Genomic DNA, 288,358 nt, shown 5'->3' on the forward strand with positions numbered 1-288,358 from the left:
TGCCCATTGGCTCAGGCTGGTCATGTGCCCTTTGGCTGGTTGGTTGAGACTAGTCATGTGACTGCTCACCGATTGGTCGGGAGGCAAGTAGTCCTGCCTATGAGGCGGGGTATAAGAACCCGTAGGACCCGGCAGTCGGCCTTTCTCTGTAAGTCGACTGCCGGGCACACAACTAGTCGATTAAAGCCTAATGTTTGGATCTTCATCTCGACTCGTGTCCAATTGATGGTACATCAAGGATAAATTTGTTCCCATCTGCAGGGGCCATGAAGAAGTGCTCCCTGCCCTGGATTGCGACCCAGAGCTTGGCAGGGTACAGCATCCCAAATTTTACCCTGCTCTTGTACAGTGCAGCCTTCGCCCTGTTGAACTCTGCCGGGCACTTGGCCAGGCCAGTCCCAATATCCTGGTAGATTCAAATCCGGAAACCTTCCCAGTTACAGTTTTTGTTTGTCTTGCCCAGCGCAAGATTCTTTCCCGGTCTTGGTACCGGGGCATTTTGGTGATTCTCGGTTGTTCTCCAGCTTTGGGCTTTGGACAAAGCGACCGGTGGGCTCTGTCGATTTCTAGTGGGTTGGGGAAGCTATCCTTTCCCAACAGATTGTCCAGCATTTGAGCCACATAGTCTGTGGGGTTCCTGCCTTCGATCCCCTTGGGCAGGCCCACAATCCGTAGGTTTTGGCACCTCGATTGGTTTTCCTGATACAAAATCTTTCCATTCAGACTCCAATGCGTCACGTTCAACCTTAATATTTCCTTTTCCAGGGCAGCGATCCGATCACTTTGGTCTGTTGAGGCCTTTATGGTGCTTTACTGGGCTTCCAATTGCCTCTCCGACTTGTCTAGGGCCACCTGCATGACCTCTAGAGCTTCCACAACCACTACCGTGACTGCAGCCTGGATATCGGTTTCTGTCTCCTCTCTATGTTCTGCCAGTTCCCTGGAGAGAAACATCCTCCAGCCACCCCTGGCAAGGGGGGGGGGGGGGGGGGGGGGGGAGACACGGCTCCTTGTGGCAGCGGGTCGTTCCTTCCTGTTCTGGTGAGGCCCAAGTTTTGTTGTCTCGTGCGTCTCCTGTCTCAGCGATTTACTTCTCCTGGCTTTTTCCACTTCTTATTTCTACATGGCCTCTAGTATGGCTGTTGTTCAGTATCTCCTTTCACGGTTTTTTTGGTTGAGGTGCGGGGACATTTTTCTCCTTGTATTAGCGGGCTATTTTGGGTGAAAGCGCCTACTTTCGGGTTTGTAGGAGAAGAGCCACCTGATGTGCGACTACTTAGCATATCCCCATCACAGCAAGTTCCCCTGTCCAGAACTCTGGACGTTCTGTCACCCCAAAGACTGCCACAGACAGCCACAGCTCCATTCCGACCGCCACCATCCTGGACATAGCCTCAAAGAATGCCATCCAGAACTCCCTGAGTCTGGGGCAGGACCAGAACATCTGGTTGTGGTTGGCTGGGCCCCCCGATACTAATCGCACTCATCCTCCACCTCCAGGGAGAATCTGCTCACACATGTCTTAGTGAGGCGCAATCTGTTCACTACCTTAAGCTGCATTAGGCTTACCCGGCACAGGTGGATGTGCAGTTGATCCTATGCAGCGCCTCAATCCAGAGTCCCCCCCCCTACTTCCCTGCCCATTTCCTCCCCTCATTTCTGCTGGTCTCGTCCAGTAGGGTCTTGACCTTTTCCATAAGTCGTCTGTAGATGTTGCCACACTTGTCATCCCCTAACCAGTCCAGCCCTACCATTGTGTCCAGAAATGTGTGTCCGGGTCTCTGGGGGAAGATTTTTGTCTCCTTATGAAATGAAATGAAAATCGCTTATTGTCACGAGTAGGCTTCAATTAAGTTACTGTGAAAAGCCCCTAGTCGCCACATTCCGGCGCCTGTTCGGGGAGGCTGGTACGGGAATATGAGGAAGTCGTGCGGCGGCACGGGGTGTTGCTTCACTGCACCATAGTCCCAGGTTAAATTCCTGGCTTGGATAACTGTCTGTGCCTTCTCCCCGTGTCTGCGTGGGTTCCGTCCAGGTGCTCCGGTTTCCTCCCACAAGCCCCGAAAGACGTGCTTGTTAGGTGAATTGAACATTCTGAATTTTCCCTCTGTGTACCTGAACAGGTGCCAGAGAGTGGCGACTAGGGGATTTTCACAGTAATGTCATTGCAGTGTTAACGTAAGCCTACTTGTGACAATAATAAAGATTAAAGTCGCGCAGCTACAGGTACCTGAGCTCATTCCCTTTCGGGAGGAGAGTCTCTTTGTGAGTTTCTCTATGGTTGCCAGTATGTTGTCCACGTACATGTGCTATGCTGTCAGTGTCCCTCTGTCCATCTCCACACACAAATATGGTGTCTATCCTCACCAGTGTGAACCTGTGGTTGTTGCAGATGGGGGCCTTTATGGATATCTTGCCCAGTTTGAAGTGGCGTCTGAACTGGTTCCATGTTCTTCAGGTGTCCACTATCACTAAGCTCCTGGAGTGTGTGTGAGGGACTGGGAGTGGTGCAGTGGCCAGTGCTTGGAGAAACGTCCCCTTGCAGGAGGCCTCCTCCATTCGGAGGAGTCCGCCTCCGGTTCTGTTAGCCACCCCCTTACTCTCCTTGTATTTGCCGCCCAGTGGAAAAATAGATTTGGTAGGGCCAGGCCTCCAACGTGCCGCCGCCGTTGTAAAATAGTCTGAAGTACCATAGGAACTCTTCACCGCCCCCCAGACGAAGGCCATGATTAACTTGCCGATCCTGGTGAAGAAGGATTTGGGGATGAAGATCGGGAGTGAGCTAAATACGAAGAACCTATGCAGCATGTTCATTTTGATCGTCTATACCCTTCCTGCCAGCGAAAGAGGGAGCGAGTCCCTTCTTTGCAGGTACCTCTTTACCTCCTCCACCAGGCTGAAGAGGTTCCTCTTGTGGAATGTCTTCCAGGTGTGGGCCACTTGGATCCCCAGGTGCCTGAACATGGTTTGGGACACGTTAAACGGCAGCTCCTCCAGCTCCGTTCCTCCCTCTCGGGGTTTACAGGGAAGATTTTGCTCTTTCCCAGGTTGAGTTTGTAACATGAGAAGGCTCTGAAGTCCCTAAGGAGTCCAGTTATCTTTCCCATGCTGGCTAGGGAGTTCCACATGTAAAGGAGCAGGTCATTCACACCGAGCGAGTCTCTATGCTCTCTGCCCCTTGTCCGAATGCCTGTCCAACAATCCACAGTTCTAAGGGCAATAGTCAGTGGCTTAGTTGCCAGTGTGAACAGGAGCAGCGATAGCTGGCACCCCTGCCTTGTTCCCCTTTACAGTTGGAGGTATTCGCAGCTGGTGGTGTTTGTCCCTATTCTCATCGTAGGAGCACTGTACAGGAGCTTCACCCATGTGGTGAACCCTGCTCTCAACCCAAATAATGGAGGTACCTCCGTTCTATTCGATCGAAAGCTTTCTCACTTCTGGTGTCTTCTCCCTGGATGGGGTCATTATTACATTAGCAAATGTCTGATATTTGCTGTTAGTTGTTTGCCCTTTACAAACCTGGTCTGATCTTCCGTGATTACTTCTGGCAGGCAACTCTCCAGTTGCCTTGCCAGTGCTTTTGCTAGGACTTTCACATCAGTACTTTGGAGAGAGATAGGTCTGAATGATCCACACTCTGTTGGGTCTTTGTCCTTTTTGGGGATCAATGAGATCGAGGCCTGGGCCAACGTGGGCGGTAGGACCCCCTTTGACAGTGAGTCGTTGAACATCTCCCACAGGTGCTACTGAGAATTTCTTGTAAAGATTCACAGGGAACCCATCTGGTCCTGGCACTTTACCTGATTGCATGGAATTGTCCTCCCCCACCAGTGGTATCTCCAGTCTGTTGAGGAACTGTCCCATCCCCGAGTCCCCCTCTGGGGACTCGAAGGTGTATAGCCCCTGGTAAAATTTTGTAACGGTCTTGCTAACCTCGTTTGAGGCCGCTACCATCCTACTGTTTCTGTCCCTTACTTGTGCTGCCTCTTTTGCAGCTGCCTGTTTTCTCAACTGGTGTGCCATAGTGTGGCTAGCCTTGTCTCCTTATTTGTAGAAGGCCCCCCCATGCATGGTGAAGCCGGTAAACTGATCTCCATGTGGAGAACAGATCAAATTCCATCTGCAGCTTTTTCCTTTCCGCCAGCAATTCCACAACTGGGGCCGTGGAGTACCGCCGATCCACCTCCAGTATGGAGTCGATCAGCCGCTGCTTGGCTACCTTCTCTTTTCTGTCCCTAAGGGCCCTTTAGGCTGTTATTTTGCCCTTGATCACTGCCTTCAGTGCCTCCCAGAACCTGGAAGGTGAGACCTCCCATTCTGGATGCAGAATACATAATCATCGATGGCATGGGATATTTTAGTACAGAATTCCTTATCGGCAAGGGGAGCTGCATCCAGCCCCTATGGTGGGGCGTTGGGCCCGTCCCTTCTCCAGCCTCACGTCATGTAATCTGGAGCGTGTTTGGAGATTACAATCACAGAGTATTCTGCCTTTGTTACGCCTGGAAGCATCCTTTTCCCTACAACAAAAACATTTATGCATGAGATCGAGACGTGGGAAAATCGATACGTGGGAAAAGAAGAATTATTTTTCTCTTGGGTGGTGAAACCCCCATGGGACCCCAGTCCAAAGATGTGCGGGTTAGGTGGATTGGCCATGCTAAATTGCCCGTAGTGTCCTAAAAAGTAAAGTTAAAGGGGGGGGGGGGGGGTTGTTGGGTTATGGGTATAGGGTGGATACGTGGGTTTGAGTAGGGTGATCATTGCTCGGCGTGTCGCGTCTTTTCGTCCGACGTCACTTCGTCCAACGACACTTCGTCCACGTCTTTTGGTCCAACGTCTTTTTGTCCAATTATCCAATTACAAATTAACTCCGTATAAAACCATTTAATTGATAAAATGCAAGTACAATACAGCAAGTGAATTTAATTGCTAAAATGCAAGTAATTGATAAAATGCAAGTAAAATGCAAGTTGAAAAATGCAGTTAAAAAATCTAAAAATGCAGTTAAAAAATCTAAAAGTTTACTAATTACTTAAAATTCCCGAAATTACTTAAAATTGATGTAAATTGTAAGCAACATTCCTCAAGAAATCAATTTTTGTTGTAGAATCATATTCAATGACCAATCTTTTGAGGCGTTCAGTTATTTTCTTATATCGCGTACATGAAGTCGACTGATCTCCCCGAAGAATTTGAGCCTTTTTGCCTATTATGAACCCTTCCTCTTCCTTCAGAGTTTTGATTAACCTCCAGATATTCAAATGAGCTCCACCCGCCGAACGCTTTATCGCAGAAGGAAACCCCTCAGCAGCATTATTTGTTCTCGGTAGATCTGTAGAACACGCTGATTAACATTCCATACAGCTGTCGGGAATGTAGGTGTTTCTCTCCTTCGTCTGGCATCATGTCCTCTCAGAATGCCTATGTAAGTCAAGTCGAAGTAAACGATGAATTCAGCAGGTATTTCTTCATCGTCTATCAAATCTTCATAAGCCTCTTCGACATCTTCAACGGGGAGGAAAGCTAATGCTGAAAAACATCGAATTTTAAGACAGAATTCAGAGTCTGTATTGTATTTTTCTTTGAGGCCTAAATCGGTAATTTTTCGAAACACAGATTGGCTCAAATGAAACAAACATGCCACGACAGATGAATTAAGGAATGATGAATTAATTGCCTTGTGAACTGCAACTTCGAAATCTGCCATGATATCAATCGGATCTGCATTAGGTTGCATAATTTTCAATTGGTCAAAGAATAATTCGTATGTCTGCTTTCTTTTATTCGGCAGTAATGCAAAGACCCGTGGAAAACTGCTTCCTTTAACTTGTACATGAATGCAGAACAGTTGAAACCACTGTTGTGGCACAATCTTGAATGTCCCATCGCATGCCCAATGACGATATGATGCTAAATCCTGAAGAGCACTTTCTGATGCGAATACTAGTAAGCGCTGTTGATCCTCGGCGCCCGAATCGTATCTCAGAAACTGTTCGCCATTGTCAAGTTTACAATATTTGTCAGGTATTTCAAAACCGTGTCTAGCCGCTGGATTAGCGGGAAATCCAGAATTTTTTTGTCGTCACCTTTGAATAGTCCTTGAGACGACGGGCAACCTAGCGAGTTGAGAGCAGGTATTTTCTGATAGCTGCGTAAACTTGGCCGCTAGTATGCTACGCGAACTTGCTGCTATGTTTTCCACTGCTTCATGCTTTATTTCTGCAACTGCTTTTCTAGCATTTAACGAATCAACATCAGCTGGATGAAGGTGCTCATTAGAGAAATAAATAATTTTCGGCTCATTGTTTTCCGTTACCGTGTGAATCCGCACTGAACACAGCCTTCTTTTCTCACATCTCCAGTATTCTTTTCCTAGGTTTGGACTGCTCGAATGAAAATCGTAGATATAGTTATTTCCATCAGCTACCTTCCTTTTACTCTTCGTTGACACAATGAACTTTGCCATTTCGGGATGGGCGAATTAAGAAAGAGAACGATAATATCTATCCTTTAACGAGGCTCGTTAAAGGAAAGAGAACGATAATAACTATCCTTTAACGAGGCTCGTTAAAGGAAAGAGACCGGTAATAAAAATCCTTTATTGCATATTATACCTTGCTATGTGCATTAGAGAAGATTTCTATTTACAAAAAGTTAATGTGGGGAGTGGAGTGGAGTGCTACTAAGCAAGTTACAAAAAGTCAAGTTACAAAAAGTCTTTGACAAAAAAAATCATCCGACAAAAAAACGTAACAAGTCACAAAAAGTCTTTGACGAAAAAAATCATCGGACAAAAAGACGTTGGACCAAAAGACGTGCGGACAAAAAGACGTTGGACCAAAAGACGTGGACGAAGTGTCGTTGGACGAAATGACGTCGGACGAAAAGACATAGCACCATTGCTCGGCACAACATTGAGGGCCGAAGGGCCTGTTCTGTGCTGTACTGTTCTAAATTCTATGGGACAACCCCCCCCCCCCTCCCACCCACCCAAGGCGTTCAATTCATGTGCCATTCCTGACACATTACTTATCCTGGGGTTGGATCTGTCCAATGTCAGGTCCTGTACACAGTTAAAGTTGCACCCCATGATAAATCAGTGGGGGTCCGGTCTGGAATTCCGGCCATTGCTTTCTTTAAAAATATATATTTTTACTGGCATTTTCTCATTTTAACAGTATAACATATAAAGCGCATAATATTTACAAGTTATGATTGTTTTTTTAGGTACAATTTTACACCCACCTCATCTGTCGGCCCTCCTCCTCCCTGTTCCCCCCTCCCTTGTTGGTAATTGGGGCTCCTTCCTGGCACCCCCTTTCGCCCTGGATGTCGTATTGCTGTATTTTGCTCTTTTCTTATGTGATTCCTGTTGTCTTTGTAGTTTTGCCGCGGGGGAGGGGGACAGCCCTTGCGGTGCTTCCAGCCCTTGTTTCCTGTCGACCCCCTCCATCGGTATCTCCAGTCCCCTCTTTTTCCCATGTCTCTCTCTGCTACTCCCCTGGGCTCCTTCCTTGCCTCCCCCCCACACTCCTCTCTGCTTTGTGAGCTCTTGTCTGCCTTCATCGGTCCCCCCTCCCCCTTCCTTCCCAGTCACTGTTGGCTTCAAACGGGTCTTGGAGCAGGCTGATGAATGGCCCCCACGCTTTTTTTAAGAAGATATTTTATTGAGGCATTTATATCTTAACAAAACAAACATAATCACAGATCAGATCAAGCCAACAGGGCTGCAAATAACTAACTCAACAAAATACCCCACCAACCCGCTGATAAACGGCTGCCACCTGCAGGCAAACCCCTCCACAGAACCCCTCAAGGTGAACTTTATTTTATCTAACCTGAGAAACTCTGCCAGGTCGCTCACCCACACTCCCAGTTTTGGGGACCCTGAATTCCTCCATTCTAATAATATCTCTTTCCGGGCTACTCGGGAGGCAAAGGCAAAGGCAGGCCTCTCTCATCCCCTGGACTCCTGGGCCCTCTGACACACCAAAGATCACCACCTCTGGACTGGGGACCTTCCTCACCTTCAGGATATCTGACATATCCGCCAGAATCCCCCGCCAGAATCCCCCAAGCTTTGGACAGGCCCAAACCATGTGGACAGGATTTGCGGGCCCACCCGCACACTGCCCACACCTATCCTCCACCCCTCCAAAAATACCTGCTCATCCTGCCAAAGTCATATGTGCCCTATGGATCATCTTAAACTGGATAAGACTAATCCCAGCACACGATGACGATGCATTCATTCTCCTCAGGGCATTCTCTCACAACCCAGCTTCCAACTCCCCACCCAACTCTTCCTCCCACCTACCCCCACGCTTTGTGGAAGCACTCATCTGACCCTCGGATGATGTACATGATCTTCTCCAAGTGGAGAAATTCTGACAAGTTTTCCAGAGAGTCTGCAGCTGTGGGTGGGGCTGCTGATCGCCAGCCGAGCAGGATTCTCTGGCGGCAATAAGGAAACAAAAGCCAGGGCATCGGCCCTCTTCCCCATATGTACTTCTGGCTGGTCCGACATGCTGAAGACTGCCACTCTCGGACACGGCACCACCCTCACCCCCACAATCTTGGACATTGCCTTGAAGAAGACTGTCCAGAACCCAAGAACATGTGGGCGCGGTTGGCCGGATCTCCCTGGCACCGTTCATATTTATCCTTCACCTCCAGGAAGAACCTGTTTGGCTTCTGGTTAGGTGAGCTCTATGCACCACTTTAAACTGCATGAGGCTTAGCCTAACGCAGGAGGAGGTGGAGTTGGCCCTGCTCAGTGCTTTGCTCCAGAGTCACCAACCCATTCCGTCCCAAGTTTGTCCTCCCATTTCTGCCTAGCTCCGTCCAATGGTGTTCTTCCCCTTTCCAGCAGTCATCCGGAGATGTCCCCACAGTTCCCTTTCTCCATGCGGTCTGCGCCCAGCAGTTCCTCCTGTAAAGTTTCTCTCGGAGCCCGAGAGTACCTTGTCGTCTTCTTGCAGAGTAAGTGTTTGATTTGTAGGTGCTGGAGCTCCTGTCCTTTCGGTAGCTCCAGTTCTTCAGTTAGTTTGCCGAGGGTCATGAGTCTGTCCATGCAAAAGTCCCTGATCGCTAGCATCGCCTCATCCTGTCTCCACATTTTAAGGGTGGCGTCTAGCACGGCTGGCGGGAATTTGTGTTTACCGCAGATAGGGACCATGGAGGACATCTTGGTTAAACCAAAATGCTGCCTCATTTGGTTCCATGTCCTCAATGTGGTTACCACCACTGGGCAGGATGTGTATTTTGCCAGGGGAGATGGAAGCGCTGCCGTGGTGAGGGCTCGGAGGGTGTTCCTGTGCAGGAGGACTCCTCTAGCCTCACCCATTCTGTGTTTGATTCTCGTATCCATCCCCTCACCCTCTTGGCTGCGGCTATCCAATGGTAATATTGCAGGTTCAGGAGGGCCAAGCCGCCCATGTTTTTCCTCCTTTGCAGTGTAGGCTTGGGGATCCTTGGGTTCTCCCCCCCCCCCCCCCCCCCCACCCCGACCTAAATGCCATGATCATTTTGTCTATCGCTTGGAGAAAGGCCTTGGGATGAAGATCAGTATGGATCTGAACAGTAAAAGGAACCTTGGCAGCACGTTCATCTTGATCGTCTGCACCCTCCCCACCAGGGAAAGTGGTAGTGCATCCCATCTCTGTAGGTCCCTTTTAACTTCCTCCGCCTGACTGGTCAGATTCCACTCGTGGATCCGTGTCTAATTGTGGGCTCTCTGGATTCCCACGTAGCGGAATTTACTTTGGGCTAGTTTAAATGGTAGATACCCCCAGCTTTGTTCCCCGCCCCCCCCCCCCCCCCCCCCCCCCCCCGCCCCTGTTCGGGTTCACCGGGAATGCCTCGCACTTGCCCAAGTTGAGTTTGTAGCCCGAGAAGGCCCCAAACTCTTCCAGGAATTTCATGATTACTTTCAGGCGGTTCTGTGGGTCAGAGATGTAGAGGAGCAGGTCATCCGCATAGAGTGAGACTCTGTGCTGTCTGCCTCCTCTTCTGATGCCTTTCCAGTCTTTTGCATCTCGCAGAGCGACTGCCGGAGCTTCGATTGCCAGGGCAAACAGGAGCGGGGACAGTGGGCATCCCTGCCTGGTGCCTCTGTGCAGCTGGAAGTATTCAGAGCTGGTGGTGTTGGTCCGAACGCTCGCCTTGGGGGGATTGTACAGGAGTTTCACCCACAAGGTGAACCCCATCCCTAGTCCAAATGGCTCCAGTATCTCAATGAGGTACTTTCATTCGACTCTGTCAAAGGCCTTTTCTGTGTCCAGGTAGACAATCACCTATGGTCTTCTCTCCCTGGATGGGGTCAGTATCACATTCAGCAGCCGCTTGATAATTGCAGTTAGCTGTCTACCCTTGACAAAGCCCGTCTGGTCCTCTGCGACCACCTCTGATACGCAGTTCTCCAGGACTTTTGCGAGTACCTCCACGTCCACGTTGAGCAGCGAAATGGGTCTATATAATTCAATTACGTTGTGTCTTTGTCTTTTTTAGGTTTCAGTGACATTGTGGCCTGTGTTAGCATTGGAGGATGGGTGTCCCTCGCTAGCGAATCCGTAAACATTTCCCGTAGGTTTGGAACCAGGGATGGTGCGAATGTTTTGTGATGGGTTCCCAGCACCTTCCCCGCCTGCATGAAGTTAATCTCGCCATGATCTCTCCCCGTCCTATTGATGCTTCTAGCTCTGACTCGCCTATCATCCCTCACGACTGGCATGTCCAGTCCATCGAGGAACCATTTCATCCCCACGTCCCTGTTGGGGGGGCTAAGAGGTGTACAGTCCTTGGTTGAAGGCCTCAAATGCTTGGTTGACTTTTTTTGGTTCAGTGAACAAGTCTGCTTCCGCTATCCTAAACCTGTGCTATCTCTCTTGTGGCTGCCTGCTTTCTCAGCTGGCGAGCCAACAGGCTGCTAGCCCTTTCTCAGTGTTCATAAATGGTCCTCTGAGTCTGGCTGAACTGATGCACTGCTTCCCTGGTGGATAGCAGGTTAAAGTCCATTTGTCACCTTTCCTCTCCGCCAGCAGCTCTACGATCAGGGCCTCGGAGTATTTTCTGTCAACTTCCAGGGTGGAGTTGATCAGTTGCTGCCTAGCCTAGCCGACTTCTCTTCCCTGTCTCTACGTGCCTTGCAGGCTATAATCTCTTCCCTAAGTTTTTTTATGCAGAGGGTGGTGGGTGCCTGGAACGCTTTACCAGCGGAGGTGGTAGAGGCAGGCACGATAGCATCATTTAAGAAGCATCTAGACAGGTATATGAACGGGCGGGAACAGAGGGAAGTAGACCTTGGAAAATAGGAGACAGGTTTAGATAAAGGATCTGGATCGGCACAGGCTGGGAGGGCCGAAGGGCCTGTTCCTGTGCTGTAATTTTCTTTGTTCTTTGTTCTAATCACTGCCTTCAGTGCTTCCCAGAACAAGGAAGGTGAGACCTCCCCATTCTGATTGTTAGTCACATTGTCACCTATGACCTGTGATATTTTCTGGTAGAAGACCTTGTCGGCCAAAAGGTCCGCATGCAACCTCCATGTGGGGCGTTGGGCACGGCCCATCTCCAACCTCATATCCATGTAATGTGGAGCGTGGTCGGAGATGACTATCGTGGAATATCCGCTCTGACAATTTCTGAAAGCACCGATTTCCCCACTGCAAAGAAGTCAATACATGTGTATACTTTTGTACCAGCCTCCCCGAACAGGCGCTGGAATGTGGCGACTAGGGGCTTTCCACATTAACTTAATTGAAGCCTACTTGTGACAATAAGCTATTATTATTCTTTTAAAAATGTATTTTATTACAAACATGTATACACCTCCTCCTCCACTGTCCTGGCTAACACCGCGATCACTCCCGCCCAGAATCTTCCTAATTTTTCACAATCCTAAAACATGTGCGCTTAATTCGCTTGTCCCCACCCACATCTCTCATCTGTTACCCCCTGAAAGAACCCTCTCATTCTCGCCCGAGTCATATACACCCTGTGCACCACCTCAAACTGTATCAGGCTCATCCTTGCACAGGAGGTACCATTTATCCTATGCAGTGCCCCCCTCCATACTCCCCAATTGATCTCCCCTCCCAACTCCCCTTCCCATTTCTCCTTGATCATCAACCCCGCTCACTTCCCTGCCCCACCAGCCACTGTATGTATCCCAATTCCTCTTCCAAATCCGGAAGCAGCAGTCGCTCCAGCAGGGTGTACCCGGCAACCTTGATAATCCCCTCCAGATCTTTCATGCAAAGTCCCTAACCTGCAGATGCCTGAACTCACTCCCCCTCGGCAGCTCTACCTCCTCCCTTAGCTCCTCCAGACTGGCGAACCCTTCCTCCAAATACAAATCCCTCACCTTGACCAGCCGCACTTCCCTCCACCTCCTGTATACACTATCCACCCCGCGGCTCAAACCCACGATTCTCGCACAGTGGCGTTAGCACCGACATCCCTTCCACCCTAAAATGCCTCAACTAATTCTATATCTTCACCGTGGACTGCACCACTGGACTCCCTGAATACCTACTCAGTAACGCTGCCGTCACCATAGCCCTGAAACTAGACCCCTCCAAGACTCCTCCTCCATCCTAACCCACTCTACCCCTTCTCCTTACCACCATCGCCGCATCTTATCCACATTTGCCGCCCAATAATAATTAAGCAGGTTCGGCAACACCAACCACCCCTGCTGCCTCTGTAGCAGGGTCCACCTGACCCTCGGCACCTTCCTCACCCATACAAAGTCCAAAATGATCATGTCCAATTTCCGAAAAAAGGCCTTTGGTATAAAGATTGGGAGAGCCTAAAAAATAGATAAGAACCTAGGCAGAATATTTATTTTCACCACTTGGATCCGCCCCGCCAACGTCAACTGCAGTGTATCCCACCTCTTAAGATCCTCCCTGGCTTCCTCCACCAGCTTTGTTAAGTTCCACTTATGGAGCCCCATCCATTTCCTCGCTACTTAAATCCCAAAATACCTAAACCTAACTCTCGCTATCGTAAATGACATCCCCCCTAAATTTGCCTCAATCACTGGCTTTTCCCTACATTCAGTTTATACCTGAGAACCCTCCAAACCTCCCCAGCAGGCCCATAATCGTTTTCCATACTCCCCAGCGGATACGAAACATACAGCAACGGGTCATCGGCATTGAGCGACACCCAATGCTCCTTCTGTCCCCTCATAATCCCCCGCCACTCCGTCGACCCCCTAAGAGCCATCGCCAATGGCTCTCTGGCCAACGCAAACAATAACGGTGTCAGCGGACATCCCTGCCTCGTACTCCTGTGTAAGTCAGAGCTCCGCGATCTTATATTATTCGTCCTCACACTCGCCTTCGGTGTCACATACTGCAACCGCACCCATGCCACAAATCTCGGCCCAAACCCAAAGCTTCCCAAAACCTGGAACAAGTACTGCCACTCCCCCCGATCAAATGCCTTCTCTGCGTCCATGGACACATTACCTCTGGTACCAGGTCCCTCAACAGATTCATCAATACATTCAATAGCCTTCTTATATTACTCGCAAGCTGTCTGTCCTTCACAAAGCCTGTTTGATCTTCTGCACCTACCCCTGGGACATACCCTCCATCCTCCCCGTCAACAACTTTGCCAATTCTTTCACATCTGTGTTCAATTGTGATATGGGCCTATATGACTCACTTTCTACTGGGTCTTTGCCCTTTAATAACAATAATAATAATTTTTTATTGTCACAAATATGAAGTTACTGTGAAAAGCCACTAGTCGCCATATTCTGCCGCCTGTTCGGGCAAGCTGGTACGGGTATTGAACTCGCACTGCTGGCCTTGTTCTGCGTGACAAACCAGTGTATGTATATTGGTGAAAAGAATGAAAATTCCTTCTCACCAGGGTGTAGGAACATAAGTGATACATCTGTCCCACCCAGCTCTTCTTTACCCGCAGTCGATCCTTCTCCCTCGGTTTGTCTCTTGTGGGGGGGCGGCATATGGTGCAGTGGTTAGCACTGGTACTGCGGCGCTGAGGACGTGGGATCGAATCCCGGCCCTGGGTCACTGTTCGTGTGGATTGCGTGGAATGTGGAGTGTGGACTGCGTGGCAAAACTTGGTTCCAACTCCATCTACAAGTTTGCTGACGATACGACCATAGTGGGCCGGATCTCGAATAACGACGAGTCAGAATACAGGAGGGAGATAGAGAACCTAGTGGAGTGGTGTAACGACAACAATCTCTCCCTCAATGCCAGGAAAACTAAAGAGCTGGTCATTGACTTCAGGAAGCAAAGTACTGTACATACCCCTGTTAGCATCAACGGGGCCGAGGTGGAGATGGTTAGCAGTTTCAAATTCCTAGGGGTGCACATCACCAAAAATCGGTCCTGGTCCACTCACGTCGACGCTATCACCAAAAAAGCACAACAGCGCCTATACTTCCTCAGGAAACTAAGGAAATTCGGCATCTCCACATTAACCCTTACCAACTTTTACAGATGCACCATAGAAAGCATCCTATCGGGCTGCATCACAGCCTGGTATGGCAACTGCTCGGCCCAGGACCGCAAGAAACTTCAGAGATTGTGAATACCGCCCAGTCCATCACACGAACCTGCCTCCCATCCATTGACTCCATCTACACCTCCCGCTGCCTGGGGAAAGCGGGCAGCATAATCAAAGATCCCTCCCACCCGGCTTACTCACTCTTCCAACTTCTTCCATCGGGCAGGAGATACAGAAGTCTGAGAACACGCACGAACAGACTCAAAAACAGCTTCTTCCCCACTGTCACCAGACCCCTAAATGACCCTCTTATGGACTGGCCTCATTAACACTACACCCTGTATGCTTCATCCGATGCCAGTGCTTATGTAGTTACATTGTATATCTTGTGTTGCCCTATCCTATTATGTATTTTCTTTTATTCCCTTTTCTTCCCATGTACTTAATGATCTGTTGAGCTGCCCGCAGAAAAATACTTTTCACTGTACCTCGGTACACGTGACAATAAACAAATCCAATCCAATTTTGCATTCTCCCCATGTCTGCATGGGTTTCACCCCCACAACCCAAAGATGTGCAGGTTCGGTGGATAGGCCGCACTAAATTGCCCCTGAATTGGAAAAAAACTAATTGGGTACTCTAAATTAAAAAAAAAAGGTCTGTCTCTAGTAGGAAGACTGTATCGACTTTCAAACTTCTTAAGTAGGCAAAGACTCTGGATCTTTTCACAGTGCCGTTAAGTCCCCTGACATTCCGGATGATAATCCTGGTGGGGGTTTTTGACCCCTTTCTCCTGCGAGATCAACCGTACTTACCTGGTGGATGCGCCCCTGCATTCCGTTTGGGGACCGTCCAAAATGGCCAGGGTCATCGTTCTCACCATAAAGCCAGGCCTCTGAGCTCCGGAATTTCCCTTTGTCCAGGTGGCACCCAACATGGCCGTCAACTGTGTGTACACCATGTGGGTGCGCCCGTGCACTCGGGGGTTTCCCTTTGTTTAGGGACCCTCCAAAGTGTCTGCTTGCGGTTTCCTCAACCTGCACCTTACCTGCTGAACCAATCTGGAAACGAACCTTTTCTTCCCTCGGGTCTCTCTGGCAAGCCCACAATTTGAATGTTCTGGCGTTGGGACCTATCCTCTTTGTCCTCAATTTTCCCCTTCAAGCTCCCCTGTGCCGCCAACAACCTTTTGACTTCTGCTTCCAGGCTGACGATCCCGTCGCTCTCATCTGTCGACACCTTCTCCAACTCCTGGATTGTTTTTTCTTGCGCTTCCGCCTTCTTCCCAGTCCTTCGATCACTGTTTGCATGGAGACCATCGCCTCTGTAACCGTCACCTGGATTTCGACCTTTATTGCCTCTCATTGTGGTCAGTTTCTTCATAAGGAATGCCTTCCATCCGCTTCCAGGTAGTGGTGGTGGGGGCTGATGCTCGGGTCGTCTCTCTTGGGTGGCCAGGGCCTCATCGCCTCGTGGGTCCGGTGGCTCATCCGCCTGTTGCTTGTGTCCTTATCCTCCGCTCCTGCCGTCCCATCAGCCTCTTGTGCACCCGTTTGCTGGCATGCTGGCTCTATTCCTTTCCTTTCTCAATTAAGGGCGAGTTGCTGTCAAATTTTCAGACAAAATTCACCTAAAAGTGCCTATTTGGTTATGTTCTGGAGGAGAACCACCTGATGTACGGCTGCTCAGCACATCACTGTCACCGGAGGTCTCGCCCATTGTTTTCTTGATGAACTCTGCATTGTTCCAGTTCGGGACATATATATTTACCAAGACTACTGGTCACACATTGCCCACCCCCAGGTCCCTCACTGTGCTGGTGGCTATGAATAATACAGCCTTGTTGATTATTATGGCCACCTTACTTGTCCTGGTGTCAAAACATGAAGGGAACACCCAGCTCTTCCTTACCCGGTGTCGGTCCCTCTCTCTTAAGTGTGTTTCCTGCAGGAAGGCTACGTCCATCCTCAGACTCTTGATATGAGCTAGGACTCTGGATCTCTTCACTGGCCCATTGAGACGGCTGAAGTTCCATGTTACTATCCGGATTGCCCATCCACTGCCCCCCCAGCTCCCGTGGGGTCAACCATACTCACCTTGCAGGCCTGGCACAGTTCGTTCGGGCCTGCCCTGGCTCACAGGCCATTCAAAATGGCCACTGACTACTTCCTCTTTTTCACCATCTCCACATGTTGTCTGTTGCAGCCAGCGCTTTACCCTCTCCCTTCCCTGTTTCTCCCCCTGTTCCCCCATGCCCTAATGTTCTCCCTATTTGGCTTTCCATTCTTCTCTAGAACCCCAAACTCCCCTCTTTTTACCCCTTGTTTTCCCTGAATTTCTGTCTTTCCCCTCCCTTCTGCCAGGTTCTCCCTCCCTCCTGGGAGGCGTGCTGTGGCCTCCTCCTTCGCTGTATTTCCATACAGCAGTTTACTCGCTAGTGTAGTGGCTCCCCATTAGCCCGGTTCTCCTTTTTAACCCCCAACTGCTTATTCCTCCGTGCTTTTTCCTGTGTTCACCCCTGTACCTGTCGTCTTTTGCTGCCCGCGTTCTGGCCATTGCACTCTATCGTTGTTTGCCCAGTCTGTGTTTCTGGACAAACTTGTTGGCTTGCTGCATGTGGTCGAAATAATGTTCCTACCCCAGGTACATAACCCATAGCTAGCAGGGTACAGCATGCCAAACTGCACCCCACTTCTGTACAGGGTGGATTTGGCACTATTGAATTCGGCGCGACGCTTGGCCAGGTCTGCTCCAATGTCTTGGTACAAGCGGACGGAATGTCCTTCCCATTTGTACCCTCTCGTGCCTTTTGCCCGTCTCCCGAGTCTGGTTGCCCATTTCTCATTGCCCTTGAACTGAGTGGGTTGCAAGGCCCGTTTCCGATTGCTATGTCAGGAGTTAATAGGAAGGCACATTAGTGAACCAGATGGGATTACAAAAAAAATGAAGCTTTTGATCCTGTTTGCAATTCCGCCAAAAGAAACCTGGGGGGGGGGGGGGAGGGGGGATTCGCACCAGCAATGCCCAGAGCACATGCCGCTGGTCCACTAACGATGCCACATGGCTCCCCGCAATTGTTGTGGCGGTTGCTAGGCGAGTGCGTCACCTGGCAGCATATTACGTGATCGGAAGGCCCGTCACGTCACGTGGTTGCTAAGCGATTGCGTCCCCTGGCGGGCGGGTCAGGCGGTTGCTAGGCGAGTGCGTCACGTCGCGGCCGGCTCGCGCGGTGACGCAAGCGGCGGTTGGCCGTGCGGGAGCGGGCGCCTGATTTTGGGTCGATGAGGCGATCGGCGAATCCCCCGCTCCAACCCCGGGTGAGGTAGAGAGGGACAGGAGACAGGCGCCATGAGCGGCCCGTTCGTCAAGCGGACCCAGGACTCACTGGGAAAAGTGATCAAGAAGCCGCCGCTGACGGAGAAGCTGCTCAGCAAACCGCCTTTCCGCTACCTGCACGACATCTTCACCGAGGTGAGGGGGAGAGGGCAGGCCCGGGGGAGAGAGGAGGCTGGGGTCCGGGGAGGCTGGAGCCCGGGGGAGGGAGGGGTAGTGAGGGAGGCTGGGGCCGGGCACGGCGGGCGGCTGCCTGGTTGCTAGGGACTCTTCCCCCCCCCCCTTAATAAAGACAACACCGACATCAGGAAGATTGATGAAGACGGTGTGGATGGCTCTAATCCCCTGGCTCCTGGAGGCAGGGACACACTCTCGTGTGTTTGTGGGTTTCTCAGCTGTTGTGTTTTGGTTGGAAAGGTGGTTTCCTTTTCACTCGAAGAATGGCAGAGTGCTTCTCCTCGGATACCTGGTTGTGCAGGGCTCTCAACAGGGCTCAAGAGGCTTGGGATTCCTTGTTCAAGATTCTCTCAAGGTTAACGTGCATGTTCAGTCGGCAGTTAGGAAGGCAAATGCAATGTTAGCATTCATGTCGAGAGGTCTAGAATACAAAACCGGGGATGTACTTCTGAGGCTCTGGTCAGACCCTATTTGGAGGATTGTGAGCAGTTTTGGGCCCTGTATCTAATGAAGGGTGTGCTGACCTTGGAAAGGGTCCAGAGGAGGTTCACAAGAATGATCCCTGGAATGAAGAGCTTGTCATATGAGGAATGGTTGAGGACTCTGGTCTGTACTCATTGGTTTGGAAGGATAAGGAGGGATCTTATTGAAATTACAGGATACTGTGGGGCCTGGATAGAGTGGACGTGGAGAGGATGCTTCCACTTGTAGGAAAAACTAGAACCAGAGGACACAATGTCAGACCAAAGGGACCATCCTTCAAAACAGATGAGGAGGAATTTCTTCAGCCAGAGAATGGTGAATCTGTGGAACTCTTTGCTGCAGAAGGTGATGGAGGCCAAATCACTGAGATAGATAGGTTCTTGATTGATAAGGGGAGAAGGCAGGAGAATGGGGATGAGAAAAATGTCAGCCATGATTGCATCGCGGAGCAGACTCAATAGGTCAAATGGCCTAATTCTGTTCCTATGTCTTGTGGTCTTATGGTGGAAGTGCCGTCCTCCGAGTGTCGGCCTCTGTACGTCTGTCTCCACTTTCATTCTGCTCTCTGCGAACTTGAGGATACCCCAAACTCTGTTGCCCTGAGCGGGTTGTTTTATGAGTGAAGTTTGGAGTGGTTAGGTTTGTATCCACTAAAGTTCATAAGATCAAGAGGTGACTTGATTGATATTTATTAGATCCGGTGGGGTATTGACAGGGTGGATGTGGACAGGATGTTTTCTTTTCTGGGAGAATCTAAAATTAGGGGATCACTGTCAAGCAAGCGATGGCTCATTTAAGACAGAAGTGAGAATAGCATTTCTGTGAGGTTTGAGAGTTTGTGGAACTCCTTCCTCAAAAGGCAATGGAGTCTTTGAGTATTTTTAAGGCAGAACCAGCTAGATTCAGGATTAACAAGGGGATGAAAAGTTATCAGCGGTTGTCAGGAATTTAGGGCTGAGATTACAATCAGCCATAATCTTATTGAATGCGGAGCACTCTTGAGGGGCCGGGCAACCGCCTCCTACTCCTAGTTTATATGTTCACTCGAACCAAGTCTTGAGCTGATCTACATCCACCTAGAACCATATTAAAATAGTTTTTAGATTTTTAAAACCCAATTTTTAACATTCTCTTCCTTTTTTTCAATTCTGTCCATGGCCAGCCCCTCCCCTACCTCTAATCTCCAGTACCTCCGAGATCTCTGCTCCTTAAATTTAGGCTTCTTGAGCCTTCCAGATTTTAGTCTCGTGGCCATTGTGGCCATGCCTTCAGCTGCCAAGGCCCTAAGCTGTGGAATTCCCTCCCTACATCTTCACTTTTCTAACTCATTCTCTTCCTTTAAGGCATTCCTTAAGATTTGTCTCTTTAAACATGTTTTTAGTTATCTATCCTAATATCTCTTTCTGTCAAGTTTTGCTTTAACGTGGTCATATGAAACACATTGGGTTGTATGAGTTGTTGGATCTTAACTTCCATCAAATATGAAAGTGATGAGTGGAGGTTGAACTTTGTCCATGTAGTTCTCTGCACAGCAAGTATTAATTTTTCTTCATTCTTAATAACTATTTTATGTGGATAATCACACTCAGTTTGTCATTTAACACAGAGCTTCATCCCTCTGCTTATGATCTTATTGGAATATATATGTTTCTGAGGGGACTTGACAGTTTGAATGCGAAGAGGATGTTTCCCCTCATGGGGGAATCTAGAACTAGGGGGCACAATTTAAAATAAGGGGTCTCCCAATTTTTAATAAATAAATTTAGAGTACCCAATTTTTTTTTCCAATTAAGAGGCAATTTAGTGTGGCCAATCCACCTAACCTGAAATCTTTGGGTTAGAACATAGATAGAAAAATACAGCACAGAATAGGCCCCTCGACCCACGATGTTGTGGCGAACTTTTGTCCTAGATTAAGAACAAATTAATCTACACCCCATCATTCTACCGTAATTCATGTACCTATCCAATAGCCGCTTGAAGGTCCCTAATGTTTCCGACTCAACTACTTCCACAGGCAGTGCATTCCATGCCCCCACTACTCTCTGGGTAAAGAACCTACCTCTGACATCCCCCCTATATCTTTCACCATTCACCTTAAATTTATGTCCCCTTGTAATGGTTTGTTCCACACAGGGAAATAATCTCTGACTGTCTACTCTATTCCCCTGATCATCTTATAAACCTCTATCAAGTCGCCCCTCATCCTTCTCCGTTCTAATGAGAAAAGGCCGAGCACCCTCAACCTTTCCTCATAAGACCTACTCTCCATTCCAGGCAGCATCCTGGTAAATCTCCTTTGCACCTTTTCCAAAGCTTCCACGTCCTTCCTAAAATGAGGCGACCAGAACTGCACACCGTACTCCAAATGTGGCTTTATCAAGGTTTTGTACAGCTGCATCATCACCTCACGGCTCTTAAATTCAATCCCTTTGCTAATAAACGCTAGCACACCATAGGCCTTCTTCACAGCTCTATCCACTTGAGTGGCAACTTTCAAAGATCTATGAACATGGACCCCAAGATCTCTCTGCACCTCCACATTGCTAAGAACCCTACCGTTAACCCTTTATTCCGCATTCATATTTGTCCTTCCAAAATGGACAACCTCACACTTTTCAGTGACTCCATCTGCCACTTCTCAGTCCAGCTCTGCATCCTATCTGTCTCTTTGGAGCCGACAACAGCCCTCCTCACTATCCACAACTCCACCAATCTTCGTATCGTCTGCAAATTTACTGACCCACCCTTCAACTCCCTCATCCAAGTCATTAATGAAAATCACAAGCAACAGAGGACCCAGAACTGATCCCTGTGGTACGCCACTGGTAACTGGGCTCCAGACTGAATATTTGCCATCCACCATCGCTCTCTGACTTCTATCGGTTAGCCAGTTCGTTATCCAACTGGCCAAATTTCCCACTATCCCATGCCTCCTTACTTTTTGCATAAGCCTATCATGTGGAACCTTATCAAATGCCTTACTAAAATCCATGTACACTACATCCACTGCTTTACCTTCATCCACGTGCTTGGTCACCTCCTCAAGGAATTCAATAAGACTTGTGAGGCAAGACCTACCCCTCGCAAATCCGTGCTGACTATCCCTAATCAAGCAGTGTCTTTCCAGATGCTCAAAAATCCTATCCCTCAGTACCCTTTCCATTACTTTGCCTACCACCAAAGTAAGACGAACTGGCCTGTAATTCCCAGGGTTAACCCTATTCCTTTATTTGAACAGGGCACGACATTCACCACTCTCCAATCCACTGGTACCACTCCTGTTGACAGTGAAGACGAAAAGATCATTGCCAACGGCTCTGCAATTTCATCTCTTGCTTCCCATAGAATCCTTGGATATATCCCGACAGGCCCGGGAGACTTGTCTATCCTCAAGTTTTTCAAAATGCCCAACACCTCTTCCTTCCAAACGAGCATCTCCTCGAGCTTACCAGTCTGTTTCACACTGTCCTCTCCAACAATATGGCACCTCTCATTCGTAAATGCTGAAGAAAAGTACTCGTTCAAGACCTCTCCTATCTCTTCAGACTCAATACACAATCTCCTGCTACTGTCCTTGATTGGACCTATCCTCACTCTAATCATCCTCATATTTCTCGTATATGTGTAAAAGGCCTTGGGGTTTTCCCCTTGATCCTACCCGCCAGAGATTTTTCATGCCCGCTCTTAGCTGTCCTAATCCCTTTCTTCAGTTCCCTGCTGGCTATCTTGTATCCCCCCAGCGCCCTGTTTCCACGCAGACATGGGGAGAATGTGCAAACTCCACACAGACAGTGGCCCAGGGCTGGAATTCGAACCTGGGTCCTCAGTGCCGCAGTCGCTGTGAGGGGTCTCCCATTTTAGATGGAAATGAGGACTTTGTTCTTCTCAGCCGGTGATTCGTGTTTGGAATTTTCTTCCCCAGTGAGCAGTGGAGGCTGCATCATTGAATATATTTAAGGCTGAGTTAAAATTTTGATCGACAAGGGATTTGAGGGTTATGTGCACAGACAGGAAAGTGGAGTTGGGCCACAATCAAATCGGCCATGATCTTGACTGGCAGAGCAGGTTCAAGGCACAAATACCTTGTATTCTTCTGAACATCAGACAGACTGTCATGTGTTCCATATAGCCAACTGCAGCTTTAACCTTAAATGCGTGTGCTGTGACAACAAGAAATTAACTATTTAATAAGCTTCCACAGGGAAAAAGCAAGCATTACTCTTTCTTGTTCGGTATTTTTAATTTCTGGATAATAAGTCAGGGTTGTCACTGGGGCTACCACATCAGTAAAATACAGTTCTTACTGGTATTTTGAGGGTCGCATTCCATAATTCAAATTATTTATCTGTGACAATGGAAACATTGGATGGAATTCTCCCAAATAATAGCAATTCCCATTGCTCTCTTCCTGCATTTAGTCATTTTTTTGGCAGAAGGGCATGATTTGCACCGGCACTGAGAGTGGGGCCTAATCATACCCTGCCCCTCTGGCACCTTGACAGTGCTAACATACCCGTCGTGTCCCTGACCACCCGGGGACTCCGATGTCCTAAAATCCCCCTACCATCTGGCCTTCAGTGTTGGAGACCAGTAGGGGAATTTCTGCTGGCTTCATGCTGTCAGCAAGGGGGGGGAAGAGAGGAGAATACTGGGTGCCCAGCAAGAGTTTGAACCAGATTACGTCAGCTGCAGCACGCCGGGAGCATCGTGCACTCTATGGTGCCTGACGTAAATCCCGTTTTGGGGCTTTCCCGTTATTTTCCCAATGTAGCAAGATTTGCGCTGGGTGCATCGCAGCCGGAGAATCGCCCTCATTGATTCTGAATCACCAAATTTGCAGTGATTCTCAGTTGTGAGTTTCAGCTGTATCTAGTGACTAAAACTATCTACTGTGATATCTGCAGTTAATGCAGGGTAAGGAACTATACCACCGCAAGACCTCCATAAGTTCTGGCTGTACTACTTAATGTGACAGCTTGGCACTGATAACTCTCTTGCTTCTGACTCAAAATCCAGTGAGATGTAAAATAGCCTATCCGTGCATTATTGCCCCTTTTTAAGCCATGGATAAAAGTTAAAATGACCCCCGAGGATGTGAGCACATCCCCAGATGGATGTTTTAGTGCAACAGTGATGGAGCTCTTCACTATTGAAGAAACTGCTTTTTGGATAAATTGTTAAAGTGAGATTATGTCGAACTTTCAGGTGGGTTGAAAATATACCATGGAGAATATTCCAAGAAGATCAGGACATTCGTCTGGTGCCTTGGCCAACATTTATTCCTCAATCAACACGATCAAAAGAGATTACTTTAAAACTGATTATCCATCATATTGCTGAGTGTGAAAACTGACAGTTGCTTACAGGATAACACTGTAACATATCTCCATTCAGGTTAAAATAATTACCCCTGCACCTTTTGTGATCTTTTTTGGATTTAAAGATTCTGGAGCTCTGTTTTCTGTCTGAAGTCCGAAAATCAAAGCTAGATAAATTACTTCTACATTTGAACTTCAATCAGATATCGCACAAATTACTATATCTTCCTTGGTGCTTGATATAAAATATCAATCCGAGAAGATCTAGAAGATTCAGGTACATTTTAGCAGTTATGGCATTGTGTAGTGTTTGACATATCCAGGTTTTTTGTTTGATCAAGAAATTGGAATCTCTTGTGTTTACTCCTCAATTGGAATCATTTTTATTTCACTTAGGTTTGTTCCATAAACTATAATTTGTGCCTTTGTCAATTTCAATGTATTTTAAACACACAGTGCAAAAATTCAACTTTTCCAGATACTTTTATCTTGTTCCGAATACAAGAACTGTCAAAGGAAAACATGTAGCTCCTATGAACTACAGTTAGATCTTGTTCTTTAAGCAGGCATAACATAATCTGGGTGAACAGATTGTATCTGGAATGATGTGTCGGAATTCCCTTTTATACTGAAATCAAAGAAAGATTCATAGCACCCATCACAACCTCGGGACATCATAAAGTACTTTACAGGCAATAAAGTAATTTTAAAGCATGGTCACTGTAGTCACTTCTAAAGGCAACTCGGTCGAAGGACCCTTACGTGGTTCTCCACTCTTAGCTATCCAATCATAATTGTAACATCACCACAATGGCTTCTCTGTCCACTCCTGTATCTGTGGAGTCTTCACTGATCTATTCTTGACCACCTCTTCCACAACTATATGCTGCCCCTCAGTGTCACCATCTGAGCACATATTCTTGCCTATACTGAGGACACTGATTTGACCTCTCCACCATTTGTCTCATGCCATCCATTACACCTGTGGTGTGGGATTGCTTGTCCAACGCAGGCTGCAACATCCTTCACTTAAACATTGGAAAGACCAAAACCATTGATATTGATCTCTGCCACATGCTCTGTAACTACACCTCTGATTCTCCCCTGCCTCTTTTAGTTTGAATCTGTTGACTAGCCATTATGATCCTTCGCTCAACTCACAATCCCTTGCTCTGTCCAACACAAGTTGGCCTATTTTCTCTTCTGTAACATTGCCCTCCCCTGCTGCCACAATACATCTGTTGCTGAAAGTCTTATGCATGCCTTTTTACCTCCGGACTGAGCTACTTGAATGTTCTGGCTTTCCATTCCTGACATTTTATAGTTTTAGCTGATCCAAAACAGCTAGTATCCTGCCCTGCTGCAAGCTCTGTTTATCCATCGCCCTTGTCCTTACGATCTACGTTGGGTTGTGATCTCTCTCTGCTGATAATTTAAAAATCAAATCCTAATTTTTTTTTTTTTTTACTTCTCTCATGGTCTTGTCCCTCCTTAAGTCTATTTGCCTTAATTTACAATCTTCATTAAAACCCACTTCTTTGACTAATATTTGTTTAGCTGTCCTTGGGCAGCACGGTAGCACAAGTGGATAGCACTGTGGCTTCACAGCGCCAGGGTCCCAGGTTCGATTCCCCGCTGGGTCACTGTGCAGAGTCTGCACGTTCTCCCTGTGTCTGCGTGGGTTTTCTCCGGATGCTTCAGTTTCCTCCCACAGTCCAAAGACGTACAGATTAGGTGGATTGGCCATGATAAATTTCCCTTAGTGACCAAAAAGGTTAGGAGGGGTTATTGGGTTACGGGGGTAGGGTGGAAGTGAGGAATTACGTGAGTCAATGCAGACTTGATGGACCGAATGGCCTCTTTTTGCACTCTATGTTCTATGATCTAATATCTCATCCTCTGGCTTGGTGTCTGCTTATGTCTGATAACATCATTCATGTTTATTATGTTAAATATGCTATGTAAATGTAAACTGGTGTTTTTATTTTCTATTTTGCGTCCATACATTTAAACAGCTACCTCACGGGCAGCACGGTGGCACAGTGGTTAGCATTGCTGCCTACGGCGCTGAGGACCCGGGTTCGAATCCTGGCCCTAGGTCACTGTCCGTGTGGAGTTTGCACATTCTTCCCGTGTCTGTGTGGGTTTCACCCCCACAACCCAAAGATGTGCAGGGTACGTAGATTGACCATGCTAAATTGCCCCTTAATTGGAAAAAATAATTGGGTACTCTAAATTTAAAAAAAAAATAAACATCTACCTCACAAATTCTTTGCTTCTTTGCAGGATACCGCATAAGTGATATAATTTAATGCTTTGAAATTATGTGGGAGAGGGCTATGAATAACATCTGACCAACAATACCCCATAGTACAAGCCTTATAGATCGAGAATTTGTTAGATGTAATGCTATCCTGATGGATGAACACAATTTTTTAGATATCTTTAAAAGAAAAACATAGATTGTAAACTTTCCACTGTATTGTGAATAAAAGTAGGCTGGACTCCTATCATAATTTTTATCACGTGGTCTGGTCAGCGCACTTAAAAATAACATTCCCTCAAAGCTCTTCTGAGAACAGACAATTCATAGGGACAGGGGTGGGCCTTTCGGCCCTTAAAACCTGCCCTGCCATTCAATAAGATCCTGACTGATCTGGTTGTAATCTCAACTCCGCTTTTCTGTGAATTGTTTATATAATATGATTTTATAGTAATTGAATCTTTTAAAAACATCCAATTAAGGTGCATTTTTTAGCGTGGCCAATCCACCTACACTGCACATCTTTGGGTTCTGGGGCGAGACCCACGCAGACATGGGGAGAACGTGCAAACTCCACACGGACATGTTTCTCCCTCTACAGATCCTTCCTGAACTGTCGAGTATTTCCAGAATCGTCTGTCTTTGTTTCCGATCTTCAGCATCCACAGGATTTTGCTTTTATTTTAGTTATCAAAGATGATTAGAAGCCAAATCAACAAATTGTAAAATAGACAAATATTTATCTTTGTAGACAATGAAACTACAAGACGAGTTCAGGTATGCCTCTGCGTTGAATCATATTTGCTTGATAATATTTTGGTATTTTTATTCAGGGTAAAATCCAACTGAAGGACATGATCTTTTTCCCTCAATTCCAGAAGATGGAGCTCCTCATCTGAAGTTTTTATTTTTGAGGAATTGACTGCAGTGAGCAATGGACAGGATGATGTGACTTCATAAAGAAAGCACAGCATTGTTGATGTTCATTGTAGAACTGAAAATCAAAGTCATTTCAGTGCAGTTGCCTAGTTATTACCAGGTTGTAAATATTTGTTTATATACTTTAAGTGGAACAATTCATGTAATGATTTGAACTAATGAACAATTGAAGTTATAAATTGTTTATGTTGGTGGATGTTGTATTTGTTTCTGCTGTCACTATGGTATATGAAAATGGGCACAACTAAGGGACTGTTTCCAAAGTCTATTGTCACAAAGGCTTTTGATATTTTTAAAATAAATTTTATTTTTTAAAAATGTTTTTATTAAGAATTTTTCATATACAGAACAAAGGTAAGCGTGAACATACATCAAAATCAAAAATATATACATTGGTCGCCTTCCATTATTTACATTGGTTGTCCGTGTGGAGTTTGCACATTCTCCCTGTTGTTTGTGTAGGTCCCATCCCCACAATTCAAAGATGTGCAGGGTAGCTGGATTGGTCAGGCTAAATTGCTTCTTAAATGGAAAAAAAAGAATTGGGTACTCTAAAAATGTTTTTTTACTTTACATCGGTTGTCTTTCGCTATTTACTACAGTTACAGCTTGTTTTAGGTTTTCCAGTAGGCGTTTTGTTCTAGCTGGGTCCCCTGCGCCATCTCCCCATTTTCTTCGTGACACCTCTCCCCTTCTAGTCATCTGGCATGCCCTGTTCCCTCCTCTGTTCTTATATCCTGTTCCTGTAGACTTGGAACGATGCCGTGTATTTTGTTATGTTCTGGGGGCATGGTTGGGCTCCGTGCCTCTCTATCTCTTCTCCCCCCCCCACCACCACCTTTCATTTGTGTTTGTTGTTTTACCATGGCATCCCCCTCCCTTCCTCTGGCATATTGGCTGTTGCCTACAAACAGGTCTTCGAACAAATGGGTGAATGGCTCCCATGTTTTGTGGAAGCCCTCTTCCAACCCCCGGATGGTGAATTTAAGTTTCTTCATCTGGAGAAATTCCGATAGGTCAGACAACCAGTCTGCAGCTTTGGGTGGTGCTGCTGATGGTCATTCGAGCAGGATTCTCCGGTGGGTGATTAGGGAAGCAAAGGCAAGGGCCGTCCTCCCCATGAAGAGATCTGGCTGTTGTGATACCACAAAGCCTGGAGAAAGGTCTCCCCGTGCAGGGGTCCTCTGCCATTCTCACCCATTTGGCTTCTGGCTCCTTTATTCACCCATTTACCCTTTCTGCATTAGCTGTCCAGTGGTAATATTGCAGTTTGGACTAGGCCCCCCCATGGCTCTCATTCTCCCGCACACACACACAGGCCTTTGTGATATAGGTCGGTATGGATCTGAAGGGGAACCTGGGCAGTGAGTTCATCTTGATCGTCTGCACACTCCCTGCAAGGGATTGTGTCCCATCTCTGCAGGCCCTTAAAAAAATTTTTTTTTAGAGTACCCAATTCATTTTTTCCAATTAAAGGGCAATTTTAGCGTGGCCAATCCATCTACCCTGCACATCTTTGGGTGGTGGGGGCGAAACCCATGCAAACACGGGGAGAATATGCAAACTCCGCACGGACAGTGACCCAGAGCTGGGATCGAACCTGGTACCTCGGCGCCGTGAGGCATCAGGGCGAACCCACTGCGCCACCGTACTGCCCACATCTGCAGGTCCTTTTTGACTTCCTCCACCAGGCTGGTCAGGTTCTTTTTCTTGGGTATCAGCGAGATTGAGGCTTGTACTGGTGGAGGCGGCACACTACCCCTCACCAGCGAGTCTGTGAACAGGTGCGGGCCAGTGCTGTCGCAAATCTTTCCTCGAAGTCCGCTGGGAATCTGTCTGATCGCTGCCACCGTTCTCCCCATGAGGCCAGGCCCCTGCGCTCCGGAGTTTCTCTTTGTACCGGTGCCACCCAACACAGACGTCAAATGTGTGAATGCCATGTGGGCGAGTCCCTGCACTCGGGGTTTCCCTTCCCTTTGTTCGGGAACCAACAAAGTGCTTGCTTGTGCTTCCTTTGTGTTCCAAGTCGCCACATGTGACCTGTTGTAGACAACCCTTGCAATCCTTGTTCCTGTGTTTCCCCTATGGTACTCTCTCTCTCTCTCTCTCTTCCCACCCTATCTCCACCCCCATGTTTCCTTCCACCCCCCATTTCTTCTCCTGGTGTCCCCCCACCTTACAGGATGCTCTTTCCATTATGGGAGATGCGAAGCAGTGCCTCTACTGCCTGCGCTTCCTAGTGCTAGCTTTCCTGCGAGTGTGGTCCCAACCCACCCCCGATGTCGGTTATGTATCCACCCATCTTCCAGGTGTTCCGGTATCCTTCCTCCCAAGAGTTCCGAAAGACGTGCTTTTTAGGTGAATTGGACATTCTGAATTCTCCATCTGTGTACCCGAACAGGCGCTGTGTGGCAACTAGGGGCTTTTCACAGTAACTTCATTGCATGTGTTAATGTAAGTCTACTTGTGACACTAGTAAAGATTATTATTATGTTCATTGTCCGTTATCTGTTCTCCCCACCTTCCGTTTTCCTCACTCTTTCTTGCATTCTTTCCTTCCTCTGCTGCGACCCCTGTCCTCCGAATGAGGCAATGCAGTCCCACGCGAAGTGTCCTTCAAATTGGTTAAATAAATTAATGAAGTCTCTTTGGGTGCTCTTTTCACCGTTATTGCTGCTGCTGTTTCTCCAGCCCGTTCTCCAGGACAAATTTGTCCGTGTCCGCAGGGGCCATGAAAAAGTGCTTCCTGCCCGAGAATGTGACCCAGAGTTTGGCCGGGTACGGCATCCCAAAATATACTGCGCTTTCATACAGGGCTGTCTTTGCAATGTTGAACTCTGGCGCTTGGACAGGTGAGCCCCAATGTCCAAGTAGATCCTGATCCGGTGACCGTCCCAGTTAGTTTTCCATTCGTCTTGCCCAGCGCAGGATTCTTTCATGGCCCTGGCACCGGTGCATTTTGGCAATTATTGCCCTTGGCTGCTCTCCAGCCTTGAGTCTTGGGCAGAGCATCCGGTGGACTCTGTCTACTTCTGGGAGGTTGGGGAAGCTGTCCCTTCCAACAAGATTGTCCAGCATTTAGGCCATGTTGTCTTTGGGGTCCCTGCCTTCGGTCTCTTATGGCAGTCCCATTATTCTCTAGTTTAGGGACTGGTTTAGCACAGTGGGCTAAATAGCTGGCTTGTAATGCAGAACAAGGCCAACAGCGCGGGTTCAATTCCCATACCGGCCTCCCCGAGCAGGCGCTGGAATGTGGCGACTAGGGGCTTTTCACAGTAACTTCATTGAAGCCTACTTGTGACAATAAGCGTTAATATTATTATTATTTTTGCACCTTGATCAGTTCTCCTGATTTTCTATCTTTCCTGTCATACTCCCTTGCGTCAAGTCCAACCTTGATACTTCCTTTTCCAGGACGGTGACCCATTTGTTCTGGCCTGTTGAGGCCTTTTCTAGCTACTTTATGGTGTTCTCCTGGACCTCCAATTGCCACTCTGCCTTGTCTAGGGTCACCTGCATGGTCGCCAGAGCGTCTGTAACCGCTGCCTGAATATCGGTCTTCGTCTCTTCTCTATGTTCTTTCAGTTCACTTCAGAGAAACATCCTGCAACAACCCACTGGTGGTGGTGGGGGGTGCTCCTCCTACAACAGGTTGGTCCTTCTCGTTCTGGCATTGCCCAAGCTTTTCCTTGTGCGACCGCCAAGAGACAATACCAGACTAAGCTAGAGTCACAGACTAACAACATGGACTCTCGTCGGTTGTGGCAAGGCTTGAACAACATAACGGGCTTCAAAGGAAAGCCAAGTAGAATCTCTGGCTCACCCCTCCCCACTCAACGCGATGCATTTTATGCTCGTTTCGAGCAGGAAATCAACAAACCGTTGTTAATTGTCCCAACAGCCTCAGACACACCCATACATACTGTCACAGCCTCCGAAGTCGGATCGGCCTTCTTGAAAGTAAACTCCCAGAAAGCAACCGGTCTTGACTGAGTCCCTAGTCATGCACTCAGATCTGCGTGGACCAGCTGGTGGCTGTGTTCGTGGCCATCTTCAACCTCTACCTACTCCATTCCGAGGTTCCCACCTGCTTCAAGAAGACTGGTGCCAAAGAAGAACCAGGCAACATGCCTCAACGATGACCATCTGGTGGCCTTGACATCTATCATGAAGTGCTTTGAGAGATTGGTCATGAGACACTTCAACTCCATACACCCAGAATACCTTGATCCACTGCAATTTGCATACCACCACAGCAGACACTATCTCCCTGGCCCTACACCCATCCCTGGAGCATCTCGACAGCAAGGCCAGACTCCTATTCATGGACTAAAGTTCTGCCTATAACACCATAATCCCATCCAAGCTCATATCAAAACTCCAAAATCTAGGATGGCTCCTCCCTTTGCAACTGGATTCTTGACTTCCTGACCCATAGACTACAATCAGTAAGGATAAAACAACAAAACCTCCTCCAGGATAGTCCCCGTTACCGGGGCCCCGCAAAGCTGCGTATTTAGCCCCCAACTATACTCCCTATATGCACACGACTGTGTGGCAAAATTTGGCTCCAACTCCATCTACAAGTTTGCTGATGACATGACCGCAGTGGGTCGGATCTCAAACAACGATGAGTCAAAGTACAGGATGAAGATAGTGGTGTGGTGTAATGACAATCTCTGCTTCAACGTCAGCAAAACTAAGGAGCTGGTCATTGACTTCAGGATGCGAAGTATCGTACACACCCCTGTCTGCATCAATGGTGCCAAGATGGAGATGGTTGACAGCTTCAAATTCCTAGGTGTGCACATCATTAACAATCTGTCCTGGTCCACCTACATGCTACAACCAAGAAAGCACAACAACGCCTATACTTTCTCAAGAAACTAAGGAAATTCGGCATGTCCACATTGACACTTACAATTTTTACAATGTACCATAGAAAGCATCCGATCTGGCTGCATTACAGATTGGTATGGCAACTGCTCGGCCCAAGATCATAAGGAACTACAAAGAGTTGTGCACACAACCCAGTCCATCCGCCAACCCGTCTCCCATCCATTGACTATGTCGACATCTCCTGCTGCCTTGGGAAAGCGGGCAGCAGAATCAAAGAACTCTCCCACCCAGCTTATTCTCTTCTCCAACCTCTTCTATCGGACAGGAGATACAAAGGTCTGAGAAAATGCACTAACAGATTCAAAAACAGCTTCTCCCCCGTTGTTACCAGACTCCTGAATGACCCTCTTATGGACTGATCTGATTTTGCCACGCATCTTCTCTACTGAGTAGCACCATACTCCGTATGCTTCACCCGATGTCTACGTATTTACATTGTGCATTTGTTGTATTCCTATGTTTTCCATGTATGGAACGATCTGTCTGGACTGTACACAGAACAATACTTTTCACTGTACCTCGGTATATAAGAACATAAGAACTAGGAGCAGGAGTAGGCCATCTGGCCCCTCGAGCCTGCTCCGCCATTCAATGAGATCATGGCTGATCTTTTGTGGACTCAGCTCCACTTTCCGGCCCGAACACCATAACCCTTAATCCCTTTATTTTTCAAAAAACTATCTATCTTTACCTTAAAAACATGTAATGAAGGAGCCTCAACTGCTTCACTGGGCAAGGAATTCCATAGATTCACAACCCTTTGGGTGAACATGTGACAATAAATCCAAATCCCAATTTTCCAAAACAAATGGGGATTGTGGTCAATCAATATACAAATAAAGCACTGTGTGCAAAATTATTCAGTTCGCTGATAGAAAGGTGGTGTGGGTAAATTTTGGCCCTTCATCACAACCTAAAATGTTAACTCTGTTTCACCCCATAACTATTGTCTGACCTGCTGAGTATTTCCAGCATTTTCAGTTTTTATTTTGCATTTCCAGCATCTGTAGAATTTTATTTTCATCATAATAACCTCTGCATCATTGAGTGATTTTTAAATAGACGTTAAAATTAACCCGCAAATAGCATGCACAACTATTTTAAATAGCAAGCAATTAATACTAAAGTCAAATAACTAGATGACAGAAATCTGAAGCGCAACCACAAAATGCTGGAAAAGATCAGCGGGTCAGGCAGCAGCAGCTTTGGAGAAAAACAGAGTTAAAGTTTCAGGTGAAGATAACCTTTCATTGAGTAATTAATCCTACCTGTTTTCTCCAGAAAGTCTGAAGTGATCAGGCTTGCACCTTTATGGAGTACAGCTAAAGCCATCTTCTGACGGCTGTGAGTACTCTTGACTTTATGAATTTGCACATTTGAGCTGCACATACCCGCAACAGTATTGTTTTATTTCCAACCAAGGTGATGCCATGCAGATTTTTTTTTTTGCAGCCTCCTAATCTCCTCTGTTTTATAGGTTTGTTGAAGTGTGTAGGTTATATCCGTAAATGTCTTGTTCTTTGTGGTTTGTTACAAAATAAAAAGCTAATCCTGCTATTTGTAAGCCCGGCTTGTATATTTCAACTGGCCATACACTGGACAGGCCTGATGGGAAACTGCCTAACTCATAATGGTCAATGTTTTAACCTTTCCTTTTGAACTTGTGTGAACCACACTGGGTCAATTTTCATTTTATTAATTAATTTTCTTCAGAACAGATGGCTTTATTACATATACATAAACTCATATAGCATATGCATTATTTCAGTGGTTCTTTTGGCATTATCTTATGTGTTGATCGTCACTTGCGAATTCCTCTATATCCCACACAAGCTGTTTCTTGTTTTGTCTTTAATTTTGTAAGGACTATTAAATATTAATGACTGGAATATTCATGGTTTGAATCAGTGCCTATTGTTACCCTAAACATTCATAGGGCAACAAACCTACGCACAGAAACACACAGGTAATGTTGGAGAACCCTGTTCTAATCCCTGCCACCGGCCCTTGAAAAGAGCACCCTACTTAAACCCACTTCCCCCTATCCTAGTAACCCCACCTAACCTTTTGGACATCAAGGGGCAATTTAGCATGACCAATCCACCTAACTTGCACATCTTTAGACTGTGGGAGAAACCCAGAGCACCAGGAGGAAACCCACCCAGACACGGGGAGAAAATCCCCACAGGCAGTCATCTGAGGCTGGAATTGAACCCGGGTCCCTGGAACTCTGGGGCAGCAGTGCGAACCACTGTGCATTGTGCCGCCCCTCATAATGATTGGCATTTTAGGGTTTTAAAGCTCATCTAAATATCCTCGATATGCAATTAGATTTTAAGATTCACTGCCATCGTTTAAATTATTATTATGGCATAGTCTGTCAGTTTTACACACAGTTGAATATGAAAGGGCAGAATGGTGGCACAAAGGCAGTAGGGTGGCACAGTGATTAGCACTGTTGCCTCACAATGCCAGGACCTGGGTTCAATTCCGACCTTGGGTGACTGTGAAATTTGCTCCGGCTTCCTTTCACAGTCCAAAGATGTGCAGGTAGGTGGGATTGTGGGTATTATTGGGGGGGGGGGGGGGGGGGGGGGGGGGCGAGTGGCCCGTGGCCCTGAGTGGAGGCCTCTTTCTGAGGGCCGGTGCAGACTCAATGGGTCGAATGGCCTCCTTACTGTACTGTAGGGATTCTATGAATTCCATGTTTGGGGATAGGAATTCTAGCATTTCTGCTCCTATTTCTAATTTTGTTTTTCCATATTCTCTTTGTGTGGTGTTTGCACGTTTTCCCCATGGGTTTCCTCTGGTGCTCTGGTTCCCTCCCACAGTCGAAAGATGTGCAGGTAAGGTGGATTGGCCATGCTAAATTGCCTCTTAGTGGCCAAAAGGTTAGGTGGGGCTATGGGGATAGGATGGAGACATGGGCCTAGGTTAGGTGCTCTTTCAGAGGGTCAGTGCAGACTCAGTGGGCCAAATGGCCCCCTCCTACATTGCAGGGATTCTGAATAAGTAAACCGTGTCCTTGTTCAGATGATTCATCTTTTCCTCAGGGACGCATCTGTTCTTTCACCTCCTCACCATACAGCTTGTGACTGTTCTGTAGGCAATGATTAGCTCCGCAACTGAAGAGCCACATACGTGTGTTTTAAACTGTGCTCAGCAACAGAGGATGTTGCACATCCAAATTAAATAAAGTATGAAAAAGGATCCCATTTTTCTTTGCAGCATTAAACATTTTGAATGGAAAACACCAATTGGCTGAAAGATTGTTTTTGACAGTGGCATGTTTTTGCAGTTCCTGGTGTGCTGTTTGATAGACACTTGCAAGCTTTCTGTGAAATCTCTATTCCAACTTGTCCATTATATATAATGGCAGTTTTGGTTCTGTTTGCTGTTGCTAGGCAGCTGGGTCAGGTCAGAAGCTAATATCTAGAATTGTGAACCATTGTTTAATGTTGTGATAGAATCAATGGCACAGCACAGCTCTTGAGGGACATTTGCTACCCTGATACCTTTCTTGGAAACAGTAAGAAGACTTACAACATCAGCTTAAAGTCCAAAAGGGTTGTTTCGAATCACTAGCTTTCGGAGCACTGCTCCTTCCTCAGGTGAGTTTTCTTTGGAAAATAAGTGAGTAATGTACTGGAAATAAAGGAATCGAGAGAATGTGGATTTAGATACACAGAATTCAGGCCCTTTAAACCTAGAGGCATAGGAAGGTAATTTGAACAATGTTGGTTGTTAGATTGACCAATGGTTTATTTTTTCCTGAAAATTGTTGTCATATTCCACATTTTTCATCCTTGATGCAGTAAGTTGCTACCAACTGGGGCAGCAGTTAGGTCTTCATCTGGGTTAGAGAGGAAGAATTGTTATTACTGATCCTGTTCTTGTCTTGCAATTGTACATCTGTGAATGTCCAACAAGGGTTGGTTTTAATTATAATGCACTCAAGGTCAAATAGTTTGCTGTCACCCCAATTCCAGGCTCACTGTTGAATAATCAGAATTTAAGAAATACGTGCAGGAGTAGAACATTTGATTCTTCAAGCCTGGTATGGTCTCATCTAGACCTACACAATTTCAGTAAGTCCTTTTCGCTCTTGGACTTCATTACTAAGCAGTTGGTGTATAACATGTTGTTTACTGCTTGGAGAAAGTAACAGTGTCGAACAGCGGTGACTTCTGGTGGCGGCCATGGTGTGAGTGGTCACACACAGGGCAGCTCCTGTCTGATGGAGTAGAAAAGAGCTCTTTTACACAAAATTGGGTGTAACCTTGACGGAAAAATGTAACCGAAGGATGGAGGAGAAGTTCCCCCCGGGAGTGGCATATTTGTTGGTTACCAAACCCGGTAGGAGAAGGTAAAAGATCTGGCCAAGGAATTGGAAGAGACCTGTGGTGCAGCAGCTAGTGGAAAATGGTGGAGGATCAGTACTAGTTGGAAAGCTCCAGATGGAACAGATGGTGGCCTTCATCAAGGAAGCGTTCTGCCAGCAGAGGAAGGAGTTGCAGGAGGATTGATTGAAGGCCAGGGCTCAAAGGAGACGTTGAGAGCAAAGGTGGAGGAGCAGAAAAATGGGTTGAGGAGGCAGAATCTGCGAATAGTTGGCCTGCCTGAAGGAATGGAAAGTACGAGTGACACGCGGTACGTTTCGAGTGTGCTGGTGGAGGAGGGGGTGCTGGACAAGGCCCCTGAGGTGGACAGAGCGCACAGGTCTCCAAGGCAGAAGCCAAGAGCTGGGGAGCCGCCGCAGGCGGTAATCGTGAGACTCCACAAGTTTGTGGAGAAAGAGAAGATCTTGCAGTGGACCAGGGAGAAGCGGAACTGCGAATGGGAGGGAAACAAGATCCAAATATACCAGGACATTGGAGCTGAACTGGCATAACGGCTTGCAGGGTTCAACAGAGCCAAGGTGGTATATCGAACGCAGATCGGGTTTGGGGTACTCTACCTGGTAAACTGTGGGTGACTTATAAAGGTTGGGAATATTATTTTGAGACCCCAGAAGCGGCCAATGATTTTATCAAGGAGCACAAACTGGGGGAGATCTGAATAATTTTGGGAGATGGAGGTGCTGGAACCCCGGAGGGGGGGGGGGGGAAGAATGGAGAATACGGGTAGAGTGGGATTGGAGGGAAGTTTTTTTAATTTTCCTCCGATCTAGAGGATTTTTCTTCTTGTTTTCTGGCTCTTGAGAAAGGATAGTGGGGTGAAAAGTTTGTAAGGGGATGCCCCCATCCCCCTGCTGCTTGTGGCTGTGTTTTTTCTTTTTGTTTGTCTTTGGGGGAGTGACCTGTGGTTCGAGATGAGTCTTTGTTTGGGAGGGGGAGGTCAGTGGGGAACCATCCTCACATAGCAAAGAGTTGAGGGTGGTGGAGCGATTGGGCGGGGTCAGTAGGAGGAGGCTTTGGCCTGGAGTTGCCACGTTCGCAGGTAATGCTGGTGAACAAAAGTGAGGTGGGGTGGGGGAGAAGGCCGAGAGAGGTGGGGGGTTGGGGGGGGGGGGGGTGTGCGAGGCGGCAAGGTCGGAGAAGAAACATGGTCGGGAAAAAGGGGCTATCTTGGATGGACCTAGTACAGGGTGAAATTAATGGGGTAGAGCCGAAAGGGGAGGATGGCGGATGATAGAGGGGAATGGAGGCGTAAGCCCTCGGTATTGTTAATAACTTGGAACGTGCGAGGGTTCAATGGATCAGTGAAAGGATCTCGGGTCTTTGCCCACCTAAGGAGCTTGAAAGCGGAGGTGGTCTTTCTGCAGGAAAGGACCAGGTTAGGCTGAGGAAGAGATGGGTGGGTCAGGTTTTCCACTCGGGGTTTGATTCAAAGTCACGGGTGGTAGCTGTTCTGATGAGCAAGAAAACGGGCTTTGTGGGCGCGAAGGAAGTAAGGTAACCGGGTGGGAGATATGTGATGGTGACTAGGGTATTGGAGGGGATGCTGGTTGTGCTGGTAAATATGTATGCACTGAATTGGGGCAATGTAGGTTTTATGAGGGGGGTTGCGGTAGCGATCCCAGACTTGGCCACACACCAGCTGATTATGGGAGGAGATTTTAATTGTGTCCTAGAGCCGAGGGTAGATAGATCGAACCCTAGGTCAATGAGTAGGATACAAACGGCAAAGGAGCTGGGTGGGTTTATGAAAAAGATGGGTCTGGTGGACCCGTGGCGCTTCAAGAACCCAGAGGGAAGGGAGTATTCCTTTCTCACGTTTATAGGGTATATTCAAGAATCAACCTTTTTGTGGTGAGGTTTTGGTTGGGGTGGAGGAGGCAGACTATGCAGGGATAGTAGTCTCTGACCATGCGCCCCACTGGCTGAAGATTCGGCTTAGACTGGGACGGGAGCAGAGGCTGGGGTGGAGGCTCGTTTCGGGCTTGTTGGCAGATGGAGGGTTTTTCAATAAAGTGTGGACTGTGATTAAAGATTATGTAAAATTGAACCAAAACAGGGAGGTGTAGGCGGCCATATTTTGGGAAACACTAAAAGCTGTGATCCGGGGTTGGGGGAGAGATATCTTGTTAGAGGTACATGCAGATAGGGAAAGGAGGGAGTACTATGAAAGGTTAATGAACGAGATAGTTGAGGGAGATGGGGAGTACTCTAATGCGCTCACCACGGAGGGATTGGTGAGGGGGAAAAAATTGAAGGGGCAGTTCGATAGGTTGACGACAAGGAGGACGGTAGGACAACTACGTAGGGCAAGAATACGGGGAGAAGGCAAGTCGAATGTTAGCACACCAGCTATGAAGGCAGGTCGCAGGGCGGGGTGGGGGGTGGGCTGGTGAAGAGGGGGTCATGGACGATTTTTAGACAAACTGGAGTTTCCACAGTTGGAGGAAAAGAGGCGGGCACTAGAGGAGACCTTGGGGCTCAGGGAGGTATTGGACAGTACAAGGGGTATGAAGTCAGGGAAGGCCCCGGGGCCTGATGGTTATCTGGCGGAATTCTCTAAGACGTTCGCGAGGGACCTGGCACCACATCTCTTGGGGGCATTTAATGAGGCGTTGGAGAAGGGGAAGCTGCTGCTGGAGATGATGACGCAGGTAACGATCACATTAATACGAAAGAAGGGGAAAGACTCGTTGGAATGTGGGTCCTGTAGGCCTATATCGCTGTTAAAGATGGATGTGAAAGTGCTGGCTATGTTGGTGGCAGAAAGAATGGAGGGTTATGTCCCGGGTGTGGTTCTGGAGGACCAAACTGGTTTCGTAAAGGGCAGGCAGATTTCTAATAATATAAGGAGGCTGTTAAATGTGGTCATGACCTCGTCGAGAGCCCAGGCACTGGAGGTAGTGGTGTCCATGGACGCAGAGAAGGTATTTGACCAGATGGAGTGGCAGCACCTGTTTGAGGTCCTGGGAAAGTTCGGATTTGGGCTGAAGTTTGTGGCATGGGTGCGCCTGTTATATGTGGCACCAATGGCGAGTGTGCGGACCAACAACATGGGCTCATGAAACTTTGAACTGCACAGGCGAACAAGGCAGGGGTGCCCGCTGTCGCCGCTATTGTTTGCGCTACCAATGGAGCCTCTGGCAATGGCTCTTAAGGGGTCGACAGAGTGGCAAGGGATTACGAGATGATGAAGGGAACATCGGGTGTCGCTATATGCGGATGACAGAACTGCTGGAGAGCATGGAGAGGATCATGGGTCTGCTGGGGAAATTTGGGGCGTTCTCGGGATAGAAGTTAAATGTAGGGAGCGGCATGTGGCCCAGTGGTTAGCACTGGTATTGCAGCGCTGAGGACCCGGGTTCGAATACCGGCTATGGGTCACTGTGTGGAGTTTGAACATTCTCCCCGTGTCTGCATGGATTTCACCCCCACAACCCAAAGATGTGCAGGTTAGGCGGATTGGCCACGCTAAATTGCCCCTTAATTGGAAAAAAAATAATTGGGTACTCTAAATTTATAAAAAAAAATAAGTTAAATGTCCCCGGTGAACGAGTTGGGTTGGCAAGCCAATCTCGGGGGGGGTTGCCATTCAAGCTGGCCAGAAGGTTTAGATGCCTGAGGATTCAGGCAGTGAGAGAGAATAGAATTATATATATATTTGTAATTTACAGTGCAGAAGGAGGCCATTCGGCCCATCAAGTCTGCACCGGTCCTTGGAAAGAGCACCCTACTTAAGCCCAGGCTTCCTCCCCATCCCAGTAAACCGACCTAACTTTTTTTTGGACACAAAGGGACGATTTAGCATGGCCAGTTCACGTAATCTGCACATCTTTGGACTGTTGGCGGAAACCGGAGCACCTGGAGGAAACCCATGCAGACACTGGGAGAAAGTGCAAACTCCACACAGACAGTCACCTGATGCCGGAATTGAACCTGGGACCCTGGAACTGTGAGGCAGCAGTGCCACCCTATGGGCGGAATGGCAATGCTGCATAAATGGAACCTAACAAAGCTGGTGGCGGAGGATAGGGGAGATCTGAAGAGGTGAGACATGCTGCATTTAACTCTGGCAAGGAGGGTCCAGCTTGAGGGCTATGGTGACGGTGGCATTGCCAATTGCGCCAAGGAAATATGCAGAGAAATGGTGCAGTCCACAGTAAAGGTCTGGAACCAGCTGAGGAGGCATTTCAGGATAGAAAGGGATGCCGGTGCTGGCGCCGCTGTTTCAAAACCAGAGTTTCGAGCCGGGTGGATAGACGGTATGTATACGAAGTGGAGAGAAGTGGGGCTGGTTAAGGTGAGGGATCTGTATGTGGAAGAGGGGTTTGCCAGTATAGAGGAACTGAAGGAGAGGATAGAACTCACGAGAGGAAGTGAGTTTAGGTACCTGCAGGTAAGCGACTTCGCACAGAAAGTTTGAAAAGAGTTCCCCGGGTTGCTGAGATGCACCCTGTTGGAGAGACTGCTGCTTCCAATGTGGGAGGGGAGATCAGGATCGGAGACATATACAGGTTGCTGGGACAGCAGTGAAGTGAGCAGGTGATGTAGATTAAGGAGAAGTGGGTGGGGGACTGGGAGGGGAGATAAACTGGGGTGTATGGAATGAGGCGCTATGAAGGGTAAATACAACCTCCTCGTGCGCAAGGATGAGCCTGATACAGTTCAAGATGGTACATATGACTTGGGCAAGAATGAGTGAGTTCCTCCAGGGAGTGCCAGATGAGTGTGAGATGTGTGGGTGGGGCTGAGCGAAGCACGCACCTATGTTCTGGGGCTGCGGAAACTTGAGATTCTGGGTGGGAATGTTTGTAGCGCGAACAAGGATAGTGGGGGAGAAGGTTCAACCGGACCCTTTGATGGCAATATTTGGGATGTCGGACAGGCTGGAGCTGATGGAAAGGAGGAAGGCCGACATTGTGGCCTTCGCCTCTCTGATTGCATGATAGAGAATTGTGTTGGAGTGGCGGTCAGTAACATCGGGGATGGAGGCCTGGCTGGGTGACTTGTATGACTTTCTTCGGTTGGAAGAGATCAAATACGAATTAAGGGGTTTGATGGAGGGCCTTGAGGCAAGGTAGGGTATGTTCCTGGCCATGTTTGAGATGCTATTTGTCGCGGGTGGGCGATGACTAAGGGAAAAATTTGTACAAACTAAATAGTTGTGTGTTGGGGAGTTTGCCCTCCAACTTGTTTATGTTTTGTAAGCTTTAATAGAAGTTTGGAATAAAATACGTTTAAAACAAAGTGTCGAACAGCAATGGAACCAATTAGTAAATGGTGAAAGAATGATGCTCACCATTCCGCCCACAGGATTCTTGCTGCCACATAATTTTGCGGACTTTAGAGTAGAGGTTTGCTCTAATCTGTGGTCGATTCAGAACTGTGTCCTTTACAGTAGATCTGTGGCATGTGGGCAGGGCACTAAACATGAAGGCTCTGAAAACCAATCAGACGAATAATCCTCACCGAGATATGCAGAGCCCAAAGCAGCAAGTATAAATTAGACTTCAATAATGTACAATAAGCAGGATAACAATTGGGACGGAAAAATGGGATTGAGAGAGATAAGAGGGAAAAATAGTTTTTAAAAAAAATAAAAAAATAAACTTCTGAGGGAATGAGACTTCAGAAAATTAGATTTTCAAGATCGAAGAACCTGCATGACAATAAATATCACTTGTGGCGCCATTAAAATTTCACTTACTCCTGAACAGACCGATCATAACATTTTATGGTTTAACTTTAGTGAGAACTCTTGGGCATGTACCCCAAGTATGTTGTTGCATATCTTTTGATGCTATCGGTGAGACCACTTACAGGCAGACCGGGATATTTCTGACAGCAACTTCTGGATTTTCATATGAAAATGCACATCTGGATTTCCATATGAAAATGCATATGTGCAGACACGAGAGGTTGCTGTCTGATTTACTCCATATTTGTTATTATTAACACAGAACCAGGGGTAATATCTTCACAATGGGAGGGAAAGAAATTAGCGAGTAAGTAAATGTTGAAAGTTTAAAGGTAATAACAAAACCATCAGTTTTATGCTTTGGTTTAGTCTGTACTGAATATGTGAAGTGTGTTTTGAAAGCTATTTTTAAATCTAATTATTTTAAAGATGCATTACATGAAGTCGGCCACCAATCTGATTTATCTCTAATGGATGCCATCAGTTACATTTGAACTCATTTTGTCTGCATTGGTGATTCCCAGGCAACCGATACCAAGTGTGAAAAAGATTCCAATAATGCTAAAAGAGGGACTTGAAATGAAACAAATGTGCATATTAATTCATCTGTAGGTTTTTAAAAATATGTATTTTATTACAAACCTGTATCAAAACAGGTTACAGCAAATAAACATTCCAGGAAACATACTTCCCAACAATCAACTGTACAGTCTGTACAGATTACAGCCGTGACGAACAGCTCCTCAAACACGGTCACAAACATAATTCATCTGTTGGTTAATGTAGTATCTGGAAACAAAGAAAATATTTACATTTTTGCATATTACACCATAAGCAAGTATAAATATTCAAAAGAGCAAACCAAGTTTATGTACCAGATATAATTTATTCTCACCGCTCAAGTGAACTGGAGTCTTCTGACATAGGATGAAGTATTTTGGAGCAAGGAAGGTTAGAAGCACCATGGCTGCAGCAGGTTAGATACGAGACCAAATAAATTGCTATGGGATTCTGAAGAATTTGGAAGCCAATGATGAGAGGTGTTGCACATCAGAGGTTTAGTTTCATAATATAAAAATATAAACGTTGCCACAGTCCCAGAGGACCATAGGCTGGTCTCTCCTTTGAGAGCTGACTGGTGGTGATTTAACCTGAATGTCACCACACCTCAGATGAGGGATAAGGTTGAGAAGGTGGGGCCTTCATGGTTAACCTCAGCCGGTACTCGAATTGAACGCGCACTATTGGTGTCGCTCCGCATCATGAGCCATCCAGCTAACTAACCCATGAGTTTCATACTGTACTTTGTCCAGAGGTGTAAGGGAAGCATTAGAAAAATTGGAGCAGTAGTCAAAATGTAGGTTAATTGGAACATAATTTTTGATAAAATTCTGAAGATGGTCATATATTCCTAAATTAAACTTGGCTACCACCTGTGAGGTAGGTCAGGATTAAGGCTCAGGGACTCCTTGAAGTTGAACCTCAGGAAATGTGGCATGGTCACCATGGATTGCGAGTAAACGCACAAGAAAGATTTACCTGGGAAGTGATCTTGAGTATTGGTGTTGCTTTCTTTGAACAGCAGAGGTACAGGCAGTTAAAGACAAAAGGCAAGTTGGAAAGACTGGCCAGTCCCAACAAAATTGGACAATTCAGCCTTGTCCACACTGCGGAAAACCATGCAGATCTGCAATTGGGCTCCATAGCGATGTTAGACCACGCAACAGATAAATGCAAGAAACAACAATCTTCATAATGAAGGGAAATGAATAATGCTGTCAATATTTAAGGTAGCACAGTGGTTAGCATTGTTGCTTCACAGTGCCAGGGACCCAGGTTCGATTCCCGGCTTGGGTCACTGTCTGTGTGGAGCCTGAGTGTTCTCCCCGTGTCTGCGTGGGTTTCCTCCGGTTTCCTCCCACAAGTCCTGAAAAACGTGCTTATTAGGTGAATTGCATATTCTGTATTCTCCCTCAATGTACTCAAACAGGCGCCGGAGTGTGGCAACTGGGGGATTTTCACAGTAACTTCATTGCAGTGTTAATGTAAGCCTACATGTGACACTAATAAAGATTATTATTATGTGCCCTTTGCATGAAATACCTCTTCATTATTTTTACATCATTATTTGCATACCTGTGTGTATTTATTTTCTTGGGTATATGACGTTTACGTATTTTAAAAACCTTATCTGTCAGGACCTTTGGGGGATCCATAGAATCCCTACAGTGCAGAAGGAGGCCATTCGGCCCATGGAGGCTGCACCAACTCTCTGAAAGAGTATCCTACCTAGACCCACTCCCCTGCCCTATCCTTGTAACCCCACCTAACTGCACATCTCTGGTCACTAAGGGACAATTTTAGCATGGCCAATCCACATAACCTGTATATTTTTGGACTGTGGGAGGAAAACGGAGCATCCGGATGAAACCCACGCAGACACGGGAAGAATGTGCAAGTTTCTCTGGCGCTGAGAGGCAGCAGGGCTAACCACTGTGCCACCTTGTCAACAATCTGTCAATATTTCTCTTTCAGCTTCCATTACTTTTCCATTTACCTTTAATTTCTTTGTGGAGGATGGTATATTACTAATAACTATTTATGTTGTTTTAAAATTATTGCAAGTGGATATGTTGCTTTTTGCTGAAGTATCCATAATTATTGTAAAAGTATTACAATCTGGACAAAGTAATTGCCCAATTCACACGAACAATAACTTGTATCAGTATAGCTATTACATAGTTTGCAGGATATTACATGGATAGGTGGCTGCAAAAGAATTGGACCAGAGGAATAACCAAAAGTTTGGTCCAAGGGAAATGGGTTTTGAGGATATTTTTAGAAAGGAAACGGTGGAAGAGCTGGTTGGAGTAGAACTTATAAAGGGTCAAAGATGCTGGTTACGGTTTCAATGTTGAGCTAGATGTTGAAGCTTGTGTAAGACTGGATGGCAGACAAACGATCTGCTAGTTTGGAGGCAGTCACTGAGCTGAGAAACAGTGGAGCAGTACTGCTGGGTTTCAATAATCATCGGTATCCAGAAGCTGTGATCTAATGACAATTGATGATGTCACTCAGGGAAATGTATATATGAGGAAAAAGAAAGGGAATGACTAGATTTTTGGGTGATACTTGAGGTAATGGTAATTACCTGAGCTGGTAGTAATGGTAAATAAAGCTCCTAATGAAAACACTCTGGCTATCTTTGGATAAATACTGCAAAGGCTCTGGGCCCTCGGGAACATACTTCCCAACAATCAACTATACAGTCTGTGTAGCTTTAAATTGAGGGCGCTAGATATAGGACAGATGTCAGAGGTAGGTTCTTTACTCAGAGAGTAGTAAGGGCGTGAAATGCCCTGCCTGCAACAGTAGTGGACTCGCCAACATTAAGGGCATTTAAATGGTCATTGGATAAACATATGGATGATAAGGGAATAGTGTAGATGGGCTTTAGAGTGGTTTCACAGGTCGGTGCAACATCAAGGGCCGAAGGGCCTGTACTGCGCTGTAATGTTCTATGTTCTATATCCCAGCAATAGTACTGAAAACTTGTGCTTCAGAACTTGCCGCACCCCAAGCCAAGCTGTTCCAGTACAGCTACAACATTGGCATCTACCCTGTAATGTGGAAAATTGCCCAGGTGTGTCCTGTGAACAAGAAACAGGACAAATCCAACCCAGCCAATTACTGCCCTATCAGTCTACTCTCCATCATCAGCAAAGTGATGGAAGGAGTCATCAGCAGTGCTATCAAGAAGCACTTACTCAGAAATAACCTGCTCACGGACGCTCAGTTTGGGTTCCTCCAGGGTCACTCAGCTCCTGACCTCATTACAGCCTTGGTTTAAACATGGACAAAAGAGCTGAATGCCAGAGATGAGGTGAGAGTGACTGCCTTTGACATCAAGGCACCATTTGACCGAGATGGCATCAAGGGGCCCTAGCTAAACTGGAGTCAATGGGAATAATGGGGAAAACTCTCCGCTGGTTGGAGTCATACCTGCCACAAAGGATGATGGTTGTGGTGTTGGAGGTCAATCATCTCAACTCCAGGACATCACTGCGGGAGTTCTTCAGGGAAGTGTCCTAGGCCCAACCAACTTCAGCTACTTCATCAGTGACCTGCCTTCCATCATAAAGTCAGAAGTGGGGATGTTTGTGGATGACTGAACAATGTTCAGCACCATTTGCGACTCATAATGAAAATGAAAATGAAATGAAAATCGCTTATTGTCACGAGTAGGCTTCAATGAAGTTACTGTGAAAAGCCCCTAGTCGCCACATTCTGGGGCCTGTTCGGGGAGGCTGTTACGGGAATCGAACCGTGCTGCTGGCCTGCCTTGGTCTGCTTTCAAAGCCAGTGATTTAGCCCTGTGCTAAACAGCCCCTGCAGTCAATGTTCAAATGCAGCAAAATCTGGGCAATATCCAGGCTTGGGCTGACAAGTGGCAAGTTACATTCACGCCACACAAGTGTCAGGCAATGACCATCTCCTGCAAGAGAGGACCTAACCACCTCCCCTTGACATTGGCATTACAATCGCTGAATCCCCACAATCAGCATCCTGGGGGCTACCATTGATCAGAAACTGAACTGGACTAGCCATATTAATACTGTGGCTACCAGACAGATCAAAGGCTCGCAATCCTGTGGCGAGTAACTCACCTCCTGACCCCCCAAACCCCATCTATCATCTACAAGGCACAAGTCAGGAGTGTAATGGAATACTCTCCACTTGCCTGGATGAAAACAGTTCCAACAACATTCAAGAAGTTCAACACCATCCAGGACAAAGCAGCCTGCTTGATTGCTCCCCCTTTCAAACATTCAAACCCCCCACCATCGACAAACAGCGGCAGCATGGTGTACCATTTACAAGATGCACTGCAGTAACTCGCCAAGGTTCCTTAGACAACACCTTCTTCCAATCCCACGACCACTGCCATCTAGAAGGACAAGAGCAGTAGATACCTCGGAACCCCACCACCTGGAGGTTCCCCTCCAAGTCACCCCCCCACCCTGATTTGAAAATATACCGCTGCTCCTTCACTGTCACTGGGACAACATCCTGGAACTCCCTCCCTAACAGCTGTGGGTGTACCTACACTTCCCGGACTGCATGCTGTTCCAGATGGCAACTCGCCACCACCTTCTGAAGAGCAACTAGGGATGGGCAATAAATGTTGGCCTAACCAGTGATGCCCACATCCCGTAAATGAATGAAAAAAATAGGAATGGAATGATTTAAATAAGAACAGTTCCACCAAGCTGTAGGTTGGAGGAGGACTTTTGGAGAAGAATCTCGATTACCATGATTAGAGGCTGAGAAGGGAGAAACTTGGGGTGTCATTTGTGACTTTAAGTCTGTTTTTTGGGAGGGATTTGAACATGGATTTTCGGACAGAGGAGCACAATATTGGGAAGTGATAACACATTCAAGGACCGTGAGAGACTTTTGATGTTTGGTGAGAAAGAAAGTGTTGCGAATGCGTTTGTTGAAGAGGGAACGAGGACAGCAGTTTTGAAGAAACGAACTTGTGATTGAGGGGGATGAACCATTATTGCTAATAATATTTGAATAAATAAGTGTTCACATTACTGTCCTTTTCTATTTTATAGGTTATAAGGAGCACTGGGTTTTTGAAAGGATTATATACAGAGTTTGAGATGAAATCTGATAATGTCAAGGTATGTGAAAAGTAATTGTATACATCACATGGCTTATATAGACTGTTTAGATTTAATCATTAAGAAATGACCTCTAGTACAGTTGAATTGATGTGCGGATTGATTCACCAATCTCTCATTCCCAGTGGGGTTCCTCCCACTGGTTAGGGTTCTACACAGAAGATAGTTGGAAAAATGAGAGCATACAAAATTGGCGATAGCCCTTTAACTTGGTTTGGAAATTAATTGACATACACTGACTGTACCTTGTGTTGCCCTATCATGTATTTTATTTTAATTTTATTTTCATGTACTTAATGATCTGTTTGAGCTGCTCGCAGAAAAATACGTTTCACTGTACCTCGGTACACGTGACAAACAAATCCAATCAAATTAAACAAGGAGTGTTCTCTAACGATCTGTACTTGAAACAAGACTTGGATGATGCAATCGAGAGTTGCAGATTAAAAATAAATACATTTAGAGTACCCAATTCTTTTTATTCAATTAAGGGGCAATTTAGCGTGGCCAATCCATCTACCTTGCACATCTTTTTGGGTAGTGGGGTGGAGACCCACGCAGACACGGGGAGGATGTGTGAACTCCCCACAGACAGTGACCCGGGTCTGGGATCAAACCCGGGTCCTCAACTCCGTGAGGAACAGTGGTAACCACTAAGCCACTGCTGTCCAATAGAGAGTTGCACATGACACTAAATTAGGAGGGGGTATAAGTATTTCAGACTGGAGCAGGAAGTTGCGAAGGCACATGGACAGGTTAAGTGAACATAGAACGTACAGTGCAGAATGAGGCCATTCAGCCCATCGAGTCTGCACCGACCCACATTAAGCCCTCACTTCCACCCCATCCCTGTAACCCAATAACCCCTCCTAACCTTTTTTTCTGGACACTAAGGGCAATTTAGCATGGCCAATCCACCTAACCTGCACGTCTTTGGACTGTGGGAGGAAACCGGAGCACCCGGAGGAAACCCACGCAGACACGGGGAGAACGTGCAGACTCCGCACAAACAGTGACCCAGTGGGGAATCGAACCTGGGACCCTAGCGCTGTGAAGCCACAGTGCTATCCGCAAGTGAAGTGGTAGCACAAGTGAATGGCAAAATTAAGGCAAGTGTGAGGTCATCTACTTTGGATCTAAGAAAGGTAAATCAGAATATTTTCTAAATGGTGAGAATCCTGGAACTGTAAAGGAGAAAAAGGAATTTGAAATCCACGTGCTCAAATAATTTAAAGCTAGTTGAAAGGTGCATAAAACAATCAAAAAGGCGAATGGAATGTTGGCATTTATCTCAAGTCCAACTTTAGTTCTATAGATCCTTTGATCAGACCCCATTTGAAGTAGTGTGTTCTGTTGGTGCCTCACATCGAGAAGGATATTTGGCGTTAGGAGGGGTACAGTGCAAATCCATAACAATGTTACCAGGTCTTAGAGGATTAAATTGAGGAAAGGCAGCGTTAACTTAATTTGTATTTTTCTGAGGTTAATCAGTGGCCTACACAAGCTCTTTAAAATGATAAAAGGATTCCAGAGAGAGATTCAATACAGACAAACTAGTTACTCTGCTGGCAACATAATCTTAGTTGAAATCTGGAACTCTGTGCCCAGAGCACTCTGCTGGGTCAATTGGAATGTTTCAGATTTTTGTTGGTCAGAGTTATCAAAGGATATGGAGACATATAGATAAATGGAGTCGAGTTACAGTTTAGCCATGATCGATTCGATTGGCGGAGTGGCCTGAATGGCCAGACCTGTCCCGATGCTTATCTGGGAGCCAGTAAAGGATACACACCTATAAATAAATGCATGCTTGCTTGCGCAAAAGTAAATGTTTTTTTTGGTGAAGAGCAGTTTAATTGTTCCTGATATTGTAAATATAATATCAGGTCCATGATAAATCAGAGAGTAAACAAACAATACCACATTGAAATACAAAAGAAAGATACACCTTGCTGGAGCGACTGCTGCTCCCGGATGTGGAAGGGGAGGGAAGAATTGGGGAGATATACAAGTGGCTGGGGGAGCTGGGAGGTGAGCAGGTGCTGAAGATCAAGGAGAAATGGGAAGCGGAGTTGGGAATGGAGATCATTGGGGAGCATGGAGTGAGGCACTGCGTAGGGTAAACGGGACCTCCTCATGTGCAAGGATGAGCCTGATACAGTTTAAGGTGGTGCACGGGGTCCATAGGACTTGGATGAAAATGAGTGGGTTCTTTCAGGGGGTAGCAGATGAGTGTGAGAGGTGTGGACGGGGGCCAGCGAATCACGTGCACATGTTTTGGAGTTGCGAAAAATTGGGAAGATTCTGGGCGGGAGTGTTCGCAGTCTTAGCCAGGATACTGGAGGAGGAAGTGGGCCCGGACCATTTGGTGGCGATATTTGGGGTCTCAGAGAAGCCGGAGCTCATGGAGAGGAGGAAGGCCGATGTCTTGGCCTTCGCCTCTCTGATTGCACGGTGGCGAATTTTACTGGAGTGACGGTCAGCATCGCCACTGGGGGTAGCATCTTAGTTGGGTGGCCTGTACGACTTCCTGTGATTAGAGAAGATAAAGTATGAGTTAAGGGGCTCTTTAGGGGGGTTTGAGGAAAGGTGGGGGATGTTTGTGACTGTGTTTGAGGGGCTGTTCATTGCGGGGGAGGGGGTGGTGAAAAAAGGGAAAAATCTGTACAGATTGTATAGTTGATTGTTGGGAAGCATGTTTCCTGGGTTGTTTGTTCGCTGTAACCAGTTTTGATACATGATTATAATAAAATACATTAAAAAAAAAAGAAATAAAACAAAACAAATACAAAAGAAAGGCAGAACTGTGTCCCATGAGCAGTGGCAGTCCCCAGACCAACCATGATGGTGGAAGCCCCCAAAGAGAGATATGTGGGGTTGGGCCTCGCTATGGCCAATCAGGCACCAATCAGGATGATTTTGGCCAGTTCTCCGGGTACAAGTTGAACATGGGAACGAGCAACGTGCTCCTGGTTGAGACCAGCAGGAATGAGAGGAGGTTAGGAGAGCTTCAGTTTAAGGTAGTGGGGGTGAGTTTTAGATACCTGGGACCTCAGATGACGCGAGGTTGGGCGCAGCTGCACAAGTTGAATTTGGCTCGGCTGGTGGAGCAGATGAAGGGGGACTTCAAAAGATGGAATGTGTTGCCATTGTCGCTGGCTGGACTGGTGCAGACAGTAAAGATGTCGGTGCTGCCAAGGTTCCTGTTCATATTTCAGAACCTCTGATGTTTCTCCCGAAGTCATTCTTTAAAAAGGTTTATGCGCTGATCTCGAGGTTTGTTTGGGCGGGGAAGATCCCATGGGTCATGAGGGCTTTTTTGCAGTGGGGGTGAGGAAGCGGGCGGGGGAGGGTGGGGGGAGTGCTGGCGATGCCAAATATAATGAACTACCACAGGGTGGCGACATTGTCATGGTTAGGAAATGGGTAGTGGGGGAAGGGTCGGCATAGGGACGGTTGAGGATGCTCCTTGTAAGGGAACGAGCTTAAGGGCATTGTTAACAACGCCTCTGCCGTTCTCACCAGCCAGGCACTCCGTGAGCCCAGTGGTGTCGCCCTTGGAGGCTGGAATGTGCCTCGGTGTGGGCACCGAACTGTGACAACCATAGGTGGGGGGGGGCAATTTGGCGACCTGTTTGCAGAGGGCAGTTTCCTGAAATTGGAGGACCTGGAGGAAGACTGTGAGCTGCCCAGGACGGTTTCAGGTACCTGCAGGTTCGGGATTTTGTGAAGAGAGAGCTGTCATCGTTTCCTGGGTTACCACCCTTCGGGTTGCAAGACAAGGTGCTGTCTAAGGAGGAGGTAGGGGAGGGGAAGGTGTCAGGTATACAAGGAGCAGCTGATGGATTTGGAGGGGCTCCGCTGGGGGATATAAAGTGTAAGTGGGAGGAGAGGTGGAGGCCGGGACGTGGGCTGAGGCCCAGCGGAGGGTGAATGTGTCCTTGTTGTGTACAAGGCTAAGCCTCATTCAGTTTAAAGTAATTCATAAAACACATTTTTTTTTTAAATTTAGAGTACCCAATCCACCTAACCTGCATATCTTTGTGGGGGCGAAACCCACGCAGACACGGGGAGAATGTGCAAACTCCTCACAGACAGTGACCCAGAGCCGGGATTCGAACCCAGGTCTTTAGCGCCGTAGGCAGCAATGCTAACCACTGTGCCACCGTGCTGCCCCATAAAACACATATGATAGTAGCTCAGATGAGTAGGTTTTTTGAGCAGGTAAAGGATAGGTGTGGGCGAGGCGCGGGGAGGCCCACGAATCACATCCACATGTTCTGGGCATGTCCAAAGCTAAAGGAGTTCTGGCAGGGGTTCACGGACATGATGTCCGAGGTGATGGGGGTGAAGGTGGCCCCAAGTCCAGAGATTGTGATATTCGGGGTGTGGGAAGACCCGGGAGCCCAGGGGCGAGAGAGGCCGATGTCTTGGCCTTTGCCTCCCTGATAGCCTGGAGACGGATCTTACTTAGATCAGGGACACAGAGCTACTGAAAGCGGAGGTGAGGGTGAGCGCCCTGGCAGAATTCCTGAGGCTGAAGAAGGTCAACTTGGTCTTGAGGGGGTCGGTTGATAGGTTCGCTTGGAGGTGGAAGTCATTCATTGCCTTCTTTAAGGAGGATTGAGGAGTCAGCAAAGGGGAGGGGGGGGGGGGAGGGTGGGGGGGGAGGGTAAGGGGGTAAAAAGGGGAAGGCAGGATGGGAGAAGGTGGGGTGGAAGGGGTAGTGGGTGTTAGTTATTTATAATGTTGTATACTTCTACTTCGGTTTGTTTTTATGAAAATGCCTAAATAAAATATTTTAAAATATATATTACTAGTGAGATCTCCCGCACCCAGAGTCCCTCACCCGGAAAATCGACTAAAAACAGGAACATAAACCCCTTGGCGTTGTCCCTACCCAAGTGCCCAAACCCTTGTGTACTTTCTGTATTCCTCTTCCCCTCCAAGTACCATAAGACATAGGAGCAGAATTAGGGCATTCGGCTCATCGAGTCTGCTCCGCTCAATCATGGCTGATTTGTTTCTCTTTTAAAAAAATAATTTAGAGTACCCATTTGTTTTTCCAATTAAGGGGCAATTTAATGTGGCCAATCCACCTAACCTGCACATCTTTGGCTTGTGGGGATGAAACCCACCCAGACACGGGGAGAATGTGCAAACCCCACACAGTGACCGTGGGCCGGGATCGAACCCGAGTCCTCAGCGTTGTAGGCAGCAGTGCTAGCCACTGTGCCGCCCTTAGCTGGTATGTTTCTCATCCCCATTCTCCTGCTTCTCCCCATAACCCCTGATCCCCATTTTAATCAAGAATTTATCTATATCTAGTAGCACAGTGGATAGCACTGTTGCTTTACAGCTCCAGAGTCCCAGGTTCGATTCCCGGCTTGGGTCACTGTCTGTGCGGAGTCTGCACGTTCTCCCCTGTGTCTGCGTGGGTTTCCTCCAGGTTTCCTTCCACAGTCCAAAGATGTGCATATTAGGTGGATTGGCCATGCTAAATTACATTTAGCGTCCAAAAAGGTTAGGAGGGGTTACTGGATTACGGGGATAGGGTGGAAGTGTGGGGTGGTCTCTCCTAGGGTCAGTGCAGACTCGATGATCCTGCAGCTTCAATAAGATATCTCCCTCCTCCCCCAATCCTTCTAAATTCCAACGAGTACGGACCCAGAACCCTCAACCGCACCCCATATGACAAGTTCTTCATTCCAGGGATCATTCTTGTGAACCTCCTCTGGACCCTGTCCAAGGCCACCACATCCTTCCTTAGATACAGGGCCTAAAACTGTTCATGCTACTCCTAATGGGATCTGACCAGAGTTTTGTCATAGCAGTGGCCAGCACCATAGTTTCAGTGCTTCTGGTCTTGCACCTTGTTGTTGCTCCTCTGATTTGTTCTCCTTTATTCCTCCTGTACACCTGCGTATTTTCTATTCTTATGCATCATTGCTCTTGAAATCAAGACTTATTGCACTATTTTCCTCCTTTGTTTTCCCATTTACTTGTGGAATTTTGATTTCCTTTGCCTTTTCTTTCTGTTTAAATCTGGACTATAGGCTTTGGCCTCCAACAAATTTATAAATACAGTATATGTTTTCAACAGTATGAAGGCAAGCATACATTGGTGACAGTGATATCATGCTTAAGTAGAAGGTTAGTGCAATTAAGCCTCATTCCAGGATTTGAGCTTGCAATTTATGCTGACATTTTAGTGCAGTACTGAAGGAGTGCTGTTCAGTTGGAGGAACCACCTTTTGCAAAGGATGTTGAATTGAGACCTCTATCTGCTTGTTCAAAAGGACAGAAAATAAAATCCAAAGCATTATTTGAAGAGAAGGTTTTTTTTGTGTCCTGGCTAATATCTATCCCTCAAAAAACACCATAAAACATTTTGGTTATTTATCTTAGTTGCTATGTGAAAATTGTTACCACTTTTGTTAGTGTGAGATTCATTGCGTAGGCTGTAAAAGGTTTTGTATAAATGCAAATGTATTCTTTTCATTTTCTAGGTGTAGGTATTATACATTGAAAGTTGTGATTTTAGTTTTCCCTATTAATTATCTTTTTGTGTTTTGTTGTCAGGATAAAGATGCGAAAATTGTATTTCTGCAGAAGGCAATTGATGTCGTGATGATGGTGTCTGGTGATCCTTTGTCTGTGAAACCTGCACGTGTGGTGGCTGGTCATGAACCAGAAAAAACTAATGAGCTTTTACAAATAATGGCAAAATGTTGCCTTAACAAGGTAAATTCTTTCTGGGGGAGACAACCCTGGATATGTCAATTAGTGTTTCATGGAGACGCGATTTGAAGGGACACTGCAACAGCAGGATGTATATAAAATGTCCAACAATGTAGACTTCACTCTGTGGGATACAATTATGCACATTCATTCTTTTAGACACACTCCACCACTGTTTATGTAATTTTGAATGTTTCTTTTCATTCAATAATACACCTAAACTAAAGGGATTCAACCCTAAGCAGTGGGTAATCAAGAAAACAGCAGAGTAATAGAAACTAGAGATCTGTAGACTTGATTTTGCTGTCAAAATAATGAGGGAAATGATACAGCAACTTCAGACAAGGGGTATGGTTAAATTCAAATATCTGGAAGTTGTTGTTCAAGTTGTGCATTTCCATCATTGGCTTCAAGCAATTGATATCTTGCTGACTGCCACCCCCAAAAAATGTTGTTAGCTCCTTTTCCAAACAAGTGATAAATAACAGTTGAACCACAGTTTAACGTGCTAGTGAGAAATGAACAAAATAATTTTGTGTATGTTCGGGGGTTGCTCCAGAAATATTGGAATTGGTAGCAAAATTACATTGATCTTTTAAATTTTAAATGAGACTGTAAAACCATTACATTATGACCGTTGGGACCATTTTATGAAGGGTTTAAATAATGCATCTTCAGCTAGAAACTCCCTCCTGAAGATGGAATTCAAAAGTGCGACAAAAAAATTAAATAGCCAGAGATGCAGCTGCAGATGGTGCGTGCTGAGAAAATGACATTCGCTGCGTGAATTCAGCCTGTTGTGGGAGTAGCGGAAAGAGAAATTCCACTTTGGGAGTGAAAGAGGAGAAATAGATGATTTGGGGTGAAGGCAGTGTGTGAGTGCTGGAGAAGAAAAGCAATGAAAATGAGTGAGGAATGGAGGAGAGAGATCTTGATCCAATTGTAGTTACCTCACTACTGTATGTTTGGTTCTAATAATTAACATATTTCATTACTTGCCGAACAATTATGTTTTCTATTCGAGACAATGTTCAAAATTTGTTTAATTCAAGAAGGAGAATATTTCCTTTGAATTTTGTCCATTGAACTAGGATGTTTCACAAATAGTTTCTCATTTCAGAGCTCAGGTCATAAACCTGAAACATATCTCTTTCCTTTTTCACAGATGCTGCCAGACATGCTGAGTATTTCCAGCATTTTCTAACTGTAGCCATTGAGGTGGTGACATAATATTTTGAGGTTGCTACAGTCTCTTACTGGTTTCACAACAAAATACTAGTGTCACATTTGATGTGATAGCTCCAAGTTGTTTTTTGAATTTTTGGTGAAATAACACAATTGCTGGATGCCAGTTATATTGGACACAAACTTCTGTGACCTTGCTTGTGGCATTTCAATCGCAAAGAGGCTTGCAAAACGAGTTGAACCCAAAATCCTTCAAATAAAACGGTAGAATCAAAAGTTCTGTTTCCTTCTAACCCTTGTAATTTTTTAGAATATTGCCCATAGTAGATTAGTGACCATTTCAGTTTTGCACAGAGTGTTTCAACCCCCTGGGCTAGTGCGCAGTCAATTTCAGCCCCACTTGACATGAAGTTGCAACATAGGTGAAATTAGATTTTATATTAATACCTGTGGCTTTGATTGAGTCAAATTGACTACAGTCACCAGGTTTGTAAAATTCAAACACAAGTAACCTTTTATTATTAACAGTAATTATAATTTAATAGGCAAATAATACAACTGGCTATCCGCTATCTGATTCCCAATACCCCCCTTCAACTCCCTGCAATCTGTGTGCGCACACAAACACAGAGGGAAAAGGATGGTTGAGAGGTAATGAAAATATAATAAATTAACAGGAAAAGGACCTTTGATTCAGATGGATGTCTTCCAGTTAGTTTCTTTCTCAAGGTTAAGCCTTTAGTTGGGCACTTTATTTTCCTTCAGCTTGTAATGATCTTCACTGCAGACTTAAAGAAGCAGTAGGCAACCAGGAGAGGGGGAAAACACAGCTCCTCTTCCTTCAAAGGTCCCGAGGCTTCTCGCAGATTCTTTCTGTCAGAAACCACCTGGCAGGAACCAATAGGGTGCAAGTGAGGGATTAAGTGAGTCGGTGCACACTTGATGGGTCGAATGGCCTCCTTCTGAACTGTATGTTCTATGTTCTAATCACTGTCTGTTGTCAGGCAGAACACTGTCCCTGGGGGCAGCACGGTGGCACAGCATTGCTGCCTCACGGCGCCGAGGTCCCAGGTTTGATCCCGACTCTGGGTCACTCTCCGAGTGGAGTTTGCACATTTTCCCCTTGTTTGCGTGGGTTTCATCCCCATAACCCAAAAGATGTGCAGGGTAGGTTGATTGGCCACGTTAAATTGCCCCTTAATTGGAAAAAATGAATTGGGTACTCTAAATTTATTACAAAAAAAAAGAAAGAACACTGTCCCTGGTCAAGCCACTGGTTGCCAGTTAACCAATCAAACCAACTTCCTCCAAAACCGCTTCCTGAGATTCACTCGGCGCTGGCGAGTCTGTTTCTCCTCCAAAGTACAAAACCTAGCCTATCCTGGCTGACAGCCTTCTGCTTAAAGACACATTCCGATTATGGGTCCACAGACCAAAAATGATAAAATGAAAGAAATGGGAATGAAGGAAATAAACAGGAAGGATTCTCACAAGAGTTAATAGTAGTAATCCATTTTGCTTCCTGCTCTCCAGCTTTCCAGTGATGATTCAGTGAGGAAGGTCCTTGCTGGTGAAAAGACAGATCTTAAAGCAAAAGCACTGCCCAGTTCCAAATCACAGGGCAAAGAAAACAGAGAAAAAAAAGATGATGAGCGCAAGAGGCAGAAGGACAAAGAACAGGAGGTAACTTCAAGACTTATTAATATACGGGGAATGCACAAGGTGCTGAACTTTAACGCATTTTTTTTTTTCTTTTTTTTTATAAATTTAGAGTACCCAATTATTTTTTCCAATTAAGGGGCAATTTAGAGTGGCCAATTCACCTATCCTGCACATTTTTGGGTTGTGGGGGCGAAACCCACGCAGACACGGGGAGAATGTGCAAACTCCACACAGACAGTGACCCAGGGCCGGGATTCGAACCCGGGTCCTCAGCGCCGTAGGCAGCAATGCTAACCACTGTGCCACCGTGCTGCCCCTCTTTAACGCATTTTTGAAAGATCAGGATAAACCAATATGCCCAAAGTGATTAACAAAAGGAAGCAACCATGAAACATCAGTATGTCCACAGTCTTGATTTTTTTTTCTATAGATTTAGAGTACCCAATTATTATTTTTTCCAATTAACGGGCAATGTAGCGTAGGCAATCCACCTAACCTACACATCTTTGGGTTGTGGGGGTGAAACCCACGCAGACACGTGGAGAATGTGCAAACTCCACACGGACAGTGGCCCAGGGCCCGGATTTGAACCTGGGCCCTCAGCGCCGTAGGCTGCAGTGCTAACCACTGTGCCACCGCTGCCCCTAGTATTGATTTTTTTGAAGACTCATCTTAAAATGAGTTAATTGTGTTGTGCAAGTAGCATAATTGATATTAGTATTATTGTACATAATAAAACATTAAGGGAATTTTCCACTGTTTATAGAGAAATTATAAAAACATGTTTATGAATTCACTTTTCATGTTTGTCACTTCTTGTGCCTACTTAAGTAACTAGACTTGGTAAAGAAACTTGTTGGACATGAGGTGCTTTAAGATGTCTGGCAGACGTCAGACAGCATTGTTTATTTTTTGCTTTTACGTAGTTAGGAGGCAATAATTTAACCTGATGTCCAATTTATGAAACATTGTTATTAGTTGAATCAAAAGTGCACTTGATTTTGATATTGAGTAGTCTACAACAGTGAAAAAGTCCATACTTTTCTAGTATCTAGGTGTGTTTGTGCATGTTTCTGTATGTATTGTGCATGTAATAATAACCTTTATTAGTGTCACAAGTCGGCTTACATTAACACTGCAATGAGGTTACTGTGAAAATCCCCTAGTCGTCACACTCCGGCGCCTGTTCGGGTACACCGAGGGAGAATTCAGAATGTCCAATTCACCTAACAAGCATGTCTTTCAGGACTCCCGTAGGAAACCCATGCAGACACGTGGATAACGTTCTGACTCCGCACAATGACCCAAGCCAATTATTCTGTATCTTAAAATGTTACTGTTTTTCTTCTGTTTTTACATCTTGATGCTTAAATTTACTTTGATTTCCTATGTTTTTTTTTGCACCTTCTATCTCATAGTTGTCTCTGCGAATGTGTATTTTATTTATTTAATGTCACACTGTAGATTCTCAACATTGATTCCCAGCGTGTAAACTGGAATTCATAAAACCACAACATGCCTCACTCCCAACCATGGATAATAATGATAGTAATCTTTATTGTCACAAGCAGGCTTACATTAACACTGCAATGACGATACTGTGAAAAGCTCCTAGTCACCACGTTCCGGCGCCTGTTCAGGTACATAGAATTCAGAATGTCCAATTCACCTAACAGCACGTCTTTTGGGGCTTGTGGGAAGAAACCGAAGGAAACCCACACAAACACAGGGAGAACGTGCAGACTCTGCACAGACAGTGACCCAAGCCGGGAATCGAAACGGGGACCATGGCGCTGTGAAGCAATTGTGCTAACCACTGTGCTATTGTGCTACCCGATACCTGTCTTCTCTCCAACCCCCCCCCCCCCCCCCCCCCCCCCCCACCCACCCCAAATCCCCCCACCATTCACACCTCCCAGGCCCATCAAAACCTGTCCACAAAGTTGCGACAACTGGGCTCCGGCCCCCTCACCTCACTTCCGTTCATTAGCCAATTCGCGTTAGCTAGAGAGGTGGCCCCTGCCGGAGAGGTGGCCCCTGCCAGAGTCCCCTCCCCCCACATGCCCAACACCAAAGAAAAACACAATGTAAAGGTTCCCCCACACCCAGTCCTTCCAAACATCTCAACATAATAGACTATCACAGCTCTTGGTGGTTTGTTCACCTTCGGCTTCAGCTGGAGCGACCAGTGAGCCCTATCCAGCTTGTAGAAGATGGGGTCCTCCTCCTCCCCCCAACAACTTGCCGAACATCAGACCCTCAGGCAATCCCACACTCCGCAGATTCTGCTGTCGCGATCTGTTCTCCAGATCCTCCACTTTGGCTCTCAGCCCTTTGTTACTCTCCACCACCCTCTGCAGCTCCTCACCCAATGAGGTGAACTGGTCGCTGTGCCGTGACAATGCCTCCTCCACCCCCTTCAACAACCCTCCTTGCTCCTGCACCACCATCAATGTCTTTCCCAAAGCCTCCTTTATCGGGGTCAGTGTATCATTCACCAATCTCTTAAGCGAGGTCATCATCTCCTTCCGATACCTATTGAATTGTTTGGTGAACTGCTGCTCAAACTCCATGACCTCGGCCAGCTTGCTCCTGCCATCTTTCCTCCTACAGAATTCCGCATAGAACTACAGCGCTCAGGCAGACTATCGCTTGTGTGGTTAATAAAATTACCATATTGTTTGTCCTCTGGCTTAGCTTTTATTTCTTTTTAATATTGCCATATGTTCTAACTTTGAGGGTCAATATTTGTTCTGGAACTTTTTATCCTGTGCAGTCCTATGGGTGGCACGGTAGCACGGCGGTTAGCCCGGTTGCTTCACAGCGCCATGGTCCCAGGTTCAATTCCCGGCTTGGGTCACTGTCAGTGCGGAGTCTGCACATTTTCCCTGTGTCTGTGTGGGTTTCCTCCAGGTGCTCCGCAAGCCCCAAAAGATGTGCTGTTAGGTGATTTGGACATTCTGAATTCTTCCTTTGTCTATCCGAATAGGCGCTGGAATGTGGCGACTAGCGGATTTTAAGACATAAGACCATAAGACATAGGAGTGGAAGTAAGGCCATTTGGCCCATCGAGTCCACTCCGCCATTCAATCATGGCTGATGGGCATTTCAACTCCACCTCCCAACATTCTCCCCATAGCCCTTAATTCCTCGCGACATCAAGAATTTATCTATCTCTGCCTTGAAGCCATTTAGCGTCCCGGCCTCCACTGCACTCTGCGGCAATGAATTCCACAGGCCCACCACTCTCTGGCTGAAGAAATGTCTCCGCATTTCTGTTTTGAATTTACCCCCTCTAATTCTAAGGCTGTGCCCACGGGTCCTCGACTCCTCGCCTAACGGAAACAGTTTCTTTGCGTCCATCCTTTCTAAGCCATGTATTATCTTGTAAGTTTCTAGTAACTTCACAGTAACTTCATTGCAGTGTTAATGTAAGCCTACTTGTGACAATAAAGATTATTATTATTATTAGAGTGCTGCATTCTGGTTAAAGATTAAAGGATTTCATTGAAGCCACTCTACATGTTGATTCAGATATTCGTAAATTGAGTAGAAAGAGTCTGTTTACGTCCATTTGACAAAAAACCTCCACCATTTAATCTCTTTGGGTACCTATATATAATATTTCAATCATTTTTATGTTTATGAACCATACTTTGCTTTCAGGAAAGGAATGAGAATGGAATTAAGCATACCAGCGGAGACAAAAAAGAAAAGGAACAATCAAAGGAACAAGGGAAACCGATGGACAAAGAAAGGGACCGACACAAAGATGGTGATAGGCGAGAAAGGGGAAAGGAACATGAGAGGGACCGAACAAGAACAAAAGAAAGAGATCAGGAAAACCACAAGAATCGAGGGGATGGAGAAAAAGTGGAAAAAGATAAGAATCGAGATGGAGAAAAAGTGGAAAAGGACAAGATTAGAGGAGATGGAGAAAAGGACAAAGAGCGAAGCAAGGAAAGGGATAGAAACAAAGACAGGGTGAGAGAAAAAAGACAAAGAGATAAGGAGCGTGAGCATTCGAAAGACCAAGGCAGAGACCAAGAAGCGGATAGGGAACAGGACAAAATGGATAGAAGGGTAATTATTAATTGCATAACTTTTTTCAGTTAGTGGAATATGGCAACATTTTTACAGTCAAAATTATGGCAGTTAAACTTAGCAAATGTTTTGCAGATGTTGAAAGAATGTGTGCAGCAAAGTGCAAAACAAACTCATGTGATATTTTACACTCTGCAAACCAATTAAATTCCAGTTCGGCCAATTCATTAGGGATGGGCAATTAATGCTGCTCTTGCCAGCAACACCCCACATGTCATGAATGAATATTATAAAAAATAATTTCTGCTGAAGCCCATTTCTGACAAGTGTTGGTTTGTATATAATCTTTCAATTAATTTATACTCCTATTCCCAGAATTATTATTAAAAAAATTATTATGGGGCAATTTTAACATGGCCAATCCACCTTCCATGGGTTGTGGGAGTGAGACCTATGCAGACATGGGGAGAATGTGCAAACTCTACGCAGTGACCCTGGGGCCGGGATTGAACCTGGGTCCTTGGCACTGTAAGGCAGCAGTGTTAACCACTGCGCCACCATGCCACCCTCGTAATCCCAGAATTAAATGCCACATCTAACTTCTGTTTAACCTAGAAACTGTAGACAGTAAAGTTGTGAAATCATCTTAATAAAATGCAAATATAAGATTACATTATTCCTTAAATGATCTCTCCATATTACAGTGAAAATGGTAGTAAGACCATAAGACCTTAGGAACAGAATTAGGCCATTCGAGGCTGCTCTGCCATTCAATGATTTTTAAAAATGTTTTTATTGGGTTTTGCACATGATATGAATACAGGTATATACATAGCAAAGCAAAACACAAAGGATCTTGGAGATATGTAACAGGACAGGGTTTTTTTACCAGGTCGGACAGCCAATCTGCAGCCTTGGGTGATGCTGCTGACCGCCAGCCGAGCAGGATTCTACGCGGGTGATCTGCCCTCCTCCCCATGAAGAGATCTGGCTGATCTGATACCCTGAAGACTGTCACTTTTGGGCATGGCTCCACCCTCATCCCTATCACTTTGGACATTGCCTCGAAGAAAGTTGTCCAGTACCCAGCTAGTCTGGGGCAAGACCAGAACATGTGGGTGTGGTTGGTCGGGCCTCCTTGGCAACGTTCACATCTATCCTCCATCGAGTTCGTTGCCCGTTGCTATCTGGAATGTCTCCCGTCAGTTTGTCCAGTGTTATGAGTGTAGAGGGCCCTGAATTTCAATCCCCCCTCCCCCCCCGGTCCTGTCTCCACCGTTTAAAGATGGCATCAGTGGGTGCTGGCGTGAACCTGTGGTTATTGCAGCTAACCAGGCTTTGTCGGACATTTCAGTCAGTCCGAATTGCTGCCGTTGTTGGTTCCAAATCTGGAGGGTGACTAATCCACCAATGGGCTGCTGGAGTGTTTCTTGGATGGGGATGGTAGTGCTGCCATGGAGGGGCCCGGAGGAAGCTTCCTCCGTGCACATCCACTCAGCTTCTGGCTCCTTTATCCATCCCATCACTCTTTCCGCTGTTGCTGCCCAATGGTATAATTGTAGGTTTATGAGAGCTAGCCCTCCCCTGGATTTTGTTTTCTGTAGGACCTTCTTTGTGATCCTAGCATTCTTTCCCTCTCCCCATACAAATGCCATGATTAATTTGTCCAGTGAGTTCAAAAAGGCCTTCGGGATACAGATCTGGATGGATCTTAGTTGCAAGAGGTACCTGGGCAGTACGTTCATTTTGATCGTCTGTACTCTCCCGCCAGGGAGAGTGGGAGTGTGTTCCATCACTGCAGATTCTTTTTAACTTCCTCTGCCAGACTGGTCAGGTTCCATCTGTGGACCCCTGCCCAGTCATCGGCTATTTGAAATTTGTGTTCGGCTTGTTTCAACGGAAGTCCCATCAGTGCTGCCCCTCCCCCTTGCGGGTTCACCGGGAAAAATCTCGCTTTTGCTCATGTTGAGTTTGTAGCCCGAGAAGGCACCAAACCCGTTCAGGAGTGCGATGATTCCTTCCATGCTGCTTTGCTGGTCTGGGATCTGGAGGAGCAGGTCATCCGCATAGAGCGAGACTCTGTGCTCTCTGCCTCCTCTTTGGATCCCACTCCAGTTCTTTGCTGTTCTGCGATTGCTCATGGTTTGATTGCTAGGGCGAACAGCAGCCGGGACGACGGGCATCCCTGCCTGGTACCCCTTTGCAGCTGGAAGTACTGGGAGCTACTGTTGTTTGTCCGTACGCTCGCCATGGGAGCGTTGTACAGGAGCTTCACTCATGAGGTGAACCCTGTCCCTAGCCCGAACCGCTCCAGCACCTCAATGAGGTACTTCCACTCGACTCTGACGAAGGCCTTTTCTGTGTCCAGGGACATGATCACCTCAGGTGTTCTCTCCCCAGATGGGGTCATGATCACGTTCAGCAGGTGCCTGATGTTCGATGTTGGCTGTCTACTTTTGACAAAGCCTGTTTGATCCTCTGCGACCATCTCTGGTATGCAGTTCTCCAGCCTTTTGGCTAGGATCTTGGCCAATATTTTGGCGTCTATGTTTAGTAGCGAGAAGGGTCTGTATGAACTGCATTCAGTTGGGTCTTTCTCTTTCTTGGGTAATAGCAAAATTGAGGTTTGAAAAATGAAATGAAATGAAAATCGCTTATTGTCACAAGTAGGCTTCAAATGAAGTTACTGTGAAAAGCCCCTAGTCGCCACATTCCGGCGCCTGTTCGGGGAGGCTGGTACGGGAATTGAACCCGCGCTGCTGGCCTTGGTCTGCTTTAAAAGCCATCTATTTAGCCCACTGTGCTAAACGCATTGTGCTCGCATAAGTGGAAGTGTGCCCCTCGCCAGCGAATCTGTGAACATCTCCCGCAGTTGCGGGGCCTGTGCTGTCGTAAATGTTTTGTACAAGTCCACTGGGAACCCGTCTGGTCCCGGCACCTTCCCCGCCTGCATGGAGCTAATAGGAAGGAAACCGGAGCACCCGGAGGAAACCCACGCAGACACTGGGAGAATGTGCAGACTCTGCACAGACAGTATGCAGACTCTGCACAGACAGTAACCCAAGCCGGGAATCGAACCTGCGACCCTGGAGCTGTGAAGCGACTGTGCTAACCACTGTGCTACCCTGCTGCTCCTCACCCCGTGCCTGGTGGAGTTGGTGCACTGCTTTCCTCGTGGAGATCAGGTCAAGGTTTGTAATTTGTAGCTTTTGTCTCTCCGCCAGCCGCTCTACGGTCAGAGCCTCGGAGTATTTACACTCTACCTCCAGTATAGAGTCGACCAGCTGCTGCTTAGCCACTCTCTCCTCACTGTCTCTTTGAGCTTTAAAGGCGATAATTTCCCCTTTAATCACAACCTTTAGCGCCTCCCAGAACGTGGAGGGTGAGACCTTCCCGTTTTGGTTGCTTTTCGTGTACTCAGCTATGGCCTGTGATACTCTCTCACTGAAAGCCTTGTCGGGTAGCGCCAAATCTCCATGTGGGGCGTCGGGCACTGCCCATCTCCAACATCGCATCCATATAATGTGGTGCGTGGTCGGAGATTACGATTGCGGAGTATTCCGCCTTGACCGGCCCTGAAATCACTGATTTCCCGACCACAAAGAAGTAAATCCTTGAGTATACGTTGTGTACTGAGGAAAAGGAGGAGAAATCCTTCTCCCCTGGGTGGGTGAACCTCCATGGGTCCACCACCACCCCCATCTGCCCCATGAAGCGGCCGAGTTCCTTTGCCATGTTTAAAATCTTCCCCGTTTTCAGGTGCGACCTGTCTGTCCATGCGTCCTGTACACAGTTAAAGTCCCCTATGATCAGTCGGTGTGTCACTGTGTCAGGGATTTCCGCAATCGTCTTTTTAATGAACTTTGTCTCTTCCCAGTTGGGAGCGTACACGTTAACGTGTACTAACGGTGCCCGTCTAGGGCCCCGCTGACCATGACGTACTGTCCCCCTGGGACTGTTGCCGTCTTCGTCGCCTTGACCATCGTCCTCTTATTTATCAGAATAGCTACTCCCCTGGCCCTTGTCCCATAACAGGAATGGTAGGTCTGTCGCACCCAGCCCTTCCTTTAAAAAAATTTTTTTGTTATAAATTTAGTGTACCCAATCATTTTTCCAATTAAGGGGCAATTTAGAGTGGCCAATCCACTTAGCTTGCATGTTTTTGGGTTGTGAGGGTGAAACCCACACAAACACGGGGAGACTGTGCAAACTCCACACGGGCAGTGTCCCAGAGCTGGGATTGAACCTGGGACCTCAGCGCCGTGAGGCCGCAGTGCTAACCCACTGTGCCACCGTGCTGCCCCCACCCAGCCCTTCCTTACCTGTAGTTGGTCCTGCTCTCTTAGATGTGTCACTTGGAGGAAGACTATGTCGGCTCTCATGTTTCTTCGGTGGATGAAGACTCTGCATCTTTTCACTGGGCCGTTAAGTTTCCTGACATTCCAGGTGACTACCCTGATGGTTTTTTTTGTCTTCCCGCTCCTGTGGGATTAACCATGCTTACCTGGTGGACGCGCCCTTCCCTCCGGGGTTTCCCTTTGTTAGGTGCTGTCAAAGTTGGCTGCTGTGACTGCTTTCCCCATGCGGTCGGGTTCCTTCAGCAGGGGCTGTAAAAAAGGTGTTCTTTGCCCAGGTATGTGACCCAGAGCGTGGCTGGGTACAACATACCAAAGTGTTTGCCGCTCTTGTGTAGCGCTGCTTTTGCCCTGTTGAATTCTGCTCTGTGCTTGGCCAGGTCAGCCCCAGTGTCCTGATAAATACAGAGTCTGTGTCCTTCCCAACTGCAGTTCTTGGACTGCCTGACCCAGCACAGGATTCCTTCCCGGCCCCGGCCCTGGCGCCGGTGCAGTTTGGCTATGATGGCCCTTGGTTGTTCCCGGTCCTTGGGTTTTGGTCGCAATGACCGGTGGGCTCTGTCTATTTCTGGTGGGTTAGGGAAAGTCTCCCTTCTCATCAGGTTGCCCAGCATTTAGGCCCCATAGTTTGTGGGGTCTCTGCCTTCAGTTCCTTCTGGTAGGCCCATGATCCGCAGTTTCTGCCTCCTTATTCAATTCTCCTGGTCCTCAACCCTTCCCTTCAGGTTGCCCTGTGTTGTGACCATTCTCGCCGTCTTCTTTTCCAGAGCCACGATCCAATCACTCTGGTCAGTTACAGCTTTTTCAAGGTCCTTGATGGTGGCCTCTTGGGCCTCCAGTTTCTTTTCGGCCCTGCTCTGGCCACCGCATCTTTCACCTCGGCCTGTATGTCCGTTTTAATTTCCTGCTGGAGCCCCTTCAGTGCCTCTGAGAGGAATGCCGGCCAGTTCCCTGCCGGTGAGGGAGGGTTTTGTACTTAGCTGGTCTGCCGTTTTCGCTCCAGTGAGACTTGCGCTCCGCCGCCTCGTGCGCTGGTCTGCCTCTGCTCCAGACCCCTTCCACTTATGGTCTTCGTGCGACCCTGGACTGGCTTTTTCCCGTCATTTTTCTTTCTCATTCTCTTGTACCTCATCTTCTTAACGTTTGGGGAACAAATCAATGGGAATGTTTGGCGAGTTTTGTTAAAAAGTGACTGTTTCCCAGATCCGCAGGAAGGAGAGCCATCTGACTGCTCAGCCCAACGTTCGCACCGGAAGTCTCTGCCATTCAATCATGGCTGATCTTTTTCTCATTCCCATTCTCCTGCCTTCTCCCATAACCCCCAATCCCCTTATTATCCTATCTGATGTGGCGGTAATGTCACTGGGCCAGTAACCCAGCAACAGGCCAATGCCATGGGTTTGTATCCCACCATGGCAGCTGGTGGAATTTAAATTCATAGAACCTAGAACATACAGTGCAGAAAGAGGCCATTCGGCCCATCGAGTCTGCACCGACCCACTAAAGCCCTCACTTTCACCCTATCCCCGTAACCCAATAACCTCTCCTAAATTTTTTGGTCACTAAGGGCAATTTATCAAGGCCAATCACCTAACCTGCACGTCTTTGGACTGTGGGAGGAAACCGGAGCACCCGGAGGAAACCCACGCAGACACGGGGAGAATGTGCAAACTCCGCACAGACAGTGACCCAGCGGGGAATCAAACCTGGGACCCTGGCGCTGTGAAGCCATAGTGCTATCCACTTGTGCTACCGTGCTGCCCCTCAAGGCTTATTCAATTAATACACCTGAAATTGAAAGCTAGTCACAGTTTCATGGTTTACATTTAATAACACTAACTGTTGTAAAAACCCATCTGTCCTTTAGAGAAGGAAATCTGTCGTCCCTACCTGGTCTGGCCTACATGTAACTCTAGCTGACCAAGCCATTCATATCCGAGGTTCCCATCAATCTCAATGAAAGATAGTTAATTTCTTAGATGGTACCACACTGGAGCGGACTGTGCAGTCAGAGGAGGCTGCCAGGATTTTACAAAGACTGGTATGATTTGTTGGACTGATCGGTAGCTGATCAGATAAGTTCTCTATGGGCATATTAATTTCATTGTGGACAAAAATGAGGTATTGTATTGGTGAAAATCAGAGGTATATGTATGTAATCCTTGGGTGGGATAAAACTTGACCAAGAAGGAAGTTTAAAGATGCCTGTTTTAGTTAAGAATTTATTTAGATGATTCGTTGTTCTCCATAATCGTAAGAGTTGTAATAAAGAAGCAATAATACCTGGTTATAGAGTTTAAAAAGTTCAGTTCAAATTGAAATTCATCCTGGGGAAATGTTGTAGGTGTTTGGCTGCCACAGCATAAATCACCAGCACTGGAGGGCGCACTGTGGCTAATTCCTACTTGGTAAATTGGAATTCCCCAGTCTCAAAGCAGTGTTAAAAATTCATTCTATGGGATATGGGCATCACTGGCTGGGCCAGCTTTTATTGCCCATCCCTAACTAATGCAGCAACTAATTTGTACTCATCAGACAGCGATGTGATAATGGCCAAATAATTTGTTTTTGAGATGTTGATCGAGGGATAAATATTTGCCCTGCCACCAAGCATTGTTCCCCTGCTCTTCAAAATAGTGCCATCGGATCTTTCACATCCACCTAAGAGGGCAGATGGGGCCTCAGTTTAAGATTTAATCCAAAAGATGACACCTCCGATAGTGCAGCACTCCCTCTACTGCATTGGAGTGTCATCCTTGATTTTTGTGCTCAAGCCCTGGAATGGGATCTTGAACCTTGTGATTCAGAGGTATGAGGTATATGGGGCTGTTTAGCCCACTGGGTTAAATAGCTGGCTTTGAAAGCAGACCAAGCCTCCCCGAACAGGCGCCGGAATGTGGCGACTAGGGGCTTTTCACAGTACCTTCATTGAAACCTACTCGTGACAATAAGCAATTTTCATTTTTCATTTCATTAAGTGCTACCAACCGAACCATGGCTAACTCTTCTTTTTTTAAATTTTAGAGTACCCAATTATTTTTTCCAATTAAGGGGTAAGTTAGCATGGCCAATCCACCTACCCTGCATATCTTTGGGTTGTGGGAATGAGACCCACGCCGACATGGGGGAAAAAGTACAAACTCCACATGGACAGTGACTCGGGGCCAGGATTGATCCTGGGTCCTCAACGCCGTAGACGCAGTGCAAATCACTGCGCCACCAAGCCGTGGCTAACTTTAAAAAAAAAAAATTTAGATTACCCAATTATTTTTTCCAATTAAGTGGCAATTTTTAGCGTGGCCAATCCACCTACACTGCACATTTTTGGGTTGTGGGGGTGAAACCCACGCAGACACGGGGAGAATGTGCAAACTCCACACGGACAGTGACCCAGAGCCGGGATCGAACCTGGGACCTCAGCGCCGTGAGGCGGTCGTGCTAACCACTAGGCCACCGTGCTGCCCTCGCCGTGGCTAACTTGAGAGCTATGCATAATATTTTTTTTCAAAATTCATCCTTGGGATGTGAGCATTACTTGTAAGGCCAGCACTTACTTTCCATCCCTGATTGCCTTTGCGAATGTTGTGCCTTCTTGAACCACTGCAATCCATATGATAGCTTTCTCTGTTTTAATGCTGCATTTTATTCTGTAGCCTAAAGTTGCAGCTGATGAAAAGTCACACAAGCAGCTTCCAGAGGTGATGAAGAAGGACATCAAAATTGATGTAGACCAGGAGGTATGCAACGTATGATTAACCTGGAAGAAGCTTTGTTGCGGAAACTATTTATTGTCGGGAAATATACACTTTATAAGCGAACTGATGCACTCAGTTAAACCAATCAAAAAAAATCATTAACCAATGTTTGTAAAATTAAAACATCTCCCTATATGTGCATTTTGTAAAGCAAAAGAAAGGTAGATTTTTGTTACCATTTTTATGTGGACTTGTTCTTCAAATACCCTTTTGGCTGGTTGTTTTGGAATAGAAATAGAATAATTCCATTCCAAATCCCAAAAGCAAAAATGCAGCTAAGCTGCATGTGTTTGCTACAGCATCAGAGGTGTCAGAACTAGCATTGGGGCTTTGTCTAATTTTGCCCTATGTTTTTTAAAATTCATTTTCCATTGTGTATATTATTACATCAGTCATTCTTCGGAAATCATTGTGTGCTTCAGGACATTATTGAAAACTAGAAGCTCCTTTATAATGTGTATAAACTCTAAAGTATAAATTTCAATTGAGCAGAAAGTAAATTGTAGCTTTGTTTTTGCTTCTGGTCATGAAGATGTGCAAAATTGTTATACATACTCAGGAGCAGAATCTTGGATAGAGGATCTAAGTTGAAGCTATGAAGGGAAAAAGCCAACACTGGAAAGGCGAAGTAGTACTAACAACATTTGTTAGAAAGATCAGACTGGTTTCTCCGATAACTCTTGCAATAAGCATGGCACTTGATTGGTGCTGAATTGTTGGTTGCAACCATATAGCAAAAGAGGCCTTTCATCTGGCCTCAGTTAGTTATGATTAGGCAGGGGTTCAGATCACTATCCAGAAATACTTTTTGACAGAGAATTAGGCTTGGCTTACCGGGGACACTTGCTGTCCAGGGTTACACATTAAATTATTGGAAAATTTGAGAAGAAAGATAGACTGAGGACAGCTTATATGTCATGAATTCTGTCATCATAAATACATATGTGAGCAAATTGGGACTATTTTAAGCTTCCTTTGAAAATCTGAGCAGAATGGCTCAGTCTTTGTGGCGTAAACTTGACATCTTTGTTATAGTTATCTCCTCCTTATTAAGTCCCTCAGGATCATAGATAACTTGCTTCCACTCTCGTTTGATGCATTCTGGAAAGGTTGATAAGTCCAATGTGTGATCTGTAAACTTGACCACTTGTGAGGCATGTGATCATTGAAGGGTCAGGTATACAGGTCCTTTGGAAGTTTGTGCACTCTCTCCAAAGCCACAACTTCACTTTTCTGTGTTCCCAACTAAGTCATTCAATGTGTTCAGTCCCTTTCCAAATTAAACTTCTTTATTTTGGTCGCCCACAGGCCAGGGACTCCCATGATAGAATAGATCGGTGGGGCTGTTTGACCTCTTCAGAGATGCTTTGAGGATACCCCTAAAGCATGTCTGTTGTCCTCCTGGGAGTCTCCTGTCACAACCAAGTTCTGAGCAGTTGCTTAGGAAGTCTGGTGTCAAGTAAATAAACAACCTGCCCTACTCAGTGGAGCTGTTTTTGAGTGATTACGGCCTTGATGCTAGGTATATTGGTTCGGGAGAAGACACTGCTGATAAATCATTTTTATTTGCGAAGGCACCTCTTATAGTATTCCTCCATTGCTTTGAAGTGCCTATTCTACACGCTGTTCAAGTATCTAAAGCATATGGGAGTGCAGGGATCACTGCTGCCCGGTAAAGCATGGCCTTAGTCTTGGGCTTGAGAACCTAGTCCTCAAATACTCTTTTTCTTTGCTGGCTGAAGGCTGAGCTGGCACATTAGTGGCAATCCATTCCGTTAAAGACCAGTTTAATTGTCAAATTGCACTGTTGGGATGAGGGAGGAGAAGATGTGGTTCTCTGCATAGGTGCTGAAGTGAATGCACCCACAGAGTATGACCAGGATACCAGAAGAGTCCTGCTTCAAATCGTGTCATGGAATCTTTTACATTGAGAAGGCAGATGAGGTCTTGGTGTAAAGACTCTGGCACATGTAAGAGGGTAATGCTCCCTCAGTACCTCACAGGCGTGTCAGCTGAGATTATGTGCTCATCCAAAACCTCAATCAAAGTTGTGAATGCTGCTCATTTAACTTCTGCTGACACATGAAAGGAAAGTTAACTTTTAGAAATGTCTTGCTGTTACAGCTATGTAGAGTCATAAAAAATGGTAATTTAGATGAAGCCATTTTGCCCATCCCACCTTATACCCCCACGAGGACCACGGGGAAACCATTGTTGATCTCCCCATGGGACCCATGGAGTCCGAGCTTCCCAGGTAGGGAGCGGAGGCCAACCAGCTACTGCTCGTTAAAGATTACACATAAAAACCGCCCAAGTAGGGCCTGGTGTGGTTAGTTCTCCCAGGAAGAACTGGATTGTGAGCGAGTTACTGCTGTCAGCAGAATATTGTATGTAGTTCAATAAATCGTTGTTTCACAACCGATGATTTCCTCAAATTACTACATCACCCAAACACCCAACCTGGTGTTGTTGGCTGATGGACAGAGGATTGAGTCAGCAACATCAGTGCGATAATGTAATTTCAGTACCTGCATGAAGAAACTGGTCATTGATTTCAGAAGCACGGTAACATAGTGGTTAGCACAGTTGCTTCACGGCTCCAGGGTCCCAGGTTCGATTCCCGGCTTGGGTCACTGTCTGTGTGGAGGCTGCACGTCCTCCCCGTGTGTGCGTGGGTTTCCTCCGGGTGCTCCGATTTCCTCCCACAGTCGAAAGATGTACAGGCTAGATGGATTGGTCATTCTAAATTGCCATTAGTGTCCAAAAAGGTTAAGTGGGGTTACGGTGATAAAGGGGCTAGGGTGGAGGCGTGGGGCTTGAGTAGGGTGCTCTTTCCAAAGGCCGGTGCAGACTCGATGGGTTGAATGGCCTCCTGTACTGTAAATTCTATGATTCTATGAATGTGAATATTGTACACCATTCAAAATGGAGCTGGAGATGTTCCTGCAAGCAGAACACATTTCAAGTTATAATGATGGCAAGATTGACAACAGTACTGGTACCAAACATTGTGAACTCCTCCAACTTGCTTGATTGGCTGTGGGAGTCATGGAGCAAAATCCCAGAGATACTTTTTCTGAAATTGGCGCAACATATTTTCTTTTGTTCCAGGCAATTATGTGGCTGCAGAGAGGTGCACAGGGTGGGAAGGGCCAAATTATTTGTGTAGGTTTCATCATGTGGGATGGGACAGGCTCGATAGATCACCTGGACTATTCATTTTCTTTTCTCTTAAATTTAAAGTGCCAAATTCTTCTTTTTTCCCAATTAAGGGTCAATTTAGCGTGGCCAATCCACCTATCCTGCACATCTTTGGGTTGTGAGGGTGAGACCACGCAGACATGGGGAGAATATGCAAACTCCACACGGACAGTGACCCTGGGCTGAGATTGAACCCAGATCCTCGGTGCCGCAAAGCAGCAGTGCTAATCACTGTACCATTGTGCTGCCGGTATTCTTTCCTTTTTTATATTAGTTGCTAAAAGCATTGAGTATTCACGCTCAGTGTGCAGTGAAAGACTTCCGGTGGCTGCGATGACATAGGAAGCCACACATTTGGGAGCTCCTGTTTTAAACGGACTTTTCGGCTCTTTTTAGAGCCCAAAACGGAAATTTTTCGACGTCTCCCGGTGGGGGAAGGTGTGCTGAACAACTTTCCCCGCAGTCCATGACTCGAACTCGGAGTGGAAGGGGGGAAAAAACGGCAGCAGCTCCCCAGAAAAAACGGGGGAAGGAATCCAAGATGGCAGCCGGAGGAGCTCCAGAGGAGTGGAGGCTGTGGGCCCAGGAGCAACAAGCTGCTCTCCTGCGCTGCTTTACAGACTTCAAGGCTGAGGTACTCAGCTCTCTGCAGGAAACAAACAGAAGGCTGTCGGAGATTCAGACCACCCAGGGTGCTGCCATCAAGGAGTTGCAGACGCAGGCCACTGAACGAGAGGAGGAGGCCGTGGTCCTCGTGAGTAAGGTGGAGGGGCACGAGGCACTCCACAAGAAGTGGCAGGAACGCTTCGAGGAGCTTGATCACTGCATGAGGCGGAAAAACTTGCGGATCTTGGGCCTAGCGGAGGGGCTGGAGGGGTCGGACCTGACAACCTACGTGGCTATAATGCTGAACTCGCTAGTGGGGGCCGGGTCTTTCCATCTGCCCTTGGAGCTGGAGGGAGCGCACAGGGTGCTGGCCAGGAGGCCTAAGGAAAATGAACCCCGCGTGCGGTGCTGGTGAGGTTCCACCGGTTCAGTGATCGGGAGTGTGTGCTGCGCTGGGCCAAGAAGGTGAAGAGCAGCAAGTGGGAGAATGAGGTAGTACGGATCTACCAGGATTGGAGTGCGGAGGTGGCTAAGCGGCGGTCCGGATTTAATCGGACGAAAGAGGTGCTTTACAGGCAAAAGATAAAGTTCGGAATGTTACAGTCCGCGCGCCTGTGGGTAACTTATTCGGACCGGCATTATTATTTCGATTCGCCGGAGGAGGCGTGGGCCTTCGTGCGGACGGAGAAACTGGACTTGAACAAGGGGTTGGGGGTTACGGGGTCGGTTGTAATATTTTAGTGCTGGATTCTGCTGTTGCTGTGTTCTCTTTTTTTTTGTACTTTTGCAATTTTGATATGGTTATTTACGGGGGTGTTGTTCTGCTATGTTTTATTTTGCTGTGGGGCATTGTTTGAGTTGTGTACCTTGCGGGGAGGGTCGGGGGGGTTTGTTGTATTCTATGCCGGGTTGGGGGTATGGAGTGGGGCTGGTATTTGGGAGCTGCGTCAGAAGGCAGTGCGAAAGTGCGGGCTTTCCTCTGGTTTCCCGCGCTGCGGGGCTGGGGGGCGGAGACAGTGACGGGGGGAGGCGGGGCCTTAACTGGTTCTTCCCCGCGCTGGAGCGGTGCCTGGAGGAGGGATAGATTGGGGGATGATCCCACTTTGGGAGGGGTCGGGTTATTGGCGGGAGTTTCCGGGGTCAGCAGAAGTTAGCTGACCCACGGAAGTACAATGGAGGACGGTTCGCGGCTGGGAGGGTTCCTAGCCTGGGGGGGAAGGGAGGGGGGGAAAGGGGAATACCGGATTGCTGCTGGTAGGGTCAAGAAGGAGCTGGTGGGGGCTGGGGGGACAGAGGTGAGGTGTTGTCGCTGTGGGGACTGGGTCGGGCAGGGGGTGCTGGCCTGGGGACGGGCAGTCAACGGGCTATGGCTAGTCGACGGGGGAGGGGGGCGAAACGCCCTCTGATCCGGTTGGTCACCTGGAATGCGAGAGGGTTGAATGGGCCGGTGAAGCGGTCGAGGGTACTGGCTCATCTGAAGGGGCTAAAGGCAGATGTGGCAATGCTTCAGGAGACCCACCTGAAGGTGGCGGACCAGGTCCGCCTGAGGAAGGGATGGGTGGGGCAGGTTTTCCACTCTGGGTTGGATGTGAAGAACCGGGGAGTGGCGATTCTGGTGGGGAAAAATATGTTGTTTGAGGCATCGGAGGTGGTGGCGGATAAGGGGGGTAGGTATGTTATGGTTAGGGGCAGGCTACAAGGAGAGAAGGTGGTACTGGCTAGTGTGTAGGCCCCAAATTTGACAATGCGGGCTTTATGAGGCGTATGTTGGGACGGGTCCCGGATCTGGAGGCGGGAGGTCTGATCATGGGGGGGGGGACTTTAATACGGTGTTGGATCCTTCACTGGATCGGTCCAGCTCTAGGACGGGTAGGAGGCCGGCGGCGGCCAAGGTACTGAGAGAGTTTATGGACCAGATGGGTGGGGTGGATCCATGGAGGTTTGTGAGGCCGAGGGCACGCGAGTACTCTTTCTTCTCCCACGTACATAGAGTCTACTCTTGGATAGATTTCTTTGTGGTGAGTAGGGGACTGATTCCGAGAGTGGAGGAGGTCGAGTATTCGGCCATTGCAATCTCCGACCACGCTCTGCATAGGATAGAGTTGGAGATGGGGGAGGTGCGGGACCAGCGCCCGTTGTGGCGGTTGGATGTGGGGTTGTTGGCGGAGGAGGAGGTGTGTAGGAGGGTCCGGGCAAGTATTGAGGGGTACCTCGAGGTGAATGATACGGGGGAGGTTCAGGTGGGGATGGTCTGGGAAGCCCTGAAGGCAGTGATTCGTGGGGGGCTGATATCCATCCGGGCACACAGGGAGAGGAGCGAGAGGAGTGAGAGGGATAGACTGGTGGGAAAGATGCTGGAGGTGGACAGGAGGTATGCAGAGGCACCAGAGGAGGGACTGTTGGGGAGAGGCGCAGCCTGTAGGCTAAATTTGATTTGCTGACCACTAGAAAGGCGGAGGCACAGTGGAGGAAGGCACAAGGGGCAGTGTACGAACATGGTGAAAAGGCGAGTAGGATGCTGGCTCATCAGCTCCGCAAGCGGGATGCGGCTAAGGAAATTGCTGGAGTGAGAGACGAGAGTGGGAATGTGGTGCGGAAGGGGGTAGAGGTGAATGAGGTCTTCAAGGACTTTTACGGGGAACTGTACCGGTCGGAGCCAACGGGGGAGAGGAGGGGAATGGAGAGGTTCCTTGACGGGCTTTCTTTCCCGAAGGTGCAGGAGGAGAAGGTGGAGGGGTTGGGTGCGCCGATTGAGCTGGAGGAGCTAGTTAAGGGGATCGGGCAGATGCAGTCAGGGAAGGCACCGGGGCCGGATGGGTTCCCAGTGGAATTTTATAAAAAGTTTGTGGACCTAGTGGGCCCCTTGCTGGTGCGGACACTCAACGAAGCGTAGGAAGGGGGGGGACTTTGCCCCCGACGATGTCGCGGGCACTGATCTCGTTAATTTTAAAGAGGGACAAGGACCCCCAGCAGTGTGGTTCACACAGGCCCATATCTCTCCTCACCGTGGATGCTAAGGTGCTGGCAAAAATCCTGGCCACCAGGATAGAGGACTGTGTGCCAGGGGTTGTGCACGAGGACCAGACAGGTTTTGTGATGGGAAGGCAGCTGAACACGAATGTGCGGAAATTGTTGAATGTCATCATGATGCCGGCGATTGAGGGGGAGGCCGAGATAGTGGTGGCGCTGGATGCGGAGAAGGCCTTCGATAGAGTGGAGTGGGGGTACCTATGGGAGGTGTTGGGGAGGTTTGGATTTGGTGAAGGGTTCATTAGATGGGTAAGGTTGCTATATGAGGCCCCGATGGCGTGCGTGGCCACGAATAGGAGGAGGTCTGAGTACTTCTGGCTTTACCGAGGGACCAGGCAGGGTTGCCCCCGGCCCCCTTGTTGTTTGCACTGGCAATCAAGCCGCTGGCGATGGTGTTGAGGGATTCAGAGAGGTGGAGAGGCTTGGTGCGAGGTGGAGAGGAACATAGGGTGTCGTTGTATGCCGATGACCTGTTACTGTATGTGGCGGACCTGGTGGGAGGGATGCCGGGGGTGATGGAGTTGCTGGCTGAGTTCGGGACCTTTTCAGGTTATAAATTAAATTTAGGCAGGAGTGAGGTGTTTGTGGTGCACCCTGGAGACCAGGAGGAAGGAATTGGTAGGCTCCCACTTAGGTGGGCAGGGGAGAGCTTTAGGTACCTGGGGTGCAGGTGGCCAGGGACTGGGGGACTCTTCACAAGCATAATTTCACCAGACTTGTAGATCAGATGGAGGAGCAGTTCAAGAGGTGGGACATGCTGCCATTATCGTTGGCGGGGAGGGTACAGTCTATCAAAATGACGGTGCTTCCGAGGTTCTTGTTCCTCTTTCAGTGCCTGCCCATCTTCATCCCCAGGGCCTTCTTTAGGAGAGTGACTAGCAGTATTTTGAGCTTTGTGTGGGCGCATGGGACTCCGAGAGTGAAGAGGGTGTTCCTGGAGCGAGGGAGGGATAGAGGCGGGCTGGCGCTGCCCAACCTTCTGGGGTACTATTGGGCGGCCAATGTGTCAATGGTGCGTAAATGGGTGATGGAGGGGGGAGGGGCGGCGTGGAAAAGAATGGAGATGGCGTCATGTAGAGGTACGAGCCTGGGTGCCATGGTAACGGCGCCGTTGCCGCTCTCCCCTAAGAGGTTTACCACGAGCCCGGTGGTGGCGGCGACCCTAAGAATCTGGGGACAGTGGAGGCGGCATAGGGGGGAAACAGGGGGCTCGATGGAGGCTCCACTGGGTGGCAACCATCGGTTCATCCCGGGGAACAAGGATGGGGGATTTAGGGGATGGCAAAGGGCGGGCATCAGCAAATTGAGGGACCTGTTTATTGGCGGGAGGTTTGCGGGCCTGGGGGAACTGGAAGATAAATTTGGCCTTCCCCAAGGGAACATGTTCAGATACTTGCAGGTAAAGGCGTTTGCTAGGCGACAGGTAGAGGGATTCCCTTTGCTGCCCTCGCAGGGGACGATGGACAGAGTGCTTTCGGGGGTGTAGGTTGGAGAGGGGAAGATGTCTGACATCTATAAGGTAATGCAGGAGGTGGAGGAGTCGTCAGTGGAGGAGCTGAAGGCTAAATGGGAGGAGGAACTCGGGGAGCAGATAGAGGACGGGACTTGGGCGGATGCCTTGGAGAGAGTCAACTCTTCCTCCCCATGTGCGAGGCTTAGTCTCATCCAATTTAAAGTGCTGCACCGGGCCCACATGTCCGCGACTAGGATGAGTAGGTTCTTTGGGGGTGAGGATAGGTGCACCAGATGTTCGGGGAGTCCAGCGAACCACGCCCATATGTTCTGGGCATGCCCAGCACTGGAAGAATTCTGGAAGGGGGTGGCGGGGACGGTGTCGAGGGTGGTTGGATCCAGGGTCAAACCAGGGTGGGGACTCGCGATTTTTGGAGTTGCGGCAGAGCCGGGAGTGCAGGAGGCGAAAGAGGCCGGTGTCCTGGCCTTTGCGTCCCTAGTAGCCCGTCGAAGGATTCTGCTACAGTGGAAGGATGCAAGGCCCCCAAGCGTGGAGAACTGGATCAGTGACATGGCGGGATTTATAAAACTGGAAAGGGTCAAATTTGCCCTGAGAGGATCAATACAAGGGTTCTATAAACGATGGCAGCCTTTTCTGGACTTCCTGGCTCAAAGATGGGTATCTTGGTCAATAGCAGCAGCAACCCGGGGGGGGGGGGGGGGTGTTCCTTATTGTAGTGTCTATTCTGTAACTTTATATTGTGTCAATTTGCGTTGTTGTTAAAATGCTGTGTTGTTCGTGGAGGTGGGGCGAATGTTTATGATTGGTAATATTATTGTTATTTTTGGTATTTTACTAAGGTGCGTTATTGTTGTATAAATTCAAAACTTTTCAATAAAAATTATTTGAAAAAAAAAAATGCAATGAAAAACACTTTAATGTTTTTTCTTTAGATTAAATCATGGAGGTTCTTGATTTTGGGGATTTTTAACTTGGCGAGTTATTTTGATGGATTGCTCCGTAATAAAGTATTTGTTGGATCAGTATTTCTAAAATCAGGCTAATATAATTTTGACTTCTGGGTTTCGATTATCTCCTGGCTTTTAGTGATTGTATAGTGTTGTATTTAACTTCCTTGAAATTTTCTGTCAGTATTTATATGATTCGCAAGGATTTTTAAAATAAATACTTAATTTTGGTATTTATACTATTGCAGTTTATAAAATAAATAGCTTTGCATTTTTCTGTTTGCTCACAATATTTCTTTATTTTAATTATTGCAAGCAGGATAAATTATTTGAGATTCCTGGAACAAAGTTATTGCACTGTTTACAGATTTCCTGTAGATATTTATTTTGTGAGTTACTTTTATTAGCAAGATAACCATGTCTAAATAAAATTTGAACTAACTCCAGAAATCTTGTTTCTAACTTTCCAAAACCTGTGGTTTACATGTTAATCATCTTACTTATCCCGTATGGTAACCTTGCATAGTGGACCACATCCGATACCAGTCTATAATCGGTTAGCAAAATATGTAACTAAAGTAGATAGAGGAACTATCAGCCTTTTCTCTGGTGCACACTGATCAGAGGTAGAGAACAGAGAGGGAACAATCATAGATTATACCAAGGAAAAGCTTATGTGTAGCTCCATAATTTAAACTGACTTCTGTTTGCAGGAAAACACTTAGCCTCCACCTGGACTACTGAATTGCTATTTCTACAATTATAATAAATGCCAGCACAAATGACCACAACTTATTTTCCAAAATGTTACTGAAGTAAAATGCCCCCAGTTATGTGAACACACTGGGGGTTAAATTACCTAACAGCAACCCCACCCTGAAAATGGGCGTGAGGGTCGCAGCCTGTGATAAACACTCACATTTTCATTGTGTTTCAGGAGGCACAGTAAATTCATGCTCTCCGCTGTTGTAAATGATTGCTTGCTGCAGACAGTGCTCTCCACTCTGTTCATTGGCTGCATGTAACACCATGGGCGATATCTCGGGTGGCCAGTGCTTCTTAAATGCAGCTTCTACCTCTCAAAGGTGAGCAGTATTGTGGCTGCAAGAAGTGGTGGGCGTCATTTGAAAACTTGATCTGTGCTCTGATACTTTGAATACTGGCTGAACTTGTAAGAGCACGAGCACCAAAGTTTCCTTTTTTCCAAAATTTGGAGTACCCAATTCATTTTTTCCAATTAAGGGGCAATTTAGCGTGGCCAATCCACCTACCCTGCACATCTTTGGTTTGTGGGGGTGAAACTCACACAGACACGGGGAGAATGTGAAAACTCCACACGGACACTGACCCAGGGCCGGGATCGGCGCCATGAGGCAGCAATGCTAACCACTGCGCCACCGTGCTGCCCCGCACCAAAGTTTCCTGACAATGCACAGGAGACATAGAAAGAAGATACATCCTGCATCCGCAGTGAGAGCAGGACACCCTCCAGACTACTTGGGAGGCGGCTGTCGTTAGGGTAGGTGTGTGGGTTCAACAGCATGAGGATGAAGTTATACAATATTATACAAATTGTCAAGGTGAGTTCATCTTCAAAAGGCATATTCTATTACCTACACCACTCGCCTCATCCACTGTTCAACTCACTACATCCCCATCACTCACCTATCACCAATCTCTAGCGATTGTATGCAACCTTTTTAATCATATGCTCAACCTATCCATCATCGATTGAGCACTGTTGCAAGCCTTACACCCACAACTCTGCTCTCGCACACTAAATGTATTTAACCCTGACAGCCACATAACCCAAACATATTATTGGTTGCTCACTCATGTACTTTTTAATTCGTAGGAGAACATGGGGCATAGCAGTAGGAGAGAACTGGAGGAACCGGCATGGAGCAGACAGTGCTGGCTAGCATAGGAAGGGACATTGCAGAGTCATTGACCACTGGAGATGTTGGAGGTTTTCCCTCGCGCCTCCACTCCTTCTTTGTTCCCCCCCCCCCACTGCTGCTTTGCCCTCACCCCCTCACCACCTCACACCTGCTTTGCACCCTCTCCCCATTCTGCTTTTCCTTTCGTGACTGTTTCATCTGACTCACAACGTGCATTGGTGTAAGCATGCTCTTATTTTCTCACTACAACTGAACCCTGTGGGGTTCCTAGGCTGTTCCTACCAGTGGATTTATCTGGTCCCACCGATGGCAAGCTCCCTTGGTGGGTTTTCTGGCGGTGCATACAATGAGAAACCCTGTCGACAGCAGCAGGACCAGAAGATTCCGCCGCCATCCAATGATGGGCTACCTCCACCACTGCGAAATATGTCAAGGGGAATGCAGAAAATCCTGCCCTTCGTCTATTTTTTCAGGTATCCAAGAATTTGAACATCACAGCTATCTGATGAAGAGGAAAAAGACAGTGGAAGTGATGGCAATCATCATTCTGACTTGCAAGGTCAGAAACTGGCATTGCACGCATTTTGGTGGCTAAGATTGAAGAAGAATCTACACATGGTGAGGCACCAGGCACGTGCATGATATAATCGATACCAGTTTGCTGGAGGACAAAATTGCCTATGAGTATTAATGCAGAGGACTTTACACCGGGTTACAAAAGAAAGCTGATCCATCTACATAATCAAAATCCTGGCTGCACTGATAATCTACCGAAAAAACATTTCTCCATGTCAGTGAACATGGAGGGGTCCAGCATCAAGTTGGCACAGGACTTTGTGGAGAGCTTGATATCCATTTGTGGAACGGGTGTTCACCTTCATCAGCATACCTGCGGAATCTACAATGATTCAGGATAGAATGGGAAATGTCGCAGCTTCCATTGCAGCACAAACCGATTCAATCATAGGTTTAAGTGCTGCATTGATGCTCAGATGACTGTTGCCATGGTTTGGGATTCCACAATCAAAAGGATTTCCAGGGCAACATGGTACTCCCATCAATTTGTTATCAAACAGATCTGTGGGATTAAGGAGTGCCTCCTCAGGAGAGTGGTAATAAGTCTATTGAGAATGAACTTGCTGTCCATTCTCAGGATGACAGCATTCCTGATCTAACTTTACCAGTGTCCATGCCTGTAGCTCAACCTGATGCAGTGCAGTCTGAAGCTGGACCCTCAGAACCCAGAACTGCTTGAGGTCACCTTCCAAAGCTTGTCTTGATAATTGAAGGTGAGCAACCTTCCACCACCTAGGCTGCAGCTACTGGAGAAGGAACCAGAATGGGGGACTGGGTAAACAAAGACACATGGAAGATAGACATAAGGGAGTACACAAGGATAGTTCGTTTATTTTTGTAATAATTTAATTTAGAAATGTATTTTGGGGGCAGCACGGTGGGGCAGTGGTGCCTCATGGCACCAAGGTCTCAGGTTCGATCCCGGCTCTGGATCACTGTCCGGAGTTTGCGCATTCTCTGTGTTTGCATGGGTTTCGCCCCCACAACCCAAAGATGATGTGGGTTGGCCATGCTAAATTGCCCCTTAATTGAAAAAACGAATAATTGGGTACTCTAAATTTATATTAAACAATTTTAAAAAAAATAAATGTATTTTGGAAGGTACATTTGAAATGAAAATCGTTTATTGTCACAAGGAGGCTTCAAATGAAGTTACTTTGAAAAGCCCCTAGTCCCCACATTCCGGCACCTGTTCGGGGAGGCTGGTACGGGAATTGAACCGTGCTGCTGGCCTGCCTTGGTTGGTCTGCTTTAAAAGCCAGCTGTTTAGCCCCATGCTAAACCAGCCCCAATATGCTTTTTATTATGGTTTTTATTTTGAGGATACTGATGGTCAATGATAAGAGGAAAGGTAAGGAGTATGGAATATTGGTGAATGGGAAGGGGTAATTGAGGTTACTGGTATTTCTCATGAATTATTTCATCACGTAGATCCGGAAAGGGTCATGTCTGTGTTTTAGCCTCCTTTTTCTCTAGTCTTCCTCCAATTCCTGGTGCATTTTTTTGTGCTTGATTTTGTCCTCTTACTTGTGTCCTTGCTCCTAAGGTTATTGCTCGAGGTGGTGGAATGACTGCAGGTTGATGTCCACTCAGCTGAGTATTGCAGGGGCGCGCCAGGCAGCAGAAGCAATGCTTAAATGCCAGACTTCTCCAGAATGTTTGTTGTGGAAGCATACTTCTCATTGTGTATGCGTTTCAGACGAGACTTATAAGCCATGTCGTGAGTGGCTAAGTCTTGTTGCCCTGTAGACAAGAGTTAGTTGTGGTTCATAACTAAGGAGAAGATTCTGATGAACTGAAAGGTCTGAAGGTGGATAAGTCACCTGGACCGGACGGACTACACCCCAGGGTCCTAAAAGAGATAGCTGAGGAAATTGTAGAAGCATTAATGGTGATCTTTCAGGAATCACTGGAGGCAAGAAGGGTCCCAGAAGACTGGAAAGTGGTTAATGTAACACCCCTGTTTAAGAAGGGAGGGAGGCAGAAGACGGGAAATTTTAAGCCGGTTAGCCTGACTTTGGTCATTGGTAAGATTTTAGAGTCTGTTATTAAAGATGAGATCACAAAGTACTTGGAAGTGCATGGTAAAATAGGACTGAGTCAGCACGGCTTTGTCAAAGGGAGGTTGTGTCTGACAAATCTGTTGGAGTTCTTTGAGGAGGTAACAAGAAAGTTAGATAAAGGAGAACCAGTGGACGTGATTTATTTAGATTTCCAGAAGGCCTTTGACAAGGTGCCGCATAGGAGACTGTTAAATAAGTTAAAAGCTTATGGTGTTAAGGGTAAGATCCTGGCATGGATAGAGGATTGGCTGACTGGCAGAAGGCAGAGAGTGGGGATAAAGGGGTCTTTTTCAGGATGGCAGCTGGTGACTAGTGGTGTGCCTCAGGGGTCTGTGCTGGGACCACAACGTTTCACAATATGAAATGATCTGGAAGAAGGAACTGAAGGCACTGTTGCTAAATTTGATGATACAAAGATCTGTAGAAGGACAGGTAGTATTGAGGAAGCAAGGGGGCTGCAGAAGGATTTGGACAAGCTAGGAGAATGGGGAATGAAGTGGCAAATGAAATACACTGTGGAAAAGTGTGAAGATATGCACTTTGGACGGAGGAATTTAGGCATAGACTATTTTCTAAATGGGGAAATGCTTAGGAAATCAGAAGCACAAAGGGTCTTGGGAGTCCTTGTTCATGATTCTCTTAAGGTTAACGTGCAGGTTCAGTCGGCATTTAGGAAGGCAAATGCAATGTTAGCATTCATGTCAAGAGGACTAGAATACAAGAGCAGGGATGTACTTCTGAGGCTGTATAAGGCTCTGGTCAGACCCCATTTGGAGTATTGTGAGCAGTTTTGGGCCTTGTATTGAAGGAAGGATGTGCTGGCCTTGGAAAGGGTCCAGAGGAGGTTCAGAAGAATGATCCCTGGAATGAAAAACTTGTCATATGAGGAAAGGTTGAGGACTCTTGGTCTGTACTCGTTGGAGTTTAGAAGGATGAGGGGGGATCTTATTGAAACACAGGATACTGCGAGGCCTGAATAGAGTGGATGTGGAGAGGATGTTTCCACTTGTAGGAAAAACTAGAACCAGAGGACACCATCTCAGACTAAAGGGATGATCCTTTAAAACTGAGATGAGGAGGAATTTCTTCAGCCAGAGGGTGGTGAGTCTGTGGAGGCCAAATCATTGAGTGTCTTTAAGACAGAGTTAGATAGGATGTGGTTAATAAGGGGATTAGAGGTTATGGGGAGAAGGCAAGAGGATGAGAAAATATCAGCCATGATTGAATGGCGGAGCAGACTCGATGGGCAGAGTGGCCTAATTCTGCTCCTGTGTCTTATGGTCTTATAATATCAGAGTTGATTGAGCCTCGGTTCGAGGTTGAAGCATACTCGGGGTCCCAGGTTTCTGCTGTGGGCCTTCTTATGACTGAACAAGCCAATTCCCAACCCACAGGTCTTTGGGCACGTAGGGCAGGATGTCTCACATGTTAGTGGGAGCCGGACTAGGGGATTTTCACAGTAACTTCATTGCAGTGTTAATGTACGCCTACTTGTGACACTAATAAAGATTATTATTACTTGCTTCCTTGTCTTCTCTGCTGCCACTTTGCCTCATCATTAAGATGTTGTGACTCTAGGAATGATGCAGCTTGATAGATAAGTTATTGCTCCTCCCAGTCATTAATGTCAATGCTGCTGCGCTTCAAGGAGAGTTTTAGGGTGTCTTTGAAATATTTTTTTGTCCTCTCCTGGGACGTTGGCCATTTGAGAGTTGAGAAAACAAGACCTCGTGGGGAGATGCATTTCGACTGTTGGATCACATTCTGTCCATCAAAGTTGATTTTTCAGTTTTTCCTGAATGCTTGTGGAGCTGGCTTCAAGATCGACACTAGAATTTGTTCAACGGTCCATTGAATCTGCCCCATGTTCTCCTACAAATTAAAAAGTTGCTGATGTAATTTTTCTCATGCTGTTATGTGTCACTGATGCACAGTCCAAGTCTCACTGAATACAGGAGTATGCTGAAGACAGCTGCTCTATATGCAAGGACCTCTGTTGACTTGCGGAGCACTTTATTGTCAAACATTCGTTGCCGGAGTTTGTAGAAGACTGATCTGTCGCAGCTGATCCGGTGTTGGATCTCCTTGTCAATGGTGGCCTTTTCAGAGAGATATCTGCCAAGATATGGGAAATACTCAACATATTCCAGAGTATGTCTCAACGTATATGGGAGGTGGATAATTTGGTTGACCAGGTGTGGGTTGATGTAAAAGTTTTGTTTTAGCAGCAATCAAAAATATCCTAAGATTCTTGAATGCAGAATTGAAGAGATTGAGTGGCTTGCAAATCTGATGCTACAATCATCTGCAAACTCTAGATCTTGTATACCTATTGGTAATCCCGTAACTTCCAAGCACTGGGTTATTGTAACCTTGCGGTTACCCAAAGGTGCACTGGGGAACCCCAACCTCACAAAGGTCCCCAGGTAAGGATCACTCAGTAATTACCCATTCAAACTTCTGTTGGGCAATTGCCCTGCAATAGGAAGCATCCACAAATATGATATAAATTGCAGCTTTAGATAGTTCCGACTGTCTTTCAGCAATAGTAACCCAGAAAACGTTAGAAGAATTAAAACCACTTCTAACTTCTGGATAAGTGTAATACTGATAACCGGACCCCCCCCCCCCCCCCCCCCCCCCCCCCCACCCAAATCCCCTGCGGTCCCTCCATGGGACCCCCTGACTACCCTGTCTATCACCAAATGACACCCCCCCCCCCCCACCTTACTGACCAAAACCCTCACACAATATCCAAGCCCAATCCCACTGACAACTTGACCCACTCTCTTCCCGTTGACCACCCGATTAAAGGTGGGCGGCACAGTGGATTATCACAAAGGTGCCTTCATTCTGTTTAGTTGTGCAAGATTAGGACAGGCACTTGACTGGAGTTAGCTTTTGAAAATTGCAGCATAAGTAGTAATAATCTTTATTGTCACAAGTAGGCTTACATTAACACTGCAATGAAGTTACTGTGAAAATCCTCTAGCATAAGTCAAAAGCAGAATTTTTCATAATCTGCCTGCGTTATGCTACCAGCAGTTGTTAGCACCCGCCCCCAGCTTTTCTTCCTGATTATCATGTTAGCTGATATTGTTAACCGTTCTACCGTTCTCTCTCCCCAGGCTCTTTCCCCTTCTTCAAATTTGCCATTATCACCACTCAACCTCTGCTATGTCTGCAACTTTCTTCTCCAAAATCCTTGAGCATGTCACCTCTCAATTATGCGCCCATTTTCCCCAGAACTCTATGGTTAAATTCCCTCAAAAGGTTTTCACTCTTACCACAGCACTGAAATGGCTCTTATCAAAGTTAAAAATGACATCCAATATAACTATGACAAGATAAACTACTGCCCCTCATCCTTCTCAACCTGCAGCCTTTGACACATTTAACCTTCCAAAGTCTCTTTACCACTGTCCAGCTGGGTGGGATTGAATTTGCTTGGTTCCATTTTTATCTTTCTAATCGTAGCCAGATAATTACTTGCAATAGCTTCTCTTTTTCCTCCTGCACTGTTACTTCTAGTATTCCTAAGGATCTATTCTTGGACCTTCATCTGTATTCCTCACCTACATGAAGGACTTTCAGAAGGCGTTTGACAAAGTCCCGTATAAGAGATTATTGTGCAAAATTAAAGCGCATGGGATTGGGAAAGTGTATTGAGGTAGATAGAAAACTAATTGGCAGCGAGGAAACAAAGAGTAGGAATTGACTAGTGGGGTGCCATAGGGATCGCAGCTATTCACAATATATATTAATGATTTAGATGAGGGAATAAAATGTAACATCTCCAAGTTTGCAGATGGTACCGGGTTGGGTGGGAGGGTGAACTGTGACGAGGATGCAGAGATCCTACAGCATGATCTCGACAGGTTGGGCAAGGGGGCAAATGCAGTATAATTTGGATAAGTGTGAGGTTATTCACTTTGGAAGCAAAAACAGGAAAGCAAATTACTACCTGAATGGTTGTAAATCGGGAGAGGGGAGTGTGCAGCAGGACCTGGATGTCCTTGTCCACCAGTCGCTGAAGGTAAGCATGCAGGTGCAGCAGGCGGTAAAGAAGGCTAATGGTATGTTGGACTTCATTGCGAGAGGTTTCGAGTACAGAAGCAGGGATGTGTTGCTGCAATTATATAGGGCCTTAGTGAGGCCACACCTAGAATTTTGTGTGCAGTTTTGGTCTCCTTTTCTGAGGAAGGATATTCTTGCTCTTGAGGGAGTGCAGTGAAGGTTTACCAGACTGATTCCAGGGATGGCAGGACTGTCATATGAGAAAATATTGACTAGGTTAGGATTGTTCTTACTGGAGTTCAGAAGAATGAGGGGGGATCTCATAAAGATTTATAAAATTCTAACAGGACCAGACAGGTAGATGGAGGGAAGATGTTGCCAATGGTGGGTGTGTCCAGAACCAGGGGTTACAGTCTGAGGATTCAGGGTAAACCTTTTCGGACAGAGATAAGGAGACATTTCTTCACCCAAAGAGTGGTGAGCTTGTGGAATTCATTACCACAGGAAGTAGTTGATGCTAAAGCATTGAATATATTCAAGAGGCGGCTAGATATAACACTTGGGGTGAATTTGATCAAAGGTTACGGGGAGAAAGCAGGATTAGGCTATTGAGTTGGATCAGGGGTGGGCAAACTTTTCCGTGCAAGGGCCACATTCAGACATTCACAATTTTAAAGGGCCGCATAGTATATTAAGTAAAATAATTACTTCACCCGGTTATGATTCTGGGCGCCTCATATAGAACATAGAACAGTACAGCACAGAATAGGCCCTTCGGCCCTCGACGTTTTGCCGAGCAATGATCACCCTACTCAAGTCAACGTATCCACCCTATACCAGTAAGTAACCCAACAGCCCCCCCCCATTAACCTTAAAAAAAAAGTTTTCTTTTTTTAATGACTTGGTGGGCCGCATAAAGCCTGCGGCCCGCGGGCCGTAGTTTGCCCACCCCTGAGTTGGATGATCAGCCATGATAGTGATAAATTGCGGAGCAGTCTCGAAGGGCCAAAAGGCCTCCTCCTGCTCCTATCTTCTATGCATCTATGTCTCTCGGCTACATCACCCGAAACATATCATCAGTATCCATACGTACACTGACAGCATCCAGCTCTGCCTCAGCACCACTCATTCAAGCCCTTGAATGGTTCTAAATTGTTAGATTGTTTATCTCACATCTAGTACAGGATAAGCAGAGAGTTTCCCCAAGTTTAATATTGGGAAGACGGAAACCATTGTCTTCCGTCCCCACTACAATCTTTGCACCCTGGACACCAGCTCCATCCCTCTCCCTGGCAACTGACTGAACCAGATTGTTCACAACATTGGTGCAATATTTCATCCAAGATGAGGTTCCAACCATATACTTGCATTATCACTAAGACCACGTTTCCATCTCTGTAACATCACCTGTTTCTGTTCCTACCTCTGCCCATCTTCTGCTGACACCTTTGTTGAGGCTTTTGTTACCTCTCTGCTTGACTATTCTAACAGTCATGGCTGGTCTCCCAAGTTCTACCCGCTGTAAACGTGACGTCATCCAGAACTCTGCTTCCTAGCTTGTACCAATTTCTGTTCACCCATCATCCCTGTGCTCACTGATCTATGCTGGCTCCAGTGCAGAAAATCCTCAATCCTGAGATTTTCACCTTGTTTATAAATGGCTTCATTCCTCCCTTTTTATGAGATATCCGACAGCCTCTGAGATATTTGCATTTCTCTAATCCATTCCTGGCATCTTGAGCATCCACAATTTTTATTGCTCCACCATTGGTGGTCTGCCCTAAAGCTACCTAAGACCCTAATCTCTGGGATTTCCTCCCCAAACTTCTCCACTTCTCTTCCCCTTTCCTTCATAAATAAGCTCCTTAAATCCTATATTTTAATCAAGCATTTGGTCATCTTATCTCCATATGTAGCCCTCTGCTACATTTTGTCTTATAATGTCTCTGTGACGTCCACCGTGTGATGTTTTTTGAGGAAGGGCGGAGTAAAAATGTGAGTTGTTAGCTGCACATCCTTTATGAATGGCATCCTGTAAGAAATGTGCACTCTTATCTCGGACTCTATATTTGAGTGTTGGATTGCTGTGTAGGACCTGAAAATGAAAGGTGCTATGGACTTTGACGTAACTCACATTATATCTTAATAATTTTGGATGATTAAAATCTCCACTCAGAGCATTGAGTGAGATGCTAACCGTAGAAGTTATATTGTTGTTGATTTAAATATATCACTATATAGTGTTCTTCACTGGCTGTGATGTGTTGTAAATGCCTAGAATTAGGCTAATTTTAAATAATTGATGATCTAATATAATTGTGATCTGGTCTTTCCACAGTGCTTGTGAATTTATGGATACTTTTTATTTTTAAGGCTGAGAGCCCTGTGAGGATACCCAGACCCTCATCAGCAAAAGGCCAAAGACGAAAACCAAAATCAGGAGTTGAAGGTATTAAGTTTTACTGTAAACAACCCTAACCTTAACCAAAATAAAAAAATCCTATAATGCATTCTCGTATCTGTATGTCATGCAGGTTAGTGATGTTTCATGCTTGTTATCATAATGTGTCTTATCGATAATCTTCCCATTTTTATGAATTGTAAGAAGTCTTACAACACCAGGTTAAAGTCCAACAGGGTTGTTTCGAATCACTAGCTTTCGGAGTCACTCACCTGATGAAGGAGCTGTGCTCCGAAAGCTAATGATTCGAAACAAACCTGTTGGATTTTAACCCGGTGTTGTAAGACTTCTTACTGTCACCCCAGTCCAACGCCGGCATCTACACATCATTTTTGTGAAAGTTAGGGGAAGCAAAATATCTGGAATCCTTCATGAGATGAGGTGTTTATGGATAGGGAGATGATATGGCCTCCCCTTTTCACCTATTTTTCTGAAATTGAGAGTTGTAACACAAAATTGGAAGTAGTAACTAATGTATGTTTAAAATAAAGTATTTACGTTGAAAGGCGCAGATAACAAAATTAATTAAGAGAGAAGAAATGTTTTAGTCTTTACAATCTTGGACTATTTAAATTGCTTGTTCTTAACTATGTTTTGTAAAATGTCTTTTTGAATACACTAGTTGAAGGTTAAAGAAGCTTGGAATAGTTTGAAAATCTTCGTCAAATCAAATTATTGGGGAATGTGAAGATGAATTAATAATAATAGTCACTTATTGTCACAAGTAGGTTATGACCACCAGTGTGTGATGAATATAGGAATTGTTATATTTTATATATGTTACAGTAATGTTTTTAAAAGCCTAGGTCAAGGTATATATTTCTTGCAGTAATATTATTAGAGAACTTGAGATGAGTGTGCGAGGGGGTGGGCAGCGAATTATGTGCATACGTCCTGGGGCTGTGAAAAGTAGGAGAGATTCTGAGCAGGAATGTGCGTGGCCATAGCAAGGATAGTGGGGGAGGAGGTGGAGCCGGATCCTTTGGTGGCGATATTTGGTATTTCGGAGAAGTCAGAGCTCATGGAGAGGAGAAAGCCGATGGAGTGGCCTTTGTCTCTCTGATTGCCCTGCGCTGAATCTGACTGGAGTTCGGTTGGCATCGCCACTGGGGATAGTGGCCTGGTGGGCGACCTGTATGACTTTCTGCGGCTGGAAAAGATAAAATGTGAGCTAAGGGGCTCTGCAGAGGGGTTTGAGACAAGGTGCGGGTTGTTCATGACAGTGTTTGAGGAGTTGCTCATCGAAGGGGGGGAGGGGTGAGAAGGAGGTTAGGGGGGGGCGGGAAATGTGGTACAAACTGTATAGTTGACTGTTGGGTAGAACATTTCCTGGGATGTTTATATGTTGTAACTTTTTTTGCTGCACATTTATAGTAAAATGCATTTAAAATATATATATATATATATATATATATATATATATATATATATATATATATATATATATTTATTATTAAAGAACCTGGGTTGGAATTGAACATCAGCAAGGGGTGGTGGTGCATGGAAGTGACAAATAAGGGCTGGGAATCTCGTATATGGATAGTTGTGGTTTAGGACTGGGGAAGTTGGGTGTGTTATTGTGGGGTTTCTGCGTGTGTTAGCTTTCTCTGTTATTTAAACTGTGAAAATGTTAAAATTATAAATGTCTCAATAAAATATTTTCTAAAAAAAAATTAAAGAACCTGGGTTAAGGTACTCAGACTGTGGATCTACGAAAGTTGTGATTAAGGGGTCATAAAAGGAGGTGTTATGATTCATTCCTACCATTCTTGGTTACTAAGTAACAGATAAAAGGCAAATGGGAGATTGTGATTTTTTAATTTTAAAAATAAATGTTTTTATTGCCATTTTTCAATTTTACAGAATTAGACTTTAAAAAAAATAAATTTATAGTACCAAATTCATTTTTTCCAATTAAGGGGTAATTTAGCGTGGCCAATCCACCCACCCTGCACATCTTTGAGTTGTAGGGGTGCAATCCACACAAACACAGGAAAAATGTGCAACTCCACATGGATAGTGACCCAGGGTTGGGATTGAACCCGGGACCTTGGCGCCATGAGACAGCAATGCTAACCACTGCGCCACCATGCTGCCCCAGGATGATAGTTTTAACGGGTGGTGTGTTTGGTATTTACATGTTGTAAAGTTTCTTATTTACATACATATTTCTTAACATACATTCTCCCTGTCCCCTCGTTGGTAGCCCACTCTTCTACTGCTGAGCTCCTCGCCTCTTTTTGTGGGTTCTGGGGTGTGGGGAGGGGGGGGGGGTGCGCTTCCTGCCCCCTCCCATCCCCTCCTTTTCCCCACCATGTTTCTCTCTGTGACTCCCTTGGGTTCCCACCTCATCTCCTCCTCCCTTCACGCTTTGTACCTCCTTGTTGTATGCGTTCTTGCCTGCTCTCTCCCCGTCTCCCCCTCTTTCCTTAGACGTTGTTGACCTTGAACAGGTCTTGGAACAAACCGACGAATGGCCCCCACGCTTTGTGGAAGCCCTTGTCCGTCCCTCAGATGGTGTACTTAATCTTCTCCAGGTAGAAAAATTCCGCCAGATCTGCCAGTCAGTCTGCAGCTGTAGTTCTTCAGCTGTGGGTGGTGCTGCTGATTGCCAGCCGAGCAGGATTCTACGGAGTGCGATTAAGGAAGCACAAGCAAGGGCATCGGCCCCCTTCTCCATATGGAGCTCTGGCTGTTCCGATACACCGAAGACTGCCGTTCTCGGACATGGCCCAACCCTCGCCCCTACAACCTAGGACATTGCCTCGAAGAAGGCTGTCCAGAACCCAACAAGTCTGGGGTAGGCACAGGACATGTGGGGGTGGTTGGCCAGGCCTCCCTGGCACCGTTCACATTTATCTTCCACCTATGGGAAGAACCTGTTCATTCATGTTCTGGTTATGTGCGCTCTCTGCGCACCACTTTAAATTGCATGAGGCTGAGCCTTGCGCAGGAGGAGGTGGAGTTGGGCCTGTTCAGTGCTTCGCTCCAGAGTCCCCAACCCATTCTGGTCCCCAGTTCGTGCTCCCATTTTCGTCCAGTGGAAGTCTTGCATCCAATAACTTTCCATTGATGTTCCCACAGTGACCCCCCCTCACTGTCCTTGTTTAGGAGTTCCTCTAATAGTGTCTCTCTCGGGGCCCTGGGGTACCTTGCCTTCTCCTTGCAGAGAAAGTGTTTGATTTGGAGATGTCTGAGTTCCTATCCCATTGGTAGTTCCAGGCCTTCTGTCAGTTCGCCCAAGGTCACTAGTCTGTCCCCTATATAGGAATCCCCGACTGTTAGTGTCCGCCCGTCTTGGGTGGGTGGGGGGGGGGGGGGGGGGGGGGGGGGCGAGTGCATTCCATCTGGTTTAGGGGCTGGTTTAGCACAGGGCAAAATCGCTGACTTTGAAAGCAGACCGAGGTAGGCCAGCAGCACGGTTCAATTCCTGTGCCAGCCTCCTCGGACAGGCGCCGGAATTTGGCGACTAGGGGCTTTTCACAGTAACTTCATTGAAGCCTACATGTGACAATAAGCGGTTTTCATTTTTCATTTCATTTCATCTCTGTAGGTGTCTTTTTAAAAAGTAATCTTTATTGTCACAAGTAGGCTTACACTAACACTGCAATGAAGTGAAAATCCCCGAGTTGTCACATTCTGGCACCTGTTCGGGTACGCGGAGGGAGAATTCAGAATGTACAAATTACCTAACAGCAAGTCTTTTGGGACTTGTGGGATGAAACCGGCACACCCGGAGGAACTCACGCAGACAGGGAGAATGTGCAGACTCTGCACAGACAGTGACCCAAGCCGGGAACCGAAGCTTGGACCCTGGTGCTGTGAAGCAACAGTGCTAACCACTGCTAACTTCCTCCGCCAGACTGGGCAGATTTCACTCATGGTCTATCTGGATCCCCAGGCAGCAGAATTTTTTGGGGGCCTGTTTGCAGCTCTCTCACTACCCCGTTTGGGTTCATCAGGAAAGCCGTGCTCTTTATATTTTAAATATAAATTTAGAGCACCCAATTATTATTTTTTTCCAATTAAGGGGCAATTTAGCGTGGCCAATCCTCACAACCTGCACATCTTTGGGTTGTGGGGGTGAAACCCACGCAGACACTGAGAGAATGTACGAACTCTACACGGACAGTGACCCAGGGCCGGGATTCAAACCCAGGTCCTCAGCGCTGCAGTCCCAGTGCTAACCACTGCATCACCGTGCTATCTGGAAAGCCTCGCTCTTGGCCAGGTAGAGTTTGTAGCCCGAGAAGGTTCTGAACTCTTCCAGGAGCTGCATGATTGCTTTCAGGGCATTCTGTGGGACTGAGATGAAGAGGAGCAGGTGATCCGCATGGGGCGAAACTCTGTGCTCTCTGCCTCCTCTTTGGATGCCCTTCCAGCTTTTTGTGTCGCGCAGAGCGATCGCCAGGGATTCAATTGCTGGGGCGAACAGGAGCTGTGACTGGGCATCACTGCTGTGTGCCTCTGTGCAGCTGGATGTATTCAGAGCTGATGCTTTTGGCCCGAATGCTCGACTTGGGGCATTGTACAGGAGTTTCCCCGCTCCTGGCCCAAACCGCTCCAGTACCTCTAAGAGGTACTTGACTTTGTGGAAGGCCTTTTCTGCATCCAGGGAGATGATCACCTCTGGTGTTCACTCCCTGGGGTGGAAGGTTTTGTCGGGTGCTTGTCTTTTTTGGGAATCAGCAATATTGTGGCCTGTGTTAGCGTAGGAGGCAGTCCTCCACAACTGGCATGTCCAGTTCATCAAGAAACCGTTTCATCCCCGCGCGGAGCTGTGCAACCCTCGGTAGATGGTCTCAAATGCCCGGTTGACCTCTTCTGGCTTGGTTACCAGTCTGCCTCTGCTATTCTTTGCCCGGGCAATCTCCTTCGAGGCTGCCTGCTTTCTCAGCTGGTGAGCCAGTAGGCGGCCAGCCTTTTCTCCGTACTCGTAGAAGGTCCCCCTGTCTGGCAGCGTTGGTGCACCGCTTTCCTGATGGATAGCACGTTAAAATCCATTTGCAGCTTTTTCCTCTCTGCCAAAAGGCCACCCAGTCCTTTCTTACCCACAGTCGGTCCTTCTCCCTCAGGTGTGTCTCCTGCAGGAAGATCATGTTCGTTTTCAAACTTAAGTGGGTGAAGATACTGGACCTTTTCAACGATCAGGGCCTTGGAGTACTTTTATGTCGACCTTCAGGATGGAGTCGATCAGCTGTTGCCTGGCTGCCCTCTCTTCCTTGCCTCTACGTGTCTTATAGGCTATAATTTCTCCACTAATCACAGCCTTCAGTACCTCTCAGAACGTGGAAGGTGAGACTTCCCCGTTCTGGTTATTAGTAATGTACTTGCCTACGGACTGCGATGTTTTTTGGCAGAAGACCTTGTTGACCAAGAGGTCCGTGTCCAGCCTCCATGTGGGGCGCTGGGCACGACCCGTCTCCAATCTCACATCCATGTAATGTGGAGCGTGGTCAGAGATGACTATCGTGGAATATTCCGCCCTTGCTATTCCTGGAAGCACCGATTTCCCCACTGCAAAGAAGTCGATCCTGGTGTGTACCTTGTGCACCGCTGAAATGATCGAGAATTCCTTCTCACGAGGGTGTAGAAACCACCATGGATGCACCACCCCCAGCTGCTCCATTAATGCTCCCAATTCCCGACCCCCATGATCAGTTGATGTGTGTCAATGTCGGGGATTTCTGCCATGGCTTTCTTTTATAAAGTCTGTGTCATCCCATTTACCAGCTCATTGGTGGCCCGTCTAGGACACCGCTGACCATGACGTACCGTGCCCCTTGGTCCATAACCGTCCTTGTCTTAATGAACCGCGTCCTCTTGCTAATCAATATAGCTACTCCACTAGCCCTCATCCAGTAGCATGAATGGTACATCTTTCCCACCCAGCCCTTTCTTTCCCGCAGTCGGTCCTTCTCCCTCCGGTATGTCCCCTGCAGGAAGATTATGTCGGCTTTCAAACTTCTTAAGTGGGCGAAGACTCTGGATCTTTTCACTGGGCCGTTGAATACCCTGACATTCTAGGTGATAATCCTGGTGGAGGGGTTTCTGTTCCCCCGGTCCTGTGGGATCAACCATACTTAACTTGTGTTTACGGACCCTCCAAAGTATCTTCTTGCGGTGCCATCTTGTTTCCTCAGCCTGCTGCCCACTGACTGTTTGCTTTCTCTGCCTGCTCCCTCATCTGCATCTCTCTGTCCTCGCTCTCTCCTGTGACCCAGTCTTTTTGATCAGAATGAGGCAGTACAGCAAACATGGTAACTGTTCAATAAGTCTCTGCTTCTTCAGCGATCGTCTTCCGAGCCACCTTCATCGCTGCCCTTTTTCAAGGCCGTTGCCTGCGTAAAATCGTTTGCCTCCATCGGGGAATTGAAGTACCGCTCTTTGTTCTGGTGCGTGACCAGAGTCTGGCTGGGAATAGCATGCTAAATTGCACCCCAGTTTTGTATGGCACGACTTTGCTTGTTAAACTCGGCCCTTAGTTTCACCAGATCTGCCCCAATGTCTTGGTAAATACGGATTCTGAGTCCTTCCCATGTGCTTGTTCTAGTCTGTCTTGCCCACCGCAGGACCCTCTCCCGGTCCTGATATCAGTGCAGTTTTGCGATGATCGCTCTTAGCTGCTCGCCCGCCCTGGACTTCGGTCTGAGCAACCTGTGTGTCCTGTCGAGTTCTGGGGAGTTGGGGAAGCTGTCTCTCCTGACTAGGTTGCCCAGAATTTGGGTGATGTAGCCTGTCGGGTCTCTACCAGGACCGGATGGGCCACACCCCAGGGTTCTAAAAGAGATAGCTCAGGAGATTAGAACATAAGAACTAGGAGCAGGAGTAGGCCATCTGGCCCCTCTACTCTGCTCCACCATTCAATGAGATCATGGCTGATCTTTTCGTGACTCAGCTCCACTTTCCGGCTCAAATACCATAACCCTCAATCCCTTTATTCTTAAAAAAGCTATCTATCTTTATCTTAAAAACATTTGATGAAGGAGCCTCAACTGCTTCACTGGGCAAGGAATTCCATAGATTCACAACCCTGTGACTAATGGTGCGCCTTAGGGGTCTGTGCTGGGACCACAACTTTTCACAATATACATTAATGATTTGGAGGAAGGAACTGAAGGCACTGTTGCTACGTTTGCAGATGATACAAACTACATCTATACAGGGGCAGGTAGTATTAAGGAAGCAGGTGGGCTGCGGAAGAACTTTGGCAGACTAGGAGAGTGGGCAAAGAAGTGGCAGATGGAATACACTGTGGAAAAGTGTGAGGGTATGCACTTTGGAAGGAGAAATGGAGGTATAGACTATTTTCTAAATGGGAAAATGCTTAGGAAATCAGAAGCACAAAGGGACTTGGGAGTCCTTGTTCACGATTCTCTTAAGGTTAACGTGCAGGTTCAGTTGGCAGTTAGGAAGGCAAATGCAATGTTAGCATTCATGTCGAGCGGGCTAGAATAAAAGACCAGGGATGTACTTCTGAAGCTATACAAGGCTCTGGTCAGACCCCATTTGGAGTATTGTGAGCAGTTTTAGGCCCCGTATCTAAGGAAGGATGTGCTGGCTGTGGAAAGGGTCCAGAGGAGGTTCACAAGAATGATCCCTGGAATGAAGAGCTTGTCGTATGAGGAAATGTTGAGGACTCTGGGTCTGTAATCGTTGTAGTTTAGAAGGATAAGGGGGGATCTTATTGAAACTTACAGGATACTGCGAGGCCTGAATAGTGGATGTGGAGAGGATGTTTCCACTTGTAGGAAAAACTAGAACCAGAGGACACAATCTCAGACGAAAGGGATGATCCTTTAAAACAGAGATGAGGAGGAATTTCTTCAGCCAGAGGATGGTGTATCTGTGGAACTCTTTACTGCAGAAGGCTGTGGAGGCCAAATCACCGAGTGTCTTTAAAACAGAGATAGATAGGTTTTTGATCAATAAGATCAGGGGTTATTTGACAAGTGCACATGGCACCCTCAAGAATTCAACATCTTTCCAAACTGACATGCTCTGGAATAACCAGAAGTATACATGCAGTTTTCAAAAGTGAGCATGCTGCTATGCAAAATCTACAACATGAATAATAAGTGTCTCACACAATTTATGTATTTTTGCATTTATGCATTGACCATTTGTATCCCATGGCATACACTGCCCCCTAATCAACAAATCAATCCAGCTATCTGCTTTCTTGGGCTTAAGCTGAAGATGTTGAGTACATTATTAAGTGTTTTCCTGGTTTGAACTATTTCTCTTCCAATGCAAAGAACATTACAACACAGGAACAGGCCCTTGGGCCACCGAGCCTGCTCCAATCCAGATTCCTTATTTAGACCTACTACTTATTGCCCAAACTGGATTAGATTGGATTGGTTTATTGCCACGTGTACCGAGGTACAGTGAAAAATATTGTTCGGCATGCAGCTCAACAGATCATTCCGTACGTGAAAAGAAAATACATAGGGCATACATAAAATACAAAATGTAAGTACATAGACACCGGCATCAGGTGCAGCATACAGTATTCCTCCGTTCCCAGCCCTTTCATGTATCTATCAACAGCTTAAATGTTGCTATTGTGCCTGCTTCCACCACCTCCACTGGCAATGCGTTCCAGGCATCCACCACCCTCTGTGAAGAATATCCTCCGCATATCTGCTCTAAGCTTTCCCCCTCTCGCGTTGAGCCTGTGCCCCATTGTAATTGAGTCTTCCACCCTGGGGAAAAAGCTTCTGACTATTCACCCTGTCTATACCTCTCGTAACTTTGTTGACCTCAATCAGATCTCCCCTCAGCCTCCGTCTTTTCAACGAAAACAATCCAAGTTTATTCAACCTCTCCTCGTAGCCAACACCCTCCAGACCTGGCAACATCCTGGTAAACCTTCTTTGCACTCTCTCCAAAGTGTCCATCTGGTCGTGTGGCGACCAGAACTGCACGCAATATTCCAAATGTGGCCCAATTAAAGTTTTATATAGAACTGTAACATGGCCTGCCATCTCTTCTACTGAAGCCCTGGCTGATGAAGGGAAGCATGTCATATGCCTTCTTGACCACATTATCCACTTGCATTGCCACTTTCATGGAACTATGGACTTGAACGCCCAGATCCTTCTGTATGTCAATGCTCCTCAGGGTTCTGCCTTTTACTGTATAATTCACACCTGAATTTGACCGTCCAAAATGCATCACCCCGCATTTGTCTGGATTGAACTCCATCTGCCATTTCTCTGCCCAACTCTCCAATCTATCTATATTCTGCTGTATTCTCTGACAGTTCGCTATCTGCAACTTCACCTATCTTAATGTCATCTGCAAATTGGCTAATCAGACCATCTACATTTTCCTCCAGATCATTTATTTATATTACAAACAACAGTGGTCCCAATGCTGATCCCTGTGGAATGCCACTAGTTACAGATCTCCATTCTGATAAACTCCCTTCCACTGTTGCTCTCTGTCTCTGTTGCCAAGCCAGTTCTTTATCCATCTAGCGAGACACCTTGAATCCCATGCAACTTTACTTTTTGTACCAGTCTGCCATGAGGGACCTTGCCAAATGCCTCACTAAATTCCATGTAGACGACATCCACAGCCTTTTCCTCTTCAATTAATTTTGTCACCTCCTCAAAGAAACTCTATAAAGTGGTAAGACATGACCTTACCTGCATAAATCCGTGTTGCCTATCACTAACAAGTATATTCGCTTCCAAATGTGAATAAATACTGTCCCTCAGAATCTTCTCCAAGAGCTACCCCACTACTGATGTCAGACTCACTGGCCTATTACCTGGATTATACCTGCTTCCCTTCTTAAACAAAGAACATAAGAACATAAGAACATAAGAACTAGGAGCAGGAGTAGGCCATCTGGCCCCTCGAGCCTGCTCCGCCATTCAATTAGATCATGGCTGATCTTTTGTGGACTCAGCTCCACTTTCCGGCCCGAACACCATAACCCTTAATCCCTTTATTCTTCAAAAAACTATCTATCTTTACCTTAAAAACATGTAATGAAGGAGCCTCAACTGCTTCACTGGGCAAGGAATTCCATAGATTCACAACCCTTTGGGTGAAGAAGTTCCTCCTAAACTCAGTCCTAAATCTACTTCCCCTTATTTTGAGGCTATGCCCCCTAGTTCAGCTGTCACCCGCCAGTGGAAACAACCTGCCCGCATCTATCCTATCTATTCCCTTCATAATTTTAAATGTTTCTATAAGATCCCCCCTCATCCTTCTAAATTCCAACGAGTACAGTCCCAGTCTACTCAACCTCTCCTCATAATCCAACCCCTTCAGCTCTGGGATTAACCTAGTGAATCTCCTCTGCACACCCTCCAGCACCAGTACGTCCTTTCTCAAGTAAGGAGACCAAAACTGAACACAATACTCCAGGTGTGGCCGCACTAACACCGTATACAATTGCAACATAACCTCCCTAGTCTTAAACTCCATCCCTCTAGCAATGAAGGACAAAATTCCATTTGCCTTCTTAATCACCTGTTGCACTTGTAAACCAACCTTCTGTGACTCATGCACTAGCACACCCAAGTCTCTCTGAACAGCGGCATGTTTTAATATTTTATCGTTTAAATAATAATCCCGTTTGCTGTTATTCCTACCAAAATGGATAACCTCACATTTGTCAACATTGTATTCCATCTGCCAGACCCTAGCCCATTCACTTAACCTATCCAAATCCCTCTGCAGACTTCCAGTATCCTCTGCACTTTTCGCTTTACCACTCATCTTAGTGTCATCTGCAAACTTGGACACATTGCCCTTGGTCCCCAACTCCAAATCATCAATGTAAATTGTGAACAATTGTGGGCCCAACACGGATCCCTGAGGGACACCACTAGCTACTGATTGCCAACCAGAGAAACACCCATTTATCCCAACTCTTTGCTTTCTATTAATTAACCAATCCTCTATCCATGCTACTACTTTACCCTTAATGCCATGCATCTTTATCTTATGCAGCAACCTTTTGTGTGGCACCTTGTCAAAGGCTTTCTGGAAATCCAGATATACCACATCCATCGGCTCCCCGTTATCTACTGCACTGGTAATGTCCTCAAAAAATTCCACTAAATTAGTTAGGCATGACCTGCCTTTAACGAACCCATGCTGCGTCTGCCCAATGGGACAATTTCTATCCAGATGCCTCGCAATTTCTTCCTTGATGATAGATTCCAGCATCTTCCCTATTACCGAAGTTAAACTCACTGGCCTATAATTTCCTGCTTTCTGCCTACCTCCTTTTTTAAACAGTGGCGTCACGTTTGCTAATTTCCAATCCACCGGGACCACCCCAGAGTCTAGTGAATTTCGGTAAATTATCACTAGTGCATCTGCAATTTCCCTAGCCATCTCTTTTAGCACTCTGGGATGCATTCCATCAGGGCCAGGAGACTTGTCTACCTTTAGCCCCATTAGCTTGCCCATCACTACCTCCTTAGTGATAACAATCCTCTCAAGGTCCTCACCTGTCATAGCCTCATTTCTATCAGTCGCTGGCATGTTATTTGTGTCTTCCACTGTGAAGACCGACCCAAAAAACCTGTTCAGTTCCTCAGCCATTTCCTCATTTCCTCATTTCCCATTATTAAAACTCCCTTCTCATCCTCTAAAGGACCAATATTTACCTTAGCCACTCTTTTTTGTCTTATATATTTGTAAAAACTTTTACTGTCTGTTTTTATATTCTGAGCAAGTTTACTCTCATACTCTATCTTACTCTTCTTTATAGCTTTTTTAGTAGCTTTCTGTTGCCCCCTAAAGATTTCCCAGTCCTCTAATCTCCCACCAATCTTTGCCACCTTATATGCCTTTATATTTCCTTCAATTTGATACTCTCCCTTATTTCCTTAGATATCCACGGTCGATTTTCCCTCTTTCTTCCGTCCTTCCTTTTTGTTGGTATAAACCTTTGCTGAGCACTGTGAAAAATCGCTTGGAAGGTTCTCCACTGTTCCTCAACTGTTCCACCATAAAGTCTTAGCTCCCAGTCTACCTTAGCTAGTTCTTCTCTCATCCCCTTGTAATCTCCTTTGTTTAAACACAAAACACTAGTATTTGATTTTACTTTCTCACCCTCCATCTGTATTTTAAATTCCACCATATTGTGATCGCTCCTTCCGAGAGGATCCCTAACTATGAGATCATGAATCAATCCTGTCTCATTACACAGGACAAGATCTAGGACCGCTTGTTCCCTCGTAGGTTCCATTACATACTGTTCTAGGAAACTATCGCGGATACATTCTATAAACTCCTCCTCACGGTTGCCTTGACCGACCTGGTTAAACCAATCGACATGTAGATTAAAATCCCCCATGATAACTGCTGTACCATTTCTACATGCATCAGTTATTTCTTTGTTTATTGCCTGCCCCACCATAACGTTACTATTTGGTGGCCGATAGACTACTCCTATCAGTGACTTTTTCGCCTTACTATTCCTGATTTCCACCCAAATGGATTCAACCTTATCCTCCATAGCACCGATGTCATCCCTTACTATTGCCCGGATGTCATCCTTAAATAACAGAGCAACACCACCTCCCTTACCATCCACTCTGTCCTTCCGAATAGTTTGATACCCTCGGATATTTAACTCCCAGTCGTGACCATCCTTTAACCATGTTTCAGTAATGGCCACTAAATCATAGTCATTTACGATGATTTGTGCCACCAACTCATTTACTTTATTCCGAATACTACGAGCATTCAGGTAAAGTACACTTATGTTGGTTTTTTTTACCTCTGTTTTGAATCTTAACATCTCTAGTTTTATTCCTTTTGTTATTACTGGGCCTATTCATTGTGCTCCCCTCAGTCACTGTACCTTGTACTGTCGCCCTTATGGATTTCTGACTATGTCTTCTCTGCCTTGCACTTTTCCCCTTACTTCCTTTTGTTTCTGTCCCTGTTTTACTACCTTCCAACTTCCAGCATTGGTTCCCATCCCCCTGCCACATTAGTTTAAACCCTCCCCAACAGCTCTAGAAAACACCCCCCCCTAGGACATCGGTTCCAGTCCTGCCCAAGTGCAGACAACATTGGCTATTCTCCAATCCTCTGGAACCTCACCTGTGGTCAAAGGTGATGCAAAGATATCTGTTAAGGCCCCAGCTATGTCCTCTCTTGCCTCCCTCAGTAACCTGGGATATATCCCATCCGGCCCAGGGAACTTGTCTATCTGAATGCATTTTTAGATATCCACCACCTCCTCCTTTATTATGCTGATATGTCCCAGAGTATTCACACACCAATCCCGAACCTCAACATCCATCATGTCCATTTCCTTGAATACCGATGCAAAGTACTCATTAAGGCTCTCACCCACTTCCTCTGACTCCACCATAACATTCCTCTATTGTCCTTGAGTGGCCTACTCTTTCCCTACTACTCTCTTGCTCCTTATATATGTATAATAGGTCTTGGCATTTTCCTTGACCCTGCTTGCCAATGACATTTCAAGGCCATTTTTAGACCTCCAAACTCCCAGTTTGAGTTTGTTCCTACTTTCCCTATATTCTTCAAAAGCTTTGTCAGTTATTAGTTGCCTAGACCATGGGCGGGATTCTCCGTTGGCTAACTCCGAAACGTAATTGGGCGGAGAATAGCTTCCGACGCCAAAATCGCAGTGGGTGCCAATTTGATGCCAACTTGCAATTTTCCGTCACCACAACAGCGGTGTCTGAGAGGTCCGGAACGCACGTCCAGTAAACACAGATTGCATGTAATTAGCGGGCCTGACCTGGTATTCTCTGGGGCCTCCGCGATGATCCGCCTCTGATGGGCCGAGTTCCTGACGGCGCAGTTCACTTGTGCTTTTAAAAATCATGAAACAGGTGCCGTGTCTGCTGAGGGAGAGAGAGGCGATACGGAAAGTGAACATCGTGATCATTTGCTGACAGTTGTACCGCTGGCCAGCGGGCTTCTGCCAGGGATTGGGGGGGGGGGGGGGGCAAAATGAGGGTAGCAAGGAGGTGAGCTGTGGGGTCGGGGTGGGCAAGCATGGAGCACCATTGCCGCAGCTGGAAAGGCAACATGCAGCTACGCATGCCGCTGACAGCCCACTGTGAACGTAAGGCCACAAATCATATAGGTGTCCCTCCAGGCCACACCCCTCAGGTACCCTCTGGCCCCAACTGACCCATCAGCTGTTTGGGCGCACTCCAGCACAACCAGTGCCATCTTGTTGGCTGGGATGAGTGTATGTGGTGATTGGGGCAGCCCGGTAGCACAGTGGTTAGCACTGTTGCTTCACAGCACCATGGTCCCTGGTTCAATTCCCAGCTTGGGCCACTGTCTGTGTCGAGTCGGCATGCTCTCCGTGTCTGCGTGGGTTTCCTCCGGGTGCTCCGGTTTCCTCCCACAAGTCCCGAACACGTGCTGTTAGATAATTTGGACATTCTGAATTCTCCCTCTGTGTACCCGAGCAGGTGCCGGAATGTTGCAACTAGGGGCTTTTCACAGTAACTTCATTGCAGTATTAATGTAAGCCTACTTGTGACAATAAAAGTTATTATTATTGAAGTGTGTATATGCGGCTGCCGCTTGTCAGCCTCCCGAGTGTTGAATCCTGCACTACTTTTCAATGGAATCGATCGTGGTCCACGTGGTGCCGGTGCTAGCCCCTCCACAGTTGCTGAATCGATCCAGGTTTGCCGCCAATTTTGCTATCGTGAAAGTCAATGAATCCTGTGTCAGCGTCAACACTTAGTCTCAGAAACGGAGAATTCCGCCCCTTAAGTATGCTTCCTTTTTCTTTTTGAAGAGTCTCTCAATTTCCCCTGTCATCCATGGTTCCCTAATCTTTCCATTTCTGTCCTTCATTTTCGCAGGGGCATGCCTGTCCTGCACTCTAATTAACTTATCTTTAAAAACTCCCACATAGGCAGCACGGTGGCGCAGTGTGTTAGCACTGCGGCCTCACGGCGCCGAGGTCCCAGGTTGGATCCCAGGTCTGGGTTACTGTCCGTGTGGAGTTTGCATATTCTCCCCGTGTTTGCGTGGATTTCACCCCCACAACCCAAAGATGTGCAGGCTAGGTGAATTTGCCACACTAAATTGCCCCTTAATTGGAAAAAATGAATTGGGTACTCTAAATTTATAAAAAAAACCTCCCACATATCAAATGTGGATTTACCCTCTGTGGTGAATGTATTCACCTGAGTATGAATAGTCTGTATACTACTGTGACCTATGACTGGAAATGATAATACGGTCTACCTCCAGGTACTGTACTGGAACCCCGGTGGGCTCCGCCTCTGGCTCCGCCCTCCCCGGGGCGATACATAGACCGGCACTCATTTGTTCAGCAGATACTGGCAGGCAAGTTCCTGTATAATAAAGCCTTATGTTCACTCGTTCTCACAGTCTCGCAGTGAATTGATGGTATGTCAATTTATTGTCCAGCGACATCACCATGGAAGCGGCTCTAAAGCCAGATAAACTCGAACTCGACGCACGAGCAACAGAGGCTAGGGAGATCTTCTACCACTGGCTTCACTGTTTTGAGGCCCTCCTCGACTCCTCCGCAACGCCTCTCTCCGAAACCCTCAAGCTGTGCCTCCTCCACGCACGGGTGAGCCATCGAATCTCCGTAATGATAGAGAAAGCTGCCACGTACGAGGTGGTGATTGTGACCCTGAAGGCGGATTTCGTGAAGCCCATAAATGAGGTGTTCGCGCGACACCTCCTCACTACTTGCCGTCAACGCGCCGAGAAATCGCTGGACGAGTACCTCGAGAACCTGACCCTACTCGCGAGGAGCTGCAGCTATCGAGATGTGACGGCCGAGGGGCACATGAAGCTCCAGATCCGGGACACCTACGTGGCTGGGGTCCGGTTTGACTACAGCAGGCAGAACCTGCTGGCAAACGGGACCACTGACCTGCAGGACATGGTAAAACTAGCCACCTTGTTAGAGGTGGCCTACCAGAGACTCAGCGCGTTCCCTGCAAACCCAGCGAACCCCTCCTGGGCACCACCGACGCAGCCCACACCAGACCCGACCATGTCACAGGCCTGTGCAGCGCGGCTGCTTGTCCAGACCAGGGAACCGCAGTGCTACTTCTGCGGTCAGGGTCAACACCTCTGGCAGCGTTGCCCAGAGTCTGTCTGGGCCAACATAAAGCCCAGAAGTCGAAATCTTACCAGGCCCGACCCATGAACTCTCAGGCCCGCAGACCCCGCAATGTGGCTGTGTGCCTGCCGGGAACGCCCCCTTCAGACTCGTCACCAGACTCGTGCGACTCGTGGGGGCCGCCATCTTGGCCACCGGCTTCAACAGCGACCGACACGTGCGACCGATGGAGGCGCCCAGCTTGGTCGTCATCTTCGACCCAGCCCGACACGTGCGACTCGTGGGGGTCTCCATTTTGTGACCCCGATACCTCCGACCACGTAGGCTACCTGCAGCTTGGCGCAGTCACCCTCGATCAGTCGCGGCCCAAGCACCTGAAAAGTTCTATGATGGTCGTCCGGGCCAATGGGCACGAGACTCCCTGTCTTTTCGACTCCAGGAGCACGGAGAACTTCGTTCACCCTGACACGGTAAGGCGCTGCTCCCTTCACATCTACCCTGCATCCCAAACACTCTCCCTTGCCTCCGGATCCCATTCGGTACAGATCCGGGGGTACAGTATTGCGAACCTCGTGATGCAGGGCTCTGAGTATGTCCATTTTAAACTGTACGTCCTCTCTCACCTCTGCGACCCCTACTGCTTGGATTAGACTTCCAATGCAGTCACTGAAGTCCGACCCTACAGTTCGGCGGACCCTAACACCCCCTCACGGTATGTAGCCTCGCGACCCTTAAGGTGCCCCCCCCCCTGCTCTTCGCGAACCTCACCCCCGACTGTATGCCTGTCGCCACCAGGAGCAGGCGGTACAGCGCACAAGACATGATTTTTATCACGTCAGAGGTCCAGCGACTCTTGAGGGAGGGGGTCATTGATGCCAGCAAGAGCCCCTGGAGTGCACAAGTGGTAGTTGTCAGGACCGGGGAAAAGATCTGGATGGTGGTGGGCAATAGCCAAACCATAAACCGGTTCACGCAACTGGATGCGTACCCCCTCCCCCGCATTGCGGAGATGGTCAACCAGATCGCACAATACCGGGTTTTCTCCACGGTGGATCTGAAGTCTGCTTCACCACCAGCTCCCGATTCGCCCGGAAGATCGCCACTACACGGCTTTTGATGCAGCCGTCCAACTCTTCCAATTCCTCAGGGTCCCTTTCGGCGTCACTAATGGACTCTCGAACTTCCAGAGAGCGGTGGACCAAATGATGGACCAGTATTGGCTGCGGCTACATACCCGTACTTGTACAATGTTACCATCTGCGGCCATGATCAGCAGGACCATGACGCCAACCTCCAGAGGTTCCTCCAGGCCGCCCAATCCCTCGACCTCACATATAACAAAGAGAAGTGCGTTTTCCGCACAACCCGGCTAGCCATCCTCGGCTATGTTGTGGAAAACGGAGTCCTAGGGCTCGACCCCGACCGTATGCGCCCCGTCATGAAACCTCCCACTCCCCACAGCCTCAAAGCCCTCAAACGATGCCTGGGGCTATTCTCCTACTATGCCCAGTGGGTCACCAACTATGCGGACAAAGCCCGCCCACTTATTAAAACGACTACATTTCCCCTGACTCTGAGGCCCGCTAGGCCTTCCGCTGCATCAAAGCCGATATCACTAAGGTCGCAATGCATGCGGTGGACGAGTCCGTCCCCTTCCAGGTCGAGGGCGATGCGTCAGACGTCGCACTGGTTGCCACACTCAACCAGGCGGGCAGGCCAGAGCATTCTTTTCTAGAACCCTCCATGCTTCCGAGATCCAACATTCTTCGGCCGAGAAGGAATCGCAAGCCATAGTGGAAGCTGTGCGGCACTGGAGGCACTACCTAGCCGCTAGAGGTTCATCCTCGTCACCGACCAGCGGTCAGTTGCCTTTAAGTTTGACAACGCACAACGGGGCAAAATTAAAAATGACAAAATCTTGAGGTGGAGGATCGAACTCTCCACCTACAATTACGATATCAAGTATCGTCCTGGGGAGCCTAACGAGCCGTCAGATGCCCTGTCCCGCGGCACATGTGCCAGCGCGCAAGATGACCAACTTCGGGCTATCCACGATAACCTCTGTCACCCAGGGGTCACCTGGCTTAGCCACTTTATTAAGGCCCGCAATCTGCCCTACACCACCGAGGAGGTCAGGGCCATGACCAAGGACTGCCAAGTCTGCAAACCACACTTCTATCGGCCAGACAAGGCCCACCTGGTAAAGGCCTTCCGGCCCTTTGAGCGTCTCAGTATTGACTTCAAAGGGCCCCTCCCCTCCAGCAACCGTAATATATACTTCCTGACTGTCATTGACGAGTACTCCCGCTTCCCCTTCGCTGCCCCCTGCCCCGACATGACCTCTGCCACTGTTATAAAGGCACTGCACAGCATCTTCACACTGTTTGGTTTCCCTGCGTACGTCCACAGTGACCAGGGCACATCGTTTATGAGCAATGAGCTGTGTCAGTACCAGCTCAGTAAAGGCGTCGCCTCGAGCAGGACTACGAGCTATACCCCGCATGGAAACGGGCAGGTGGAGAGGGAGAACGCGACGATATGGAAGGCCGTCCTTCTTGCCCTCCGGTCTAGAAGTCTCCCGATCCTCCGCTGGCAGGAGGTCCCCCCCGACACCCTCCACTCCATTTGATCACTCCTCTGCACAGCCACGAACGAGACCCCTCACGACCGTTTGTCTTCCCTAGGAAGTCCATCTCTGGTGTCTCTTCCATCCTGGCTGACAACTCCGGGACCTGTCCTTCTCCGGAAGCATAAGAGGAGCCATAAGACCGACCCCCTGGTCGAGAGGGTCCAGCTGCTACACGCCAACCCCCAGTGCGCCTACGTCGTTCACCAGGGCGGACGGCAAGATACGGTCTCCCTATGGGACCTGGTGCCAGCTGGTTCCCCTGCCAATGTGCCCCCCCCCCCACAGCCTACTGCCGCGCCCCTTACGCCCCCCCCCCCCCCCCCCGGTCTCCTGTATTGTCCCGCGCCTGCACTGCCGCCACTCACCAACCCCCTGCCTACCACAACCTCTCGATTGTCTCTGACATGCCGGACTGAAGCTCCAGGCAACATGCCCCCGGAGTCACCATCTGCAACAACTGTGCCCGCCGCATCGCCAGAGCTGAGGAGGTCTAAAAGAACGATCTGGCTCCAGACAGACTGAATATTTGATGGCCCCACGTCAACCCCGCTGGACTTGATTTATTTAACAGGAGGTGAATGTGGTGAATGTATTCACCTGAGTATGAACAGTCTGTATAGTACTGTGACCTATGACCAGGAAATTATAATACGGTCTACTTCCAGGTACTGTACTGGAACCCCAGTGGGCTCCGCCTCTGGTTCTGCCCTCCCTGGGGCGATATATAGACCTGTGGGCGGCACTCATTTGTACAGCAGACACTAGAAGGCAAGTTCCTGAATAATAAAGCCTTATGTTCACTCGTTCTCAAAGTCTCGCAGTGAATTGATGGTATATCACCCTCAAACAGCCGCACCCAATCCACATTTTCCAGCTCTTGCCGAATTCTGTTATAGTTAGCTTTCCCCCAATGTACCAACTTTGCAGAAGTGCTTTCCCTGGAAAATCTGGTTAGAATTGAGAACTCTGTGTGAGGAGTGTGCGCCAAATAACTACACACCCCAACAGAAAGACAGGTAGTTTAAACCCACACAAGCGTTAAGCCATTTATTTGGGGAGGGGGGGAAATATGTTCTGCTTTTGCTCAATCCTTTCCAATCAAAACAGAATATTGAATTGACAGTCAGACAATAAATTATTTTTTTTATGTTGAAATATGATGAAATGTTTTTACGAGTGACTTGTAACACTGATTTATTCTTTCTGTCAATGTCTGTCAGAGGAAGAGAGAGAATCTAATACATCAGTTAGTCAGCAAGAGATGTTAGCGCAAAAACCTGAGAAAGAGACCATTATAAACAAGCTAGGTAAGATCGGGACAGATTGATCTCTGAATAGACTTTATGAATAGCAATAGACAGAAAACTGTTAGTATATAATTCTGTGATGCTATTAGTTTAAAGCTAAAATTAAATAATTTATCATTTTAATAATTGGAAATTTCATGTTGCTGCTGATTTACATATCTTTAAAGTACAAAATTAAAGCACAGCCTCCAAATTATGCAGTAGAAATCTAGTGTACAAATGTTTAATTTCTCAATAAAAATGTATTTCACCCCATTTTAATTTTGACTTTCATTCATGTAGTTTATTCTTCAAGTAGCTCAGCAGAGATAGTAACCTGATTTAGATGAACAGTTTAGTGCATACTCAAATGGTTTAGCTCATTCAGCTAAATCGCTGGCTTTTAAAGCAGACCAAGCAGGCCAGCAGTACGGTTCGATTCCCGTACCAGCCTCCCCGGACAGGCGCCGGAATGTGGCGACTAGGGGCTTTTCACAGTAACTTCATTGAAGCCTACTCGTGACAAGCGATTTTCATTTTCATTTTCAAATAGCATGAAATTTCTCCCTTGAGTAACTCACCATCCATGTGTATGATCATATGCACAGTGAATTAAAAATCCTGCAGTGATTTAAAAAAAAAGAATACGGGTGGAATTCTCACGTATTGAGACTTGAGTGCCATGGCAGGCTAGGAACATGTACGTTTCTCGCTGCAGAAGCCGGCAGGAAAACACGGCGCATAGACGGTACTGTAGCTCAGTGGTTAGCACTGTTACATCACAGCGCCAGGGACCTGGGTTCCATTACTGGTTGGGGTCACTGTCTGTGCAGTGTCTGTATGTTCTACCCATGTCTGCGTGGGCTTCCTCCGGGTGCTCCGGTTTCCTCCCACAAGACCTGAAAGACGTGCTTGTTAGGGGAATTGGGCATTCTGAATTCTCCCTCAGTGTACCTGAACAGGTGCCGGAGTGTGACGAGTAGGGGATTTTCCCAGTAACTTCTTTGCAGTGTTAATGTAAGCCTACTTGTGACACTAATAAAGATTATTATCATCTTCTGGCCCCGACTTTATTAATTACGTATCTGGGTGTTTTACATTGTATTCAGTGATGGGGCAGGCCTGGATGGTACATAGTCTGCTGTTGTGTCTGGGTGCCATATTGAAACGGTGTCCAACATTAGTAAAGAAAGAAGATGAACCTCCTGAGAACGGTGATGGACCTCCGGAACATTCTGAGGCTGGAAGATGGACCTCCTCCAGGACACCCACCCACTGCTGTGGTGTTCCAGGGTTGTGGGTGGTCTCAATGGTGGACTCCAGAGGCAGTCCCAGGCATTGTTTTTAAAAAACATATTTTTATTCTCCTTTTTCACATTTTCATCAAATTTCCACCCACCAACAAATAATCAACGGTAACAAATACAATGGCAATCCCCTGGCCAACAATCTCTTTATCCCACCCTCCCCGAAACAGCCCCCAACATTTTAAATGCAAAACACAGAAAAAAAAGAATCAGGAATCCACCATCAACCCATATGTTGGAGGGAAGAAAAACCTCAAAGTCTGTTCTCGACCGCGTGGTGTTGGTAAAACTTTGTTTAATTTGGAAAAACTGTGTGCACACAGGAGAGATAAATTCTGCGACTATCCTTGTGCTCGCAAAAATCAGCTCTGCCTGTCCTCAGAATTACATGCATATATATTTAAAGTTCTTTGGAGTCACAAGCCGGTATTGACGTCACTAAATCATTCGGAACAATACAAAGTGATCAGAATGCATATTTTCTGGTCCCCGTAATGGGAAAACGATTAAAGAATACAATGTTTCCGTACAATCTCATGGGTTTGTGCTTAACATATTTAACTTCGAGAAGAGGTGCGAGCGAATGTGTTGGACAATGGATCCCTTAGACTTACTGGGGCCTTCAGTGTTTCCTTTTTCATATTCAAATGCTCTGTGAGATGATGAAATCATTTCCAATGTGGGTGACTTTAACCCCTTGCTTGCTGGTTTTCCCTTGGTATATGTTTAACCACTTGCTTGCTGGTTTTCCCTTGATACATATAGCAATTTAACCCCTTGCTTGCTGGTTTTCCCTTGACACATGTAGCAATTTCGTCCGCTAAGACCATACATAATCATCAATAACCTATACACTCCCAAACCCCTTCGGACGATCAGCGAGGCGAAGGCTAAGACATCTGCCTCCAACCCCGGCTGATCCGACACCCGTATATGGATTGTAGGGGAGCTGGCTCAAGTCCCACGTGCACCACCTTTGAAACTACCCTGAAGACCTCCCTCCAGTACCCCTCCAGTTTTGGACAGAACCAAAACGTATGAACGTGATTTGCACCCCCCACCCCAGCGTCCACCCCCTCAAAGAGTCAGCTCATCCTTGTGAGATGTGCCCTATACACCACCTTCGACTGTATCAACCCCAACCTCGCGCTCAAAGTTAAGGCATTCACTCGCTGGAACATCTCGCGCCACAACCCGTCCCAGGCATTGTTCAGATGAGTCCTGACATCTGCACGTCAAGTTGTTCCGAATGTGTTTCCCCAGCGGAATCACAGAGAATCTGTCGTGGGGTGTTGGGGGGGGGGGGGGGGGTGGTTTGAGGGCCTTCATCCACATGAAAGGGATTCAAATGATGCTTACACTGGTCTCTGGCAGATCTTCCAACCTGTCATGGTGGGCACCAGCGGAAAATACTGCCGTAAATTCACATCTGTGTCAAACCAATTATTGGGCTCCCACATTCAAACACATTGGCGGGGGCTTGGGAGAATCCCAGACTCTCTCTCTCTCTCTCTCTCTATAAATTATGGGTCATAAGCTCCAAAGCACCAATGAGGACTGTGGGATCGGATAATCTGACAGGACAGTTCTGCGACTGGCCCTGAGGCACCATGATAGGTGTGTGCATGATTGGGTAGCACTTGCTGAGCAATTCTAAGTGTGCCAAAAGCTACATTATCAACCAATCTAAGATAATTGGTGGACCTTGTAACATGGCACATTTACACTTTTTGGAAGTGGCATACATTCATGTGCAGGGATCTTTCACTGCAAACAAAAGGAACATGTTCAAACTTTAAAAAAATAAATTTAGAGTAACCAATTATTTTTTCCAATTAAGGGGCAATTTAGAGTGGCCAATCTACCTATCCTGCACATCTTTGGGTTGTGGGGGTGAAACCCCCCGCAGACACGGGGAGAATGTGCAAACTCCACACGGACAGTGACCCAGGGCCGGGATTCGAACCCGGGTCCTCAGCGCCGTAGGCAGTAATGCTAACCACTGTGCCACCATGCTGCCCCAACATGTTCAAACTTTGGACTATTTTTGAATTACCTGGGTGCTTGGGAAGCTCCTTATTTTCCCCCCATTGCTTTCTCCATCATAATGCCGTGGCTAATCAGAGTCAACTTTCCAACCAATCAGTATGCTTTTCTGTTGTCGTTGAAACTATTGTGATCATTTGAAATTTGATATCCTTGCATTTGTCATTTTAAGTCCAAGATCAAACGTTTTGGCAACATGTCTCTCCAGCAATATTCTAGTTCTGTACTACCAAGTGACATTGAATATGCATGGAAGCTGAAGGTTAAAGCCATCTCCTGAAAGTGGAATGTATTGCAACTGGGTTTGCTACCTTCCGCATTTTATACTCAACTTGACATTTATGTAGAGCACAATATATTCATTTGAAATTGAAAATGAAAATCGCTTATTGCCACGAGTAGGCTTCAATGAAGTTACTGTGAAAAGCCCCTAGTCGCCACATTCCGGCGCCTGTCCGGAATTATATTATATTTGTATTATATATGTTATAACCTGCCTGTATACTATTGGCTGGGGACTATTGGGTATCCCATAACTCTTAGGGAGTATGAGCTCCCCCAATGAGGCTGGTGGGGAAATCATTAGCAGTTTTACTTGCATAAATAGAGCTGGCCAGTGTGGTACCAGCTAGAGGAGTAAAGCAGTGGTGAAGTACTACTGCTATATATATAAAATTGTAAATAAAGTTATTTTCTTTTGACTCTACCAACTCGTGCTGGAGTCTTCGTGGCCCTCACAAAAATATATATATTTTGACCGGGAGCCAAGACCTCACTATATTTTTTTAAATATTAAATATGCATAACCAATTTATAAACTCTGTTAAATTGGATAAAGACCGACAATGACAGAAGCCATTGCTGGCTATGACTCAAATACTTGGAACTTCCTGGCATTCAGAGTAGCTCCTATTTTCATTATTCCTGAAGCTACGTTAACAACCCTGTGCGTGCAGGGACCAAATTCAAAAGGAGTTGTACAAAGGCCATTTACATTTCTAAGGTGAGACCCAGCCAACAGCGACAACCTGTCTGTCTGATAAGATAAAGGACCCTGAAATCACCATTGAAATTGCTAATGGTTGAAACATTATCTATCTCAAGGATCTAGACAAAGTAATATACATCCTATGTCCAGTCAAAGTGGAGAAGTGGAACCATGGGTAGACAGTGGCATATTGTCACTAGAATAATCCACAGACAGAGGGATGGCACAGCTCCAGGTACCCGGTTCAGTTCCGGCCTTGGGTGACTGTGTGGAGTTTGCACTTTCTCCCCCTGTCTGCATGGGTTTCTCCCGAATGCTCCAGTTTCCTCCCACAATCCAAAGATGTGCAGGATAGGTGGATTGGCCATGCTAAATGGCTCCTTAGTGTCCAAAAAGCTTAGGTGGGGTTACAGGGATAAGGTGGAGGTCTGGGCTTGAGTGGGGTGCCATTTCCAGGCACTGCTCCAGACCCGATGGAGCAAATGGCCTGCACAGTAAATTCTATGATTCTGTGAGACCTAGGGTAATACTGTGGGGACCGGGCTTGAATCCCCGCAGCAGATAATTTAATGAAAATCTGGAATGAAAAGTCTAATGAGGACCATAAAACCATTGTCGATCATCAAAAAAATCCACATCTGGTTCCCTAGTGCCTTCAGGAAGGAAAATCTGCCACCCTCGAGGGCAATTAGGGATGGGCAATAAATGTTGGCCCAGCCAGCGACATCCACAATCTCTGAATGAATAAAAATTGCCAACCCCCCCCCCCCCCCCCCCCCCCCCCAAACCCCCCTCTGCTGGGGAGGTACCAGTTTTCCTGCCTGTTGTCTTTTATCAGCTGAGCTCTGTCCAGGTTGAAATTGCTTGCCTCCCTGCACTTCACCATTTACACACTGGAACTTCTGAACTTTTCTACCAGTGCCTACAAGAGTAACCATCTCCATGTGCCTATCCCATCATGGAATTCATCTCTACTGGAAAAGTGGATTACCCAGCATCTGTCTTCAACCTGCCGACTCTTTGAAAGCTTACAACTTTGGACTTTTGATTCTGGAATCACTTGAAACAATATTTTTTTTTTCTATGTAGAAGCAAATTACTTTGGATGCTGGAATCTGAAACAAAAGAGAAAATGCTGGAAAATCTCAGCAAGTCTGGCAGCATCTGTAGGGAGAGAAAAGAGCTAACGTTTCGAGTCCGATGACTCTTTGTCAAAACTTTTTTTTTCTGTGCTCTTTGTCTTCTACCTCTTTCTGTTCCCAATTCTATCTTTATTGTGTGAATGGAAAGGAGGCCACGTTGTGACCCTCTTGCTTTTCAGTGTGTGCAAATAAATCAGATCTTTTAGTTAATTGTGTCTCATGTTTGTTGTGGTGTTATTAATAGAAAATTTAATCCCACGAAAACTATGGGGTTGGGTAAATATGCCTCGGTTTTTAAAGGGTAAATCAAAAATCGAAATATCCTTCTGTTTACTCCTGGTTGGAGATGGATAAATCAGGCCTGTTTAAATTAAACCCCTCTCCTGTCTATAAAAAATATTGTGTATTTGTATATATAATAAAGTTCTGTCCCAATTGCAATGACAATAGCAGGCTGTTTGTCACATTAATCAAAATGCAGGATGGATTGCTGCTCAGGTAATCGCTATTGTCACAATGTGCTGAATTATTGTATCAAAACTACTTTTTCTTTCTCTCAAATGGGTGTGGCTTTAACAATGGTTTTAACCATGGTCATGATTACATTCCGTGCTGGTAGTTGTCACAAATTCTTTACCATGGGTCCACGATGACAATCTGTTCCTTGATGCACAACTTGATACATGGATAGGGAAAGCAGCTACCATCTTTGGCCGACTCTCAAAATGTACAGCGAATAACATCAGTCTGATTCTTCAGACAAAGCTGGTAGGTTGAGAATTGTGCTCTCAGCACCTTGCTGTATGAAGGATGGACGACTTAACAGCTATCAAGAAAAGAGGCGCAATGAGTTCCATCTCTGCTGTCTGCAGTGTATTATTGAGATATCCTGACAGGACACAATCACAAATGTGGCAGTCCTCTGAAAGGTAGAGCTCTCAGTTTGTTAGCACACATCCAACATAAATGGCTTCTTAGCTCGGAAGCATCTAGGATGGAAGATGGTCACATACCCAAGGACTTTCTGTCTTGTGTGGTGGCGGGAGCCAAACAACCCGTCAGCCACCCAAAGCTCCGCTTCAGTGATGCTTGTAAGTGTGCCAGAAAGGTCCGAGACAGCACGGTGACAAAGTGGTTAGCACAGTTGCTTCACAGCTCCAGCGTCCCAGGTTCGATTCCCGGCTTGGGTCACTGTCTGTGTGGAGTCTGCATGTTCTCCCCATGTGTGCGTGGGTTTCCTCCCACTGTCCAAAGATGTGCAGGTTAGGTGGATTGGCCATTCTAAATTGCCCTTCATGTCCAAAAAGGATAGGTGTGGTTACTGGGTTACGGGGATAAAGGGGATGGGGTGGAGGCGTGGGGCTTTAAGTGGGGTGCTCTTTCCAAGGGCCAGTGCAGACTCGATGGGCTGAATGGCCGCCTTCTGCACTATAAATTCTATGATTCTATGGATTATTGCATCAGGAAGTCACTAACTGACAAGAGAGGAAAATGATGACACTTCCTATGGGCTAGCATGCACCACGATAATGAGCAATGGAGCAATGCATTGACACTCGGTAGCTTCACGTGTGGCACTTGTGGCAGAACCTGCCTCTTAATGATCAGCCGTCAGCCAAGAAGTGCCACATAAAGACTCCCTAGAAATTGATTTATTTGCTGTTTTTATAATGAAAATGCCCTAATAAGCAAAGAACAGACAAAAAACTAGTTACAGAGCGTTTTGCTCTCAGGCTGCTTGGCTCTTTATGCAGTGATGGCAGTGCTAGGAGCAGAAATGGTGGACAAAATTGCCACTCTCAGAAGAGCTGTGGTGACCTTCTGGGTAATTTTTTTTCAGGACCTTAGGCAGGAAAATGGAGATCCATCATTTTTTGAGTTCCCTTCTATATGAGAAACCAGTCATTATAACAGGAGTGTTTTTAATTGGTTACAGATATCCACCGATCCCCTTTAGATGTATCAATCATTTGTCATCTGATCTGATGCCTTGTCCTTGTGTGTGCTTTCCATTGTTTAGATAATGAATTCTGAATAATTTAGTTGTATTTTGTGTTGAAGTTGAAAATGGAACTAATGATTCAAGCGTCTCACACATCATGCCTATGTTCTATTTTTCCTTTCCAGATGAGTCTGATCTAGAAGGAGGTAAGAACTTACATTTCAGCATTGGCTGTTACTCTGCTTCGAACTGAAAATAAAAAATATTGTAAGCTCACTGATTCAAATGTCTGGTAGCTTGTTTTTAGAACAGATGAGGGAAAACACAATTTTAATTCATGACATCTGAGTTTCACTCTCTGGATATAATTTATGCATTTTGCTGTGCAGCTGAAAATGTGATCTCACTCAACCTCCTCAAAAAATTCTTGTATTCATTATATATTATTCATAGAATTTCATAAAATTTACAGTGCAGAAGGAGGCCATTCAGCCCATTGAGTCTGCACCAGCCCTTTGAAACAGCACCCTACTTAAGCCCAGACCTCCACCCATAATCCAGTAACCCCCCTAACCTTTTGGACACGAAGAGCAATTTAGCATTGCCAATGCACCAAACCTGCACATCTTTGGACTGTGGGAGGAAACCGGAGCACCCGGAGGAAACCCACGCAAAACGGGGAGAAAGTGCAAACGCCACACAGACAGTGACCCAAACCAGGATTCGAACCTGGGCCCCTGGAGCTGTGAAGCAACTGTGCTACCGTGCCGCCCATTATCCTCATTAATTTGGTAAAATTCTCACTACTCAGGAGGTGTGGGTTGAATCCCCACTTCAGTCTAGACTTGCATTTTAATGCTGCAACATGCTCAATACTTTTTGGAAATGCCTTTCTTCAAATGAACTTTTAGGAAATGTGAAAAATTCCCATGACATTGTTTATAGGCATGATGTGGAGATGCTGGCGTTGGACTGGGGTGAGCACAGTAAAAAGTCTTACAACACCAGGTTAAAGTTTGTTTCAAATCATGAGCTTTCGGAGCACTGCTCCTTCCTCAGGTGAATGAAGAGGTAGGCTCCAGAAACATGTATATAGACAAAGTCAAAGATGCAAGACAATGCTTTGAATGCGAGCATTTGCAGGTAATTAAGGCTTCACAGATCAGAGGGAGGGGCAATCCCAGGTTATAATGGTATGAATTGTCTCAAGCCAGGACAGTTGGTAGGATTTTGCAAGCCCAGGCCAGATGGTGGGGAGTGAATGTAATGCAACATGAATCCAAGGTCCCGGTTGAGGCTGTACTCATGTGTGCGGAACTTGGCTATAAGTTTCTGTTCAGCGATTCTGCTTTGTTGCACGTCCTGAAGGCCGCCTTGGGGAACGCTTACCCGGAGATCAGAGGCTGAATGCCCTTGACTGCTGAAGTGTTCCCCGACTGGAAGGGAACATTCCTGTCTGGCGATTGTCACACGATGTCCGTTCATCCGTTGTCGCAGTGGCTGCATGGTCTCGCCAATGTACCATGCTTCGGGGCATTCTTTCCTGCAGCACATGAGGTGGACAACGTTGGCTGAGTCACACGAGTATGTACTGCGAAACTGGTGGGTGATGTTCTCACGTGCAATGGTGGTACCCATGTCGATGATCTGACACGTCTTGCAGAGACGGCAGGATTGTGTGGTGTCGTGGTCGCTATTCTGAAGGCTGGGTAGTTTGCTGCAAACAATGGTTTGTTTGAGGTTGCGCAGTTGTTTGAAGGCAAGTAGTGGGGGTGTGGGGATGACCTTGGCAAGATGTTCGTCTTCATCGATGACATGTTGAAGGCTGCGAAGAAGATGTCGTAGTTTCTCCGCGCCAGGGAAATACTGGACGACGAAGGGTACTCTGTCGGTTGTGTCCCATGTTTTTCTTTTGAGGAGGTTGGAGCGTTTTTTTGCTGTGGCTCGTTGGAACTGTCAATCGGTGAGTCGAGTTCCATATCCCATTCGTTTAAGGGCATCTTTCAGCATCTGTAGATGTCAGTTACGTTCCTCCTGGTCTGAGCAGATCCTGTGTGTACGGAGGGCTTGTCCATAGGGGATGGCTTCTTTAATGTGAAGCTGGAGAAGTGGAGCATCGTGAGGTTATCCGTGGGCTTGCGGTAAAGCGAAGTGCTGAGGTGACCACCCTTGATGGAGATGAGTGTCCAAGAATGCAGCTGATTTTGGAGAGTAGTCCATAGCGTGTCTGATGGTGGGATGGAACTTATTGATGTAATCGTGTAGTCGTTTCAGTGATTTTTTGCCGAGGGGATTACCCCTCTCTATGGATCTGTAAAGACTTAATTACCTGCAAATGCTCACATTCAAAGCATTGTCGTGCATCTTTGACTTTGTCTCGATATAAGTTTCTGGAACCTACCACTTCATTCACCTGAGGAAGGAGCAGGGATCCGAAAGCTAGTGATTTGAAACAAACCTGTTAGACTTTAACCTGGTGTTGTAAGACTTCTTATTGTTTACAGGAACAGAAGTAGATTATGTACCTTGAACAGATCCACCATTTAATTAGTTCATAGCCAATCAATACTGTAAAATCAGTTGTTTCTGCAGCATATCCTTGGAAACCCTCGCCAAATAAAATCTGTTGATTTTATTATTGAATAGTTTAATTGACCCAGTATTCAGAACCTTTGGAGTGTATTCTGGATCTCCAATACCGCCTGTGCATAAAGGTGCTTCTTAATTTCACTTTCAAATGATCTTAAACCATTTGGAATATCTTGATAGTATGATTGCTAAATTTGCTTAAGACATAAAGATGGGGAGGAGAGTAAGTTGTAAGAAGACATAAATATGGAAAGGGACATGGATAGGTTAAGTGAGTGGTGAAAAAATTGACAGGTGGAGCATTATGTGGGAAAATGTGAATTTGTCCACCTTGGCACGAAGAAGAGAAAAACGGTGTATTTGAACGGAGACAGATTGCAGAACTCGTGCAGAGGGATCTGGGTGTCCTGGTGCATGAATCACAAAGTTAGTATGCAGGTACAGCAAGTGATTAGGAAGACAAATGGAATGTTGTCATTTATCTGAAGGGGAATCAAAATAAAAGTAAGGGTGTTTTGCTTCAGTTGTGCAGGACATTGCTGAAACCACACCTGGAATACTGCATACGGTTCTGGTCTCCTTACTTAAGAAAGGGCATAATTGCATTAGAGGAAGTTCAGAAAAAGTTAACTCGACTGATTCCTGGGATGAAGGGGTTATCTTATGAAGATTGGACAAATTGGGCCTGTATCCTTTGGAGTTTATGAGAATGAGAGGCAAACTTATTGAAACATATGAAGTCCTGAGTGGATTTGACAGGGTGGATGCTGAGAGGATGTTTCCCCTTGTGAGAGTGACTAGAACCAGGGGGACAAGGTTAGAAATAAAGGGCCATCCATTTAAAACTGAAATTAAGAGCATTTTGTTTGAGGGTTTTTGGTCTGTGGAATTCTCTTCTCCAGAAAGCAGTGGAGTCTGTTTCATTGGATTTATTCCAGGCTTAGTTAGATAAATTCTTGATTGATAAAGGAGTTAAAAGGATATGGGGGTAGGCAAGAACATAGAGTTGAGGGCACAATCAGATCAGCTATAATCCTATCAAAGGATGGAGGAGGTTTAAGGGGCCTACTGCTCTTAATTTGTATGTTTGTGGGAGTTCTATTTTCACTCAGACAACATCACAAAAAGTGCATTAACTGACTGCCCATTTCATTACTGTTCATGCAATCTTTTGAAGTGCAAAATTAATGTTATATTTGCCTACAAAAGAAAGAATTTGCATTTACGATGCAAATTATCACAGTCTCAGGATATTCCAAGATCCTTGAATTATCTTTTGAACGACTTCCGGTGGCGTGGGTGCGCAGGGCGGCCGCAGCGCGAAGAGCTCACGCCGGTGGCCGCAAGTCGCGGTGATTTCGGGGAAATCCCCGAGTTTCGACGCACCCCCCCGACTACCGTCGGCCTTTGGGGCTGTCGCGAGTAGCCGGCGGGGCCGGTTTAAAAACCGGTGAAGAACCCCGCGCGGGTGTTGGGTCGGCGGGAGCTGAGGTCCTGGGCCCAGCGCGGCGTCGGGGCCAGAGCAGCAGGGGCGGAGCTACGAGGAGGCCGAGGAGGCAGGCCCGAGTCCAGGACACCATGTAAGTGCGGTGTCCCACAACAGATGGCTCCCACCTAGGAGGAAGAAAGAAGGCTGGAACCTAGTCCCAGGGGAGTTCTGGAGGAGTACAGAGGGGAAAGGAAGAGAGCTGGAAGATTTAAAGAAGTTTGGTGAAGTTTTTTTCCATCCCCTTTGTCTTTAAAAAAAAGAATATTTCAGATTGATGAAGGACAGAAGGGTGGAGGGAGAGAGAGGAGAAGAGAAAGAAAGTGAAAAACAATAAGCTGCTAAAGGATGCGAAAAGCAGCGTCGAAGAAAGGAGGAAACGTGGGGTCGCCGCTGAAGGAGAAGACGAATAAAAGTGGTGATAGGATGGTGGAAGCCGAACTGCAAAGCACTATTTACGGTGGAGAAGATGACCGAGGTGATGGCGGTGGAGCTGGAAAAACAGTTTGCGAGGCACATGGAGGCCTGGAAAAAGGAGACAGCGGCCGCATTGAAGTTACTGGTGGAGGAGGCAATCGCCCCGATAATTGCCCCGTTGAAGGTGACGGTGGCAAAGGCATTGACCGAGGTGAGAGAGCAGGGCGAGAAGATGAAAGAAGTGGAGGAAGCCATGTCACGACACAGCGACCAGGTCACCTCGATGGGAGATGAGCTGCGGAGGACTGTGGAGATTAATAGAGGTCTTGGAAAATCGTTTAAGGCGGTATAATTAGAAAATTGTGGGCTTGCCTGAAGGGACAGAGGGCCCAAGGCCAACACAATACTTCGCTAAGAAGTTGGCGGAGCTGATGGAGGAGGGTAAGAGCCCTTCCCAGTACGAGCTAGACCGAGCCCATCGGTCATTAAGGCCGAAGCCCAAAGTGAACGCGCCGCCAAGGGCAGTAATTATCTGCTTCCATAAGTTTTGCATGAAGGAGAAGGTGTTAAACTGGGCAAAGCAGAAGCGGGAGATACTATGGGATGGTACTACGGTCCGGATCTACCAGGACGTGACGGTGGAGTTGGCAAAAAGACGAGCGGCGTTTGGGCGAGTGAAGGCGACGTTGTACAAGAAGGGGGTACGGTTTGGTATGGTGTACCCAGCAAGGTTGAGGGTAACGTATAACGGCAAAGACCTTTATTTTGAGACAGTGGATGCGGCTGAGGCGTTCGTGAAGGCAGAAGGCTTGGGACAGACATGAAGAGCGGAGCTGGAAGAGAGACTGTGGACTGTGTTTGAACAGCCGGAAAATGTATAAATGTTATAACTTTCTTTTTACGGATTTGTATTGTAATCTACTTCTCTTTGTATTGTTATAGAGTTTAAGTTAATGGTGGGTTGATGGGTGCTCGGTGTTGCGACGGTTAAATGTTATGTTAGTGAATTGTATGGGCTGGATTGTTGGGTTTGGTTTTTTTTTCTCTTGGACTGGATGGAAGGGGATGATATGTCTTGGCAGGGGGGAGCCACCCGCACTAGCTAGCTAAAGTCAGTGAGCTAGTGAACGGAGGTGAGAGGAGAGGAGGGCTGCGGACATTGGAGCCTGGATAGCAGGCGTCAATGGGCCTATGAGGCGAGTGAGGGGGGGAGGAAGGGTTATATGCTGGAGGATGTTGTTTCTGGAGGAAAGGGGGTTAGATGCTGGAGGAAAGTTGTTTTTGGGAGGGGGGGGAAGGGGTTCGATGTTAACAATGGACATGAGCGGGTCAGGCTTATGGGGCAGGGCCCGGCGGTATGTTGATGATGGATAAGAAAGGTGGGGGGGGGGGGGGTGAGAGACCCCCAGTAAGGATAGTTACGTGGAACGTGAGAGTGCTAGGAGGTCTGGTCCAGAGGTCAAGGGTGCTTGCGCATCTTAAAAGTCTGAAAACCGATGTGGCAATGCTGCAGGAGACTCACTTGAGGGTGAAGGACCAGGTGAGACTTAAAAAGGGTTGGGTTAGCCAAGTGTTTCACTCTGGATTTGATGGAAGGACTCAAGGGGTAACAGTGTTGGTCAGCGAAAGGGTACCTGGTGCAGGAGCCAAGGTTGGACAGATCACGGCCGCGCTCGCTGGTCCCATCAGGGTGGGCAAAGGCGCTAGCTGGGCTAATGGTGGAAATGGGAGGGGTGGACCCTTGGAGGTTCCTGCACCCAGGGGAACGGGAATACTCGTTTTTCTCAGCAGTCCATAGGGTATACTCACGGATTGACTTTTTTGTGATGGGAAAGGCTTTGCTGGCTGGAGTTGAGGGGTGGGAATACTCTGCAATTGCGGTGTCAGATCACGCGCCACATTGGGTGGATATGGTGCTGGAGAAGGGGGTAGTGCAGAGGCTGGGGTGGAAACTGAATGTGGGGCTTTTGGGGAACCAAGTATTCTGTGAAAAAATTGAAAAGGTAATTAAGGAATATGTAATATTCAACTGTACGGGTGAGGTATCAATGGCAGTCGTCTGGGAGGCTCTAAAGGCGGTGGTGAGGTAATTTCATTTAAGGCCAGGGTGGACAAGGAGGAGAGGTTGGAGCGGCAGAGGCTCATAGGTGAGATGTTGGAGGCAGATAGGAGTTATGCGGAGGATGGGGACCCAGCGATGCTGGGAAAGAGGAAGGAACTACAGGCGTGCTTCGACCGACTATCCACCAGGAAGACGGTGCGCCAACGGAGGCGAGCGAGGGGTGCAGTTTATGAACATGGAGACATGTTAGCAGGTCAGCTCCGGAGGGAGGCAGCAGCAAGGGAAATCCTTCAGGTAAGGGATAGGGCCGGGTAGTTGGGTGGCTCTGGAGCTGATTAACAAAGTTTTTGAGGAATTCTACGAGAGGTTGTACAGGTCAGAGCCACCCGGGGGAGACCGTGAGATGCTGGAATTTCTAGGTGGGTTGGAGTACCCGAGGCTAGGGGAGGGAGACAAGGTTACATTAGAAGGAGCAATACTGGAGCAGGAGATAAAAGACGCGATTGGGAGGATGCAGCATGGGAAGGTGGCAGGGCCGGATGGGTTTCCGGTGGAATATTATAAAATATTTAAGGATAAGTTGGCATCTCTGATGGTAGGGATGTTTGAAGAAGCGATAGGGAAGGGAGTGCTGCCGCAAACCTTGGGGCAGGCATCGATTTCACTGTTGCTTAAAAAGGATAAGGATCCGACGGAGTTGTGGGTCGTATAGGCCATTTCACTTCTTAATGTGGATGCAAAGGTATTGGCAAAGGTACTGGCGAGTAGGCTTGAGGGGTTCCTCCCGATGATGGGTGAGGATCAGACAGGGTTCGTGAAAGGGAGGCAGCTGTTTTCGAATATTAGGAGGGTTTTGAACGTCATCATGGCACCGGCGGAAGGGAAGGAAACAGAGGTGGTGGTGGCACTGGACGCCGAGAAGGCGTTTGATCGGGTGGAATGGGGGTACCTGATGGCAGTGCTGGAACGGTTTGGGATTGGACCAAGATTTGTGAACTGGGTAAAGTTACTATATAAGGAGCCGAAGGCGAGTGTTCGCACGAACAATATAAGAACATAAGAACTAGGAGCAGGAGTAGGCCATCTGGACCCTCGAGCCTGCTCTGCCATTCAATGAGATCATGGCTGATCTTTTGTGGACTCAGCTCCACTTTCCGGCCCGAACACCATAACCCTTAATCCCTTTATTCTTCAAAAAACTACCTATCCTTACCTTAAAAACATTTAATGAAGGAGCTTCAACTGCTTCACTGGGCAAGGTATTCCATAGATTCACAACCCTTTGGGTGAAGAAGTTCCTCCTAAACTCAGTCCTAAATCTACTTCCCCTTATTTTGAGGCTATGTCCCCGAGTTCTGCTTTCACCCGACAGTGGAAACAACCTGCCCGCATCTATCCTGTCTATTCCCTTCATAATTTTAAATGTTTCTATAAGACCCCCCTCATCCTTCTAAATTCCAACGAGTACAGTTCCAGTCTACTCAACCTCTCCTCGTAATCCAACCCCTTCAGCTCTGGGATTAACCTAGTGAATCTCCTCTGCACACCCTCCAGTGCCAGTACGTCCTTTCTCAAGTAAGGAGACCAAAACTGAACACAATACTCCAGGTGTGGCCTCACTAACACCTTATACAATTGCAACATAAACTCCCTAGTCTTAAACTCCATTCCTCTAGTAATAAAGGACAAAATTCCATTTGCCTTCTTAATCACCTGTTGCACCTGTAAACCAACTTTCTGTGACTCATGCACTAGCACACCCAGGTCTCTCTGCACAGCAGCATGCTTTAATATTTTATTGTTTAAATAATAATCCCGTTTGCTATTATTCCTACCAAAATGGATAACCTCACATTTGTCAACATTGTATTCCATCTGCCAGACCCTAGCCCACTCACTTAACCTATCCAAATCCCTCTGCAGACTTCCAGTATCCTCTGCACTTTTCGCTTTACCACTCATCTTAGTGTCATCTGCAAACTTGGACACATTGCCCTTGGTCCCCAACTCCAAATCATCTATGTAAATTGTGAACAATTGTGGGCCCAACACGGATCCCTGAGGGACACCACTGGCTACTGATTGCCAACCAGAGAAACACCCATTAATCCCCACTCTTTGCTTTCTATTAATTAACCAATTCTCTATCCATGCTACTACTTTACCCTTAATGCCATGCATCTTTATCTTATGCAGCAACCTTTTGTGTGGCACCTTGTCAAAGGCTTTCTGGAAATCGAGATATACCACATCCATTGTCTCCCCGTTATGTACTGCACTGGTAATGTCCTCAAAAAATTCCACTAAATTAGTTAGGCACGATCTGCCCTTTATGAACCCATGCTGCGTCTGCCCAATGGGACAATTTCTATCCAGATGCTTCGCTATTTCTTCCTTGATGATATATTCCAGCATCTTCCCTACTACCAAAGTTAAGCTCACTGGCCTATAATTTCCTGCTCTCTGCCTACCTCCTTTTTTAAACAGTGGTGTCACGTTTGCTAATTTCCAATCCACCGGGACCACCCCAGAGTCTAGTGAATTTTGGTAAATCATCACTAGTGCATCTGCAATTTCCCTAGCCATTTCTTTTAGCACTCTGGGATGCATTCCATCAGGGCCAGGAGACTTGTCTACCTTTAGCCCCATTAGCTTGCCCATCACTACCTCCTTAGTGATAACAATCCTCTCAAGGTCCTCACCTGTCATAGCCTCATTTCTATCAGTCACTGGCATGTTATTTGTGTCTTCCACTGTGAAGACCAACCCAAAAAACCTGTTCAGTTCCTCAGCCATTTCCTCATCTCCCATTATTAAAACTCCCTTCTCATCCTCCAAAGGACCAATATTTACCGTAGCCACTCTTTTTTGTTTTATATATTTGTAAAAATTTTTACTGTCTGTTTTTATATTCTGAGCAAGTTTACTCTCATACTCTATCTTACTCTTCTTTATAGCTTTTTTAAGTAGCTTTCTGTTGCCCCCTAAAGATTTCCCAGTCCTCTAGTCTCCCACCAATCTTTGCCACTTTGTATGCTTTTTCCTTCACTTTGATACTCTCCCTTATTTCCTTAGATATCCACGGTCGATTTTCCCTCTTTCTACCGTCCTTCCTTTTTGTTGGTATAAACCTTTGCTGAGCAGTGAAAAATCGCTTGGAAGGTTCTCCACTGTTCCTCAACTGTTCCACCATAAAGTCTTTGCTCTCAGTCTACCTTAGCTAGTTCTTCTCTCATCCCATTATAATCTCCTTTGTTTAAACACAAAACACTAGTATTTGATTTTACCTTCTCACCCTCCATCTGTATTTTAAATTCCACCATATTGTGACCGCTCCTTCCGAGAGGATCCCTAACTATGAGATCATGAATCAATCCTGTTTCATTACACAGGACAAGATCTAGGACCGCTTGTTCCCTCGTAGGTTCCATCACATACTGTTCGAGGAAACTATCGCGGATACATTCTATAAACTCCTCCTCAAGGTTGTGTTTTTGTAAATCCACCACTCTTTCTTAGAATTCCCCCTATACCAAAAAGGGCCGATATTCCAAATGGTGAACAGGGATTCTCACTCCCTGACTCCGATGCAGGCTTCAGTGGGTGCCATTCAGGTCAAACTATATTTCCAAGCTATTCCCCGGTATAACCCATACCTTCACCGAAGAATTTTACCTACTTACCCCTTAATAGCATCGATGTTCTGGGTCCTGCGTTATTAAGGAAGTGAAGTAAGCTAATAACCACTTTTTCAGGTTAAGTTATTTTATTATACTTTTCTTTTCTTTAAATTGCAAACACTTCTTTACAGAAAGGAAAAACGATTTGTGATTCTGGATGCTGCTGGTTTGTTGTAGGGACCTTCAGACTCTCTCTCTCTTTTAGTTCTCCTCCCCATCTCTCCTGTTGCTGTTTCTCTCTCTCTCTCTTTTAGTTCTCCTCCCCTTCTCTCCTGTTGCTGTTTCTCTCTCTCTCTCTGTTTTCTCTGTTCTCTGTCCTCCCATTGCTGCTGGTTGCTGCTGCTGGTACACTTCCTTAGATTGGGCCAATTTTATTTCAACCTTGCCCTTCATAGCCTGAGCTTTCTTGGGATCAATAACTCTCCCATCAAGTTTGTGCTCCCCATTCAATACCCTGTCTACTCTTTCAGGATCCATTTTAATTAAGCAGTCTACAATCTCTCCACCTCCAGAAAAGCAGTCCCTTAAATCTTTCTTACTTGTTTCCCAGCTGAGTCCACAAACAAACATCTTCCTTCTCATCCTCCTCATTCTTGCTGCCGTTTCTTTGAGCCTTCCACCTCCTTGAGGGGAGCGGAGCTCCCCCGGGCCGTCAGCTGTTCTTGCCTCGCGTTCTGCTGCTCTCTGTTTCTGCCTCGCGTGTGGGGGGAGGGGGAGGAGCGAGGGAAGCCCGCGCTTAGTGCTTTTTGGCGGGAGAGATCGGGACCTTCGATAGGGAATGGACTACAGGGCTTAAAGGGGCAGTACATTACAATGTTTCAACAGCACAAAGAAATCTATGCAAACTCTCTTTTTTCTTTTTCCCTTTCTCCTGCTGCAGGTTGTAATAACAATTCTGACAGACTGAAATTGACTGCATTTTTGACAGAAGAGCTGGCCACAGTTTCTGCTCTTTTCAGCTGCCACCAACCTCTTGTGGGATCTTTCCCTGCACTCTCCCAGACCAGATATTGGCACACTTCTATGTTTCAAATGACACATTCTGTATTTTCCAGAACAGTTGCCTTGACCGACCTGGTTAAACCAATCGACATGTAGATTAAAATTCCCCATGATAGCTGCTGTACCATTTCTACATGCATCAGTTATTTCTTTGTTTATTGCCTGCCCCACCATAACGTTACTATTTGGTGGCCGATAGACTACTCCTATCAGTGACTTTTTCGCCTTACTATTCCTGATTTCCACCCAAATGGATTCAACCTTATCCTCCATAGCACCGATGTCATCCCTTACTATTGCCCGGATGTCACCCTTACATAACAGAGCTACACCACCTCCCTTACCATCCACTCTGTCCTTCGGAATAGTTTGATACCCTCGGATATTTAACTCCCAGTCGTGACCATCCTTTAACCATGTTTCAGTAATGGCCACTAAATCATAGTCATTCACAATGATTTGCGCCACTTCTCTCTCCACCGTGGGACGAGGCAATGATGTCCTATGTCCCCCCTGCTGTTTGCGCTTGCGATTGAGCCGTTGGCCATCGCATTAAGAAGTTGGGAGCATGGAAAGGAATAGCGAGGGGGGGGGATAGAGCATAGGGTGTCCTTGTATGCCGACGACTTGCTGCTGTATGTGTCGGAGCCGAGTGCGTCGATAGGAGGAATATTGGAGTTGCTGCAGGTATTTGGGTCTTTCTCTGGGTACAAGCTGAACTTGGGCAAGAGTGAGTATTTTGTGGTGTCTCAGCCGGGGAACCCGGGTCCCCGGGAGGCCATATTCGGGGTGTCGGATCAGCCAGGGTTGGAAACGGGTGCGGAGACAGATATCATAGCCTTCGCCTCGTTGATCGCCCGAAGGCGGATCCTGCTGGGATGGAGAGCGGCCTCTCCGCCCTGGCGTGGCAAAGGGACCTGTTGGAATAATTGACCCTTGAGAATTAGAATTAGAACAGTACAGCACAGAACAGGCCCTTCGGCCCTCGATGTTGTGCCGAGCAATGATCACCCTACTCAAGCCCACGTATACCTATCCCAGTAACCCAACAACTCCCATTAACCTTATTTTTTAGGACACTAAGGGCAATTTAGCCTGGCCAATCCACCTAACCCGCACATCTTTGGACTGTGGGAGGAAACCAGAGCACCCGGAGGAAACCCACGCACACACGGGGAGGATGTGCAGACTCCGCACAGACAGTGACCCAGCCGGGAATCGATCCTGGGACCCTGGAGCTGTGAAGCATTTATGCTAACCACCATGCTACCGTGCTGCCCACTAGAAGGTTAAGTTCGAACTGAGGGGAAGCTCGGAGGGGTTCTACAAATCACGGGCACTAGTTATTATGCACTTTCAAGAACTGGATAACATCGAACATTAGTTGGGGGGGGGGTGTCTGGTGTGCGGGGGGAGGGGTGCTGTGTATGTTGAAGATGGCTATGGGTAATTCCTGATTCCTTTTTTTTTCTTTGTCATTTGTTTATGTTAACATGCGGGCTGATGTCTGGGCATGGTGGGAGGATGGGATCGTTGTTACTGTTATGGGGTTTGAGATATTTGTTGTTGGTTATTGATTGTTGGGTGTAAATTCAGGAGACAAATTGTGAAAAAGGAGGAGAATAAAAATATTTTAAAAAAAAGAATGATCTTTTGAACAAATCCAAAGAGGTGCAGGTTAAGTGGATTGACCATACTAAATTGCCCCTTAGGGTTACAGGATAGGGCGAGGGAGTGGGATGCTCTTTCAGAGGATTGATGCAGACTCAATGGGCTGAATGACCTCCTTTCTGCAATGTAGGGATTCAAAATGTCAAAATTGTTTTTATGTAGTAGAGAAATACAACAACCATATTTTAAATAACTTTTTATTGGCGGTGGTTGAGGGAGAAATGCTGGCTAGGACTCTGGGAATGCTGCATGCTACTCTTCAAATAACATTAACAGGAGGTGGGATTCTCCATCCCACCGCACCAGTTTTATGATGCAACGCGCCCCCACCGGCAGTTGGATTCTCTGTCCTGTCAGCCGACCAATGGGGTTTCCTACTATGGACAGCCCTACGACGTTGGGAAATCCCCGGGCTTGGGTGAACTGCCGGCGTAAAGGAGAATCGGAACAGTGGAGAATCCAGCCTAGGATCTTTTATATCCACCTGAGCAGGCAAGGAATCTTCAATTTAGCATCTTACTCAATATATAGCACCTCTGACAATGCAGCATTCACCCAGTAATGTATTGAAGTGCCTGCTGAACGCCCAAGTTGCAATAGAAGAGGCTGCACTTCAAGCACAAGTCATCTAAAATAGGATGTAGGAATTCTTATGTGCAAGTTAAGCATACATTGAGGGTGGAGATTCCCCCCAAAATTTCTAAGTGTGGTCTCCAGTGGGAAACAAGGTGTGATTCCCACCAGGTGGATCGGCTTTTGGAGCCAGGGGTGATTTTGTGCCACGAGACCTGAAGAAGCTGGCGAGGCTGGATCCTCTAAGGTTGGGGCACCATTTTTAAAGGACGCCCCGTCAGAATAACACTAGGGCAACACGGTGGCACAATGGGTTAGCCCTGCTGCCTTGCAGCGCCGAGGTCCCAGGTTCGATCCCGGCTCTGGGTAACTGTCGATGTGGAGTTTGCACATTCTCCCCGTGTTTGCGTGGGTTTTGCCCCCACAACCCAAAAATGTGGAGGCTAGGTGGACTGGCCACACTAAATTGCCCCTTAATTGGAAAAAATTAATTGGGTACTCTAAATTTATTTTTTAAAAAAGAATAAAATTAAAGTCCTTCTCCCTCCCCCAATCACTTGCAAGTACCCTTTCCCAAAGTGAGTGACATCACTCTATGGGTTTGTCACAGGCCCCCTTATTCCCCCTTCAGACCCCCCCCCCCCCCCCCCCCCCCCCCATTCTCCCCTTCGGGCGCCCCTCTTATTCCTCCCTTCAAGCCCTGCCCCTCGGCAGTGCTGACCTGGCACTGTCCCTTGGCACCCTGGCAGTGGCAACCTGTCAATAGGTTGGTACTGCTTGGTTGTTACTGCCAGGGGGCAGCACTCAAACAGAGCACCTGGTCTTTCTAGGAATTACTTCAGAACAAAGTTAGTGCCACTATGATAAAACTGCAGTTAGAAACAACATCTGGTCTTTCTAGGGAGCACATAAGAACAAAGAAAATGCCTCTATGAAAAACTGCAGTTAGAAACAACACCTACTCAAAAGGGAAAGCACTTCAGAGTTAATGGACTGTGAAGAGCTATAAAAATAAAAAAAGCTAATCACCTCCTTTGAAATAGCCCGGACCTGTCAATTAAGAGGTGAAAGGTAATGGAACATGACATTGAATGCAAACAATTCAGTTCAAAGCTTTTCGGCTTCTCAGCAAGCCCAGAGGCTTATAAACGTTAAGGTGAAAAAAGCACTTCAAAGGTTTCCAACACATCAAAGGGAAGACTTTTATCTTCACCTGTCAGATCTTTGAACTTGATATACTGAAGTAGAGTTTGAAGGTTTTCGAGTATACAGAGGGAAGGCTTGCCACATGATCCCTATCCCAGGCATGACCTCCGACCCAAGCCCCTCCGGCCCAGCCCAGATCAAGTACGCCCCCCCCCCCAAAACCCCTTCCTGGAGGGTCATGTGACTCGATCGACTAATGGTGGCTCAAAGGTATGAACTCTGGGTAATAACGTGGGTGCCCAGGTAGTCAGTCATTTGAAGTCTTCAAACATGATAGCTTTCGTCTCACTCTGTATATAGTTTCTTACTTTAATAAACCGTTCATTCGTTAATCTACCTGGTGGTCGCCTGTCCATCAGGATACTACATTGTTGGTGAATATCAATTGGAGTGCCATCCTGCTGTAACGAAAATCGGGTGAGCAGGCCTTGTGTAAAAACTTCTCCTTCGGATACGCACACACACGCTCACTTCAAGTGTTTTGGAAGTCCATGACCTCATCAGCAACGGTAGAGAAATTGCGATAGACATTCACCATCCATGGGTTGCTGAGGTTCTGGTCTCAGATAGTGGGACTGCTTTGACAAGTAAAGATTCCAGCATTTTATGGAGACCAATGGCATTCAACATAGTCGAACTGCTCCCTACCATCCTGCTGCAAATTGACAGGCTGAGAGTTGTCCAAACTTTCAAGGCCGCAATGGAAAAAAAACCTCGACCCCTTTAAAACACGGACTTTACAGTTTCCTGCTCATTTATTGTGCGAAACCTCATGTCGCCTGCCAAGTCACTAATGGGAAGTGGCATTAGAATGCGATTGAATCTTATATTTCCAAATTTGGTGGGGAGGGTGGAGGCTAAACAGAATGAACAGACAAAAACACCACAACTCAAAGAAAACCGAAAGAACATTTGAGATGGATGAGTTGCTGCATGTGAAGAACTTTGGTGCTGACCCAAGTGGTCGTTGCCAAAACAGGTCCAGTGTCGTACGCGATAGAGGTTCAAGGAAGTTTTAAAATAAAACAGCTGGATGTGGTTAGCATAAATGCTTCACAGCTCCAGGGTCCCAGGTTCGATTCCCGGCTGGGTCACTGTCTGTGCGGAGTCTGCACGTCCTCCCCGTGTGTGCGTGGGTTTCCTTTGGGTGCTCCGGTTTCCTCCCACAGTCCAAAGATGTGCGGGTTAGGTGGATTGGCCATGCTAAATTGCCCGTAGTGTCAAAGTAAGGTTAAGGGGGGGGGGGGGGGGGGGGGGGGAGGGGGAGTTGTTGGGTTACGGGTATAGGGTGGATACGTGGGTTTGAGTAGTGTGATCATTGCTCGGCAGAACATCGAGGGCCGAAGGGCCTGTTCTGTGCTGTACTGTTCTATGTTCTATGAAACCAGTGAGACAACCTGGGCCTGGTAGGCTTATCGGTGATATGGCAAAGGTGAAAGTAGTGCTGCAGCAAGCTACCCCGAGGACGAACCCGGTAATGTTCAGGGGAAACTGAAGAAACAACCTACATGGATGCACCTTCGCAAATCAGGAGTCAACATGTTGAGGTTCAAACTGAAGTTGCCTCTATGCTGAAGCACCCGTAACAGCGGAGCGATGGCACAGTGGTCAGCACTACTGCCTCACAGCACCAGGAACCCGGGTTCAATTCTGACCTCGGGTGACTGTGTGGAGTTTGTACGTTCTCCTCGTGTCTACGTGGGTTTCCTCCGGGTACTCTGGTTTCCTCCCACAGTCCAAAGATGTGCAGGTTCGGTGGATTGGCCATGCAAAACTGCCCCGTAGGGTGGCCTGCAGGAATAGGACGGGGGATTGGGCGTAGGTAGGGTGGTCTTTTAAAGGGTTGGTGCAGACTCAAGGGGCCAACAGGCCTCCTTCCGCACCAAGGGGGTTCTAAGTGAATTGCGTTGTTCTCAAAAAATTAAGAGGCTCCCTGTCCAACTTACAAGATACTGTTTTGACAGCACTTGTATATTTTTGCAAAGTGTTCCTTTGTTTTTTTAAAAAAGAATGTTAATCAGGAACTTAAAGTGGAGGAACGTGGTAGTGTGACCCTTTAAGGGGGAAAGATCCCGGAGGATCATGTGATGCAATCAACCAATGGGCGCTGGAGCACACAAACCCTGGAGGCGGAGCATGGGTTTCCCAGTTAGTTTGGAGTCTTGGAACATGGTAGCTTTCATCTCACATTCTTTATATAGTTTCTTACTTTAATAAACCATTCATTAATTAATCTACCTGGACTTCCAGTGGCGGCAATGCGGTGCTAAGCCGCACGTTCGGCAGCTCCCGCTTTCGAAGGACTTGTGGGCTCTTTTAAGGGCCCCAAACGGCGCTGATTCAACGATTCCCGGTGTGTGAAGGGGTCCGGAGTGATACCCCCGGGATTTATGGTGCGGACCCGGAGTGGGGCGAGGAAAAAAAACGGCTGCAGCTCCCCTGGAAGAGCGGGGGAAGGTGGACAAAATGGCGGCCGGTGGAGCCCCCGAGGAGTGGAGGCAGTGGGCGCAGGAGCAGCAGGCGGCCCTGCTGCTCTACTTTACGGAGCTGAAAGTGGAGTTGCTGGACTCTGAGAGTTACCACAAGTAAGCTGCTGGAGACCCAGACAACCCAGGGTGCAGCGTTCCTTGAGTTGCAGCAGCAGGCCTCTGAGCGCGAGGATGAGGTCTCGGCCCTCGTGGGGAAGGTGGAGATGCACGAGGCGCTCCACAAAAAGTGGCAATACCGTTTTGAGGAGATGGAGTTTCGGTCAAGGAGGAAGAATTTGCGGATCCTGGGCCTCGCGGAGGGGCTGGAGGGGTCGGACCTGCCGGCTTATGTGGCCGTGATGCTGAACTTGCTGGTGGGGGCAGGATCTTTCCATCTGCCCCTGGAGCTGGAGGGGGCCCACAGAGTACTGGCCAGGAGGCCTAAGGCGAATGAACCCCCGTGGGCGGTGCTGGTGCGGTTCCATCGGTTCAGTGACCGGGAGTGTGTGCTGCGATGGGCCAAGAAGGTGAGGAGCAGCAAGTGGGAGAATTCGGTAGTGCGCGTCTACCAGGACTGGAGTGCGGAGGTGGCTAAGCGGAGTGCCGGGTTCAACCGGACGAAGGCGGTGCTCAACAGCAAGCAGGTGAAATTCGGCATGCTGCCGCCTGCGCGCTTCTGGGTCACCTACAAGGACCGGCATCATTATTTTGAGTCCCCGGAGGAGGCGTGGGCCTTTGTGCAGGCTGAAAAGTTGGACTCGAACTAGGAATTGGGGACTGTGGGGGTTTTTGTATCACTGTTTATGCTGTTGCTGGCTATTCTGTTTTTTTTTTCTGCTTTCGGATGGTGTTGGTTATGGTTTTGTGTTTTAAGGGGGGTGTTGGGGGTCTTTTTTTTTCTGTACAGGGTTGGTGGATGGTTGGGACTGCTATTTGGGAACTGCATTGAGGGGGTGGCGTGGAGTGTGAAAGCGTGGGCTTTCCTCTGGTTTCCCGCGCTGCGGGACGAGGGGGGTGGAGCTGGAGGCAAGGGGTGTGGATATCAGTTCCGTTTTCCCGCGGTGCCAAGGAGCTGCTGCAAGGGGGGGGGGGGGGGGGTGGTGACCCCATATCGGGAGGGGTCGGAGTTAGCGCGTGAGCTGCCGGGGTCAGCAGAAGTCAGCTGGCTCGCGGGAGTACAGTGGAGGGAGAGTCGTGACTAGGAGGGGTCCTGGCCTGGGGGGGGGAATACCGGGTTGCTGCTGGATTGGCCAGGGAGGAGCTGGTGCGGGTCGGGGTGAGGTTCTGTCGCCATGGGAAACGGGCCAAGTGGGGGGTGCTGGCCAGGGGCGAGCAGTCGATGGGCTATGGCTAGTCGGAAGGGGGTGGGGTGCCCCCTGATCCGGCTGATCACGTGGAACGTGAGGGGGTTGAATGGGCCGGTTAAGCAGGCCCGGGTGTTTTTGCATCTGAAGGGGCTGAAGGCGGACGTGGCCATGCTTCAGGAGACTCGCCTGAAGGTGGCGGACCAGGTTCGTCTAAGGAAGGTGTGGGGGGGGGGCAAGATTTCCATTTGGGGCTCGACGCGAAGAACCGGGGGGTGGCGATCCTGGTGGGGAAGAAGGTGGCGTCTGAGGTGGTGGCTGATAGTGGCGGCAGATATGTGATGGTGAGCGGTAAGCTGCAGGGGGAGAGGGTGGTGTTGGTAAATGTATATGCCCCAAATTGGGATGATGCTGGTTTCATGAGGCGTATGTTGGGCCACATTCCTGACCTGGAGGCGGGGGGCATGATCATGGGGGGGGGGGGACTTCAATACGGTGCTGGATCCCCCACTGGATCGTTCTAGTTCTAGGACGGGCAGGAGGCCGGCGGCGGCGGCCAAGGTGTTGAGGGGGTTTATGGACCAGATGGGAGGGGTGGATCCCTGGAGGTTTGGGAGGCCGAGGGCTCGGGAGTACTTTTTTTTTTTCTCCCATGTGCACAGGGTTTATTCCCGTATTGATTTTTTTGTCCTGAGTAGGGGGCTGGTCCCGAGGATGGTGGATGCCGAATATTCGGCTATAGCGATTTCGGACCATGCTCCGCATTGGGTGGATCTGGAGATGGGGGAGGTGCGGGACCAGCGCCCGCTTTGGCGTCTGGGCGTGGGGTTGTTGGCTGATGAGGAGGTGTGTAGGAGGGTCCGGGGATGTATTGAGAGGTACCTCGAGGCCAATGATACTGGGGAGGGCCGGGTGGGGATGGTGTGGGAGGCTCTGAAGGCAGTGATTAGGGGGGAGCTGATTTCCTTCCGAGCCCATAGGGAGAGGGGGGAGAGGAGGGAAAGGGCGAGACTGGTGGGGGAGCTGCTGAGTGTAGATAGGAGGTATGCGGATGCCCCGGAGGAGGGATTGTTGGGGGAGCGGCGTAGCCTGCAGGCTAAGTTTTGATTTACTAACCACCAGAAAGGCGGAGACACAGTGGAGGAAGGCGCAGGGAGCGGTCTATGAATATGGAGAGGCGAGCAGGATGCTGACGCATCAGCTCCGCAAGCGGGATGTGGCTAGGGAGATTGGTGGAGTGAAGGATAGGGGTGGGAATGTGGTGCGGAAGGGGGTAGAGGTCAATGGGGTTTTCAGGGATTTATACAGGGAACTGTACCGGTCGGAGCCGGTGGGGGGGGGGGGGCGGAATGGAGAGCTTTTTGAACAGGCTGCGAGTTCCAAGGGTGCAGGAGGAGCAGGTGGAGGGACTGGGGGTGCTGATTGAGTTGGAGGAGCTGGTCAGAGGGATTGGCCACATGCAGTTGGGGAAGGCGCCGGGACCGGATGGGTTCCCGGTTGTATTTTATAAAAAATATGCGGACCTGTTGGGCCCCCTACTGGTTCGGACCTTTAACGAGGCATGGGAGGGAGGAGTTTTGCCCCCAACGATGTCACGGGCGCTGATTTCCCTGATCCTGAAGCGAGATAAGGACCCCCTGCAGTGTGGATCATATAGGCCAATTTCACTGTTGAATGTGGACGCCAAGTTGCTGGCGAAGATCGTGGCCACTAGAATAGAGGACTGTGTGCCGGGGGTGATACATGAAGATCAGACGGGTTTTGTGAAGGGGAGGCAGCTGAACACTAATGTGCGAATGTGATAATGATGCCGGCGGCAGAAGGAGAGGCGGAGATTGTGGTGGCATTAGATGCAGAGAAGGCTTTTGATAGGGTTGAGTGGGGGTACTTGTGGGAGATGTTAGAGGTGTTCGGGTTTGGGGAGGGGTTTATTAAATGGGTGAGGTTGCTGTACGAGGCCCCGATGGCGAGTGTAGTGACAGATGGGAGGAGGTCCGAGTACTTCAGGCTCTACCGCGGGACAAGGCAGGGGTGCCCCCTGTCCCCCTTGCTTTTTGCGTTTGCAATTGAGCCTCTGGCCATGGCGCTAAGGGAGTTGGGGAGGTGGAGGGGTCTGGTGCGGGGTGGGGAGGAGCACCGAGTGTCACTTTATGCAGACGACTTGTTGCTGTATGTAGCAGACCCGGTGGGGGGGAATGCCAGAGGTGATGGAGATTCTTGCTGAGTTTGGGAGTTTCTCAGGGGGGGTATTGTTTATGTTAAATTTAATTTATTTATAATTTATTTTGTTGTTCATTGGGTTTGGGGGGGCTTGTTATATGCGTTGTTACGGGTTCGGGGGGTGTTTATTATTGTTATTATTATTGTTTTGTTATACATTTTTCAAAAGTTTGAAAAATCCCCACCCGCATTTAAAAAAAAAAAAATTAATCTACCTGGTGGGCGCCCGTCTCTCTGGATACTGGAGTGGCCATTTGTGATCGTTCAAGAAGACTCTTCAAATTACAGTGCTTAGGCGGCGGGCAGCGTGGTGGCGCAGTGGTTAGCATTGCTGCCTCACGGTGCGGAGGTCCCAGGTTCTCCCCGTGTTTGCGTGGGTTTCGCCCCCACAACCCAAAGATGTGCAGGATAGGTGGATTGAACATGCTTAATTGCCCCTTAATTGGAAAAAAATAATTGGATACTCTAAATTCTCTTTTTAAAAAGGTGCTTAGGCCCAAAAGTACTAGAGGGAACATGTAAAAAAAAACTTGAACAGGAATGATTTGATTGCTGAATTTATGTACGCCAATTAATCTGTTCAGTATAGGTTTCTAAAAGATTTTTTAAAATATATTTAAATTAAATTTTCAACATTTTTACAGCAATACAAACCCCCCCCCCCCCCCCCCCCCCCCCCCCCCCCCAGCCCCCCCCAGCGCTCGCAACTGTCCTCCACCCCCTCATACAGCCGGCTCATCCTTGCCTTCGTTAAGTGCGCCCTATACACCACTTTTAACTGAATCAACCCAGCCTTGCACTCGAGGTCAAGGCATTGACCCTTCGCAGAACTTCGCACCACAATCCTTCTTCCAGCCCCGTCCCCAACTCTTCCTCCCACTTGGCCTTAATCCCGTCCATGGACTCCTTATCCTCCTCCAAAATCCTGCTGTAGATCGCACTCTCGAACTCTTCCATCGACAGCACCTCTTCCAACCTCCGACGAGGATGGTGTCACAGGGAAGATTGGGAAAACCTTTCTTGCAAAATTTCGCACCTGCATATACCTGAAGCCACCCTCATGCTGGAGCCCATACTTCACCCCTACCTCCCCAAACTTGTGAATCATCCCTCCTGAAACGGATTCTTCATGTCTTTTACCCCTTTCTCCTTCCATCCCCGGAACTTCGCATCCATCCTCTCTGGCTTGAACCCATGATTTCCTCTTATCAGCATCATCCTCGACCCTGCCCTCAACTTGAAGTGCTGCCGAAATTGCTGCCAAGTCTTCAGCATGGCTACCACTACAGGATTCCCTGATTACTTGCCCGGTGCGAGTGGAAGCGGTGCCATTGCCAGCGCTGACCACCCCAACACTTTGCAAGAACCCGCCTCCATCCGCAACCACAAACTTCTCTTTCCTCCAGCCCTGCACATTCTCTGCATTTGCTGCCCAGTAATAGTGCAATAAGTTCAGAAGAGCCAAGCCCCACGACTGCCTCCCCCTTTGGAGCACCACCTTCCTTATCCTTGCTATCATCTCTCCCCAAGCAAACAACGGGACCAGCCTGTCCATCCTTCGAAAGAATGATTTTGGCAAACAGAGCAGCAGACACTGGAACAAAAACAGGAACCATGGCAAAATATTAATTTTTATTGTCTCATCTCCCCAAATCCTCCTCCACTCTCCCCACCAGGCTCGTGAAATTTAGCTTACGATGTTGTGCCCAGTCCCGTGCCACCTGCACCCCCAAATACCTAAAGTTGCTATCCGAAATGGCAACCCTTCCACTCCTGACCCTGCATCTGGAGAAGACACCACAAAATACTCACTCTTCAATTCAATTAAATTTATACCCTGAAAAAGTCCCAAATTCCCTAAGCAATCCCATTATGTACCTCACCGATGAGCCAGGGTTCGAAATGTACAGCAGCAGATCATCCGCATACAGAGACACACTATGCTCCACCCCACCCCCACTCCATAAGCCCGAACCCCTCAGCGTAATAGCCAAGAGCCCAATCGCCAACACGAACAGAAGGGAGGACGTGGGGGAACCCTGCCTCGTTCCGCAAAGTAGTAGGAAGTACCTTGAATTCATGTCATTCGTCCACACACTTGCTGTGGGATCCTTGTAAAACAATTTCACCCATGCTGCAAACTTAGGCCCAATCCCAAACTTCTCCAGCTCCGCAAATAAATAACTCCATTCCACTCTGTCAAATATCTTCTCCGCATCTAACGGCACCACCACTTCTAACTCCCCTCTGCCAGAGAAGGCACCATGTTCAGCAGGTGCTGCACGTTCGACGACAGCTACCTACCCTTGATGAATCCTGTCAGATCCTCCCCCATTATAAGACCATAAGACATAGGAGCAGAATTAGGCCACTCGGCCCATTGAGTCTGCTCCACCATTAAATCATGGCTGATATTTTTCTCATCCCCATTCTCCTGCCTTCTCCCTGATCCTCTTATTAATCAAGAACCTATCTACCTCTGCCTTAAAGACACTGAGTGATTTGGCCTCCACAGCCTTCTGCAGCAAAGAGTTCCACAGATTCACCACACTCTGGCTGAAGAAATTCCTCCTCATCTCTGTTTTAAAGGATCGCCCCGTTAGTCTGAGATTATGTCCTCTGGTTCTAGTTTCTCCTACAAGTGGAAGCATCCTCTTCACGTCCACTCTATCCAGGCCACGCAGTATCCTGTTAGTTTCAATAAGATCCCCCCTCATCCTTCTAAACTCCGAGTACAGGCCCAGAGTTCTCAACCGTTCCTCATACAACAAGCTCTTCATTCCAGGGATCTTTCTTGTGAACCACCTCTGGACCCTTTCCAAGGCCAGCACATCCTTCCTTAGATACGGGGACTAAAACTGCTCACAATACTCTGAATGGGGTCTGACCAGAGCCTTGTATAGCTTCAGAAGTACATCCCTGGTCTTGTATTCTAGCCCTCTCGACATGAATGCTAACATTGCATTTGTCTTCCGAACTGCCGACTGAACCTGCACGTTAACCTTAAGAGAATCGTGAACAAGGACTCCCAAGTCCCTTTGTGCTTCTGATTTCCTAAGTATTTAGCCATTTAGAAAATAGTCTGTGCCTCCATTTCTCCTTCCAAAGTGCATACCCTCACACTTTTCCACGGTGTATTCCATATGCCACTTCTTTGTTCTCTCTCCTAGCCTGTCCAAGTCCTTCTGTAGCCCCCTGCTTCCTCAATACTGCCTGCCCCTCTACAGATCTTTGTATCATCTGCAAACTTAGCAGCAGTGCCTTCAATTCCTCCTTCCAGTTCATTAATGTATATTGTGAAAAGTTGTGGTTTGTTTTTTTAATTGTTATGGGCCAGGGTTTTAGAAAACCCCAAAGTGTATCATGGAGTTCATCTGACCCACAACTTTTAATAGATTGTAGTATGGGGAGCACACGGCCCACTCTACAAGTGTGGTAGAGCAGAAATGGAAATGTATTTTTTGAAGCAAAACAATGTTTATTCTATGAACTCAAGTTAACCTTTTTAAAACATACAGTGAACATCTTAGCAACAATTAATTCAAATACAACCCCCAAAGACGACAACACGAAGTAAACCTTTAAGCTTTCGCTTTTAACATCCATGCGAGTTTAAAAACAAAACCTTTATCAGAAGCACATCAGGTTAAAGTCACTACTGAAAACATTTATAATTCTGAATTCACCAAATGATCAAGAGATAGTCTTTTGATGGCAGAGAGAACAGCAGTACACCTGCTTGGTCTTGCTTCAGCTCCAACACTGAAAACAAAACTAAAATACACCCTGCAGCCTGCTCAAAAATGAAAGTAAAAAACTGACAGACAGCCCAGCTCCACCCACTCGCTGACATCACTACAGTAGTCAACACCCATTTCTTAAAGTTACTCTCACTACAGATACTTATACACACACCCATTTATAAACACCCATTTCTTAAAGGTACTCTCACATGACATAATGACCATCCACTTTCAGCTGTATTGATAAAACTGTTCCAGCTTGGCTTCTATTTGAGGAGTATTTTTTAATTCTATGGGAGAAAAACACCAATGCATTCTATTGTGCTGGTTCATGGAAGATTTTGCATTTGTGATTATGCAAATAAGTTTGAACTGTGACTTCAAAAAATCAGTATAATTTCAAGCACATGTTTGGAGCTTGCAACCCAAAAATTTTATCTCTATTTTGCGAAGCTCTGTCCTAGTGATTGATGTGTCAATATTTGCAGATCTTGAAGCTGCTCACACTTCCATCGAGAAGAAGAATGCAGCTGAAGTGAATGGAGAGATTCCTGATGAGCTTTCTCCCCAAGTTGCACAGAGGTTTGATGGCTTTATGTTTAATGATTAAAACCCAGAGCTGATAAATCATCTTTCGCGTGACCGATGTATTTGTACAGATACAACTATAATTTTACATTCACATGGATAAGAATGATAATTGCTTTAGGAGTAATGGAGCTGTGTTGAGACCTTGGGCTGGATTCTCCGTTCCTGCTTCTAACTGCTGACGGCAAAGGATGATCCGTGGAGTTCCACGCGTGAACAATCGGCACCACACCCGCACCGATTCTGCTACTAGTGATGGGCTAGCAACGGCGCCGCAAGAAACACCCGCGGAACACGCAAAAAACGGTGGGAGAATCGCTGGGTCCATGCTGGACACGCGCAGGGCTGACGAGCTGCAGCCACGCGTACACTTACACCTGCCACACGCACCGATCGTGCCCAAAAATGACGCCGGTTGTGCTGGACCGCCCCGACCCCACAACACACTTCCCGGCCACCCCCAACTACTTTCCCCCAGCACTGGCCGAAGCCCCCAGGGCAGCGGCACGACTAACGACGAAGTGTGGCGGTGCTGGACACTGTCCGTAGCCATCTCTCTCTCCCCGCAGCCACCTCGCCAGGCTCACGATGATTGATACCACATGTGGACTACACCGTCGGGAACTCGGTCCATCGGAGGCGGAGCGTTGCGGGTGGGCCTGATAATAAGATGCGAACGGCGGTTGAAACTACGCGCGGTGCGCAGCGCAATGACGCCGATTTTAAGAGGGCAGAGCATCGTGATTCAACACCAAACCGGTGCCTGCTGAGATTTCAGCATCGGGAGCTATTCTCCGCCTGATCGCTGTTGCCGATTCTGGCGTCGGCAACGGAGAATCCAGTCCCCTTTTAAAAAAAGTTTTTTATTCAGTTTTTGGTACACAAAACAAATATAAATATGAACGAACAGTGGGGGTCAAACAGAATATATAAGAAGTAAAACTAGAACTATTTACACCATGATCGGATTTGATTATTTACATCAATACATCACAGTTTCCCCTTCCTTTTCTTTTATTCCTTCCTTGCAGTGTTTGCTATGGTAATTGAGGTCCCTAGCATTATGCTCCCCACTGGTTTCCCTTTCTTACTATCATGGCTGCCGATCTTTGTCTTCCTAGTTGTTGGCTACCAACGGGTCTTGGAACAACCGAGTGAATGGCTCACACGTTTTGTGGAAGCCTTCTTCTGACCCTTAGATAGAACAGTACAGCACAGAACAGGCCCTTCGGCCCTCGATGTTGTGCCGAGCAATGATCACCCTACTCAAACCCACATATCCACCCTATACCCGTAACCCAAATACCCCCCCCCAACCTTACTTTTTAGGACACTACGGGCAATTTAGCATGGCCAATCCACCTAACCCGCACATCTTTGGACTGTGGGAGGAAACCGGAGCACCCGGAGGAAACCCACGCACACACGGGGAGGACATGCAGACTCCGCACAGACAGTGAACCAGCCGGGAATCGAACCTGGGACTCTGGAGCTGTGAAGCATTTATGCTAACCACCATGCTACCCTGCTGCCCTTGGATGGCGAATTTACTTTTCTCCATTTGGAGAAATACCGACAGGTCGGATAGCCAGTCTGCAGCTTTAGGTGGTGCTGCTGACCGCCAGCCGAGCAGCATTCTCCGGTGGGCGATTGTGGGGGGGGCAAAGGCAATGGAAGAGTGTCGGCCCTCCTCCCCATGAAGACATCTGGCTGTTCTCTTCCCTCGAAGACTGCCACTCTCGGTCATGGTTCCGCCCTCATCCCCACCACTTTGGACATTGCCTCAAAGAAGGCTGTCCAGTACCCAGCAAGTCTGGGACAAGATCAGAACATGTGGGTGTGGTTCGCTGGGCCTTCTTGGCACCGTTTGCATCCCTCCACCTCCGGGAAGAACCTACGCATTCGGGTTCTAGTTAAGTGAGCTCTGTGTACCACATTTGGCTGCATTAGGCTTAGCCTTGTGCATGTGGAGGTGGAGTTGACCCTGTGCAGTGTATCCCTCCAGAGTCCCCACCCTATTTCAAACCCAAAGTCTTCCACTTCTCCCTTGTCTCAACCAGTTCGGTACTGGCCCCCCTTTGCAGTCGTCCGTACATGTTATCACAGTTCCCTTTTCCTAAGATGTCCGCGTCTAGCAGGTCCTCTAGGAGTGACTGTCAGGATGGTCGTGGGTGCATCCTTGTTTCTTTTCGTAGGAAGTTTTTGAGTTGAAGGTACCCAAATTCGCCGCCCCCCCCCCCCCCCCGTCAGCCGGAATCTTTCTGTCAGCTCTTCGGGCGTTGTCAATCTGTTTCTTTATTTTATTTTTTGTAAATTTAAAGTACCCAATTAATTTTTTCCAATAAAGGGGCAATTTAGCGTGGCCAATCCACCTAGCCTGTACATCTTTGGGTTGTGAAACCCATGCCAACACAGGAGAATGTGCAAACTCCACATGGATAGTGAACCAGGGCCGGCATCAAACTTGGGACCTCAGCACCGTGAGGCAGCAGTGCTAACCATTACACCAACATGCTGCCCGGCGTTGTTAATTTATTTGTTGCTGCATAAGTCCCTAACTGTCAGCGCCCCCCCTATCCTGTCCCCACCATTTGAAGGAGGCATTCATGGTCGCCGGCGTGAACATGCGATTGTTGCACATGCGGGCTTTTTTTGGACATCTTGGTTAGCCCGAGATGTTGTCCCAGTTGTTTCCACGACTGGAGTGTTGTTACCACCACTGGGCTGGTCGAATATTTATTAGGTGGGGTTTGGAGTGCTGCCGTGGCTAGGTCCTCCTCCATGAGCACCCACTCAGCTTCTGGCTTCTTTATCCACATCTTTACTCTCTCTGCGGTCGCTGCCCAGTGGTAATATTGTACGTTTGGGAGGGCAAGGCCCCCGATGGATCTCGTTCTCTGCAGTACTCTCTTTGGGATCCTTGCATTCCCTTCTGCCCCATATAAACGCCATAATCAGTTTGTCCAGTGAGTTGAAAAAGGCCTTGGGGTCAGGATGGATCTAAACAGAAAGAGGTACCTGGGCAGTACGTTCATTTTGATCGTCTGCACTCTCCCCGCCAGGGAGATTGGGAGTGTGTTCCATCTCTGCAGGTCCTTTTTAACTTCTTCCTCAGGCTGGTCAGATTCCACTTGTGGATCCCTGTCCAGTCATGGGTGATTTGGATCCCGAGGTAGCGGAATTTGTGCATTTCTTGTTTAAACGGCAGCCTCTCCAGCTCTGCCCCTTCCCCTTGCGGGTTCACCAGGAAGATCTCGCTTTGCTCAGGTTAAGTTTGTAGCCCGAGAAGCTCCAAACTCTTTCACGAGCGCCATGATTCCTTCCATGCTGTTTCGCGGGTCCGAGATGTAGAGGAGAAGGTCATCTGCATAGAGCGAGACTCTGTGTTCTCTGCTCCTCTCCGGATCCCTTTCCAATTCCTTGCCTCCCTGAGCGTGATCGCTAGTGGCTCGATCGCTCGGGAGAACAGCAGCGGGGACGACAGGCATCCTGCCTTATACCACTATGCAGCTGGAAGTACTTAGATCTGGTGTCTGTCCGTATGCCCGTCATGGGAACGTTATACAGGAGTTCCACCTAGGCGGTGAATCCTGTTCCAAGCCTGAACCACTCCAGCACCTCTATGAAGTACTTCAATTTGTCGAAGGCTTTTGCAGCGTCCAGGGAGGCGATCACCTTAGGTGTTCTCTCCCCGGATGGGGTTATGATCACATTCAGCAGGCGCCCGATGTTTGAACTTAGCTGTCTACCCTTGACAAAGCCCGTCTGGTCTTCTGCAACCACCTCTGGTGCGCAGTCCTCCAGTCTTTTGGCTAGGATCTTGGCCAGTATTTTTGTGTTTACATTTGGTAGTGAGATGGGTCTGTAGGAACCCCATTCTGTTGGGTCTTTGTCTTTTTTTAGGTATCAGCGAGATTGAGGCTTTTGCGAGGGTAGGCGGCAATGTGCCCCTTGCTAGCGAGTCTGTGAACATCTGCAAGTTCAGGGCCAGTGCTGTCGCGAATCATTTTGTAGAAGTCTGCCGGGAAACCGTCTGGCCCCAGTGCCTTCTCCACCTTCAAGGAGATGATACTCTCCGTGACTTCTCCCAGTTCTAACGGTGCTTGCAGGCCCCGTTTCCTGTCCTCCCCCACAACTGTCATGTCCATTCCATATTAAGGAACTGCTTCACCCCCGCGTCCCTCGGGGGCTCACAGGTGCACAGCCCCTCGTAGAAGGTCTCGAAGGCCTTGTTGATCTTGTCTGGTTCTGCTACTAATTTGCCTCTGCTGTCCCTGTGCTATTTCCCTCGTGGCTGCCTGCTTTCTCAGCTGGTGAACAAGCAGGCAGGTGGTCTTGTCTCCGTGTTCATACAGGGTCCCTTGAGCCTGACGGAGTTCATGCATTACTTTTCTCGTGGCGAGCAGCTCAAAGTCCATCTGTAGCTTTTCCCTCTCTGCCAGGAGCCCCACGGTTGGGGCCGCGGGGTATTGCCGGTCTACCTCCAGTATGGAGTCGACTAGCTATTGTCTAGCCGCTCTCTCTTCCCTGTCCCTTCGTGCTTTAAAAGTGATAATTTCTCCCCTGATCACAGCTTCAGCGTCTCCCAGAATGTGGAGGGTGGGACCTCCCCATTCTGGTTTTAGTAGTATACTCGTCTATGACCTGTGATATTTTCTTGCAAAAAGCTTTGTCTGCCAGAAGGGCCGTGTCCAACCTCACATCCATATCATGTGGAGCATGGTCGGAGATTACGATCACAGTTACCAGCCTTGGAAGCACCGATTTTCCCACTACAAAGAAGTCGATCCTTGAGTAGACGTTTTGTACTTGGGAGAAGGAGAACTTCCCTCCTGGGTGGGTGAATCACCATGGGTCCACCACCCCCATCTGCTCCATAAATAGGCTGAATTCTTTCACTACGTTGGAGGTCCTTCCTGTCTTAGGATTTGACCTGTCTGTCTTTGGGTCCTGAGTCCCCCACCTCATGATCAGTCGGTGTGTATCTATGTCGAGGATTTCCGCCATGATCATCTTTCTAAACTCCATGTCATCCCCCGTCTAGGGCACCGCTGACCATGACATACTGTTCCCCTGGGTCCGTAACCGTCCGTGTTGCCATGAACGTTGTCCTCTTATTTAGCAAAATGGCTACTCTCCTGACCCTCGTCCCCGGGCAGGAATGGTAGGTCTGTCCCACCCAGTCCTTCCTTACCCGCAGTCTGTTCCTCTCCCTCAGGTCCACCTCTTGGAGGAAGACTATGTCGGCTTTCATGTTTCTCAGGTAGGCGATGACTCTGGATTTTTCACTGGGCCGTTATGCCCCCTAAAGTTCCAGGTTACTATCCTTTTTTATAATTAAAAAAAAAATTTAAGAGTACCCAATTTATTTTTTCCAATTAAGGGGCAATTTAGCGTGGCCAATCCACTTAGCTTGCACACTTTTGGGTTGTGGGGCAAAACCCACGCAAACACTGGGAGAATGTGCAAACTCCACACCGACAGTGACCCAGAGCTGGGATCGAACCTGGAACTTCAGCGGCGTGAGGCCGAATTGCTAACGCACTGCGCCACTGTGCTGCCCTTTCAGGTTACTATCCTGATCGGGTTTCTTCGTCCCCCGCTCCTGTGGGGTCAACCATACTTACCTGGTGGACGTGCCCCTGCACTCCAGAGTTTCCATTTGTTAGGGGGCTACTCAAAATGGCCACGGTCACTGTTCTCCCCATGAGGTCGGGCCCTTGCGCTCTGGGGTTTCCCTTTGTCCAGGGGGCATCCAACATGGCTACCAACTGTGCATTCATCGTGTGGCTAAGACCCTGCATTCCGGGGTTTCCCTTTGACCCGAGACCTTCCCAAGTGGTTGCTTGCAGCGCCATTTTGTTCCAAGTTGCCATTTGTGGCCTGTTGTAGCGAGTTTAATGCCCTTCATCTTTCTTCACCTACTTCTCCCTCACGGTGCCCTCTTCTCTCTTCCTCCCCCCCCCCGGTCTCCTTTCAACCCCACCGCGACCTCTTTCCTCCTCATGAATCCCAGTGCTAGCTACCTTGCTAGTGAGGTGGCCCCCCTTCTGGGAGTTGTTGCACTTCCTCCCTTTGCGCTGGGCTCCCTGTCTGCCATTTCCCCCTCCTTACCGTGTGCTTAGCTGTACGTAACTCAACCTTTCCTCTCTTGCTGCTCTTGTTTCCAAACCGAGGCAGTGTTCTCCCACATAAAGCGGTTGCTGTGGCAATGGTCTACTGTTAGCTGTACAGACTGTAGACCTTTTTTGTCAGAACACTGTTATCAGAGTCTCATTCTGCGGGCTCTTCATCGCTCCCTCTGCTGCCGTCTCTCCGTTCCGTTTCCTGTGACGAACTTGTCAGTGTCCACAGGGACCTTGAGAAATTGTGTGCCCTGTCTTGCTATGTAACCCAGAGCTTGGCTGGGTACAATATTCCGTGTCTTACGCCGTTCCTATACAGTGCAGCCTTTGCTTCGTTAAATTCGGTCCATCGCTTGGCCAGGTCAGCCCCAATGTCCTGGTAGATCCAGATCTTGTGCCCCTCCCAGCTGTAGTTTTTGAACTGCCTGGCCAGTGCAGGATTTTCTCCCGGTCCTGGTACGGGTACATTTTTGCGATTATCACCCTCAGCTGTTCCCGGTTTTTGGGATTTGGTCGGAGCGACTGGTGGGCTCTGTCGATTTCTGGTGGGTTGGGGACGCTGTCCATCCCCACCAGGTTACACAGCATTTGCGCACATTGTCTGTGGGGTTCCTACCTTTGATCCCTTCTGGTAGGCCCACGATCTGTAGATTCTGCCACCTCGACCAGTTCTCCTGGTCCTCAACCTTTCCTCTCAGGTTGCCTTGTGTCGTTACCAGCCTTGCCACCTCCTTTTCCAGGGTGACAATCCAGTCCTTTCCAGATCCTTAATCATTTGCCTCCTTGGCCTCCAGTCGCTTTTCGGCTTTGTCCAGGGCCATCTGCATGTTCGCCAGCGCTTCAGTCACCCCACCCTTCACCGCAGCCTTTATGTCTGCCTTCGTCTCATCTCGGTGTTCCCTCATCTCTTGAGAGGAACATCCTCCATCCATCCCCTGCTGAGGGGGGCTTCTCATGCAGCGGGCCAGTTCCTTGCAACGCCTGTGTTTTGCCGCCTCATGCGCTGGTCAGCTCGGCTGATTGCTGTTTTTCCAGACTCTTCCCACTCCTAGTCTCCACCCATCCTCTGGACTGGCTGTTATTTGGCATCTTTCCTTCTGTTTACATTTTGTTGGTGGTGTGGGGATGATTTGCTTCGTTTGCAGATGTTTTTCAGGCAAAAGTGCCTATTTTTCAGATTCGCGGGAGGAGAGCCACTTTCTGCACGTCCCCGTCACCGGAAGTCGTGTTAAGACATTGTTAAGGTCCTGGTGGGTGGCATTTGTTTTCTTAGGTCCTCTGGATTTCCTGGAGGGTTGCAACATTGTGGCGAATGGATGAGGTAGTGACAGCATGGGCAGTTAGGCTCTTGGGTTGTCTTGAATGGTTCCAGTTATACACCGCGTTGCTGGTGGTGAACCACTTTCTTAAATTACTACACTATATTGTGTAGTTATGCCCACAGGGCTGTTTGGAAGGTTTTCCACTAGTTTGACGCTTAGATAACAAAAAAAACGGTTATATATTTCCAAGTCAGGATAGTGTGTTGTGTGACTTGGAGGGGAACTTGCAGATGGTGGTGTTCCCATGTGTCTGCTGCCCTTGTCCTTCTAGGTGGCAGAGCTCATGTGTTTGGCGGGTGCCGATAAAAGATAGGTCCAAGAGATCACTCTGAGAGATCAGAATGGGGCCATATTGCACAGTATTGCTGCATAAGGCCATCTTCAGGGTGCACTGAGCATTCCTATTTTCTTAATGGTTATTGTTGTTTCTGGGTTTTGGCTTGAACTTCCATTTCCAGAAATATATCCTCCATCGTGTTTAGCTGATAAATAACTTTATAAATTTTGATTGTTTGAGTTATTCTGTTTAATTTCAAATATTCTGTGCAATTTCAAACAGTATAATTAATATAGGATGCTTCAGCACAGGAGGCCATTCGGCCTGACCTATCCATGCTGGCTCTCTGCAAGAACAATTTACCGAGTTCTACAGCCCCATCTTTTCCCTGTAATCCTGTAATTTCTTTCTCTTCTGATAATTATCCAATTCTCTTTTGACAGTGTGTTGAACCTGCCTCCGTCACACTCTCTGGCAGTACTTTACAGATTGTAATTACTTACTGGGTAAAAATGTTGTCTCGTATTGCTGTTGCTCTTAATTATTTTTGAATTTTTCTATATTTGTGCGAATCAAATAATAGCAGACGAATACCTCGACCAGGAAGTGCAAGACCAGCGCCTCCCAGAATAAAGAAGCAGGAGAGTCCAGATTCACCTTCAGAAAGGTAGATTTTTAATATGGAGAGTGTCCTGGAAGTTCATTGTAAATAAAACAAAAAAATCCTACAAATTCTTGGGTTTTACATCACAAATGTAATATATCTTCTGCCAGTAGATTATTCGGTATCAGTTCATTGCAAAGTGATAATTCAGATGATAAATATAAATTACTCCACCTTTACCTTTACTGGATTATATTATCTGAACCCCTTGATTGAATAACCAGCTCCTAATCAGAGAGATTCTTGGACCAGCACTTGACATATGGTTGGAAATGCAATGCTTCATTTGTTTATGGTTAAACGATAATTGATTTTTCTTGGTCACAGCCTAAATCAAAGCTTAAATAAGCTACATTTCTCTCTGACATTTGGGTGCAAATCATTTTATGAGTGAGGTGTGGCACAAAAGTATTGAAATTTGTTGGGATTAAACTTAAGTGGTGATGTATTTTAAAATATATTGAGTGCCCAATTTTTGCCAATTAAGGGGCAATTTAGCGTGGCCAATCCACCCACCCTGCACATTTTTTTGGGTCGTGGGGGTGAGACCCGCGCAGGGACGGGGAGAATATCCGTGTGGAGTTTACACAGTGACCCGGAGCCGGGATCGAACTGGGTCCTCAGCGCCATGAGGTAGCAGTGCTAACCACTGCGCACCGTGCTGCCAACCATATTATTTAAATATTGAAGTGAGACAACCCAAGTATCATGTGCTGTGATAATGTTGTCAATACATTTTATATACCCTGTCAAGTTAATAGGCTTTAGGGAGAATTCATGCTGTAATTAAATAATAGGCAGGGAGAATTAGTGCAATAAAGGGGTGAGAATCAGTTGGTTATTTTCAAAGCCACCCTGTATAATAATAATCTTTATTATTGTCACAAGTAGGCTTACATTAACACTGCAATGAAGTTACTGCGAAAAGCCCCTAGTCGCCACACTCCAGTGCCCTTTCGGGTACCCTGAGGGAGAATTCAGAATGTCCGAAATACCTAACAGCACATCTTTCGGAACTTGTGGGAGGAATCCGGAGCACCCGGGTATTGAACCTGGGACCCTGGCGCTATGAAGCAACAGTGTTACCCACTGTGCTACCGTGCCGCCTTATTGTGCACCATATTAGTGCACATTAAAAAAATGAATATTGATTATTCAGATTGCCTCGACAGCTGCCATGAAATTACAGACGTTTAAAGCACATAGGTCATTTAGCACATCCACATGCTTTACATAACTTTATCATATTTTTCAAACAATTTATTTTTAACTGCCTTTATTGTCCTTTTCCAGAATTGGTAGTGCAAAGCCTGTGTCTAATGTAATTGTGGATAAAGGAAAGAATGTTGAAGAGGAAGAAGATGACGATGAGCAGTTTGTGGTGGAAGAAGCAGTCTCACAGCTACCCGATATGCCTGAGATGGAACCTGTAAGTCAAGTCCTTATGTTGAAATGTGTAGGAATAAAAGTAAAAGACTTCTTCACTATTACACTCTTCATCAACTGTATAGTGCTCACATAATCTCTTTAGATTTTGACAGAGGGGGTAAACCAGCTTATTGATAATGGTGAACAACTTCATTTAGTCAATTTTTTAAAATGTAGTTCCGTGGTATAGTTTAAAAAAAAAAATATTTTATTCCAAACGCATTCAACAAAATAACACAAGCTTAACATCAATCTACGTATACAGTTTGTACTTTTTTTCCCTTTTAATGCCCCCCACTCCGTGGCAAGCAACTCCTCGAAATAGCATGAATAGCCTCCACTATCTCGAAGCCCTCCTCTGATCCTCTTAAGGCAAATTTGATTTTCTCCAACCTGAGAAATTTGTATAGATCCCCCAGCCACACATCCTTGCTGGCGTAGCTGAGCTCTAATTCAAAAGTATCTGTTGCTGGGCATTCAGAGAGGCAAAGGCCACAACATCGGCCCCCTTCCCCTCCAGCTTCAGCACCACTGACACCCCAAAGGTTGCTACCATAGGGTCCGGCTTCACCTCAACTCCTACAATACTTGATAGGGTCCGAACATCGCCTCCCAAAAATTCTCCAACTCCTCACACCCCCAGAACAGATGAGCATGATTCATCAGCTCTTCCCACACTTCTAACACCCGTCTGCTACCCCCGGAAAAAGCCCACTCATCCGAGCTCGAGTCATGTGGACCCTGTACACCACTTTAAATTATATCAAACTTATCTTTGCGCATGAGGTTGAGTTCCCTTGCTGCATTACCTCACACAGTTGAGTGGTATAGTTGATTAGTGCACTGCCTTTTTCAACACCTCGGTTTAGAATTCAAAGCTAACTCCAATGAATGGATTACTCTGCCATACCTTTTTAAACAAAATAATTTAATTCCAAACATGTGTAAAAAAACAGCAGCATCTACAAAAATACACTCCACAAACTAACAGTCCACAATTTGTACAATTTCCCCCCTTTTACCCCCTCCCCCTCCTCCCCACTCCCCTGCAAAGAACAGTTACTCAAACATTGTCATGAACAACCCCCACCATGTCTCAAAGCCCTCCGCTGATCCCCTCAGCTCAAATCTAATCTTTTTCAAATGGAGAAAATCGTCAAAGTACCCCAGCCAGACCGCCACCCAAGCCGGCGTACCCAATTTTCAATTTAGCAAGATCCTTCGTTGAGCAGTTAGAGAGGCGAAGGCCACAACGTCAGCCCTCTTCCTCTCCAGCAGCTCCGACTCTTCCAATACCCCAAAAATCGCCAACATTGGGTCAGCCTGACTTCCATCCCCACAATCTTCGATAGCATCCCAAACACCGCTTCCCAGTATCTCTCCAGCTTCTCACAACCCCAGAACCTGTGCGCATGATTTGCTGGGCCCTCGCCTACACTTTCCGCACTCATGGCCACGCCTTGGAAGAACCTCGCCCGGGTCATATGTACCCTGTGCATCACCTTGAAACTGAATCAAGCTCATCCTCGTGCAGGAGGAGGTTGAATTCCCCCTACGCATCGCCTTGCAACACACAGACCCAGTCTATTCCACACCAACTCCTCCTCCCATTTATTCTTGATCTTCACCATCTGCACCCCGCACCCACAATGTCACCAACTATCCATATAAATCCCCAATCCTTACCTCTTCCAACTTGTCCAGGAGCAGCAGTTGCACCAGTAAAATGTACTCCGGCAACCTGGGAAACGTCCTCCAAGCCTTTCGTGCAAATTCCCTCACCTGCATATATCTAAATTCACTCCCCCTCGGCAACTCAAACCTCCCGCAACTCATCCAGATCTGCAAACTTCCCTTCCAAATACAAGTCCCTCGCCCTCATCGGCCCCGCCTCCCTCCACTTCCCATACATCCCATCCATCTTCCCTGGCTTAAACCTGTGGTACCCGCACAGTGGTGTCAACACTGACATCCCTTCCAACTAAGTGTCTCTGCACCTGATTCCACACCCTAACTGTCGACTGTACCACCGGGCTCCCCGTACACTTCCTGGAGCTAGTGGCAGGAGAGCTGTCACCATTGCCCTCAGACTGGAACCCCCTTCTCCACATTCACCGGCCAATAATAGTGCAGCAGTTTTGGGAGCGCCAACCCCCCTTTCTGTCTCTCTATCAGGGCCCTCTTTATCCTCAGCATATTCCCTGCCCATATAAACTCTGAAATCACTCTCTCCAATTTCCGGAAGAAGGCCTTAGGATAAAAGATTGGGAGAGTCTGGAAAGCAACCAGGAACCTTTGCAGCACATTCATCTTTACCACCCGCACCGTCCCTGCCAGTGTCAGGTGTAATGTATCCCATCTCTTAAAATCCACTCTAATCTCCTCCACCAATGTTATCAAATGCCACCTGTGCATTGTAGCCCATTCCCTTCTCACTGAATCCCTAAATACCTGAATCTTTCCCTAGCTACCTTGAGTGGCAACATCCCCAAGCAGGCCTCCACCACGTTGCTTTCACCGGAAACACCGCACTCTTCCCGACGTTTAAATTATACCTAGAGAAGGCCCCAAACCTCTCCAGTATTCCCATGATCCTACCCATACTCTCCAGCGGGTCCGACGCAAACAACAACAGGTTGCCCGTGTACAGCGACACCCAGTGCTCCCCTTCACAATCCCCTGCCATTCCACAGACACCTGCGCGAAAAACATTGGCGACAGTGGACACCCCTGTCTCGTTCCCCTGTGCAATCCAAAACTCTGTGAGCTCACATAATTTGTACGTACACTTGCCACCAGGGCTCCACACAACAGGCGCACCCATGCCACAAACTTCGGGCCAAACCCAAACCTATCCAAGATCTCAAATAAATACCTTCCCTGCACCCGATCAAAAATCTTCGCTGCATCCATAGACAATAATCTCCAGCAGCTGCCCCACTGATGGATCATAACCACATTTAACAGCCTTCTGATGTTACTGGAGAGCTGCCTGCCCTTGACAAAACCCGTTTGATCCTCAGAGACAACTCCTGGCACACATCCCTCCATCCTCCCCACCACTAATTTAGCCAGCACTTTCACGTCTGTGTTCAACAACGAAATGGGCCTATATCTATATGCCCTCACTGCAACAGATCCTTCCCCTTCTTCGGGATTAATATGATCAACGCCTGTGTCAGCGTCTCTGGCGTGTCCCCAACAAATGCGGTGCCAACTCTGCTGCAAACACTGTATAAAAATCTGCTGGAAAGCCGTCGGGCCCTGGAGCCTTCCTTAACTTCATCCCCTCATGCTGTCAATCACCTCCCTCAGCACTTGGGGGCGGGAGGGGGGGGGGGGGGGGGGGGGGGGGGGAGTGCTCTGCCAGGGCTTTTGGGGGGTGTGGATGGATGCAGATCAACATTGCCGCAGCCGGAAAGGCAGCCATGCAGCTGCACACGCCGCTGACAGCCCACTGTGATCTTAGGGCCACGGGTTGTATAGGTATCCCCCAGGCCACTCCCCTAGGTGCTCACTGGCCCCAGTGCTAGCCTCTCCACAGTTGCTGAATCGATCCAGGTTTGGTGCCAGTTTTGCTGTCGTAAAAGTTCACGAATTCTGCGTCGGCGTCAACACTTAGTCTCAGAAATGGAGAGTCCCATCCACTGCCTCCCCCTTCTCTGTACGCACCCATAAACATTTCCTGAACGCAGTCTGCCTCTGCAGCTGGTGGGTCAGCATAAGGCTCACCTTCTCTCGATATTCATATTCACTTCTGTAGCTGCCCCTCCCGTCATCAACCTACCGAACTGCCCTGCAACCTCTTCCTCTCCGCCAACACGGTAGCACGATGGTTAGCACTGTTGCTTCACAACACCAGGGACCCGGGTTCGATTCCTGGCTTGGGTCGCTTTTTGTGCGGAGTCTGCACGTTCTCCCCGTGCCTCCGTGGGTTTCCTCTGGGTGTTCCGGTTTCCTCCCACAGTCCAAAGATGTGCAGGTTAGGTGGATTGGTCACGCTAAATGTCCCGGAGTGTCCAAAGGTTAGGTGGGGTTCCTGGGTTACGGGGATAGGGTGGAGGTGTGGGCTTGGATAGGGTGCTCTTTCAAGGGCTCGTGTAGACGCAATAGACCGAATGGCCTCCTGAACTGTAAATTCTATGATAACAGCTCTTTTCATAAAACCCCTTGTCTGCCAAAATACCCGAATCTAGCCTCCACCCCGGCCTCTGCACTAGCCCCAGGCTAAGTCCCCCCCCCCCGGAGTTCTTAAACCATTCCCATACATTCCATAACCCCTCCCAACTCCTTCGCCATCCGCAACCTTTCCATTGACTTGGGGCTCGGCCTGTCCACCCTCGGGTTCCAACACACTATTAAAATTTCCACTGATAATCAACTGGTACACATCCAAGTCCGGCAATGTTCCCAATAAACCCCACATCATGGCGCATATACGTTGACTAGCACCCATCGATGTCCCCTCCAGCACCCTACTGACTATCACATATCTTCCCACACTTCCTTGGCACCAACAAACCCCGCCCTTTTGTTCAACAAAGTGGCCACCCCTCGGACTTCGAGTTAAACCCGAGGGAAATACACGTCCCACCCATCCCTTCCTCAGCCTAACCTGGTCCTTAACCCGGAGGTGCGTCTCCTGTAAAAAGATCACATCTGCAATCAAACTCATATCGAAACATAGAAAATAGAAGTAGGAGGAGGCCATTAGGCCCTTCAAGCCTGCTCCGCCATTCATTATAATCATGGTTGATCATCAAATTCAATACCCTGATCCTGCCTTCCCACAGCACCAGAGTCCCAAGTTCCATTTCCTGCTGGGTCACTGTCTGTGTGGAGTCTGCATGTTCTCCCCGTGTCTGCGTGGGTTTCCTCCGGGTGCTCCAGTTTCCTCCCACAGTCCAAAGACATGCAGGTTAGATGGATTGGACACGTTAAATTGCCCTTAGTGTTCAAAAAGGTTAGGAGGGGTTATTGGGTTACAGGGATTGGGTGGAATTGAGGGCTTAAAGTGGGTCGGTGCAGACTCACTGGGCTGAATGGCCTCCTTCTGCACTGTATGTTCTATATCCCTTGATCCCTTTAGCCCCAGGAGCTAGATCTAATTCCTTCTTGAAATTACACAACGTTTTGGTCTCAACCACTTTCTGTGATAGCGAATTCCACAGATTCACCACTCTGGTTGAAGAAATTTCTCCTCACCTCAGTCCGAAAAGGACTATGGCTGGATTTCCCCACTATTTCTTTCTGAATTTAACCCTGTCTAATCCTGTTCGAATTTGGGGTCCGAGCACAGAACTCTGCGGTATCCCACTAGTCACTGCCAATCAGAAAAAGAACCAATTATTCCAACTTTTGGCTTCCTGTCTGCTAACCAGTGTTTTATCCATCTCGAGACACTACCCATAATTCCATGTGCTTTAACTTTACATATTAATCAGCCATGTGAGACCTTGATGAAAGCCTTCTGAAAGTCTAAATAAACCACGTCCACTGGTTCTCCCTGGTCAACTCTAATTATTACATCTTCAAATTATTCTTGTAGATTTTGTCAAACATGATTTTCCTTTTGTAAATCCATCCTTAAGTACTGCGGGATCAGGCCCTGGAGATTTGGTCTGCCTTCAATCCCATTAATTCCTCCACAACAATTTCTTTAATAATACTAATTTTCTTCAGCTCCTCACTATTATATTATTCATTCATTATATTATTCAAGAAGCAAAGTACAAATTTAGTTCCTCTACCTTTTCTTTATTTTTTAAATAAATATTTTTAGTACAAATTTTACATTTGTACACTATACAGGCGATGACCTTTACCTTTCATGCTTTTACCTTTTTTGGCACTCCCTTTCTCTCCCGTGTCCCCCCTCCGCTCCCTCCTTCCCCTCTCCCGCTATTCGGGCTCTGCCTCAGGCCCGTTCCGCCTTAGATGTATTATCTATCATTCATTTGTTCTTATGGCTTTGTGGGGGGGCCCACTGCCCCCCTCGTCGGTCTCTCCCTGGGTACCCTCCTGATGTTTCCTTGGGTCCCTCATCTGTTGCCCCCTGTTCCTCTCTGCTTTGTGTGGCCCTGGTGGTTCCTACTGGTCCCCCAGCCCCTTTCCCTCCCTATCTGTTTTTGGCTTCAAACAGGTCTTGGAACAGGCTGATGAATAGCCCCCACGCTTTGTGGAAGCACTCGTCCAACCCTTGGATGGTGTATTTGATCTTCTTCACTCCGCAGCTGTGGATGATGGTGCTGATTGCCATCCGAGCAGAATTCTCTGGCCATCGATTTAAGGAAGGAAGTGCAAGGGCACGGCCCTCTTCCCCATATAAAGTTCTGGCTGGTCCGATACCCCGAACACTGCCACTCTTGGGCATGGCTCCACCCTCACCCCCACAACCTTGGACATCGCCTTGAAGAAGGCTGTCCAGAACCTGACAAGTCTGGGGCAAGCCCATAACATGTGGGTGTGGTTGGCTGGGCCTCCCTGGCACTGTTCATACTTGTCCTCCACCTCCGGGAAGAACCTGCTCATTCGGGTTCTGGTTAGGTGTGCTCTGTGCACCACTTTAAACTGCATGAGGCTTAGTCTTGCACAGGTGGAGGTGAAGATGGCTTGACTTAGTTCTTCACTCCAGAGTCCCCACCATACTTCCGTCCCAATTCATCCTTCCACTTTCGTCTTGCTCCGTCCAATGGTGTTTTCGCCCTTTCTAAAAGTCTTCGGTATATGTCCCCGCAGTTCCCCTTTTCTATATTGTCCGTGTCCAGTAGCTCCTCCAACATTGCGTCTCTCAGGGCTGTAGGGTACCTTGTTGTCTCCTTGCGGAGAAGGTTTTTGACTTGTAAATGTCGGAGTTCTTGTCCGTTCGGTAGTTCCAGTCTCTCCATCAGCTCTTCTAAGGTTGCAAGTCTGTCCTCCGTGTAGAAGTCCCTAATCGCTAGCTTCCCCCTGTCCTCTTAAAGGTGGTGTCAATCATGGCTGGTGGGAACCTATGGTTGCTGCAGATGGTGGCCATGGTGGACACCTCAGTTGAGCCGAAATGTTCTCATATCTGGTTCCAAGTTCTTAGTGTTGCTACCACCACTGGGCTGGATGTGTGTTTTGCCGGTGGGGATAGAAGCACTGTCGTGGCGAGGGTTCGGAGTGTCGTTCCCGTGCAGGGCTCCTCCAACCTCACATTCTGTGCTCGGTTGCCTTACTCATCCCCTCACTCTCTCGGCTAAAGCTGCCCAGTGGTAGTATTGCAAGTTTGAGAGTGCCAGGCCACCAATGCTTCTTTTCCTGGTGCGCAGTTCTCCAGTCTCTTGGCCAGTACTTTCGTGGGTATATTTTCATCCAAGTTGAGCAGCGAAATTGGTCTATATGATCCACATTCTGTCGTGTCTTTGTCATTTTTGGATTTCCGCGATATGGTGGTCTGTGTTAGTGTAGGAGGCAGGGTGTCCTTTGCTAGCGAGTCTGCGAACATCTCCTGTAGGTGCAGGGCAAGAGCTGGTGCAGATTTTTTGTAGAGGTCCGCCGGGAACCCAACCGGTCCCGGCGCCTTTCCCACCTGCATGGAGCTGATACTCTCCATGACCTCACTCAGTCCTATTGGTGCTTCGAGCTCCTTCCGTCTATCGTCCCCCACGACTGGCACGTCCAGTGCATCGAGGAGCCGTTTCATTCCCGAGTCCCTGTCGGGGGCTCGGAGGTGTACAATCCCCAGGAGAAGGCCTCAACTGTTTGGTTGACCATTTTTGGTTCGGCTACCAGTCCACCTCTGCTGTCCTTTACCGGGGCTATTTTCCTAGTGGCTGCCAGCTTTCTCAGCTGGTGAGCCAGCAGTCGGCTAGCCTTCTCTCCATGCTCATGAAAGGTCCCCCATGCCTGGCGGAGTTGGTACACTACCTTCCTGGTGGATTGCAGGTTAATGTCCATTTGTAGCTTTTTCCTTTCCGCCAGAAGCTCGATGGTCGGGCTTCGGAGTATCTTCTGTCGATCTCTAGGATGGAGTCGGTCAGTTGCTGCTTGGCTGCCCTCTTCCCTGTCTCTGAGCCTTGTAGGCTATAATCTCTCCCCATCATCGCCTTCAGAGCCTCCCAGAATGTGGAAGGTGTGAATTGCCATTCTGGTTGTTAGTAATGTACTCGCCTATGAACTGTGCTGATTTCTGGCAGAAGATCTTGTCGGCGAAGAGGTCCATGACCAACCTCCATGTGTGGCGTTGGGAACGGCCCGTCTCCAGCCTCACATCCATGTGATGTGGAGCGTGGTTCGAGGTGACTATCGGGGACTATTCCGCTCTGACTATTTCTGGATCCACTGATTTCCCCACTGCAAAGAAGTCGATATGGATATATACATTGTGTGCTGGTAAAAAGTATGCGAATTCCTTCTCACCTGGCTGCAGGAACTGCCATGGGTTCACTGCCCTCTTCTGCTCCATGACCATTCCAAGTTCCCTACCCACCATGTAGGGGATTTCTGCCATTGTCGTCTTCACAGACTCTGTATCATCCCAGTTGGGCGTGTACACGTTTACCAGGACTCCATATGCCCCGCTTAGGACACCGCTGACCATGATGTACCGTCCCCCTTGGTCCATAACCGTCGTTATCGCTGTAAGCACTGTTCCCTTGCTAATCAAAATAGCTACCACCCTAGCCCTTGTCCCATAGCAGGAATGGTAGTTCTGTCCCACCCAATCCTTCCTTACCCGCAGTCGGTCCTTCTCCCTCAGGTGCATCTTTTGGAGGAAGACTATGTCGGCTTTCAAACTTCTCAAATGGTGAAGAATCTGGATCTTTTCGCTGGGCCGTTCCAGGTGATAATCCTGGTGGGGGGCTTTTGTTCCCCGCTTCCTGCAGGATCAACCATACTTACCTGGTAGACACCCCTGCACTCTGAGGCTTCCCTTTGTTAGGGGCCATCCAAACTGGCTGCAGTCACTGTTCTCGCCATGAGGCCAGGCCCCTGAACTTCGGGGTTTCCCTTTGTCCAGGTGGCACCCAACATGGCCGCCAATCATGTGGGCGCCGCATGGGTGCGCCGCTGCACTCCGGGGTTTCCCTTTCTTTAGGGACCATCCAAAGTGGCTGCTTGCCACGCCATCTTGTTCCCTCAACCTGCACCTTACCTGCTAAAGCTGACTTGAACCCATTCCTTCTATATCCTTGTATTCCCCTTGTGGTCTCCCTTCCCTCCTCTGTCATCCTTTCTACCTCCCCCCCCCCCCATGTTTCCCACTCCCTATTCCCCCCCCTTACATTCCCCATCCCTGCTCTGTGGTTCCTGCCCCTGTGGTTTCCTCTTCTAGCCGATGCTCCCTCCCAGTTGGGAGGTGCGCCGTGGCACCCTTGCTTTCATGCTTCTTAGCGCTAGCTTTTCCTGCTAGTGTGGTGACCCCCCCCCCCCCCCCCCCCCCCCCCCCCCCCCCCCCTCCCGGGGCTGATCTTTCCCCTTTCCTATGTCCAATGGATAGCTGTTCCCTTTGTCTACTCTGCCAGGGTGTTAAAATAGTGTTTCTTGTTTTGGAATGTAACCCAGAGCCTAGCTGGGTATAGCATTCCAAATTTTACTCCACTTTTGTACATGGTCGATTTCGCCTGGTTGAACTTGTCCCTGTACTTTGCCAGTTCTGCCCCAATGTCCTGGTACACTTGTATTCTGTGTCATTCCCAGCTGCTTGCCTTTGTCTGTCTTGCCCACCACAGGATCTTCTCCTGATCCTCTTACCTGTGTAGTCTGACGATTACTGCCCTTGGCTGCTCCCCCATCTTTGGGTGGGGGGGTTCGGTTGTCAGTCTCCCTTTCTCCAGGGTGGCCGGGGACCCCTCACCTTGTGGTTCCGCCTCTTGAGCTCCCCATTCACTGGCTTACTTCACCTTTGCTCTCCCTTTCTTGCTTGTGGGTGAACATAATAGAACATAGAACAGTACAGCACAGAACAGGCCCTTCAGCCCTCGATGTTGTGCCGGGCATTGTCTGAAACCAAGATCAAGCTATCCCACTTCCTGTCATTCTGGTGTGTTCCATGTGTCTATCCAATAACCGCTTGAAAGTTCCTAAAGTGTCCGACTCCACTATCACAGCAGGCAGTCCATTCCACACTCTAACTACACTCTGAGTAAAGAACCTACCTCGGATATCCCTCCTATATCTCCCACCCTGAATCTTATAGTTATGCCCCCTTGTAAGTCAGAATGTTCGGGCTAAATTTGTGTAAAAGTGCCTATTTTATTGTATTCTGGAGGAGAGCCACCATGTTGTATTTTATATTTTCCCCGCGTCTTGACTATGATAGAGAAATTCAAACAGCATTCATTAGATAAGCAAAACTGAACTTTATTCACTAATTAGAACTGCTAGCAGAAATGGCAGAAACTTGGAGTCGGAAGGCAGTCAATTACAAACTGCGGAGTCCGTCCCAAGTCTGCGATATTACAGGAAAAGAAGGCGATTCTTATACCTTATAGGATCAAGATAACATGAATACAGCTTGGTCAGGAATTTGATTGAAAGTAAAACATAAGTAATAATCGTTACAATGGCGTCACCTTTCTGACCTTTAGGGGACTTGAGTTTCATATCATTATCTTGTCTTTGTTTTAAGAAAGGGAAGAATTTGTTTAGGAACAGGAAGAAATAGTTGTTCAGCTTGTTATTTATTGAGACTACTTTGGTCTCATGATGAACGAACTTTATCTGAGTGTTAGAGTCAGCCAGTTCTTGGTTGACCTCGGCTGTTTGTATCTGTGCCTTAGGTTTAAATTCAATTGTACTAAGAAGACTTGACTACTTTTCCCATTATTTGCTTCACACAATACCACAACCAGATGTGTGACTACTCAGCACATCTCTTCACCAGAAGTCTCCTCAGCCATTTCTTTGTTCCCTGTTATTAATTCCCTGTTTCTGACTGTAAGGGGCCTGCCTACGTTAGTTTTTATTAACCTTTTTCTCTTTACATATCTATAGAAACTTTTACAGTCAGTTTTTAGGGGTTGTTTAGCACTGGGCTAAATCGCTGGTTTTGAAAGCAGACCAAGCAGGCCAGCAGCACGGTTCGATTCCCGTAACAGCCTCCCCGAACAGGCGCCGGAATGTGGCGACTAGGGGCTTTTCACAGTAACTTCATTTGAAGCCTACTCGTGACAATAAGTGATTTTCATTTCATTTTTCATTATGTTCCCCGCTAGTATTTGCCCCTTCTTAACTGTATTTTCCCCTTCTCAATCAATCCCTTGGTCTGCCTTTGCCGAATTTTAAACTGTTACCAATCGTCGGGTCTATTGCTTTATCTTGCTAATTTGTATGCCTCTTCTTTGAATCTAATACTACCACTACCTCTAATTTCCCTTGGAAGCCATGTTTTGGTCACATTCCCTTTCTACTCACGGTAGCATGGTGGTTAGCATCAATGCTTCACAGCTCCAGGGTCCCAGGTTCGATTCCCGGCTGGGTCACTGTCTGTGTGGAGTCTGCATGTCCTCCCCGTGTGTGCGTGGGTTTCCTCCGGGTGCTCCGGTTTCCTCCCACAGTCCAAAGATGTGCGGGTTAGGTGGATTGGCCATGCTAAATTGCCCGTAGTGTAAGGTTAATGGGGGGATTGTTGGGTTACGGGTATACGGGTTACGTGGGTTTAAGTAGGGTGATCATTGCTCGGCACAACATCGAGGGCTGAAGGGCCTGTTCTGTGCTGTACTGTTCTATGTTCTATGTTCTATGTACTCGCGCCAAATAAGGAAATTTGGCATGTCAGCTACGACTCTCACCAACCTTTACAGATGCACCACAGAAAGCATTCTTTCTGGTTGTATCACAGCTTGGTATGTTCCTGCTCTGCCCAAGACCGCAGGAAACTACAAAAGGTCGTGAATGTAGCCCCCCATCCATTGACTCTGTTTATAATTCCTGCTGCCTTGGAAAGGCAACCAGCATAATTAAGGACCCCATGCACCCTGGACATACTCTCTTCCACCTCCTTCCGTCAGGAAAAAGATACCATAGTTTGAGGTCACGTACCAACCGACTCAAGAACAGCTTCTTCCCTACTGCCATTTCCCTACCGGAGCTACCCCACTAATGGGTATAAAGTGCTAAAACCAACACCTTAGTGCCGGAGCTGCCCTGTGTGCGACCACTCACTCCATGGCAGTCACCACAAGTCTAGAGGGACAGGACAAGCTCAGGAACCTCATAATACATTTGCATCAATTCCTCCAATACCTCTGTGATGAGGGTTGGGGGCTGTTCGCAGCATGCTAATCGGGATGCCCCTTATTAGGCTAGAGACTTATCAGAATCTTTTTTTTACTTAAGCGTCTAGTTCTTTTCTGACAGCTCTTATCACTCATGGAGCATTTACATAGTGCCGCACAAAAGACGTGTGAGAAAAATTAGAGCTCATGGAATAAAAGGGACAGTAGCCACGTGGATACAAAATTGGCTAAATATTAGGAGTCACTGGAAATGGCAAGTAATGGTTAATGGACATTTTTCGGGCTGGAGGGAAGGTTTGCAGTGGAGCTCCCCAGGGGTCGACAAGTTGGCGGATAGGATCAAGGAAAACCCTAAGGCTTTCTATAGGTATATCAGGAACAAAAGAATGACTAGAGTAAGATTAGGGCCAATCAAGGATAGTAGTGGAAAGTTGTGTGTGGAATCAGAGGAGATAGGGGAAGTGTTAAATGGATATTTTTCGTCAGTGTTTACACTGGAGAAAGACAATGTTGTCGAGGAGAACACTCAGGTTCAGTCGACCAGGCTAGATGGAATTGAGGTTCAAAAGGAGGAGGTGTTAGCAATTTTGGAAAATGTCAAAATAGATAAGTCCCCTGGGCCAGATGGGATTTATCCTAGGATTCTCTGGGAAGCCAGGGAGGAGATTGCAGAGCCTTGTTCTTGATCTTTATGTCGTCTTTGTCGACAGGAATAGTGCCGGAAGACTGGAGGATAGCAAATGTTGTCCTCTTGTTCAAGAAGGGGAGTAGAGACAACCCTGGTAATTATAGACCTGTGAGCCTTACTTCGGTTGTGGGTAAAATGTTGGAAAAGGTTATAAGAGATAGGGTTTATAATCATCTTGAAAAGAACAAGTTGATTAGCGATAGTCAACACGGTTTTGTGAAGGGTAGGTCATGCCTCACAAACCTTATTGAGTTTTTTGAGAAGGTGACCAAGCAGGTGGATCAGGGTAAAGCTGTTGATGTGGTGTATATGGATTTCAGTAAGGCGTTTGATAAGGTTCCCCACGGTAGGCTATTGCAGAAAATAAGGAAGTATGGAATTGAAGGTGATTTAGCGGTTTGGATCAGTAATTGGCTAGCTGAAAGAAGACAGAGGGTGGTGGTTGATGGCAAATGTTCATCCTGGAGTTTAGTTACTAGTGGTGTACCGCAAGGATCTGTTTTGGGGCCACTGCTGTTTGTCATTTTTATAAATGACCTGGAAGAGGGTGTAGAAGGATGGGTTAGTAAATTTGCAGATGACACGAAGGTCGGTGGAGTTGTGGATAGTGCTGAAGGATGTTATAGGATACAGAGGGACATAGATAAGCTGCAGAGCTGAGCTGCAGAGCTGGGCTGAGAGGTGGCAGATGGAGTTTAATGCGGAAAAGTGTGAGGTGGTTCACTTTGGAAGGAGTAACAGGAATGCAGAGTACTGGGCTAATGGCAAGATTCTTGGCAGTGTAGATGAACAGAGAGATCTCGGCATCCAGGTACATAAATCCCTGAAAGTTGCCACCCAGGTTAATAGGGCTGTTAAGAAGGCATATGGTGTGCTGGCCTTTATAAGCAGGGGGATTGAGTTTCGGAACCACAAGGTCATGCTGCAACTGTACATAACTCTGGTGCAGCCGCACCTGGAGTACTGCGTGCAGTTCTGGTCACCACATTATAGGAAGGATGTGGAAGCTTTGGAAAGGGTTCAGAGGAGATTTACTAGGATGTTGCCTGGTATGGAGGGAAGGTCTTACGAGGAAAGGCTCAGGGAATTGAGGTTGTTTTCGTTAGAGAGGAGAAGGCTGAGAGGTGACTTAATAGAGACATATAAGATAGTCAGAGGGTTAGATAGGGTAGACAGTGAGAGTCTTTTTCCTTGGATGGTGATGACCAACACGAAGGGACATAGCTTTAAATTGAGGGGTGATAGATATAGGACAGATGTCAGAGGCAGTTTCTTTACTCAGAGAGTAGTAGGGGTGTGGAACGCCCTGCCTGCAACAGTAGTAGACTCGCCAACTTTAAAGGCATTTAAGTGGTCACTGGATAGACATATTGATGAAAATGGAATAGTGTAGGTCAGATAGGCTTCAGATGGTTTCACAGGTCGGCGCAACATCGAGGGCCGAAGGGCCCGTACTGCGCTGTAGTGTTCTATGTTCTATGTTCTATAATGGGAACCTTGTTTCTCGTGATAGATATTAATAATCTAGGTCTTGTTATGCAGGGGACAGTTTCAAAGTTTGTGAATGATAGAAAACTTGGAAGCCTTGTAAACTGTGAGGAGGATAGTGTAGAACTTCAAAAGGACATAGATAAATTGGTGGAGTGGGTAGATAGGTGGCAGATGAAGTTCAGTGCAGAGAAGTGTGAGGTTCTCTGGAGAGACAGTATTAATATTGAGCCTGCACTAGCTGCGCGAGAGATCAGTAGCACGAGGGGAAATTCCCGCGAAAATCAAGTTTCCTGATTTTTCCCTACCAATCGCTGGCGACGTCAGGTGATTCATGTCCACAAAGGACATTAACCTCATGATACATTTGCACAGATACCTCCAATACCTCTGTGATGGGGGTTTGGGGCTGTTCGACAGCATGCTGATTGGGATGCCCTTTAAAAATAGAGCCCTGATCTCTGGAGCCGTTTTCCTACTGAGGCCCTGTCCCGCCAGAGTAACGGCGTAAACCAAACCGCACTTTTTGCTTTATACCAAAGATGCTCAAGATTTGGCGTGAAAACTGGTCTGTGTAACTGAAGAATGACACGCTGGTTTTCAGTCTGAGCCTGACAATTTGCCAAATTCTAATAAGATTCTGCCGGAGCAGGACCTGTGTGTATATGTTGTTACGTTCCCTTGGGCTAGTGCGCGGTCAATTTCAGCCCCACCTGATCTAGAGTCACAACACAATTGAAAGTAATAAATAATTATTCAAAAAACACCCAAAGTCTTTGGCCTATGACTGCTCAATAACTACAGCCACCTGGTTTTTAAATTTAAACACAATTAATTTTATTAATAACTAACTATGATTAAATATGAAGCAAATCCAACAGGTTAACTATTGTCTAATTTCAATTGTCTTTTGCATGAAAAACTCTTTTTTTTGTATCTAACTCCAAATACCAATGAAAATATTTTTAAAAAGAAAATATTGTCTATCCTCCACTTTTCTTTGTAAATATATTTATTGAATTTCAGAAACAAATATTAACCACATTATCAACAGACAAGTAAACAAAATATATAGGTAAAAAGGCAAATAATTATATATATATATATATATATATATATACATTTATTTTTCTAATTATCAAAAACAAACTAACCCCACTATAAACTAACCCCTTTCACAGTCGACTGCATACAGTTCCTTAAAAAATTAGATAAATGGCTGCCACTTCAGGTAGAATTTCCCCACCGATCCCGATGTATTTAATTTTCTCCAAGTGTAGGAATGACATCTAATCACCCAACCAGGTCGATGCTTTAGGCGGTGTGGGAGATCTCCAATGAAGCAATATTAGCCTTCTGCCACCAAAGAGGCAACGGCGAGAATGTCCACACTCACCCCTGAGTGGAATGTCAGTGAGTCAGAGACCCCAAATAATGCTATTAGTGTGCAAGGTTCTAGGGCCACTCATAGAATCTTAGATATCATATCAAAAAAAGAAACCTAGTAGCTAGCAAGTTTAGGACAAGACCAAAACATGTGAGTTTGATTAGCTGGGATAAGCGAACGGCGATCACACTTGTCCTCCACATCTTGAAAAAATCCACTCATCCTCACCTTAGTCCAATGTGTTCTATGCATTATTTTAAACTGAATCAAACTCAGTCTGATGCAAGATGAAGTGGAATTCACACCACAGAGGGATTCCCTCCAAACCGTATCAGTATGCATGGGGCCCAGTTCCTCCTCCATTTTTACTTTACTACTTCCAAAGAAGGAATAAGGCCATACAAGTTTGAAGTAGATCTCCTGTCCTGTTGTGCCAAAGACAGGACCCCCTCTAACGAAGAGGAGGATGGGGGTCATGGGGAAATAAAAAAACGTACATGAGAAATATCGTATTTAAAGAAAACAAAAAAGATTGAGCTGGACAAACAAAATTTGTCTGTGAGCTTCTCAAAGCGGGCAAATCTCCCTTCTAAAACAAATCCCTGAAATGCAACCCCCCTCCCCCTCTCAAGACCTGAATAGGTCTATGCTTGAAGGCAAAAAGAGGTGATTACTGCAAATCAGGGCAACCGAAGATGGGCAGTGGAGGTAGAAGTGCTGCCAAAACTGTTTCCAAACCCTGAGGGAGGAAATCACTACAGGACTCGAGGAGAAACCTGCGGGGAGAAGGGCAGTGGTGCAATAATTATGGGACGAAGAGAGGAGGCAGTGGTACATGCCTGAGCCTCCATTTTGCCTTAAATTGAGTAAGAATCGCTAAGCCATTGCAGGATTTTCTGACTGTTGGCAGCCCAATAATAAATCAAAAGATTCAAAGGGCCAAATCTCCTGATCCCCTGTCTCTCTGAAGCAGGGTGCTGCGGGCTCTGGGACACTTGCCCGCCCAGATAAAACAGAAATTAATTTGTTAACCATAAAAAAAATGATTTGTGCAAAAAAATGGGGATATATAAAGAGAAATCTTGGAAGCACATTCATCTTAATTGTTTGGATCCTACCTGAAAGAGACAGAGGGAGGTCACCCCACCTCTGCAAGTCCGCTTTGACGTTACTGATCAGACTTGAGTAGCTCAGTTTGTGAAGTAATGCCCAGTTATGGGTTACATGGACCTTGGGTATTGGAAATTAGTGGGCGAGAGGCGAAACAACAATGAACTAAGTTGAGCTCCTTTGGCAGTTAGATTCACTGGGAAATACTCACGTTTAGTCTGTAACCAGAGAAGGTACCAAACATAATGAATATCTTCATTCTTCCATCCATGGAGGGAGCTGGATCTGTAATGTACAGAAGTAGATCATCTGCGTAAAGCGATACCCGGTCCTCCATTTCCATCCCGGCAAATACCCTTCCACCCATCGGATGCTCTCAACGCTATCAAGAGGGGCTCAATAGCTAATGCAAAGAGCAATGGGGAAAGAGGATCGCCCTGTATAGTGCCCCTGCCTAAGGGAAAGTATTCTGAAGATACCATATTTGTACGAATGTTGGGGGCACAACATAACAGACGAATTCAGGATGCAAATGTAAGGCTGAATCCAAATTTCCCCAAAATCGCAAAAAGATAGTTCCATTCCACCATATCAAATGCTTTTTCTGCATCCAAAGATACTATGACTTCAGGTTCCAGAATAGTGGAGGCAGGACCTTCGCCAGCAGTTTAACATCTGTGTTAAGAAGTGAAATGGGTCGGTATGATCCGCATTCTGCTGGGTCCATGTCCCCCTTGAGGAGTAAATAAATTGTGGCCTGAGTGAAGGTTAGTGACCCCCTGGACAGCAAGTCATTAGACATGTACAATAATAATTGTGTGAGCTGTTCTGAGAACCTTTTATAAAGTTCGGTTGGGAAGTCGTCAGGACCGGGGACGTTGCCAGATTGCAGCTGCCCAATGCACCTCCATATTCCTTCTGGGCATAGGGGGAATCCAATTCCCATCTCCTGCCTTCCTCTATGGTCAGGATTTGTAGACCATCTAAAAAAACTCATCATACCTGATGTGTTTGGAGGAGGCTCTGACTCGTATAGCTCACAATAATAAAAACTGAAAGCCACATTAACCCGAAGAGGAGCTGCAACCAGGTTACCTTCATTGTTCCGAACCAAAGGAATCTGTCGAGAGGCATTTTGTCGCTTGAGTTGATGTGCAGGAAGGCAACCAGCCCCCTTCCCATATTCGTAGAAGGTGCTCCTGGAGCGCCATAACAGAATATCAATTCAAATTGGAGCTGAAAATGTTTTCTGTGTGTCAGTAGCTCTGGTGTTGGGCAAGTGAATATTGGTGGTCAACTTCCAAAATGGAGTCCACCAGCCTTTGTTGCTGCAGTCTCTTCATTTTCATGGTGTGAGTTTTATATGAGATCATTTCCCCCCTTATGGTGGCCTTTAGGGTTTCCCAGAGTGTCAAAAGAGATATTGACTGATTTATAGAGCTTAATAAAGTCTGCTATGGCAGTGGACAAATGTTCACAAAATTTGTCATCAGCCATCAAAGTGGTGAATAGTCTCCATGATGGGTGTTGGGAAAGGACTAAAATCAAAACGAAAATCAACAAAATGAGGGGCATGGTCCGAGATGACAATCGCCGAATATTAGGCTGCCAGCACTGAAGGGAGGAGAAACTTAGCAACAATAAAAAAAATCAATTTAGGAATAAGCACGGTGGACATGTGGAAAAAAAAAAGGAAAATTCTTTATCATTTTGATGCAAAAAACCCCATGGACCTACCCCACTAATTCATTCCATAAATGAGGTCAGTGTCCTGGACATCCCGGATGGGTTCAGAGATTCTGGCATGGAAGGGTCCAATTTAGAGTCTAAGACACTGTTCAGGTCACCTCCTAGAATCATCCGGTGTGAATCTAAGTCAGGGAGGAAGTTCACCAGTGAGTTTACAAAGTTCAGGTCATCCCAGTTGGGAGCATGAATGTTTACTAAAATGAACCAGTGTTTACCAGTAAACCACAGACAATAATATAGCGACCATTAGGGCATCCACAATCCAAGAGGGGAAAAATTGTACTCCTCTATGGATTGGTATTGCTGTACCTCTAGCCCTACTGTTAAAGCCTGAGTGAAAGACTTACCCCTCCCAATTTTTTGCGAAGTCTTGTCTGGTCTTTTACATGCAGATGGGTTTCCTGTAAAAATACAACATCAGAATTTGTATTACTAAGATGAGCAAAAGTCCTGGCCCGCTTCACTGGGCCATTTACACCCTAATATTACAGGTTATGAAGCAAAGTGGAGATCTCCCATCAATTCCTGCACTGGAGTCAGCCATATCCTCTGAAGAATATCAAGCAAGGGATCTCAGAAAGCACTCAATATCACAGTCAAGCCAGGTCAACTGACCAGACAAACATAGACCTGTAGACACCGTCAACCAACCATCTTTAACACCTTTCCCCCCATCCCTCCCTATCCCAATAATAATAATCCTTAATATTAGACACAAACAATCCCTTATCCCTAAACCCCTACATAACAAGACCCTACCAAAATTACATTCTAAGCTCCTATTCACAAACTGTTTGCGAGCACCTATAGCGAACCCTCTCTTGTAACTCCCATCAGCTAACCTCATCATTAGCTGGGAGGCTCTCAATTCAACCATATACATTAGAAAAGATAACAGATAGTTTGCAATGCAACTATAATACAAAAAAAGACATGTAAAACCCAACAATAACTATATACCCCAATTTCAAACAAATACAAACAAACAATGTGAAAACTCCCGAACATCATTATACACAGTAATTCTAACAAGAAGGAGAATCAAACTGAGTTCAAGTTGAGTTTCTGGACAAAAGAATATGCCTTTTCAGGAGATTCAAAGAAATTATCCTTCTCCCCAACAGGTACACGGAGGCAGGCTGGGTAGATCATATCAAACCGGAGACCGTTTTTGTATAAAACAGATTTCACCCTGTTGAAGGCAGCTCTTTTTGCCTGGTATAATCGAATTTAGATTTGGTATAATCGAACGCAGTGGCACTACAACTTTATCTCCTGGTGCTCCCTGCCCAGCGAAGAACCCGCTCCTTTTTAAAATTATGGAACCTGACAATGACAGCATTGCGGTGGCTCCCCTGCTCGAGGCCTCAGCCGTAATGAGCCCGGTCTAGTTCCGGTGGGGGGGGAGGTGGAGAGAGAGAGAGAGAACGGGAACACACCTTCTCCCTCTATTTTAGATATCATATTGGTGAAATAATCCGGCAAACCTACGATACGAATATTTTGCCTCCCTGACCAGACTTCTAAATCACTCATCTTGGCCCAAGTTAATCTCCAACATTGATGTCAGGCTGGTTTCCAATAATGTGATCCGAACACTGGTCGGATAGGGCTGCTTACATGTTTTTCATTGTAGCCCCACCCCACGTGCTTCAATAATTCTGCTCATATTCTCCAAGTTTGCAGACATATGAGCCAAAGCCTCATCAACTGACTTCCTCAGCTCCACTACCAAGCTTTGGCGGTATTTTTCCAAGTCGCCCGCTACAATGCAGGCGATGCCGTCGGCACGTGGTTGCCGAGGGAGAAGGAGAGCCTGCCCTTGCCATCTTGCTGTTTGCTGATATTGCGATGCTTTGGAATCAGAGGAGTGAATGTGGCCCTCATCTTTTCTGTTTTCCTCTTTACTGGGCATTTTCGTCGGCTCTGTGTATTTACCCGTCAAGTTGTTGGGTTTAGTAGTTTCTGAGAGTGTTTGTTGCGCCTGAAAAATTAGCTTTTAAACGGAGAGCCTCTTTGTTTGTCCTACTCTCCCACATACATCGCCGGAAATCAATCCCTCCACCCCTTGCACCCCCCCTTTACACACATACAAAACAGTCATACACAGAGGGGAAAAGAGGGATGCAAAATAATGATAAAATAAAAAGGATACTAGCACATCTTCAATTTAGGCTTTCAGTTCGAGGTTTCTACTTTCAGTCAGTAATGATTTTCACTGTAGATTCATTCAGGTCTCTGCACTGCTATGAAGCTTTTCCGGAGAAAGAGAGAGAGCAGGTCCTTTCCTTTGCACATCCAGGCACGAACTGTGCTTTCCTTAGTTCTCTGAAAAGTCATCCCATTCAGGGAGGATCCAATCACTGTCTGTTACCAGGCAGAATATAGCCTTGTGGCCAATTCATCGGACACCAGCCAACCAATTGAACCGAGTCCCACTGATCTCTCAGGTGCCAAAAGTCTGAGTTTGGCTGTCCAAAGGCTTTTACAGTGTTCTCTTTTGTAACTTTTGAGTTCCTTGCTTCCGCTGCTCGACTTAAAGATACATATGTATCAAGAATCCATGGATAAAATGATAACAGCAAAAACAAATGAAAATAGGAAATAAGGGAATCACCAGGAAGGGCCCTTACAATGTGCAAATCTTTGAACACAGTAAGAAGTCTTAAAGTCCAACAGGTTTGTTTCAAATTACTAGGCTTTTGGAGCACTGCTTCCTCAGCTCCTTCCTCATTGCATTCACCTGAGGAAAGAGCAGTGCTCTGAAAGCTAGTGATTTGAAACAAACCTGTTGGGCTTTAAACTGGTGTTGTAAGACTTTTTACTGTGCTCACCCCAGTTCAAGCCGGCATCTCCACATCAAATCTTTGAAGGTGGCAGGACAGGTGGAGAGAGCAAGTTAATAAAGCATATTTTGTCGGCTTTATTACCAGGGGCATGGACTACAAGAGCCAAGGAGGTTATGTTGAACCTGTAAAGGACGCTAGTTAGAGCTTAACTGGAGTATTGTGTACAATTCTGGACAGTTGTGTACAGTACACTTTAGGAAGAATGCGAATACATTGAAGAGAGGATTACAAAAATGGCTCCAAGGTTGAGGAACTTTAGTTATGAGGATAGAATGGAGAGGTTGGGACTGATCTCCTTGGAGAGGAGAATTTTGATAGAGGCCATAGAATTTACAGTGCAGAAAGATGCCATTCGGTCCATTGAGTCTGCACCAGCTCTTGGAAAGAGCACCCTACCCATGCCCACACCCCCACCCTATCTCCACAACCCAGTGACCCCACTTAACCTTTTTGGACACTAAGGGCAATTTAGCGTGGCCAATCCACCTAACCTGCACATCTTTGGACTGTGGAAGGAAACCGGAGCACCCAGAGGAAACCCATGCAGACATGGGGAGAGCGTACAGACTCCCCACAGACAGTGGCCCTAGCTAGTAATCGAACCTGGGACTCTGGAGCTGTGAAGCAACTGTGCTACCCATTGTGCTATATGCTGACCACCAGAGCTGTTCATAATTAAGAGGGGGATGGGCAGTCTAAATAGGGAGAAAGGAAAACCTGTTCCTGCTTGTAAAAGGATTGAGAGTAAGAGGGCAGAGATTTAAAGTGATTTGCAAAAGAACCAAGGTCTGGAATGTGATGCCTAAACATATGGTGGAGACAGACTCAATCGGGGCATTCAAGGAGGCATTAGATGATTATTTGAATAGCAACAATGTGCAGGGCTATGAAGAATAGGCAGGGGAATGGCACTAAGTCATAACGCTCATTCAGAGAGCCAGTGCAGACACGATGGGCTGAATGTCCTCTAACTGCACTGTAGCAATTCTGTGATTCTGCCATGTAATACTTATTAATATTCTGACTGGCAAAGCAATCTGATACAGCTTGCAAACGCATTTACTATTCCCTTGACATGGTCCATATTGAAATATTAGAGTATATTACAGTATTAGTTACACACTTCCTGTTCTAGAATTATATAGCCTATGACAACAACTTGCATTTATATAGTGTCTCTAACTTAGTCAGATGCCCCCAGTCATTTCACAAGAGGGCATCAGACAAAATAGTCAGCCATGGCTCAGTTGGTAGCACACTGAGTCACAAGATTCTGGCTTTAAGTCCAACATGGGCACAAAAAACAAGGCTGCTACTCCAGTACGGTACTGAATGCACTGTATTGCCCGAGGTGCTGTCTTTCAGATGCAACATTAAGCTAAGTCCCCACCTCCCTGCTCAGGTGGATGTGAAAGATCCCACGCCACTATTTCGAGGACGACGGGTGTAGTTATCTCTTGTGGCCTGGCCAATATTTATTCCACAGTCAACATTAGAGAAAAAAACAAATGATATGATCATTATCACATTGCTGTGTGTAAGAGTTTGCTGAGCACAAATTACCTGCCACGTTCCCTATAATACAGCAGTAACTGCACTTCAAAAAGTTCCTCATTGGCTGTTAAAGTGCTTTAAAATGTCCAGTGATCATGAAAAGTGCTATATAAATGCAAGTCTTTCTAAAATTTGACATTATCCCCAACTAAAGGGATATTAGGGCAGATTTCCAAAGACTTGGTCAAAGTGGTATGTTTTAAGGATTTTCTTAAAAGACATTAAAAGAGGGAGAAAGGCTCAGAGGTTTAGAAAATAAATTCCAGAGCTTAGGGCCTTGGCAGCTGAAGGCAATGATGGAGCAATTAAAACTGAATGTTAAAAAGACCAGAATTGGGAGGAATGTCAATACTTTCTGAGAAAGTGTACTCAACTTTGAGTTGTAGGGCTGGTAAAGTTTGGAGAGAGAATAGCAAGGGCGCGGGTGGATTTGAAAGCACCAATGAAAATGTTTAATTTGAGGCATTGCTAACTGGAAATCAGTGCAGGTTAGTAAGCATGGGGGTAATGGATGAACAGCACTGGGTGTGAGTTAAGATAAAGGTAGCAGACGTTTGATGAGCTTGTGTTTATGAGAGTTGGTGTTGGGAATTCAAATGTATTGAAATAGAACAAAGGCATGGGTGAGGATTTTGCAGTTGCTGAAGTGGGGCAGTGTCAGGTGGTGCAAATAGGTTGTCTTTGTGATGATTCAAGATCACTTCAAGATCAAATGTGACTTCAAGGGGCAAGGATGAATAGTTTACTATGGCCACAATCACAAAGGATGTAATTTGTGATTTTGATAACTATTTTGATACTTTGGAGATTCAAACATAGAGTTGTAGAAAAGATGGACACAGATTTGTGAGGCAATGTGCATTCATGAAAAAGGAGTTCGAATTGGGGCAGTCGTTTGCAAGAACAAAGGACAGGATTCCATTTTTGGAGAGGGAACAGTACCTGAGCAGACAGAACCGTTAACCATATCAGCTAACATGGGGACCAGGAAGGGTATTTGGGTAGTCAGCAGTTAGTGGAAATGGGACTGAGGGTGCAGGAGGTGGATATGTATCATGGACAAGGTGAGTTTGGAGATGGTATGATTGGAAATAGGAGAGAAATTGGAGAAGGATGGGGTGAGGAAGACATTAAATTAAATTTGACCCAAAGGCTAGGCGAAGGAAGGGAACAGGCAGAGGCAGCTGAATTGATGGTCTCAATCTTGGTGAGAAACAAGTTTATGAGCGCCCCATACTTGATGGAGGTGACGGGGGAGAGATGTTTAAGAAGGTGGAATGTAATAGAAGAAAGAAGCCTCGGGTTATCTTTGTATTCCTGGATGATCCTGGAATAATGAGCAGTTTTGGCAAAAGAGAGCAATACTTGATAATGCTTTAAGGTAAAGGTGAGGATGTGGTTGAACAAATGCAGAGATGTCATAGTGAATGGGGGGCTGAAGGCTAGGCAGCGTGATTTACAAAATGCATATACAGGCGAATTGGGATAGGCACAAAATTAAGTAGTGTTGGCTTGCAGAAAGGGGTGTGGATGGGATGTGGAGAATGATACAAGGAAGTGATTGAGATTACTTTACCTGTGACATGACGGCCATCTTAGATGGCAAGATAATTACTTCGCAATATCCAAATGTAGAATGCAACTGAAAACATATCACCTGACTCAGAATGAGAACACAATTGTTTTCGACAATAAGGTTAATAATTTTCCAAATCTGATTGTGGGTAGATACTGAAATCCACACCTGAAGATTTGTACATTTGTCTTTTCTTTGCACCAGTTCTGAAAATTAGCAAAGCCATAAATTAACAAAACACAGCTGTTACACATTTGTGGACTATTTCTTTGTGGTCAGTTGGAAGAATGGTTATAATCTATACCCTGTACATTTTTTTCCTTATTTGGAGTATGCCCCTTTTAAACTTGTACTGAAATGAAAATGTTATCAACACTGAAGTTGGATCCAAAAGCATTTCCTGTACAGATTCCATCAATACTGTGAAAAAGACCTGCTTGTGTAAAACTTCTTTTGATGTTAACTCTTGCATTGAAAGCAAACGGAATTGCACATTGTTAATGTAAGAATATAGCTGGCAGTGTTTTGATTAATCTGGTCTAGTGGCATGAATGAACCACCAGCCTAAAGCTAAATTACTGTAAATTGTGGTGTATAAGTCTGTCTGACGTATAAGATGTTGGATTGCAGAAGGTGGAATGTAATAGAAGAAAGAAACCTCGGGTTATCTTTGTATTCCTGGATGATCTGGAATAATGAGCAGTTTTTGCAAAAGAGAGCAATACTTGATAATGCTTTAAGGTAAAGGTGAGTATGTGGTTGAACAAATGCAGGGATGTCATAGTGAATGGGGAGCTGAAGGCTAGGCAGCGTGATCAGTTTTTTCTGATTAAAAAAAAATCATGTTCATGCATATGCTTGGCGCACCCAGCTCCAGGGACCAGGGTTCAATTCCAGCCTTGGGTGACTGTGTGGATTTTGCATTTCCTCCGGGTGCTCCGGTTTACTCCCACAGTCCAAAGATGTGCAGGTTAGGTGGATTGGTCATGCTAAATTGCCCCTCAGTGTCCAAAAGGTTAGATGGGGTCACGAGGTTATGGGGATAGGGTGGAGGCCTGGGCTTAGGTAGGGTGCTCTTTCCAAGGGCCAGTGCAGATTTGATGGGCCTAATGGCCTCCTTTTGCACTGTAAATTCTCGAAGTGGACCCCCTTTTCAGGCATGACATACTATACTCTCATTAGTAGTCAGCCTCAATTTTTCACTCACAAACTTGCCTTTTACTTATGAGTACCCTGTGGCTGGGTGCAAGGGTTCATGCAGAAAATACGGGCTGTGTTGCAAAGATGTGTGGGAGTCTAAGGCACGACCAGTCTTTGCATCAGATGCTGATGGCACTTCAGAATGGCAGCCACCCACTTCCGTGCCAGTGGTCCATTTTTATACTCAGCATTTAAGTCACCCCCCTTTTTGGATGCTTCAAAGGTCGACTAATACACTGACATCTACAGTATTTATGAGACAGCAGAACTCCAGGTTGCAATAAATGTAATAAAACATTTTTAATTTAGAAAATTTATAGGCTGTACAAAAATTGGCAATGTAGTAAATAGCCAGGAGGACAGTAGCAGGCTTCAGGAGGGCATAGATTAATGAAATGGGTAGACAAATGACAGATGCATTTTAATGTGATGCACTTTGGGAGAAACATCATGGAGAGGCAGCATTGGTACTATTTTGGGGAAATGGAATGAAAGAACAATTTCAGGGTCCTTTCCTGCCAAACTTCAATTTTTAGGCTGGCGGGAGGATTGAACTTGCGAGCAGCAAGTTTGAAAATCAAAAGAGTTACATCTTGGGTGGGAAATGGCTGCGGAACGTGAAATGGCTGCGGAGCACTTGTGGGTTGGCAGGGATGTGTTCCCCGCTGACCCGTCGGATGGCAAGGTCTCACTTCTTACCACCTGAAAAATTCACGCCAGAAAGAGAGACAGAGAGAAAGAGTGTGTGGTGTGTGTGTGTGCGTGCGTCCGTGTACGGTGGTGTGAGAGAGGGAGAGCATGCATGGGGTTTGTGTTGGTGTGCAGAAAATACAACACTCAAAATTCCAATTCTCATCAAAATATTTTACGTAGATCAGTGTGTCTAACCAGGAGTATATAAATTATTTATTTTTACCATCCTTAAGCATATTTAAAGTCAAAGTGCTGGAGGAAAATTGAACAATAATGCTCATTTATAATTTTTTGAATACTGTCCAGATTTTCTTTTCCATTATCTCTGGCTGCAACAGCAGGATTTTCCTTTATTCCCAGCCAGATTCTATATTTGTTTCATTCTTTCTCCTTCCTTTCTCAATGATATATTTTCTCTGTAACTGTTTCCCCTCCCAGCTTGTCAACAGATGATTCTCAGAATTTTTTTTGAGTGCTGCCTTCATCAGTTCCTCATCTTTAACTCTTTCCCATTCATGCTCATTTTAAATGTTAAGTTTTACAGTGCCAGTAAGTATATGTTCTGCATGCCTGGTTTAGCTGGTACTACCCTTTTAAATATTGATAGATTATGGATATTAGTCTGTGGTGCAGACACAACTACAGCAGAAACAGCTATTTAAGTTGGCCCGCATCTTCTTCAGCTGATTTCATACCACAAACTCTTGTAGCAAAGGACAGCATTCAGTCCACCCTACCGGTAAAGTTTGGTATTTTGAAAGAGCACGCCAACGCTTTTTCCTTTGAACCATGTAAAATGGGAAATAAAAACAGAAAATGCTGGAAATACTCAACAGGTTAAGCAGCATCTGTGGAGAGAAACAGAGTTAACGTTTCAATGACTCATGTAAAATTAGCCCCCTTCAAGAAAGCATCCCACCGCATTTTATAAGTGCCTATGGAATCCCGAAGGTAGTGCATTCCAGATCTTAAAATCCTATGGGTGAAGGAATTTATCTTCATTTCCCCTCTTCTTTTCCCAATTAGACCTCCGGTTACCAACCCACTTGACAGGAGAAACAGTTCCCCCCCCCCATCTACTTGCTTTATCAAACACCTCAATTTTAAATACTTCTATCTTTAACCTTCTCAATTCCAAGGTGAAAACTCACAGCTTCTCTGATCCCTCCACATAGCTGAACTCCCTCATCTTTGTTATCACCGTTGCAACCTCCTATGTACCTTGTCCCGTGCCTGGATATTCTTCCTAAAGTGTTGTGGCCAGGATTGTACACATTACTCCAGCTGAGGCAAGAACCAATGATTTGTAAAGGTTCAGCATAACGTCCTTGTTTTTGCATTCAGTGTCCCTACTTACAAGCCAAGTGTCCCAGACGCTTTGTTAACAGCTTCCCAACTTGGCCTGCCACCTTCAGTTAGTGAATATACAGCCCCCAGGGCCTCAATTAGGGCAAAGTGGGATTCCTGTCTGAGGCCTTGTCAGCCCCATCTTAAACCTCTGCGTGGTCAGGTTGGGCATGAACCAGGAGGGATTCCAGTCCCTTCAATTTCGTCTTCTCTCTCCACCTAAAAATCCGCCGGTGGCAGAGTGTAAAATTCTGGCCACTTTTATGATCCCAGCCGATGTTAATACTGGACATTCAGATCCCAGAGTGAGATCTGGCTTGATAGATAATAACTTTGTTTTTTGGAACCATGAAGGAAAGTTACTGCACAACTTCACAGGAAAAGGAATAAGGATCTAAAAAGTGATTTTAGGGAGTTAGGTTGGAAGCTAAAGAACAGGACAGGCAGAGCAGTAATCTCAGGATTGCTACCGGTGCCATGTGCAAGTGAGGCAAGGCAGCTGAACACCTGGCTACAGGGCTGGTGCAGGAGGGAAGGCTTCAGATATGTGGATCTTAGGGATACGTTCTGGGGAAGGGGGGATCTGTATATGAAGGACGGATTGCACCTAAATTGGAGGGGCACCAATATTCTGGGTGGGAGGTTTGCTAGAGCTCTTCGGGAGGGTTTAAACTAGTTTGGCAGAGGGATGGGAACCAGAGCTATGAATCAGTGGATAGGGTAGCTGTTGATTGGGCAGAAATAGTACGCAGCGAGTCTCTGAAGAAGGATAGACAGTTGATAGGGCAAAGTTGCACTCAGTGGAATGGGTTAAAGTGTGTCTGTTTCAATGCAAGGAATGTCAGGAATAAGGGAGATGAACTGAGAGCATGGATCAGTACTTGGAACTACGATTTTGTGGCCATTACGGAGACATGGATTTCACAGGGGCAGGAATGGTTGTTAATGTTCCAGGGTTTAGATGTTGTAAGAAGAATAGGGAGGGAGGTAAAAGAGGAGGGAGAGTGGCAGTGTTAATTAGGGAGTGCATCACAGCTGCAGAAAATGAGGTAGTCGAGGAGGGTTTGTCTACTGAGTCAGTATGGGTGGAAGTCAGAAACAAGAAAGGAACAGTCACTTTATTGGTAGTTTTCTATATAGCAGCAGAGAGATGGAGGAAAGAGATTGGGCGGGAGATCTTGGAAAGGTGCAGAAGTAACAGAGTTGTTGTCATGGGTGACTTCAACCTCCATGATATTGACTGGAACCTCCTTAGTGCAAATGGTTTGGATGGAGCAGATTTTGTCAGGTGTGTACAGGAAGGATTCCTGACTCAATATGTAGATGGGGGGGGGGGGGGTATTGGATTTTGTGCTTGGCAATGAACCAGGCCAGGTTTCAGATGTCTCAGTGGGAGAGCATTTTGGTGACACTGACAACTCCTTGACCCTTACCATAGTCATGGAGAGGGAGAGGAACAGACAGTATGGGAAGGTATTTAATTGGGAGAGGGAAATTATACTGCTATTAGACAGGAGCTGAGGGACATAAAGTGGGAACAGTTGTTCTTGGGGAAATGCACAACAGCAATGTTGGGGTTGTTTAAGGAGCACTTGCTTCGAGTGCTGGATAGTTTTTGTCCCACTGAGATGAGGAAGGAATGGTAAGGTGAAGGAGCCTTGGATGACAAGAGAAGTGGAGCTTCCAGTCAAGAGGAAGAAGGAAGCTTACGTAAGGTTGAGGAAAACCCCAAGGTGTTCTACACTTATATGAAAAATAAGAGGATGATCAGAGTGAGAGTTGGGCCGATCAGGGATAGTGGAGGGAACTTGTGCCTAGAGTCTTGAGGAGATTGGGGAGGCCTTAAATGAATATTTTGCTTCAGTATTCACTAGAGAGAGGGACCTTGTTGCTCATGAGAACAGCGTGAGTCAGGTTTATAGACTCAAACAGGTTGATATTAAGAAGGAGGATGTGCTGGAAATTTTGTAAACCATCAGGATAGATGAGTCCTTTGGGCCTGACGGGATATACCCAAGGTTACTACGGGAAGCGAGGAAGAAGATTGCTGCGCCATTGGCGATGATCTTTGCGTCCTAACTCTCCACTGGAGTAGTACCAGATGATTGAAAGGAGGCAAATGTTGTTCCCCTGTTCAAGAAATGGAATAGGGAAATCCCTGGGAATTACAGACCAGTCAGTCTTGCGTCTGTGGTGAGCAAAGTATTGGAAAGGATTCTGAGAGATAGGATTTATGATTATTTACAAAAACATAGTTTGATTAAAGATAGTCAGCATGGCTTTGTGAGGGGCAGGTCATGCGACACAAGCCTCATTGAATTCTTTGAGGATGTGATGAGACACATTGATGAAGATCGGGCAGTGGATGTGGTGTATATGGATTTCAGTAAGGCATTTGATAAGGTTCCCCATGGTAGGCTCATTCAGAAAGTTAGGGGGCAAGGGATACAGAGAAATTTGACTGTCTGGATACAGAATTGGCTGGCCGAAAGAAGACAGCGAGTGGTAGTGGATGGAAAGTATTCCGCCTGGAGGTCGGTGACCAGTGGTATCCCGCAGGGATCTGTTCTGGGACCTCTGCTCTTTGTACTTTTATAAATGACTTGGATGAGGAAGTGAAAGGGTGGATTAGTAAGTTTGCCGATGACACAAAGGATGGTGGAGTTGTAGATAGTGTTGAGGGCTGTTGCAGGTTACAACAGGACATTGACAGGATACAGAGCTTAGGCTGAGAAATGGCAGATGGAGTTCAACCTAGATAAATGTGAAGTGATTCATTTTGGAATGTCGAATTTGAATGCTGAATACACGGTTAAAGGCAGGATTCTTGGAAGTGTGGAGGATCAGAGGGATCTTGGAGTCCACGTGCATAGAACATACAGTGCAGAAGAAGGCCATTCGGCCCTTCGAGTCTGCACCGACCCACTTAAGCCCTCACTTCCACTATCCCCGTAACCCAATAACCCCTCCTAACCTTTTTGGTCACTAAGGGCAATTTATCATGGCCAATCCACCTAACCTGCACGTCTTTGGACTGTGGGAGGAAACCAGAGCACCCAGAGGAAACCCATGCAGACACTGGGAGAACGTGCAGACAGTGACCCAGCGGGGAATCGAACCTGGGACCCTGGCGCTGTGAAGCCACAGTGCTATCCACTTGTGCTACCGTGCTGCTCTGTACATAGATCCCTCAAAGCTGCCATCCAGGTTGATAGGGTTGTTAAGAAGACGCATGGTGGGTGGCTTTCATTAACAGGAGGATTGAGTTTAAGAGCCGTGACATTTTACTGTAGCTTTATAAAACCCTGGTTAGATCACCCTTGGAATATTGTGTCCAGTTCTGGTCGCCTCATTATAGAAAGGATGTGGATGCTTTGGAGAGGGTGCAGAGGAGATTTACCAGGATGCTGCCTGGACTGGAGGGCATGTCTTATGAAGAAAGGTTGAGGGAGCGAGTGCTTTTCTCACTGGAGCGAAGAAGAAAGAGAGGTGACGTGGTAGAGGTGCACAAGGTGATGAGAGGCATGGATAGAGTGGATAGCCAGAGACTTTTCCCCTGTCATGGGAGGACATACTTTTAAGGTGATTGGAGGGAAGGTATGGGGAGATGTCAGAGGTAGGTTCTTTACAGAGTGTGGTGGGTGTGTGGAATACACTGCCAGGAGAGACGGTGGAGTCGGAGTCATTCGGGACATTTAAGCGACTCCTGGACAGGCACATGGACAGCAGTAAATTGAAGGGGTGTAGGTTAGGTTGGTTTTTCATTAGAATAAATGGTTGGCACAAGATTGTGGGCCAAAGGGCCGGTACTGTGCTGCACTGGTCCACGTTCTCTGTTCTACGAATCTGCTGATTACCTTTTAACACAAAAATAAAACATGAACTATATTACATACACCAGACAAAAATGTTGTAAGGACCTCAATACAAACACAAGAAAATGATTCAAATATTCGCTATTCGTTCACCCCAGCTATCTTTACAGGCAGATCCAAATTCAGAGAGATAAAACAATTTATCATGTCTATCTTATGCAGTACATGTGAACCAACTAGTAAACTGTGATCAGACACACCCCACTACAATGTAAGTAACAGATGTAACCAAAGCAGATTCAGTGGATTTCTCAACAACCCACCCAGATGCTTGTCACACCATGAGCCAACTGGTGTCACTGAAACTCTGTCTTTCCCACAAGGGTTTCCAATCTTCACATTTGAAGATCTTGTCTGGCAATTCTCTCCAAACATCGCTCTGTCTTGGACAGCTTCAACTTTTTGCAATCACTTTTGTTTCTCCCCAAATGATTAGTCTCTTAAAAGCAGTTATTAACCATGCCTGTCTAAAGAAAACCTGGTGGGCAATTAAAATGGCCACAGTGACTTTCCTCACCAATCATTAGACCAAACAGGCTGTCCAATAAGGAGAAATTGAGTAGATTAGCCCTTTATTCCCCAGAGTTCAGAAAAATTGAGAGATGATCTCATTGAAACATTCAAACTCATAAATGTTAAACTCATAAAAGGGTGGACAGTGGTTAGCATTGCTGTCTCACTGTGGCACCGACCCAGGATCAATTCCAGCCTGTTTGTGTGGAGTTTGTACATTCTCCTCATGCCTGCATAGGTTTCCTCCAGGTGCTCCATTTTCCTCCCACAGTCCAAAAATGTGCGGTTAGGTGGATTGGCTGTATCTTTTTATTAAAACAGTAAAAAATATATAAGACCATAAGACATAGGAGCAGAATTAGGCCACTTGGCCCATTGAGTCTGCTCCGCCATTCAATCATGGCTAATATTTTCTCATCCCCATTCTCCTGCCTTCTCCTTCTCTCCAGACCCCTGATCCCTTATTAATCAAGAACCTATCTATCTCTGTCTTAAAGACACTCTGATTTGGCCTCCACAACCTTCTGCGGCAAAGAGTTCCATAGATTCACCACCCTCTGGCTGAAAAAATCCTCCTCATCTCTGTTTTAAAGGATCGTCCCTTTAGTCTGAGATGGTGTCCTCTCGTTCTAGTTTTTCCTATAAGTGGAAACATCCTCTCCACGTCCACTCATTCCAGGTCTCTCAATGTCCTGTAAGTTTCAATAAGATCCCCCCATATCCTTCTAAACTCCAATGAGTACAGACCCAAAGTCCTCAACAGTTCCTCATACGTCAAGTTCTTAATTCCAGGGATCATTCTTGTTAACTTACTCTGGACCCTTTCCAAGGCCAGCACATCCTTCCTTAGATATGGGGCCAAAACTGTTCACAATACTTCAAATGAGGTCTGGCCTGAGCCTGACACAGCCTCAGAAGTACATCCCTGGTCTTATGTTCTAGCCCTCTTGACATGAATTTGGCATTTGCCTTCTTAACTGCCGACTGAACCTGCATATTAACCTTAAGAGAATTGTGAACAAGGACTCCCTTTTCACTTATCATTTCCTAAGTATTTCCCCATTGAGAAAATAGTCTGTGCCTAAATTCCTCCTTCCAAAGTGCATAACCTCACAATTTTCCACATTGTTACTGGGATTCTTCCCTACCCGGCGGGGCGGGGGATCCCGGCAGGACGGAGTGGCGTGAACCACTCCGGTGTCGGGCCTCCCCAAAGGTGCGGAATTCTCCGCACCTTTAGGGGCCAAGCCCTCACATTGAGGGGCTAGGCCCGCGCTGGAGTGGTTCCCGCTCTGCCGGCCGGCGCGAACGGCCTTTGGCACCCTGCCAGCCAGGGCCGAAAGGCCTTCGTCAGCCGGCGGAAGTCCCCGCATGTGCTGGTGCATCAGCGGCTGCTGACGTCATACCGGCGCATGCACAGGGGAGGGGTCTCTTCCGTCCCCGCCATGGTGAAGGCCATGACGGGGCGGAAGAAAAAGAGTGCTCCCACAGCGCAGTCCCGCCCGCTGATCGGTGGGCCCCGATCGCGGGCCAGGCCACCGTGGGGGCACCCCTGGGGTCAGATCGCCCTGCCCCTCCCCAAGGACCCTAGAGCCCGCCCACGCCGCCGATCCCGCTGGTCAGGTAGGTGTTTTGATTCCTGCCGGCGGGAGAGACCTGTCAGCGGCGGGACGTCGGTCCATCGCGGGCCGGAGAATCGCCATGGGGGGCCCGCCGACCGGCACAGCGCAATTTCCCCCCGCCGAATCTTGGGGGGCGGAGAATTCGGGACACGGTGGGGGCGGGATTGATGCCGGCCCTGGTGGGGGTCGGAGAATTCCGCCCTGTATTTAATTTGCCACTTCATTGGCCACTCTCCTTGCTTGTCCAAATACTTCTGCAGCCCCCTTGCTTCCTCACTACTACCTTGTCCCTCTACAGACCTTTGTATCATCTGCAAACTTAGCAACAGTGCCTTCAGTTCATTCTTCCAGATCATTAATGAATATTGTGAAAAGTTGTGGTCCCAGCACAGACCCCTGAGGCACACCACTAGTCACCAGCTGCCATCCTGAAAAAGACTCCTTTATCCACACTCTCTGTCTTCTGCCAGTCAGCCAATCCTTCATCCATGCCAGGATCCTACCTTGGCACCATGGACTTTCAACTTACTTGACAGTCTTCTTTGCGGCACCTTGTCAAAGGCCTTCTGGAAATCTAAATAAATCATGTCCATTGGTTCTCCTTTGTCTAACTTCCTTGTTACTCCTCAAAGAACTACACAAGGACAAACGGTACAAAGAACCGTGTTGGAGAGACAGGATACCCTCCCCTCAGTACCAATGCACGGGGAGGGGGGGTTAGGATACTCTGATTATTAAAACAGTTCACTATATAGTTGTACAAAAAACAAACGGTACAAGCACGTTAAATTGCCCCTTAGTATCCAAAGGTTAGTTGGGATTACGGGGATAAGGCAGGGGAGTGGGCCGAGGTAGGGAACTCTTTCAGAGGGTTGGTGCAGACTCAATGGGCCAAATGACCTCATTCTGCACTGTAGGATTCTATTATTCTCTATGATTTTATCAGTGGTTTGACGGGGTTAATTCTACCCTGGCTGGGCAGTATTAATCAAGTGTCACAGGTTCAGAATTAGATTTCAGCCAATTAGGACTGAGATGAGGATATTGTTTTCAATTCATGGGGTTGTGAACCGTTGAAATTCTTTACCTCATTGGTTTTGGAAGTTCAGAATTGAATGTATTTAACAGATCCATATATTTATAAATGTCATGGGGATAGAGGAATATGGGGATAGGTGGAGTTGAGGTAGAAGATGAGCTATGATCTCATTAAATAGTACAGGCTTTAACAGCTGCATTGCCTATTCCTGAACCTATTTTATATGTTCTTGCATTCACGTGTTCATGCTGTCTTCCAATGGACAGGCATGGTTGGAATTTTAACCTGCTCTTTTGAACAGGCAAGAGGACATGTCACAGAAGATAGGAGGGTCCTTCTTTGTGCACATTAGGTTCTAGTCACAATATTGATGCCTAACTGCAATTTTAATTCAAAGCCAGCATGGGGTTTCCCCAACAGTCTAATCTGACAGCAAAAGACACCAGAGCCAGAGGAGATGAGATTTTATTTATTTTTTGTTCCTTTTGGACCAAGAGTACGAGCACTCTGGACCCACAAGGAAACCTTGGGCTTTCCTTGCCTTGAACACAATTCCCCCTCAAGTGGATACGTAGTGGCTTCTTGATTTTCTTAACTGAAAGAATGTTTGCAAGTCTTCCATTTCTTTTGGAAGGAGAATTTAAAATATTATCTTGCATTACTGTCAACAGCCTAGTTTGATGCTGGGATATGTTTTTTAAAAAAAATACTTTTATGAAGGTTTTGCAGAATTTTTCTGGGATATGTTTTTAAATATGTTTTAAATAGCAATATGTTTTTAAACTTTGGAAAATCTTGTATGACAAAATATATGACAACATGATAAAGAGAGTGGATGGTAATGTTTGTTAAATAATTGATAAAAACATTTAACCATAAATGATCTCCGAAGCTATTGGTAAGAAGAAACATTACTGTTAGCCTGGAGCAATTAAATGGATGTTTTTACTTGTGTTTTTTCTAGGCTACAGCGGTGGAACTGCATGGCCGTGAAGACCATGGTATGTATAGCTAAAACATATTCTGTAATGTGATAATTTGATAAAAAGGACCCAGGAATATGTACTGGAGCCTCTGTTTTTGATTATATTGTGAAATGATTTGGGTGAAGGAATTGAGAGCTTTATATCTAAGTTTGCTGATGACACTAAGTTAGATGGCCCAGTAAATAGTGTAGATGGGAACAGGAATTTACCAAAGGGATTGCTGGATTAAGTGAGTGGACAGCACCTGCTGGAGTTTGATATGGACAAGTGTGAGTACTTTGGAGTATTTTATTAATGGAAAGAAAAAGGAACTGTGGTTGAGACCTGGGGGCCCAAGTATGGAAATTACTAAAAGTTAGTATAAATGAACAAAAAAAATTAAAAAAGCTAATAAGACCATAAGACATAAGAGCAGAATTAGGCCATTCAGCCCATCGGGTCTGCTCTGCTATTCAATCATGACTGATATTCTTCTCACCCACTTCTGCCTTCTCCCCATAACCCCTGATCCCCTTATTAATCAAGAACCGATCTATCTCTGTCTTAAAGACACACAGTGATTTGGCCTCCACAGCTTTTAGCGGCAATGAGTTCCACAGAAACATTGGCCAGTGTTTGAAGTGGACTGCAGCACTAAAAAGTGTAAGTTATGCTACAGATGTATAAAACTCTGGTCAGACCCCATGTAAAGTAACTAGATTTAGTTTTGGGCACCGCATCTCAGGAAGAGACGTTGTCCTTAGTGGGTGCAGATAGATGCACCAGAATGAATATCTGAGCTCAAAGGGTTAAATTAGGAAGATGGTTTTATAGTCTAAGCTTGAATTCTCTTGAATATAGAAGTTTAAGGGAAGATCTTTGAGGTGTTTGAGGTGATCAAAGGGATCAGCAAACTAGAGAGAAACTATTCCTCTGGTGGAGGAATCCATAGCCATGGGGTATAATTTTAGAGCTGGGGCATTTGGGCTGATGTCAGGAAGCACTTCTTCACACACAAACCAACGGAAATCTGGAACACTCTTCTATCAAAGGCTTTGGATGGTGGTTCAGCTAAAAGCTTCAAGATTGAGTGGTCGTTGTTGCGGGTTATGGAAACAAAGTGGATAGATGGAAATGTGCCATGATCTAACTGAATGGCCTTCCCCTGTTCCTATGTTACTAAATCCTTAGTTGTGTAATGCTCAGTGCTAATGTATGGTGCACATAACTACTAATTTCAGCGACATTGGTGAAGCACGGATTGTTAACAATGTCACTTAAACACTTGAACGTATGGTTGGGCAAAACCCGAACAGATATCATGTGTATTAATTGTGGATTGTAATTTGACCATCTATTTTGCCAACCCTGCAGCTGAAATATTTTTGAGTTTCCACCAGCAGGGCAACTCACAATAAGAAGGCCAGAAAACCGCAGTGCAGTTGAATTGTCAAACATCTGTTACTTAGTAGTGTTTGCCAGGTTTTTTTTTTTGAAAGGTCACAAGTGAGCTGGGTTAGAAATGTGTGAAAATGCATTTTGCGTCTAAGACTCAGAGTTTAGTAAGTAGGCCATAGGGGATTTTCTACAATAAAAAGAAAAACTGCTAATACGTTTCTACATCTGTTTTTATATAAAAACGGGAATTACTCCATGTTAAATACATGATTCATTCCTAGTGTACAGGGTTGATAGCAAGATGCCATCAGGATGCATGCTTGTGTGTATGTATGTTTCAATATCTATGTTTACCACAGCTTCCCTGTGCAAGGAAGTATCCAGTTTCCACTAGACCATGTTGATCCATAGACTGTACTGTGGAGAAGTCACAAAATTGTTCCTCGATTTTCCTCTAGGTTTCATAAAGATAATAATTCTTTATTGCACCTATCTTTTTTTTCCTCTGTAATTTTAAATGAGTAAGAATCATCTAAATGTACCACAGATGTTAAGTTGAATCTATTGCTTAAACGGAATATTTTACTTATTTAAATTACAACTTGTTCTTAATAGATCTGAAGAAATAGGTGCAGGGATTAGGGCGATTCGGCACCTTGAGTTTGCTCTACCATTCAATAATATCATGGCTGATCTGATTGTAGCCGTAACTCTACTTTTCTGTTTGTCCGCATAAGCCTTGACTCCCTTGTAGATCAAAAGTGTGCCTAATTCTTCCTTGAATATGTTCAATGACCCAACCTCCATTGCTTTCTGTGGAAGAGAATTCCAATGATTAACATCCCTCTGAGAGAAGAAATTCCTCCTTATCTCTGTCTCAAAGGAAGTGATTGTTACATCTGTTGCTTTCTAATAGTCCTCCTGACTTATCATGTTTATGTTCTGAAGCTACTAGTCAGAGCTGCATGGCATCATGTGTTTTGTTTCGGGTATTCATGAAATACTGTTTATTGGGTTGAGAGGAAAAAGGGGAATGCTTCAGAGAAGCTCTGGTTCCAAACTTCCTGTGACTAGCAGTTTTGAGGAAATTTGTTTTTGATCATGCTGTATCTTTTGCCTCTAACTCCTGACTTTGAGTCATATCAGTACTGGCAGTAGGTATCTATGTCTTCAGCAAAATTACTTTGTCCAATTTCATCCTAGTTTCCAGTGCGAATGATTCTCCAATAGAAAATAACCCATAAGTAAACCTGCAAGAGTGCCTACCATGGAACATGAAAATATTGCAGTAGGGAGTGATTTTTGTTTGGTTAAGCTCCTATAAAGCCCCTTTGGATGTGCGGGTATAAGGGATAGACAGGAAAGTGGGGGCTGCAATCAAATCAGCCATGATCTTATCAAATGGCAGACCAGGCTTGAGGGGCTGAAGGGCCTACTCCTAATTCATTGGTTTATGGCGATAAGGTGGAGATGTGGGCTTAAGTAGGGTGCTCTTTCCAAGGGCTGGTGCAGACTCAATGGGCCGAATGGCCTCCTGCACTGTAAATTCTGTGATTCTATATGTTCATAGAACTTTCAAACGAGCGCGAGAGGGAGAGCCAGCCGGGACTTTCAAAAGAGCGCGAGAGGTGAGCCAGCGGGGACTTTAAAAAGGGCGCGAGAGGTGAGCCAGCCGGGACTTTCAAAAGAGCGCGAGAGGGAGAGCCAGCCGGGACTTTCAAAAGAGCGCGAGAGGTGAGCCAGCGGGGACTTTAAAAAGGGCGCGAGAGGTGAGCCAGCCGGGACTTTCAAAAGAGCGCGAGAGGGAGAGCCAGCCGGGACTTTCAAAAGAGCGCGAGTGGTGAGCCAGCCAGGAATTTAAAAAGGGCGCGAGAGGGAGAGCCAGCCGGGACTTTCAAACGAGCGCGAGAGGGAGAGCCAGCCGGGACTTTCAAAAGAGCGCGAGAGGTGAGCCAGCGGGGACTTTAAAAAGGGCGCGAGAGGGAGAGCCAGCTGGGACTTTCAAAAGAGCGCGAGAGGTGAGCCAGCGGGGACTTTAAAAAGGGCGTGAGAGGTGAGCCAGCCGGGACTTTCAAAAGAGCGCGAGAGGGAGAGCCATTGGTGTGAGCAGGTAAGTGCTATATTATATTATTATTTTTTATTTATTTTATATTTGTTAACCAGAACTTGGTTGGAACTTAGAGGGATGGCAGGGAAGGCAGTGCAATGTTCCTCCTGCAGGATGTTTGAGGTGAGGGATGCCGTTAGTGTCCCTGCTGATTTTACCTGCAGGAAGTGCAGCCATCTCCAGCTCCTCCAAGACCAAGTTAGGGAACTGGAGCTGGAGTTGGATGAACTTCGGATCATTCGGGAGGCAGAGGGGGTCATAGATAGGAGCTTCAGGGAAGTAGTTGTACCAAAGACTGCAGATAGATGGTAACTGTAAGAGGGACTGGGAAGAAGCAGTCAGTGCAGGGACCCCCTGCGGTCGTTCCCCTGAGTAACAAGTATACCGTTTTGGATACTTGTGGGGGGGGACGACATACCAGGGGTAAGCCATGGGGTACGGGCCTCTGGCACGGAGTCTGTCCCTGTTGCTCAGAAGGGAAGGGGGGAGAGGAGCAGAGCATTAGTAATTGGGGACTCAATAGTCAGGGGCACAGATAGGAGATTTTGTGGGAGCGAGAGAGACTCACGTTTGGTATGTTGCCTCCCAGGTGCAAGGGTACGTGATGTCTCGGATCGTGTTTTCCGGGTCCTTGAGGGGGAGCAGCCCCAAGTCGTAGTCAACATTGGCACTAACGACATAGGTAGGAAAGGGGACAAGGATGTCAGGCAGGCCTTTAGGGAGCTAGGATGGAAGCTCAGAGCAAGAACAAACAGAGTTGTTATCTCTGGGTTGTTGCCCGTGCCACGTGATAGTGAGACGAGGAATAGGGAGAGAGAGCAATTAAACACGTGGCTACAGGGATGGTGCAGGCGGGAGGGATTCAGATTTCTGGATAACTGGGGCTCTTTCTGGGGAAGGTGGGACCTCTATAGACAGGATGGTCTACATCTGAACCTGAGGGGCACCAATATCCTGGGGGGGAGATTTGTTAGTGCTCTTTGGGGGGGTTTAAACTAATTCAGCAGTGGCATGGGAACCTGGATTGTAGTTTTGGGGTACGGGAGATTGAGAGTATAGAGGTCAGGAGCACAGATTTGACTTCGCAGGAGGGTGCCAGTGTTCAGGTAGGTGGTTTGAAGTGTGTCTACTTCAATGCCAGGAGTATACAAAATAAGGTAGGGGAACTGGCAGCATGGGTTGGTACCTGGGACTTCGATGTTGTGGCCATTTCAGAGACATGGATAGACCAGGGACAGGAATGGTTGTTGCAGGTTCCGGGGTTTAGGTGTTTTAGTAAGCTCAGAGAAGGGGGCAAAAGAGGGGGAGGTGTGGCGCTGCTAGTCAAGGATAGTATTACGGTGGCGGAAAGGATGCTAGCTGGGGACTCTTCTTCCGAGGTAGTATGGGCTGAGGTTAGAAACAGGAAAGGAGAGGTCACCCTGTTGGGAGTTTTCTATAGGCCACCTAATAGTTCTAGGGATGTAGAGGAAAGGATGGCGAAGATGATTCTGGAAAAGAGCGAAAGTAACAGGGTAGTTGTTATGGGAGACTTTAACTTTCCAAATATTGACTGGAAAATATATAGTTCGAGTACATTAGATGGGTCATTCTTTGGAGAATGTGTGCAGGAGGGTTTCCTGACACAATATGTTGACAGGCCAACAAGAGGCGAGGCCACATTGGATTTGGTTTTGGGTAATGAACCAGGCCAGGTGTTAGATCTGGAGGTAGGTGAGCACTTTGGAGACAGTGACCACAATTCGGTGACCTTTACGTTAGTGATGGAAAGGGATAAATATACCCCGCAGGGCAAGAGTTATAGCTGGGGGAAGGGCAATTATGATGCCATTAGACATGACTTAGGATGTGTAGGTTGGAGAAGTAGGCTGCAAGGGTTGGGCACACTGGATATGTGGAGCTTGTTCAAGGAACAGCTATTGCGTGTTCTTGATAAGTACGTACCAGTCAGGCAGGGAGGAAGGAGTCGAGCGAGGGAACCAAAGAAGTGGAATCTCTTGTTAAGAGGAAGAAGGAGGCCTATGTGAAGATGAGGCGTGAAGTTTCAGTTGGGGCGCTTGATAGTTACAAGGAAGCGAGGAAGGATCTAAAGAGAGAGCTAAGACGAGCAAGGAGGGGACATGAGAAGTCTTTGGCAGGTAGGATCAAGGAAAACCCAAAAGCTTTCTATAGGTATGTCAGGAATAAAAGAATGACTAGGGTAAGAGTAGGGCCAGTCAAGGACAGTGGTGGGAAGTTGTGTGTGGAGGCTGAGGAGATAAGCGAGATACTAAATGAATACTTTTTGTCAGTATTCACTCAGGAAAAAGATAATGTTGTGGAGGAGAATGCTGAGACCCAGGCTATTAGAATAGATGGCATTGAGTTGCGTAGGGAAGAAGTGTTGGCAATTCTGGACAAGGTGAAAATAGATAAGTCCCCGGGGCCTGATGGGATTTATCCTAGGATTCTCTGGGAAGCCAGGGAAGAGATTGCTGAGCCTTTGGCTTTGATTTTTATGTCATCATTGGCTACAGGAATAGTGCCAGAGGACTGGAGGATAGCAAATGTGGTCCCTTTGTTCAAGAAAGGGGAGTAGAGATAACCCCGGTAACTATAGGCCGGTGAGCCTCACGTCTGTTGTGGGTAAAGTCTTGGAGAGGATTATAAGAGATACGATTTATAATCATCTAGATAGGAATAATATGATTAGGGATAGTCAGCATGGTTCTGTGAAGGGTAGGTCATGCCTCACAAACCTTATCGAGTTCTTTGAGAAGGTGACTGAACAGGTAGACGAGGGTAGAGCAGTTGATGTGGTGTATATGGATTTCAGTAAAGCGTTTGATAAGGTTCCCCACGGTCGGCTATTGCAGAAAATACGGAGGCTGGGGATTGAGGGTGATTTAGAGATGTGGATCAGAAATTGGCTAGTTGAAAGAAGACAGAGGGTGGTGGTTGATGGGAAATGTTCAGAATGGAGTTCAGTTACGAGTGGCGTACCACAAGGATCTGTTCTGGGGCCGTTGCTGTTTGTCATTTTTATAAATGACCTAGAGGAGGGCGCAGAAGGTTGGGTGAGTAAATTTGCAGACGACACTAAAGTCGGTGGAGTTGTAGACAGTGCGGAAGGATGTTGCAGCTTACAGAGGGACATAGATAAGCTGCAGAGCTGGGCTGAGAGGTGGCAAATGGAGTTTAATGTGGAGAAGTGTGAGGTGAGTCACTTTGGAAAGAATAACAGGAATGCGGAATATTTGGCTAATGGTAAAATTCTTGGTAGTGTGGATGAGCAGAGGGATCTCGGTGTCCATGTACAGAGATCCCTGAAAGTTGCCACCCAGGTTGATAGGGTTGTGAAGAAGGCCTATGGTGTGTTGGCCTTTATTGGTAGAGGGATTGAGTTCTGGAGCCATGAGGTCATGTTGCAGCTGTACAAAACTGGTACGGCCGCATTTGGAGTATTGCGTACAGTTCTGGTCGCCTCATTATAGGACGGACGTGGAAGCTTTGGAACGGGTGCAGAGGAGATGTTGCCTGGTATGGAGGGAAAATCTTATGAGGAAAGGCTGATGGACTTGAGGTTGTTTTCGTTAGAGAGAAGAAGGTTAAGAGGTGACTTAATAGAGGCATACAAAATGATCAGAGGGTTAGATAGGGTGGACAGTGAGAGCCTTCTCCCGCGGATGGAGGTGGCTAGCACGAGGGGACATAGCCTTAAATTGAGGGGTAATAGATATAGGACAGAGGTCAGAGGTAGGTTTTTTATGCAAAGAGCGGTGAGGCCGTGGAATGCCCTACCTGCAACAGTAGTGAACTCGCCAACATTGAGGGCATTTAAAAGTTTATTGGATAAGCATATGGATGATAATGGCATAGGGTAGGTTAGATGGCCTTTAGTTTTTGACTTCCCATGTCGGTGCAACATCGTGGGCCAAAGGGCCTGTACTGCGCTGTATCGTTCTATGTTCTATGTTCATATATATGTTTATATATGTGTGTTAAAGGTGCTAAATAAATATAATTTGTTATATGAATTGTGATGCTGGTTATGGCTAGATAAAGTTAATTTCCCTCTTCTCTATCTCTTGTATTTTTATCAACTTAAACCAGAAAAAAAATCCTGGAAACAGTTGGAAGAATTTTATATGTGATGCAAATTTCATACATCTACAAAAAAAACTATATTTTTGTGACAGGTGTGCTTGTCAGGAAGATTTTAGAAACAAAGAAGGATTATGAATCGTCAAAGTCTGCAACAAAACCCAAAGACCAGGTATGGACAATTTACAGGAACCATAATTTTTATATGATGCTTAGACCAACTAACTTGGGTACATCAATTTTAACCATTTTATTATTAAATAGTTCAGGTTTTCTGATTGCTCAAATGGAAAATAGCCTGCAATCTTTTCATCTTCTCATCTTGTGATTTAGGTTTAAAAGTATACTATATGGTTCACTCCATATGTATATATAAAAAAAAACACATTGATTATTATTTTCCTACCTCGAGAGGCACTCGAAGTGGGAAGGGACATGCTTTGCTTACGGCACCAGAACAGGAGCTCATACAAGAAGCTATTCTTCCTGGACAGTGCTAACTGTAATAATATAATCTTTATTAGTGTCACAAGGAAGTTTACATTAACACTGCAGTGAAGTTACTGTGAAAATCCCCGAGTCGCCACAGTATCACGCTGTTCGGGTACATGGAGTGAGAATTCAGAATGTCCAATTCACCTAACAAGCACATATTTCGGGAATTATGGGAGGAAACCGGAGCATCCGGAGGAAACCAACGCAGACATTGACCCAAGCCGGGAATCGAATCCAGGTCCCTGGTACTGTGAAGCAACAGGTGCTAACCACTGTGGAAACTATAGCACAGACTAATATTTCTGAACATTTGACAAAAATTATTATAAAATTCAGTGTACATCACGACGTATTGTATAGTTGGTGAGTTAAATTCTATGATATTAACATAGAAGCTGTCTTATCTTTTAATTGGAGCAAAAAAACTGAATATTGTGGATTTAGTCTTCTTTCCCACAGCCAATTGACCACCTAGCCATAGATAAATTAAAATCAAATTTTGATTTTGCCAGCTGTTCATAAAGTCACTCAACTATAAAATATCCAACGGGTAGCGCAGTGGTTAGAACTGCTGCCTCACGGCGCCGAGGACCCGGGTTTGATCCCAGCCCCGGGTCACTGTCCGTGTGGAGTTTGCACATTCTCCCCTTGTCTGCGTGGGTCTCACCCCCACAACCCAAAGATGTGCAGGCTAGTGGATTGGCCATGCTAAATTGCCCTTAATTGGAAAAAATTAATTGGATACTCTAAATTTATTTTAGAAAACTATAAAAGATCCAAAAGTAGATGTGATCATATTTGGAGTTCCGCTGTAATAAAAACGTAAGTTAGTCCATCTCCATTGTCACCAATTGTCACAAACATCTTTATGGAAGCAAACAAGCAGCACTTCAGTCAATTAGTCTTCCACCTAAATTCTGGTTTTAATATGATGGCAACACTTTTGTCATATGGCAACATGATAGGCAAGAACTTCATACTTTCGTACAACACCTGAACAATCAGCATTTGAGTATTACTTTTATTCTGGAGACAGAAGAATAACTTTCCATACCATTTCTTTACGTTCTCATCACCAAGTTTCATAGCGGCACACTAATACATTAAGACTACCACAAGTCCACTGACAGTTATCTGAGCCGCTGATCTTTACTTTCAACCTCCAATTAGTGTCCAACTCTGTCATTCTAAGAGCCCATTCCATCAGTGATAAGAAACATCTACAACAAGAACTTTGTCACATTAAGTTTATACTTCAACTCAATGGCTTCCCTTCACATAGGGTTAATACACATCCACCTGATACTCCAAAACAACTGCTTCCTCTAATAATAATAATTTTTATTATTGTCACAAGCCTGCATTAACACTGATCTATGCTAGTCAACAGTCACTGGAGTGACCCAAGAATATTGGTGGTGAACAGGGAGAATGAAGTACTTTGTGTCATGTGCTTCTGGATGTGAGAACCACTAAGTCTAAGTCAGTGGATCAATTGTAGATCTATCTCATCCATCGCACATTGGCATCAAGATGCGTCAGGGAAGCCATGAAGATCTACTAACATCACACCGCTCCCCAAGACAGCGGCCTTCTCATCAGTGACATCTGGCTTCCCTTACTCAGCAAATACATATCGTCCATTCTGCAAGGTTAACAATCAGCAAGAATGTTAAGATGTACCACCCTATTACAAAAACAATAGCCTAATCAACCAACAATGAGATTGTTCCCATCTGCTCCAAAACTACCTCTTTCACCTGTTCCAGTCATTCCTCCACATGATGACAGTAAGAAGTCTTACAACACCAGGTTAAAGTCCAACAGGTTTGTTTCAAATCACTAGCTTTCGGAGCACTGCTCCTTCCTCAGGTGAATTCCTCACCTAAGGAAGGAACAGTGCTCTGAAAGCTAGTGATTTGAAACAAACCTGTTGGACTTTAACCTGGTGTTGTAAGACTTCTTACTGTGCTCACCCCAGTCCAATGCCGGCATCTGCACATCATGGCTCCAGATGATGGACAGAGCATGCTGCCCAAAACGTTGAGACCCACCAGGTCTACTAAGGAGCATTCTTAAGGTAGCAATTGCCCTTTTCAGACCAAATTTTACATGGTGTAACCATAAAATTGTCTTACTCAATGTTACCGTTCTCACAATAAAAACCTTTGAACAATTATCAGTCCATTTTGTTAACCAACTTGTTGACTTCTACATGCGCACATTTTTTGTTATTAATGTTCTGTAATGTGCTCTTTGTAGCATTCTAGCTTATCTTAATGGAGAAATTCATCTTATGGGCAGCAGGTCTGAATTCTTTCGAGCCAACAGAAAGGAGATATCAATCTATTTGAACAAATGATTTTTGTGCTCAAGTCTCTGGTAATGTGTTCTGCACGAATAATCCGATCCAAATTTCTCTGCATTCTGAGATAACCAGAATTGTGTTTATGTATGGAAGGTAAGCCATGCAGGAAGCGATGGTCCTCTGAGATTGTACTGTCAAGTTTTCTCTCATGTATTGCGCCTGACCTCCTAGGGTCGAACATTCAGATGCCTAGAAGTTTCCTTTTTTCTTTGAAAATATGCTTATTTGGTTTTTAAAATGTTAACATTTTATACATAAACAAAACAATGAAAAACAAAAGAACAACAACCCCCCCACTCTACTAACCAACACCACAATAACTCAAGGAATAGGCCTCCCCAACAGCTGACAGTAACCAACTCTTTAAAATGAAGAATAAATAAACCCTATTTTATGTGGAACCCCTAAAATGAAGAATAAATAAACCCTATTTTATGTGGAACCCCTCATCGCCACCCTCAAAGTAAACTTAACTTTATCCAAATACAGGAAATCCCATCAGGTCCCAAAGCCATACTATGGCTCTGGGCAAAGAGGCTGACCTCCACCAGAATAAGACCAGCCTCCGAGCAATCAGCGTGGTGAAGGCTAAAATGTCTGCCCCTGCTCCCGTGTGCAGGTCTGGCAAGTTCAACATCCCAAATGTGGCCCCCAGAGGACTGGGCTCTAATTCCAAGTACAAGATCACTGACATGATGCTGATAAACGACTTCTAAAATGCCTCCAACTTTGGGCAGCACCACAACATATGTACATGTTGGCCAGACCTCTCACACCGCTCGCAAGTGTCTTCCATCCCCTCAAATAACCGGCTCATCCTCGACCTCGTCAGGTGAGCCCTGTGCACACCTTTAATTGTATTAATCCCAGCCTTGCACAAAACATTGAGGCATTCACCCTCCGCAACATCTCAAACACCACAATTCCTTCTCCAATGCCACCCCCAGCTCCTCTTCCCACTTGGCCGTAATCCCCTCCAGCGATGACATATTCTCCTCCAAAATTGTCCCATAAATCACTGAGATGACCCCACCCTTCCAGCCCTAACGTCGAGATGACCCTCTTTTCCAACCCCATCTTCGACAGCACCCCTCCAACAAAGGAGGTGTGGATGTCAATGTTGGAAACGTTGGAAAGAAACCTTCCTTGCAAAGCCCAGCACTTGCATATGCATAAAGGCCTCCCCCTGCAGAATCCCAAACTTCTCCGTCAATTCCTCCAAACAGGCAACTCGCTTCCAAAAGTATGTTCTTCATTTCCATCAGATTCGGAAGAACTAAACGCCTGACTGTCGCCCTCTCTTTTTTTAAGAGTGTCACAAGTAGGCTTACATTAATACTGCAATGAAGTTACTGTTAAAGTCCCCTAGTCGCCACACTTCGGCTCCTCTGGGCGATTCTCCGAGCCCCGCGCCGGGCCGGAGAATTGCCGTAACTGCGCCATGATGCCCTGGCGCCAGCGCGCGATGCCCTGATGCCGGCGCGCGATTCTCTGAGGTGCGGAGAATTGGCGCCATTTGCGCCGGCACGATTGGCGCGGCGCCGGCCGTGGGCCGCTGGAATCGGCGGGGCCGCTGATTCTCCGGCCCAGATGGGCAGAGCAGCCGCGCCAGTACAACAGAGCCCCGCCAGCGCTGTTAACCCCTGGTCGCTGCTGGCGGGAACTCTGTGGGAACAGTCAGGGGGGGGGCCTGTTGGGGGGGAGGGGGCCTCCGATGGGGTCTGGTCCGCGATCAGGGCCCACCGATTGGTGGGCCGGCCTCTCACCCCCCCGGGCCTACTTTCTGGTGCGCCCGTCTCCTGCACACCGACGCCATCTTGAGTCGGGGCCGGCACGCTAAAGAAGTCCCCCGCGCATGCGCATGTTGATGCGGCCCAACTGCGCATGTTGCCGCGACCCAACTGCGCATGCGCGGGTTGGCGCGGCGCCCATTTGGCACCGCAAAAGGACAGGGGGCCAGAATCCGTCGTACCCGGCCCCAGTTCATGACGGCGTTCACGATGGCGCAAACACTTGGGCTCCACATTGGAAAATCGCCCCTCCTGTTCGGGTACACTGAGGTAGAATTCAGGATTTGTGGGAGGAAACCGGAGCACCTGGAGGCAACCCATGCAGACAAGGGGAGAACACCGCGCAGACAAGGGGAGAACACCGCACAGACAGTGACCCTAGTCTGGAATCGAACCCGGGTCCCTGGCGCTGTGAAGCAACAGTGCTGACCACTGTGCTATCATGCTGCTCTGAAGCACCGTACTCTGAATCCGCGCCATCTTACCCGCACATACAAATGAGAAAATCAACCGTTCGATCCCCATAAAAACTGCCTCGGCAAAGAGGCAGGCAAGCACTGGAATAAAAATAAAAAACCACAGCAAGATATTCATCTTTACTGTCTGCAAGAAGTTTCCTTCGTAAATCCACTTCTTCATCCTTTTCATGACTGAATAAAGAGGGAGTTGATGCAACATCATTTGCTTTATTAATTGTCAATATTTTAGAGCAGATGTTCACAGTAACCTATTTGTTTTGATTAAATATATTTAAAATACTGTAAAGGATCCTTCTTTATATAACTGGCACTACATAACTGACACTGTTGAAGCTGCAATGATAGTTTTTGATTCTGTCTGCGTCGACAAGGATGCTGTCCTCTGAGAACCCGAACAGATGCCGTGGTGTGGCAACTAGGGGATTGTCACAGCAACTTCATTGCAGTGTTAATGTAAGCCACTTGTGACACTAAAAAAGGTTATTTATTTATTTGTTTAATGCTGTATATTGTAAACTTTCCTAGTTTTTCACATTTACCCAGTGGATCTTTGTAATGCATAGATTATCCTCTAGATGATGCTCTTGTTAATGAAGGGAATGAAATTCAAAGCTGAACTAAAATTTTTAAGGCATTAAGCAACCAAAAAAGGACACTTTTCTGATGTGCTAAAATCATTTGCAGTTAATGAAAGTGATTTTTAATTACGTACATACATTTTAAATAAAATTGCTTGTTTAAGGGTTACAGTAGAAAAGTTGGATGCAGATTTCTGTAATTCTTCTTCCTACATAACTATGTTATGGTGGTGTACGTGACAACTAGCTGACGTAATTCCTCCCCTGAACTGTTCCACATCTGAAACAAAGCCAAGGAAAGTAACACTAAGTTTTCAGATCTTTTGTTGTTGTGTTTGCACTTAACACTAAGTTGCAATCAAAAATTTAAGATCAAATATTGTATTATCTTGCAACCTAAAGATTTGGGGGGCGATTCTCCACTCCACGAACCAAGTGCCCGCGTTTCACGACGGCGCGAACAGGGCCCGGGCACGACCTATTCTGGCCCCCACAGGGGGCCAGCACGGCGCTGGAGTCGTTGACGCCACTCCAGCGTCCCTACCGCCGCGCCAACCCGCGCATGTGCAGTTGGGGAAGCTCAATCCTGCGCATGCGCAGTTTGGCCGCGCCATCCTGCGCATGCGCGGGGAACTTCTTATGCGCACCGGCCCCAACGCAAAATGGTGTGGGTGTTCAGGGGCCGGCCACGGCGGATTGTAGGCCCGGGCGGCGGGAGGGGGGGGGGGGGGGGGGGGGGGCGGCCCACCGATTGGTGGGCCCCGATTGAGGGCCAGACCCCTTCGGAGGCCCCCCCCCCGGTGAAGGAGCCCCCCCGAGCATTCCTGCAGAGTTCCCGCCGGCAGCGACCAGGGGTGGACGGTGCCGGCGGGACCCTGTCGTGTCGAAGTGGCCGCTCGGCCCGTCCGGGCCGGTGAATCGCCATTTGCTATTTGCGCCGCGCTGGTTTCAGGAGGGTCGGAGATTCGCATGCAGGGGTTGGGGCGGCGTGGCGCGATTCGTGTGGCGCCCCGGCGATTCTCCCACCCGGCATGGGGGGGGGGGGGGGGGGGGGGGAATACTGCCCATGGGCTGTACTACTTATCTCACAGTTAAATTTCAGTGGATAAAGGTACAAGAGCATCAGGCAACAGCAGCCTTCTGACTCGTAAGACAGTGGTTTGCACCTTGGTAATCAACACTTGAGTTAAGAATCGGCTGATGTGGCCCGGGAGGCCCACTCTGACATGGCAGTGCCTGCTGCATTTGCTTCAGAGGATGACGGTGGCTAAGAAGGTGCATGATTCACTGGCCTCTTTTCTCTGGTTCCTTTTCTTGGCCAGTTGAGCTTTTTGTTTCTGCTCCCGTCTTCCAATGCCATTCCTAATAGCCTTCAGAGGGAACAGCTGTTAGTGACTGTCTCCCAGTTGTCGGTGTGAATGTTTGCCACCTTCATATCTCGTGACCAGGTGTTTTTATAGCGGATGTATGGACACCCAAGAGTAAATGAAAATGTCACTACAGTTCCAGAAGACCATAGACTGCTCCCCATTTGGAGAACTGACTGGTGGTGATTAAACCTGAGGGTCTCCACACCTTAGGCGAGGAGCAATGTTGAGAAGGTGGGGCCTCATGAATAACCTCAGCCAGTATGGGAATGGAACCCGCTCTGTTGGCTTCACTCTGAATCACAAACCAGTTGTCCAGCTAACCGTGCTAACCAACCGCCATTGAGGAGTATGTTCCATTTTGCTTTTGCACTGTGTGTGAGAATGCCAAAGAGTGCCTTTTCAGTCAGGTTGAGGAGCTATTGGTTTTTATTTTGGTTTGCAGCATCGCTGACGTAAAAGGAGAGCATTTCTGCTTTGAATGAAAAATCTTCAGGGGTAACATTCTGATACTGGTGCATCCATATCAGTGCTGTGTTAGCAGAAGACCACAAAGGAATATATAGTCGTTGAGGGATTCTGCAAGTGATATTTGGGTATAGTCACAAGATATGGCTCAGGTTTTCATGGTTTCTTTGCATCCAGTCTTCAGTACTGATGGTGATACTTTTTATTAAGAAAATACTTTATTGAAGTATTTGTAATTTTCACAGTTTAAATACATTAACATCTCTTAAACAACCGCGCGAGTCGACATACGTAAAGAAGAAAGAAAAAAAACCAACCTACAGAACTACACCCCCGCTCTATTCCCTAGCTGCCCGTAAACTGTACTCTCTGTCCCGTTGTAACATTGCCATGCCTCCTGTTTTCTTCCCCCCCCCCCCCCCCCCCCCCCCCCCCCCTTTACTGTTGATGTTCAATTTTCTTTGAAGTAGTCTATGACTGGCTGCCACCTCAGGGCAGACCCTTGAATTGGCCCTCTCAAAGCAAATTTAATTTTCTCCTTACTGAGAACCCCTGCCATATCGCTGACCCACACTCCTGACTTTGGGGACTCCGAGTCCCTCCATCCCAGCAAAATCCGTCTCCGGGCCACCAGGGAGGTTAAGGCCAGAACATCGGCCTCTCTCGCCCCCTTGGCCCCCGGATCCTCTGATACACCAAATATTGCCAGTTCTGGACTCAGAATTACCCTCCCTTCCAGGACTTCTGACATAATGTCCACAATCCCTGCCAGAATCCCCTCAATTTTGGACATGCCCAAAACATATGTGCATGATTTACCGGGCTACCTCCACACCGCCCACATCTGTCCTCCACCTCAAAGAACCTGCACATCTGGGTTGTCATCATATGGGCCCTGTGGACCACCTTGAACTGGATCAAGCTAAGTCTGACACACGATGAGGACGAATTGACTCTCTTCAGGGCTTTTTCCCATAGCTCGAATTCTATCTCCCCACCCAGCCCACATTCCTCTTCACCTGCCTGATAGTGGCCCCTTCCACTCCATCAGCTCCATATCTCTGATACCCTCCCCTCTCCAACCTCTGTTTTTGACATCACCTTATCTTGTAACCCCTCGGGGAGACAGGGGAAGCGAGGAGCCTGCCTCCGGACAAAATCCCGTACCTGGAGGTACCGAAACCCGCTCCCACCCGGCAACATACTCCACCTCCAATGCCTCTAAGGTAGGGAAACCCTCCTGAATGAATAGGCCCCAAATTTCTCAATCCCTGCCGGCTGCCATCCCTTATAGCCCCCATCCACCACCCCCGGGGCAAACTGATGATTGTTACAAATCAGTGACCACACTAACGCCCCCTCCAATCTCATGTGTTGCCTCCATTGCCCATCACAGGGCTTGTAGAGTACCGAACCGGCGAGAACGTTGATGATGATACTTGACTACCAACATTGAAACATAGTGTTAATGTTAATATTATATGTGGACATGTAAATTATATTTGCCAGAATTCAAACTCTTGTAGCAAATCAAGTACCTTGGCCTGAAGGTATTAATCCCAGGGTGCTTAAATAAATCGGTCTTTGTGATGTGGTCCACTGCCTCAAAAATGTAATTATTCCCTGAGATTTGGAATTGTTCCCAGGAAATATAGATTGGCCTATTTGGTGTTTATATTTAAAATGGGAAATAACTCAACTAAGAAATTACAACTCATTAGTTTAACATCAAGGCAAGTTGCTTGAAAGAATTATTGGAGATAATCTTTATTAGTGTCACAAGCAGGCTTACATTGACACATGAAGTTACTGTGGAAATCCCATAGCCGCCACACAGGTACACTGAGGGAGAATTCAGAATGTCCAATTCACCTAACAAGCACGTTTTTCGTGACTTGTGGGAGGAAACCGGAGTATCCGGATGAAACCCACATAGACACTGGGAGAAAGTGCAAACTCCACACAGGCAGTCACCCAAGAATGGAATTGGACTTGGGTCCCTGGCGCTGTGAGGCAGCAGTGCGAACCACCATTGGCTATGTCTGGTAAATATGGGGTGGGTGGGTGCAGTGCAGCGCAACACTAATCATAAATAAGGGCTTTGTCTGGCCATATGTGGAATAGCCTCCATTTGTCATGCCAGTATATGGCTGTTGAGACCATGGAAAAAACTCTGAGGTAGATTCACAGCGAGACCTCGAGCATCGGTTTAAGTCTTTTTCCCCCCAGATGTTTGTTCGCCCCCAAAATAAGTTGCAAGTATATGCACTGAATGTAGATTTTTTTCCAAAAGCATTCAGAAAGGATCTGTAAGAGTTCCTAAGTGCAAGACAATCTTGAGTTATAAGGTGGCTAGGTTTACAGGAATAATGATGGGTCAAGTCCCTTGGAACTTGCTTGATTGCTTTTGGGAATCAGGTGAATTACACTCGATTTTTCTTGTATTAACAGAGTGTAATCTTGTCCAACCCAAGAGATGGGGAAGTAAGGCAGAAATGGGGTGAGATGGCCTATTCTTTTTTATACTTTGTTCCCCCATTTTTTAAGATTGGAATTGGTAAATTAATTATCCTTCTCTCTCAAAGACTGACTGTTCTGATTGCTTCATTGGCATTTACTATATTCAAAGTAGATCAAGGGTGCTGAATTAATGAAGGAATGGCTCTGAGAATCACCAAGCTGATGGGTGTGATTATTGATGGTTTAGTTCCCTCCTTCCCACTTTCATTTTCAATTACTTGTTTGCCCTACCTCTTACACCAAATAATTTACCAGTGCTCATTGCTTGTATGACTTAATTTTTAATTTATTTGTTTTGGTGAGGAATTAATCACAGTGTAAATGTGCAATAAAGTTTTTCCTATTCAATTTTATACAACTTAAGCATTTGCCTAAATTGAGTTGACTCTGGTCATCTGTGCCCTGGGTTAATTGTCCAGCATTGACAGCTGTGATCCAAGCAAATACAAAGATTTAAACAAGGAAACATTTACAAGTGCAATGGTCAGGGGTGAGAAAGTTCTGCTTCAAATAAATGTAAAAAGAAGTTTAGCAGCTCTGGCTGGAAACAACTGGTCCTCATTAAGATCATTGCACACTTGGAGAATTTAGTGTATTTTTTGGAGATTTATTTTTTGTGTAGTCAGCTGAAGGCAGTTGTAATTGTTTCCTTCCTGATTTGAAAGGGTTTGCTAAATGCATTTGAATAAAATTAGTCTGCTACAATATACAAGAACCATGGGCCTTTCACTGAACAAAACCAATCCAAATCGTCATGTATTTCTCAAAGCTGCTTGAAATATTTCTTGTTTCAATTCAGTTTCTCATTTGATTGCAAATGAGAAAGGTATATCAACATTTTTAACAATATTTTGTGAAACAAATCTGGGTTTATATCTACAGATCCTGGAGTTACATATATGTAATATGCTACATGTTGACTGCAGTAAACCTGAAGTATAGATAACTTGGGCTCAGTTTTCTCTTCTGCAAAAAAACAAAAATGCTTGCTTTTCATAATTTATTACCTACTAATGAAAACCGGCAAGTGAAGTTTTAGATGCAGTTTTGTTAACAGTAGTGGTAAAATAGTAATTCACTATGCACCTATAACATTATAGCAACTAATGAGCCCCTTAACTAGTCTAAATGTCAAAGCTCATTAATCAAAATAGTTTGGGTATGAAATTTTGGAGGAAAATGGCATACCGCAGAGACTAGCTTATTTACAGACCAAACCATGTACATCCCGATGAGCTTTGTTTTGGGAGAATGCAAGTAGATTTTTGATGAAGAAAGTTGACCCCTAAATATGTAATGTCACTGAAAGGGTCATTATAGTGTCAACTGCTGGGAGGACCTAGTCCGAGGTTAGAAGAATTTGCAGCTTAAAGGAGAGAGGGGTTCGCCAGATTTGGGATGGAAGGGAAATCATTGGAGATTCTGTCGAGAAAGACTTAAACAGGCTTTCTCAACTGTTTTCAGATAGCAATAGAAGCCATCCAACTAATTTCCAAAGTTCAACTCTGAATGTGGTAAATTACTTGGTGAAAGTTATAATCAAATTGTGTGCTGACCATGTTATGAAACAAACTCAAAGTTATTTTCTGTTGTAACTAATCAGAGTTTGCACACAATTGTAGAGTGACCATCTTTAGTGTGAGTCAAAAATTTGTATGTTATAAGCTACATTTTCAGTGCAGCTTTCGCATTGTAGACTAAAGCGTTTTCAGCAATAACGTCTTAGTATGGCAATTTGGTGTGTAAAATTGACCTTGATGAAGGTTCCTTGAAGACCAAATAAACAACATTATAATTTGTAGCTGGTGAGTGAATATGCCACAGTCAAGAGGCCCTTTTTAACCCTTTATGTGCTCTACATTTTCACCAAAACAACAAATGCCACTTTGTGTGTATTTTCACACTAGCTGTATCAAGCGAAATGGTGACACGACTGAATGTAACAAGTGCTATAACGCAGTATCAATTACTATTAACCTTGCTCGAATATTAAGCAGCTGAGCTCAAGTTGGGAAGGATGTTTTAAGCATTTGGAGCTCAAAGGATCTGAGTTTTAAATAACATAAGAAATGGGAGCAGTTTTGGACAATTCAGCCCCTCGAACCTGTCCACCATTCTATAAGATCATGGTTGATTTCATTGTCCTCAATTGCACTTTGTAATAAAGACCAACACTCCATTTCCTTCTTAATTACTTGCTGTACCTGCATGCTAGCCTTTTGTGGTTCATGTACCAGGGCACCCAGATCCCTCTGTACAGAGTCTCCATTTAAATTATATTCTGCTTTTCTATTATTCCTGCTAAAGTGGATAGCCTCACATTTTCCCACATTATACTCCATCTGTCAATTTTTGCCCATTCACTTAACCTATCTATATCCCTTTGCAGACTCTATGCTCTTCACAATTTGCTTTGCCCCTTAACACTGTATCAGCAACAAATTTGGCTACAAAAAGCTTGGTTCCTACATCCATTGATATGGACGAGATATTTGAGATCCCAGCACTGATTCCAATTCCTCAAGAGACCAGTGTTTACTTTACCTTCTCGATTCCTTTTTTTAAATATCTGTAGAAGCTCTCTTCTCCATTCTAATTTCTTCCTCTTTATTATTTTTGATCACCCTTTGCTGGTTGTTAAAATTTTCTCAATCTTTTGGCTTTCTGCTAAACTTTACAACATTGTATATCTTGTCTTTCAATTTGATACCATCTTCAACTTCCTTAGGTGTCCGCAGCTGTCTCATCCTTCTCATTGAGGCTTTCTTTCTCAATGGAATATATCTTTGTTGACAGTTATGAAATATCTCCTTAAATATCTACACGACTTATCTTTTCAACTTTTAACCTATTTTCCTAGTCTTCTTTAGCCAGTTCTGCCTTTATCCCTATATAATTGTCTTTAATTAGGTTTAAGACAGTAGCTTCAGGTCCATATTTCTCACCCTCAAACTGAATGTGAAATTCAGCACGTTATGATTACTCTTGCCAAGAGGATCCTTTACTATGAGATCATTAATTCTGAGCCATTGCACATTACCAGGTCTAAAAAAAGTATGTTTCCTGGTTTGTTCCATAACAAATTGTTCTAAGAAACGGTCCCAAATGCACTCTATGGCCTCATCATCAAAGCTACCATTCCCAACTTGATTTGTCAAATCTAGTTAAAGTTTAAAATTGCCCATGAGGTGTTTATAAACTACTCCTACCAGTGACAATCTCAGAAAATCTGACATCATCTGTGGAGAGAGAATGGAACTAACATTTCGAGTCTGGATGACTCTTTGTCAAAGCTAGGGAGAACTAAAAATAGTATGAGATTTATAGTTTTGTGGGTGGGGGGGGGGGGGGGGGGGGGGGGGCAGTGAGGTTGAATAGAAGGCCAGCGATAGGTGGAGATTGACGAAGATGTCGTGGGCAAAAAGACAAAGGGGATGACAAAGGGTGGTGATAATGGCTAAGAAGGGTGCCGACAGTGACACATTAAGAGATCACAATGTGTTGATGGTAGAACAGCGGTAGGCAGTGTGTCAAAGAACACTGGGAACAGAGAACAGATGGCCTTGGTGGTGTGGAGGGGGAGGGGAGACAATGATGAAGGAAAAGCAGATCGATGGAAGAAATGAAAATAAATTGATAGAAATAAAAATGGGTTGGAGATGGAGGAAAGAGTTTACAACCTGAAGTTGTTGAACTCCATGTTAAGTTCGGAAGGCTGTAACGTGCCGAATTGGAAGATGAGGTGCTGTTGCATTACCTCATCTTCCAATTAGGCCCCTTACAGCTGTCCAGATTTGACATTGAGTTCAACAACTTCAGATTGTGAACAGTCTCCTCCACCGTCACCCCATTTTTATTGCTATCGAGCTTAGACAAAGAATCATCTAAACTCAAAATGTTAACTCCATTCTTTCTCCACAGATGCAATCAGACCTGCTGCGAAGGTCCAGCATTGCAGCCACGTGACTGTCGTGGCTATCATATCAAACTCATTTATTTCTATTTGTGCCATCAATTTATCAATCTTGTTATGAAAATTCAGATAAAGAACCTTTAATTCTGTCTTTTTGCATTTTTTTCCAACCCTGACCATATTTGTAATGCACTCTTATGTTTGTATGCTTTGCCCCTTTCTGATGTGATCGGGTGCACAATGGGGGAACGCTATGCATGGTGCATGGGCCATGGGGCTGGCGTCAGTGCTGCTGTGTGGACCTGGGCTGCCTGGCAGCCTGTTACTGTGAAGACTGATGTGTAGAGGCAGAGTGAGACTATTGTGTTCATTATCAGTGCTGACAGAGTTGTCTGCAGGGGCAGGTTTGAGGTGCAGAGCTGGGGATTCTGCTGCTTTGAAACGTCAGTGGAGTAGAGAGTGGCTTTCACTAGCACATTGGGCCTGCCTCCACAAGGGTGTATAATGGGCCCAAGGATTTTTATTCTTCAAGGAAGAGGTTTGGTGCAGATTTAATAAAAGAGATGAAAATGATTACTGGATCTGAGAGCAGAAATAAGAGAAAATAAAGTTGCTGATGTTGCCTCAGATATTTTTTAAGGAATCGATTGTTGATTGACCAAAATAAGCTGTACAGTGTCCAGGACTTGTTATTGAAGATTTGAATAAAGGTGTTTCTGGTGGATCCACATGAAATGAATGAAAATTAAAATTGCTTATTGTCACAAGTAGGCTTCAAATGAAGTTACTGTGAAAAGCCCCGAGTCGCCACATTCTGGCACCTGTTCGGGGAGGCTGGTATGGGAATTGAACTGTGCTGCTGGCCTGCCTTGGCCTGCTTTCAAAGCCAGCGATTTAGCCCTGTGCTAAACCAGCCATCACCAAGACTGCGTAAGCAGAGTTGAGGTAACTCTGCAGAAGTGCACCATTTTGGTGCAGACTGTGCCCATAGAAACTGGGTTGGTTAGGAGTAGCTGTCAGAGGAGGATCGGTGGTGATATTTTGGATGAAAAGAAATTATTATCTGAGGAGATTCAGAGCTTTGAAAAACTTTGTGCTGAAATTAGTGCCATATATGCTGATTGCATTGCCTGAATTCTGTGAAATCTGTCTTTGTTCTATTAACTATTTAACATGTAATTTAAAGCTTATATCCACCACAGATGGCCTGTTAATTCATGATTCATTTATTTTGATCCCAGTTTGATTATTAAAGTAAAAGTTATACAAATAAAATCTTGGTTTGCTTGTTGGGGGTCATTCGGTAAATTTGGTTCTTTCGGTTTGTTGGTCTTCACAAGAATCATAACACTGACACGCTCTGATTATCATTACTCCTTTCACTGCCTTGCACTGTTGCTTTGTCCTTTCTCTTTAACTTTCTAAATTACAGTTTTTAGTTTAAAACCCTCTTATTCAATTTGGCAGGACACCGGTCCCAACGTAGTTTAAGTGAAGCCTGTCTCAATGAAACAGGTGCCTGTGCCATGAATTGAAACCCATTTTCCCACACCAGTCTTTGAGCCTCGCCTGCAGTTCTCTGATCTTATTTGCCCAATGCCAATTGACTTGTAGCTCCAGAGATTCTTACCTTTGTAGTTCTTCTTTTTAATTAACCCTTAGTCCAGGGGTGGGCAAACTACGGCCCGCGGGCCCGACAAAGTTTTTTATGCGGCCCGCCAATGAGGTGCCCGGAATCATAACCGGCATTTTTGAAAAGCCGCCGGGGAAAAGCCGCTGAAGTAAATGCGCTTATTCAATAAGCGCATTTACTTCAGCGGCTTTTCGCTGGCGGCTTTTCAAAAATGCCGGTTATGATTCCGGGCACCTCATTGGCGGGCCGCATAAAAACGCGCGTCGTGGGGTGGATGAGTGGGGCTGTCTCATTGGTCGGTTTAATTGGGTGTGCGACCAATAGGAGTCCAGGTTACAAACAATAAGCCTTATTATTGTTTGTAACCTGGACTCCTATTGGTCGCACACCCAACTAAACCGACCAACAAGGCAGCCCCACTCATCCACCCCACTGCGCGCGTTTTTATCGTTGACTCGGCTAGGCTGTGCTTCTGTCAGTGTTAAGGATCAGCACAAGCAACTTGACACCTGATTTCAACAAACTGGTAAATGACTGCAGTCAGATGCATCATTCTCATTGACATTGTTCTGTTACTTACTGAGTTACTTTGTTTTTTCAAATAAATGTGCTTTTTTTTCTTTAAAGACCTTTTATTTTGGCTATTTAAAATATTAATTATTTTACTTAATATACTATGCGGCCCTTTAAAATTGTGAATTTCTGAATGTGGCCCTTGCACGGAAAAGTTTGCCCACCCCTGCCTTAGTCTCTCATTTTCCCTCAGCAGAACCTCTGAGTCTGAAGTGTGTTGTTGGTACCTATATGGACCACAGCAACTGGATTCTTCCCCTCCCACACCAAGTTCCTCCCCAGCTTTGAGAACATCTTCAACACTGGAACTGGGCAGGCAACACAGCCTTTGGGACTCACGCTCTGGCTGCTGAGAACAGTATCTATCCTCCTAACTATATTATACTCTAACTGCATTCCATGGAATTCTCTCAACTTGAATGGTGTCCTGTGCCATAGGGCTTTCAGTTTTCTCCTCCCTGCAGCCTCTACTCATTCACACAGGCTGCAAGAACCTTAAACTTGTTGGACAGATACAAGGCGGCACGGTAGCACAGTGGTTATCACTGTTGCTTCACCGCTCCAGGTTCCTGGCTTGGGTCACTGTCTGTGCAGAGTCTGCATTTTCTCCCCGTGTCTGCGTGGGTTTCCTCCGAGTGCTCCGGTTTCCTCCCAGAGTCCAAAGATGAGCAGGTTAGGTGGATTGGCCATGCAAAAATTGCCCTTAGGTTAGGTAGGGTTGCTGGGTTACAGGGATAGGGTGGAAGTGTGGGCTTAAGAAGGGTGCTCGTTCCAAGAACTGGTGCAGACTCGATGGGCCAAATGGCCTCCTTCTGCACTAAATTCTATGATAAGGGCTAAAGATATTACAGTGATACCTCCTGGATCCCTATACCTGCTTCACTTGTTCCTGTCCCTGACTACGGACCCAATCTGAAGGACTTGATCTGATGGGTGTGACATCCTTCTGGAGCAAAATGTCAAGGTAACTTTTTCCCTCCCTGGTGCATTGCTGTATTCCAAGCCATGAATCTTGCTCATCAACTCTGAACCCAAGTTTCCTGAACTGCAGAGACTTACTGCAGGTGTGGTTGCTGTGGATCACACTGTTGTCCACCAGCTCCCACATGATGCAGCTGCAACACACCACCTGCCTCTCATCTCTATTGTATTTTATCCAACTAATTAATGTTTTGGAATATTACTCAATGATTATTTGTCGTGATATTATATCAATTTAAGCTATAAATTAGGGCAGTACTTATCCTGGCTTAGACTACTGCCCGTGATTGAAGAATAAAAGTAGTACTCGCCATCCATTTACCTACCTGCTCACCTATTCCTTCACTGAGCCAAATTCCTGAGTTAAGCACGCTGTAGAATCTCTGCTTTGTCAAACTTATCTCCATGCTGCTAACTATCTGGCTAACTTTTATTTTATTACATCAAAATCTGGAGTTTTAGCAGCTGTCCTTTCTGCATAACATGATATTCCAAGTTTCCAACTTGCATTCAGTGCACATGAGTTTGCATCAGTTTGTAATGGTGCATAATCTAGTTGCCAACTACCTCATTTGCAAGAGAACTTTATTTCTTCCTTTTCAGTGGACATCAAGCAATTGATGCGAGAAATTCCATTAAATAGATCATCTTATCAGGGTGAAGGATATCCAAACTGAAAATGTTTCCCTTCTCAGCACTGGTATAGCCATCGTGTCATTCCAGTTCAGGTATAAGGCTAAGGACAGACAAAAGTCCCTTTTTTACTGGCTCATGTCCAGCCTTTGAAGGGTTTCTCCTTTGCAACAATGTGATATTACTAGTTCCAAAACAAACCATGCTTTCTAGTTAGTCTGGAATTCCAAGTTTATGCTAAATTATGGGTCTCTGGTGAAAAGTGAAATGAGAGTAATCGAATGACTTCTTGTAGAACTCCTGCTCCTGGCAAAAAGAACATATTAACAGATGATGAACAAGGGCAGCACGGTAGCATGGTGGTTAGCATAAATGCTTCACAGCTCCAGGGTCCCAGGTTCGATTCCCGGCTGGGTCACTGTCTGTGCGGAGTCTGCACGTCCTCCCCGTGTGTGCGTGGGTTTCCTCCGGGTGCTCCGGTTTCCTCCCACAGTCCAAAGATGTGCGGGTTAGGTGGATTGGCCATGCTAAATTGCCCGTAGTGTCCTAAAAAGTAAGGTAAAGGGGGGGGGGAGTTGTTGGGTTACGGGTATAGGGTTTGAGTAGGGTGATCATTGCTCGGCACAACATCGAGGGCTGAAGGGCCTGTTCTGTGCTGTACTGTTCTATGTTCTATGTTCTATAACTTATCAATCACTTGCAAAAACTAAATATCATGCTCAGTGACTAGGAAATGATATTCATAATGTACAGTACTATACATACAGTACTTTTTAAAAATTGCCATTGTTTGGATTTGGTACCTTCACAGCATTCATCTATAATGTTTTCAGAACCATGCAATTTCTAAAGCTACAGTTTTCTCTGGCTAATGTGTCTCAGTAGTTTGCTTCACCAAGTTATGGAATTAAACATTGTGCTTTCAATGGTAGTTAATCGGAACAGCTGACTGAAGGATATTTTGAGAGTAGGTTTGGAAGTAGGACAACTCTAGAACTTCAATTAGACTGCAAAGTTCCTCATTTGAAATAACTTCAGTGGAGAAGTCTTGCAAAATTGTCAAAATTGTTGAAAGTTACTCAATAATCTGTGATTGACTGCAACTCCTCGCTGAGCTTTAAAATAGCAGCGACCACTTTTTAATAATCCAAATGTTTTGGATGTCTCGATACTAAGCAGATTTAGCCACTTTCAAGCTTTTTCTGAAAAAAAGGTGGTCTGCGAGCCACCTGCCACCTACGGGAACAGTGTTTTTCTCATTGAATGAGGTAATGGGGAAATCAGACTGTTTCTGCTGCATTGAACATAAATATTTTTCTTGGTGCCTCGTGAAAGATAATAAAAATATTGGAACCCAGAGCTTGTAGGCCATAGTGAGAACCTATAAATGGTTGAGTTATTGCTATCCAGACAGGACAGTGGTGGTATAAGGAGGCAGTAGAGACTGGGAATAAATGGTCTGAATTATTCCTATTCCCTTGTTGTAAGAAGGAGATGTACCGTGATTTACTTTTACGTGTGTCTGTCATTGGAATTCAGTTTGAAAAACCACCCACACACACTCCATACATGTGAACTGCTTCACGGCTATTCCACATAATTGTATAAAAATGAGGAAAGAAATACTGTGCTGCTGAGCTGATTTGCTTATAAAATTGACAGCAAGTGAATAAACTTGAGTCTGGATACTGTCTGCACTGCCATTTGTTTCATTTCATGATACAAATGTGTGCGCCTTAGTGTGGTAATGGGCAGCAGGCAGCTTTAGCACCCGGTGCACTTGGCAGGTCTCCCCGGGGCCTACAAACACAGCTGTACAAACAGTGCAGGGTTTGTGTAGGAAACCGGGCCAAGGGAGGGAGGGGGTGGGGGAGACAAAGGGGGAGAGGGGGAGGGAGGAATGACAGAATGACATGACTTGGCACAGGCGGTTCCTGAGAGGCAAGCTAAACCTCTAAATATCAGTTGTCTGTTTATAAAGATTTTATTGATGGTACTGATTGGTGGAACAAAAAAAATGTCACGTATAGTCTCTGGATTTGGGTCTGACATCAGAATGATTAAACAAAATATACTCTTGACTATGAAAGGAGTTTGAAAAATGAATGGACCATCCTCAAAGGTTTGCAGTTTTTCATAATGAGTTAAAATGTGCAACTAAGGTTTGTCAGTAATATGATTGAGCTATTGAAAAGAGCACACTGAGATTATTTAGTCTTTATGCTTTAAATTTTGGCAGATTATAACCTAATTGCTGCTGAAGAAGTCATTTGGTATCATTTGTTTAAAAAAGGATGTTGAATTTAAAGTCATGATTTCCACATATATGAAGTGTAGTGCATCTCAATATAGAAATCAGCCCAGATTTTACTGTCAGCTTTCTGAGGGGATAAACTTTGCTTTACGAAGGGAAGGGAATAATCCTACTCAAAACATTTATGAAATGACATGCAAGTTATCGGCATAGTATTTAGTTTAACTAGCTGAAATTGAATCCCAGAATAAAAGAAAAACAAGCTGAAGTGCTGTTGATTCACTTTTTAAAAATTTTTTGAGTAGCCAATTATTTTTCTTTTTACAATTAAGGGAAAATTTAACGTGGCCAATCCACCTAACCTGCACATCATTGGGTTGTGGGGGTGAAATCCACACAGATATGGGGGAGAATGCACAAACTCCACATGGATAGTGACCCAAGGCCGGGATTTGAACCCAGGTCCTCAGCGCCACAGTCCCAGTGCTAACCACTGCGCCGCATGCCGCCCTATTGATTCTCGTTTTATTTAATTCTATTATTTTAAAATAGATTTTTTAGAATGTCAAAATGCTTTGACAACTTTACCAAACGTGTTTGATTTCGGCTTGGGTCAGTGTCTGTGCCGGGTCTGCACGTTCTCCCCGTGAGAGCATGGGTTTCATTCAGGGTCCTCCGGTTTCCTCCCATAAGTCCCAAACAACATGCTTGTTAGGTGAATTGGACATTCTGAATTCTCCCTCAGTGTACATGAACAGGCATTGGAGTGTGGCGACTAGGGGATTTTCACAATAACTTAATTGCGGTGTTAATGTAAGGCTACTTGTGACACTAATAAAGATTATTATTAAACCCTGCATTTATACTTTTGCTTTGTATTAATATTTTGACCAGTATGTTGCAATCAAGTATGCAATTTAGCTGCTTATTCAGGAAGTGTTACTGATACATTTCATTGCTTTGCTATTCTGTTGTTCCTGATTATTATAAATTTAGGAACTTGCTTTAGATAGTCTCTTGATACAGTGCTGCATCTATACAATTTCCTGCTGTCCTTTCCCTTGCGCACCTAGCCCTAAACCTCTATCTTGTCCATGAGACACGGTCGACCACAACATGCTTGTCCAGTACCCCCATTTTCTCAACCAGCTCTGTGGAACTGCCATTGATTGGTTCCATTCAATTATTTGATCGGATCTTTTTTTTTAAAATTCAGAATACCCAATTCATTTTTTCCAATTAAGGGGCAATTTAGCGTGGCCAATCCACCTACCTTTCACATCTTTAGGTTGTGGGGGTGAAACCCACGCATACAGGGGGAGAATGTGCAAACTCCACACAATGACCCAGAGCCAGGATTCCGCACCTTCGGGGCGGCCTGACGCCGGAGTGGTTCACGCCACTCCTTTGCACCGCGGTGAGTTGCCCGCCCCGCCGGTTTCGGAAGAATCCCGCTCTAGATCCCCTCCACAACCTCAACTTTATCTGCCGCCATATGGAACTCGGGTCACTACATTACCCCAGCACCTTCTCAGCATTGGCCGCCAAATAATGAAAAAACAAACTCGGCAATGTTAGGCCCCCAGACTGTCTTTCTCTTTGAAAAACTGGCCTGCGGATCCCCGGGATCTTGCCCATCCATATAAAGGATCAACCTATTAAACCAGACAAAAAAGATTTAAGTAGAAAAATAGGAAGACATTGGGACAGGAATAGAAACCGTGAGAGACTATTCATTTTAATAGACTGGAGTCTACCCGCCATGGACAGGGAAAGGTCATCCCACTTTGCTAATTGATCTTAACCGTACTCACCAGACATGCGTAATTCAATTTATGGAACCAAGCCCAATTGTGGGCCACATGGACACTTAGATACCTGAAACTAGAGCTGAGCAGGCAAAAAGGCAGCATCCCTAAGTTGGCTCCACTCCCCAAGGAATTAACCGGAAAGAACTTGCTCTTTTCCAGATTAACTTCTATCCCAAAAAAACCCCAAAACTCCTCAGTATCTCCATTATTTCACCCATAGTGGGGACAGGGTCCGTAACATAAAGCAGCAAATGATTAGCATGTAAGGACAGCCTATATTCCATCCCTCAGTGCAGTAGCTAAGGGTTCATTCACTGGCGTAAATAGGAGGGGGCCACCACTTTCTTGTCACCCTATTCAATTGGAAGTACCCTGAGTTCAAGGCATTGGTATGAACACTAGCCGAGGGAACCTATACAATAACCATACCTAAGAAATCAATTTTGGCCCTAGACTGAAACTCTCCAGAACTTTAAAGAGGTTGCACCACTCCATCCTGCCAAATGCCCTCTCGGCATCTAAAGACGCAATCATCTCCGATTCAAGCTCAACCAATGGGAAGAGAACAACATTCAACAGCCTCCAAATATTGGCTGCCAGTTGCCAGCCCTTGCCTGTCTGATCCCCCACAATCACCCCAGTGCTCCAGCTCAACGCCAACAGTTCAGCCAATATCTTGCCGTCTACATTTAACAACGCAATAGGTCGGTATAACCTGCATTCTGTGGGGTCCATATTCTTCAACAGAAGGGAAATAGAAGCCTGTGAGAGTGTAGCAGGCAGGGATCTCATTAAACATACCTATCAACAACGGGACCAACTGATCTGCAAGTTTCTTGCAAAATTCCACAGGAAACCCATCAGGCTCAGAAACTCTACCTGTTAGCATCCTCCCAATACCTAGCAAAAACTCCTTGGAGCTTAACGTGGCCTGTAACTCTACCCGCCTCTCATCCCACACCACCAGACACTTCAACCCATCTAAAAATGTTGATATATCCAACCCCTCCACCGAGGACTCCAACCTATAAGGTTTCTTGTAAAAAGCCTCAAATGCAGTGTTAAGTTTATTTGGAAACCAAGCTACCACTCGAGTCCCTAACCCAAATAATCTCCCGGGAGGCCGCCTGCCACCTCAGCTGATGAGCTAAGCTAACAGGCAACTGGCACTCTCTCCATACCCATAAGAGGTCCCCCTCGAACGCCGCAGCTGGCTCACCACCTTCCTGTAGACAACAGATCGAACTGCGTCTGTAGCTGCTTCCTGCTCACCAGGAACTTTGGGATAAGGTCGCATGAGTGCTTGCAGTCCACCTCCAAGATATCATCCAGTAATCTCTGCTGTTCCACCCTTACCTCCCTATCCTTATGCACCTTATGTGAATGATGTCTCGTCTAATAAGTGGGCGGCTTGGTAGCCCAGTGGTTAGCACTGTGGTTAACACAACTCCAGGGTCCCAGGTTCGATTCCCGGCTTGGGTCGTTGTCTGTGTGGAGTCTGCACGTTCTCCCCGTGTCTGCATGGGTTTCCTCCGGGTGCTCCAGTTTCCTCCCACAGTCCAAAGATGTGCAGGTTAGGTGGATTGGCCATGCTAAATTGCCGTTAGTGTCCAAAAAGGTTACGGGGATAGGGTGGAAGTGTGGGCTGAAGTAGGGTGCTCTTTCCAAGGGCCGGTGCATACTCGATGGGCCAAAGGGCTTCCTTCTGCATTGTAAATTCCATAAATAGATTCTATGATAATAACCGCCTTCAAGGCTTCCCAAAGTGTTGAAATGAGACAGACTCATTTCTATTAAATTCTACATACTCATAAATGGCCTTAGACATGCGCCCACAGAACCCCATAACCGCCAATAATCCTACATCTAGCCTCCACGGTGGACGCTGAGCAGGACCCGACCCCAAAACCAAATCCACCGGATGCGGGAATGATCCGAGACAATGATGGCTGAATACTCTGCCCTTCTCACCCAATGGAGAAGATACCTACCCACCAGAAAAAAGTCGATCCTGGAATAAACCCTGTGGACTGGAGAAAAGAATGAGAATTCTTTAACCTCCGGGTGCATAAACCACCATGGATTATCTCCCCACCCCCATCTGTTCCATGAAAGCTAACAGCGTCTTCACCAACAGAGGAGACAGCCACTGGTTCTGACCTTATAATGGTGGGAAGGTCATTGATGAAGCAGCCAAAGGGAAAGGCCTAAGACACTACCATGAGAAACTCCTTCAGTAATGCCCTGAGGCTGAAGTGATTGTTCTCCAACAGTCACAAACATCCTCCTTTGTGTCAGGTATGACTCCAGTCAGTGTAGATTTCGCCCCCAATCTCTTTGGTTTTGCCTGGGTTCCTGAGTGCCACACTCAATCAAATGCTGCATCAATGTCAAGATTGTTCACTCTAACCTCAGGTTTTGTGTTCATTTTTATACCAAGGCTGAAAGAGCTGAGTGGTCTTGGTGGACCCAGTGTTACGACACCCTATACTAGTGCATGGTCAATTCCAGTCCAACTTGACCCAGATTTGTAACATAGTTGAAATGAACTTTTCTTTTTAAAAATATCTGAAGTCTTTGGCTGCCCAATAGCTACAGTCACCAGGTTTGTAAATTTGAACACAATTAACTTTCTTTATTAACAGTAACTATAATTAAAATATATTAAATAGGCAACAAATACAGCTGGTTAATTATCAAATTTCTAACACCCTCCTCTTTAAATCACTCCACCCTCTACACACACAAAAGACAAACAAACACAGAGGGGAAAGAGGGGTGTAAAATTATTAAAAGGTAAAAGTTTCTGTTTCAGATGGACATATTCCAGTTAGAATTTTCCTTCAGTCTAAATCTCCAGTTGGAGGATACCTTTGCCTTCAATCTGTAATGGTTTTCACTTCAAACTCATCAGGGTCTAGAGACTTCTGCCTTTAAACAGTAGGCAACAGAGCAGAGAGGGAAAGCTGCTTCCACCTTTAGGGTCCAGTGCTTCTCTGTAAATTCACAGTAACAGCACGCAGCCAAAATTTGAGAGAAAACGAGAGAGAGCGAGCAATTCGGTTTCCCCTTTCGGAGTTGAGAAGCTTGCTGTTGGTATCCTTTGAAAAAAAAATGCACCTGGCAGGACCCAATTGCTGTCTGGGACCAGGCAGAATATTGTCCCTGGCCAATCCATTGACCACCAGTCTAACCTCCTCTCTCTCTCTCTCTCCCCCCCCCCCGATCTCTCGGGTGCCATGAAGTCTGGGTTCGGCTGTTCAAAATCTAAAATCTCATAGCAGTGTACTATTTGGAACTTCCCCTGCTCGATCGATAACAACAAAATTAAAGAAATGAGAAATAAGGGAATCAACAGGAAGGGCCCTTATACCAGACTGAGCATTGATGATCAGGTTATTGGTAAGTGCTATTGAAAGCACTGTCGACAACAGCTTCCAGCTGCTGATTACAAATAGCCTGATAGTGCAGTAATTGGATGGGATTAGATTTTTCCTGTATTTTTATGGATGGGATCCACATTGCTGGGTAAGTACCAGTGTTGTAGCTACACGAGAACAGCTTGACCTGAGGGGAAGTTAGTTCTGTAGCGCATAGCTTCAGCACTAAAACCAGGACAGTCAGGGCTCATAGCCTTTGCAGTGTCCACCAAATTCAGCCATTCAGAATTATCGAATGATGTATCACAAAAGGAGGGCAAGTGGTCCATGTTGCCTGTGCCAGCTCTTTGAAAGAACTACCTAATTAGTTCCACTCCCCTGGTCATTAGCCATAGTCCAGTATTTTTTTTCTATTTCAAGTATTTGAACAATTCCCCTTTCTGCCACTCTTTCAGGCAGTGCATTCCAGATGGCAGCTCGCTGCATAAATTTTCTATTTAATCCTGTAGGCTCTGGTTCTTTTCCCGATTACCTTAAAACTAGGACCTCTGGCTGCAAACCCTTCTGGAAACAGTTTTTTCCTAATTTACTTTGAGAAGACCCTTCATGATTTGGAACACCTTCACCTCCTCTGTACCTTCTTTGCTGTAAGGAGCAAAGCTCCTGATTTTCCAGTCTCTTGTCATGACTGACCTCTTTCATCCCTGATCATGTTCTAACAAATCTGCATTGCACCATCACTCAGGCCTTAAATTCCTGCCTAATATGTGGTACACAGAATTGGACACAATACTTGAACTGACCAGCAATTTATAAAGTTGTAGCAAAATCATCTGTGTTTTGTACTCAATACCTCTATATTAATAAGGCTAAGGATCACACATGCTTTTTAAATAGCTTTCTCCACTTATCCTGTTGTTTACCACCATATTTCTCGGTTCCTACCCTCTTTAAAATTGCACCATTTAATTTATATTGTCTCTTGATATTTTTCCATTATTAGGTGTCATCTGATTGAAATTTGCTCTCATCCGATTCAGCATTTTCATCTTTGATATTTTTTCTATAACTATCCTAAACCTGCTGATATGCTTCCCAATAGGGTAGAAAGCTGGTTAGCAAACAGGAAGCTAAAAGTTGGAATAATTCTGATTGGCAGGCAGCGATTAGTGGGGTACCACAGAGACCTGTGCTAGGACCCCAACTGTTACATTATATATTCATGATTTTTGGATGAGGGAACTAAACATATTATCTCCATATTTCCAGATGATACAAAGTTGGGTGGGAGGGTGAGCTGTGAGGAGAATGTAGAGATGCTTCAGCGGGATTGACTGGGCATATGCATGACAGATGCAGTATAATGTGGATAAATGTGAGGTTATCCACTTTGGCAAAAATAGGAAGGCGGATTATTATTTGAATGGGTGTAAATTGAGAGGGGTGGATCAGGGCAGTTATCACTACGGCTTGACGGTGCCAGGGTCCCAGGTTCGATTCCCGGCTTAGGTCACTGTCTGTGCGGAGTCTGCACGTTCTCCCCGTGTCTGCGTGGGTTTCCTCCTGGTGCTCCGGTTTCCTCCCACAAGTCCCAAAAGATGTGCTATTCGGTAATTTGGACATTCTGAATTCTCCCTCTGTATACCCGAACAGGCGCCGGAATGTGGCGGCAAAGAGCTTTTCACAGTAACTTCATTGCAGTGTTAATGTAAGCCTACTTGTGACAATAAAGATTGTTATTATGTTATTATTATTACTCTCACAGGTACAACAGGCAATAAAGAAGGTAAATGGTATGTTATCCTTCATAGGGAGAGGATTTGAGTATAGGAATAGGGATGTTTTACTACAACTGTATAGGGCATTGGTGAGGCCATACCTGGAGTATTGTATAAAAGCAAATTACTGCAGATGCTGGAATCTGAAACCAAAAAGAAAATGCTGGAAAATCTCAGCAGGTCTGGCATCTGTAGGGAGAGAAATGAGCTAACGTTTTGAGTCCAATGACTCTTTGTCAAAGCTAACAGACAGAGAAACTGGGAAATATTTATACTGTGGAGTGAGAATGAAAGATGAGTCATAGCCACAGAAACCCAGGGAAACCGAGTGCTAATGGCAGTCCCCAGAGAGAACAAAAGATGTGAAAGGCCAAACAGCAGAGAAACTGACATCAGAGGGTAAACTCTGACAGATATAGATGTGGGGGGAGGGGAAGGGGGAAGCAAAGTGCAGAAAGGGTAAGGAAAGGTGGATAAGATGGTGTGGGGGGGGGGGGGGGGTAATATATATTACTAAAGAAAGAAATGGTAAAAGACAGTTAAAATGAAATGGAATGAAAACAAATGGGTTGAGGTGGGGTGGAGCTAATCATCTGAAGTTGTTGAATTCTATGATGACCGGAAGGCTGCAACGTGCCTAACTGGAAGATGAGATGTTGGCGCACTGACCTCTACCTCGCAGAAGCTGAGCGCTAACTCTCAGATATTTCCTCCTACCTCCCCCTGGACCATGAGCAGACCACTGAACATCCAGCTATTATCTCCAACACCATGAGCAACCTCTTTTCCTCCGGATGTCTTCCCTCTACGGCTTCCAACTTCATAGTCTCCCAACCCCGGACAGCCCGCTTTTACCTCCTTCCCAAAGTCCACAAAAAGGACTGTCCCGGCAGGCCCATTGTGTCAGCATGTTCCTGCCTCACCAAACTTATTTCCTCTTATCTTGACTGCATCCTCACTCCTCTGGTCCATTTCCTCCCCACCTACATCCTCTGATGCTCTGCGTCATATTAATAGCTTCCAGTTCGCCGGCCTTAACCGCATTCTATTCGCCATGGATGTGCAATCTCTCTACACCTCCATCCCACACCAGGATTGCCTGAGAGCTCTTTGCTACTTTCTCAAAAAGAGGCCCGGACAATTCCCATCCACAACCACTCTCCTCCGCCTGGCTGAACTGGTTCTATCTCTCAACAATTTCTCCTTTAACTCATCCCAGTGGGTGTAGCAATGGGTACCCGCATGGGTCGTAGTTGCGCTTGCCTTTTTATGGGGTATGTGGAGAATTCCTTGTTCCAGACCTACCCCTGTTCCCTCCCACAACTCCTTTACCGATACATTAATGACTATTTTGGTGCCGCGCGCGTCATGCTTTCGTCCGGACCTGGAAAAATTCATCTACTTCGCTTTCAGTTTCCACCCCTCCTTCACTTTCACCTGGTCCATCTCAGACACTTCCCTTCCCTTCCTTGATCTTTCTGTCTCCATCTCCGGCAATAGACTATCCACTACAAGCCTACTGACTCCCATAGCTATCTGGACTACAGCTCTTCGCACCCTACACCCTGTAAGGACTCCATCCCTTTCTCTCAACTCCTTCGCCTCCATCGCATTTGTTCCGATGATGCCGCTTTCCAAAATGGTGCTTCGAAAATGTGTTCCTTCTTCCTCAACCGTAATTTCCCACCTACAGTTGTTGACAGGGCCCTCAACAACAAGTGGTTCATCTCCCACGCCACTACCCTTGCCCCCTCCCCTCCCTCCCAGAGCAAGGATAGAGTCCCCCTCGTTCTCATATTTCATCCCATCAGCCTCCATATGCAAAGCATAATCCTCCGCCATTTTCGCCAACTCCAGCGTGATGTCACCACCAAACACACCTTCCCTTCACTCCCTCTGTCAGCATTCCGCAGAGACCATTCCCTCCGAGATAATATAGTCCACTCCTCCACCATACCCAGTACCTCTCCCATGGCATGGCACCTTCCCATGCAATCACAGAAAGTGTATAACCTGCCCCTTTACCTCTTCCATGCTGAACATCCCAGGCCCAAAACACTCATTCCAGGTTCAGCAGCGTTTCACTTGCATCTCTTCCAATTTGCTCTACTGCATTCGCTGCTCCCAATGTGGTCTCCTCTAATCGGAGAGACCAAACGCAGACTGGGTGATCGCTTTGCTGAACATCTCTGGTCTAAGCGCGTTCAGGATCCAGACCATCCCGTTGCTTGCCATTTTAACAAAAGACCCTGCTCCCATGCCCATATATCTGTCCTTGGCCTGCTGCAATGTTCCAGTGAAGCTGAACGCAAACTGGAGGAACATTTCATCTTCCGGTTAGGCACGCTGCAGCCTTCCGGTCTCAACATCGAATTCAACAACTTCAGATGATTAGCTTCACTCCACTTGTTTGTTTTCATCCCATTTCATTTTAACTGTCTATTACCATTTATTTTGTAATATATATTAACCACCCCCCCCTCCCCCCTCCACCCCACCATCTTATCCACCTTTCCTTACCTTTTCTCCACTTTGCTTCTCGCTTCCCCTCCCCCCCACATCTAAAGCTGTCAGATTTTACCCTCTGATGTCAGTTTCTCTGCAGTTTGGCCTTTCACACCTTTTGTTCTCTCTGGGGACTGCCATCAGCACTCTTTCCCCTTGGTTTTGTGGCCATTAGCACTAGGTTTCCCTGGGTTTCTGTGTCTATGACTCATCTTTCATTTTTATCCACACTAAAAATATGTCCCACTCATTGGACTTACAATGTTAGCTCTTTTTTCTCCCTACAGATGCTGCCAGACTTGCTGAGATTTTCCTGCATTTTTTTCCTGGAGTATTGTGTTGGCTATGCAGTTTTGGTGTCCTTATCTGAGGAATGATGTTCTTGCTATGGAAACAGTGCAGAGAAGGTTTACCAGGCTGATTCCTGGGATGGCGGGACTGTCATGTGAGGCAAGACTAAATCGGTTGGGATTATATTCATTTAGAATTTAGAAGATTGAGAGGGGATCCCATAGTAACTTATAAAATTCTAATAGGATTGGACAGGGTAGATTCAGAAAGAATGTTCCTGATGATGGTGGAGTCCAGCACTAGGGGTCATAGTTTGAGGATAAGGGGTAAATATTTTAGAACTGAGGTGAGAAAAAATTTCTTCTACCAGAGAGTGGTTAATCTGTGGAATCCGCTACCACAGAAAGTAGATGAGGCCAAAACATTGTGTAATTTCAAGAAGGAATTACATATAGCTCTTGGGGCTAAAGGGGTCAAGGTATATGGGGGAAGGTGGGATCAGGGTATTGAACTTGATGATCAGCCATGATCATGATGAATGAAGGAGCAGGCTTGAAGGGCCGAATGGCCTACTCCTGCTTCTATGTTCTATGTTTCTATATCATGTGAATTTCCCGTGGTTTCTTCTGCAATGCCTGTCGTGGCAGATGGTGAAATCTGCTGGAGGCTGGCATGAAATGGATTTGTATTCTGCCAATGGGGGACAGTCGGAATTTTTCACCCATGCCCGATTCTCCATGACCAGCGGGAAAACATGCTGGTGCAAAACACATCTGAACAACATGGTGCGCAGATGTCGCGACTACCTAAATGATGCTTGCTGGGGCTGCCTATGGTGTTCAGAATGGGTCCCAGCAACCCTGGACCCTAGAACGAAACGGCAGTGATTTGGCAAAGCATCTACAGGTGAATCTTCTATGTTCAGTGTCATCAAGACGGTCCATCTTCCAGCCTCAGAATGTTCCTGGAGATCTGTCTGCTTTCTCAGGAGGTCCATCTTCTTTCTTCAATAGTGGGTCCGTGATGTTAAGTGTCTTTTCAATATGGTGCCTGGATACAACGGTGGACTACTCGCCATCAGGCCTGCCCCACCTCAGAATATGACTCAAAACACCTGGTTGCATAATTGATGAGGTCAGGGTCAGATGATATGGTGTGGGTTCCTCACTGATCTACACAGTGGGAAATATTCCACGTCCCATCTCCCGGCAAGGGACGTAGTCTCAGATGAGCAAATTCCATCCATGGTTGCAAAATGACTAAGGCTGGACCTGAATATTCAAGGATATTTGACATTTACGAAGGATGGAAAGAAAGAGAAAATGAGATGGGGTGTCTCTGTTAATAAAGAATGAGATCAGTACAGTAGTGAGAAATGATCTTGGATTAGAGGATCAAAATATATCATCAGTTTTGTTGGGGATAAGAAATAGCAAAGGAAATAAATCACAAGTGGGTCCCCTGACAGTAACTACACTATCAAACAAGAGTATAAATCAAGAAACAATGGGGGCATGTAAGAAATGTAGATTAGATGAGTCAAATTAGCAAAAGTAGCCTGGAGGATGAGTTCACAAAGTGTATTTGGGATAGTTTGTTAGAAACCAACCAGGGAACAGGCTGTTTTAGACTTGGTAATGAGACAGGATTAATTAATGACCTCATAGTAAAGTATCCTCTCGGTAAGATAGAATTTCACATCCAGTTTGAGGTTGAGAAATTTGGGTCTGAGATTAGTTTCTTAAACTTAAGTAAAAGCAATTACAAGGATATGAAGACCCAGTAGGCTAGTGTGGAATGGGAAAATTGGTTAAAGGTTGAGCTGGTAGAGATGCAGTGGCAGGCATTTAAGGAGATATGTCATAACTTTCAAAAAATATATATTTTGTTGAGAAAGAAATATGCTATGAGAAGGATGCAGAATTCTTGGCTAGCCAAGGAAGTTAATGGTGGTATCAGACTGAAAGAAAAGATGTACAATACAGAAAAGATTAGCGGTAGTCCAGAAGATAGGGACAATTTTAGAAACCAGCACAGGATGTCTTGAGAAAAATTGGAGGATCAGAGAAAATGAGCAAGAAATGTAAAAACAGATGACAAAAGCTTCGACAAGTTTATGAAAAGGAAAAGAGTAGCTAAAGTAAACATTGGTCCCTTAGAGGGTGAGACTGGGGAATTAATAATGTGGACCAAGGGAATGGCAGAGACTTTGAACAAGTCTTGAGTATTTTGTATCTGTCTTCATAGTGGGAGACCCAGCATCTCAAGAATAATAGAAAAGCAAGGGGGGGAAAGAAGAGAGGAACCTCAAACAATCATGACCACTAGAGAAAAAGGTACTAGGAAAACTAATGGTACCAAAAGTTGACAAGTCCCCTGGACCTGGTGGCCTGCATCCCAGGGTCTTCAAGTGACAGAGAGATAATGGATTCATTCACTGTAATCTTGCAAAATTTCCTAGATTCTTGAAAGACTCCAGGGGATTGGAAAGCTGTTAATGTAGCAACATTATTCAAGAAAGGGGGGAGAATGAAAGTGCTAGAATCCTTTATTGATGAAGTAGGAGCTGGATTCTTCAAAACTTATAATGTAATGCAATCAGGCTGAGCCAAAATGATTTTGAGAAAGGGAAATAATGTTTGACAAATGTATTTGAATTCTTTGAGGATATTACAAGCAGGTGGATAAAGGAAAACCAGTGTATTTGGATTTCCAAAAGGCATTCAGTGAGGGGCGGCATAAAAGGTTACTGCATAGGATAGGAGCTCAGGGTGTTGGGGTGAAGTATTAACATGGATAGAGGATTGACCAATTAACAGGAAACCGAGTTGGGATAAAGGAGTCATTTTCAGGATGGCAAACTAATTAGTGGAATGCCACATGGATCCATACTGGGGCCTAAACTATTTATAGAACATTGAACATACAGTGCAGAAGGAGGCCATTCGGCCCATCGAGTCTGTACCGACCCACATTAAGCCCTCACTTCCACCCTACCACGTAACCCAATAACCCCTCCTACCCTTTTTGGACACTACGGGCAATTTAGCATGGCTAATCCACCTAACCTGCACGTCTTTGGACTGTGGGAGGAGACCGGAGCACCCGGAAGAAACCCATGCAGGGTGATCTATACTATTAACTTGGATGAAGGGTCATACTGTATTGTAGCCAAGCTTGCTATTCTTACAAAGATAGGTAGGAAAGCAAGTTGTGAGGAGGATATAAAGAATCTGCAAAGCAATTGATAGGTTAAATGAAGGGGCAAAGATTTGCCAGATGAAATATATGGTGGAAAAATGAGCTTGTTCATTTTGGCAGAGAAAATAGAAAAGTATAATATTATTTAAATAAATAAAGACTGTAGACTGCTGCAGGACAGATGAATCTGGGTGTCCTTGTACATGAATCACAAAATGTCCGCATGCATGTGCAGCAAATAATTCAGAAGGCAAATGGAATGTTGACCTTTTTTGCAAAGGGAATGGAGTATAAAAGTAGTGCTACAACTGTATAGGGTATTGGTGAGACTGCATCTGGAGTACTGCCTTCATTTTTGGTCTCACTGGAAGCAGCTCAGCGAAGGTGCACTAGGCTGACTCTGTATAAATTTAATGGCCACAAGAGCAGGTCAGAAACTGGGATTTCTGCAGTAAACAACTCACTTCCTGACTGCACAAAGCCCGTTCATCATCTACAAATTGAGTGTGATTGAATACTCTTGACTTGCCTAGACAAATGCAGCCTAAACAACACTGAAGTAGCTTGACACTATCTAGGACAAAGCAGCCTATTTAATTGCCATCCCACCCATCACCTTAAACATTCACTCCCATCTCCAGTGGTGCACAGTGACAGGAGTGTATATCATCTGCAAGATGCACAGCAGCAACTTACAAAGCCCTTTTCAAAAACATCTTCAAAACCTGCAACCTCTTCCACCAAGTAGGACAGGGGCAGCAAGTGTGTGGGTACATCACCACCTTTGAGTTTCCCTTTAAGCCACGCACCATCCTTACTTGGAACTGTATCATTGTTACTTCATTGTTGCTGGGGTAAATACCTGGAACTCCCTTCCTAACAGCACTTGGGGTGCAGCTGAACTACATAGACAACAGGAGTTCATGAAGGCAGATCATTACCACTTTCTCAAGAGCAGTTAAAATAGATTATAAATGTTGCTCTTAGCAGCAATGCTCACATCCTATGAAGGAATAAAAATAAATCACATCTATAAACTTAAGGAACCATACTATAAATGTCGAGTGCATGATGGAATATTAAATCTAAATGACATTGAGATTAGTAACTATCAAACTTCTATTGCATTTGTGTATTACACATTGCTTTATCCCATTTTGTAATGTCCATGCTGTACAGAAACTGATGAATAGATGTGCTATATATTTTTTTTAAATATATTTTATTCCACACATACACCACATCAACAAAATACACAGTCCATCAAAGCATGGCCAAGAGTTTGTACAGTTTCCCCCTTTTAACCCTCCCCTGCGATGAACAGCTCCTCAAATAAAGTCATGAACGGCCTCCACCACACCTCGAATCCCTCTTCTGACCCCCTCAACTCAAATTTGATCTTCTCCGGCCGGAGGAAATCGTACAAGTACACCAGCTAGGCCAGCATCCCCGGTGACGTATCCGACCTCCAATTCATGAAGATCCTTCGCTGGGCAATCAGAGAGGCAAAAGAATCTACATCGACTCCCTTCCTCTCTAGCAGCTCCTGCTCCTCCAAAACCCCAAAGATCGCCACCTTAGTGTCTGGCCTGACCTCAGCCCCCATTATCCTAGATAACGTCCCAGACACCGCCTCCCAAAAGCTCTCTAGCTTCTCGCAACCCCAGAACGTGTGAGCATGATTTACTGGCCCCCGCCCACACTCCTCATACCTACCGGTCACCCCCTGGAAGAAACCACTGATCCTCACCTGTGCCATGTGTACCTTGGGCACCACATTGAACTGAATGAAGCTCATCCTCGCGCAGGAGGAGGTTGAGTTCACCCGCTGCATCGCCTCACACCAGAGTCCCCGGGCGGAAATCTCCGCCCCCCTCCGCAGGGTCGGGGAATCGCCCGGGGCCGGCGTAAATCCCGCCCACCCGTGGCCGGAATTCTCCGCCACCTGGGAATTGGCGGGGGCGGGAATCACGTCGCGCTGGTCGGCGGACCCCCGTGGCGATTCTCCGGCCCGCGATGGGCCGAAGTCCCGCCGCTGACAGGCCAATCTCGCCTACGTGGTTTCAACCACCTCTGGTGGCGGCGGGATTGGCGGTGCGAGTGGCCCCCCGGGGTCCTGGGGGGGAGGGGGGGCAGGGGGGCGCAGGCCGATCATACCCCGGGGGGTGCCCCCACGGTGGCCTGGCCCGCGATCGGGGCCCACCGATTGGCGGGCGGGCCAGTGCCGTGGGGGCACTCTTTTTCTTCTGCTGCCGCCACGGCCTCCACCATGGCGGAGGCGGGAGAGAACCCCCCCTACCGCGCATGTGCCGGTGGTGACCCTTGGTACCTTCCCCACCCATATAAACTCCAAAGCCAGTGCCTCCAATCTCCGGAAGAAGGCTGTAGGGAAAATAATCGGGAGGGCTGGAAAGGCAAACAGGAACCGTGGCAGCACTGTCATCTTCCACCACCTGCATCCTTCTTACCAAAATCAAGTGTAACTCATCCCACCTCTTGAGATCCCACTTAACTTCCTCTACTAACGCTGTCAAGTTCTACCTGTGAATCGTGGCCCACTCATGCGTCACCTGAATCCAAAAATACCTAAACTGCTGTCTTGCCACCTTAAACAGTAGTACCCCCAAATTGGTCCCCTGCTCTGCTGATTTTATTGGAGTTGAATTTCATGAATTCACAGCACTAATTTAATGACATTGATAAATAATATATCTAAAGTGTAAAATTCTGTATTTTATCTATTTACTTATTCAACTACAAACAAAAGCTTCTGTTTGTCAGAACAATTCTGGTGTAAGGTCTGGAGCTGAAGCATTAGCCTATCTCTCGACAAATGCCTGAACACCTTTTGTGTATATCCAGCATTTGTTGTTTTTGCTTTGTGTGTAGTTGTGAGGTACGATTGTTAAGCAACTTTTCTTGACATCCACACAATTTAATTTTAAATTTAGTTATTGTTTCCCAGGGTTGTGAATGATGTTAAAAGCATGTCTTATAATATTGCTGCAAAATTGTTTTTCAGGAAAAAGCCATAATCTCCGAAACAGCAAAAAAGAAGGAGAGGGAACTCGTAGCCAAGGAAATAGAAAAATTGCGCATGGCCATCCAGAACTTGTGCCGCAGTGCCTTGCCTCTGGGAAAAATAATGGACTACATACAGGAAGACATGGATTCCATGCAGAATGAATTGTCAATGTGGCGCAGGGAAAACAAGAAGCATGCAGAATCTCTTCTAAGAGAACAAAGGTGAGAAGCTCTATAATATGTGAAAGTGTGTGCAGAAACCTGGGCAGTTGGTGTTTAGTAATGTGAAGTAGGAGGTAAGTGTTACTATCCATCCTTCCAAATTTTCTCGAATGGAATTCTTTCACCCCAGTCAATCTTTTTATTGAAATGTAGCAAATCTCAAGAATACAACGCATAGCACAACCGCAGAATAAGGATCTGTTCTTTTGTCAAATATAATCTCCGAAACATTGAAAGGTTATTATTTTAGTTTATACTTAGCTGAGAAGACTAACTTAATACATTTGTAAAGGAATGAGGTGAACAAAATGTCCAATCAGAACTTGCAGTGGTGAAAATCTGTGACAGTTCTTGAATCCTAACTTGATTTGGGATTTGAATATCTATTTGTGATATGTACAATATCTCCAAGATGGCTAAATTTAGGATCACATTTATTAAGCTTCTAGTCGGGGTTGGAAAGTTCCACTTGCTAGCTAAGGGTGATTGTCCAGCTTCTGGCAAGGCTTAAAAAAATTGCAACTCACCAGATTGCACAACATTAGTGTGTCTTTCTACTAGATTTTTACCTCTTCTGCTTCTCTGCTTTCCACAGCTTCTCCTTATGCTAGCTACTTCTGTTGTTGAATAGCAAACAGCACAGGATAATTTATTAAACTGACAAGTAGAGAGGAGGCAGAGCCCAGATACATAACAATGTTTGTCATTTTTAATTTTGCCAGGGGGTTGACCACACTTCTTCTTTTGTAAATTTTCTGGCCTTTCATTGGCATCATTTCAATCTAGCACTTTAAATTATTTTTTGCCGGTGATTTCCAGTCATTTTTAAGAAAAAAGGACCTTGAATTGTAATTCAGCTCAACGATGTGCTTCCATATGATCTGTTGATTATCGAAGTTTCCATTATGAGCATTTTTTTTATTGACTGTTGCCAAAAGTTATTGATGCAGGTGCATCTTTAGTAATCTATTTTCATCAAATGTCTGAATCGATGCGGAATCCTCCGCATCTTCAGGGGCTAGTCCGGCGTCGGAGTGGTTTACGCCCCGCCGGCCGGCGTGGAAGGCCTTTGGCACCACGCCAGCCGGGGCCGAAGGGACTCGGCCGGTCGGCACGGGTCCGCTCATGCTCGGGAGCGTCAATGGCTGCTGACGTCATCTCCGCGAAAGCGCAGTAGGGGATTCACCTACGCGTCGGCCGTCACGTAGGCAGGTGCGTAGGAAAAGAGTGCCCCCACGGCACAGGCCCGCCCACGGATCGGTGGGCCCCGCTCGCGGTCCAGGCCACCGTGGGGGCACCCCCCAGGGCCATATCGCCCCTTGCACCCCCCCAGGACCCCGGAGCCCGCCCGCGCTGCCAGGTCCTGCCAGTAAGGGACCTAGCCTAATCTACGCCGGCGGGACTGGCAAAGAACCAGCGTGACTTCGGGCCGGAGAATCGCCGGGGGGGGGGGGCGCTGCGAGGGGCCGCCGACCGGCGCGGCGCGATTCCCACCCCCGCCGAATCTCCGGTGCCGGAGAATTCGGCGGCCGGCAGGGGTTGGATTCACACCGCCCCCGGCTGCTGCTTCCCCCTTCCAAAATTCCCCCAGCGCTGGGCATGCCCAGAACATATGGGCATGGTTCGCTGGCTCCCCAAGCACCTAGCACACCTGTCTTCGCCCCCGAAAAACCTACTCATCCTCGTCCCGGTCATGTGGGCCCTATGTAGCACCCTGAACTGTATGAGGCTAAGCCTCGCACAGGAAGCGGAGGAATTCACTCTTTCCAGTGCATCCGCCCACTTCCCCTCCTCAATCACCTCACCCAGCTCCTCTTCCCATTTACCCTTCAGCTCCTCCACCGAGGCCTCATCCACCTCCTGCATGACGTGGTACACGTCCGAAATCCTCCCTCCCCCAACCCACACCCCCGAGAGCACCCTGTCCCGTACCCCACGTGGGGGCAGCAGAGGGAACCCCTCCACCCGCCGCCTGGCAAACGCCCTAACCTGCATGTACCTAAACCTGTTCCCCGGGGGGAGCCCAAACTTCCCCTCTAACTCACCCAGGCTCGCAAACTTCCCATCCACAAACTGGTCCCTCAACCTCCTAATACCTATCCTGTGCCAGCCAAGAAACCTGCCATCGATGCTCCCTGGTACAAACCGGTGGTTCCCCCGTATCGAGGACTCCATTGAGCCCCCCACCTCCCCCCTATGCCGTCTCCATTGCCCCCAGATTTTGAGGGTAGCCGCCACCACCGGCTCGTGGTATACCTCGTTGGAGGGAGCGGCAACGACGCCGTTACCAGCGCCTCCAGGCTCGTGTCCACACAGGACGCCATCTCCATCCTCTTCCATGCTGCCCCTGCCCCGTCTATTACCCATTTACGCACCATCGCTGCGTTGGCAGCCCAATAGTACTCACAGAGGTTAGCCAACGCCAGCCCCCCTATCCCTGCCCCGCTCCAAAAACACCCTTCTCACCCTCGGAGTACCATGCGCCCATACAAATCCCGTAATACTCCTGTTGACCCTCCTAAAAAAGGACTTTGGGATAAGGATGGGGAGGCACTGGAACAGGAACAAATACCTCGGGAGCACCGTCATCTTGACTGACTGCACCCTGCCCGCCATCGAAAGCGGCAACATGTCCCATCTTTTAAACTCCTCCATTTGCTCCACCAGCCTAGTGAGGTTAAGTTTGTGTCGGGCTCCCCAGCTCCTAGCCACCTGGACTCCCAGGTACCTAAAGCTCCTCCCTGCCCTTTTCAGTGGGAGCCTACCAATCCCCTCCTCTTGATCCCCCGGGTGCACGACGAACAGCTCACTCTTACCCAGGTTGAGCTTGTACCCTGAAAAGCCCCCAAATTCCCTAAGAATCTTCATCACCTCCGGCATTCCCCCACTGGGTCTGCCACATATAGCAACAAGGGGCTGTTTAGCTCACTGGGCTAATCGCTGGCTTTGAAAGCAGACCAAGGCAAGCCAGCAGCACGGTTCGATTCCCGTAACAGCCTCCCCGAACAGGCGCCGGAATGTGGCGACTAGGGGCTTTTCACAGTAACTTCATTTGAAGCCTACTCGTGACAATAAGCGATTTTCATTTCATTTCATTCAAGTCATCTGCGTATAGTGACACTCAGTGCTCCTCCCCACCAGACCCCTCCAATTCTTCGACTCCCTCAATGCCATGACCAGGGACTCAATTGCCAACGCAAAGAGCAAGGGGGGCAGGGGACACTCCTGTCTCGTCCCCCGGTACAACCAAAAGTACTCCGATCTCCTCCTATTCGTGGCTACGCTCACCATCGGGGCCTCATATAACAGCCTCACCCAACTGACAAACCCCTCCCCGAACCCAAACCTTTCCAGCACCTCCCACAAGTACCCCCACTCAACCCTATCAAAGGCCTTCTCCGCGTCTAATGCTACCACTATCTCCGCCTCCCCTTCTGTCCCCGGCATCATTATAACATTCAGAAGCCTACGTATATTGGTGTTCAGCTGCCTTCCCGTCACAAACCCCGTCTGGTCCTCATGAATGACCAAGATCTTCGCCAACAGCTTGGCATCCACATTTAACAACGAGATTGGCCTATATGATCCACACTGCAGGGGGTCCTTGTCCCGTTTAAGGATTTTTTTTTTTTTTATAAATGTTTTTATTCAGTTTTCGTATTTTATATTGAACAAATTACAAATTGTTAGGAGAGAGAAAAAAAAAAACAAACAAAAACAAACACGCAAAAATTAACATACATATTTACAGGTAAGCATCTTCGTAGTAGTAACTGCGCCCCCCCCCTCAACATGTTTATTTAGCTTGGTTTTGGGCCTTAGCTAGCCATCGAACCCCCGTAACGAACCTGTAGCCCCCCCCCCCCCCTCCCGCTACCTTCCCCCGACTATTCTTCCTCTTGTACATTGGCCACAAATAGGTCCCGGAACAGTTGCATGAATGGCTCCCACGTTCTGTGGAAGCCGTCGTCCGACCCTCGGATGGCAAATTTGATTTTCTCCATTTGGAGAGATTCCGAGAGGTCGGACAGCCAGTCCGCAGCTCTGGGCGGTGCTGCTGACCGCCAGCCAAACAGGATTCTACGGCGGGCGATCAGGGAGGCAAAGGCAAGGGCATCCGCCCTCCTCCCCAGGAATAGATCTGGCTGTTCTGAAACCCCGAAGACCGCCACTATCGGGCATGGCTCCACCCTCACTCCCACCACTTTGGACATTACCTCGAAGAAGGCTGTCCAGTACTCCACGAGTCTGGGGCAGGACCAGAACATGTGGGCGTGGTTGGCCGGGCCTCTTTGGCACCGTTCACATCTGTCTTCCACCTCCGGGAAGAACCTACTCATACGGGTTCTTGTTAAGTGGGCTCTATGTACCACTTTTAGTTGCGTCAGGCTGAGCCTTGCGCACGTGGAGGTGGAGTTGACCCTATGCAGTGCTTCGCTCCAGAGTCCCCACCCGATCTCCATCCCCAGGTCGTCCTCCCATTTCCTCCTTGTTGCGTCCAGTACGGTGTCGTCCCTATCTACCAGTCGGTCATACATGTCACTACAGTTCCCTTTCTCTAGGATACTTGCGTCCAGTAGGTCTTCCAGTAGTGTCTGTCGTGGCGGTTGTGGGTACGTCCTTGTCTCCTTTCGTAGGAAGTTCTTGTCTCCTTTCGTAGGAAGTTCCGTTTAAGGATTAAGGAAATCAGCGCCCATGACATGGTCGCCACTCCCTTGCCTCGTTAAAGATCCTAACGAACAGGGGGCCCAGCAGGTCTGCGTACATTTTGTAAAATTCGACTGGGAACCCATCCGGCCCCGGCGCCTTCCCCGACTGCATGCTGCCTATCCCTTTGACCAGCTCCTCCAGCTCAATCGGTGCCCCCAGCCCCTCCACCTGCCCCTCCTCCACCTTCGGAAATCTCAGCCTGTCCAAAAAGCGCCCCATTCCCCCCCCCCCCCCCCCCCCGCCCCCCCCCCCCGCCCCCCCCTCCACCGGGGGCTCGGACCGGTACAATTCCCCATAAAAATCCCTGAAGACCCCATTAATGTCCACCCCCCTTCGCACCACATTTCCTCCCCTATCCGTCACTCCACCAATCTCCCTGGCCACGTCCCGCTTACGGAGCTGATGCGCCAGCATCCTACTCGCCTTCTCCCCATATTCGTACACCGCTCCCTGTGCCTTCCTCCACTGAGCTTCCGCCTTTCTGGTGGTCAGCAAGTCGAACTTGGCCTGAAGGTTACGCCGCTCCCTCAGCAATCCCTCCTCCGGAGCCTCCGCGTATCTCCTGTCCACCCTCACCATCTCCCCCACCAACCTCTCCCTCTCTCTTTGCTCTCCCCTCTCCCTATGGGCTCGGATGGAAATCAACTCCCCTCTAATCACCGCCTTCAATGCCTCCCAAACCGTCCCGACCCGGACCTCCCCATTATCATTGGCCTCTAAGTACCTCTTGATACACCCCCGAACAAGCCCGCCCACCTTCTCATCCGCCAGCAGCCCCACCTCCAGGCCCCAGAGCGGGCGCTGGTCCCTCCCCTCCCCCAGCTCAAGGTCTACCCAGTGCGGGGCATGATCCGAAAGGTCTATGGCTGAATACTCGGCATCCTCCACCCTCGAAATCAGCCCCCTGCTCAGAACAAAAAAATCGATCCGCGAATAGGCTTTATGCACGTGGGAGAAAAATGAATACTCCCTGGCCCTCGGCCTCGCGAACCTCCAAGGATCCACCCATGCCATCTGATCCATAAACCCCCTCAACACCTTAGCCGCCACAGGTCTCCTGCCCGTCCTGGACATGGATCGATCCAATGGGGGATCCAGTACTGTATTAAAGTCCCCCCCCCAGTATCAGGCCCCCCGTCTCTAGATCCGGAATGCGGCCCAACATGCGCCGCATAAAACCCGCATCGTCCCAGTTTGGGGCATAGGCATTCACCAGCACCACCCGCTCCCCTTGCAACTTGCCGCTCACCATCACATACCTCCCTCCACTGTCAGCCACCACCTTTGACGCCTCAAACGACACCCTTTTTCCCACCAGAACCGCCACCCCCCCCGATTTTTTGCATCCAGCCCCGAATGAAACACTTGGCCTACCCAGCCCTTCCTCAGTCTAACCTGGTCCGCCACCTTCAGGTGCGTCTCCTGGAGCATAGCCACGTCCACCTTCAGCCCCTTCAGGTGCGTAAACACCCGGGCCCGTTTGACCGGTCCATTCAACCCCCTCACATTCCAAGTTATCAGCCGGATCAGAGGGCTCCCTGCCCCCTTCCCCTGCCGACTAGCCATAACCCATCCCCTGCCAGCCCCAGGCCAGCGCTCCCCGCTCGGCCCGTTCCCCACGGCGGCAAACCCCCACCCCGGACCTCCCTGCACACCCCAGCTTCTTCCTGGCCATTTCAGCAGCACCCCGGCACACACACCCTGTACAGCTTTCATGTACTTTCATTTATATAAATAATGAATGAATGAAGAATGTTGGCTACACCGCTTAGGCAGATCCCTTTTCGTTCTTGGGAGAACCTTAATTCTCTACCACAAGGCCTCCTATCTTTATTCAGAGGATTGTGGATCTTTGAAATTCTCTACCCCAGAGGACTGTGGATACCCCTCACTGATTATATGCAAGGAAAACATCAATAGCTTTTCTGCACCTAAGGGGATTAATGGATATAGGGATGTTGCAGGAAGTTGAAGCTGAGGTTCAAGAACAGTCATAATCATATTGAATGGAGAGGCAAGCTTGAAGGCCCAAATTACCTACTTTTATTCATTATGTTCCCAACCTACATGTCCCTTGTTCTCTTCTGGTCATGCATGCTTTGAAGCTGTTATTTTGTGACTTTTGAGAAAAATGTTTACCATTGTACTCTGTTGATTTCATGCTCTCTTCATGTCCTTAGCTCTTAATGCAGCCTTCTCCAGAAAGCAAATCAGTGCTGTGTTAGAATGGGGGAAGATCACTATTGCACAGGGCATAAGTTTCCATTAAAGGGCCTGGTAATTTTCCTCCATGGGAGGACAGAAATTCCCACAGACTGTGGAGGTTGAGTTTCTTTTGGAAGGGATACTCTACATATAGGTGCATAATGTTTACTGCATTTTAGAACATAAAGACTTGAAAGAATTTGAAAATGGAAGATGCAACTAGGAGGAAGACAAAAGGGCTCCAGATGGCGCTCTGTGTCCATTTGAAGAATATCCTTTTGGCTGATCTACAGAGGCTGTTTTAAAACAATTCCACAATGTTTATTGTACTAATTCAGTCTCTATACAGTTTAGTCATATTTTAATTTGAATGGGGTTTGCACAGAATAGTTTGTTTTCTATTTCAATCAAATGTCAATTATCGATGAATGTGAATGACATCCAGAAATCGGTTGGGAGAAGTAGCTGAGCTCATGTAGCACATGCTCAGCTGGAAATAAAAGAAAAATACCTCAATCCAATGCAACAATATCTATGCTGCTCCAGTCACTGAACTGTGCCTGCTTCTTTCGATGAGTGACCACAGGAACCTTCTCTCGTCCTCTTCATCATCCCTGTATCCCTGACCCCCCACCACCTGCCCACACCTCATTCATCAAGTTCTGTAATTATTTGGAATGGGGGGGTGGAAACAATCTCTGATTTGCGTTGGAGATAAATACACTCATTTGCATACATAAAAATGTAAATTTTATTAAAGCTTTAGTGGATTGCTAATGACAGTATCACAGTGGTTGTGTATTAACATACCTTTTATTTTTAGTTAGATTAATAATGGAATTTCACCTAATGTCTATACGTCTAGCTTATACTTATTACTCAGTATAAACTTGCAGCAATTCTCTCACATAGATCACAAGGTAGATATAGACTACAATGTCTATGTGGCTTCCCTAGAAAACTGGTTTTCCTATCATGCTATTGGCCTAGTTCTTCAATTATTTCAAACTGTATGCTTTCATCAGTCTTCATGAAAGCCCATTAATTCTATGTTGGCCATTCCTTGTGCAAAGAATTACTTCATATGATCTGAAGAGAAACCAGAGTGTACTTGAATTACCTCATAATATAATTCATAAATTTGCCTCTTATCATTTGAAGCTGTACTCCCTACCCTTCTGCCATGACTGAGTTTGAAGTCCTGATCAAGATCTACCTTTTCTGAACAGTTTTTTCTGCCTTATATATTTCTATATGGTCATCTTCTAATTGCTTTCTGCCTAGAAATCATGCTTCTGCACTCATCATAATTCAGTCTTCTGGTACAAGGGATCAGTTAAGCAACTCTTTCTAAACTATTTCCAGAGCTTGAATATCTCCCTCCAAGTCTTGGTGACCAGAATTGGATGTGGTGATAAGAAGTGGTACCTTAGATGTTGTCTGACTAGAGTTCTACAATTTGAATATTGCTGTCTTTGACTTGCACACCTGTGGCCTTGGCTGACTTGTTGCTCATACATATCTGTAGTCCATATGGGAACAGCTGTTAAACATTGATTTTTTAATGCATGGTGGCTTTTCATCTTTTAAATCCTAATTCCTTTCCATTTCTGCATATCCGTTAATGGCGTTGCTTTGAAAGGATCTCAACTGATTTTGCATTTGTTACACTATATTTTCACAATCATTGATGGGTTTCTTCAGATATAAAATGTAATACTGTCTCCCCTCTTTTTTTAACTTTCCAGCAGTGAACATCAGCCAGAGGATATCCCAGGATCTTTCAGCAGCTCTCCACTAGGGCATGATGGGCAGCATTCCCAAACTGTGCTTTTTTCACCAGCGTGCTGTAGAATCTGAAATGAAAAAATGAATGAAAATCGCTTATTATCATGAGTAGGCTTCAATTAAGTTACTGTGAAAAGCCCCTAGTCACCACATTCCGGCGCCTGTTAGGGGAGGCTGGTACGGGAATTGAACTGTGCTGCTGGCCTTCCTTGGTCTGCTTTAAAAGCCAGCTGTGTTGCTTTTCAGTTTTTGTGGCAATAATGACCATGTTACACACTTGAGTGTGTTAATTTATTTTCTGTCCTTGCAGCATCACAGACACAGCTGTGGAGCCATTAAAGACTGAACTCGCTGAACTGGAACAACTGATCAAGGATCAGCAAGATAAGAATTGTGCTGTCAAGGCAAACATACTGAAAAATGAGGATAAGATCCAGAAGATGATTTCAAGTATTAACTTCTCCTCAAGAACGTGAGGGAGGAGTGGCTGTTGCACAGTCAGCACAGAAATTGGTAATGCAGTTCAGCAAATAAGGTGAAGAAATGGTGGGAAGGAGGGACCTTGTAGGACAGAGGACGTGTACATGGGTAAAAAAAAGCATTTCTTTGCATTCCTATCTCTCAAATCAGTTGCATTCCACTAGAGAGCTTATTATCTTGCATAGTTTGAAGAAAACAAATACGTACATCAAATAAAAGCAATGTTTATAAATAGCTTGCATCTCTGAAAGCAGGATTTGTACTGTTTTCTTCTTTGCCTACCTTCTTTGTGCTGAAATTCTTGCTGGTGATTTTAGTGAACTAGTCAATGTGAATTCAAAGCAGGTTTGTATAATTATTGATCAGAGGAAATTTTAACCTCTTTGCCTTAGTGCTACTTTTCCCATGTTTTCAGCTAAGCTAAAGTGTTCTCTTTAGCAGTAGATCTCATTGCAGCATCTAGGCAAAAGGGCAATCCAACCGTCTGACCATTGCCCATGGTACTAGACTTCCCGCCTGTGCTTGAAGCCAGGATTAAACAAACATTCTGTGACCTTGCCTTTCTACCTTGCCACTAGCGAGGCACCTTCTTCAGTCCTTATGCAACCATTAACACGCTCTTTGTCTCGTGTCCATGACATCTTTGTCAATCTCTCATCAACTCCAACCTATCCCTGACCTTCTACTCTGCTTACCACCTCCACCCCATTTCCAACTATATAATCCATCACATCCCTATCCCACTTCACTTCTGAGAAGAGTCGTATGAACTCGAAACGTTAGCTCTATTTCTCTCCATAGATGCTGCCAGAACTGCTGAGTTTATCCAACATTTTCTGCCAGTAAATTATTACTGAAAGTAAATTATTTTATTTTTTTCATTTATGGATATGAAAGTCTTTATAAAGAAAGTAATTGGGTGTTGGTGGCCCTATGTTGTACCAGTACATCACCCAAGGTAGTGAATTTTCCTGTAATATACAGGTTACATTTTGGTAATGCAGCTATGACTCTCAGATTCGATGCACCTTCAGATTCTAACATTATACAAATAATGAAAATGCAGTCAATACAACAATAGATGATGATACTTGAGGGATTGAAGCTAGTAATTTGATCTAGGCAATCAGATTCAGGTTCTCAAAGCTTTGTCATTATGATATAAAGTGTTACATCACCACTTCAAGAAGATCACCAAGACATTATCTGTTATCTTCTATTAAGATGCTAAACGCGATTGGTTTTGGAGCCATAATGGGTTACTTCATAAGCTTCTGCTATTGCCTGCAAAATATCACAAGCACAGGCCAACACTCCAGCCACTTAACCATGAACTGACGAGAACATAGAATTCATGATTGTGTGAAGCAGATGGGGCAAGACACCAAGTCAGTGACACAACCTGGTGAATGAAAATAGGTGCATTGCACTGACATTGATATATGTATACAGTTTCATTAAATAGTGAAACAGATTGTTGCACACTTGTATCACAAAGCACAGGCCTACTTGAATACTCACTGGACAGAACTTTGCCCTTCATTAACAATCCCAAGAACACAATGAAGTACTGAGCACTGCTTGGGAGCCGTAATTGGTGACATATTATCTCTCGGCTTACAGAGCCTTGAGTATGCATTTATGTCAGGAGACACGATTTATTCTAAGCCACTACTTTAGCTATCAAAGCAATAGCTGACCACTGGAACCGCAGACAGTTTGCATAATAGGTATGAGGTGGTTGAGGAGTAAGGATTATGATGAAGCTGAAGGCTAAATTGGGAATTGATGTGGTATATTTCTAAATTATACTTTGCAAGTTTATTTTTACTTCTGTAGGTAAAAATGCTGTTTCGACAGTAACCACACAGATCTTTTACATTCCAAACCACCACTTGCTGCTTGTCAAGAATATGTGTTCAGTAGTTACTGCTTTTTTCTTTTATCCTGCCAATTTAGGATTACTTTGGTTGAGTTATGAACATTAGGACATCAAATGGGTGCAGTGCCTGGGACTTGACTTTTAAAAAAATTATTGTTGATGAACTTGTTTGCCAATCTGGAAAAAAATTAGTATCTTCAGTACTTGGGACATGTAATCAGACCTTGCTATTTGTTATCAAATGCTTTCCAATAACCTAATCTATTAAATGCCTTTGTCTCATGTCCAGTTTTACCATTGAAGATTACAAACACCACCCCAAACAGAATTGCATTTTTACAAACTGATTTTATCCAGTGCAGTTCAACTGTTTTGTACAGAAGTTTTTTTTTTAAACCCTTCTAATTTCCAAGCCAACAATAGTAGAACTTTGAAAATTAATGCATTTAAAAAAAAAATAGTGTTGTTGAAAGGACTGTTCAATTTTAACATGAACAAGGCTTGAAAGATGTTACACTGTAAGATGAGTATTTTCAAATAAGTATGTATTTCTTTGAGTTTATGCACTGTATGCATTCCTTGTGACAGTGGCACACTTTGTAAATTCACTTTGGGTTAATTGACCAAAGTTCTATGTACAGTACTCTGCCTTGGAACAAGATTTGTACCATCTGAGAATTAACAGAGGCACCTTTCCAGGAATTCTAACCCATCTGCACAAGTAAACCTCTCAGGCCGAATGTCGAGCATGTATATCAATCATCAGGTGTAGTATTACAACGTCAATTCATCTTTGAATCGTAAAAATCTCCTTTACCTCATTGAAGCTGGAGGAGGCTATTTGGCCCTTTGAGCCTTCTGCACCGTTCAACAAATCATGGCTGATCATCTCCTCAATTCCAACTTCCCGCACAGTACGCCTATCCCTTCATTCCTTTAGTACCCAAAAATGTGTTGACCTCTCTTGAATATACTTAACAACTAAGCATTGACAGCTCTCTGGGGTAGAGAATGTCTAAGATTCACATCTCTTTGAGTGAAGACGTTGCCCCTCACGTTGGTCCTAATGACTGATCCCTTTATTCTGCAGATGTTACCGCGTGTTCTAGATTTCCCAGCAACAGGAAGAACTTTCTCAGCATCTACCCTGTAAAGCCCCTTGAGAATTTTATATGTTTCAATTAGATCACTCTCTGTCTTCTAGACCTTAAAAGAGAATATTCGCCTAGTCTGCTTCATTTTTCCTCAAGAGAAAAGCTCTCTCATCCAATGACCCAATGTAGTAAATCTTCATTGCACTCTCCCTCGGGTATATATATTTTTCCTGGGGAAAGGAAACCAAAACTGCACAAAACACTCCAGGTGTGAATTTTACCAGTGATCTGTAGTTGTAGGAAGACTTTGTCAACATGAAGGTACTTGAAGCTCTTTTCGGATAAAATGTTTTTAAAAATTCTAAATATAATTCTGAGATTATGCCACCATTCTGAGCATCCAAAGCCTTTTGCATGTCTATTTTTATGTAAACTTATTTGAAAAAATATATTTATGTAGCACTTATTATGTTGCACTGTATGTTTGCTTTCTCATTGGCACAAAGTTGCAGTTTAAAACAAGCTGCACAATATTTTAACTACAATTATTACGCCCAAGGTTGTTCTTTAAATTTTTATCAGTGAATGAAAGTCACCATAGTCCCAGAGGACCATGGGCTGCTCTTTCCTTTGAGAGCTGACTGGTGGTGATTTAACCTGAGGGTTACCACACCTCAGGCGAGGGGCAAGGTTGGGAACCTCAGCAATGTACAGGAATTAAACCCGTGCTGTTTGTATTATCCCACTGCCTCAGTGTGATCTGATTAACTTTTTTCCTGTCTCTCCTGTATCTTTAAGATTACAATGTACAAAATTTCAGAAACTGCTTAGGTTGTAATAGCTCATTTAAAAGGCTTCTTTTGAATGATGACGGGTTGTTGTGGCTATGAAACTGTTGCCCATTAAGCTGAGGAAGGATCCTAAGTAAACTCCAGGTTTGAGCTAAATTAGTTGATCTCAGCTTGGACACAAAATTGGCCACAGTTCCACAGGCTAACGATGACAAAATTCAGCCAGGATTCCCAATATTGAATGCTATCCAGTGACAATTCCTGCTGGAAGGTGTGAGTATGTAGGTGTAGGCTAAGGAAAGGATTATTTTAACACTCCTTGTTTGGATGTATACATGAAAAATGACACCTTTAGTAGAGTGTTTCCATCTTCAGGAGCGGAACAAAGCAAATTAAACTTCAAACGTAATATTCTTTTTTTAAAATCTCGATAGTTGTTTAAAACTGGTAAAGATTCTGTCGGGTCAATGATGACAAAAATTGGTGAAAACATTGAAGGCATCAGCATTTCTATTGCTTTAATCTGGAGTTCTTAAGAATTTTGTGCAAATAGCACTTTTCAAATGTTTTTTGTTTAATCAGCATCAGCAGTTTTTATGTTAAAATCATAATTTTAGGTTTTGATACTGAGGCCTGCACCCCCCCCCCCCCCCCCCCCCCAAAAAACCCCCACCACCTCGGTCATCCCACTGCCTGTGTCTCCATAGGTGATTCCGACAACAAAAGTGTGAAAAGTGGGATACTCTTGCTTGCAGATGTGCTGTCCTTATTTCCAAATTGGTACAGCAACACAAATTAGCACAAATCTGACATTTCACAGAATTGACCTCCACCAATCAAAATTACAATGGGCATTTCTCTAAAAGCGAATTAACGATAGTAGCGATTTATTTTTTTTAACCTCGCAAGACATAGTAAGACGATCGTTGGTTTTTAATACTTTCAAGATGAGTGGAAGATAAACAGAACTTTAATGACCAAATCTTAGTAAATAGGGCAACAGGAAAAGGCCGTACTGCTCTAAACGAGCAGAAGAAGTCACTGTCTTTGCAACCAACATTCTGCATTGGACTACTGGTGGTTGCTGGTTTGCAGTAATGTAAGCTTGGATCATTCATTGGCTTGATAATTTATATGAAATGAAATGCTTTACAGAGCTTCATGTGTTTGATGCATTGTTAGCACATTATTTGTACATTTTTGTAAATTTTGGTCACTGTAACATAGTTAAAAATTAATTTTGTAGCAGAGTGAAATAAAGAGTGTGGCTTTGCTGAACACCCTGTTTGTACTAGCTGTGAAGCTAATCGCTACTTATATGGCGGCTTATCAAAGGGATATAGATTAATGATGGAAAACAAGCCAACAAAATTATCCTTGTTCTCCCTCTGATCCATGAAGAGTGGAAATGCTACTGCTGTATCTTATTAACTCAGTAATTTGACCAGGTAAAACATGAAACTGGAATATATGGAATCGTAGAATGGCTACAGGAAAAGTCCATGCGACATATCTAATCCCCACCAGCTTCCCACAAGAACAAATCATTAAGTCCCCACTCCCTATGTATCTTCAGGTGCTTATCAAATTCACTTTTGAAAGCCACAATTGTATCCCCATCCTCCACACCCCAACATCACTTTCCAGATCCCGTACATTCTTCTGCCAGTCACTTGGCTCTCAAATCCCATCACTCTCTCTCTCTCTCTCTCTCTCTCTCTCTCTCTCTCTCTCTCTTCCCCCCCCCCCCCCCCCCCCCCCCCCTTTCGGCAGTGGGAACATTTTCTCTGTATCTACTCTGCGTTAATCCCCATGATTTTTAACACTTGTATATGAATTTACGAAATAGGAGCAGAAGTAGGCTTTTTAGCCCCTCAAGCTCGTTCCACTGTTTTATAATAATCTTTATTATTGTCACAGGTAGGCTTACATTAACACTGCAGTGAAGTTACTGTGAAAATCTCCTGGTCGTTACACTCCGGCGCCTGTTCAGGTACACTGAGGGAGAATTCAGAATGTCCAATTCACCTAACAAGCACATCTTTCGGGACTTGTGGGGAAAAAACCTGGGAACCCGGAGGAAACCTATTCAGACACGGGGAGAAGGAGCAGACTCCGCACAGACAGCGACCCAAGCGGGAATCAAACCTAGGACTCTGCACGTGAAGCAACAGTGCTAATCACTATGCTACCGTGGTGCCCATATAAGTTCATGGTTGATCTGTTTGTGTTTAGAGTTACACATTCCCATCTAACCCCTGATAACCTTTAATTTCCTTGCCGAACGAGAATCAATCTTAATATTCAATAACCCTACCTCCACCGTCTTCTGAGGCAGAATTGCAAAGTTGCACAACCCTCAGAGAAAATAATTCACCTCATCTCTGTCCTAAAGGGCGACCACTAATTTAAAAACAATGCACCCTCGTCCACCTTGCTGAGGATGTTCAGCTGTCTTGTATACTTCAATCCAGTCATCCCTCACTCTTTAATCATGTCTTTGCACACCACCTTTCTAATCTCCAGTTGTTTTTCTCCAGCTGTTGTACGCTGTAGCAGATTCACAGTTTCTGCAGGAGGCTCATCGCCTCTACTGGACTATCTGCCACAAAATCATAATTTTGGTGTCTGAATTCTATCAGCATTATCTACAAAGGACAAAGTAACATGCTCCTAGGAGTCTGACTCAGACCAATTTAGTAAGTTCTATATTGATTAGGTGAGGAAGATAACAGGATGTGCAGACTGCTTCAACTACGTATTGAAATTTGCCTCTATTTTTAAAATGCAACCCTGAGTTCTCTGTAAAAATTGTAATGACAGTAAGCATTGCTGACCCTATCTTTCTGTTTTAAATTGATTCACGCTTTAATAATACGAAGTTAACAAAATTACAAATTTGGCAATTATGTGACAGGGAGAGAGGAATTTGTAGAACACTCATATTTTCTCATATGAGTGTAAAAAGTAAATTAATTGCTTTCCTGATGAGGTATATTTAGTATGTACTAGCAAAAAATGGACAATTCAGCATTTTGCAGCTTAATATGTTGTCTAAAGTCTGCCACGCACAGAGAGGGATCCATCTGCTCGAACATGAATGATTGACAAATCTCCCTCCCAAGGACCACTGACCTCCAGATCAAAAGAAAATCTATTCAGTTGGCAGCTGACCCAATGAGCCAGAGAAGGGCCAGCTTGCATGATGATTGGGAGAACTGGTGGAGTGTACTGTACACATCCTAAGCCCACAGTTCAGTGGGGAGAAATGCACTCTGCGACGAAGACCGCTACGGGCCCAGGAGGACGATATGTCATGGTCAGCGGAGTTTAATGCAGAAAAGTATGAGGTGGTTCACTTTGGAAGGAGTAACAGGAATGCAGAGTACTGGGCTAATGGCAAGATTCTTGGTAGTGTAGATGAACAGAGAGATCTCGGCATCCAGGTACATAAATCCCTGAAAGTTGCCACCCAGGTTAATAGGGCTGTTAAGAAGGCATATAGGGCGCGATTCTCCGCAAATGCGGAGAGTCGTAAAGGCTGCCGTGAAACCGGCCATGTTTCACGGCAGCCTCCGCGCCCCCTCCCGGGACCCGATTCTGCTCCCCGGTCGGGGCTAGCAGCGGGGCCCCGTGAACTTCGGCATCGCGGGCTTAACGAATTTCGCTAAGCCCGCGCGCCAAAGTTAGCGACGGCTGACGCATATGATGACGTCAGCCGCGCATGCGCGAATTGGACGGCTCCAACCCGCGCATGCGCGGATGACGTCATCACACATATGCGTGAAACCCGCGCATGCCCGGGCCGTTATGCCCCTCAGCCGCCCCGCGGACTGATCCAGCGGGGCGGCGGAGTAACAAAGAGTGCGTGGGGTTCGTACCCGCTGCCCGTGATCGGTGCCCACCGATCGCGGGCCCTTGGCACGGCCGTGGTGCGGCCATGCCAATCGGTGCCATGGTTCCCCAGAACGGCACTTTGCGGCCGTTTTCACGAACTGTGAGAGCAGGTGTGTTGCATTTCATGAAAACGGCCGTAAAGGCCTGGGAAATCGGCCCATCGGCAAGGGGAGAATCGCTGCTCGCCGTAAAAAACGGCGAGCAGCGATTCGTGTCGGGGTCGGGCGTGGGGGGGGGGGGAGAATAGCGGGAGGTCGGGAAGGCCCTCCTGCTATTCTCCGACCCGTCGTGGGGGGCGGAGAATCGCGCCCATGGTGTGCTAGCCTTTATCAGTAGGGGGATTGAGTTTCGGAGCCACGAGGTCATGCTGCAGCTGTACAAAACTCTGGTGCGGCCGTACCTGGAGTACTGCGTACAGTTCTGGTCACCACATTAAAGGAAGAATGTGGAAGCTTTGGAAAGGGTTTAGAGGAGATTTACTAGGATGTTGCCTGGTATGGAGGGAAGGTCTTACGAGGAAAGGCTCAGGGACTTGAGGTTGTTTTCGTTAGAGAGGAGAAGGCTGAGAGGTGACTTAATAGAGACATATAAGATAGTCAGAGGGTTAGATAGGGTGGACAGTGAGAGTCTCTTTCCTCGGATGGTGATGACCAACACGAGGGGACATAGCTTTAAATTGAGGGAGGACAGATGTCAGAGGCAGTTTCTTTACTCAGAGAGTAGTAGGGGTGTGGAACGCCCTGCCTGCAACAGTAGTAGACTCACCAAATTTAAGGGCATTTAAGTGGTCACTGGATAGACATATGGATGAAAATGGAATAGTGTAGGTCAGATAGGCTTCAGACGGTTTCACGGGTCGGCGCAACATCAAGGGCCGAAGGGCCCGTACTGCGCTCTAATGTTCTATATGTCCTGGAAGGGGCACCAGTGGTCCTGGTCAACGTGTACGCTCCTAACTGGGACGACACGGAATTCAAAAAGAAGACCATGGCGGAAATCCCCGACATAAACATACAGCAGCTCATCATGAAGGGGTACTTGATAACTGTGTACAGGACCCACAGACAGACAGATCAAACCCCAAATCGTTGAAAACATCAAACATGGCGAAGGAACTAGGCACGTTTATGGAACAGATGGGGGCAGCAGACCCATGAGGTTCACACACCCAGGGGATAAGGCATTCTCCTCCCAGGTATAAAAAGTATATACCCTGAATGACTTATTTGTAGTGGGGAACTCTATGCTTCCAGGAGTAGGAAGAGCGGAATACTCTGCAATCGTAATCTCTGACCACGCTCCATACCATATGGATGTGAGGTTGGAGACGGGCCGTGCCCAACGCCCCCGATGAAGGTTGGCCTTGGCCCTCCTCTCTGACGAGGTCTTTTCCAAGACAATATTACGGACTAGAGACTGGTACATTACCAATAACTGGAATGGGGAGGTCTCACCCTCCACGTTCTGGGAGACGCTGAAGGTCATGATCGGGGTTGGGATAATCACTTATTTAAAAAAAAAAAAAAATTTTTATTGAAAAAGTTTGTATTTATATAACAACAACGAATCGCAATAAAATATCAACAATAACAATAATGATAACAGTCATAAACATTCGCCCATCCTCAATGAACAACAAAACATATTAACAACTTAAATTAACACAATGTTAAGTTAAATAACCATAGAAAAAATAGAAACAATAATTAAGAGCAACCCCCACCCCCCACCGGGTTGCTGCTGCTATTGACCAAGATACCTATCTTTGAGCCAGTAAGTCCAGAAAAGGCTGCCACCGTTTATAGAACCCTTGTATTGATCCTCTCAGGGCAAATTTGACCCTCTCCAATTTTATAAATCCCGCCATGTCACTGATCCAGGTCTCCACACTTGGGGGCCTCGCATCTTTCCACTGCATCAAGATCCTCCGCCGGGCTACTAGGGACGCAAAGGCCAGGACACCGGCCTCTTTCGCCTCCTGCACTCCCGGCTCTGCCGCAACTCCAAAAATCGCGAGTCCCCAACCTGGTTTGACCTTGGATCCAACCACCCTCGACACCGTCCCCGCCACCCCCTTCCAGAATTCTTCCAGTGCCAGGCATGCCCAGAACATATGGGTATGATTCGCTGGACTCCCCGAACACCTGGTGCACCTGTCCTCACCCCCAAAGAACCTACTCATCCGAGTCACAGACATATGGGCCCGATGCAGCACCTTAAATTGGATGAGACTAAGCCTCGCACATGAAGAGGAAGAGTTGACTCTCTCCAAGGCATCCGCCCAAGTCCCGTCCTCTATCTGCTCCCCTAGTTCCCCCTCCCATTTAGTCTTCAGCTCCTCCACTGACGACTTCTCCACCTCCTGCATTACCTTATAGATGTCAGACACCTTCCCCTCGCCGACCCACACCCCCGAAAGCACTCTGTCCATCACCTCGCGCGAGGGCAGCAAAGGGAATTCCTCCACCTGTCGCCGAGCAAACACCTTTACCTGTAAATATCTGAACATGTTCCCGTGGGGGAGCCCAAATTTATCTTCCAGTTCCCCCAGGCCCGCAAACCTCCCGCCAATAAACAGGTCCCTTAGTTTACTAATGCCCACCCTATGCCACCCCCTAAATCCCCAATCAGTGTTCCCCGGGATGAACCGATGATTTCCACCTATTGGAGCTTCCATCGAGCCCCCTGTTTCCCCCCTATGCCGTCTCCACTGTCCCCAGATTCTTAGGGTCGCTGCCACCACCGGGCTCGTGGTATACCTCTTAGGAGAGAGCGGCAACGGCGCCATTACCAAGGCACCCAGGCTCTTGCCTCTGCAAGACGCCGTCTCCATTCTTTTCCACGCCCCCCCCCCCCCCCCCCATCACCCATTTACGCACCATTGACACATTGGCTGCCCAATAGTACCCCAAAAGGTTGGGCAGCGCCAGTCCGCCTCTATCCCTCCCTCGCTCCAGGAAAACCCTGTTCACTCTCGGAGTCTCATGTGCCCACACAAAGCTCAAAATACTGCTAGTCACCCTCCTAAAGAAGGCCCTGGGGATGAAGATGGGCAGGCACTGAAAGAGGAACAAGAACCTCAGAAGCACCGTCATTTTGACGGACTGCACCCTCCCCGCCAACGACAATGGCAACATGTCCCACCTCTTGAACTCCTCCTCCATCTGATCCACAAGCCTGGTGAAATTATGCTTGTGAAGAGTCCCCCAGTCCCTGGCCACCTGCACCCCCAGGTACCTAAAACTCTCCCCTGCCCTCCTAAGCGGGAGCCTAACAATTCCCTCCTCCTGGTCCCCAGGGTGCACCACAAACACCTCACTCTTGCCTAGATTTAGTTTATAGCCTGAAAAGGTCCCAAACTCAGCTAGCAGCTCCATCACCCCCGGCATCCCTCCCACCGGGTCCGCCACATACAGTAGCAGGTCATCGGCATACAACGACACCCTATGTTCCTCCCCACCCCGCACCAAACCCCTCCACCTCCCTGAATCCCTCAACGCCATCGCCAATGGTTCGACTGCCAATGCAAACAACAAGGGGGACAGGGGGCAACCCTGCCTGGTCCCTCGGTAAAGCCGGAAGTACTCCGACCTCCTCCCATTCGTGGCCACGCATGCCATCGGGGCCTCATATAGCAGCCTCACCCATCTAATAAACCCTTCACCAAATCCAAACCTCCCCAACACCTCCCATAAGTATCCCCACTCCACTCTATCGAAGGCCTTCTCCGCATCCAGCGCCACCACTATCTCAGCCTCCTCCTCAATCGCCGGCATCATGATGACATTCAACAACCTCCGCACATTCGTGTTCAGCAGCCTTCCCTTAACAAAACCTGTCTGGTCCTCGTGTACAACCCCTGGCACACAGTCCTCTATCCTGGTGGCCAGGATCTTTGCCAGCACCTTGGCATCCACATTAAGGAGAGATATGGGTCTGTATGAACCACATTGCTGGGGGTTCTTGTCCCTCTTTAAGATTAAAGAAAGTACCCCCTTCCCACGCCTCATTAAGTGTCCGCACCAGCAAGGGGCCCACTAGGTCCACAAACTTTTTATAAAACTCCACCGGGAACCCATCCGGCCCCGGCGCCTTCCCTGACTGCATCGCCCCGATCCCCTTAACCAGCTCAATCGGCGCACCCAACCCCTCCACCTGCTCCTCCTGTACCTTCGGGAACGATACCCCGTCAAGAAAACTCTCCATTCCCCTCCTCTCCACCGTTGGCTCCGACCGGTACAGTTCCCCGTAAAAGTCCTTGAAGACTTTGTTCACCTCTACCCCCTTCCGTACCACATTCCCACTCTTACCTCTCACCCCAGCAATTTCCTTAGCCGCATCCCGCTTGCGGAGCTGATGAGCCAGCATCCTACTCGCCTTTTCACCATGTTCATACACTGCCCCTTGTGCATTTCTCCGCTGCGCCTCCGCCTTTCTAGTGGTCAACAAATCAAATTTAGCCTGTAGGCTGCGCCTCTCCCCCAACAATCCCTCCTCTGGTGCCTCCGCGTACCTCCTATCTACCTCCAGCATCCTCCCCACCAGTATATCCCTCACTCCTTTCCTCTCCCTCTGTGCCCGGATGGATATCAGCTCCCCACGAATCACTGCCTTCAGGGCTTCCCAGACCATCCCCACCCGGACCTCCCCTGTATCATTCACCTCGAGGTACCCCTCAATACTTGCCTGGACCCTCCTGCACACCTCCTCCTCCGCCAACAACCCCACATCCAACCGCCACAACGGGCGCTGGTCCCGCACCTCCCCCATCTCCAATTCCATCCAATGCGGAGCGTGGTCGGAGATTGCAATGGCCGAATATTCGGCCTCCTCCACTCTCGGAATCAGTCCCCTACTCACCACGAAAAGTCTAGCCGAGAATAAACCCTATGTACATGGAAGAAGAAAGAGTACTCCCATGCCCTTGGCCTCACAAATCTCCGTGGGTCCACCCCTCCCATCTGGTTCATAAACCCCCTCAGCACCTTGGCTGCCACCGGCCTTCTACCCGTCCTTGAACTGGACCGATCCAGTGAAGGATCCAACACCGTATTGGTCCCCCCCCCATAATCAGACCTCCCGCCTCTAGATCCGGGACCCGTCCCAGCATACGCCTCATAAAGCCCACATCATCCCAATTTGGGGCATACACACTAGCCAGTACCACCTTCTCTCCCTGTAGCCTGCCCCTTACCATAACAAACCTACCCCCTTATCCGCCACCACCTCAGATGCCTCAAACGACACATTTGTCCTCACCAGAATCGCCACTCCCCGGTTCTTCACATCCAACCCAGAGTGGAAAACCTGCCCTACCCATCCCTTCCTCAGATGGACCTGGTCCGCCACCTTCAGGTGGGTCTCCGGAAGCATTGCCACATCTGCCTTTAGCCCCCTCAGATGAGCAAGTACCCTCGACCGCTTCACCGGCCCATTCAGTCCTCTCGCATTCCAGGTGACCAACCGGATCAGAGGGCGTCCCGCCCCCCCCCCCTCCCCCGTCGACTAGCCATAGCCCGTCGACTGCCAGCCCCAGGCCAGCACCCACCGCCCGACCCAGTCCCTACAGCGACAACACCTCACCTCTGTCCCCCCGGCCCACGCCAGCTCTTTCTTGACCCTGCCAGCAGCAACCCGGTATTCCCCCCCCCCCCCCCCCCCCCCCCCCCGGGCTAGGAACCCTCCTAGCCGCGAACCGTCCTCCATTGTACTTCCGTGGGTCAGCTAACTTCTCCTGACCCCCGAAACTCCCGCCAAAAATCCGACCCCTCCCAAAGTGGGATCATCCCCCATCCTGTCACTCCTCCAGGCACCGCTCCAGCGCGGGGAGGAACCAGTTAAGGCCCCCCCCCCGTCATTGTCTCCACCCCCCAGCCCCGCAACGCGGGAAACCAGAGGAAAGCCCGCGCTTTTGCACTGCCCCACCACACCCTTCTGACGCAGCTCCAAAATACCAGCCCCACTCCATCCCCCCAACCCTATACAGAATACAACAAACCCCCCCAACCCCCCCCCCCACCCGCAAAATACAAAACCCAAACAATGCCCCCCAACAAAAAAACAGAACAACACCCCAATAAATAACCATATCAAAATTACAAAAGTACAGAAAAAAAACCCCACAGCAACAGCAGAAACCAGCAATAGAGCATTACAACCAATCCCGCAACCCCCAACCCCTAGTTCGAGTCCAGCTTCTCCGTCCGCACGAAGGCCCACGCCTCCTCCGGGGAATCAAAATAATAATGCCGCTCCAAATAAGTTACCCACAAGCGCGCAGGCTGCAACATTCCAAACTTTATCTTCTTCTTATAGAGCACCTCCTTCGTTCGATTAAACCCGGACCGCCGCTTAGCCACCTCCGCACTCCAATCCTGGTAGATCCGTACTACCCCATTCTCCCAATTGCTGCTCTTCATCCTCTTGGCCCAGCGCAGCACACATTCCCGATCACTGAACTAGTGGAACCTCACCAGCACCGCACGCGGGGGTTCGTTCTCCTTAGGCCTCCTGGCCAGTACACTGTGGGCTCCCTCCAGCTCCAGGGGCAGATGGAAAGATCCTGCCCCCACTAGCGAGTTCAGCATCGTGGCCACGTAGGTTGACAGATCCGACCCCTCCAGCCCCTCCGCAAGGCCCAAGATCCTCAGATTCTTTCGCCTCATGCGGTGATCAAGCTCCTCGAAGCGGTCTTGCCACTTCTTATGGAGTGCCTCGTGCCCCTCCACCTTACTCACGAGGACCATGGCCTCCTCCTCTCGTTCAGCGGCCTGCGCCTGCAACGCCTGGATGGCAGCACCCTGAGTCGTCTGAATCTCCGAACGCTTTTTATTCGTTTCCTGCAGAGAGCTCAGCACCTCAGCCTTAAAATCTGCAAAACAGCGCAGGAGAGCAGCTTGCTGCTCCTGCGCCCACAGCCTCCACTCCTCTGGTGCTCCGCTGGCCGCCATCTTGGATTCCTTCCCCCGTTTTTTCTGGGGAGATGCTGCCGTTTTTTCCCCCTTTCCACTCCGAGTTCAAGTCATGAAGTGCGGAGAAAGTCGATCAGCACACCTTCTCCCACCGGGAGACGTCGAAAAACTTCCGTTTTGGGCTTTAAAAAGAGCCGAAAAGTCCGTTTGAATCGGGAGCTCCCAAATGTGCGGCTTCCTACGTCATCGCCGGAAGTCGGGATAATCACTTATAAAGCACGTAGAGATGGGGAAGAGAGGGTGGTTGGACAATAACTGGTTGACTCCATACTGGAGGTCGAATGGCAATACTCCGTGATCCCAACCGTAGAGCTTAAGGCGGAGAGGAAAAAGCTGCAAATGGACTTGGTGACCTGCTCTCCACTAGGATCTGTGGAACTCTTTGCCGCAGAAGGTTGTGGAGACCAAATCACTGAGTGTCTTTAAGACAGAGATAGATAGGTTCTTGATCAATAAGGGAATCAGGAGTTATGGGGAGTAGGCAGGAGAATGGGGATGAGAAAAATATCAGCCATGGCTGAATGGCGGAGCAGACTCGGATAGGCCGATAATCACTCCAAATTTGCTCTTATCTTCACCTTCTGAGAATATAAGGAATGATATAACTCTATAGCTTGTTGACCTGCCATTGACAGTAGCAGTGCTATTCTTCTGGCATCAGAGGCAGTGTTTAGATCATGAGCTTCCAAATACAATTAGAACTGTTGTTTAAAGAGTTTTCACTTTAAATTTAAATCGATTTGCTGTCGAGGATCCGTTTACTGCAGTCTTCCACAGTCGAATAGTCGGAACTGGAACTTTCTCTTTTCTTGCCTAATCTTTCTAGTAATCTTTCTTAAAGGTCACGACCTGGTACCATGTTATATTACTTGGGAGCAATATATGTTACTCATTTGTTTATGCCGAGGTAAACTTAATTTTGATGATGAATACTTGAAGTCTTCCAATGATAACAAATTATTTATGGAGTAACTAATTAATTTACTTGTGAGTTATTTTCTTCAATACTTTTACTAGTCAAATTAAACAAGATAGAATTAGATTGAATATAATATTCTACACTCTGAGCTTACTACACTTCTGTTCTCTAGCTACAACACACACGAAGAGAGCGGGAAAACAGCTTGAGCTTGCTTATCTACTCCCTGTTAGCGTTGCCCTCTACTGATCATCTGATTGTACTGACTGCACATTAACCCTTCATGTATTTACATATACAGAGATCACGACAGGCGTCTGGTACATAAGCAAGCTCAGTGGCCCTCGATCTCGCACACCCAAACATTTAGCCCTGAACCCTGAGTATTTATCCCATTCCTTGGGCTGGATCCTCCACCGGCGGGATGTTCAGTTTTGCTCGAGGGTTTCCCGATGGCGTGGGGCTGCCCCACAATGGGAAACCCCATTGACTAGCCGGTGTAATGGAGCATCCTGCCGGCGGGGTAAAACAGAAATGTGGCGGGGCGGAGAATCCAGCCCCTTGACTTTGAGACATTGTTTTAAAAAAATATTTATTGAAGCATTTATACTTGGCTGATGAGAATGACAGATGCACTGTTAACAATGCTCCTAAACTTGTTCTTCCCCACCCACACAAACCCCCAGATCAACGCAATGACCTTTTTAAAAAATGACTTTGGAACGATGATCGGGAGGTTCTGAAATACAAACAAGAACCTTGGCAGTACCTCTATCTTCACTGTCTGCACCCGTCCCACCAGCGACAATGGCAGTACATCCTACCTCTTACAATCCCTCTTCAGCTCCTCCACCAACCGAGCCAAATTCAACTTATGCAGCTGCACCCAACCCCATGCCACTTGGATGCCCAAGTACCTGAAACTCGCCCCCACCACCTTAAATGGCAGCTCGCCCAACCTCCTCTCCTGCCCTCTGGTCTCAATTGGGAACACCTCGCTCTTTCAACGCTGATCCCTGAGGCACATCACTGGTCACAGGCCTCCAGTTTGAAAAACAACCCTCTACAACTACCCTTTGTCTTCTGTCATCAAGCCAATTTTGTATCCAATTGGCTACACTTTTGTATCCAATTGGCTCACCCTGGATCCTGTGAGATTCAACCTTATGCAGCAACCTACCATGCACATAATGTATCAAAGGCTTTGCTAAAGTCCATGTAGAGATAACGTCGACTGCACTGCCCTCATCTACCGTCTTGGTTACCCCTTCAAAAAATTCGGGAGACATGATTTTCCACTCAAAGTCATGCTGACTATCTAATAAGTCCTTGCCTCTCTAAATGTCTGTAGATTTGTCTAAATGTCCTGTCTCTCAGAATTTGAGGACAAGTTGGCTCATTCAAGTGTATTCAGAGTACACAAAGTGTTATTCCAAATTTATTTTAATGGGGAAATTTGACAAGAACTAGGAAATGAATCCTTCAATGGAGAAAAAAGCAAGGAGTAAAGCTCAGCATTGGGTCTTGGTCAACAGCAGACTGACAATACCGATTCTATTTACAAGGTTTTGTACACTTTAACATGTTTCTGTTGCTTCAAATTTCTTATTTTTGACCAGGTTCGAAGGGAGATACACTAGGATGTAGATAACCGATTATTCTCTATTGCACCACCATCAAGCAGCCTACAGAAGGTGCTGTGACCTTTCTGCTTACACTTTTCAATCTTCACCTTCCACACACAGCAATAAAAGCGATGCCGCAATCCAGCATTCATTTATAGTTACATCGCTGATTGCTTTTATGTCACGTGTCACCGTATGCCTGTATTCAATCCTTTTGACAAACTGCTCATCCACACGTTGCAGCAAGATGTCACCTTCCAGAACTTTACACTGGCCTTTCTCCTGCCTTACATTGTCACATTTTGGTAAGGTCCCACTAATTTAAGAAATAATCTGTCTAATGCCTGTAGCCATTTGGGCATAAGTTGCACCGAACAATGAGTTCTTTAACACCCCCCCCCCCCCCCCACACCCCAAATGAAACCAGACCAGTAGAATAAATACATTCATGGGAGCCTTTTCTGATGTTTCCCAAAATATAAGGATGCGTGAAATAAATGCTACCAAATGCTCAATTTCAAACTCCCTCTGAAGTGTTTACTTGCATCAGACTTTGAAGTTATGAGAAAAAACAACAGTTGACCAAGCTTTGGGCTCCGGATCACTGTCCCTCGTATACTAATACCATCTATATGTTAGAAGCAAATAACTGGTTTCAGTGCCTCTGCCGCCTTACACAGTGAGAAACTCAACCATACAGAGTAAGAAGGTCCAAGGTCCAAACATTGGTCAGCATAAGTTAGCTGACCTTTCCTGGGTACCATTTGTTTAATACAGTATAACAATACCTTGTACCCTGTAATGCAAGCCTAATATTACTGCTACCATACAGTGTTTTAAGTGTAAAAGTATTTGATAAAAATTGCCTGTTCAGTTGGGTCCTGAGGTGACACTTCCACATTTAAATCGACCTTGAGTGACTGACTGTGTGGAGTTTGCATGTTCTTCCCATGTCTGTGTGTTTCCTCCGGGTGCAACGGTTTCCTATGACAGTCCAAAGATGTGCAGGTTAGGTGGATTAGTCATGCTAAATTTTCCCTTGGTGTCCAAAGGTTATGTGGAGCTGCGGGGTTGCAGGGATAAGGTGGGAGAGTGGGCCGAAGTGGGATTCTCTTTTACAGAGTCGGTGTAGACACATTGAGCCAAATGGCCTCTTTCTGTATTTTAGGAATTCTATGATAGACATCGAGGGAACCCTGCATCAATTCCAGTGTTCAATTTTGCTAAAACACTGCATGGCTCTATACAACACTCCCTAAGAAGTATACTTCTGGGTCATGAGGAATGGAACTTCCTTACAGAAATTTCATGCCACCATCGGCATGTAAATGGTGTATGACCTAACCAACATTTTATACAGTTCAGCATGACCTCACTGCTCTAGTATTCTATACCTCAGCTAATAAAGACTGTATCCCATATGTCTTCTTAATTACATTATCTATCTGCCCTGCCACCTTCAGGGTTCTGTGGATATATACCCCAAGGTCCGTTTGATCTTCAGTACTTTCCAGGGTCCTACAACTCATACTGTAATCATTTACCTTGTTATCCCTCCCCAAGTGCATTACTTCACACTTTTCCAGGTTGAATTTCATTTGCCATTGCTCTGCCCATCTGAACAGTTCATTGATATCCCACTGGAGTCTACAGCTATCCACCTCACTATTTACCACCCTACCAATTTTTGTGAGGTCTGCGAACCTCTTGATCATTCTCCTATATTCAAGTCCAAATCATTAATGTACATCACGAATAGCAAGGGCCCCAGCACGGAACTCTGCGGAACCCCACTGGAAACAGACTTCCAGTCACAGAAACATCCCTCTATCATCACCCTCTGCTTCCTGCCTCTCAGCCAATTTTGGATCTAATGTGCCACTTTGCCTTGGATTCCATTGGCATTTACTTTCTTGACCAGTCTGCCATGGGGTATCTTATCAAAAGCTTTGCTGAAGTCCATTTAGACCACGTCAAATACATTACCCTCATCAACACTCCTGGATACCTCCTCAAAAAATGTGATTTATTTTGTCAAAGATGACAAGCTGCTGTAACTCCAGATTACGCTTGAAATGAAATGAAATGAAAATCGTTTATTGTCACGAGTAGGCTTCAATGAAGTGACTTTGAAAAGCTCCTAGTCGCCACATTCCAGCGCCTGTTCGGGGAAGCTGGTACGGGAATTGAACCGTGCTGCTGGCTTGCCTTGGTCTGCTTTAAAAACCAGCGATTTAGCCCCAGGGTGCTAAACCAGCCCCAAATATAATTAATTGCCTGTAAAGTGCAAGTCTTGTTTCCCTTTTAAAATTCAAACTCTTTCCATCCATCCATCCTTCCTGTAAGTTTGATTATGCTTTTTTTAATGCATGTACCTCATTATACCGGTGTTTGGCAAGTGTGTCTGAATGCATTTCAAGTGTGGCCAGCCCAGATGGAGACTGCAATATTATTCTGCAAGAAGCCAAATTTGCACGTCATTCACGTTAACTAACAGATTGTTTTAAGATAAAGCTATCATGACCTGTCATTGGAAAGGGCCCAATTACTTACATGACTGCACAAATGATCATAGAGAAATGAACATTGAGTGGAAGTTGCTGTAATTCATAACTCCACTATTGTTTGCATGAACATTTAGTGTTTCATGTGCAATCTATTTTTTTTGCAAAAATGTATTTTATTTACAAACCATCTGAAAAAACATTACAATACTTTTCACAATGGCCATCACAGTGCTATAATATTCAAGTTTTCTACATAGGTCATGTTGCACTCTGAGGTGCTTCAGTGCAGTGGTTAGCACTGCTGCCTCACAGCTCCAGGGTCCTGGGTTCGATTCCAACCTTGGATAACTGTATGGAGTTTGCACATTCTCCTCGTGTCTGCGTGGATTTTCTCCGGGTGCTTCGGTTTCCTCCCACAGTCCAAAGATGCGTAGGTTAGGTGGATTGGCTGTGCTAAAATTGCCGCTTAGTGTCCAAAAGGTTGGATTGGTTAGGCGATGGGGTGGAAGTGTGGGCTGATGTTTCCAAGGGTTGGTGTCAGACTCGATGGGCTGAAGGGCCTCCTTCTGCACTGTAAATTCTGTAAAATCTATAACCACATTTTCAAGTGTTTTCTTTCTCACAAAACACTAGCAACTGATCCATGGTAGATGCATATGCAAAATGTTTTCACAGGCCAGTCTACAAACTGTTGGGAGAATCACTTTTTGTTTTACCCATTGGCTCTTACACAAATGTTTCAACCAATCTATGTTAAGACAGCACCTTCTGTTTGATAAGTGTGAGACTTTAACGGATTGTTGCATTTAGTTCCTGCAGCTGCACACACTTCAGAGTGAAGTAACTCATTTCACAAAACTCTGATCTGTTTAAAACAAATTAACTTGTTTGTTAACCCTATTTGGCAGAGGGGCGGGGGACTAATTTGAACAATGTAACATTAACCGAAGCAGTGCTACTGCAAATAGCTGTTTTACATTTCAATCATTCGGCCTTTTATTTTAACTTCTTGGTTGGCCTTCGCATAAGAGGCACACGAGTATGAAACCAATTATAACAACCTTTTTAAACAACTCAAAATTCAATGATCTTTAATTTATTTTATTTAATGAATAATTCATTCCTCTTAAAATTCTATACTTAACAAGTTTCATTTCTGAGAGAGGAAGAGAAAATAGATAGATGTGCTCATCGCTGCCCCTGGATCGTGCACTACACCTGCAGAGGAAATCAGAAAAATGGGACTGTATAAAAGAGATGGAGTATTGTGTGCAGTTTTGGTCTCCCTACCTAAGGAAGGATAGACGGGATCATAGAGAGAGTACAGCGGAGGTTCACCAGACTGATTCCTGGGATGGCAGTATTGTTGTATGAGGAGAGATTGGAGAGACTGAGCCGGTATTCACTGGAATTTAGAAGAATGAGAGGTGATCGCATTGAAGTGTACAACATTCTTCCAGGGCTGGACAGGGTAGCTGCGGGAAGAATGTATCCCCTGGTTTGTGTTGGGGTGGGGGCTGGTCTAGACTTAGGGGACACAGTCTTAGAATAAGACTTGAGATGAGGAGGAATTCCTTCAGTCAGAGGGATGTGAATCTTTCGAATTCTCTACCCCAGAGGGCTGTGGAATCTCAAACATTGAGGAAACCGGAGCACCCATAGGAAACCCACACAGACACGGAAAGAAAGTGCAAACACAGTTATCCGAATTGAACCCTGGAGCTGTGAGGCAGCAGTGCTAACCACTGTGTCACCGTCCTGGTTTATAAATTAATTTTTATTCCTGATTGACTAAACCGTTCTGCAATTATAGGTACATAGGAAATGGTAGAATGGCTAATCTGCAAAGTAGGTTACAGAAAAAAAAGAAAATTACAGCACAGGATCAGACCCTTCGGCCCTCCCAGCCTGCGCCAATCCAGATCCTTTATCTAAACCTGTCGCCTATTTTCCAAGGTTCTACTTCCCTCTGTTCCCCGCCCGTTTATATATCTGTCTAGATGCATCTTAAATGATGCTATCGTGCTCGCCTCTACCACCTCCGCTGGTAAAGCGTTCCAGGCACCCACCACCCTCTGCGTAAAAAAACTTTCCCCATCTCACCTTGATATCGTGACCCCTTGTAATTAACACCCCCACTCTTGGAAAAAGCTTGTTGCTATCCACTCTGTCCATACCTCTCATAATTTTGTCGACCTCAATCAGGTCCCCCCTCAACCTCCGTCTTTCCAACGAAAACAATCTTAATCTACTCAACCTTTCTTCATGGCTAGCACCCTCTATACCAGGCAACATCCTGGTGAACCTCCTCTGCACCCTCTCTAAAGCATCCACATCCTTCTGGTAATGTGGTGACCAGAAGTGCACGCAGTATTCCAAATGTGGCCTAACCAAAGTCCTATACAACTGTAACATGACCTGCCGACTCTTGTACTCAATACCCCGTCTGATGAAGGCAAGCATGCTGTATGCCTTCTTGACCACTCTATCGACCTGCGTTGCCACCTTCAGGGTACAATGGACCTGAACTCCCAGATCTCTCTGTACATCAATTTTCCCCAAGACCCTTCCATTGACCATATAGTCCGCTCTTGAATTGGATCTTCCAAAATGCATCACCTCGCATTTGCCTGGATTTAACTCCATCTGCCATTTCTCTGCCCAACTCTCCAATCTATCTATATTTTGCTGTATTCTCTGACAGTCCCCCTCGCTATCTGCAACTCCACCAATCTTAGTATCATCTGCAAACTTGCTAATCAGACCACCTATACCTTCGTCCAGATCATTTATGTATATCACAAACAACAGTGGTCCGAACACGGATCCCTGTGGAACACCACTAGTCACCTTTCTCCATTTTGAGACACTCGCTTCCACCACTACTCTCTCTCCTGTTGTCCAGCCAGTTCTTTATCCATCTAGCTAGTACACCCTGAACCCCATGCAACTTCACTTTTTCCATCAACCTGCCATGGGAAACTTTATCAAACACCTTACTGAAGCCCATGTATATGACATCTACAGCCCTTCCCTCATCAATTAACTTTCGTCAGTTCCTCAAAGAATTCTATTAGGTTTGTAAGACATGACCTTCCTGCACAAAACCATGCTGATTCTATGATTCTAAGTTCTCCTCCAGCATTCATGAGTGAAAGAATGCTCAGTATTCACTGTTGAGGTATTTTAGTTTAGCCTTCAAATGTGCATCCCAGTTGATTTATTCCTGATTGATTAAACTGTTCTCCAATTCAAGGTACATAGGAAATGGTAGAAATGGCTAATCTGCCACTCACCCAAAGCATTTTTCAGTACATGAATTGTATTTTCAATGAAGTCACTGTTCCTTTATGGACAAGCCACAGTAAACGGCAACAAATAGGTAGTGTTTGCAAGATAAATTTCGGGATCTCTGCTGCTTTTCTTGAAGCATTATTGAGAATCCTCTTTCAAGACAATCCCTCTAATAACACAGTGCTCCATTAGTAGGATGCTGAAGTGCCAGCTTAGATCGTGTTTTCAAATCTTGAAACAGGACTGGATACACAACATCCTCATCCGCACTTGGGCAGCAATGCTGTACTGAGGCATGGTTGGAACCTTTTTTAAAGTATTTTTATTAAGGCATTTATAAATATATACATAAAACACTATCCAAAACCAAGAAAAAGAGAACAAAATCACCTAGCCAATAAATAACACCCCACCACCCACTCTCCCTGCCATTCCCTTCCACTCCCCCTTCCTCCCCTGTTTTTATCCCCTATAAACCACCCTCCATCCCCCTCCAGTGCTGATGTCTTAACTATCCTTGAAGAAATCAATAAACGGCTTCCATCCTCTCCCTCGATGCAGTCCGGCATCCCCACTATTCTCAGATTCTGCCCCTGGGAGCAGTTCTCCAAATCCTCCACTTTCTCCTTGAGCCACTTTGGAGTCTCCCTCAGCATCCCAACTTCAGTCGCCAACGAGGTAAGCTGCTCCTCGTGCTCCCCCACCGCCTCCTCCACCTTCTGGATCACCTGGCTCTGGGTCTCCAGCCTCAGATCCACACTGTTGATCCCCGCTCTCAGCGGGTCTACCAGCTTCACCAGGTCCTCCTGAGCCTCCCTTCTCTGTTGGCTGAATTTCTCATTAAGAAAGTCTACCAACTGCTTTGTCAACCATTGGGTTGGTAGGGCCTGCCCTTTACCTCCGCCACCTTCCCCTCTGTCACATGAAGAATTTCTAGCTCCTGTAGCTCCTTTCTTCTAGACCCAGTTCTGGTCCGCGGATCCATCCACCGACCTCACCAGTGGAGTATAGCTTTCCTCCACCACCTTTGCAACTTTTTTCTCCAAAACATTCACCCAGCAACCGGGGAAAAGAACCAAAAAAACCACCTCGAACGAGAGCTGCCAAATGTGCCACCACCGGAGGTCCATGGTTGGAACCTTGAATGTGGCGCTTAATACTGGACCAAGGTGCTGTCAGTAACCTCACGCAAAGAATCAATCTTGTTGTGTTCTGTTATCTTGTCCTTGCCATGATTCATATAGAACTGCTGATGACTTACTTAGAATGATGGTTTATTAGTTACCATGTGGAAATATAACATACAGAATGCTATACAGACTAGGTTGCTCTGGAACTACCCAATGTGCGACTGTCCTTGTGTACGCTTTACTACCAACTGCTGATAGCCGGATGTTACATGACTGATGTTTGAATCAACCTGCTGGTGGGAGGTCGCAATGTATGCAATATTATTCACAGGCATATCACGACATCCCCCTTCCTTTGGAGATGTTGATCTTTATGTACAAATATGATTAATATCTTTACATAAGTGGTTTATGTATAAACAGATTTAACTAATGCGTCCATCGACATGATATGCCTGCTAGGTGTGTGTCCCTTGTCCACAGCTCATTGTGCCTCCCTCGCAGGATCACCCTGCTGGTTATCTGTGCTGTTGTCAGCCTTTTTGAAGACTGGTTTCTGTGTCTTTTACGTTTTAGCCTTTTTAGGCGATGCGCCTTGATAACTGGTATTAATGTCGGCCATCCTGGTGCCTTCAGCTTCTTCCGTTTCTTTGCTCGATGCTGTTGGCTGCTGCGCCGCTGTGTGCTCTCATGATGCTCTCTGCTGCTGCTCTGTTGTGTGGTCTCCAGCCTGTAGTCACATTGTCAATGTCTCCTTTCTTGGTGTCCTCGGTGGGACTCGCAGCATCCCCCTCTCTCCTCTTTTTTTTGTTTTTAGTGGCAATTTGCGACTGCTCCTTTTATCTTTTTTGCGAGCTATCTTTTGATTGCTTTTCGTCTTTGGTTTGGCTCTGATAGCACCCATCTTGTCGCTGGCCTGCGCCATGGAATCAGTGTGTTGTGGGTCGTCTGCAGAGCTGTCTCGTGTTGGCATGTTTCCGAGGGACTGTGCGGTGGTAGTTAAGTCAGCACCCTCAGCGATCAACTGCAGAGTCTCATCTTCTGGCATCGGGGATGGATTACCGTCTGGTGTCTAGATTGCCTCACATTGTGGTATCTGGGTAGGATTACCATCGTCCGCTTGAGCCCCAAGTGATGGCTCCTCGTCACTTGATATCACTATGCACACCTCCTCTTTTTCAGATAGCCCAGGTGGGGACTCATCTTCATTGTGTGATAGTATGTATGTATCATCCAACGCCATGGAATTGCATCCCAATTCAGTATCACCCGTCGTCATGGAACTGCATACAGATGCCGTCATTTGCTCTTCGAGCTCCCCCTGCGGTAGATCATACCAGATTGAGGAAGGGGTGGGTCGGGCAAATATTTCACTCGTGGTTGGATTCTAAGACTAGAGGGGTCGTGATCCTGATCAATAAGCGTATGTCATTTGAGACCGGGAATATAGTTGCGGATGCAGGAGGTAGGTGGGAAGCTGAAGGGGATGCCGGTGGTGTTCGTGAATATTTACGCACCAAACTGGGACAATGCGGAGTTTATGAGATGGGTGTCAGGGAAGATCCCGGACCTGGACTCGCATAAGCTGATCATGGGGTGGGGACTTTAATACGGTCATTGATCCAAGGTTGGACTGATCAAGGTCAAGGACAGGGAGGGTGCCAGCAGTGATGAAGGAACTAAAGGGGTTCATAGAGCAGGTGGTGGGGGGGGGGGGGGGGGGGGGGGGAGTGGGTGGATCCATGGAGGTTTGGACGGTCGAGAGCGAAGGAGTTTTCTTCTCCCATGTGCACAAAGTATACACCCGGATCAATTTTTAAAATCTTGAACAGGGCTTTACTGGCGGGTGTCTTGTTATGCTCTTGGCGTAGCATAAGTGGCTGCCTTGATGTTCACTCTGACAAAGGAAGGTTCAGACGTGGAGATAACTTCAACACATTTATTGAACTATTTACAATTCTCCTACTCGGGTTCGCCACTACTGTCAATCCTTCTGTAGCTACTCAGACTGACAAACCAGTCTGCTACAATCCACGTGGTGGGTGTGATATTGAATCAACCCTGTGTCTCTACTCACTGAGTGTCTCCACTGGAAAGAGGAAGATCATGTGTACTGTGTCCTTTATATATGGGTTGGTGTAATGCCCCCCTGTGGTAGTGTCACCTCTGTGTGTATCGTGAATGCCCATTGGTCGTGTCCTATCTTACTGATCTATTGGTTGAGTGTCTGTGTGCCATTTCTCTGGTGCTCCCTCTAGTGTCTAGCTAGTCTACGTGTACTTACATTAACCCCTTGTGTATCTACAGTGATGCATATCACCACAGCGGGGGTGGTAGATACCGAGTATTCGGTGATTGTTGTGTCGGACCATGCCCCTCATTGGGTGGATTTACGGGTAAGCAAGGAGTGTGCCAGCGCCCGCAATGGAGATTTAACGGAGGACTGTGAGGGAGTCCATCCAGAGCTATCTGGAAATAAATGACACGGGGAAGGTTTCGGCAGCAACGGTTTGGGAAGCGCTGAAGGCAGTGGTTAGTGGGGAGCTGATATCGATACAGGCCCACTGGGAGAAGGTGGAGTGAGCAGAGATAGATAGGTTGGTTGGGGAAATACTCCAGGTAGACAGGAGATATTCGGAGGCCCGGAGGCAGGGTTATTGAAGGAGCGGCAGAAGCTACCGATAGAGTTTGGTTTGTTGTCTACAAGGAAGGCGGTGGAACAATTGAGGAAGGCAAGGGGAGGCGATATGGAGAGAAGGCCAGTAGGGTGCTTGCACACCAGCAAAGGAAAAGGGAGGTGGCCAGGGAGGTAGGAAGAGTGAAGGACAGAGGAGAGAATATGGTCTTGGACCCAGCAGGGGTGAATGGGGTGTTTAAGGAGTTTTATAGTCGGCTATATGAGTCGGGACCCCCGGCTGGGGTGAAGGGGATGAGGCAGTTTTTGGGAGAGTTGAAGTTTCCAACGGTGGAGGAAGGGTGGAGGGGTTGGGAGCCTCGATCGAGATTGAGGAAATAGCAGAGGGACTGGAGTCCATGCAGTTGGGCAAGGCCCCGGGACAGGACGGCTACGCAGTGGAATTTTACAAGAAGTTCCCTGGGATGCTGGGCCCACTGCTGGTGAGGGCATTTAATGAGGCAAGGGAGGGTGGGTTGGCGCTGTCAAACTTTAGCAACTATTACAGGGCGGCAAACATAATCATGATTAGGAAGTGGGTCGTGGGGGAGGGGTCAGTGTGGAAAAGAGTAGAGGGTGGGTTGGCGCTGTCAAACTTTAGCAACTATTACAGGGCGGCAAACATAATCATGATTAGGAAGTGGGTCGTGGGGGAGGGGTCAGTGTGGAAAAGAGTAGAGGCAGCATTGTGTTAGGTCACAAGTCTGGGGGCATTGATAACAGCACCTCCACCGTTCTCGCAGGCTCGATACCCCACAACCCTGGTGGTAGCGGCGGCCCCGAGAGTCTGGGGGCAGTGGAGGAAGCATATGGGAGTGGAGGGAGCATCTGTCTGGGCTCCAATTTGTAACAATCATCGGTTTGTTCCAGGGTGGCTAGATGGGGGGTTTCAAAGGGCAGGAATTGAGAGGCTGGGAGATTTATTCATAGATGGGTCCTTTCCCTGTTTGGAGGATTTAGAGGATAAATTTGAATTGCCGAGAGGGAATGAGTTTAGATATCTGCAGACACGGGATTTTGTGCGAAGGTAGGTTTTGGCCTTCCTCCTCCTACCACCATGGGGGATACAGGACAGGGTAGTTTCTAGAACGGGGCTGGGAGAGGGGAAGGTCTCGGATATCTATAAAGAGCTCATGGAGTCGGAGGTAACTCAGTTAGAGGGGCTAAAGTCCAAATGGGAAGTTGAGCTGGGGGGGGGGAGGTGGAGGCGGGTCTGTGAGCTGATGCTTTGAGCAGACTCAACACGTCCTCATCATGTGCCAGGCTTAACCTGATACAATTCAAGATGGTACACCGGGCGCACATGATGATGGCCCAGATGAGCAAGTTTTTTGGGGTGGGGGACAGGTGCACAAGGTGTGCGGGAGGGCCAGCAAATCATGTCCATATGTTTTGGGCATGCTCGAAGCTTAGGGGATTCTGGCAGGGATTTGCAGAGGTCATGTCCACGGTGCTAAAAACAAGGGTGGTGCCGAGTCCAGTGGTGGTGATCTTTGGAGTATCGGAAGATCCTGGCGTCCAGGGGGGCGAGAGAGGCCGACGTCTTGGCCTTTGCCTCCTTGGTAGCCCAGAGATGGATATTGGTAGCATGGAGCGACTTGAAGCTCCCAAAATCAGAGACCTGGGTTAGTGACATGGCTGGGTTTCTCAGACTTCAGAAAATTAAGTTCGCCTTAAGAAGGTCAATGCTAGCGTCCGTCTGGAGGTGGCAGCCGTTTGTCAACTTCTTCGGGGAACACTAACTGTCAGCAGAGGCAATAAGAAAAAGGGGGGCTGAGAGGTATGGAGGGAGAATTAGGCTATTTTCTGTTTAGGGTAGCTGAGATTTGTTAGGGGTGGAGATGGTTTATGCACTATGTTTATATTTGTATTTGTACTGTTTACTGTTACTATTATAAAATTATAAATACCTTAATAAAATGTTTTACAAAAAAAGTACTCCGTGAGCCCAGTGGCAGCCTTGAGGGTAGTGGAGGCAGCAGTTGAGACTAGAGGGTGCCTAATTTAAGGCACCGATTTGTGATAACGATAGGTTTGCACCGGGGGGTCTGGACTTGAGGTTTCGAGGGTGGTGGCAGGCAGGGATTGAGCAGTTTGGGGACCAGCTTTTTGAGTTTAGAGGACCTGGAGGAGGAATATGAGCTTCCCAGTGGGAATGCGTGTAGGTACTTACAGGTGCTGGACTTTGTGAGGAAGCAGGTGCCGTCTTTCCCGGGCTGCCACCCTCAGGGCTGCAGAATAAGGTGCTGTCGAAGTAAAAAGTAAGGTGTCTGAGATTTATAAAGAGCTGATGGACTGGGAGGGAGCTCCAATAGAAGATGTTAAGTGGAAGTGGGAGGAGGAAGTGGATGACACGGCAGCACAGTGGTTAGCACTGTTTTTCACAGCGCGAGAGTCCCAGGTTCGATTCCAGCTTGGGTCACTGGCTGTGCGGAGTCTGCACGTTCTCCCCATGTCTGTGTGAATTTCCTCCGGGTGCTCTGGTTTCCTCCCGCTAGTCCCGAAAGTCGTACTTGTTAGGTGAATTGGACATTCTGAATTCTCTCTCCATGCAGTCGAACCTTGCACAGCATAATAAACAACCAACACCCACATCCTCCGTACCCATCCCCTCCTCCAGTCCTGCCTTCCCCATTTTAACCCCCTTATCCACCCCCCACCTTTCCCCTCTGCTGGCACCTCAATCCTCCTTAAAGAAGTCAATGAATGGCTTCCACCTCCAGCACCGGAATGTGGCGACTCGGGCTTTTCACAGTAACGTCATTGCAGTGTTAATGTAAGCCAACTTGTGTCACTAATAAAGATTATTATTAGGAGCTAGTGGGGGAAGTGAAGGCCGGTATGTGAGAAGAGGCCCTGCGGAGGGTAAATGCGTCCTCATCATGTGCAAGGCTCAGCCTTATCCAGTTTAAACAAGTTCACAGGGCGTATATGATGGTGGCTAGGATGAGTAGAGGACAGGTGGGGAAGGTGTGCAGGGAGGCAAGAAGTTCGGCTCGAAAGGGTTGGTTGATGGGTTCGCCCGGAGCTGGAAGCCGTTGACCTCTTTAAGGCGGATTGAGGTGTCAGCAGAGGGGAAAGGAGGAGGGTGGATAAGAGGGCTAAAGTGTGGAAGGTAGGACGGGAGGAGGGGATGGGTACGGAGGATGTGGGTGATGGCTGTTTATAATGCTGTACGATTTTGCTTCTGCTCATATTATTTATTGTTTGTATAACTGCTTTAATAAAACATCTAAAACAAAAAGAGTCTGAACCGACCCTTGGAAAGAACGCCCTTGCCCCCACCCTATCCCCATAACCCAATAACCCCACTTAGGCGACTAGGGGCTTTTCACAGTAACTTCATTGAAGCCTAGTTGTGACAATAAGCGATTATTATTATATTAATGTTTTTGGATATTAAGGCGTAATTTAGCATGGCAAATCCATCTAACCTGCACATCTTTGGACTGTAGGAGGAAACTGGAGCACCCGGATTAAATCCACACAGACACAGGGAGAATGTGCAAACTCCACCCAGTCGCCCAAGGTCGGAATCGAACCCGGGTCCTGGCGCTATGAGGCAGCAGTGCTAAGCACTGTGCCACTATGCCGCCCTATGAGGAGGTCTCACCCTCCACATTCTGGGAGACACTGAAGGCAGTAATCAAGGGTGAAATTATTGCATAAAAAGCACAAAGAGACAGGTGTGGCTAGGCAACACCTAATCAACTCCATCTTGGAGGTAGACCAGTGATCCTCCGAGGCCCCAACCCTAGACCTCCTGGCGGAGAGGAAAAAGCTACAAATGGACTTTGACTACCGGAAGGGCATACATACCACTGGACGAGACAAGGGAAAAGTGGGAGGAGGACTTAGGGTTTGAAATAGGGGGGGGACTCTGGAGCGAAGCGCTGCCAAGGGTCAACTCCACCTTCACATGCGCAAGGCTAAGCCTAATGCAGCTGAAAGTGGTACACAGAGCTCACTTAACCAGGACCCACATGAGCAGGTTCTTCCCGGAGGTGGACAAATGTGAACAGTGCCAAGGAGGTCCGGCCAACCATGCCCACATGTTCTGGTATTACCCCAGATGAGTTGGGTTCTGGACAGCCTTCTGCTAGGCGAAGTGGTGTGGATGAGGGTTGAGCTGTGCCTGAGAATGGCAATCTGCGGGTACCAGAACAGCCAGATCGCTTCATGGGGAGGAGGGCTGGTCGCCCTTGCCTTTGCCTCCCTAATTGACCCCTGGAGAATCCTGCTTGGCTGACAATCAGCAACACCACCCAAAGCTGCAGACTGGCTGTCCGACCTGTCGGAATTTCTCCAGGTAGAAAAAAAAAATTTGCCATCCAGGGGTCGGAAGAGGGCTTCCATAAAACATGGGAGCCATTCACCCAGTTGTTCCAAGAACTGTTTGTAGCCAATAGCTAATAAGCCAGGGAGAGGGAGGGCAAAGCCACAGTAAAACTACGGACACAAACAAAAAGAAGGCGGGGGGGGGGGGGGGAGGAGGAGGGGGAGAGGAGGAGGAAGGGGGGAGGAGGAGGAGGGGGGAGAGGAGGAGGGGGGGAAATAAATAGACATGGAGCCCAAACATGCCCAACACATAAGATACATGGCGTCACGCCACCCCAACAGGAACAGGCTAAAAGACCCGACGAGGGGAGAGGGCAAGCCAAATGACAAGAAGAGGAGGGGAGTCAGGAAGTGAGGGGGTAGAGGGAAGCGGGGCATCCAACCAAAACTAAACACCTACTGAAAAACAAGAAATTGTAACCAATGTAAATAACAAAAGACAGCAGATGCATATAATAGAAATCAACCAATGTGTATATTTTTTCTGTGTTTGTTCACGCTCATCGTTGCTCTGGATAAATATGAAATACCCCCTTAATAAAGACATTTCTAAAAAAAAATTTGACACTTGGATTTCCCTGGGAAACACTGCTATTTTTCCATTATGAGTTGGATGAGGACATGCAGGAGGCCAGATTAAAGGCTCTTCATAGCTCGGAATCAGCAACTATCTCTTCACATATGGACATTCGGTGACTGACTGACCCCTGGAGGTTATTTATTAGATCAACTGAAGATCTGGGGTTGAATGTTAAATGATATTCCCAGCTGAATCATTGGGACTTGTAGCAGGCCAGCTACCCTTGTGTTTTAGTAGTGGGCTTTATGCCATGGTTCTTTAATTCAGCCACAGCTCGAACGTCCTGCATTTGGGTTTCTCAGCCAGTCAGGATGAGCGGAATCATGTGCCAAATGTCAGTCAGAAAGGCTCCAAAGAACCCAGATTTCTGAGGCATAGGGGAGAAGAACTTGAAATCTGCCCCTCACTTCGTCACTCTACCCAGCCCCACCCTGGGACTATTGTAGCAGTGAGCAGTTCTACCATTGAACATGGTATAATGATCACTGATGAATGGGGAAATATCAAACCGTTTACAGCAGACTTTGACTGGCACTGTGCAGAGGGACCCACTTTGTAAAAACCCCATGTGTTACTGCACAAAGGTGCTATTGCGGGTAGCTGGGGACCGCCTCTAATGAGGAGCCTTTAGCTGGTTTGTTTTTGAGGTGGTTTGGAGATGGAATACAGAGAGCTGTTGTGTCACTGACAATAAATTGGAGGATATTAATCTTGCGGAACAGGAATGATAAGAAACATAGGAACAGTAGTAGGCCATTCAGCCCGTCCAGTCTGTTCTGCCATTCAATACGATCATGGCTGGACGGACACTTCAGTACCTTTTATACTCACTATCCCCATCACCCTCTATGTTATTGTTAATCAGAAATTTATCAATCTCTGCTTTAAACAGACTGACTGTTCTTCTACACCCCTCTGTGGTTGAGAATTCCAACTTGGACCTCGTATGTCTCACTTGTGGAGATCATGAATTGTCTTCAATTAATTTTTTACAATGAAGGCTTAATTAAGCATGGCCAATCCACCGACCCTGCACATCTTTGGGTTGTGGGGGCGAGACCCACGCAAACACGGGGAGAATGTGCAAACTCTACACAGACAGTGACCCAGGGCCGGATCGAACCCGGGTCCTCAGCGCCTTGAGGCAGCAGTGTTAACCGCCCCTCCACCATGCCGCCCTGCTTTAGTTTGAGTTTGAATTGTTTTTTGGAGCAAGCAATGAGATGGATTAAGGGTTTGCCCTGTCCACTCTGCACATTGGCTTTATAACTTTAAGGATGGGATAAAAACAATTTTAAATCGGTGTAGCGTACGCCCAGATAAATGAGGTGTCTCATTTCATGATATATTCATTATCCATTACTTCCCAGTAAACATTTTCCCATTTCCAGGACTTGCCTTGGAGGTATTTTGGAGGTTTTGTTTGGTGCGGAGAGCGCGGTCACCAGTAATTTTTCACCCCTCGCATTAAGGGATAACGTCAACATCACATGTTTCCTCTGGAGATACTTGAGAAGGAGGAACGTAAGCAAAGGAGAGTGAGCAAGTAATAAAGCAAGATTAGGTCAACCAACTATTCATTCCTACAGTGTGTATATCTGGATCCTGGTGACCTTATGAGGGACTGAAAGAGGCCTCTGCTCCTGGTTGCTATCTAGTGACTAGAGACACAAGTAGGCCATAGCCTGTTCCGCCATTCATTGTGATCGTGGCAGATCTGCAACCTAACTCCAGATTACCTCGTTTCCCTTTATATTAATGAAAAGATGATCAATCTCGGTTTTAAAATTAAGAATGATGTGGGTTCAATTGCCACTTGCAGAAATGAGTTCCAAACTTCTACCACCCTTTGTGTGTTGAAGTGTTTTCTTAATTTCATTCCTGAAGAGTCTGGCTCTGATTTTTAGACTCTGCATCCTCGGTCCAGACTCCCCAACCAGCGGAAATGGTTTTTCTCGATCTGCCCTATCTGTTCCCCTTAATATCTTAAAAAACTTTGATCAAATCACGCTAACTTTCTGAATTCTGGGAACTACAATCCTAGTTTGTGTCAATCTCTCATTGTTCCTTGGAGCCCAGGTATCATTTTAGTTATCCTGTTCCCTCCAAGACCAATATTTGTGAGGGGTAGGTCTTGCCTTACAAGTCTTATTGAATTCTTTGAGGAGGTGACCAAGCATGTGGATGAAGGTAAAGCAGTGGATGTAGTGTACATGGATTTTAGTAAGGCATTTGATAAGGTTCCCCATGGTAGGCTTATGCAGAAAGTAAGGAGGCATGGGATAGTGGGAAATTTGGCCAGTTGGATAACAAACTGGCTAACCGATAGAAGACAGAGAGTGGTGGTGGATGGCAAATATTCAGCCTGGAGCCCAGTTATCAGTGGCGTACCGCAGGGATCAGTTCTGGGTCCTCTGCTGTTTGTGATTTTCATTAACGACTTGGATGAGGGAGTTGAAGGGTGGGTCAGTAAATTTGCAGATGATACGAAGATTGGTGGAGTTGTGGATAGTGAGGAGGGCTGTTGTCGGCTTCAAAGAGACATAGATAGAATGCAGAGCTGGGCTGAGAAGTGGCAGTGGAGTTTAACCCTGACAAGTGTGAGGTTGTCCATTTTGGAAGGACAAATCTGAATGCGGAATACAGGGTTAATGGTAGGGTTCTTGGCAATGTGGAGGAGCAGAGAGATCTTGGGGTCTATGTTCATAGTTCTTTGAAAGTTGCCACTCAAGTGGATAGAGCTGTGAAGAAGGCCTATGGTGTGCTAGCGTTCATTAGCAGAGGGATTGAATTTAAGAGCCGTGAGGTGATGATGCAGCTGTACAAAACCTTGGTCAGGCCACATTTGGAGTACTGTGTGCAGTTCTGGTCACCTCATTTTAGGAAGGATGTGGAAGCTTTGGAAAAGGTGCAAAGGAGATTTACCAGGATGTTGCCTGGAATGGAGAGTAGGTCATACGAGGAAAGGTTGAGGGTGCTAGGCCTTTTCTCATTAGAACGGAGAAGGATGAGGGGTGACTTGATAGAGGTTTATAAGATGATCAGGGGAATAGATAGAGTAGACAGTCAGAGACTTTTTCCCCGGGTGGAACACACCATTACAAGGGGACATAAATTTAAGATAAATGGTGGAAGATATAGAGGGGATGTCAGAGGTAGGTTCTTTACCCAGAGAGTAGTGGGGGCATGGAATGCACTGTCTGTGGTAGTAGTTGAGTCGGAAAATTTATGGACCTTCAAGAGGCTATTGGATAGGGACTTGGATTAGGGTAGAATAAGGGAGCGTAGGTTAACTTCTTAAGGGCAGCACGGTAGCATTGTGGATAGCACAATTGCTTCACAGCTCCAGGGTCCCAAGTTCGATTTCGACTTGGGTCACTGTCTGTGTGGAGTCTGCACATCCTCCCCGTGACTGCGTGGGTTTCCTCCGGGTACTCCGGTTTCCTCCCACAGTCCAAAGATGTGCAGGTTGGGTGGATTGGCCATGAAAAATTGTCCAAAATTCTATGATTAACCTAGGACAAAAGTTCGGCGCAACATCGTGGGCCGAAGGGCCTGTTCTGTGCTGTATTTCTCTATATCCTTTTTAGGCTGTGGAACTGCCTGAACTATTCCAAGTGTGGCTTGTGCTGGAAACTGCACATGTAAACCTTGGCTGAGGTATGATTAAACAGATGTGTGGCTGTGATCTCCCCATGGTGCACAGCTCACTGTCAGGGTCAACACATTAGTATAGTGGTTAGTATCCCCACCTGACACACCGGAGACCTGGGTTCAATTATCCGACGGAGAGCTTTGAAGTTGTTCACAAACTCCACTAGCAGGTTTTTGTGTGTGGCACAGTTAGCACTGCTGCCTCACAGCGCCAGGGACCTGGATTTGATTCTGACCTCGGGTGACTGTGTGGAGTTTGCATATTGTCCCCGTGTCTGCGTGGGTTTCCTCCAGGGGCTCCAATTTCCTCCCACAGTCCAAAGATGTGCAGGTTAGGTGGATTGGACATGCTAAATTGCCCCTTAGGGTGGGGTTAGAACATAGAACATAGAACACTACAGCGCAGTACGGGCCCTTCGGCCCTCGATGTTGCGCCGACCTGTGAAACCATCTGAAGCCTATCTGACCTACACTATTCCATTTTCATCCATATGTCTATCCAGTGACCACTTAAATGCCCTTAAAGTTGGCGAGTCTACTACTGTTGCAGGCAGGGCGTTCCACACCCCTACTACTCTCTGAGTAAAGAAACTGCCTCTGACATCTGTCCTATATCTATCACCCCTCAATTTAAAGCTATGTCCCCTCGTGTTGGTCATCACCATCCGAGGAAAAAGACTCTCACTGTCCACCCTATCTAACCCTCTGACTATCTTATATGTCTCTATTAAGTCACCTCTCAGCCTTCTCCTCCCTAACGAAAACAACCTCAAGTCCCTGAGCCTTTCCTCGTAAGACCTTCCCTCCATACCAGGCAACATCCTAGTAAATCTCCTCTGAACCCTTTCCAAAGCTTCCACATCCTTCCTATAACGTGGTGACCAGAACTGCACGCAGTACTCCAGGTGCGGCCGCACCAGAGTTATGTACAGCTGCAGCATGACCTTGTGGCTCCGAAACTCAATCCCCCTGCTGATAAAGGCTAGCACACCATATGCCTTCTTAACAGCCCTATTAACCTGGGTGGCAACTTTCAGGGATTTATGTACCTGGATGCCGAGATCTCTCTGTTCATCTACACTACCAAGAATCTTGCTATTAGCCCAGTACTCTGCATTCCTGTTACTCCTTACAAAGTGAACCACCTCACACTTTTCCGCATTAAACTCCATCTGCCACCTCTCAGCCCAGCTCTGCAGCTTATCTATGTCCCTCTGTATCCTATAACATCCTTCAGCACTATCCACAACTCCACCGACCTTCGTGTCATCGGCAAATTTACTATCCCATCCTTCTACACCCTCTTCCAGGTCATTTATAAAAATGACAAACAGCAGTGGCCCCAAAACAGATCCTTGCGGTACACCACTAGTAACTGAACTCCAGGATGAACATTTGCCATCAACCACCACCCTCTGTCTTCTTTCAGCTAGCCAATTACTGATCCAAACCGCTAAATCACCTTCAATCCCATACTTCCTTATTTTCTGCAATAGCCTACCGTGGGGAACCTGATCAAACGCCTTATTGAAATCCATATACACCACATCAACCGCTTTACCCTGATCCACCTGTTTGGTCACCTTCTCAAAAAACTCAATAAGGTTTGTGAGGCATGACCTACCCTTCACAAAACTGTGTTGACTATCGCTAATCAACTTGTTCTTTTCAAGATGATTATAAACCCTATCTCTTATAACCTTTTCCAACATTTTACCCACAACCGAAGTAAGGCTCACAGGTCTATAATTACCAGGGTTGTCTCTACTCCCCTTCTTGAACAAGGGGACAACATTTGCTATCCTCCAGTCTTCCGGCACTATTCCTGTCGACAAAGACGACATAAAGATCAAGGACAAAGGCTCTGCAATCTCCTCCCTGGATTCCCAGAGAATCCTAGGATAAATCCCATCTGGCCCAGGGGACTTATCTATTTTGACATTTTCCAAAATTGCTAACACCTCCTCCTTTTGAACCTCAATTCCATCTAGCCTGGTCGACTGAACCTGAGTGTTCTCCTCGACAACATTGTCTTTCTCCAGTGTAAACACTGACGAAAAATATCCATTTAACGCTTCCCCTATCTCCTCTGATTCCACACACAACTTTCCACTACTATCCTTGATTGGCCCTAATCTTACTCTAGTCATTCTTTTGTTCCTGATATACCTATAGAAAGCCTTAGGGTTTTCCTTGATCCTATCCGCCAACGACTTTTCGTGTCCTCTCCTCGCTCTTCTTAACTCTCCCTTTAGGTCCTTCCTGGCTAACTTATAACTCTCAAGTGCCCTAACTGAGCCTTCATGTCTCATCCTAACATAAGCCTTCTTCTTCCTCTTGACAAGTGCTTCAACTTCCTTAGTAAACCATGGTTCCCTTGCTCGACAACTTCCTCCCTGCCTGACAGGTACATACTTATCAAGAACACGCAGTAGCTGTTTCTTGAAAAAGCTCCACATTTCGATTGTACCCATCCCCTGCAGTTTCCTTCCCCATCCTATACATCCTAAATCTTGCTGAATAGCATCATAATTGCCTTTCCCCCAGCTATAATTCTTGCCTTGCGGTATATACCTATCCCTGCCCATTGCTAAAAGAAACATAACCGAGTTGTGATCACTATCACCAAAGTGCTCACCTACATCTAAATGTAACACCTGGCCGGGTTCATTACCCAGTACCAAATCCAATGTGGCCTCGCCCCTTGTTGGCCTGTCTACATACTGTGTCAGAAAACCTTCCTGCACACACTGTACAAAAACTGACCCATCTATAGTACTCGAACTATAGTATTTCCAGTCAATATTTGGAAAGTTAAAGTCCCCCATAACAACTACCCTGTTACTCTCGCTCCTGTCGAGAATCACCTTTGCAATCCTTTCCTCTACATCTCTGGAACTATTCGGAGGTCTATAGACAACTCCCAACAGGGTGACCGCTCCTCTCCTGTTCCTAACCTTGGCCCATACTACCTCAGTAGACGAGTCCTCAAATGTCCTTTCTACCGCCGTAATACTTTCCTTGATTAACAATGCCACACCCCCCCCTCTTTTACCATCTTCTCTGTTCTTGCAGAAACATCTAAATCCTGGAACCTGCAACAACCATTCCTGTCCCTGCTCTACCCATGTCTCCGAAATCGCCACAACATCGAGATCCCAGGTACCAACCCATGCTGCAAGCTCACCCACCTTATTCCGGATGCTCCTGGCGTTGAAGTAGACACACTTCAAACCAGCGTCTTGCTTGCCGGTGCCCTCTTTTGAACTTTTAACCCTATCCCTGACCTCACTACTCTCAACATCCTGTACACTGGGACTACAATTTAGGTTCCCATCCCCCTGCTGAATTAGTTTAAACCCCCCCGAAGAGCACTAGCAAATCTCCCCCCCAGGATATTGGTACCCCTCTGGTTCAGGTGAAGACCATCCTGTTTGTAGAGGTCCCACCTACCCCAGAATGAGCCCCAATTATCCAGGAAACCAAAACCCTCCCTCCTGCACCATCCCTGTAGCCACGTGTTCAACTCCTCTCTCTCCTTATTTCTCACTTCGCTAGCACGTGGCACGGGTAACAACCCAGAGATAACAACTCTGTTTGTTCTAGCTCTCTGCAGGAATAGGATGGGGAATTCGGCCTAGGTAGGGTGTTGTCTCAAAGAGTCGATGCAGGCTTGATGGGTCGAATGGTCTCTGTCTGCATTTAAGGGACTCTATGATCCTATGACAATGACCTCTTGGGTGAGCTCACAGAGCAACCCCACCCCCTGATTCCCCGGGAGCTGCACTCCAACAGGAAATAATGGCTACAGGACAGAATGGGAATCAACCATTAGTGCACAGAGTGTGCAACAAGATCTCAACCGTCAATGGAGCACAGAGTTAGGCACATTGGAAAATTCCCAGGTTTGTTCCCTATTATCTGGACTTGGTCAGGAAGATGACACAAAACTTAGAAATATTGTGAGGAGGATAGAGACAAATGTCATGAGGACATAGAGAGGTTACAGGAATGGATAGACACATGGAAAATGAAATTTAATGTAGAGAGCTGTGAAGTGACAGGAAGAGTCACCTAAAGGGACAATTCTAACAGGGGTGCAGGAACAGAGTGGCCCGGGGACATATGGGACACTATTAAAAGCAGAGCAATAATGAAACATTCTGGGGGTGTTCACAGGAACGAGCGTGGCTTAATTTTTCAAAGTTGCTTGTTTCTATGCAATGGGCTTGAAGTAATGGCGAAATGCAATCAAATAAAAAGAAATGTGGGAAATACATGATAGAGTTGTGATGGAGCTAGAAGACCAGTTGAGAGTAGCCAGTGGGGGGTGGGGGGGCAGGGGGGGGGGGGGGGGGGGCTACTCAGCTGTGAGACTGGAGTCAATTCTGAAAACAACAGGCTGAATTTTCCGATTTTGAGGCTATGTCCGGAGCATGTGTATAGTCTTACGGCCAAAAGGTCGGCGGCGCACCCACTCCGGTGCTCCGCCTGGTGTGGGGCCAGCAGTCGCACCACGTAAAGCGCTTTACCTGCAGATACGGATGGAGAATTGCCAGGTCCGTGGCCATGCATGCGCACGGCGGCGACCTGCAGCGGCCGCGTACGGACCTGGCCTGTCAGATAGTGCCCCCCTGTAGCCCTCCTCGCCACCCCCGGACCACTTCCCACCTTTCCCCCCAGCGCCCACCAAAGCCCCCTGGCCAGCAAAACAGCCCCCCCCCCCCCGACTGTGGTGGCACTGGACAGTCCGCAGTCGCCACGCGAGGTCCCCGAAAACTGAGAGCACGCGCAACTGATGCCGTCGGGAAGTTGGCCCATCGGGGGCGGAACATCGAGGAAGGGCCTTCAGGAGATGTCCTGAGGCCGCCCTGTCGGAGGTGGCGTACTCAGCAATGACACCATTCTGGAGGGGGCAGAGCATTGTGAAAACAGCGCCACCCTTGATTTTGGCGTCAAAACAGATTCTCCGGCCAATTGCCGAACTGAGCTTTGGTGTCGGCGACCGGAGAATCCAGCCGAACATTTCTGGTTGAGTAGGAGCGGCGTGGCTTATTAATAAACTCTTCAGAGAATTCACTGTTGAAGAAATAACAAAAGAGTGGAGGTTTATGTAAAAATGAAATTGTGTCACAACGGCGCAAAGGATAGAGACGACAGCCTCAGTATCTAAAACCTGCTTCAGAGTATATTCATAAAGGTTGGGCAACATGTACAATCTGGTCGATGAATACAACTTGAGTTTGAAATACATTAATAACCTATTTGTGATTAGGTCTAGATGCTGCTTTTTTCATACAGTCACCAGGTATCATCAGTAACCTTCCTGCTCCCTCCCCTATTATTTTTTAAACAATATACTCTTTTCTTTCGAAAAGCAGATTAAAACAAAATTATATTAGGATCGCCGAGGCTTTCAATCACTTTGTCATTAACTTTTAAATCAATAGCAATGGTGCCATTAATTAACCGACCACAACAGCTGCAGGTTAACTTTCAGAAGAAAAGAAAGTTAATTACAGGGATCCGCAAAATTTGCAGAGAGTGGGGAAGAAAAGGCAAAAATGTCAGTGTTGACATTAATGGCAGAAGTTACTTACTGAGCACGGCAAGTGGCCAGATGGCTGTGTGGTTCAGGTCCTGTACCACTTTGCAGTTTGACATGTTGACATCAATACTCCAGACGTTCAATTTTGTTCCCCCCACCCAAAATACATTTTTCTTTTCGGCTTGATTTGAGACAAGGAAAGCAAATGCAATTTCACAAAAGCTAAATTCTGAATTGAGCCATTCACATCACCTGAAGGGTTAATTCTTCTTTGACAAATACAGCTGACAAATAGCCCAGCTGCAATCTTTCCCAGATGGACTTTTAATGTGTTTTATTCTTCCCTCACTGGCTCAAAGTGTTTTTTTCCCCTTTTATTCTTTAATGGGATGTGGGCGTCGCTGGCAAGGCCAACATTTTGTTGCCGAGATTCCCGATTTGCCTTTGAACTGAGTATCTTGCTGGGCCATTTCCCAGTCAACCAGATGGTTGTGGGTCTGGAGTCACATGTAGGCCAGACCAGGTAAGCATGGCTGATTACCTTCCTTCTCTTGTGAACCGGTTTTCTTTTACAGCAATTGACCTTTCCTGATACTAACTTTCCCATTCCACATTTTATTAATGGAATTTAAATTCCACCAGCTGCCATGACGAGATTTGAAGCCATGTCCCCAGAGCTTTAGCCTCAGTCTCTGAATAACTACTCCAGTGACATTACTACTACATCATCATCTCCCCCAGTTATGTTCAGCATCTACAAGCTCAAAGAGAGAATGGTGTAATCAGGAGTGTGTATAGATCTGATCAATGTCTCAGTAATGATCAGGGATAGGTTGGGGTTAGTAATGATCGATAATGTTCAGTAATCATTGGGGATAGGTTATGGTGAGTAATAATCGATAATGATCAGTAATGATTGGAGATAGGTTATGGTGAGTAATGATTGTTAATGATCAGTAATGATTGGAGATAGGTTATGGTGAGTAATGATTGTTAATGATCAGGGATAGGACAGGGTGCAGGTTAGGATTAGTAATGATCAGTAATTATAGAATTTACAGTTCAGAAGGAGGCCATTTGGCCCATCGCGTCTGCACCGGCTCTTGGAAAGAGCACCCTACGTAAGCCCACGCCTCCACCCCATCCCTGCATCCCATCAACCCCACCCACCCTCTTTGGACACTCAGGGCAATTTATTATGGCCAATCCACCTAACCTGCACATCTTTGGAATGTGGGAGGAAACCAGAGCATGCAGAGGGAACCCATGCAAACATGGAGAGAACGTGCAGACTGCGCACAGACAGTGACCCAAGATGGGAATTGAACCTGGGACCTCGGTGCCGTGAGGCAGCAGTGCTGCCCAGTAATGATTGGGGATATGTTCGGGTTAGTAATGATAGGTAATGATTGGTATTGATCGGGGATAGGTTAGGATGAGGGTTAGGGTTATTAATGATCGATAATGATCAGTAATGATTGGGGATATGTCTGTGTGGAGTCTGCACGTCCTCCCTGTGTGTGCGTGGGTTTCCTCCGGGTGCTCCGGTTTCCTCCCACAGTCCAAAGATGTGCGGGTTAGGTGGATTGGCCATGCTAAATTGCCCGTAGTGTAAGGTTAATGGGGGGATTGTTGGGTTACGGGTATACGGGTTACGTGGGTTTAAGTAGGGTGATCATTGCTCGGCACAACATCGAGGGCCGAAGGGCCTGTTCTGTGCTGTACTGTTCTATGTTCTATGTTCTATATGTTCGGGTTAGTAATGATAGGTAATGATTGGCATTGATCGGGGATAGGTTAGGATGAGGGTTAGGGTTATTAATGATCGATAATGATCAGTAATGATTGGGGATAGGTTATGGTTAGTAATGATCGGGGATAAGACAGGGTGCGGGTTTGGGTTAGTAACGATTGGTAATGGGCTTCCAGTGATGGTATGTGAGAGCAGGTCGCACAAAATATGGCTCCTGCCGTTGTCCCCATATTTTGCTTTTAGATTCATTCAAAAAAATGATTAACCCATCACCAAGGAATTACAAAGATATCATTATTTCTATACTCTGGCATAACAAAGTATAAACTGCTTGGAGGTAATTTAAAGATATGGAAGGCATAAACTTAAAACCAAATGAGGATACCTTACTAGCATTTTTTGATTGTGGCAAAATCATGAAAATAAGATGACATATATCCTTTCTTACCTGAGAGACAATCAGATTTATCCTGGGGAACATTTAATGCTCAGCATTTATTCATGGTTTGAGAGGTAAGTATTTAATTACAGTGCCCTTTTTCAAAGTTCTGCACTGTAGGGATTTTATGATTCAATGTAAAGCTGCAACAAGCTTTTACAATGTGAATGGCAGCCTCTGCTACCTTTTAAAGTGGAAATAAATGAGGCTGTGTGGAGTCTTCCAGCCAGAAGTGGCAGCAGAGAGCAATTCACATGCCCTGCACGCACACCGGACGTCAAGCAATCTCCAGGTATGGGGTTTTGGCGCCAAATTACAGAGCAGTGTTGCTTCCCTTTTCCAGCTGCAGGCAAACAAGGCAAGTGAACTGTGAAGATGAATGGTTTTCTTAAAAGCAAGATATGGCCAGAGACTCAAACAGGCAGTTTACCTAATGGACAAGATCTCACAACAGAATCTGCTTGAGAGAGTTGCTGAGGAGAGGGCAGGACCAGTGTTAGCTCTGTACAGAGCTCCAGCACCTCAGCTTCACACCCTGCAAAGAAGAAACTTAACTCGAGAACAAAGCAGTATAAAGATGATTTCTTGAGGTAGGGTTTTGTCTATTTTACCAATGCAAATAAGGATGCAAAGTCTATGTGTGTTATATGCAGGTAAGTACTGGCAAATGAGAAGGGAAGTTTCAGATTTTAAAAGAGAAATGGTGGGTGAAAAATTCCTTTTCAGCTTGAGACCCCAGAGTTAGTTATTAACTTGCAGCTGTCTCCAAATGAAAAGATTACATTGCTGTAGCTGATCTGTAGTACCACATTAAAAACACCTCAAAAGCCCATGAGGCTTTCAGCATTCTGGTGTAGCATCTCCCAGGGGTATCCAGTGCTGAGTAAAATAAGCATTTTGTTGTTATTGTCCATCATGAGGAACAGCATGTGCGTGGTTAGATTTTCTGTTTTCACAAAGGTGAAGACGGCACCAAGGAATTGGCTGCAGTCTGCTCCTGATACACGCATTGCCCTCACCTCTATTGAACATGATTCAAGTGAGATCATGAGAACCAATCAGGCTCTGCTTTCGGATTAAAGGTAAGCAAATGTGGCGAGCATCGACCTTTATGGCATCAAGGAGCCCGAGAAAAGCTAAAATAAAAACTCAAAATGCTGGAAAAACCCATTAAATCTGGCAGCATCTGTGAGAGAGAAACAGAGTTAATGGACTGGATTCTCTGCTGGTGGGATCCTCCGCTTCGTCGGTAGTGCACTCACGTCCGTGGATTTCCCCACGGTGTGCGGGTGTCCTCATTGGGAAACCCCATTGGCCGGCTTCCAGGACGGAGGATCCCGTTGCCGACAGAAAACGGATGCGGTGGGACGGAGATACCCGGCCAACGTTTCCATTCCGTATGACTCTTTTTCAGAGCTGGACTCGTAATGTTATAAATACTGTGGCTACAAGAACAGATCAGAGCTGGGAATTCTGCAGACAGTAACTCAACTCCTGTCTCCCACAAGGCATAGGTCAGGAGTGTGATGGAATACTCTCCACTTGCCTGGATGGGTGCAGCTCCAACAATACTCAAGGAGCTTGACACCATCCAGGACAAAGCAACTCGTTAAACTGGCGCTCCATCCTCCACCTTAAATATTCACTCCCTCCAATATGTGTACCATCTACAAGATGCACTGCGCCAACTCACTAATGGCCCTTTAGGCAGCACCTTCCAAATCTGCGATCTCCACCATCTGGAAGGACAAGGGCAGCAGATGCATGGGCACTTAGAAGTTCTCCTCCGAGCCACTCACCACCCTGACTCGGAAATATATCAGTCGTTCCTTCACTTTTGCTGAGTTAAAATCCTGGAACTCGCTCCCTAACCACACTGTGGGTGTACCCATACCACATGGACACTGCAGCGATTCAAGAAGGTTGCTCACCACGACCATCGGCAAAAAATACCGGCCCACCTAGCAATGCGGTATCCTTTGAAAGAATGAAAAAACACACTAGGGCCTAAAATTGTACTGAATTGTTTGCTTTTTAGGTGCGAAATGCCCTCCTAAATCTTCAGTATGGTAGCAGGAAGCACAAACGTATTACAAACCAGAAGTACACTGCCTGCCATATTGGTGTAGGTTTGAAAGAGTCATTAGATCCTGTCATTTCCAAGTAAAGAATCAAACACCTATTTGCAGTTCCATCTGCATTAATGGGTTAACAACCCAACCTCACTTTCAAACAGTGAACCGCTCCCCCTCCCCGTAACACTGGGGTTCTACAATGTGCCAGCATTTCACTTGAATATTTCAAAAACTTTTTATGTATTTGGTACAATTTTTAAATGGTGTGATCACTTTGGAGAGCCCTTTAGCGATGGTTGTGGAATTGTCGGGTTCCAGGGAACCCCTGTTGAAAAATACAGGATTAATGGATTGAACGTTTTTTCTGGTCGCATCCGTCCTCCTTTGAAATGTTCACTTGTGCAGGTCAGTAAACTGGAGCAAGGCACACATTAATAGGTGATGAAATTGCTCACAGTGCCAAATGGATTTCTAGTGAATCAGCATCCAATTTTTCACTGTTCCAGTTCTTGTTTCACATCGACTTGGAAAAGGCTGCCAAGATTTCTCATTTCAAAACAAGTAAAAGTGACTGACTAGGAAACGAGTCTCCAAAAAGAGGCCGAGTCCTGTGAACATCAGTGGGAAGTAGATCAGTCACGGTGAAAGATTGGCTGCTGACTAGCACTCGTGTTTCGCAGCGCCAGGTACACGCGTTCGATTCTGGCCAAGCGTGACTCTCTGTGGCATTTGCATGTTCTTCCCGTGTCTGCGTGGGTTTCCGCCAGGTGCTCCAATTTTTTCCCACAGTCCAAAGCTGTGCAGGTTAGGTGGATTGGTCATGCTAAATTGCCCCTTAGAGCCCAGGGATGTGCGGGTTAGGTTGCAGAGTTATCGGGATAGGGCGGGTTGGACGGGGGAGTGGATCGGGGTAGAGTGCTCTTTCAGAGGGTGGGTGCAGACTTGATGGGCCGAATGGCCTCCTTCTGCACTGTACGGATTCAATGATTCTATGATTTGCTAGGAATCAGTTTCACATTGCTGGCATCAATCGATTTCATGGCCATTATCTGTTAGGACATGTTCCAACTTCAGCTCATTAATATCTCAACATTAATATCTGTGATTCAGAAGGCTTATTTGGCTTATAACTCGCTGCTCACCAAACTGAGTCCTAAATTATCAGTGGTGTAGTTAACTAGGGGAGGTGGTGGTATGGTCACTGGACTAGTAATCCAGAGACCCAGGGACTAGGGACTGTGTTCAAATCTCGGCAGATGGTGGAATTTGAATTCAATTAAAAATCTGGAATTAAAAATCTAATGATAATCATGAAACGAATGTCGTAAAAACCTATCTGGTTCACTAATTTCCATCAGGGAAAGTAATCTGCCATCCTTATCTCGTCTGGCCTATATGTGACTCCAGGTTCACAGCAATGTGGTTGACCCTTAAACTTCCTCTGAGAAACCATTCAGTCCAAGGTGGTTGACTCTTAAATGCCATGTGACGTGCCACTCAATTCTAGGGCAATTAGGGATGGACAATAAATGCCCAGTGATACCCACATCCTATAATAAAAAAAACTAGAGTTTGCATTGTTTATATTTGCCATTGAGGCCTTATGCTGCAGTAGCAGACCAACCTCGGAGTCAGAAAAAGGTCTGACTCCAGGACTCGATGACCAAGGAAGACGTGTTTGTAACGTGAGCCAAACAGTTAGAGGATCAACTTGAAAACCTTTCCAACAGAGAGGTCCCTGGTCAGCAATGATGAACAGAATGTTATATCCAAAGATCTTGCCAAGAAACAAACTCAGTAAGAAACACAGTAATATTTGGCCAGTGGTTTGTGATCCCGAATGGATTGGCCCTCTCTGTATGTGCTGTTGAATGTCAGCCATGGCTCCGAGTCACAAGGGGCTCCTATCTGCTCGGCTGGATAAAAAAGACCCCATGAGATTATTTTGAAGAAGAGCAGGGGAGTTATTCATGGTGCCATAGCCAATATATATCCCTCAATCAATATCACGCACACATACAGCAAACAAATCGGGTCATTATCGCATTGTTGATTATGGGATCTTGCTGTACACAAATTAGTTGTAAGATCCTTTGAGAAGGGAGGCATGGTGGCGCAGTGAGTTAGCACTGCTGCCTCATGGCGCTGAGGACCCGGGTTCGATCCCGGCCCTGGGTCACTGTCCGTGTGGAGTTTGCACATTCTCCCTGTGTCAGTGTGGGTCTCACCCCCACAACCCAAAGATGTGCTGGTTCGGTGAATTGGTCATGCTAAATTGCCCCTTAATTGGAAAAAGGAATTTGTTACTCTAAATTAATTTTTAAAAAT

General features: G+C 46.6%; 1 protein-coding gene across 4 annotated transcripts; it reads left to right on the forward strand.

Moving 5' to 3' along the window:
• Positions 1-17,703: 17,703 nt before the first annotated feature.
• traf3ip1 (TNF receptor-associated factor 3 interacting protein 1) lies at positions 17,704-243,024 on the forward strand. 4 transcript variants are annotated; one of them, XM_038788046.1, is made up of 16 exons: positions 17,704-17,964; positions 47,625-47,693; positions 54,276-54,437; positions 57,153-57,302; positions 60,948-61,364; positions 69,334-69,417; positions 89,624-89,699; positions 109,651-109,737; positions 117,327-117,347; positions 142,051-142,144; positions 150,461-150,541; positions 151,832-151,967; positions 187,824-187,860; positions 195,508-195,584; positions 231,453-231,676; positions 240,690-240,908. In XM_038788046.1, exons 1-16 carry the CDS (start codon positions 17,842-17,844, stop codon positions 240,853-240,855), a joined length of 2,004 nt encoding a protein of 667 aa, XP_038643974.1. In that variant the 5' UTR covers positions 17,704-17,841; the 3' UTR covers positions 240,856-240,908. The 4 variants fall into 4 exon arrangements, with proteins under 4 accessions (XP_038643974.1, XP_038643967.1, XP_038643981.1 ...); XM_038788039.1 differs by having other exon boundaries at positions 17,705-17,964; positions 150,458-150,541; positions 240,690-243,024; XM_038788053.1 differs by lacking the exon at positions 109,651-109,737 and having other exon boundaries at positions 17,705-17,964.
• The last annotated feature ends 45,334 nt before the right edge of the window (positions 243,025-288,358 follow it).

The sequence above is a fragment of the Scyliorhinus canicula genome, chromosome 2, assembly GCF_902713615.1.
Source record: "Scyliorhinus canicula chromosome 2, sScyCan1.1, whole genome shotgun sequence".
NCBI lineage: Eukaryota > Metazoa > Chordata > Chondrichthyes > Carcharhiniformes > Scyliorhinidae > Scyliorhinus > Scyliorhinus canicula.

Coding starts and splice junctions, on each gene's coding strand:
- traf3ip1 (XM_038788039.1), top strand. CDS start 17,842: ATGAGCGGCCCGTTCGTCAAGCGGACCCAGGACTCACTGGGAAAAGTG. Junction 57,303..60,947: donor AGAAGGACAAAGAACAGGAG/GTAACTTCAAGA, acceptor CTTTGCTTTCAG/GAAAGGAATGAGAATGGAAT. Junction 69,418..89,623: donor AAATTGATGTAGACCAGGAG/GTATGCAACGTA, acceptor TTTATTTTTAAG/GCTGAGAGCCCTGTGAGGAT.